The sequence below is a fragment of the Ambystoma mexicanum genome, chromosome 5p, assembly GCF_040938575.1.
Source record: "Ambystoma mexicanum isolate Mex_15411 chromosome 5p, UKY_AmexF1_1, whole genome shotgun sequence".
Lineage (NCBI taxonomy): Eukaryota > Metazoa > Chordata > Amphibia > Caudata > Ambystomatidae > Ambystoma > Ambystoma mexicanum.
In genome coordinates this window covers 1249933438-1250221795 of record NC_090930.1, presented here as the reverse complement: position 1 = coordinate 1250221795, position 288358 = coordinate 1249933438, and positions in this window count along the sequence as shown.

Sequence of the window (288358 nt, the reverse complement as noted above, 5' to 3'; positions counted from 1 at the left end):
CACCGTGGTAGCACCCCACACATACACCCCTGCAAACATCTCTTCTATAGGGTGCGTTAGTCCAACTGAAGTCACCAAGGACTACAACTCCCAGAATACACTGCTTTCTTAAATGGAAGCCCAAACTGTTCGTATTGCCAATGCTTGGTTACATTTCTATGTTGTATGTTGTCTGATGTCAAGACTTGATGAAAGGGCATTTCCTTTGAAACAGGAACTTAAAAATGTGATCACTTATAGTGTGATCATATACAAAATATTATTTGTTGGAAACATTCATGCCAGGGCATCCTAAACGAAATCTATTTTTTTATTTTTAAATCCGATTTCTGTGTCGATGTTGTGTATATCGCTGTTAGATAAGAAAATACATGCATACAATCGGCTGATGTCAGGTGTGTATGTCATGTGCATGTGCTTTAGTTAAGTCACTCACCCGTCTTACTGTGCAGTAAAGAGATTATGGGAAGCTGTGACAGCTGGTCTCCATCAATTCCTAACGCACCACAGGGAGCAGGATACAAGGCAGAACAGAAGATCAGATGCACTTGGCTCAGCGGGCTTTTAGCACCTGACACGACGCATCAAACACAGCACTGCAGCATGTTGGGAATGAGGGAAACAAACAGGTTCGCAGAAATCGAATGCTGAGCGGAATCATCACCTCATTGGGCGCGCGACACTCCATGAGGCACACAGTAGAAGCTGCGCGCCTTGTACTGTCATCATACAACATATTGACGAAGAAAGCAATGCAAATGTTAGATGGCTTGCCCATTGTGATGCCATTATGGAGGGGATCTGTGGTTTTATCACCAGTCCCCTGCTGGTGCGATGATTGTTCATGGTTTAATCATGTTTCCATAAATCATGCACACTTTGATACCTCACACAGGGGGGCGCGATGGTACAGTCATGGCATAGTGGATTGTTGATGTGCCAAGCAGACAGACATTTGGATGAGCTCACGAAGGAGTAAAGGGAAGAAAAAAAAACGTAAACAGATTAATCTGCTCGCATGTTCAAATGTATTGTGGTGCTATGTAGACAGGTCTCTGCACTATGCGACCAATACATGACCTTTAATGAAATGTACATGAATGGGTATAACATGTACAATATATCAAAGCAATGTTTTCTAATGCTGGTGCAATAAAGCACAATTGCAAAAGAGACTCTTAGCTGCATTGCCTGCTTATAATACTAATTTGCATAGGGGTGCTGTATGTATTCATTTTCTCTCCCCTCACTTATTTGCTTCCTTGATATCACTCTTTACATTTCTTTGCAGATGGAAATGTCCACTTTCTCTAATAAATGGTGGAAATGCCTTTACTTGGATGGAAATTCGGTGCCAAGACAGGATGCTTCTTAGTAGTAGGCATTTATTGTCTGTATCTTGTCAACCAGCAGCAAAGAAATGCATCTTTAAGATAATGCACGTGTAACCTTAACAGGCAGACACAGTGAACTTCAACAAGTGGCAATCGGCTGGAGGTACTCAGGAAATTTGGGGCATGGGGCAAGTGTGCAGGACCTTGCTGTTTGACAGCTCAAATGGGTCACAGTGATTCAACAATAGTGGTGAGCAAAATTGACTGAGCCCAAAGAAGCAATGTGGTTCTTGTATTTATGTATGTATTTATTTATTTATTCGTATACTCATAGCCATACGGTTTGCATGTACAAGATAACATAAAAAGACAAAACATATACAAAAATAAAACATATAACGCATGTCATTAAAAACATGTTGCTATAATACATTAGGCAGCAAGGAAGCATCAAAGTCGATCAATGGCATCGTAATCAAATAATCTCAAGGAGAATTAGAACAACATAAATATGTATAATCAATCTAAAATAAACAATTTCATCAAATGTCTAAAATATCTTTAGATTTCCAATACAATTTTACCATAAAATATATAAAATGAAGGTCACTACCCTCCATGAGTTTGGGCCAGATCAGGAACATATTGTTACAGTCAACCAGGTTGTTCTAGGATTTGATAAAACTTGCCCTTATAGGTGCAAGACTCACACACGTTGCAATAATGTGATCCAGTGATTCCATTACATTGTCACCACAGAGCCTGCCATGCGTTCAGATAATGGAATCCCGACTTGACCACCTTTTATTTCTAAAACATCACAAACATTGAATTTTAATAAGACATACTGTCTGATAATACCACTTCTTGGGTATGCAGCTATGTATTTGGGCTTGCTTTTGCGATCACTTCTATACTGGATAAACACGCCACTGTTACTTTTAGTAGATAACTGCACAATGTGAGTTTCATGGCTGTAGATAGTAAATCACTGTTGTATCCAGTGTTTTATCGCTTGAATAGGGCTCGACACAGAGTTATATTCACATCCTATGTACCACTTATTGTAGAGTGACAATATTTTACCCAGGGTCCCCATCATATTACAATTATTGAGACATTAAAAAGCCTGTAAGTATTTCAACATAATGTACCATTATGTAATGCATGCTGGTTTTCAAAACACACAACTCCTCTACAAATTAAATAATACTGTATCCCATTTAAATCAAATTCAAGGTATAGGAATTCTACAGACAATGACTGTGGCATTCTGAACAATGTGAGCAAAATGTTCTCATCAAATTTGATTAGTTTGTCACTAAATGTATGGCTCCAAGTTTCAATACCATAACTCAAAACCGGCAACAATCTCAAGGTATACAACAGCAAGATGATATAAACCGAGTAACCCCCATTCTTCCAGATTAAAACACGTGTGGTATTTAAAGTTATCATGCATTTGGTGTTTGTTTAATTCCAGTCCGTTTTCCAGTTTAAAGTGTCGTCAACATTAAGAACTAAATATGTATAATATCTGACACATTCAAATATGGCTCCATCCAATGACCATGCGGTTCTGGTTTTCAATTTTTGTTTACCTGAAAACACCATGATCTTACTTTTTTAGATAGTTATTCTTGAGTTAGTACACCAACTCTAATACTTTTTAAAATGTTGGCGTATGTGAGGTCTGCAGACTGGCGCATGTTTTCTGTTAATTCTCTGGATTGGAAATGTTGCCAAAGGTTGACATTTCCTATGCTGCCAACAGTTTTAAGGCAGAGTTTGTGTCCTAAGGTTTTAAAAATAGGTTCACCTTTCACTGGTGTTAAGTGAAGAAGATCTCAGAAAACAATAATGTGTTTTCCTCCAAAGATCTCTTCGTAGTCTGTTTTGAGTAACTCTTGTAATCTGGGGTGATCAAAACCAACATTAGGTTAGAGACCATGCTCACTTCATCTATTAGTAGCATTTTCATTTGTTTCAAAACTCTGCGCAGCTTCTGTAGAAAGTGTGTAATAATCTAATTTGTTTTGGTGTTCTATTGGAAGGAGTAGTAATTGGTGTAAAGTGACACCGCCTACGTTGTAGGCAGCTAAACCTGTGGGGGCAGTTAGAACAGCTGACAGTTTGTTGTTTGTCAATTGTTGAAGGAACTTGCTGATGATTTTGATTAAGAATGTTTTTCCTGAACCAGCTTGGCCACTGACGAATAGCAGTATAGGTTTGTAGTTTTGGCAGGTACAGTTTTTATGTTCATGTTGTACATCATGTTCAATTTGTTTTGTTACTTCTTGGAAAATGCTACTCTGCTCATTGTCCAGTTTTTATTTCAGTACAGGGAAGTCTTCTGTATCTTGTTCATAGTGATACATGGTGTTTTCTACTTCTGTCACAGCCAATTCTGCCTCATTTGCTATTAGTAGCTGTCCCAGTGGTTCATGGCTTCCTGTTACAGAAGGTTAACTACTGTCAGGAGTGTCCTTATCAAGTTGGGCCTGGAGTTCTTCTTTGTGTTGCTGTTCATTGTGCAACATTGTTTTGTACTGTGTAAAATTTACATCTCTTATAGTACTTTCATTTGCTTTGAAAGCATCTTCATAGGAGTCATAGATATCTAGTATCTCTTCTTCTTTTCTCCATGGTTTAAAAAGTTGTAGCAGGCACATATAAAACAGTTCTTTATGTTGAGGAGTTTGTAATAACAATTTGATATGATTAATTAAGCTTCGTTTGGTAAGTTTCACTAAGCTGCCTTCACAATTTGTCACTCTGTATCTACCTTTGTTTTCAACTGGTTTTATATTACTTTTGTATGTGAAGTTTTGGGCTATGTGTTATAGACACGTTTTCCAAAGTGGTACTCCTGTTTGAGTAGTATGTGTCTTGTAAATTGTTTTTCAAAATGTCTTGGCTGTTGGGATCATTTTTGGCTATTGTTTCTATGTCCACATCTGATTTGAGAACTCTTTTTCTACATTTAGTAGAGGAAAGACACATGCTTCTATACTTTTTTCCCATATGCTGATTGGTGATCCTTTGGTTTGTCGCATTTGGTACGTTTGGTACGTTTCCAGTGCATTATCTATGGTATCTTTAGAGTGTAATGGATGAATTGTGTAATGGTCTAAAATAATGGATACTGTAGCAGGATCTAGAAGTAGAAATTGACCGGTTTCTGGTGATTCTTCAATTATTTCAGTGGTTTCCCTCAGGTTTTCTTGAATATTAATTTCTTTGTAGCATTCATTATTGTCTTTTAGATATTGCAAGGCTTGTCTAACTTTATATAAGTCCACGAGTTGTTGCCAAATTTGTGTGCCTTTGTAGGTACACCATTTACTAAGACAATTAAAGATTGATCTATTGGACGTTGCACTCCCAGAGTGTGTACATTTTCTTTCAGAGGGAGGTAATTTTGGTGTTTTTGTTTGAAGGCGTATTATTGCTTGAAATGGGTGCACTGTTTGAATTATGATGCTCTCATATAAATTGAGTTGTTGCAGGGATTTTGGTAGTGGGAATAATTCCAAGTTATTTGTGATAGCACGTGAAGGAGTTTGGTTGATGTCAAGTTTTGCAGTGCAGTAATTGCAAAGTATTAAGGGGTCAGTAATTTCGTATTTGTTTTCTGCTATAAGGTAGAGAGCTAATTCAAACCATTTGGAATCTTCATTATCTTCTATTTTGTATGTTACGTCTACAGTTTTTGTTCTACTTTTATAAAAAGTGCTGCTGCAACACACACACACATGGTTTGGTACTTCAGCGGATGTACTTTAACATTTTAGTATTCCTTTTTTGTATGTGTCTAGTAGAAGGTTGCCATCTGTACAATTGTTGCTAGTCTGTTGTAAAGCTATTGCATTTAGGTGGCTTTTACTTCCAAAATATTTTCTCTGGATATGCTCTATTTCTTTGAATAGTTCTTTGGCTGTGCCATGTAGAAGATTGCTATTTAATTGGCTAGTGCTAAAGCAGGACTTTTAGCATAGTAGAGTTTATGGACCAGATTACTTATAGTTGAATGATGTGTTGATATCATTTTGATATGGTGGAATGTTCTTTTCCAAATAGGTCCTGAAATGCAGGCTAATGAATGTCCTTGTAGTCTGTGTATTTCTGCACTGGACAGGTATCCATATTTTGTAGTAGTTTCATTTAGAATTTGTCTTTGCCTTTCACATACTGATTGAGGAACTGGCATGAAGATTTGAAAGATTTTTTGGCAATGTTACACATTGACCTGCACATCCATTTGTACACTGGATGTTTTGGTTCAGTGGAATGGAGAGTTGAAACTGAGTTTTCTCGGGATATTTTTGTAAGCAGCATTTCTTGTTCCATTATGGTATTATTAAGTTGTTCGTACCCTCATCCACTGCTATGTATGGCAATTGTGTTTGGTTGCCTTTGTTTGTATGCTTCTTCATTAAAATATGGTTCTGTGCTCGTGGTGTGACTCCATTCACCTCCACAGATATTTAAGAAGTTATTTTTGTTGACATTCTGTTTATTGAGAAGTCTTTTTTTGTAGTTTAGTCGTTCGCTTTGTTAGTGGTTTCATTCTGTTTAAAACTAAAATAAATAACTTCCTTTTGTGAAGGATTGCACTGTCTATGAGAGCTTCTAAGATTAATTTTCTATGGTAGGTTTTAAGGGTTGTGCATGATTTCTCTACTGTTTTTATAAGATTCTGAAGGACAGGACAAAGACTGATATGTTTGGGATATTTCTTCTCTGTGAAAGATAGTGAGCTAAAGACTCTGGGTAAGTCTCTCGTAACCAGGACTAATGTCTGGCAGAGAGGCTCCCAGGACCCCCCTTGTCAAATTGCATATTCAAGTAACTTTGGGTCTCACCCTAAGTTACTAGGGGAATCCAGACGTGGACCCCTTGCTCACTATTCTTAGAGAGGCACAGCTCCTCCCTACTGATGAGGTCCAACCAGACCGAAACACGTGTCTGGGGATGCTGTTGGTACTCTTGTTCAGAGGAGAATTGCCTAGCATTTCGGTGCTGGACTGCCCCATGGCAGGACAAAGACTGATATGTTTGGGATATTTCTTCTCTGTGAAAGATAGTGAGCTAAAGACTCTGGGTAAGTCTCTCGTAACCAGGACTAATGTCTGGCAGAGAGGCTCCCAGGACCCCCCTTGTCAAATTGCATATTCAAGTAACTTTGGGTCTCACCCTAAGTTACTAGGGGAATCCAGACGTGGACCCCTTGCTCACTATTCTTAGAGAGGCACAGCTCCTCCCTACTGATGAGGTCCAACCAGACCGAAACACGTGTCTGGGGATGCTGTTGGTACTCTTGTTCAGAGGAGAATTGCCTAGCATTTCGGTGCTGGACTGCCCCAGGGCAGGACAAAGACTGATATGTTTGGGATATTTCTTCTCTGTGAAAGATAGTGAGCTAAAGACTCTGGGTAAGTCTCTCGTAACCAGGACTAATGTCTGGCAGAGAGGCTCCCAGGACCCCCCTTGTCAAATTGCATATTCAAGTAACTTTGGGTCTCACCCTAAGTTACTAGGGGAATCCAGACGTGGACCCCTTGCTCACTATTCTTAGAGAGGCACAGCTCCTCCCTACTGATGAGGTCCAACCAGACCGAAACACGTGTCTGGGGATGCTGTTGGTACTCTTGTTCAGAGGAGAATTGCCTAGCATTTCGGTGCTGGACTGCCCCAGGGCAGGACAAAGACTGATATGTTTGGGATATTTCTTCTCTGTGAAAGATAGTGAGCTAAAGACTCTGGGTAAGTCTCTCGTAACCAGGACTAATGTCTGGCAGAGAGGCTCCCAGGACCCCCCTTGTCAAATTGCAGACTCTGTGGCGGAACATTTTTTGTAAAATACTTTTTTTGGTATGGTTACTTTCCACTACATCAAGATTTATAGGAGCAGTGTTAGCACTAGTGGTAGCTGAATTCTTGTTAATCACTTTCTGTTTAGTTTTACATTTTGAAAGAGTAGGCAAAGTTTCTGTACTGGAAGCTTGTTTTGTTTCTCTTAATGACTGTATTAGCTGTTTCGTTTGAACTTTTTGTACAAATTCTGCTAGAGATGCATGCTTATTTTAGACACTTTTATTTTAATTTGCTCCACTTCTGCGTTGCTTTCTACAGAGTTGCTTTTTGGTAGGCATTCTTTGGAGTCTGTTGAAAAAAAAGAAAGTATGGGTTAGGCTGTTGTGCGATGTATGTGTGCTGTGTGCATGAGTGTCTGAGTATGATGGTAAGGATGTTTGTGGAGGTATGTGATTGTGCAATGGCCAGCTACAACAAGTTGGGAAGGCTATTCTTGTATTTGTTTGTCACTATACTGGGGTTCAGATGAAAATACAAAGTAAGCTAGTGGTGATGGGAAGCACTAATACTAAGTCTAATGGTATAGAATGAAAACAGTTCTTTGTTCTGCAATACTAACATTCTAGTGTGTTTGATTAACAGTGAGAACATTATGGTAGTATTGTATTTACATTTTTGTATTGAAAGAGGAGGTTTCTTCTGAGTTGTTGTTTGTACTTCAGATGCTGCTGCTTTTCAGGAGAGTGGTCTTCACTGCAATTTTAAAAGAAACAAGTTAGTAAGTGTGTGTGTTTATAACACTGTTGTTAATTTAGACGTTGATTTTTATGTTTTTGTAGTAGTAATATTTATGATAACTGAACATAGTGTGTACATGAAGTTTCCTTTGCCTATGTGCAGCCTGCATATTTCACTTAGAATCTGTTAGTTGAACATGCTTTGCAAATGAGTATAATACTAAGCGTATGAAACTCACTTGGCTTCTTAAGGCTGTGTTATTGGATGTTAGGAGATAGAAGAAATAATAATATACTTATTTTGCTATTTCTATTGGGTAAATGGAGAAACTGTATAGAAAAGCATGGAATGTATGCATTTGTGAAGGTGTGGGTATTAAAACAGAAGGATGTGATGTAGAGGCAGTGGTGGTGTTTCAGCTGGGAGCCTTTTTAATGATAGTTTCTATCTGTGTGAGTTTATAAAGATGCATGAACTTATCCTCGTTGCGTGTAATTTTATAACACACTAGAAACAGTTTTTCTACAATTATACTGTTATTTCTCCCATCTTTTAATATGAAAGGAGATTTTTTTACATAGCTGTGTGTGTAAAATAAATGTGGAGAGCAGACAGGTTTGCAAGTGACAGTTGATTATAGCAGATGGGAAAAATGACAGTAAGTTTATTTTGTAGGTTATACAGGTTAAGTGGCAGTTACCCTGTTTATACAAGAGCTGTACATGTCCTGTGCAGAAAATGTGCATTCCTGTAGTTTGTATTCATGCAAGTGGATATACATGAAGCTGCAAGTAGAAATCTAGGAGACTTGTACAGTAGATTCTGTAGTAGGTGCTTTCCAATGACATGAGACTTGTACTCCGATTGATCAACAGTACATCTGAAGTGCTGAACTATGATGATGGAGTTAGATGTAGAGTTCTTGGATGTGATTGGTGGATGGTTGTGTGACTGCTTAGCTGTAGCCAATGAGGGAATGGTACAGAGAGTGAAGTGGAAAGGGTAGAAGGGCTGTCCAAGTGTTCTGTGCTCTGCGGACACCGCAGCTGTCCGCGGACAGGGCGTGCCACATACGGGACCTCTCAACATTTCTGGCATGGAAATAGGACTGAAGGGATCAGCCAATCAGGTGTTGGGGTTGTGGATGTGTGTTGAAAGAGGCTGTGTGCAGTGAAGATGGCAGAGGATGAGAAAGTCAGGGTGTTGGTGGTTGGAGATATTTTTGTGCATGGTTTGGAGCAGTATGCTAAATACAGGAATGTGGCAAACAAATTTTGATGTTAAAGGAGTGGAGGTGGTGTGGAGCGCTGTGCCTGATTTCAATGTGCAGGGAATTGTACAAGTTTGATGAAGATATGGGCAGGATGAATAGTCCCCATGTGGTAGTTTTGCACTGTAGTGCTTTGCATTTGGACTATGTCAGTGCCCCTACTTTGTTGGCAGATTTGGAACACTTGGTTCAAGCAGTAATGAAAGTCCTTCCAAATGCCAAAGTTATTTTTTCTGGTTTAGTACCTAGGGCAATATGGGACAATATTTTTTTTTTTTTTGGTCCTCAGCAAAACATTGCTAGGTGTGCAATCAGCCAAGGCATGTTTGCTTCCATGCTTAGAGCTCATATGTTCTTTTGTAATAATGAGAACATTGATTCTGCTAATGCTGTTTATTTTAAAGAAGATGGCATTTCTTTATCTTTTATGGGAAATGCTATGCTGTTTTGGAACATAAGAGATGCTTTGGAGAAGCTAATGTGAAGATTTTAGGAGTAAAATATGAAAGAAAAACAAAAAGAAAATACAAAATAAAAAGTGTTAGGCAGAAACCTGTGCAGTTCCCTCTGGGACCACTGCAAAAAGTTTAAGTCTACAGGTGTTAGCGGTAAACCCAATTGGTAGCAGTCTGAACCACCCAGATTTTCCTGGTAGCTGTGGCTGAGCAGTCAGACTTCTCTCAAGACGAGTTAGGCCGTATTAAGAGTATACAAGATAGGGCAATTTACACAGTAGAATAAGCACACACGGATCAGAGCTTGGGTGTAAACATATATAATTATTTATTTAAGAACACATCCACGAAAAACACACTGGCACTAATACGGCAAACAACTTCAATCACAATTACTATAAGTATATCAATCACCTCACAATATTTCGACAAGTCTAGGTTCAACGGCACCACTTATTTGCAGACAGAGGTGAATGCTTTAACCTAGATGGCACTCTAATATTCATTAGAAAGGGAGAGAAAAAGGCAGGGTATGAAACCAACTCAGTACCAACACTTTTACGAAACAAATGCAAGGCGAGCAAGGCAGGATCTACTGTAGATCACAAAGTTCAGAGGCCAGGCCCACTCGGAGAGAGGCAAGGCGGTATGTCCCAAAAGTATCACAGTGGAAATGCACTTCAAGTCTTTGTAGCAAAATGTCACAGACAGGCTGGACCAGTTTTAGAACAAAAAGTTAAGAAGGTCTGGAGGAGACCCAATGGAAAGGTAAGGATTTAAGACACCTCATGCTAACCGTCACAGGGGAAGCCAGGCGGACACAGTACCTTGAAAGTGAAGAGACAGCTCCGGCAGGGGCAGTTGTTCCTGGTGGTGGATGCAAGTCGTCTTTGCCAGAAGATGAGAGGATCTCGTCGTCGAGGAAAAGTTGAAGAAAGTTGCACCACCAGGGAAGTGACCAGCCGCGGAGTGCTCCTTCATAAGGCACCACCTTTTGGTCACGGTACAGTGGTTAGTGGCTATCCGGTTGCCGGGGTGCTCAGCACGGGCAATTCGACCACTACGTCCTGGAAGTGAAGAAAAAGCAAGGGACTGGTTGTTCCCACCAGTCAAGGGAAGAAGACTCTCCGGCAGGGAGATCTCCTCTGTTGTTGGGAAGTGGTGAGTCGGTTCAGCAGGGCTCCACCGGAAGTGTCGTCGTTGCAGGTCGGCTCAGCTTTACCCTCGTCGGATTCTTAGGTCCTGTGGCGACTTCTGAAGTTCCAGTCCCAAAAGCCCTGCTTTTATGCAGAAATCCCCATTCATTCAGCCTAGCTGTCAATCAAACACGCTAAGTGGTGAGCGGGGCGGCTCACCACTCGGGCCAATCACACCAGAGTGCGGCTTGAGTTGGCAAGGCAACTCAGTCCAGGGTGCCTAAACTCCCTCCCACACCCCTTGTGGTACCCAGACAGAATGGCACCACTCTGGAGGGCTTCTGTGCAGAAGCCCGCCAAAAGTGGAACAAAGGGCTCAACCTTTGGTTCGGAGTTACAGAGGGGAATACATAAGCCATTTAAAAAAAAAACGAGTTCTGGCAGAAAATACCAACCAGTGGATTTATTTAAGACAAATAAACCGGCGGTATGTTAGAGACTAATGTGAAAAAGTATTAGCCTCCAACAATGGGAAGAATCCCAGAGGAATATATTCGCGGTCTAATATAAAAAGTAGTATCCATTGCCACCAGCCAAAACTCGACGAGGGGGGACGGTACAGCGCCCCCTCGAACAACAGACCCAGGAGTAATCAAATTACCCCTACCAGTACATCCACAATAGGATGGTTTGTACTGGTTCTGTTCGCAAATTTAGGTCTAGTGAAGCCAATGGTGACTTTACATGCCCTGGGAGACAGTAGTCAGTCCCAGGGTATGGAGTCTATGGTGGGGATCCTCTAGGACACCCCAGTGTTACGCACAGAGGGTGCGGTGTAACACACATAGCAAACACATGAGGCCCTATGGAGTAAAAGACCCCATAGCCCATAGAACACATTGACATTCAAAGAAATCATCCACATTCATGTCCAAGAGTGGGAGAAAAAGAGTCTCAATCTTGGCAGGATGAAAAAAACAAACTCCAGAAATCCAGCAAAGCTGCTGGGGGACTCACTAGGTTAGGAAATTCAGCCTAAACAGAGAATTCTCCCTAACACTCGCCCCCCCCCAGACTAAGGGACAGTAGGATTTAATCCACTCCAGGATGAATCTCATACCTCTAGTCGATGATATACATCCTAGAGATACCATCAGCATTTTGGTGGTGACATCCTGACCTGTGCTCAATGGTGAAATCAAACCCTTGCAGGCAGAATGACCATCTAAGTAGTTTTGGGTTTTCCCCTTTCATTTGCATTAACCATCTCAAGGGTTGGTGGTCAGTCTGAATGATAAAAGTAGAACCATACAAGTATGGCCTAAACTTCTTCAGAGCCCACACGATAGCAAAGCATTCTCTTTCGATTGTTGCCCACCTTGTTTCAGGATCCTTCAGCTTGCGGCTGATGAAGCAAACGGCGTGCTCCCTACCTTTCCCATCCAGTTGACTGAGTATTGCACCTATTCCTACATTTGAAGCATCTGTCAGCACAATGAAAGTTTGGTGGTAATCAGGAGCTCTGAGTACTGGGGCTTGGCAAAGAGCCTTTTTCAGGTTTTCAAAGGCCTGATTGTACTCCTCGTTCCATCTAACCTTTTATGGGAATTTTGGAGAGGAGATGACATTCAGAGGAGAAGCTATGGTCCCATAGTTCTCAATGAAATTCCTGTAATACCCGGTGAGACCTAAGAAGGCCCTCACCTGGGTCTGAGTAATAGGTGTTGTCCAATTTTGCACAGCTTCAATCTTACTGAGCAAAGGCCTTATTTCTCCACCTCCTACCTCATGTCCAAGATAGACTACCTTACTCTGTCCAATTTGGCATTTACTCGCCTTTATGGTCAGATTGGCTCTTCCAAGAGCCTGCAAAACATCTATTAGGTGGTTTACATGTTCTTCCCAGGAATTGCTGAACACTGCTATGTCATCCAAGTATGCCATGCAGAAGTCATCCATCCCATTCAGAACCTGGTTTACCATCCGTTGAAACGTAGCAGGTGCACTTTTCAATCCAAAAGGCATTACCTTAAACTGGTATAAGCCAACTGGGGTAGAAAATGCAGTTTTCTCCTTGGCATGGTCTGTCAGGGCTATTTGCCAATAGCCTGACGTCAAGTCAAATGTGCTGAGGAACTTGGCTGAACCAAGTCTATCCACCAACTCATCTGTTCTTGGCAAAGGGTGGGCATCAGTCTTGGTGACTGCATTAAGAGCTCTATAGTCCACACAGAATCTAAGTTCTTTAGATCCTTCCCTTTGGTACTAAGACAACTGGGCTAGACCATGGACTAGTAGAGGGCTCTATTACCCCAAGATCAAGCATCTTGCTGACCTCACCTTTGATGTGGGTTTGTACATTTTCTGACATTCTGTATCCTCTGCTTTTGACTGGCAGACAGTCACCAGTGAGTATGTCATGCTGGCCCCAAGGGGTCAAGCCTGGTGAAAGTGAGAACAGAGAGGCAAACTGATTCAACATAGATTTGCACTCTTCTTGTTGCTCAGGTATCAGATTTGAAGAGAGGTTTACTCCTTCAATCTTTTCGTCTAAAGGTAAGCCTCTGAGGAGATCAGGAAGAGCTTCACTCTCTTCTTCTTCCTCGGATGATGCTAGAAGCAACGCTCCTACATCAGGTCTTGAGACATACGCTTTGAGTCGGTTGGTGTGGAAGACTGTTGGAGCCTCCTTTGGGATTGCCCAAGTCCACCAGATAGTTGACCTCTCCGAGTTTACCCACAACTCTGAAGGGTCCATCCATTTGTCTTGCAAGGCCCTCTGCCTTGTTGGGATCATAATGAGAACTAGCTGGTCTTGAGTGAACTCAACCATGTTAGCCTTTTGATCATGCCAGTGCTTGACAAATGCTTGTCCAGCTTTCAAGTTATCACTTGCTTCCGCCATCATGTGCGACATTCTCCTCTAGAGACCTATCACGTAGTCAGTCACGCTGACTGGCTTGGGGGAAGGAGCACTCTCCAACCCCTCCTTAATCAGGGCCAATGGACCGCTGAGGGGATGACCATAGAGAAGCTCAAAGGGAGAATAACCTACTCCCTCCTGAGGGACTTCTCTATAAGCAAAGAGAAGGCATGGCAGTAGAAGATCCCACTTTTGTTCAAGGGGTTCCTCTAAAGCACCTATCATGCTTTTCATGGTTCGGTTGAACCTTTCTACCAACCCATTGGTTTGTGGGTGGTAAGCTGTTGAGAACTTGTAAGTAACTCCACAGGTTTTCCACATGGCTTTCATGTAGTGGGACATAAAGTTTGACCCCCTGTCAGAGATTACTTCCTTAGGAAACCCGACCCTGGTAAAAATACCAAGGAGGGCCTTAGCCACAGCCGGAGCTGTAACAGTCCTCATAGGAATTGCCTCAGGATACCTAGTAGCATGGTCGACTACAACAAGTATAAACCTGTTGCCTGAGGAGGTTGGAGGATCAAGGGGACCAACAATGTCAATCTCTACTCTCTCAAATGGGACTCCCACAACTGGGAGAGGCACTAAAGGTGCCACATTCTTGGAGCCAACCTTACCAGACGTCTGGCAGGTGTGGCAGCTCCTGCAGTGTTTTTCTACTTCGGCCCCCATCTTTGGCCAATAAAAGTAGAAAGAGACCCTCTCCTTAGTCTTCTTGAAACTCAAGTGACCAGCCAAAGGAATCTCGTGGGCTAACTGCAAGAACTGTTGTCTGTTCTCTTGGGGTACTACAAGTCGTTTGTAGTCTCCAGGTTCAGACTTGGTCGGTTCACTGTAGAAGAGGCCATCTTCCCAGTGCAACCTGTATTTCCCAGGCTCTTGCCCTTCAGCCTGAGCTTCTGCCTGGTGGTGAAGACCTTCCAGAGTTGGACATTCTCTCTGTCCCTTACTGAAGTCTGCCCTGTTGGGTCCACCTTCTGCCAGTAAAGACTGTAGCTCAGGATGGTCAACAGGATCCAGATCTCCAATGAGTTCCTGGCCTTCCATTAGCTCTTCCTCAGAGTCTAATTCTACCACACAGGGTTGTACCACCCTCTCAGCCTCAGCTGGAGGGGGAGTTACGTGTGTAACTTTGGACAACCGAGGGGAAGTCCTTGTTGACTGCACTGGAATGCTGGCTACTGGTTTCGGAATAGACGTTTTAGGTTTCCCTTTCGCTTCTGATTTCTTTGAGACAGCAGCTGACAATTCCAGTGGAGCAGGAGTGATATACTTCTTCATCATCTCCTGGGGTGTACCTCTCATGGTTCTCTCCCTTGTAGGTCTGGGTAGCTCCTGTAACTGTTTACTAGGAGGTCTGGGGGTATGAGACACAGCGTTTTTAAATCGTTACCCAACAGAACTCGTCCTGGTTCCTCACTCTGTATGCTGACAGGTATCTTCACAGTCATGTCATTACACTGGATGAGAACTGGTAATTGGGGAAGCATTTGCACAGGCCCTCCAGCTAACTTGGTGAGGCATTTGGGTGCCTTAGCAACATCCTCAGCCTGAAAAAAAGATTTATCCACCACAGTTATGCTGGTCCCAGTGTCCCTAATGACAGGAGTCTCCTGACCATTCACCTGGACACTGTCCTTATAATACTCTTTAGTATTATCTGGGATAGAATTATAGACATCTAAATTCTTTTGTTCCCACAAACCCAGAGACACTAAAGAAACACTGGCTGAGATTCCAATGGGTTCATCAGCCAGAAGTAGAATGTTTCCACTTGCCATTTGGACTTCCTCCTCTGGAGCGAAGGCTAAGGAGACAAGCTGGACCCCTGAAGGTTTACCCTTGCATCTGGGATCTCCTTTCACATGGTCAGTAGAGCCACAAACAAAGCATTTACCAAATGCTTTCTGGAATGGTGGCTTGTTCTGGCCTCCCTCTGGTTTGGCACCAGAAGGTACACTATTCTGCTGCGGTTTTCCTTGTGGCTTACCCTTATGGTTTTGTTTGCGGCCCTCTTTGGAATTTGAGTTATTTTGAGTCTTTTTCAGGCTGTTTTCCCTCATCCTTTTTCTGAGTTGCCCCAGAATCCTTATGAGTAGCCCTGTTGGCAACCCACAAGTCAGCAGACTTAGCTAGCTTCCTGGAATCCAATTCCTTCGAATCAGCCAAGTGCTGTCTGAGCTCAGGAGAATAGGCATCGTAAATAGACTCCAACATAAAAAGATTCTTCATACCCTCATAAGTGTTCACTTTGTAACCCTTAATCCATCCCTCTAAGTTTTTCAACCCTTCACTAACCGAGGTAGCCCAAGGGGTACCATCATGCTTTTTGAGGTTTCTAAACCTCTTAAGATACTGGGAAGGGGTCTTTCCAAATCTAGCTATCAAAGCTAGTTTCACACTTTCATACTCTTTCCTATCCTCCTCCCCCAACTGCATTACCACATCAGTTGCAACAGGGGGAAACCTAGAGAACAACCAGGTAAGTAACTCATTACCTGTGATGTTCTGGAGCCCATGATTGTACTCAAACAAACTCAGCCAATCCAACACATCCAACTTTGGTTCATACATACCAATTAATTCCTTAGGCATCCGGGGTCCTTTGGGACTGGAACTTCTAGAGGAGCCAGAGACAGAAGCAGTTTCGACAGACAACTTTTTCATTTCTAACTCATGCTTGAGCTCCATTTCTCTGAGCCTAAGAATTTGTTGCAATTCTTGGTGTTTCTGTTCAGTTTGAGCAGTAATCCTTCTGAATTCCAAGTCTATTTTCATTTTTTCTAGTTCAAGGACTTGAGGACTTACAGGCCGATTCATGGAATAATTAGCGCGGCGCAAGTGGGCAAAAACGTGCGAATCGCAGTGGAATAGCGAAAATCGCAGTGCAAGTGCGAAAATCGCACGAAAAGCAGCGCACGTCGATTCATGGAAGTCCGTGCGCGAGAAAACCAGCGGATGTGCGATAAAAAAGTGCGCGGCGCACGTTGGCACACAGGCCATCTAACAGCGTGCGCCAGGTCACAGCGAAAATCGCACAGGCCACAGCGAAATTCGCACATAGCGCGGCGCACGCAACAAAAGTAGGCGTAACACGGGCGTAACACTCGGAATGGGGAACAACTTGCCAAAACGTGGGCGTCACGGGGGAAGTACAGGGCACAAGTGCACGGAACGCCCACACGCTCGCCTACAACACGTATTCATGGAATAGAATAGGGCAAAAAAGCGCACGCTGAAACCAGCGCACAGGCACAAACACGACCGCCACAAGAAAGCAGGCGGTAGCGTCTCTGCGGCTGTAAGAAATGTGCGCCAAAAGGTGCGCCAACAAATAGCACCTATATACTGCCATGATGAATGTCCTATACTGTGGCCCTCCAGGAAAAATGACGTGCAAAGGGGTACCCACAAACACGGACACCCGCTGACAAAAAATAAGTGTGCGTGTATACCGGGGTGCGCGGGAAGTCTCACACGCGATTTCAGCAGGGTACGTGTATCACAGGGGTTCGCGTGAAGTTATTCACGCGATCGGGCCTGGGGGAGCGTGCTACGTGTATTTCAGGGGTTCGCGTGAAGTTTCTCACGCGATCGGGCCTGGGGGAGCGGGCTACGTGCATCACAGGGGTTCGCGTGAAGTTATTCACGCGATTGAGCCTTGGGGAGCGGGCTACGTGTATTTTAGGGGTTCGCGTGAAGTTTCTCACGCGATCGGGCCTGGGGGAGCGTGCTACGTGTATTTCAGGGGTTCGCGTGAAGTTTTTCACGCGATCGGGCCTGGGGGAGCGGGCTACGTGTATTTCAGGGGTTCGCGTGAAGTTTTTCACGCGATCGGGCCTGGGGGAGCGGGCTACGTGTATTTCAGGGGTTCGCGTGAAGTTCCTCACGCGATCGGGCCTGGGGGAGCGGGGTACCTCTCACCGTCTGCCTTGCGTGTAGAAGAACGCCTAGCCAACACCCGCTGTGAAGTAATAGCGTGTGAACCCCAACGGATGGAAAACACACGCACCGCACGAAAAGCACGTACAGAACATAAAGTCACGCGGGATCACCAAGCCCTGCCAGGGCAATGCCTGTGCGCAAAACGTCACAGACGCGCTTACGCTGTAAGGGCCTTTGGTCCAATGAAATCGCGTACGCATGCTGACGCGCTTATGCGCTAAGGGCCTTTCCTCGATTTTCACGCTGACGTGCAGGATTTTCACGTGCCAAATCACTCCGTATCAAGCTGGCCACGCGAAAACACACGGAAGACCACGCTCCTGCCCAGAAGGCCGAATTACTGCCCCCCAGTGCCCCGAGCAGCCTCCCACGTGCCATCTGCTGCTGCCTGCCTGCCTGCCTGCCTGCTGCCACCGTGCCCTGCCATTTGGTGCCTGCACATCAGCCATCTGCAGGTGTCCAGTTGCTGTGTCCACCCCTGCTGGAACAGAAGACTCCTGACTCGGATAACATCGCTCCACAGCCCAGCCCCAGGACCCAGTTGCCACCCACTCCTGCCCCTGGGGTTGCCATGTCGGGCACATCAACATCTGGCACCAGTGGCAACCCCCAGCCAGAGGGGCAGAGGGGCACCAGCTTCACTGCCACCGAAGTTGGTGTCCTGGTGGAGCAAGTCCTGGGGCAGTATGATGCCCTCTTCGGATCGTCCCGCGCCAACAAGGAAGGACGGGACAGGATCTGGGCCGACTGTGTGGTTGCCATCAACGCGGAGGGGGTGGCAACCTGCACCATTCAGAAGGTCAAGAAGCGCTGGGAAGACTTGAGGTCTAGGACCCTCATGAAGGCCCGGTGCCTCGTGGAGGGGGGCCGGGGCCGCATGAGTTCCATCCAGTTGAGGGTCCTGGAACGCGCACACCCAGCGCTCCACGCCCAGGTCCTTGAGAGGGAGACCCGTCTGGAGTTGAGCGGTAAGTGGCCAAGCATTGCTGTGTGAGACAGGGCATGTTGCAGTGTGCTGGTTGTCTGATACTTGCCTGCATGTGTGACATAGGCCATGTACGCATGTATGTGTACAGGGACATCATGGGAATGCATGTGCGACCTGTAATGTGTGAACCGCACGGTTGTTGCATGTGTTTGAATGCGACATGGGGAGCCCTGTGTAGATTGCACACATGAGAGCATGGCAGTCTCTGTTCCTGGACATGGGTGGGGGCGAGGGATGGGTGCTGATGCCAGATACATATGTGGTATCCATGTCTGTGTGCCTGACCTGCGTGTCTGTGACTTGTGAGTGCCATGGATGCATGACACATGTGTGTGACAATGTACAGATTCACTGATGCAGCCTAGTCATCCTTGTATGCACTGTGATTGGGGTGTACGGGGCCAGATGGATGTGACTGAGGTGAAGTGTGTGCATGTGATAGGCATGACCCATGATGCATGTGAGTCCCATTACATTGTATGATTCGAGAGTCCATTGGACATGCATTGAAATGTCCATGGCACGCACCATGACCTTCACTGTGTGTGTTTTGCCTGGACTGACACATGTGTTGTGGTGTGACATGATGGAAGTGTACTTTGACAGTGGCACTCATCTGCTATTGCTTCCTGTCTAGGGGACCATTGTACAGTACCCTGATGCTTGTGTTGTATGTCTCCCTCTACGCAGCGTCTAGTGAAGGAGAGGGCGGAGACGGCGCTGTGGAGCAAGGCGGCGGGGATGCCCCCGCGGCTGCAGCGGAAGGGGTGGGTGAGCCCCCACAGGGGCCTGCTATGGCGGTAGACGGCTAGGTTGGTGGTTTCCACAGAGGAGGAGGAGGCCGCCACTGAGGCGTACATGGGGCCTGGTGGGGGCATCCCTGCTGGTGCAAGTGGTGCAGTCCAGGGGCAGGGGCAGGAGGCAGCACAGGTCACCGTGGAGGGGCCTGTGCATGTCGCTGTCCCTGAACCTGTGGGTGCACCACCTTGCACCAGCAGGGATGCCCCGTCCCAGGCCCGTCCGCAGGTAGAGGGGATGTCCATGTCATCTGACTCCCCTCCACCTGCGGACGAGGGGACCCCTGGCCGTGTGGAGAAGGTCCTGATTGGGGTCGCGATGCGCACGGCTGTGATTCGTGATGCCGTGCGTGCTTCCCAGGAGGAGCACGCACGTCATCACGAAGAGCACCGTGCCGACGTGGCCCAATTGGGATCGGCCATGTTCGGGGGTTTCCTGCATGTGTCGGCCAATCTGGCGGCCCTCTCCTCCTCTGTGGAGACTATACGCCAGTCGTTCTCCTTGCCGTCTTCCGGCCCAGATGCCACCAGGGCCCCCTGTGGACCTGCCCTGACCAATGCAGCCAGCTCGGTGGGGATCCCATCCCTGCCACAGTCGGGAGTCAGAGGTCCAGCAGGGGTGGACAACACAGCAACTGGACCCCAGCAGATGGAGGATGTGACGGCATCATCGGGCAGGGCACGTGCATGACGTCGTCGGTGGTTTCCATCATCCTGGATGCCGTCGTGCTGGCAGAGGCAGTGGCGTCGGAGGCAGCAGCAGGCTCGACGTGGGAGGCATCATGGCTCGGGGCCATCAAGATCAGAGGGGCAGGCATCGGCCGGAGGGCAGGAGAACCCTGGGATGGTAGTGTCTTCCGTGTGGGAGCAGCTGGTCCAGCGGATGGGTGCGGAGCGGCAGCGGCCGGAAGAGGAGCGGCTCACCATGGTCAGGGCGGAGTTCTCCATGCGTCGGGCCTTGAGGCGGGCTGAGTGCCTTGAGGAAGCTCGCAGGGAGTTTGAGGTGAACATGGGGTTATCCCTGCGAGACCTCGGGGCCAGGACAGAGTCCCGCCTCCAGGACATCGACATGGAGTTCGATGATGCCCTGGCCGGCAACATCACACAGTGAGCCGCAGGACTTGCCCGCTGCCATTGTATATAGTTATATAGTTAGTGGTAGGTTACCTTTGAATTTTTCTCTTTTTTTTTGGTTGCGATTGGACAATGCGTCACTTTCTTGTATATAGTTCAGTTTTTAGTTAGTTGACATAGTTAGGTTTAATTTGGTTGGGCTCATGGACCCAGGATCATCTTGTATATAGTTCTTGGATGGATGATGGGTTTTTTTGGGTTATTTTTTTGGACACATGGAGCAATGTGTTTTATATTTCATTTACACTTGGATTTCTTTTGTGACTGTGACTTTGGACACCATTTTTTAGGATTGTGCTTTGTGTTTCGAATTTTTTTTCATCAACATTCTTCTTCTTTTGGTTGTTTTGCTTTGTGGTTATTTTCTATTTCTTTTCCATTCTAGTTGATTTTTAATACATTTTCATTTCATCCTTCAATGTGTAGTATCATCTCATTGCTTTCATGCATGACATGTGGGGTGTTTCAACATTCACTTGCAACGATTGTGTGTGACAGACATATGTTCATTTGCGTTATTTACATTGGGTGTGTCACATGTAATTGCCTCTGATGTGTGGGTGGATGTGATAGTTGGTTGGGCCTTTTGGCAGGGGAGGCTGGCCATTACGGTCATGATTGGGGATTGTTGGGACCCAGGTGCAGGGGGGGGCATGGATGGGACATGGGTGGGGGCCTGCTGGCAGGTGCCCCACAGTGCTGGGGGGTGGGGGTGCTGGGTGACATTAGTGGGGGCCTGCTGGCAGGTGCCCCACAGTGCTGGGGGGTGGGGCTGGTGGGGGACATGAGTTGGACATGGGTGGGGGCCTGCTGGCAGGTGCCCCACAGTGCTGGGGGGTGGGGTTGCTGGGTGACATGAGTGGGGGCCTGCTGGCAGGTGCCCCACAGTGCTGGGGGGTGGGGGTGGTGGGGGACATGAGTTGGACATGGGTGGGGGCCTGCTGGCAGGTGCCCCACAGTGCTGGGGGGTGGGGGTGGTGGGGCACATGAGTTGGACATGGGTGGGGGCCTGCTGGCAGGTGCCCCACAGTGCTGGGGGGTGGTGTGGGACATGAGTTGGTGTTCATTAGTTCAAGGAGACATGTGCCTTTGCTGGGGGGCATGCCCATGTTGGGTGGGCTGCCTGCGGGACATGACCAGGGATGCAGGGTAGTCCCCTGTGGTGTGGGCTGCCTGCAGGGGCCGTGGAGGGTGTACAGGGAACACCTGGGAGGACCCACACTGTCAAATCACATGTAGGACTCCCCGGCACCCCTGAAATACACGTACCCTGCTGAAATCGCGTGTAAAACTTCCCGCGCACCCCTGAAATACACGTACCCTGCTGAAATCGCGTGTAAAACTTCCCGCGCACCCCTGAAATACACGTACCCTGCTGAAATCGTGTGTAAAACTTCCCGCGCACCCCTGAAATACACGTACCCTGCTGAAATCGCGTGTAAAACTTCCCGCGCACCCCTGAAATACACGCGCCCAGGCTATTCGCGTCTGGAACTTCCCGCGCACCCCTGAAATACACGCGCCCAGGCTATTCGCGTGTGGAACTTCCCGCGCACCCCTGAAATACACGCGCCCAGGCTATTCGCGTGTGGAACTTCTCACGCGAACCCCTGAAATACACGTAGCACGCTGGGAGACATGAGTGGGGGCCTGGTGGAGGGTGCCCCTGGTGACTGGGGGGGGTGGGCGTGGTGGGTGACATGAGTGGGGACCTGGTGGAGGGTGCCCCTGCTGGCTGGGGGGTGGGGGTGGTGGGAGACATGGGTGGGGGCCTGGTGGCGGGTGCCCCTGGTGGCTGGGGGTGGGGGTGGTGGTAGACATGAGTGGGGGCCTGGTGGAGGGTGCCCCTGGTGGCTGGGGGGTGAGAGTGGTGGGAGACATGAGTGGGGGCCTGGTGGAGGGTGCCCCTGCACTGCTGGGGGGTGGGGGTGCAGGGGGACATGAGCAGGTGTGCAGGGTAGTCCCCTGTTTTGTGGGCTGCCTGCAGGGGCCGTGGAGGGTGTACAGGGAACACCTGTGAGGACCCACCCAGCCTAATCGCGTGTGTAACTTCCCACGCACCCCTGTAATACACGTACCAAGCCAAATCGCATGTGATAATTCCCGCGCACCCCTGTAATACACGTACCTGGCCAAATCGCATGTGAGAATTCCCGCGCACCCCTGTAATACACGTACCCAGCCGAATCGCGTGTAAAACTTCCCGTGTACCCCTGTAATACACGTACCCAGCCAAATTGCATGTGATAATTCCCGCGTACCCCTGTGATACACGTGCCCTGGCTAATCGCGTGTAAAACTTCACGCGTACCCCTGTAATACACGTACCCTGGCCAATCGCGTGTAAAACTTCCCGTGTACCCCTGTAATACACGTACCCAGCCAAATCGCGTGTGATAATTCCCGCGTACCCCTGTGATACACGTGCCCTGGCTAATCGCGTGTAAAACTTCACGCGTACCCCTGTAATACACGTACCCTGGCTAATCGCGTGTATAACTTCACGCATACCCCTGATATGCACGTTACCCGCTTTGCGTTCCTTGTTTGGCAGCCCTGTAAACTGGTCCAGGGTTAGCGCAGCCCTTTGCGATGATTTAGCGATTTTGATGGCTTTTCCTTGCGCGAGGGCGTTCTTGGGGGCGTTGCTGGCGCTGCTGCAGGGTCGCTGCGATACTCTGCGCCACGGCTGGTTTGGGAGCCTAAAATCCATGAATACGCTGTGCGCGGAAATCGGTTTTAGCGCATGTGCCTGGCGCAGACAATCGCACGCGGACACTCTGCGCCAGCCGCTTGCGACACTTTTCTGCGAAATTCTATGAATTACCCTGTTAGTGTGGGACCTGCAATAGGCCCAGTAGGTATAGCTGGTAAGGCAGACAGAGGAACAGGGGAGACAGTTTCATTAGCCTCTCCTTCCTCTTCAGCCTCTTCATCACTATCATCAGAACTTTGAATTAGATCAACCCCATTACTGTTATCTACATTTGCTGGAGAAGTTGGTTCCTCTGAACCAGTACCCAGACTTTGGTTTTCCAGCCATCTTGCTATCAGTTCTATTTTCTTGCCTCTTACAGAAAGATTCTCTTGTCTACAGAGAGGTCTCAAACTCTCAGTATGTTCGCCTGACAAGGACTCTTGACTGTAAACTTCCATAGTAGACATGTTTTTTGAAAGTTGCTTTTTAGTGCTAAGCTTTGTGGTTAGTTATCCTAAAGTGTTGAAAAGCACTCTAAACTGTATACTCGATACAAATCCCACTGCTGTACACCAGTGCTAGGCAGAAACCTGTGCAGTTCCCTCTGGGACCACTGCAAAAAGTTTAAGTCTATAGAAGTTAGCGGTAAACCCAATTGGTAGCAGTCTGTACCACCCAGATTTACCTGGTAGCTGTGGCTGAGCAGTCAGACTTCTCTCAAGACAAGTTAGGCCGTATTTAGAGTATACAAGATAGGGCAATTTACACAGTAGAACAAGCAGACACGGATCAGAGCTTGGGTGTAAAGATATATAATTATTTATTTAAGAACACATCTACGAAAAACACACTGGCACTAATACGGCAAACAACTTCAATCACAATTACTATAAGTATATCAATCACCTCACAATATTTCGACAAGTCTAGGTTCAACGGCACCACTTATTTGCAGAAAGAGGTGAATTGTTTAACCTAGATTGCACTCTAACATTCGTTAGAAAGGGAGAGAAAAAGGCAGGGTATGAAACCAACTCAGTACCAACACTTTTACGAAACAAAGGCGAGCAAGGCAGGGTCTACTGTAGATCACAAAGTTCAGAGGCCAGGCCCACTCGGAGAGAGGCAAGGCGGTATGTCCCAAAAGTATCACAGTGGAAATGCACTTCAAGTCTTTGTAGCAAAATGTCACAGACAGGTTGGACCAGTTTTAGAACAAAAAGTTAAGAAGGTCTGGACGCGACCCAATGGAAAGGTAAGGATTTAAGACACCTCACGCTAACCGTCACAGGGGAAGCCAGGCGGACACAGTACCTTGAAAGTGAAGAGACAGCTCCGGCGGGGGCAGTTGTTCCTGGTGGTGGATGCAAGTCGTCTTTGCCAGAAGATGAGAGGATCTCGTCGTCGAGGAAAAGTTGAAGATCGTTGTACCACCAGGGAAGAGAGTGCTCCGTCACAAGGCACCACCTTTTGGTCGCGGTACAGTGGTTAGTGGCTATCCGGTTGTCGGGGTGCTCAGCACGGGCAATTTGACCACTACGTCCTGGAAGCGAAGAAAAAGCAAGGGACTGGTTGTTCCCACCAGTCAAGGGAAGAAGACTCTCGGGCAGGGAGATCTCCTCTGTCGTTGGGAAGTGGTGAGTCGGTTCAGCAGGGCTCCACCGGAGGTGTCGTCGTTGCAGGTCGGCTCAGCTTTACCCTCGTCGGATTCTTAGGTCCTTAGGCGACTTCTGAAGTTCCAGTCCCAAAAGCCCTGCTTTTATGCAGAAAACCCCCATTCATTCAGCCTAGCTGTCAATCAAACACGCTAAGTGGTGAGCGGGGCGGCTCACCACTCTGGCCAATCACACCAGAGTGTGACTTGAGTTGGCAAGGCAACTCAGTCCAGGGTGCCTAAACCCCCCCCCCACACCCCCTGTGGTACCCAGACAGAATGGCACCACGCTGGAGGGCTTCTGTGCAGAAGCCCGCCTAAAATGGAACAAAGGGCTCAACCTTTGGTTCGGAGTTACAGAGGCGAACACATACGCCATTTTATTTTTAAAATAATTAGTTCTGGCAGAAAATACCAACCGGTAGATTTATTTAAGACAAATAAACTGGCGGTATGTTAAAGACTAATGTGAAAAAGTATTAGCCTCCAACAATGGGAAGAATCCCATAGGAATATATTCGCGGTCGAATATAAAAAGTAGTATCCACTGCCACCAGCCAAAACTCGACGGGGGGGGACGGGACAGTGCCCCCTCGAACAACAGACCCAGGGGTAATCGAATTACCCCTACCAGTACGTCCACAATAGTATGGTTTGTACTGGTTCTGTTAGTAAATTTAGGTCTAGTAAAGCCAATGGTGACTTTACATGCCCTGGGAGACAGTAGTCAGTCCCAGGGTATGGAGTCTATGGTGGGGATCCTCTAGGACACCCCAGTGTTACGGCATGGAGGGTGCGGTGTAACACACATAGCAAAACACATGAGGCCCTATGGAGTAAAAGACCCCATAGCCCATAGAACAGATTGACATTCAAAGAAATCAACCACATTCATGTCCAAGAGTGGGATAAAAAGAGTCTCACTCTTGGCAGGATGAAACAAACAAACTCCAGAAATCCAGCAAAGCTGCTGGGGACTCACTAGGTTAGGAAATTCATCCTAAACAGAGAATTCTCCCTAAAAAATATGTCTCTCAAGCATCTGCAAAAAAAAAAACAAAAAGGCTCTTTTCAGAGCCAACATCAAAGGGGAAATGGGGCACACTATTTAAATGTACATTCATCACGCTTAGATATTTTGATTTGTCCGCAGACACCGCTCTGGTCCGCGGACAACACATATTAGATACAGGGATTTTGCGGTTGAGAGGCATGCAAATGAGACTGAGCAGAGCAAGGGATTTGTCAATAAGGTTTACTGGGTGTGTTGCATAAGGAGAGAGTTTGTCAGAAAATCTTTTTTCCTGAGAGAAAAACAGATTATCTGGATTTTGGATGACTCATGGATAAATTGGTTGGAGGTGCATGCAGAACGTTGTGGAGTGGCTGCACTTCTTGGATTCCCTCATGTGGACATGCACTGGCATGGAGTGCGTGAGATGAAGTGGCTAGATTTGGTACCTCTCTGTGCTACTTTGGTGACACAGCGTCATCCAGACATAATTATTATTCATTGTGGAGGGAACAGTTTAGGACATGTGTCTGGAATTTCTTTGCAATTTGCAATGAAAGAAGTACTTGGGAAGGTGATGGACATGTTTCCAAATTCCCAAGTAATTTTTGCCCATATTGCGCAGAGACAAATGTGGCTGCGTTGTTCTTCATTTGGTCCACAAATGGAGAAAGCGAGGCACAATGTCAACAAGGCTGTTTATGCCTTTTTAAGAGATGTTGGCATGTCCTCTTTTCACAATGAAAACATTATGTTTCGTAGCACATAGAGTACATCTTACTTATGCTGGCAATCAAATTTTTCTGTGAAATATACAAAATGCATTGCAATCTCTTTTGTAATTACATTAATACATTTTGCAGTAGGTGTTAATCATCAAAAGTTTTTGAAACACAAACAAACACCACCAAAAGGCTGTTTTCAGAGCCAACACTTCCTCCCATAGAAAAGTGTGATGGTTCTGATAGGGCAGCACCCCTAAAAAATAAATGTTCGTAGACTTCTAAAAAAAATGCACTGGGCCCTGCACTATTTATTTGTCACTTCTATTTTTAAACTGTGAAATGCAGCTCTGAAAAGAGCCTTTTTATTTCCTTAGTTTTTGTTGTTTTATATATATATGTTTTTTAAACATGACACACAAGGAAAGGAGGGGAAAGTAGGGGAAGAAAGGGACACCAACCACGGGGATAAGAAAGGGCAGGTGGAGAGAGGAAGATGTAGGGTGGCCCTTATTCAGGTAGTGGGCAGTTGTTCTCGTGATCCTTGACGGTAGTCTTGAAAGCACTCCGAAGATTCTCCCCCCTGCAGAGGCCTGGGTCGCAGTAGGTGCACAATATTGTGTCCTTCGAAAGATAAGGCTCAACAGCATCATGAATGGCCTGCGAGGCAGCTGGAGGGATGCGCTGTCCCACAGGAGTGTCTCTTGTGGTGGCAGGAGCAGAAACAGAGGATGCTGCAGTGGAACTCAACCTACTACGTTTATCGCAAGGTACAACCGTATGAATAGCCCCACCGTGGAATGACTTCAGGTGTCGCTTCATTGTCGTCGAACCAAAGCTATGTGAACCAGGATTTCCATGACTCAGCAACATGCAGCACTGATTGCAGATCACCTTATTCGCACAAGCTTTTGGCACTCCATCAAGAGTGGTAAATAATGGCCACACCCAAGACTCACGGTGAGTGCTGGTAGTAGGGACTTCCACTACCTCATCCTCTTCATACTCTTCATCACTCTCCTCTGCATCTTCACGCCTGTTCCCCCCTGCAGGCCCTTGGGGAGGTGGTGGTGGTGGAGGGGGTGGGGTGGTGATGAAGCTGAAGCAGCCATGGTCGCCATCTGGAGGACAGCAGGCAGAAGTCAGCAGCAATGCAGTGAATGCAGGTCAGAAGCAATGCTCTCTCAGGTAGCCAGAAGCACATGGAGGAGGAATTCTAGGGCGTGGCCTTTTATAGGGGTGCTGGTGCGTGCTTCACAGTGAGCCGTGCTGTCTGCAGACAGATCGAACACCAAAAAAAGGCTCGAAAAGTTCCAAAAAGTATGTAGATTGCCAGGGACATTGTCTGGGACATGTGCAATGGGGTTCATAGACATAATTTCGAATACAAAATATTCGAAAGTCAAAAAGTCGAAAAGAAAATGTCTAAAAAAAAATGTCGAATTTTTTTTTAATGACTTTTTTTTTCGAAATGGGGGGGTTCCCCCCCCAACCCCCCTTTTTTTTTATTTTTACCTATTTTTTTCACAGAAACTAGAGCCAAAAAAAAATATCGAAAAAAAAACAATTCGACATTTTTTTTTCGACATTTTTGATTCGACTTTTTTTACTTTCGAAATTATGTTTTCGAAATTATGACTGGACACCGTGCAATGGTGCACTTTTACTGTAAAATGCCTTGGATTGTCCAAAAAGGCAATTTTAAAATGTTCGGGGACCTGGACAGTGTCTGCAAAAGAGGACACACGCTCAGCGTGGGTGCGGTCACATGACGTTATGTTATGTTATGTGCATGTTCAGTTGTGCAAATGCGTGCAGGTGTTCAACTGACAGTTTTCTAGTTCCCAAACTAATTTAAAGTGCGTCACATGTGCGACGGACAGTTACGGACAGGGGTGATGTTCGTAGGACCCATGGGTGTGGGGTGCATGTGCGTAGATGTTCTACAGACAGTGTGGAAGACCCCAAATAAAATGAATGTGCATCATAACATTGAGGACAGGCGATGGGTTAAGTGTTCTACCGACATATTCAATCTGTTTGCAGACATTGCGAACAGGGGGATGTTCTTAGGACACTTTAATTTAAATAATTAAGGACATGCGAACGGATGTCATGTCCTCCGGACACTCCCATTTTCATTATGAACAGTACAAACAGGTATTGTGTCCTTAGGACACCTCCATTCTGGTTAATTACGGACATCCCGGACATCGAGTGTGTTCTAAGAACAGTTCCATATTGATTGCGGACAGTACGGACAGGTATAGTGTCCTTAGGGCACCCCCATTTTGGTTAATTGCGGACATCCCGGACATCGGTGGTTCTCTAAGAACAGTTCCATTTTGATTGCGGACAGCATGGACAGGCATAGTGTCCTTAGGGCACCTCCATTTTGGTTGATTGCAGACATCCCGGACACAGAGTGTGTTCTTAATACAGTTCCATTTTGATTGCGGACAGTACGAACAGGTAAAGTGTCCTTAGGACACCTCCATTTTGGTTCATTGCAGACATCCCGGACACCGGGTGTGTTCTAAGAACAGTTTCATTTTGAGTGCAGACAGTACAGACAGGTATAGTGTTCTTAGGACACCTCCATTTTGGTTAATTGCGGACATCCCGGACACCGGGTGCGTTCTAAGAACAGATTCATATTGATTGCGGACAGTACGGACAGGTATAGTGTTCTTAGGAAACCTCCATTTTGGTTAATTACGGACATCCCGGCCATAGAGTGTGTTCTAAAAACAGTTCCACTTTGATTGCGGACAGTATGGATAGGTATAGTGTTCTTAGGACACCTCCATTTCGGTTAATTGCGGACATTCCAGACACCTGCGCTTTCCGTGGACACCTTAACTGCCTTTTAAAAAATAAATAAGACACAAAGGAATAAAGTACCAAAACACATAAAATTGTATTATTATATACAAATATAAAATTTATAAAAGAGAGGGGTAAGCAGAAAGTTACACAAATACAGGCGTATTAGGGGTTTGGAGATGATGGATGGGAGGGGATGAAGGGATGGAAGTCTCATCATAACATTTTTCTTGGTGGTGAGGGTTTTGGGATATTTGACTAGGAAATGGAGAGTGGGACATGGAGAGGGGGAACAGGTACATGTGGGACAGTGATATTAAGGGGCCGATTCATGGAATAAATGTGCGCCGAAAATAATGGCGCAAGCAGGCGCAAGCTGGCGCAAGCATGAAAAAACAGGCGTACGCGCACGTGTGCGATACATGGAAGTCCCTGCGCGTGTTTTCCTCAGGATGTGCACCAAACCTGTGTGTGGTGCACACGGCGCACACGTCATTGCAACATCCGAACAATGTGCACAACGTGCACAGGGAAAGCGCACAACGTCCGCGCACACACCAAAAAGGGGGCAGGACATGGGGCATAACACACAGAATGGGGAACAATGCATGAAAAAGAAGGCGTAACAGGGGAAGTACTGGAGGGAAATACACAGAACGCCCACACGCACGCAAACAACCCGTATTCATAGATTTGAATACGGGAAACCTGTGCACGGCAAAAGATGCACATAGGCGTCAACACGTTCGCCACACGAAGGCAGGTGGAAGCGTCCCCGCACACATCATAAAAGTGCGCGCAAACAACAAACACGTATATACAGCTACGATGAATGCCCCATTTGTCGCAGCACTTATCGTGGGACACCGCAGGAGGAGGAGAATAGCCAGTGCCCGCATTTTTTTCCACGGACCAGCCTTTTAGGGATGCCTGACGACCATGTCTATGGCAGGTATGGGTTTCCACCTCATATCATCCTAGACCTCGTCAGGGAGTGGGAAGCTGTCCTTACATCACCCACCCTGTGCTCCCAAGCATTGAGCCCCTTGGAGAAGGTGCTCAATGTCCTGCATTTTTTGGCCACTGGGTCATTTCAGCGGACAACTGCCATAGTGGGGGGGTCTCACAGGCCACGCAGTCACGCTGCCTACACCAGGTGTTGGCAATCATCACTGCATGCCCCTCAGTCCGCAGGCACATATACATGCCCAGAACACCCGCAGAAAGGCAGGCCGTGGTCCAGGACTTTTACAGGGTGGCACACTTCCCCAAAGTATTCGGTGCCATAGATTGCACCCATGTGGCCCTACATCCACCTAGAGCCACTGAGCACATCTATCGGAACCGCAAGCATTGGCATTCCATCAACGTGCAGGTTGTATGCGATGCTAAAGGAATCATCACCTCTGTCTATGCAAACTACCTTGGCTCCAGCCATGACAGTTTCATATACAGAATGTCCGCCCTGATCCGGGCCCTGGAAGCTGGGCAGCATGGTGACACATGGCTCCTAGGTGAGTACAAATGCCTGTGCACGTGAAAAAATGTCACACACAGGCAAATACCAAAACCCTACTAATCACAACTATTATCACCTCCCCAGGGGACAGTGCCTACCCTCTGAGCAACCACATGATGACGCCAATCCGGAATCCCACCACCCCACCACAGCTAAGATACAATGATGCCCATATTGCAACCAGGGGCATAGTGGAGCGCACATTCGGAGTGCTCAAGTCACGCTTCCGCTCCCTTGACCGCTCTGGTGGGCAGCTACTGTATGCACCCCCAGTAGTGTGCAGGATCATTGTGGCAGCATGTGTCCTGCACAATGTTGCAACATGGCGGGAGGTACCGGTGGACATGGTGGTGCCCCCACATCCCCAACCACAGGCACAGGCACTGCCCATGGGAGGGGAAAGGGCACGTGGCGAGGCAGCCCGGTCCCAGCTTGTGGCCACATTCTTCATCTAAACTCCCTCCCCTGCGGAGTGCACACAGGCCTGGCACATACCAGGTGGCAATCGATGATGACAAAGAGACAGTCAACTGTCACAACCTTACCACCCTGAGAATGTTGCCACAGAAGTGCTACATTGTGTGCATCCCTAGCTACTTAAACATAATCAATCCTGTGTGACCAAAAAAGGAACACATGCAATGTGTGTATCACACCCCCCACCCCAAAAACAGGCCATGACAATCCCTGGTATGTCACTCAAACCCTCCCAACCCACATCACCCTTGTCTGCCACATCATGACATGGCATGCAATAGCAAAAGCCCAACACATGACCAATAAGATACGAAGTGACGTGATAAATGGAAAGTGTCCCGAGACAATGACTCCTGACATGGAATCAGATGAAATGACTGACCAACAGCCTCCCACACATACCAAGCCATACACAAATGCTATCCACCAGTCCTACCATGAACACAACACTGAATGCCTGTTCACATTCACATTGGGCAAGTCAAAATCCCTACTCCCGAACCTGTGTGCTGTGTGTGTCTCCTGCAACACACTGCTCAGCACACAGCACTTTGAGCAGCCATTGTGTTGCAGATACACCTTGAGCATCACATGGAAAAGACTAATCAAATCTACAACCAAATGACGCATGTACAGGATACCCAAATGGTAATAGATCATGTGCTGCATTGACACAGCGGGCCTGAGAATGCAATCTGTGTGCAAGGTAAGTTGTAGACGCACTCACCTAATCTTAAGTAATTTTCATGTGGTATGTAAACATATTATATATTGTTTTAAGGTGCGGGGGAGGAAACGTGACCCTGGCACAGGATCACTGTTACATGTACGTAGAGAAAAGAAAGAGGATCCAAAGATAGGAGCCCTCCCGTCCCCTGCACACTATCAGTATTCCATCAACTGATGGATAAATCAAATTTTCTTTTTCTAGAGTTTACTAGTTGGTACTCTTTTGGTGAAGTAATATACAAACAAACAATGTTTTAGGCATAAAAGCATAATAGTTTAATCCGTATAAACAGATTATGCTGTCATGGGGTCAAAATGATGCATAAAGCAAAATCAAATACAAGGTCAAGTATTCAATGTTATCCAAATAAGTAACAATCATGTGTGTAGACAATTCACACATGAAAAGGCTGAAGCGTTTCGGGATCAATATCCCTTCTTCTTGAGCCAAAAAGGTATGAACTGTAAAACAGCAGAAATAAATAAAGAATATGTCAAGCTATTGGAAAATAGTATAGATATATGTTTCATGTTGAAGAACAACGAATTCAAGGCAAAGTATAAATAGCAAACATTGGTGGGTTGATTTGGTTTCAATAAGTAAGGCTGAACCTTATGTGAAAACCTTTAGAGAAAGGTTTCTGATCTTTAAAACTTGTTTATTTATAGCTCGAGGTATCAAAAAGAAACCACTGTGACCATCATGCATTTTACTCCTCTATGTTAAAGTGATTACACTAATTAGTGTATGGAGATTGTGTATTGCCATATGTGACTGAAGTTTTGCATTGTAACTGAAAAAAAGAGAAAAAAAATAGAAAAAAAGAAGAAATGAGCGTACCTTCTAGTCGTAGAGTGAAGATGCTTATGTTGGGCAAAATAATGTATTTGTCATTTGATGCCGAATCCACAGAAGATTCTGGAGTATAGGACTATTCTGTTTAAGGTACAGAACCTAAATATGAGCAAATGACATTGGTATTAACTGAAGTTTATAGTTATAGCTGTAACATGATTTTTTGAAAAAAACAGATTCTACCAGTGATAGTTGTTATTGCACACTATCATGTTAATAATTAGCTGATCTGACTAGAGTAGAAATTACCGTGGTTTAAACCATTATTGAGGTTTAAACCATTATTGATGCCCTGAATAACCTATACCTATGCAGTGATAAATCTAGGCGGACTGCTATTCTGCAAAACATTTCTATTGTAAGATATTGAATCACAGGACAACGTTCCCAAAAAGTAAAGGGCATGAGAGGCCATTTATGTAAACTGTGGAAAATATATGCTTACTTAATCTCAGTCCCACAATGGAGTTTGTGTAGTGACTTTGCTTGCTCAAAAATGGGTGTGCTGGTAACTAAGGCAAACACTGCTTCATTTGTTTAATAAAAATGGATGTCCTGGCCATCTTGGCCTAGAGTCTAGAAAATGTTTAAAATACAATATCAATCGCTATTATAATATTGAAACAAAAGTAATCTGCCGTATGGGATCGCTGTGTATCCCTCATTCCCTCTTTCGCTCGTCTAAGCTTACGATGCTGTTAAAGGGTGTAAACGTATTCAGCTCTTTGTGGCTACCAGAGCGCTGTCTCATGTAGAAAGCAGGTTTGCAGTGGCTGCGTTTGTAGCAAAGCGGATGATGCGTTCAAAGAGTGAACTGTAGCAGGTTATTGGCGTCTCCCTGGAAACCTTGCCGCATGCAGGAAAGTTGGCATGTGCCGAGTTACTATAGTGATTGAGTATGTTCTCGTGGAAATGGAGAAAGGCCTATTTTGAATATGTGGAAAGCGCGTAGGATATGAGGAGGGCAGTCATCTCAGTGGAGGCCATCTTAGAATAGTTCTGTGATAGCATTAGCTTATCAGGATGCGGATGAATGTTAACATGAATTTGTAAGTAATAAAGAACTATGGGCGAAAGTTAACCCAAATTAACTCATAACCAGTCTCCATGTAAAGAGTCAGAGGGGAAGGCCTAGAGCAAATGATCAGCCTAGGGTCGCGGAAAGTGTATGTGTAAATTGCGTTGTGGTCACAATGGGGTGTGAAAAATGTTGAGAGTCAATGACTACTTCATAAAAAAATATTCCATACTATCTAACATAAGGACAGTGGGCCGGTAGACAAGACCCGGACTTACATTAATTTAACAATGGTTCCACTGTGAAATAATGCAGAATTCGGATTAAATTACCTCCGTCAGATGTTAATCTTGTACAATTTCTTAGATACCTTGTGATCAATAGATAAACTATTTTCATTAGTACATTCATCACAGAAATAATTCTCGAGTTTACAGAAACACAGTGATGCTAGGCAGAGATGCTTCTTGGAGTAAATTTGTGTTTGAGAAAAAAAAGAAAAGAAAAAAAAGTAGTTCAGTCATTAATAGTATTTCAAATGAAACATCTAAGTGAAAACTCTTCATTGAGTCCTTTAGGGTTCAGAGTGTCCAGTAGGTCTATCCAAAATGTTTCTCTTCGAGAGAAGGTTGACTGGTAGTCGCCCCCTCTGTGTGGTTTTTTGACCACTTCCAAGACCAAAAATTTCACTTGGGCTATAGTGTGTTGATGTTGTACAAAGTGCCTTGCCAGTGGAGATTTAATGTTTTTGCATCTGATATTGGATTTATGCTCAGTGATTCTGTCTTTCACTGGTCTGGTGGTTTCTCCCACATATAGTTTACCACATGGGCATTTGATGGCATATATCACACCTGATGTGATGCAGGTGGCAAAATCTCTGAGATTATATTTTTTTCCCTTTATGGGGGTGTGTCACAAATTCACCTTTTATCACATTGTTGCAATGTGTACAGGCCAAGCAGGGGTGTGTACCTTTCCTTCTTGTACTCAATAGCATTTGTTTTTCCTTTGGAGGTTTCTCGGCTCTTACCAATTTGTCCCTTAGGTTTTGACCTCTCTTAAAAGCCATCATTGGCGATTTGGGAAAAAGTTTGTGAAGTAGTAGGTCACTATGGAGAATGTTCCAGTGTTTCTTGATTGCTCTTCCTACTTGGAAGCTTTGGTCGGGAATATTTAGATATATATAGTAGCAGTGTTTCCCTGTTCATAACTTTAGGAGTCAGTAGTTGTTCTTTACTTAGACTTAATGATCTCTCTTTTGCCTCATCCAAAACAGTCTGTGGGTAGCCCCTCTTTTCAAATTTCTCCAAGAGTTTTGCACACTCTACATCAAGGCCTGCTGGATCGGAGATGATCCTTTTGAGTCTTAAGATTTGACTATAGGGCAGACTGTCCCGCATTGTTTTAGGGTGAAAGCTTGAGAAATGCAACAAGTTGTTAACATCAGTTTGCTTGTGATGTACATTGGTGGAGATCTGGTTGTTTTTAATCTCCAGACAGACATCTAGAAAGTGTATGGATGGTTTCCCTACTTCCATTGTAAATTTAATGTTAGGATGTACAACCAAATGATGCATGTACAGGATACCCAAATGGTAATAGATCATGTGCTGAATGGACACAACGGGCCGGAGAATGCAATCTGTGTGCACCTGTGGCCATGGAAGGGTGGTTCTACGTGTGGTGGATCATTGTGCAACTGTGTGTGTCATTAGGGACATGCACTCAATATATGCATGTGAAATCAAGTGACCCTCAGTTTCCTGTACACATCACATGTGAACATTGGCCTGGTGAACACCCCAGCATGTCAAACCACACCAATCCCCTGACACCTGAAAATCAAACACAACACAGGAACAAGCATTGACCAGCACAACACATCATGTACATAGTACCCTACAATTACAATGTCAGAGTGCCCAAGACACTGTAGGCCAAGGCCATCCCTTCCACATCACCTTGACCTTCTGAACAACTGTCTCTGGGGTATTTAGCCTTCTTCCTTCAAGTCTACCTGGCTACAGGATCACCCCCCCCTTGGTCTCAATGTTCCATCTTGTGTGTAAATAGGGTCCAGACCCTCAGAGGCCACCTTGACTGGAAAAAATACCAAATCGCAGAGAACTCCAAGTAGAGAGAACTCCAAGTAGCCAAACCCCTAAACCAGGGAAAAGCCTGTAGGCACCAAAAAAAACAGGAAGAGTCTCCAGTAGATGACTTGAAGTAGCAGGAAATGTCAAAGCACATGTACAAGCACAATGATAGAACAACCAAGGTAGCACAGTTGAACAATGGTCCAACAGGATGGGTACCATTTACGGTACATAACATACAATGATGATGCAACAACTGATGGGTACTGTCACAGCTCTGGTGTCTAGGCGCAGGAGTGGCACAAACCAACCACCCCCTCCATGGACTGTGCACCTGCAAGGTCAAATTTACACAGGCCTCTGAGACCCTGGCGGGGAAGGAGGGTCAGGGATATGTAGCATGGACAGGCATTGGTAATCAGGAGAACCAGAAAGAGGGGCAGGAGAGTGGATGTGGAATTACAAGGGAAAGTAGGCAAAATACAACTATTCACAAAAACACATACTCAATTTGAGAAAACATGTTCAACATGTGCACATTGTACCAAAATAGTCAAATGCAAGCCAAAGAGAGACTTATCTCTGGGGTGAGTGCTGGCCTCCTGCCTGCACACTCTCAGATCCGGTAACAGCAGTACTTCAATGCTGCAAAGAGAGACTGAGTTACTAATCTGAATGTGTGATGACAACACACACGCACAACCCCATCCATGCCCCAAAGTAAGTGACTTCTCCACAAACAAACATCCTTGTCTGCTGCTTTGTACCCATACGTTAGCTTGGCCCACCGATGCTTCATACACTGTCAATGCAGTAAGGCAGGCGCATGTGGCCGTGCGGGAAATGGAAGACCAATGGGTCAAGAATCACACATGATACAATGGTCCCTGCGTGAGCTGCTAGACGCGTATAGCAAGGTGCAACTTCAGTACAAGTTGTGTTCTGGCAGCCGCATATTTCAATAGGTAGTGCACCTGGCAATTAGCACATGCAAATGACATGCACTGCCCACGAGTCTGTGCCTCGCTGGGTGTCCCAGTGCGTTGTATCAGTATCTGGCTAGGAATGCTACTACCCTAATAACTATGCTTCAATGGAGCAGGGGGTACTCCAGGATATGTTTGATGGCCCCTGCGTGTGCCCCTGATAACTTGTAAAGCCACTTGGCATTTGGCCATCAACACATGCCAGCTGTACTGTGTGCTTTTCCAACAATGCCTGGCAAAGCTCCCCAGCACTCGTGCTACTTAGCATGGATGTGCAAGTGGCCTGGTGGAAGGTTGGCTGCGGTGTCGGCCCTTGTGCTGCTCACCTTGGCTGGAGATCCTGGAAACACATCTGCTTCTGTTGGACGTCTTCGCACAAGCCCTGTGCCTCTGCTTGCCCACACATCCACATGTCTGCACCACCGAACGTGCCCAGTTCTCTGGATTAGTCGTCCCTGTGTCTACTGGCAAAGGTAGTCTGGGGGATCATCTTCCTGCAGAAAGGGAATAAAATAAATTAATAAGACATGAAAGTTCCCTGTGTTTGTCTTCATGCTGGTTGTCACTTGTTCAGGTCACAGACCTACATCCAAACTCCTCCCACCATCAGTGTCACTTTGACAGGCCAAGGGTGCAGGCTACTGTCTACAGCATGAAGTGCATCAAGCACATATACAGGCAAGAAAAGAACATACATCACAATCCACATCAATTAATGGAGACATCAATCACGTACTCACCCAAATTGATCACAGACATGAGGTGGATAAAACGCAACAAATCCCCACTAGGGGTGTTAAGACAAGTAGTACAGCAGCAGACAGGCCACAGTTACGAGGAAAGTCCAAAGCCCTTGTGTAATATTTTGTAAAACCGAGCCATCCTAGCGAGCCCATGGAGAAGGGAAGCAGGAGTGGCCTATGTGAGTCAGGACCCCAAGCTGCAAACACATGCACAAGACAAGCTTGAAGGGCCCAGCTGGAACAGACAATGGATGTCTTCAAAAGCCATAAGGCACCACACTGTCACATGAATGCACAATAGACAAACAATATTTAACTATATTAACTAATTAAACTAACAATGAACAACCTACATAACCTAATTAAAATAACTATCAAATAGTCAATATTAACTAACTAAACTAAAAGCAAAAATCAAAAATGGCCACATACGACCCGGGGGGAGGCACCTAGGAGGGGGGAGGTACAAGGTGCACCTCAACACCCACATGCGATGATGTTGAGACAAAAAAAACCTCCATGGGCTCAACGCCTGCACACCAAGACCTGTGTGGAAGATAATTTGTCGTCTGAGTCTGCCTCATCCTGTAAAGGACGATGTGGCATCGGAGCCTGACCACGCCTAGGTGCTGCTTGCCCCTCGTCGGCAGCAAGTCTGCCGGATGGGTGAGCCTGGTTCTGTGTGGCAATGACATGCAGGTCTGCATGCAGAACCTCCCGTGATACACGTGCTTCCTCTTGCAAGGTAACACCTGTAACACAGAGTTCTTCCTGTGTGGTCTGGCTGGACAACTGATGCATCTCCCGGCTAGCACGTAGCTCAGCCGAGATGGTATGCTCAAGCTGCTCAAACCTCTCCTCTGACCGCTTCCTCTGGGACATCAAGAGGACACCCAGAGTGGATCGGAGGGAAGCATACTCACCCTCCATGGCCTTCATGTGTACCTCTGCGTGAGCAGCAATTGCTTGACGCAGAGACAACATTTCAGCCTGGCGTGCCCTGTCTGAGGCCACCATGCCCAGCCTGAGTGAGCGTGCCGTGGACTGCGCCGCCTGCCGCTGGAGAAGCACCTGCCTAGCAGGTGGGAGCACGGATTGGGCCACATGTTCCATGCTCACAGTGATGTTATCAAGTGCTGCCCCCTGACGTTCTGAATTGGCAGTCATGTCTTGCTCCCACTCAGTATACCTCGGTGGCGCGCGGCCACTGCGTTGCTTGGCTTGACACCTGCGGGACCCAAGGACCGGCCGTCCTCGTTGGGTTGGCACTGCCCGTGGCTGCACGACTACATGCCCCTGTCTACATGATGGCCCAGGCACACAGCGACTGGTGTGGAGGGTGACCCTGCGTCCCGATCCACCACAGGCAGAGGTCCCACCACTGTCTGGCCCCTCAGTGCAGTTGTCGCGGACAGAGGAGTGTCCACATCAAAATCACTCACCCCTGACGTATGGACCTGATGCACATCAAACTCGACATGGCTGTCAGAGTGGTCATCTGGGCTGGACTCATTGGCAGCCAAAGTCAAGATGGTCTGAAGCACACTTGGGTTCTCGTGGTCTACCACCCCACGACCCCCACTTGTGCCGGGTTGTGGTTGTGATAATAACCCTGTGCCTGGCATGAACACACCATCCTCTGGCTCCATTGCGTCGTCATCTGAAAAGTGGAGAGGAAAAAACATTAGTACACATGTTAGAAGCACATGATACACATACACATAGACCTCATGCAGACAGCCAAAATATGAAGCAGACATGTCACACACAAAAGAGAACCTGCCATGCATGCCTGGTCAATTTGACATTGCATCCGTGAGTAGGCATGTAGATGGTGTTACATGGCTCAGAAGCGGGTGGATGAAGTGCAGAACATGTGTATGTTACTCTTATCTACATGAACAAGTACTTCATGATGTGTATCAAAACTTGGGAAGCCAGTGGAAGGGCCAGTTCAGGCATCACGTGCAATGTGCATGCAATGGGTTCCATGGCTACAAGCAAACCCACCCCCCCCCCCCAAGTGAAAATGCAGGGATGCCTTGCATGGTAGCAAAAGGCTGACCAGAGACCTATGTATTGGCAGACAGTGTTGACTAGCATCAATGGCATCATCTGAGTCAACTGACAACACAGCAGATGATGATGGGACAGTAAGCAGGACACATGATGAACCCTGAGTAGTACACCCAAGTGTGCAAAAGCCACTACACCAGTTGGACAGAGTCAGTGGGCCTGAAACTGGGGGAGGACTGTGTCCCACACAGACTGTGACACCCTAAACATGTGTGTGATGCAAGACAGGGCCAGAGTGGGCATGGGATGGCTGAAGAAATCCCATGAAATGTTGCCCATACAAGACACATACTACAATGATCATCCATGCAAGGACACATAGAGGCATGCATGGAATGCACATGGAGCATGAATGGGCACTCATGTCCCTGCGGGGCATCTGCCATCTGCACAGTCCAAGTGATACACCCTGCATGAAGGGCAGAGGATGTACCCCACTGCATGTGTCTGGCAGGTTGGCTGGTGGAAGTTAGCATGCACACAGGAGGCTTGAACAGGCCATTGCAGTACACCAAAATGATTCACAACAGTGCAATGGTGTAATTGGGGTGCAGGGTGGTGGAGGGGTAAGGCGGTATGCCTACATGGAGTACCCGCATGCAGGCAGAGGACACATATACGTCAGTCATGCAATGACATAGTCCCAGTGCTGAGAGGAAAACCACCCCTGGCTACTTGCAGAAGGGCCTGAGAGCAGGAACATGGACCGGAGGGGCATCTGGGTGAATAACATGTGAATAGGGTGCAAGTGTGGTGATGAGGACAGCCACTGTCTGCTCTATATGTCCACCATCCTGCACAGCAAGCACACATCAAGTGAAGCATTGCGTGACTAGCACATGAGAACCATGTACACATAGCATGTAGTGGCAGTCAAGCACAACACATCACACAGGCAAAACACAAATGGGTTGGACATACACACAACAACACTCACTGGAATGGGCATCAAAGTCCTGCATCTCTCCCACTCCTTTGACCAATTCTTGTGGTATGAACTCTGCAACGAGTGCCTCGTGCGGAGTGAGGTCATCCTCCTCAGGTGGTGGCCCACCGGCAGTCACCAGAGTCATGCTGTAATTAGAGGCACGCTTGGCCTTAGTGCTGCGTTTGAGGTAATTCCAACGCTTCTTGCACTTGGCAGCTGTGCGCACCTCATGGCCGAATGCACTCACATTATCCGCGACATGCTTCCAGTGGGTATTCCTATGGGCAGCCGTAGTTTGACAATTCGGCCCCACTAGCATGTCACTTCTGTGGGCCTGCACGTAGTCCACAAGGGAGTCCAGTTCCTGCTTGCAGAAAGGCTTCTTCCTTGACATGCAGGAGGCTGTGGCTGTGCCTGGGGTCCCAGCCTGTGCTGCGGATGCAACCTTCCTCCTCTTGGATGGTGGCGCAGACCCTGGCTGGCAAATGCCGCCCTGATCAGTATGGCCAGTGGGACCAGTGGGACCAGTGGATTGAACCAAGGGAGTGGCAGGTTGAAGGACGACCGAAGGTCTGACTTGCGTCAGTGGCTGCTGGGTGCCCTGAAATGGACCCTTCGCAGCAACATCCGCTGTGCCAGGGTCATTGACTGCGACTGTCCTGGTTGGTAGACTCACAACCGGGGTGTTGTTGGCTGCATCTGCCCTTGCACTTCCAACACCCGGCTGGTCGGGGCAGCAGATGACATTGCTGCACCAGGGACACGTGTCTCGGTCAGATCAGCCCTGCATGCACCTACGGTGTTCCTCCTGACCTGCTGGAAATCTTCCAGGGACTCTTCAAATGCCAACACAGCCTGCACTGGCAGACCCTGAGCCTGGATAGTGGTGTCCAGAGCTGCAGCTACCACTACCCTTCGGCCCGTGGCAGTCGATGAAATGGACTGACAGGTCACACGGGCGCCAGTGCCAGATGCAAGAACTGCATCTCCCGGAGCCGCAGGGGGTGGTGGCATGACTGCACCAACACATGGCACATCATTGTGCTCAAGTGGCCTACCCCTGCCTCTTCCCCCTCTGCGGCCACCCTGGACACCCTGGAGTCCCCCTACGCCCTGGTCACCTCGGCCACGTCCCTGACCACACCCTCCACGAGGAGTATGGCCAGCTGAGGTGCCCCTCACCTTTGGTGGCCTCCCAACCATGGCACAGATGGAGTAGTGCCAGCACAGATGGAGAAGTGCCAATGGGAAGTGTACACCACAATTGTCCTTGGCAATTGGGGTGAAGGGGGTGGGGTACAAGATGTTATAAGCACCCCTGCACCTGCAAGGCTGCATGTGACCCCAGTGATGAAGTGATGGGCACACAATGCTCAGGCACCCCAAAACTGCAGTAAAACCGTGCACGCACCCCGGTAGCCCACATGTGTGGAATTAACCTCCCGCAGTACATGGTGGCACCCAGGGACACGAAAAACACATACGGGTGGGACACGCAGGCTACTATGACCTCGAAAACAGGTATGCGATACACAGAGGCACCCGCAGTGGGAAAAATAGCATGCGTGACTCACCATCACACTAGCGTGATAATGAAAACCACACGTAGCCAATACCCCCGCCGAAAGAAGAGATATGTCCTTGATAGCTGTGAAGTAGTGATGGTGTGCGAAACAAAACAAAATAGCAACACACATGTCGGTCTCCACGAAAGGCACATACAGCGAACTGCCGGGTCCCGCTCACCTTTAACCCAGGCTGAGGGAAACGCCCATGCACGTCACTTACGTGCTTAAGCCCTTCCCTCGGATTACACGCATTAACACGCGGACTGCTGTTTTTTCACGTGCTGAATCACTATACACCCGTCACAAGGGAAACGCCTGCGCGGTTAACTTCACAGACACGCTTACGCGCTAAGGGCCTTTCCTCAAATTTCACACTGATGTACATTTTCTTCACGTGCCAAATCACTTTGTATCAAGCTGGCCACATGAAAACACACAGAAGACCATGCTCCTGTTCAAAAGGCCATTTTCCTGCCCCCAAGAGCCCCGGGCAGGCACCCACCGGCCATTTGCTGCTGCCTGCCTGCTGCCCACATGCCCTGCTATTTGGTGCCTGCATGTTAGGGAGAATTCTCTGTTTAGGCTGAATTTCGTAACCTAGCGAGTCCCCCAGCAGCTTTGCTGGATTTCTGGAGTTTTTTTTGTCAATCCTGCCAAGAGTCAGACTCTTTTCTCTCCCACTCTTGGACATGAATGTGGTTAATTCCTTTGAATGTCAATGTGTTTTATGGGCTATGGGGTCTTTTACTCCATAGGGTCTCATGTGTTTTACTATGTGTGTTACACCGCACCCTCCATGCCGTAACACTGGGGCGTCCTAGAGGATCCCCACCCTGGGGACTTCATACCCTGGGACTGACTACTGTCTCCCAGGTCATGTAAAGTCACCATTGGCTTTACTAGACCTAAATTTAGTAACAGAACTAGTTCAAACCATCCTATTGTGGATGTACTAGTAGGGGTAATTCGATTACCCCTGGGTCTGTTATTCGAGGGGGCACTGTCCCATCCCCCCTCGTCGAGTTTTGGCTGGTGGCAGTGGAAACTACTTGTTATATTCGACCCCGAATATAATTCTATGGGATTCTTCCCATTGTTGGAGGCTAATACTTTTTCCCGTTAGTCTCTAACATACCGCTGGTTTATTTGTCTTAAATAAATCTACCTGTCGGTATTTTCTGCCAGAACTCGGTTTTTAAAACGGCATCTGTGTTCGCCTCTGTAACTCCGAACCAAAGGTTGAGCCCTTTGTTCCACTTTTGGCGGGCTTCTGCACAGAAGCCCTCCAAAATGGTGCCATTCTGTCTGGGTACCACAGGGGGTGTGGGAGGGGGTTTAGGCACCCTGGACTGAGTTGCCTTGCCAACTCAAGTCGCACTCTGGTGTGATTGGCCCAAGTGGTGAGCCACCCCGCTCACCACTTAGTGTGTTTTGATTGACAGCTAGGCTGAATGAATGGGGGTTTGCTGCATAAAAGCAGGGCTTTTGGGACTGGATCTTCAGAAGTCGCCACAGGACCTAAGAATCCGACGAGGGTAAAGCTGAGCCGACCTGCAACAGCAACAGCTTACCACCCACAAACCAATGAGTTGGTAGAACGGTTCAAGCGAACCATGAAGAGCATGATAGGTGCTTTAGAAGAACCCCTTAAACGAAAGTGGGACCTTCTACTGCCATGCCTTCTCTTTGCTTATAGAGAAGTCCCTCAGGAGGGAGTAGGCTATTCTCCCTTTGAGCTTCTCTATAGTCATCCCGTCAGAGGTCCATTGGCCCTGATTAAGGAGGGGTTGGAGAGTGCTCCTTCCCACAAGCCAGTCAGAGTAACTGAATACGTGATAGGTCTCCGGAGGAAAATGTCGCACATGATGACAGAAGCAACTGATAACTTGAAAGCTGGACAAGCATTGGTCAAGCACTGGCATGATCAAAAGGCTAACATGGTTGAGTTCACTCAATACCAGCTAGTTCTCTTTATGATCCCAACAAGGCAGAGGGCCTTGCAAGACAAATTAATGGGACTCTTCAGAGTTGTGGGTAAACCTGGAGAGGTCAACTATCTGGTGGACTTGAGCAATCCCAAGGAGGCTCCGACAGTCTTCCACACCAACCAACTCAAAGCGTATGTCTCAAGACCTGATGTAGGAGCGTTGCTTCTAGCATCATCAGAGGAAGAAGAAGAGAGTGAAGCTCTTCCGGATCTCCTCAGAGGCTTACCTTTAGATGAAAAAATTGAAGGAGTAAACCTCTCTTCAAATCTGACATCTGAGCAACAAGAAGAGTGCAAATCTATGTTGAATCAGTTTGCCTCTCTGTTCTAACTTTCACCAGGCTTGACCCCTTGGGACCAGCATGACATACTCACTGGTGACTGTCTGCCAGTCAAAAGCAGAGGATACCGAATGTCAGAAAACGTACAAACCCACATCAAAGGTGAGGTCAGCAAGATGCTTCATCTTGGGGTAATAGAGCCCTCTACTAGTCCATGGTCTAGCCCAGTTGTGTTAGTACCAAAGGCCGGATCTAAAGAACTTAGATTCTGCGTGGATTACATAGCTCTTAATGCAGTCACCAAGACTGATGCCCACCCTTTGCCAAGAACAGATGAGTTGGTGGATAAACTTGGTTCAGCCAAGTTCCTCAGCACATTTGACTTGACGTCAGGCTATTGGCAAATAGCCCTGACAGACCATTCCAAGGAGAAAACTGCATTTTCTACCCCCGTTGGCTTATACCAGTTTAAGGTGATGCCTTTCGGATTGAAAAATGCACCTGCTACATTTCAACGGATGGTAAACCAGGTTCTGAATGGGATGGAGGACTTCTGCATGGCATACTTGGATGACATAGCAGTGTTCAGCAATTCCTGGGAAGAACATGTAACCCACCTAAGAGATGTTTTGCAGGCTCTTGGACGAGCCAATCTGACCATAAAGGCGAGTAAATGCCAAATTGGACAGAGTAAGGTAGTCTATCTTGGACATGAGGTAGGAGGTGGAGAAATAAGGCCTTTGCTCAGTAAGATTGAAGCTGTGCAAAATTGGACAACACCTACTACTCAGACCCAATAGAGAGCCTTCTTAGGTCTCACTGGGTATTACAGGAATTTCATTGAGAACTATGGGACCATAGCTTCTCCTCTGATTGTCATCTCCTCTCCCAAATTTCCTAAAAAGATTAGATGGAACGAGGAGTGCAATCAGGCTTTTGAAAACCTGAAAAAGGCTCTTTGCCAAGCCCCAGTACTCAGAGCTCCTGATTACCACCAAACTTTCATTGTGCAGACAGATGCTTCTAATGTAGGGATAGGTGCCGTACTCAGTCAACTGGATGGGAAAGGTAGGGAGCACCCTGTTTGCTTCATCAGCCGCAAGCTGAAGGATCCTGAAACAAGGTGGGCAACAATCGAAAGAGAATGCTTTGCTATCGTGTGGGCTCTGAAGAAGTTTAGGCCATACTTGTATGGTTCTACTTTTGTCATTCAGACTGACCACCAACGCTTGAGATGGTTAATGCAAATGAAAGGGGAAAACCCAAAACTACTGAGATGGTCAATCTGCCTGCAAGGGTTTGATTTCACCATTGAGCACAGGTCAGGGTGTCACCACCAAAATGCTGGTGGTCTCTCTAGGATGTATGTCATCGACTAGAGGTATGAGATTCATCCAGGAGTGGATTAAATCCTCCTGTCCCTTAGTCTGGGGGGGGGGGGGCGAGTGTTAGTGAGAATTCTTTGTTTAGGCTGAATTTCCTAACCTAGCGAGTCCCCCAGCAGCTTTGCTGGATTTCTGGAGTTTGTTTTTGTCCATCCTGCCAAGAGTGAGACTCTTTTCACTCCCACTCCTGGACATGAATGTGGTTAATTCCTTTGAATGTCAATGTGTTCTATGGGCTATGGGGTCTTTTACTCCATAGGGTCTCAATGTGTTTTACTATGTGTGTTACACTGCACCCTCCGTGCCGTAACACTGGGGCATCCTAGAGGATCCCCACCATAGACTCCATATCCTGGGACTGACTACTTCTCCCAGGGCATGTAAAGTCACCATTGGCTTTACTAGACCTAAATTTACTAACAGAACTAGTACAAACCATCCTATTGTGGACCTACTAGTAGGGGTAATTCGATTACCCCTGGGTCTGTTATTCGAGGGGGCACTGTCCCGTCCCCCCTCGTCGAGTTTTGGCTGGTGGCAGTGGATACTACTTTTTATATTCGACCGCGAATATATTCCTATGGGATTCTTCCCATTGTTGGAGGCTAATACTTTTTCACATTAGTCTTTAACATACCGCCAGTTTATTTGTCTTAAATAAATCTACCGGTCAGTATTTTCTGCCAGAACTCGGTTTTTAAAATGGCGTCTGTGTTCGCCTCTGTAACTCCGAACCAAAGGTTCAGCCCGTTGTTCCACTTTTGGCGAGCTTCTGCACAGAAGCCCCCCAAAGTGGTGCTATTCTGTCTGGGTACCACAGGGGGTGTGGGAAGGGGTTTAGGCACCCTGGACTGAGTTGCCTTGCCAACTCAAGTCACACTCTGGTGTGATTGGCCCAAGTGGTGCGCCACCCCACTCACCACTTAGCGTGTTTTGATTGACAGCTAGGCTGAATGAATGGGGGTTTGCTGCATAAAAGCAGGGCTTTTGGGACTGAATCTTCAGAAGTCGCCACAGGACCTAAGAATCCGATGAGGGTAAAGCTGAGCCGACCTGCAACGACGACACCTCCGGTGGAGCCCTGCTGAACCGTCTCACCACTTCCCAACGACAGAGGAGATCTCCCGGCTGGAGAGTCTTCTTCCCCTGACTGGTGGGAACAACCAGTCCCTTTGCTTTTTCTTCGCTTCCAGGCCATAGTGGTCGAATTGCCCGTGCTGAGCACCCTGGCAACCGGATAGCCACTAGCCCGTACCGCGACCAAAAGGTGGTGCCTTGTGACTGAGCACTCCGCGGCTGGTCTCTTCCCTGGTGGTGCAACGATCTTCAACTTTCCTTCGACGACGAGATCATCTCATCTCTTGGCAAAGCCCCGAATAGCATCCACCACCAGGAACATCTGCCCCCGCCGGAGCTGTCTCTCCACATACAAGGTACTGTGTCCGCCTGGCTTCCCTTGTGACGGTTAGCGTGAGGTGTCTCAATCCTTGCCTCTCCATTGGGTCACCTCCAGACCTTCGTAACTTTTTGTTCTAAACTGGTCCAACCTTTCTGTGACAATTTGCTACAAAGACTCGAAGTGCATTTCCACTGTGATACTTTTTGGAACATATCGCCTTGCCTCTCTCCGAGTGGGCCTGGCCTCTGAACTTTGTGATCCACAGTAGACCCTGTATTACTTGCCTTGCATTTGCTTTGTAAAAGAGTTGGTACCGAGTTGGTTTCATACCCTGCCTTTTCTCTCCCGTTCTAACGAATATTAGAGTGCCATCTACGTTAAAGCACTCACCTCTGTCTGCAAATAAGTGGTGCCGTTGAACCTAGACTTGTCGAACTATTGTTAGAGGAGTGAGATACTTATAGTAATTGTAATTGAAGTTGTTTGCCGTATTAGTGCCAGTGTGTTTTTCATAGATCTGTTTTTATAAATAAATAACTATATATATCTTTACACCCAAGCTCTGTTCCGTGTCTGCTTATTCTACTGTGTAAATTGTCCTATTTTGTATACTCCACATACTGCCGAACTCTTCTTGAGGGAAGTCTGACTGCTCAGCCACAGCTACCAAGTGAATCTGTGTGGTACAGACTGCTACCAAGCGGGTTTACTGCCAAACACCTGTAGGCCTAAATCATTTGCAGTGGTCCCAGAGGGAACTGCACAGGTTTCCGCTTAACACTGCACGTCATCCATCTGCAGGGGTCCAGTGCTGTGTCCACCCCTGCTGGAACAGAAGACTCCCGACTGGGATACCATCGCTCCACAGCCCAGCCCCAGGACCCAGTTGCCCACCCACACCTGCCTCGGGGATCGCCATGTCGGGGCAAACCCCATCCGAGACCTCTGGCGACCTCCAGCCAGAGAGGCAGAGGGCCATCAGCTTCAGTGAGAAGGAAGTTGGTGTCCTGGTGGAGCAAGTTCTGGGGCATTATGATGCCCTCTTCACACCATCGCGTGCCAACAAGGAAGGACGGGAGAGAATCTGGGAGGACGTAGTGGTTGCCATCAACACGGAGGGATGGCAACCCGCAACATCAAGCATATCCAGAAGCGCCGGGAGGAGTTCAGGTCCAGGACCCTCAACAAGGCCCAGCGCCTCGTGAAGGCAGAGATGCAGAGGGGTGCTGGGTCAGCCTGAGCAACAACCAGATGAGGGTCCTGGAACGCATTAGCCCAGCGCTCCATGCCCAGGTCCTTGACAGGCAGACCCGTCTGGAGTTGAGCAGTAAGTGGCCATGCATTGCTGTGTGAAACATGGCATGTTGCAGTGTGCTGGTAGTCAGCTTCTTGCCTGTATGTGTAACATAGGCCATGTATGGATGTGTGTGTGCAGGGACATCATGGTAATGCATGTGAGACCAGTAATGCGTGAACCACATGGATGGTGCATGTGTTCCAATGCAACATGGGGAGCAGCATGCCGAATGCACACATGAATGCATGCCTGTCCCTGTTCTTGGACATGTATGGGGGGTGAGAGATGGGTGCTACTCTCATGTACATGTCTGGTGTACATGTCTGTGTGTCTGAGAAGCGTGTGTGTGACTTTGAAACGCCATGGATGCATGACACATGTCCATGACGATGTGTAGATTCACTTATGCAGTCTTTTCACCCTTGTATCCACTGTGTCTGTGTTGTACGAGCCATGATGCATGACCCTCCGGTGATGTGTGTGCATGGGATCAGTATGAGCCATTATGCATGTGAGTTTAAAGGCAACATTTATGTCCATAGAGGGCCTTGTACATGGATGCTGATGTTGATTGCATGTGCCGCGCCTGTTTCTGCATGTGTGTTGCGTGCATTGACCCATGTGTTGTGGAAGGACAGGATGCAAGTGACTCATGTGTTATTGCTTCCTGTCTAGGGGACTATTGTACAGTACCCTGATGCTTGTGTTCTATGTCTCCCTCTAAGCAGCATCGAGTGAAGAAGAGGGCGGAGACGGCACTGTGGAGCTAAGCGGCAGGGATGCCTCCACCGGGCGGCGACGCAAGGCCCAGCCACCCTCCCAGGAATTGTCATCATCCGGGAGCGAGGGGACTGGTGCCGCGTCTGCCACTACGGCTGTAGCGGAAGGGCCGGGTGAGCCCCCAGAGGGGCTTGCAATGGCAGAAGATGGTGCAGAGACTTCCAGGTTGGTGGTCTCCACAGAGGAGGAGGAGCCCGCTACTGAGCCGCACATGGGGCCTGGTGGGGGTAGTACCACTGGTGCAAGTGGTGCAGTCCAGGGCCAGGGTCAGGAGGCAGTAAAGGTCACCGCGGAGGGGCCTGTGCATGTCGCTGTCCCTGACCCTGTGACTGCAGCACCATGCACCAGCAGCGATGCCCCGTCCCAGGCCTGTCCGCAGGTAGGGGGGAGGCCCACGTCCTCTGGCTCTCCACTACCTGTGGACAAGGAGTCCCATGAGCGTATGGGCTCCGTCCTGATTGGTGTTGCGTTGTGCACACGTGTCATTCGTGATGACATGCATGCTTCCTGGGGGGAGCACACACGCCATCACGAAGAGCTGCATGGCAACATGGCACAGTTGGGAGGGGCCATGGTCAGTGGGTTCCTACATGTGTCGCACACTCTGGCGCACCTCTGCTCCTCTGTGGAGACTGTGCACCAGTCCTTCTCCCTGCCGTCTTCCGGCCCAGATTCCACTAGGGCCCCCTGTGGACCTGGTCTGACCAACACAGCCAGCTTGGTGGAGATCCCATCCCTGCCACAGTCAGGAGTCGGTGGTCCAGCAGGGGTGGACACCCCAACAACTGGAGATCAGCAGATGGAGGATGTGCAGGCATCATCGGACAGGGCACATCGACAGCAGCAGCAGGCTCTAGTGGGAGCAATGATGGCTCGGGGCCATCAACATCAGAGGGGCAGGCATCGGCCAGAGGGCAGGAGGACCCTGGAATGGGTGTGTTTTCCACATGGCTGTGGTTGGGCCAGCGTATAGATGCGGAGCGGCGGCTGGCGGAAGATGCGCGGCTCACCATGGCCAGGGCGGAGTTCTCCATGCGTCCGGCGTTGAGGTGGGCTGTATGCCTCGAGGCAACTCGCAGGGAGTTGGAACAGGCCATGGATGCATCCCTGCAAGACCTCGGGGCCTGGGCAGAGGCCCGCCTCCAGGAATTAGACATGGAGTTCGATGATGCCCTGGCCCACAACATCACAGAGTGAGCCGTAGGACTTGCCCGCCACCATTGTATATAGTTAGTTAGTTAGTGTTAGGTTTCCTTTCTCTTCTTTTTTTATTTTGGGACACATGGACAATGCCCCATATTTTTGTATATAGTTCTTAGTTAGGTAGTTTTTTTTTTTATAGGTTTCATTTCATTAGTTGGGCTCATGGACCCTGGTTTCAATCTCTGTACATAGTTGGACTGTGGATTTCTGCAAAAATGTTATTTTACTTCGCCATGGATCAATGGATTTTGAAATTTCTATTCCGATTGGATTTGCTTTGGTGGACAAGGAGTTTTCACTGACTTTATTTTGGATGACTTTGGATTGCGACTTCATTATTTTCATTTTATTTTTGGGACATGCATTCTTCTTTTTTATTAATATTATTTTCATGCTTTGATTCCATTTGCTTAATTTTCTGTACAATACATTTTGGTTTCTTACTTCCATGTGTGGTATTCGCTCATTGGTTTACTGCATGTCACGATGTGGGTTTGCACAATCACTGGCACACAGTGTGTGTGACGGACATGTGTTGATGTGCATAGTTGACTTTTGGTTTGTGACAAGAAATAGGCCTTTCAGTGTGGGGTGGATGGGAAACTTGATTGTGTCTCAGGACTGGGGTGGCGTGCAGTGGGATTTTGGTGGACATGAGTGTGCATCTTTATGACATGTTGGGTGGGGACATGAGTCGGGGCCTGCTGGCAGGTGCCCGTCAATGCAGGGTGGGTGGTGGTGCAGGGGGACATGAGTCGGGGCCTGCTGGCAGGTGCCGGTCAATGCAGGGTGGGTGGGGGTGCAGGGGGACATGAATCGGGGCGAGCTGGCAGGTGACCGTCAATGCAGGGTGGGTGGGGGTGCAGGGGGACATGACTCGGGGCCTGCTGGCAGGGGCCCGTCAATGCAGGGTGGGTGGGGGTGCAGGAGGACATGTGTCGAGGACTGTTGGCAGGTGCCCGTCAATGCAGGGTGGGTGGGGGTGCAGGGGGACATGAGTCGGGGCCTGCTGGCAGGTGCGCGTCAATGCAGGGTGGGTGGGGGTGCAGGGGGACATGTGTCGGGCCTGCTGACAGGTGCCCATCAATGCAGGGTGGGTGGGGGTGCAGGGGGACATGAGTCGGGGCCTGCCGGCAGGTGACCGTCAATGCAGGGTGGGTGGGGGTGCAGGGGAACATGACTCCGTGCTCACTGGTGCATGGTGACATGTGGGCTGGCTGAGGGGCATGGCCCGGATGGATGGCCTGCCTATGGAACATGACCATGGGCGCAGGATAGTCCCCTGTGGTGTGGGCTGGCTTCAGGGGCTGGGGAGGGGGTACAGGTCACACCTGGGAGGACACACACTGCAAAATCACGTTTGGAACTCCCTGCGCACCCCTCAAAATACATGTACCCCGCTCCCACACATACCCAGCTCGCACACGGCCTGTCGCGTGTGATTCTCCACATGCACCATGGAAATACACGTACCCCGCTTGCACAGGGCCTGTCGTGTGTGATTGTCCACGCGCACCCCCGAAATACACGTACCCCGCTCGCACAAGGCCTGTCGCGTCTGATTGTCCACGTGCACCCCCGAAATACACGTACCCCGCTCGCACAAGGCCTGTCATGTATGATTCTCCATGCGCACCCCTGAAATACACGTACCTCGCTTGCACAGGGCCTGATGCGTGTGATTCTCCACGCGCACCCCCGAAATACACGTACCCCGCTCGCACAGTGCCTGTCGCATGTGATTCTCCGCGCGCACCCCTGAAATATACGTACCCCTCTCACACAGGGCCTGTTGCGTGTGATTCTCCATGCGCACCCCCGAAATACACGTACCCCGCTCGCACAGGGCCTGTCGCATGTGATTCTCCACGCGCACCCTGCTGCGTGCGGGGTTCGTGTATTCGGACGGGGTGCGCAGGGAATTTTACAGACATTTTCATGGTTGGGGACTGTATGCTGGTCCACTGGTCTGTGCGCCATGTACGGGATTTGTGTGCTGTTCATGGCGTACAGGGCGGGGTTGGGGGTGTAACTGGGGCTGCTGCAGGTTCGCTGCGCCACTCTGCGCCACGGATCGTTATGGATGTTAGAATCCATGAATACGCTGTGCACGAAAATGGATTTTGGCGCATGCGGCTGGCGCAGACTGCCGCACGCGCACACTGTGAGCTAGCTGCGTGCGCCCCTTGTGCGCCAAATTCTATGAATTACCCCCTTAATGTTTTCTTGTAAGTGGTCCTCCACAAAATGTTTTAAAAGATCGACATTTTTCTTTAGTATATCCATTTTTTGTTCCATCGCTGCAGAGCATTTTCTGATGCCTCTGTTGGTATATTATTTTCACTGTTTGTTTGGTCTGTTAAATAAAAGAAATGTGTTAAGTACACATAAAGTAATGGTTATTAATTGGCTTATATAGAGAAGTGTTGTGTCTACCATTAGTATCACTGTCTTCACTCATTTCATCACGTGGGACATTTTCTTCAAGCCATTCCAAAGTACTGGACATTTCTATGTAAAAAAAAATATATTACTTTTAGTGTACCTAATACAGAAAGTTTAGAAATATATAAGAAAAATGAAGTTTACTTACTAGTTTTTGGTAAGTTTTGTTGTTACTTTTCTGTAGGTCTGCTGTTGCTTTTTGCTGTGCAGTTTTTGTGAGGTAATTATGTTGGAGACATATATTTATTGTTTTGGTATATTGCATTCTGATGCATATGCTATTTAAATGAGCGGTTGATTTCTTACATATAGAGGTTCCACTTCTTGTTTATTATTACATATAATGTGTTCATGTGCTGCTTTTTGAACTTGTTCAGTGTTTATATTGCATGATACAACAATGTAAGACACCCCCTGAATTTTTGGGTGGTGATGATGTTGACCGCGTCTGTCCGCGGACATACGCACAGTCCGTGGACATCAACATCACTAGCTGGGGGTTCAGTATCTTCTATGTTACAAGTATATAAACTAAGGGAATCCTAGTAAACATCTAATTCACACTATTTATATCTATTTTCAGTAAAAATAAAATTGGTAAAGGGAGGTTATGGTTGTGCCATTAAAAACCTATCAAATTCAGTGAAAAAAATGTGTTTAAGGGACGTTATGGTTCCAAGTAAAACTGAAAAACCCCTGAAATTCACCAGTTATGGTATGCTAAGCAACCATATCTCGACCACTGCCGTGCACTGCTAAGACTCATACCCAGGACATCAAAGAGGGCATCACAAATGTCATTGATGACATCACGGATGACATCACATGTCTGGCTCACTCTTTTTTGCTTTACTTAACACAGTTTTTTCACTAAATTTCATAGGTTTTTAGTAGCACAACTTAACCATAGCGTCCATATATATATATATATATATATATATATATATATATATATATATATATATATATATATATATATATATATATGTATTGGCCTTGGTAATTTACAGCATAGAAATGGTTCAGAAATTGAAAGCCTCAATTTGGTATGCCAAATACAAGTGCTTCACACAATATTAAATGGAGAATCTGAAAGAACTCAAAAATGCTATTTTTAGGAGGAAAAAAGGATGCAATTCAACTTTGGAATTAACTCCATCATGACCTTACAGAGTCTAATAACATTCTCGATATCAAAAAGGGACTAAAAACGCCTAGGGGTACACTGATTGTTTTGAACTACAGTGGTTAGATGGCCTGGCCATAGGCGCTATATAAATACCAATACCAATAGCTATAAAAATCACACCAGGCTTGAGGTTAGGAGTAAGAAAGAAGAAACCATGTCATGTCAGGGTTTGGTGATGGGTTGGGGAGCCAGTTACAGGTAAAAAATATTCTGTTTATCAGCGGAAGATCAAGTGAATATCACAAGGTTACAGCGGCAATGCCACAAGATGAGCTCGAAAATAAATGTGCATCAAACGACCAAAGAATGATAGGGGTTAGTGGGAGAGTATTAGGGAGGAAAATAGAAATTGAATGGAGTAAGGGGGCCTGAAAAAAGAGAGAGGACAAATGTTGAGTGCCTGTGTGGATGTGGAAGACTTTTTAACTCTGAGCAATATTTCCTGTCATCATGGGAATCGGCGACCAGCCACTCTACCACAGGAGTTTCTGTTATTGGAAAACATTACTGTGAAATTAACACGAGAATCAGGAGTTAGTAAAAAATGTTTTAACATCTGCAGTGCCTCTATCTACTGGGCATGGAGTATTGGGTGTTTGGTAACAAATTAATGGTGTGACATGCTCAGCAGCTGGGATAGTAGGACCAAAAGAAAGATATTCGTGTGACATCTACAGAGGACATGGCCGAAGGTCATTGCTAGTGAGACCTCAAGAAACTATGCAACATGTTTGTCATGGCACTGGCCATGGTGGAAGTCCATGGCTAGTGGGCCAGAAAGAAATGTATTGGTACAACATGTACATTGACCAAGGTAGGAGGCCATGGCTAGTGGGCCCTGGAGGAACTAAGGTATAGCAAATCACTTGAAATTCAGTGAAAAATCATTTGTTCAAAGAGTGGTAAGGTGAGCATATTCAAGACAACAAAACCCCTGACATTCAACACTCACCATTAAATCAAGTCTACCTCAGAGATGAAAATGCATTACAAAAACCCCATAGTTATATGGGAGTAATGGCCAGTAGAGGGCCAGAGGGGAAAAAAGCAATTGAGGGAAAGAGGAACCATATAAAGAGAATGGGGGCACTTGGTGGGTGCCTGTGATGACATTGAAGAGTTTTTGGCTTTTCGATCATTTTCTAGGGAATTTCGGGGGAATCCTGCGAGCATGGGCATTTCGATGGCACTGTATATGTAGTTTGTTGCCATTATCAGGGGAACATCATGGGAAACCCGTGGGAATGGGGAAAGAGTGAACATAAAAGTAATTTTATACCTGCAGTGATGACATCTCCTTAGCAGGGGGCAATAGGCCTCTGTGCTGAAGGCCATGGGTACTAGGTCCCACAGAAACTTGCTGGTGCAACATGTACGGTGGCCATGGCCAAAGTCCATTGCTGATGGGCCCTGAAGAAACTATAGTACAACAAAACCCTTGAAATTCAGTGAAAACACTTTAGTTAGGAGAGAGTTAAGGTGATCAGATTTAATGTGAAAAACACATTGCACCAAAACCTTTAAAATTCAGTGAAAACAACTTTGGTTAAGAGAGAGTTAAGGTAATCAGATTTAACACAAGAAAACGCCTATAATTCAGCATTCCGCCGTAAAATATGCGATTTGCCCTTCCATTGCACAGCATATGAGCACAATGATGACATCACAGATGACATCAACATGACTGATGAAATCACTGGTGACATCACTAATGACATCTCTGACAGCATCACTCATTGCATCCTGCATGACATCGCAGATGTCACTGGTTTGATTAATTACATTTTAATCTATGACAACACTGTTTTTAACATAACACATGTGTACATATTTCATATTTACAACGTACAATGTATTCTGCCCTTCTTTCTTTAAAGTTAATGCGCGGTGTACAATTGTAAGTATATACAGATATTATTAAACAGAATAATAGTAAGTAAGCATTCATGTACCTTGGAAGGTAATCTGTTAAGCTGCAACAGAAATTCATAATTTATTTTCAAAAGTAATTACTAAAAATACAAATCGTTCCATTGCTATGTCTATAATTACATATTTACTTTCTATCCTTCATTTCTTTTCTATACATGTTATTATGTAGCATAAGTGACTGATTTTATTTGCTCATTACCTGAACTTCAAATTCTTAGATTATATATTATAGCAATGCACACGTGCCCATATGTTCTTTTGTAGGTGAGTATTTGTTTTTAAAACGTGTCATTTAAAAAAATAATGTGCTGGTGTAATTTAATTACAGTAAGAATTGAAAAGTTAAATGTGAACATGACTATTTTCATAACACTTACTATTTAACATGTTCCTACTTCTTTTTGTTCTTATTTTCTTTTTTACTACTACATATACTTATTATATTTTGTTTGAAAAACCTGAAAAAGATTTACCAGAATCAGGTACATTGCCTGCAATGAAGTATTGTATTTGTTTACTAACACATGAAATTAAAACCATCTGTATAATGTTACATATTTTTTATTTTAAAGCTGATAAGTACTACAAATGATGCTCCACACATAATCATTACATGCTTCTTTATTAGTATATTGATCCATTTCATGTTGTTAATTATAAGGGCAAACAAATGAACTATGTATCAAAAGAGGTCAACCAAAATGTTCAAACATATTTAATCAGTAATGTCACATTTGATGTAATGATTGATCTCATCATTGATGTCATGTATGATGTCCCCAGTGATGTCATCCATGATGTCATTTTTGGGGTAAACAGTGGGTGCATAGTTAATGTTGACTTGCTTGAAATGCAATTGGTTGTTTTGTTGTGTTAAATCTGATCACCTTAACTCTCTCTTAACCAAGTTTTTTACAACAAAATATAAACGAGTTTACGCATAACACCACTAAAATAACATTGAATTTTTTCTTATAATCCACGAAGTGTATTAAAATGTCTTTTTTCAATCCAACAATGGAATGTTATCAAAAATAGGAAATCAGCATTATACTATTGGAATGCAGTTCATGATTTAGAGCACTTGCTAAAGTATGTTGTGCAATCAATTCTCCTTCTCGCTGTGTTTTTCTGGCGAGTCTTATTGCTTTAGAAAACACAACTATGATGAACTTGCAGAGCCACCGTGAACAGCTCTGACCCTGAGGGATGTTTGCATTACAGAGACACTGGCTTAATGTGATCCAAGTCAGCATAACTCACGATGAACAGACATCAAAGACTTTATATTATGTTTTCACTTTGAAGATTTATTTTTGGAGTGGGTACAGAATGGTACTTTTTCACAGAATCAATTTATTTGAGTGTTTTCAATGACTTTGCACATTCCCAGCTGTGCATTTCTAAGTTCTAAGTTATAATTCTATCATGATAGGTTGGCAATAAGGGAATAAATATTGTTTGATGGAATCGTATTAGGCGGACACCTTCAATACTCAGCACATGCATACATATTCTGGAGAAGTCTTATTCTTGTAGTGCACAGGCAATTGAAATTCCCGAAAATTGATATATACAAATATGAGAGCATAGACAAGCTCAGATATGCTTCAAATGAGACCTATTATGAGCTGGGTGGTAGAAGTAAAATGTGTGGTGATTTAAATAATTACTTTGAATCAAATACATAAATGCCATCTAATGACGAGTTGATATTGCATGAGATAATGTATTGCAAAGGTTACATAAAAAGTGCTGATGGAGTAGCGAGCTGGCATTGACACAATGACATACTTTTCATGTACCACGTGTCATCACTATGCAAGGTGATCCAGATGCATAGTTAGGTGGCATTTTTAAAACAGTATTTAAAATAGGCCAGATGTGATTTGAAGGGACTTTTTTGTAAGTTTTGGGTCAAGGACGAGATGACAGTTGGTCTACTGGAAAAGGTTGGCTTTACAGTTTAAGTGATTAGAGGCGCTCAGTTCCTTCAAGTGACGGCTGGTTGCAAGCCATGCTAAAAGCCACGGATCAGCTCAGAGGTAGTCCTTTTTGCAAAATTCTCGAGTAAACAAACCGCTTCATTGTGTTAATATCTCTACAGAAAGCCGCAGGATGGCCAGGCATGCAACAGGTTTTGAATTTGGTTGCACTTAGTTTGCAGCTAGAGGCCAAAACTGGCATGAATTGCTCTTTGCGATATCATTGAGGAGCATGCGTTGCGTCAAGTGCAGAACGATACTTTTCTTCTGAAGGTTGCCGCTTATGATATGATATGATATGGCATTTATAATGCACCTATACACAAGTGTTTCAAGGCGTGACAAGAAACAAGGAAGACAGAGACAGCGATCCTACTAGGCCAGGTGACATTGAGATCGCACAAGTGCAGATGTGAAGGTGATCTGGGAGCTCTAGTATCATTTTTCTCAATTAACTTCACAGCTGGATTAATTTTGAGTTTTTGGTAGCCTCTAAGGTATCGTGCTCAACAGACTACACTTCCCAGAAGGCCTTGCACACAGCTTCGTTAGCACACATGCAAGCTAAGGATTGGTGAGGGGTGTATAGCACATGTTGCTAGAGTGACCAGACGTCCCGGGTTTCCCGGGACAGTCCGGGAAATCACCCTCCGTCTCGGGGTCCCGGGAGTTTTTTCATTTTAGAAACCCTGTCTGGTGTTTGCATGGTTGGGTGGCTAAAAACATGTCTGTTTCCAGAGCCACCCTCGGAGGGAACTTGTTCCTAGCAACTGACCGGATCAGGAGTATTTGCTCAACGCTTTGCCGTACCTAGTGGCATTAGAAATCCAGCCTAAAGTTGTGAGTATTTGTGACAGGACTCCCAAAACAATGTACCACTAGAATTTGGGCTGACGAGCCTAAATGTACTTTTCACACCATGAAATCACCTGGGCCTTTTCACAGAGGCCACTGCTATATGTCAGTCACCATGGTAATACCCAGAGAGACTCCTGGGAAACAACCTCACCCTTTACTTACACCTCATTCACTGCTACAAAGGCACTGGATCACAGGCAGCAATTTAGACACAGAACTGATTTTCCTGAGAAGGCTGATTGCTTACACAGGCATTGGCCCGGAGTACCACTTACAGCCAACAGCAGTGAACTGCACTCAGCCTCCTCTTCAGGTGCTGAACATCTGGGTCCATAAGATGGTAGAGCACTTAGAAGCTCCTTCAAACCCATAGAAGTGCAAGAAGTCTAACCCCCCTCAGGTCTAGTACTATGATCCTAGCCCCCTTTCATCTGGGGGGAGGAAAGAGGGGCCCCTTCCTCAGCCTGCTCTTATTCTCCAAATACCACAGACAGTGGGACCTCAATCCACCAGGTTGTGCCTTATTCTTACTTTACAAGTGTTGGACTTTGAATGGCATGCACGATGTCCACTCACCCTCCCGTGTGCATGGGATTCCTGTTGATTCCCCTATCAGCTTTGTAGACAGCAGTTTTGTGTCTGCAAGACAGACACACAGAGCTCAAACCTACACACCAGCCATAGCGGCTCGGATGAAACCATTGTCTGGCACACAATATGAGAATATTTTTCTCTAGAAATGTAAGCAATCATGATGGCACCATACATGTGGACCCGTCCCCTGGCTCTTGTGCCCACCTCTCTCCCTTTTCATCAATACCCGCCCTCTACAACCCTCCCCTCCTAATTCGCAGTACCAACCTCTGTTCTGACTTTATTGTCTGGACTGGTTACCAGTGGTATCCTGTACCACAGGATGTTACATTACTGCATCCGGACACTGACAGTGACACATCAGCAGCTGAGCCTACACAGATGGTCATGACCTCCTAGGAACACGTGATGAGGCACAATGCAATTTCTTGACCACACGTTACCAGACAATGAGCAGGTACAATCCAACGTCCTGGTGCAAGTGCTCTCAAGAAATCAAGAATACTTCAATGTTCGGCCCCTTTTGTCTACACCCTTGATGATTCTTGCTTGCGTGGAAAGGACCAAAGCAATTTTTTACCAACAAATAAGGTCCCTAAATTTGACTGCAGACTTCTGTGCATTAAAACAGAGCTGTCCCTGACTTCACACCACCAGGCATTTTCCTCCACGGCGGCAGATGAGAACGTGCAGGTTAGGTTGCACCGTGCATGATTGTTGCTCCCTTTATGTAATCCTTCTTTTTCCTCTAGCATTCTAAGGGCTAATTCCCTCTGTGTATGCCAGGTAATACTGGGTTATATTTCTGCGCGAAACTCAGGAACCACATCCCAGCTCTGCACTTGTTTTTATTGTGTTTGGGCCCAGAACATTGCTGGGGTTGCTGCCTCTGCTGCAAGATTCTTTTGGTTGGGTAGACTTTGGCATTGATTGTTTTCACTTCCTCCACCCCAAGACACGCAGTGCTTAATTGCAAGGAAGAAACAGCAGGCCTGGGGATTTCTACCTAGAGATTTCCAAGGCCAGTGGCCCCTTTGCATGACCCTGTGATATCTAGAGGCGATCCTAAGGATCCCTATCTAGGGTACATAACCAGGGAAAATCCTGAGTACCCCACCCTAGTGTGCCTTATTCCATGCACAGCACTTTGAGAGAGAGCCTAAAGTGTAAGTATGGTCACTTGTCAGAGGGTCCCCACACTCTGGTAAATTCTGGGCAAAAGCCAGGGGATCCTTAGAAAAAGGCTAAACCTTGAGTAGGTTCTCAGAGAGAGAGCAGTCCTTCACTGGCAGTCACTTGGGGCCAGGGTTTCCTTGGTTAGAAGGATTGAATCACAAGCTCTGCATTCCTTTGAATGTGCAGATGAGAAAGAAGCAGACAGTGCTGCAAAGGACTGTGAAATAGTGCCTGTTTTTGTCCCATGTGACGAAAGAACTCCCAGGGACATTGGTGCCTAAAGACTCTCAAGGCCCCGCTTCCTTTCGCCATTCCCAGTTTTACCTTTATTGTTGAATAGGCCAAAATAGTGACCTGTTGCTGGCGGTGTTCAGGAGCTTGTTGTGTTGTCCAGCATCAACAGCTCCTACTCGTCTGTGCCTACATGACCGGATTTCATGTTTTCTTGATTGGATTTCAAGTCACTGTCCCTTCAGTGTCATGGGCAGTTTCTGCAGGGTCAGAATCGGACTAAGCCCTCTTATTGCCACCCTGCTTACCAGTTGGCCAGCCCCCAGCCCATATTTCTGCCGGATGTCTGAACAACACCCCACGCAAGGCCACCTCTAGCCTCTGCAGCTCTTCAAGTCTAAATGGACCTTTCATTTTCAGATGAAATTCAAATGGTTGAGGATCCCAAGGATGCTGAAGTATCTTTGTCTGCTTGTGCTCTTCCAAAGCAGATCACATGTCTTTTAGAATATGTATATTCCATTTTCTCAGAACTTCTGCAGAGCCAGGGGTCCTGTCCTCTAGGAGCTTGGGGCGGTTAGGGTGCCCCAGTGTCAGAATTCCTCTTCACAAATTTGAACTCGTAGTGTAGAAGAAGAATTCTTCCCACCAATGTACCCCTTTGTATGTAAGAAATACACAGTGCAAAGGAATCAATTAGTTGAAAGAATGGATATCCCACTGAGACCACGTGGCTGTAGGAGGAAATATAACACAATTAGTACCAAAAGACTGATGATTGAAAATCACAATCTAAAACCCAATAACACTAACCTGAGTGAACTGAATAGTAGGAAAGTACTACCACGGTCATGTTAAGAAAAAAGGCCCAGAAAAGTTCTGCCAAAAACAATATTCACTATGAGTAACACTATGTGCCTGAGAGAATAAACATATTGAGCTAAGTGAACTTTACCACAAGAATTTCCTTACCAGGGAATATCCATGAGGGAATCCGTAGAGTGAATGAATGACACGAGCCACCTTCAGCAATCCGCGATCACAAACGATAATCTCACGGTGCGGGGAACAGTTCTTCGAAGAGTTCGAATTCCCGCGTTGCAGTAGAGGCTGTCCCAAGGTGCAGCGGAGGCTGTCCCACGGAGCAGCGGATCTCACGGTGCAGGGATTCCCGCGTTGCAGTAGAGGCTGTCCCACGGTGCAGTGGAGGCTGTCCCACGGAGCAGCGGTGGCTGTCCCACGGAGCAGCAGAGGCTGTCAGGCTGTCCCACAGAGCAGCAGTGGCTGTCCCAGATACCAGAGCACACGAGACGTGAATTCAGAATCCAAAAAGAGTAATCCATAAGCCGGTCCAACTCCAAATATACCTAGCGGGCACCAAACAACAGTCAAGGAGATAGCAAAAACGAAATCCAGGTCACAGAAGCCAAAGATCTAGAAACCATGAAAAGCTATGAGGAGAAGTCGCCAAAACAGTAGGGTAATCCAAAGCCAAAACAAGTACAAATCCGGGTCAAACACGAGGAAAGATCGTAGAATTACGAGACAAGAAACAGAACGCCAAAATGCTCAATCAGAAGCGCTGAGCAACTAAGGAGGAGGGACTAAATACCCAAGGTCACCTGATCAACGTCGTGATCGTTCACAAACGTTACCCCTCTTTAGCAACGCATCACTAAGCTTCCATGGCAACCTCCAGGCTCCGCCACGGATCGAGCGTTCTGGCAACCAAATGCCGTTGTCCCAGCGCTTTCCTTTGTTTACTTTGTCCTGCTGCTGAAGGCGCACGAAAACCTGTACGCAAGTTCCCATGCCTGACAGTACCCTCCCCTAAAGATAGACTCCGTCTCCTTGAGGCCCAGAACTCAGAGATCAAACGAGGAGCATGAAAGTGCTGTACTGGTTCCCAGGTTCTTTCCTCTGGTCCATAACCCTTCCAATCCACGTAATACATCCTGGTACCTCTAGAAACCTTGGTATCCAGAATTTTATGGACCTCATACTCCTCCTCCCCTTGCACTGTGATGGAAGGAGGGCGTGCAGGGAGAGTGGTTCTGGGAAGAAAAAGTTTGATTAGAGATACATGAAAAATGGGATGTACCTTCCACTTGGCTGGAAGAGACAGCCGAACCACTACAGGGTTGATTACAGCAGTGATATCATAAGGCCCTACATAACGCGGAAGAAGAGCTCTCCTGCCAGGAATACGCAGATTTTTTGTAGATAGCCAAACCCTATTTCCCACACTATACTGAAGAGCCGGGGACCGGTGGACATCAGCAAAGCACTTGGCTTTTTGTTGCGCAACAACAAGGTGTTTCTTCACCTGATCATGGATTGTACACAGATTCTGGATGCAAGAAGAAGCCGCCGGCTGGCGTGTGGGCAGAACAGGGGCAACAGGCTAAGACCGAGGATGCCGACCGAACATGGCAAAAAACGGGGAAGAGCGCCTAGAGGAATGTAAAGAATTGTTATACGCGAATTCGGCCATAGGAAGCAGTGAAAGCCAGAAATCCTGATATTGATGAATAAGGCACCTTAAATATTGTTCCATGGTGGAATTGAGGCGTTCAGTTTGTCCATCCGTTTGGGGATGATAAGAACTGGAATATCGTTCATCAATTCCAAAAGAGGCAGTAAGTGACTTCCAGAAATGAGAAGTAAACAGCGAACCCCTATCCGAGAAGATAACGCAGGGAAGACCGAAGAGGCGAAAAACGTTCTTCAGAAACAAATCCGCCAGGCTCGGGGCAGATGGCAGACCTTGACAAGGCACACACAAGGCCAATTTTGGTGAAGTAATCAATGATTACCCAGACAGTGTCAAAACCTGAAACCGGAGGCAAATCAACCACAAAGTCCATCGATATCACATACCAAGGATACTCAGGAACGGGCATGGATTGCAAGAGTCCAACCGGTTTAGTACTAGAAGCTTTACATTGAGCACAGACGTAGCAATGGGAAATATATTCAACAACGTCCTTAGACATCGACGGCCACCAACACCAGTGCTGCAAGAGATCAAGAGTCTTCCTACTACCGGGATGTGCTGCTAAACGTGAATCATGGCACCATTGAAAAGCCTTCTTCCGAGTACCACTATCCGGAAGAAACAGTAACCCCTTGATATGTGGCAACCCCCGATGATTTCAAGATTGAGTTTTGCCGGTTCTGCAGGATTGTCTCTCACCCAATCCTGTAGATCGCTTCTTAGTGTGGGTTGAATGGTACAACCACAAATCACTTGGTGTGGTAACAAAAGAGGACCTTTCGATCTGCGAGGGAGAGATTCTCCATGGATACGTGAAAGAGCATCCGCCTTCGTGTGTAGAGCACCAGGGCGATAAGTAATCGTGAAATCGAACATTGAAAATAACTCATGCCATCTGGCATGCCGGGCTGTGGAACACTTAACAGACTGTAGGGCTACCAAATTCTTGTGATCAGTGTATACCTGAACAGGAAAAACCGAACCCAATAAATGGTGTCACCAAACCATGAACGAATCACAAACTGTTAACAACTCCCTCTCTGTGATAGTGTAATTCCTTTTGTAAGAGGTAAGTTTTCTAGAGTGAAAGGCCACCGGGTGTAACCCCTTAGTTTCCGGACATTCCTGAGACAAAATCGCCCCCAAGGCTATGTTCGAAGCATCCGCCTCTACCACAAACGGTAACTTCAGATTAGGGTGTTGAAGAACAGGTGCGCTGGTGAAAGCGGATTTAAGATGCTGAAAGGCTTTGTTACAGTCATCATTCCAACAAAAAGGTGTCTTATTGCTTGTTAGAGCGGTCAATGGGGCGACCAGAGATGAGAAATCTTTAATGAACCTTCTGTAGAAATTAGAGAACCCCAAAAATGATTGTAAAGCTTTCAGGGAGGTAGGGATTGGCCAGTCCAGAACTACTTGAACCTTAGACTGACTCATTTGTACTCGGTTACAAGTATCTCATACCCCAGAAATTCTACCTCAGATGCATGAAAAATGCACTTCTCTAACTTCGCATATAAGTGGTTGTCACGAAGCCTCTGTAGAACCCTCGTAACATGTTGTACATGTAGTTCGTAAGATGCAGAATATATTAATATGTCATCCAAATACACCACAAGAAACTGGTCCATCATATCATGGAAAACATCGTTAATGAAGTACTGGAAAGTAGCGGGCGCGTCGCAGAGTCCAAATGGCATGACTCTATATTCGAATAATCCGTATTTGGTCTTAAAAGCCGTTTTCCACTCTTCTCTGCTACGGATCCTTACCAAATTATAGGCCCCTCGAAGGTCCAACTTGGTAAATATTACGGATGAACCTTGTTGGTCCAAGAGTACAGAAATCAGTGGTATGGGATACTGGGCCTCATTCCGAGTACGGCGCTAACCAATGGCGCTATTAACGCCTTGGTTGACGCCGTACCCGGAGCGGCAGCGCCTTGGTGGATGGCGGAATTACCGCCCCATTCCAAGGTTGGTGGGGCGGTAATTCCCCATTCACCAAGGCTCTTCCCCATTCCCAAATGAGCCCCCATAGGGCTCAATGGGAATGGGGAAGATGCAAATAACGGTGACCGTTCATTACGGTCACCGTTATTGGCTTGGAGGCCCCTTTGCGCCCTCGACTTTAACACCTGCTCAAAGCAGGCGTTAAGGGCGAGGGCGCAAAGGGAACTCGGAGTATGGCGGTAAGGGAATACCACCACCGGTCTCGTTACCGGTGGCCGCTATCCCTTACCGCCATACTCGGAATGAGGCCCACTGATTACGCCCAGTAATGGAATTGAGAGCATAATAATCAATACATGGACAGAGCTCCCCTTCTTTCTTGGGTACACAAAACAAAGGGGAGGCTGCCGGAGAACGAGATGGGACTATGAAACCTGATTTTAGAGATTGATCAATGTATTCCTTCAGAATGACATCCTCCTTGTGGGTTAAAGAGTAAATTCTTCCTGAAGGAATTTTGGCTCCAGGGACCAAATAAATGGGACAGTCATACTGTCTGTGAGGAGGTAACACTGTACCCCCACCTTCATCAAAAACATCTCTGAAATCGGAATACTCAATCGGTAATTCGACGGCCATGACCGCCCCAATTGTGACTGCAGTATCCAATAAAGGATGACATGGATTGCAAGTTGAAACCTTCCCCTCCAAACACCTGGATTCACAGTACTCAGATAGGAATTCAATACTGCCAGTGTGCCAGTCAATTGAAGGATTGTGCAACTTGAGCCATGGAATGCCTAATATAAGCTTGAACTGAGGCGCTGAGATCAAATCGAAATAAATGCGTTCTGAATGACCCTGAAGTGGTTCCATCACCAAATCCTCCGTCTGTCGTACCACCATACCAGATATCAAAGTGGAACCATCAACAGCATTAACTACAACAGGGTTTTCCTTTTCAATAGTCGATACACCTAATGTTTTAGCATATTGAGTATCGATGTAATTTCCGGTAGCACCGGATTCCAGAATAGCACTGGCCTGGACGACCTGGTCTTGAGACAACCTAAATCTCACCTGTAAGGAAATAGGTCGGTTGAGTTCAGAGTCCGCAGAAACATTGGTACTCGACAATCGGACTCCTCTTATTGCCCAGCTTTCAAGTTTCCCTGTTCTTATTGGGTTTCTTGGTGCATTCTTTTAACAGATGTTCAGAAGAACCACAATAAAAACACAAATTGTTCTTCTTACGATGATCTCTCTCCTCTTGAGAAAGAGGACCCCGTGTAGCGGCTCCGATTTGCATGGGTTCAGGGGTACCTGCAACGGGTGTGGGATTTACCTGGATTACAGGTGGAGTACCACGTTTTTCCCCTTTCCTGGCAGCCTTACGGGCATCGATCTGAAGAACTAATTCCAATAACTCTGGAAAGTAACCGGAACTACTGGTACTAAAGCAAGAGTATCCTTCAACGAGTCTGATAATCCTTTATAGAATAATGACGCCTTCTTATCGTCAGGCCATCCAGTTTCTGCAGCCAATTGATTAAATTTGGCTAGATATGCCAGAAGAGTCAAATCCCCTTGCTGTAGATTTAACATTCCAGTTCCATAACTTGAGACTTGTATCGAGTATCAAACACTTTACCCATTGCTTCCATTAATGCATCACAATCAAACAATAATGGGCTACCCTCTTCCAAAAGAGGGTTAGCCCAAGCTGCGGCAGTACCTCCAAGATGCGACAGTAAAAAAGCCGCTTTGGTAGCGGAATCAGGAAAAGAACCTGGTCGGCATAGAAAATGTAAACGACATTGATTCAAAAATGTCCTGTACTTCTTGGGGTCCCCATGCAACCTTTCTGGGGGAGCCAACGGGAACTGTGAGGTAATGTATACCGGGCCAGCTTCTGCCTGTGCAGGTTCAACAACAGGCACATTGGGCATCGCCGGAGCCACTGGTGGTAATGGCTGAATGGCGGTTTGTAATTCGAGGATTTATTATTGTGTAGTAGCGTGAGCATGGGCCATACATCAATCTACTACTGACCCTAAAGTGTGGGGCACCAGTAGTCACTGCATAAAGGCTGGAAACAGATTTTGTTTACTGTCGACACCTTCCCAATGGGGTTCCTCTCTTTTGCTTTTTAAAAGAAATGTGCAAAAAGGCACCCATTAGCTACTAACATCACCCTGTAGATATAGGAACTATCTTTGGATGATATATAGTATCAGTACTTGTCTGTCATGTATCCATGTGTGAATAGTTGTTTTATGGGTCTGGGCACTTTTCTGATGCCCAGTTGTTTTATTATGTCTATACATTATGTATAAATAAATACAAATTTATTTTTGGATAAATCTCTGACCATATCGTCTTTATGTATGTTAGATAAGACGGTTCTCCCATTTTTCTTCATATCAGGTATATGCTAAATTTCTCAGCCCTATATGATATTAGCAGGTACCTTGTTGTGGACCTTGTTTGCTTATCTATGGTCTCTAGTCCTCCCCCAACAAGCCCCTAAAAAGAGAATACACTGTGATCCCTTGTTTCTTAATTACAGGGAACTTGGTCATACCTTTTGCAAGCCCATGGAAAAGGGAAGCATAAGGGGTGTGTTTGTCAGGAACCCAAGTTTCTAACCCAAAGACAGGACAAGACTGCATGTGCCCATCTGGAATACACAGTGGATGCCTATGGGAGCCACACAAAGCAACACACTGTAACATGAATTCACAATCTGAAAGAAAATGGTTTTGAACAAAACAGTTACTGCAAATTAAATAAAGAAAAAGAAAAAGTAAAGAAAAAGTAAACCAAATAAATAAAATAACAAAGTAAAAATCAGAATACAATTTAAATAATGAAAATAAAATAAACAAATAATAAATGAAAAGAAATTGAAAATAATAAATAGAAAAAAGAAGAAGCAAAAAAGATAATAAATAAATTCTATTCTAATTGTAATTTGCAATTCTGAATGAAATATGAAAAAACCCACAAAAAAAATGGCCATGTGTCGACCGGGGAGGGGGGGGCACCCAGGAGGGATGAGGTACAGGGTGCACCCCAACACCCACCTGCGTGGATGTTGAGAAAAAAACAAAAAAACCTCCATGGGCTCATGGCCTGCACGGCTACCCTACAGTGGGAGAATTGCCGTTGCTGTCATCACCCTCTGGTGGTACATTAGAAGGTGTGCATGATATGGGAGCTAGACCACGCAAAGCCCTGGCATGCTCCTCCATGGCAGCAAGCGTGCAGGACTGAAAGTTTTCGTTCTGAAGGATGATAGTACGGAGATCCCAATGCAGCACCTCACGGGTAGCACGTATTTCTGCCTGCAAGGCCTCGCTTGATGCCTGGATCTCCTCACCGGTTGCCTGGAGCTTAGCGTGTGCGTGTTAGCTGCTCCAGCTGCTGTTCTGACCTAGTACTCTGGGACACCTCAAGTGCACCCAGAGAATCTCTGAGGGACCTGTGTTCTAACCTCAGGGCATCCCTGTGGTCCTGTGACTCTGCAGATATGGCTGTGCGAAGAGTCTCCAGTCCAGCCCGTCGGTCCCTGTTGGAAGCCAACATGTCCTCCCTGTGTGAGCGGCACATGGACTGTGTTGCCTGCTGCTGGAGCTTCACCTGCCTTTCAGGGGGGAGAATGGAAGTGGCCACCCTATCCACGGCCTGTGCCATCATCTCACACAATGCCCCCTGTTGTGCTGCAATAGTATACATGGAGTTCTCCCACACAGTATTGCCCGCTGGCGCACAGCCACCTTGTTGCCGGGCACCACACCTGTTTGGTGCAAGGTGATGTGCACCTTGCTGTGCTGGCACTGCCTGAGGCTGCAGGACTGCATTCCTCCTTTGATCTGCTGGTTCAGGAACAGGAGCAAATATAGTGGAGTGTGACCCTTCATCCGTAAACACCACAGGCAGACTTTCAAACACTGAATGCCCCATAGAGGGGTCTACCCCCAGTGCAGGTGGGTTGGACAGAATAGCATCCCTGCCAGAACCACTCACCCGCGATGGGACATTTGTCTCAATGTCAGATTCAGCACCTGAGCAATAGAGGTCTGCAGAGGTGTACCCAGTGACACCCGTGGATAGCATGGTCTGTAGGAGTAATGGATTTTCACCCACCACCACCCCATGTCCTCCTCTGGTGCCTGGTTGTTTCTGTGAGTACTCCTGCCTCTGCACCATCTCCTCCTCCTCAACAGCATCTAGTGCCTCATCACCTGCAAAAACATAAAAGAAAAGTAATGAAGACAGGCATGAGCAGCATAGCCCACACACATAGGCATCACAAGGTACACATTGAATACATAAATGACACATGTCACACATGACAATAACTCTGGCATGCATGCACTGGCAATGAAGTGGAAGGGGAGCCTAAAAGCAGACACTGAGGACTCCAAGATGGAAAAGCAACTCATGTGCTGCATGCTGCATAGCACCAGCATCACACATTTGCCTGTGAGTGGCACGGACAATCCACATACATGACACATGCCAGCACACAGATGGCACATAGCATAGCCATGGCAGATTTGACAAGGGCACCCAAATGGTAGCAAATCAGTACAGTCACCAATCCATGTAAGATGGACATCATGAAATAGAAAATGCAAAAGAGTGTGACAAAACATGCATGTGCCACATGCTGCAACAAAGCCAAGGTTCACTAATGCAGTGATGGCAGGCACCTGGATACATCAATGGTTGGTCACTTGGACATGACAGAAGACAATTGTCATGTTGAATATTCAAACAGGGCCCCAACGTGATTGTGTGCAGGTCATGTGTAGGTGCACATTACTCAATCAGCCTGATTGATGAAATCATTCCCATAAAAAGGAAACAAATGTGGGGCATTGTGGGGTGTAATCAATGTCTAAGTATGTTACATTTGGGGCAGAATGGCACACAAATGTGTGGTAAACATGCAAAGGATTACATCAATCAGGCAGAATGAACAGGAGAACAGTATGAAAAATGCTGTGGCATGATCGCAGTTGAAGGGCAAGTGCAGTAATCAGGTGCAAATGGTCAACTGCGGTCAGAATGGATACTGTAAAACCCAAACCCAAGGCTGGGGGATGGTTTGGAGGCACCACATGTGTGACCCATAGCAGTCATGATTACACAGCCTCACCTGGCACTCAATCAGAATGCATCACCCAAGCAACATACACATGGTTTGCACACACATGCATGGCCACTCACCGGACATTGCCTCAAGATCTGGTAGGTCTCCCACGCCTTTATCTGATCCTCTGTGATGAAGCTTCCAGAGATTAATCCATGTTCTGTGAGTACTTCCTCCTCTGGTGGAGACCCACTGTCAGTCACCAGAGTAGAGGCATGATTGGAAGCCAACTTGTTTTTTGCTCTGCGTTTGAGGTCATTCCACCTCTTAGAGCAATCATCAGCTGTGAGCCTCACAAATCCAAGGGAAATAATCTGTTCTGCGATGCACTGTCAGTGGGCCCTACGTTGAGCAGTCGTAGTCTTGCACCCTACAGTCACCAGCATTTCACGGCCATGGGCCGACACATAGCCCACAAGTGCGTCTAGTTCCACATCATTGAAACTACGCTTCCTTGACATGCTGGAGGGGGGAGCCGTGTCTGGGGACCCAGCCTGTACTGTAGGAGCACCCTTCTTCCTCTTGAGAGGTGGTGCGGACCCTGAGTGGCTTACACCGCTCTGGGCGGTAGGGGCTGAAGCACAGGTGGACTGGGCAGTGGAAGTAGCCAAAGGCATGATGACCAAAGGTCTCGCTGCAGGCATTGGCTGCTGGTTGATGTTGGCAGGACCAACCTCAGTGTGATGGACTTGGGTCAACACTGTCCCGTGTGTCTGTCTCGGAGCTGGGGTGGATTGAGCTGCAGCTGCCCCTGCAGCCTCCTCACCCTGGCTACTTGGGGCAGCAGATGACATTGCTGCCCCAGATCCACGTGGCCTGGTGACAGCAACTTTCACCGCCACACGTGGCTTTCACTTGGTGACATGGAAGTCGGCCTGTGAGTCATCTTGGGCCGGTTCGGTCGACAATATGGGCCGGGTTAACAAGATGTGAGCTGGGATGGTGTCAGCTGCATCTCCCTGACCCATGGGGGGGCATAGGTGTCCCTGATTGGTCCTCCACACACTGGCCTCTTGGGCCACCCTGCACATCCTGGCCATGTCCCCTACCGCGGCCACCTCTTGGAGGTCGGTCACCTTTGCCTCCCTTACCACTTGGTCACCTCCCAACCATGGCACTGATGTTCTTGTATGAATGGGAGGTGCAGTAAACAATTGTCCTGGGCAATTGGAGTGAAAGGGGCAGGGTACTAGATGGAATACATACCCTAGTGCTCTAGCAAGACTGTCTGTGACCCCTGGGGGAAGATGACGGGTCACGCAATGCTCAGGTAACCCGAAATAAAAATGTAACGTGCACGCGACCCCTGTAGCCCACATGCGTGGAATAAAGAACCCGCACTACACTGTGGCACCCAGAAACACAAAAAATAAACATATGTGTGGTACAGGCAGGCTACAATGACCTCTGAATGGGTATGCGACACACGGGTGCACAGTTGAAAAATAAGTGCGCGACTCACCGTCTGCCTGGAAAAAGAATGTGAAAAAGACGCACCCCCACCAAAAGAAGAATTGAATGCTGTCTGAGTATACAAGGAGTACGAACTGGAACTGTTGTGAAGTAATCGCGTGTGAACTGACAAGAAGTACAAGAATCACCCACACGCTCTCCACAAAAAGCACGTACAAGAAAATGGCGACCTACGCGTACCTTTTAACCCAGCCCATACGTGTGACGTCACTTACGCGCATACGCGCTAAGGGCCTTTCCTCCAATTACATGCAGTGACACCTGGACGTGCAGTTTTTGCACGTGTACAATCAACATGCACCCGTGTGGAGGGAAAAGCTGTGCGCGTTACGTCACAGATGCGCTTACACGCTAAGGCCCTTTCCTCGAATTACACACTGACGTGCAGTTTCTTCATGTGGCAAATCACTCCATATCAAGGTGGGCATGCGACAACACACGGAAGACCACACTCATGAATTGAAGAGGAGTTCGATGATGCCCTGGCCCGGGACATCAACAAGTGAGCCGTTGGACTTGCCCGCCGCCTTTGTACATAGTTCTTTAGGGTTAGGTTTCCTTTGTTTTTTCTTTATTTTGGAGTCCATGGACTTTGCTCCACTTTATGTACATAGTTATTTTTATAGAATTTTGGATAGGTTTCATTTTGTTTGGGCATCATGGATCCTTCTGACTTTCACAGACTTGTACATACTTTGGTTATTTTGTCATCCCATGGATCAATGGCTTTTTAAAATGGTCTCATGTACTTTATTTGGACATTTGAAATGGACCACTTCCCTTTTTTCCTCTTGTGGATTTTTGTATTACCTTGGATTTTTGATTTTTTTGGGATTTAATAATGTTTTAATTTACAAGTTTGATATTTCTTTATGTTTTTTCATTACGTATTTTAATACAAATCATATTTCTTCATTATTGGTGTTGTGTACTCTCATTGGTTTTGTGCATGTCTCAATGAGCATAGCCTCAGTCATGTGTTGCCACTGTGTGGCTCTGTTGTACATTTATGCATGGCCATGGTGGTTCTTTTGAGGCTCTCATGGCATGGGTAATTTGGGAGTGGGAGCAGTGGATGCTTGCGTGCTTGTACTGGAGGGCAGGAGGGCTTTGTGTAGGCATTAGGCCCATGGGTCTCTTTTGTTAGAACATGGTGTTTGGTGGGCCACGTATCGGGGCCTGCTGGCAGGTGCCAGTTAATGGTGGGTTGGTGGCCGGGGGACATGAGTCGGGGCCTGCTGGCAGGTGCCCGTCAAATGTTGAGTGGGTTGGTTGTTTGGTTGTGGGACATGAGTCGGGGCCCGCTGGCAGGTGCCCGTCAATGGTGGGTGGGGGACATGAGTCGGGGCCTGCTGGCAGGTGCATGTCAGTGGTGGGTAGGTGGGGGACATGAGTCGGGGCCTGCTGGCAGGTGCCCATCAATGGGGGACATGAGTCGGTGCCTTCTGGCAGGTGCCCGTCAATGGTGGGTGGGTGGGGGACATGAGTTGGGGCCTGCTGGCAGGTGCCTGTCAATGGTGGGTGGGTGGCCAGGTGGGGGACATGAGTCGGGCCTGCTGGCAGGTGCACGTCAATGGTGGGTGGGTGGATGTGGGACATGAGTCGGGGCCTTCTGGCAGGTGCCCGTCAATGGTTGGTCAGTGGGGGACATGAGTTGGGGCCTGCTGGCAGGTGCCCGTCAATGGTGGGTAAGTGGCCGCGTTGGGGACATGAGTCGGGCCTGCTGGCAGGTGCCCATCAATGGTGGGTAGGTGGGTAGGTGGGGAAATGAGTCGGGGCCTGCTGGCAGGTGCCCATCAATGGTGGGTGGGTGGTTTTATGGGGGACATGAGTCGGGGCCTGCTGGCAGGTGCCCGTCAATGGTGGGTGGGTGGGGGACATGAGTCATGGCATGCTGGCAGGTGCCCGTCAATGGTGGGTTTGGGGGAAATGAGTCAGAGCCTGCTGGCAGGTGCCCGTCAATGGGTGGGGGACATGAGTCGGGCCTGCTGGCAGGTGCGCGTTAATGGTGGGTGGGGGACATGATTCGGGGCTCACAAGTACGCTCACAAGTGGATGGTGTCCTGTGGGCTGCCTGTAGGGCATGGTGAGGGTTTTAGGGTAGTCCCCTGTGGTGTGGGCTGCCTGCAGGGCATGGGGAGGGGGGCACCTCCGGGAGGGTCCACAATGCCAAATGGCGTGTAAACTTCCTGCGCACCCCGAAATACCTGTAGCCCATTCACCCAAGGCCTATCGCGTGTGAAACTCCCCGTGTACCCCCAAAATACACGTGCCCTGCTCGCCCAAGGCCTATCGCACCTGGAACTTCCCGCTCACCCCCAAAATACAGTACCCTGCTCGCCCAAGGCCTATCGCGTGTGAAACTCCCCGCTTACCCCCAAAATACACATCCCCTGCTCGTCCAAGACCTATCGCATGTGAAACTTCCCGCGCACCCCCAAAATATACGTACCCCGCCCGCCCAAGGCCTATCGCGTATGAAACTTCCCGCGCACCCCCTAAATACACGTATCCCGCTCGCCCAAGGCCTATCGCGTGTGAAACTCCCCGCGTACACCCAAAATACACGTAGCCCGCTTGCCCAAGGCCTATCGCGTCCAAAACTTCCCGCGCACCCCCGAAATACACGTACCCCACTCACCAAAGGCCTATTGCATGTGAAACTCCCTGCGTACCCCCCACATACCCCGCTCGTGCCAGGCCTATTGCGTGTGAGACTTCCTGCACACCCCCGAAATACACGTACCCTGCTATCGCCAGAACTATCGCATGTGAAATTTCCCGAGCACCCCCGAAAATACATGCAGGCACCACATCCACCCTGGGCATGCCCCACAGGCAGGCCACTCACCCTCCCCATGCCCCGCAGGCAGGCCATCCACCCTGGGCATGCCCCACAGGCAGCTCACACTACAGGGGGTACTTTTTCTACGCAATTTATCTTGCGTGAGCGGGGTACGCATATACCGAGCATTGCGCAAGTACATTTTCATGCATTTTGGCTGCCGTGAGCGGGGTACGCAAGGTATTTTCCCACGATTACAGTGTAGCGGCCCTGCAAACTGGTCCAGGGTTAGCACGGCCCTTTGCGCTGCATTGGGGATTTCAAAGGCCTTTCCTTGCGCAAGGGACGTTCTAGGGGGCGTAACTGGCGCTGCGGGATGTTCTCTGAACCAGCGCTCAAAATGGCTTGCAATTTCCATGAATACATGGTGTGCCAGAATGCTGTTTAGCGCACATGGCAGGCACACGCTGGCACACGCTCCCTCTCTGCGCTGCTCGTGTGCGCTGCCTCTGTGCTGAAATCTATGAATTACCCCCTTAGTTGGTTTAAGTCAGAATAAATGCGCTTAACGTATGTTGAAAACTAAACACATAAAGATATCAACGTGCGCTGGATGTGTAGTTCCAATGGTGGGCATAAGACAAAATGTTCTATGGGGTGTAAACAGAAAAGATTGTTGAATGGGACCCAAAAGGTCAAACATCAAGCGATAGACCCTCCAAGGGGTGCATGGCTGTCACTATTTTTATTGTAACAGCTGATTCATCAACTGACTCCTGTCAGAAGCGAAATGCGCGTAACTGTTATGTCTATGCAGTTCATTACCTGAACAATGCTCCTTCGTCCATTCATAATGTTGTCATCAGATGGAGTAATATTCTTCTGTACATAGAGTACAGAGTTGGTATCCACGATGCAGGGAAAAGTCCAACCGGGACTGTCCCGGAAAGGTAGCAGGTCACGTAAAGTCAAATTTGACCTCTTAAATACACGTAACACTAATTGAAGTCAGTGACTTGAAATGTATTAGGAATGTAGCATTGATGAAGAATCCACATACAAATATTTCATTTTAAGCAACGCGTATCCTTATTTTACAGGAATAGGAATACTAGTTTGGCTCTACTTGCTAGTGTGACACAAACTACAGGTAGCACCCCCCCTTGTTTTGATAATATGTCATTTCCGAAAATAAATGAAATTACTGACAAACACACCACAAAATTGGCCTTTTCTAGTGAAGAAGCTAAGAGAATATTAGCATTAATAGGACAGACAGAGAAAACCGCAGATAGACAGGAAGACCCAGATAGACTAATTTCTAAATTAGAACGAATCATTGATATTGATATTGATATTTTATGTTTATCGCACTCGTACACAAGTGTTTCAGAGCTCGACAAGGCAAGGGAGGGGAACACGGGAGACCAAAACAGTGATCTTATTAAGCCCAGTGACATTGAGAACGTGCAAGTGCATGGGAGAGGGGAAGGGGAAAAGTGCATGGAAGGGGGCAGAAGTGGAAGTGCGAAGCAGAGGAGAAACAGATAAATAACAATAAATAGAAAATAAAGGCAGCACACAGTTTTAGTGCTGCCAGCAATTTGCAAGTGCTAGTTTTAAGGCAGCAGACAGGGTAGGTCTGATAAGTGTAGGAAGGAAAGAGGGGGCTGTATGGGTACAGATACGGACCCCAGTGCAAGGGGTGGACCGGAGGCAGTGTGGGAGGGTGGTAGGGTGAGCAGGTACCTGGGCCTGGAGGACAGAGGGTGGCCAGGTGCACAGTGCCAAGAGAGAACAGATCAGCAGGGGAGAGGGGGATTGAAGGCAGAAGAAAAGACAAAGGTCTTGAGGTGCTTCGGGAAGCGGAGATGGTTCTCCTCAAGTTTTAGAGTGGCAGAGAAGCTGTTCCAGAGGGAGGCCCCAGCCGAAGTCAGAGACCTACCCCCAGCTTGTTTCTTTTGAAAAACGAATGACCCTGAGGGAGTTGGACATTAGGCGTGACATTTTGCAAAAGTTACACACTTCAACACTTGTTGAATATTACAAATCACAACGCATACCACGAGGCCTCACAGTGTATCTTCGCCCAACTTTATGTAAAGACAATAAGGACTTCATATCCAAATGGGATCAAATACTCAATCTCGGTCTCATTCTTTTGACGATCGAAGAACTAGCTAAATCTTTAGTATCCATTGACAAAGAGGTTACAGATCTAAAAAAACAACTTAGCAAACCCAAAACATAGCAGGATTTAAAATCTATCCTAGAGGAAATTAATGGGAAGCTTGCATCATATAGTGCCTCATTACGACCCAGGCGGTAAGTTACCGCCTGGGCCGTGACTTTACCACCATGGCGTAAACTACGTTTACGCCATGGTGGTTGGCGGACTTACCGCCCCATTCCGACCTTGGCGGGGCGGTAAGTCCCCAATCCCCATTTACCCTTCCCCATTCCCATTTTTGCCCCATAGGGCATAATGGGAGTGGGGAAGGCGTTAATTACGCCACCGTAAATTACGGTGGCGTAATTAACTCCATGGTCCCTTAGCGCCATGGATTTTAACACCTGCTAAAAGCAGGTGTTAAAAGCACCATGGCGCTAGGGGACCTCGTAATTGGCGGTAAGGGGCCGGCGCAGCTAACGCTGGCGTAAACCCCTTACCGCCAGGGTCGTAATGAGGCCCATAGAACGATATTGAACAACGTAAATTGAGAAAGTTTAAGAGAAATACATTTCAACAACATAGTATATTCATGGCAGTAATACTATGCACAAAGAAATAAACTAGATTTCCCAACCCACGTTCAAATCCATCCAGTTCAGACAACACCAGTGATGGGAGCATAGGTGAGCATAGGTGAGACCCTGCCCAACTAGAGACCCATCCCACAGAAACAAGGTGATAACACAAACATAATTGATACAGCTGCGACAACCCAAACTAGCATACCAGTAGCTACATCATCTTTTTTAGAATAAAGACCATATGTGGGAAAAAGGTCAAAAAAGAAAAACAAATAAGTGAAACTATTGTGGTCAATATCTTGAGTAAACCTTTCACAGCCAATCAAATGGAGATTCTTAAAAAAGGCTTTTCGTTTGTTCCAACATCTAACACAACATTGTTTGAAGAAAAGGTTAATTTGCATTTACTTTTGCGTAAGATCAAACTTAAACAATGTTTTGCAACACAAATGGTTGATGCCATGGATGAAGAAGTGGATGATAGACTAGAATTAAAACCTATTAAAAGAATTAGAGCTATTTCGATCCTCCAATACAGAATCTGTTGATAAACATGTTTAAGCATAATGTTGAAAGTAATCTTAGGAAGATTAACTATACTCAGCGAACTCCATTTAACATCAAAGATTCACAACTAAGAGAGATTGAATACCTGTCTAAAAATTAAGAACTTACCTTGAAACCCACTGACAAGGGTGTGGTGGTTGTAGTAATGGATACCAACTTCTATCATACACTGTGTACAGAAATGCTAAATAACTTGACAACGTATGTACCTTTGGATCAGGACCCCACACCGGCAACTAGAACTTTGATAGAAAATTGTGTAACTAAGGTTTTTGATGACAACTAGATTAGCGAGAAAACCAAAGCTTTTTTGCCTATAAAGTATCCATTATACCAGTCGTTTATGGATTGCCTAAAATCCATAAGGATAGATGTCAACCTCCTCTTAGACTGATAGTCGCTGGTACGGATAGCATTCTGGATCCGCTGGCTACATACATTGACAAACTCTTACAACCTTTGGTCCAGGCCATTCCAACCTATATAAGAGATACCACTGATTTCCTCACTAATGTGAACAACATCACATGTCTATCAGCAGACTGCATACTATTCTCTATGGATGGATGCAGTCTGTACACCTCAATCCCTCACAGTGAGGGGATAGATGGTGTAGAATGCTATTACTACAATCACACAATGGCCCTCATTACGACCCTGGCGGAAAGGGGAAAACGATGGCGGAAATGCAATTCCGCCATCGAATAGCGCTCGGTGCGACTATGACCCGTCACCGGAAAGTACGAAGCCATTAGCGACACCGTAGTGAACGCCAACGCTAACTGCACCAAGCACGCGCGCGCGCGCCATGCCAAACCGCAAAGACCACCATGGCGCAAGGGTACGCCAATTCCGACCCTAGCGGACATGTACCTAACGCCATCAGGCATGGCGGAATGTACCAATCCGCCATGGCGAGAAGTACGGCATCGCGAATCAACCGTAAACGGCCCCACTGAGTGCCTGTACACCGCTCCCTGCCCACAAAGTACAACCCCCCGTAGGTGCAATGAAGTCACAATGCAACCATTGAAATGTACAAGTCACCCCTGCATGGCAACGAACAGAAGAAACACAAGAGGGGCCAATGGGAGCTGCAGGGCACAGATGGCACGAATACAGAAGCCATCCCAATGGACATGACCACAGTCCCCCACCAAGAAACGCACGCAAACACAGGCACCTGTGACCAGCAACATTCCGAAAATCACATCATTCCACCAGTCCACCTGGCTGACCGGCATCTGTCACACAAAACCCAATCCCCCGCCCCTGAGCATGACAACATTCAAACAGTCATATTGCCAGCCCCCATCCCTGACCTCACTGGGCTTCGTAGGCAAACGCGCCCAGCACTGTACCACGCAACTAAACCCCGAAGCAGGAACCCAATGCAGATCCCCTCACAATACATCGCCCCCCAAATAGGCATATGCCACATCACTTGCAAAGAAAAACGCTACACGGGCCAAATCAGAATAGAAATTTAATGCACATCAAAGTCACCAAGCCCACACAGCCATCAGGCCATGAACTCCAAAACACCAATCACCATTGTGTGCTGCATCCGCAAGAAATGACCAGCCACTACCTGTGTGTCGCCCTGTTCCCCCATGGTACACAGAGCCACATTCACGTACGAAAAGGCAACATGGAAGCGCACAGAACCGCAGGGCCGACCCAATGGGGAGGCACTAGTCCAGCTGAAAGGCCGAAATGTTGCTCCGAGCCACCAGTACTGCGTAAGGGCATGTGGGCCATTGGCGATCGTCCCATAAGATCGTAATGCTGCTCCACTGATTAACACGAAGCAGCAGGTGTCGGGAGTAAAAGCCATCTGCAGGAGTGGCATACAGATGGCAGTGGCAAAAGGGGAGGAGATACCTGTCAACCAAAAGAAAAGAACAAGAACAGAATGGCCATCAGAACTACATTCGATCAACTCACTTCAATGATCACACGAAATCCACAGCCATATGCATGCTAGCCCACTCAAAAGGACCATCACCACCCCAAAACCACTTGCGACTCATGACCATCTATATCGAGGTGCAAACACCATCACAAACGAGTGTACCTGTGCATGCGTCTGTCAAAACAGAATCCATCAGATGGGAATGTTAACGTGCATGGACACAAGTGTCTGAGGGCGCGTCGAGACAGGGAGGGCTCAACAAGGCCAGATAGACGATGGTCCCACTATGGCAGCCTTGCATCACATAGCGTAGGGGAGGCGGATAGATCCCAAGAAGCCCTGTACATGGCAAACCCTGTATCAAATCACCTGCCCATGCATCCATTCATCATTCCCTCATCCCGGGATCAATAGGCATGAATAATAACTCACATGACATTAGAAACATCCATTGAGTCTGTGCGTAATGCAGCCTGCTAAATCCACAGTGCCCCAGCCCGTAATTCCAGTGTCGTGAAGTAACATGTATTTGGGAACGGCCTGCCTCATCGCCCACGTAGCTATTGCGCATCCCAAACTATTCATATCAATCATTGCCCCCTCGCCATGGGCCCTGTCTCAAGGACATAGAACAAGAGAACGTTACATTTGCAGTCAGACCTGTGGGCATCTCCTCGCCAGCTGGAAACCGAAAGCGCCGCCCTTCGAATTCCTCATTTGCAACATCACGTCGAAAAGGCACCTGTGGCCGTTTGAAATCACTAATTATTCCATCGAGTGCGGCTGTGTGTGAAAATGGCAACTGCCTTCACCCACAAATGGGACGCCCCGCCCGTCGGTGCAACTCGGTACAGTGATGCATGAGGGCCCACCGTTACTCGAATACTACGTTCCACTGACCCTTCACAAGTCTGTTCGCGACTGCACAGATAGTATGTGAAACAATGGGACCACAGCAGAATGAACATATCAACCAATGTTACACGGCCATCGGGTACAAATACATGATTGCAATAGCAAGATACCATTCCCCGATTTGCAGCGTTCTGCGCGGGACGTGCCCGGCCAAAGGGGAGAGCAGTTTGCACAGGTGGAATTAATCACCACAGGTGGAGGCCATACAGCCTGGAAACACATAAATTGCACAGCCAGTCTCCTCCCACAACCACACCGAAATGCTACCGGCAGGACTCGCGATGTTGGCCCTGGGGGACCTGATAGCACTGCAAGTGCTCCGACTCCAAGAAGAAGACGAACGCCAACTACAACCGGCCGCACGGAGGAGACGCAGGAGGAGGAGGAGGAGGAGGCCAAGGCAGGGCCAGCAAGGGCCGCCAGCACAGCCACTACCACCACGCAGGCAGCCCGCAATCCCACGCCTCCGAGCACATCCGTTCAACCTCACTGATGAGCAGATCCACACCCTCTACCGTTTGGACCGGGACACCATAGCCGCCATTGTGGACATGACACAGGCTGACCTTGTCAGCATGATAGATAGCCCAACCGCCATCCCACCCCTACTGAAGGTGGTGTCTGTACTCCACTTCCTGGCCACAGGCACCTACCAGCACACAGTCGGACAGTTGCATGGCATTTCTCAGCCACTGTTCTCACGGACACTATTTCATGTGCTCGATGCCCTCCTGCAGCACGCAGACGACTACATCTCACTACCACGCTCGGAGCAGGAAATTACCAACACAAAAGTGGGATTCCATGCACTTGCCGGCATACCGGGTTGCATTGGTGCCATCGACTGCACCCATGTGGAATTGGTCGTCCCACATGCCATGGAGGCCCAGTACCGCAACCGAAAACAATTTCATTCCCTGAATGTACAAATGGTGTGTGACTCCAACAGGATCATTACACATTGTTGTGCACGATTCCCTGGATCAACCCATGATTCTATGGTCTTGAGGAACTCTACAATACCACGCTACATGGAGCGACACGCAGGGAACAGATCCTGGCTACTCGGTGAGTCTCATTACATGCATGATGATGTGGGGTATGTTAATTTTGCAATGTACTGGCAGGAAGCGGGGGGGTGTGCGTACGTATCAATGGCATTCCACATCATACGTTTCTCGTCCACATACAGGTGATGCTGGATATCCACTGAAGAGATGGCTCCTCACACCAGTCCGGAACCCACGGGACCAGCATGAGGAGGACTACAACCATGCCCACTCACGTACCCGTGTAGTCATAGAACAGGCATTCGGCCTACTGAAGGGTCGTTTCCGCTGCCTCAGCAGGTCTGGCGGGGCACTCCTGTACCGCCATGAGAAGGTTGCAAAGATGGTGATGGCATGTGTCATGCTCCACAACATGTGCGTACGTAGAAATGTGCCCATGCCCCCTGACGCAGAACTGCAAGCACCTGATGATGGTCATGATGAGGGTGGGGATGTGGCAGCACCTCATGGAGCCTGCGAGGCACCGGAGGCCCGTGACATTCGTCAGCATCTCATTGATGTATGCTTCTAGCACTCACGCCTGGTGGCTGATACATGGACACGGGACTCGTGGCACTGTGTGTGTCTGGTACATGCACAATATGGACTGTACGCCTATGATGGCCTAGTACACAAAGATCAATGTCCACACATCTCATTGGTTGATCGTGCACTGTTTATGGCATATGTGATATCATGTTAAACACCCTATCGACCCGCCACCCAAGTGAGCCCAACACACCCCCTCCACCCTCCTACCTCCCCCCCGAACACCAGTGTCCAAAGATGCTCATTGTCAGTGGGCTGTCGCTATTGCTTGCCCCCTCTGCGGGTATCAGGGGCACCCCTGCCTGTGGAGCGCAGGTTCCTTCCAGATCTACGTTGGGGGCTGCCCTGGACGGAACTTGCAACGGATGATGTGTCTGCCTGCTCACGTCCATGCATGTCCCTAAGGGTTTGCGAGAGCTCAGTGAGCACGCGGCGCACTGCGGCAAGTTCGGCACATACGTCTTTGGACGTCGCATGCAGTTCCCCCCTCAGGCTCTCGGTGCTTCTCTCCATTTCTACTCTCAGGCTCTCGGTGCTACTCTCCATTTGTGCCCTTAGTGTCTCTGTGCTTCTCTCCATTTCTGCCCTAAGTGTCTCAGTTGATGTTTCTATGCCTGCCTTAGTGCCCCCACATTCATCGGCATGGTCCTTGAGGAGTGTGGCCAGTTGCTGCTGTTGTTCGATCAACTGGTCGAGGGACTGTTGCCTCTGCTGGGCCATGGCCATTTGCGGGGGTGTCGCAGAGGGGCTGTTGTCCTCATGTTGCCTTGCCACAGGGCTTGTGGGGGATGGCCAGTCGTCGTCTTGTGGGTGCCCCTGCGTGGTATCCTCATGTTGTACGGGATGGGACAGACAGGGGGATTGGGACAGGTCATGGATGGATCTGACTTCGGCATCCCCGTTTTCTGTGTCCGAGCATGCTGCCATCAATGGGGTGTCACCTATGGTGCTGCTGCCACCTGAGGCAGTGCCTTCTGTGGCATCCATTGGGGGGACCTGTGGTGGTGGTGTTGTGGGCATGCTGGCTGCTGGGGTGCCTGTTGATGTTCCCTCCTCTGTGCTGCCACCTGATTTGTGCTGCTGCCGTGTCTTGATGCGTGCAGCTGAGGTGGAGGGTCTCTGGCCGTTGGTCTTGGCCCTCTTTGCAGGTGTGCTGGTAGGGGTGTCCTGTAGCTCGTCGTTTGGATCGGACCCTGTGGTGGAGTAAAGGAGGGCGAGGGTTATTGATGGGTCTGTGGGAATTGGAATGGCATTGTATCACATGCATTGGGGTGGTACCTGAGGGTGATTTGGGTCTGGACCTTGGAGGTGCTTTGATTTGTGTGTGGAGTGAGGGTGCAGTTGTTTGGCAGCCTGCAGTTAGGGTGTGCCTGCTGCACGTGTAGTGCGTGTTTTAGGGGTTTTTAATTATTTATGTATTTATTGTGGGTTTTAACGTGCGCTATCAGGCCGATGTGTGTGGACGTTCTCCTGGACATGTGTTTCTGTTGCACTATGTGGACGCATGGTACTTCACATGGATGGTCTGTGTGGATTTGGCATTGTTTTATCTGGCCCACCTACCTGATTCTTCGGATGTCTGCACTCCTTTCTCCATCCCTCCGACTCCCTCTATGCTCTCCATTCCGATGGTGGAGGCACATATTTCTTCCCAGGGGGTCAACTTGATGGGTGATTCAGGACCTCCCCCGGTGGCTGTGGCAATGTTGCGGTTGGCAGAGAGTATGCTGCGGACGCGTATCCGCAGGTCGTCCCATCGCTTGCGGCATTGCTGTGGGGTGCGGGGTGCGGTCCCCACCGCACTTACCCGCTGTGCCACCAGGGCCCATATGGCCTTCTTGTTTGCAAGTGCCGTTCTGGTCATTTGCGTGGAGAAGACGACGGCGGCATTCTCCTGGAGGGTCTCTGTTAGCACGGTGAGTTCCTCACGGGAGAAGTGGACCTGCCGCTTGCGGTCGCACGCTTTCTTCGCTGCTTTTCCCATTTTACTTGGTTTCGCTAGGGTGGTTGACGGGTTGGGGTGTGTTTCAGGGTGGTAATTTTGGTGGTTGTGTGGTTTTAGTGTTTTTATAGGTGTACGGCGGGTTGTTTCCCGTTCCGGGCCCATGTTTTAGCTTCCGTTTCCGTATTTTTCCGGTCACCGTACTTTACGGTAGGCGCACACTGCGGTGACCGCTGAGAGGGGTGGCGGTATTGCACCTAGGGCGCCGTACGGCGGCGGTGTGGGCCGTTTTGGGGTCATTTCCGCCATCGCGGACTTTGCACTTCCGCCGTGGCGTGGTGCTCGTGCCCGATGGGTCGGAATGGGCCGCACTTTGCTCCTTCGTGCAATGGCGGAAACGCTATTTACGCTGTGGCGCTCCGGTCAGTCGCTTTCCGCCAGGGTCGTAATGAGGGCCAATGTCAAAGGTGAACACCAACTAATTATTGAATTTATCACTGTTATCTTATACAATAGCTTCTTCAGATATCAACGCAAAATGTATTAGATAGATTGGAATGGTCCTCAAAAATGATTGTCTGGAAAAGATACATTGATGACATTTATGGGTTTTGGTGTGGATCTAAAATTGAATTGGAGGAGTTCTTTACATATTTGAACAGCGTACAACCACACATTAAATTCACCCTAGACAACGCTACATTTCCTTGACGTACAGTTGACTGTTGTGAACAACCGGATTAAAACATCTTTGTATCATAAACCAACTGATGTGAATAACTCTTGCATTTTGCAAGTTTTCACTACAAAACTATGATGTCAAGTCTACCATACAGCCAAATTTGACAGCTCAAAAGAATCATCTCAGATGCTGATTACCTCAATACGGAATGCACTACATTATCCAGTACATTTACCACTAGAGGGTATCCTGAGACAATAGTAGAAGAAGCTCTATCTAGAGCTGCGTTAATTCCCAAACCACAACTTCTCACTCTGAAACCTAAGAAGGAGGCATGTTCTATACTACATATATCTAAATATTCTAGGCAGATTTTTCACATCAAGAGAATCTTGCAAAACAATGTATTTATTTTACACCATGACCCAACTCTTCTGAAGCTATTTCCACAACCACCAATGATGGTATACAAACATGGCTCTAATCTAAGAGATAAAATAGTTAAAGCAGAAAAGGGTCCCAGACATGATCAAGCTGGATTGATTTGCAAAACAAAGGGTACCTTCCCCTGTCTATCATGCAGCCACTGCAACAATATGGTCACGATGGACTATATCATGCATCCTCACACCTGCAAAGCAATCTCTTTGAAAGACTTTGCTTCCTGCAGGTCAAAAGGCATTATATACAGCATTAAATGCCCCTGTGGGCTTCTATACATATGCTAGACAGCATGATCTGCCCACGAACGTTGGACGTAATCTTATATCCATTGCAACAATGAAAAATCCCCTGTGGCGAGACATTTTGGAGCATTACGGCATACCATAACCAAAATGCAGTTCAACAGTCCAGAAACCTCCAAGAGGAGGCGACTATAACAGACTGCTCTCTCAAAGAGAGATGTATTGGATTGACCTCTTGGGCACAGTTCATCCAAGAGGGCTCAATGAAGATTTCTCATTGAACTGCTATCTCTAAAATTGCATTCATCTCCCTTCATCTTTCTGTCAGGACTGGATCTTCCTGTCACATTCTCCAACCATCTGTTATTTGAGTAGCTTGGTGTCAGCACTTATATTTGTTGACTTTCCAAATCGTTATTGGCAGTGAGATGCTATATCCTATGGAGTTTAGGTCCAATTCCTGTGAAATTCACGTACCAATTGACTGGGTTTTCCTGTGGTTTAATTTTCCATCCAAAGTGTTTTGTTCACTTTGTTTGTACACTATTGCACCTAAATTTTCTTCTCTTACACCTAAGTTCATGTGGTGTACCCCAGTGTGAGGAAGATATACACTATTGATTCCATCTATCATCTATTGACTACAACACTTCTTTTGAGGTATGTTGGACAGGATGTAATTCAATCATCACTATGACTACTGGATGCCTGTCACCACCATATACCTATTCCTTAAACATAAGGATACGCGTTGCTTAAAATGAAATATTTGTATGTGGATTCTTCATTAATACTACATTCCTAATACAATTCAAGTCACTGACTTCAATTAGTGTGAACTGTGGTAAGGATTCTGGGTCACTTTTCATTTACCACAACCCTTTGAATAGATTTCCTTCTTTGCAGCACTGTAGTTGTTGTTAGAGTGTCACACACGTGTTACGTGTATTTACGAGGTAAGATTCTAGGGGCATTCTTCAGCTAATTAACTTTATAGACATGACAGTTACGCACATTTTCGCTTCTCTCGAAAGTCAGTTGACGAATTAGCTGTTACAATAAAAAAAGTGATGGCCAAACCCCCCTTAGAGGGTCTATCGCTTGATGTTTGACATTTTGGGTCCCATCCAACGATATTTTCTGTTTACACCCATAGAACATTTTGTTTTATGCCCGCCATTGGAACTACACATCCAGTGCACAATGATATCTTTAAATGCTTGCTTTTCAACATACGTTAAGTGCAGTTATTCCAACTTAAACCAACTAAATCTGTAGACTGTTAGGTGAGTTACACTGGAATTTATGTTGTTAATCCATCAGAGCAGATGAATGTGTAGAGCGGATGAGTATAGAGCGGATGAGTGTGTAGAATGGACGTGGCTCTAGAGCGGATGAATACAGAAGTTTGTTGGAGCGTGTAGAATGCAGGAGCAGATGAATGTGCTGACCGTATGAGTGTATAGAGCGGATGAGTGTATAGAGCGGATGAATGTATAGAGCGGATGAATGTATAGAGTGGATGAGTGTACGGACCGGATGAGTGCGTATGAGCAAACGACTTTGAAGAACTGATGAGTGCATACATATGATGAGTGCATGAAAAGTATGATTGCATAGAGTGGATGGGTGCGCGGGGTGGATGGGTACACAGAGCGGATGGGTGCGCAGAGCGGATGGGTGCGCAGAGCATGATGGATGCGCACAACCTGATCGGTGCGCAGAGCAGAGGAGTGCGCAGAGCGGAGGAGTGTGCAGAGCGGAGAAGTGCGCAGAGCGGAAGAGTGTGCAGAGCAGAGGAGTGGACTAGTGGGCAGAGCGGACGGGTGTATAGAGCATACAAGTGTGTAAGAGCGAATTATTGTGTAAGAGCGAATGAGTGTGTAAGAGAGGAGGGGTGTGTAAAAGCGGGTGAGTGCGTGGAGCGGGTGTGTGCGTAGAGCTGGTGAGTGCGTAGAGTGGGTGAATGCATAGAGCGTGCGAGGGCATAACGCGGATTAGTGCCTAGAGCGAACGAATCAATAGAAAAGGACGAGTACGTAGGGCGCATAAATGCATAATGCGGATGACGGCATAGAGCGGATGGAACGGGTGATGTATGTGGATGGAATGCGTGACGTATATGGATAGAACGAGCGATGTGTGTGAATAGAATATGTGACGTATGTGGATGGAACGGGTGACATATGTGGATGGAACGGGTGACGTTTGGGGATGGAACGGGTGACATATGTAGATGGAATGGGGACGTAAGTGGATCGAATGGGGATGTAGTTGAATGGAATTGAGACGTATGTGGATTGAATGGATGAAGCAAGTGGAAGGTACTGATGTAACATGTGAAAGATACGGATTAAACATTTGGAAGGTACAGATGAAAATGTGGACGGGGTGCATAAAACAACATAGAAATCACGGAAATGACCGAAACACATGAACATATCCAAGGACATGAAACTGACTGGAGTGCGTGGAAAGGAATGGAGTGTGTGGAAAGGACTGGATTACGTGGAAAGCACTGGAGTGCATGGAAAGGACTGGAGTGGGTGAAAAGGACTGGAGTGTGTGGAAAGGACTGGAATGCATGGAAAGGACTGGAGTGCGTGGAAAGGACTGGAGTGTGTGGAAAGGACTGGAGTGCGTGGAAAGGACTGGAGTGCAAGGAAAGGACTGGAGTGCATGGAAAGGGCTGGAGTGCATGGACTGGCTCGGAGTGTGTGGAGGGGCTAAGAGTGCGTGGAGTGGCTTGGAGTGCGTGGAGTGGTTTGGAGTGTGTGGAGTGTTTCGGAGTGCGTGGAATGGACTAGAGTGCATAGAGGTGCGCAAAATACATGAATGTTTTGGAATACATGTAACGTTTGAAAGAGCATGTAAACCATTTTACCACATCACCATGCTTACTCTTATCCTTAGATCACCATTCAACTAGAACACAGAGATACTATGACACCATTTGGTATAGCTGTTCTCATACCAACATCCGCCTCATACTCCACATCACTCTAAACTAATCACTGCTGGTCTCACCCCCCCAGCCAGGCGTTCTCCTCAGGCCTAACGCATCCAGAACCAGTCTGGATAAATCCTGCCAGAACAAACACATACCCCTGATCTCTCAACCACCACACCTACCGCTATGAAGCAGCTAGTACACGAATGCCACACCAGCTGCACACATATCCAGTGCTCACAAGCACCTTTAACTCTCTCTACTGATTTGAACTTCAGTTCCCGAGGGCGTTCAACCTACCAGCGCTTTCAGACCATACCAATGGTACATAAGGCGCTATATAAATGCAAAGTAACATAACAAAATATAACAAAATGTCTTCATTTGGCATGACTGATGTTTGACATTTATCCATAGGAATAACGTAGCTGAGCACGAATAGAACAAAAGTGACCTGAGCAACATCTGTGAGGGACCGCACTGTGTGAGCCCACCTTAAGAACTTCCTTCTTTTGCATATTGAGGGACTCATTTTGCCAACTAATTTATGGATAACCTCCACATACAAGACTAGAATTCAGGTATTCTTTCTAAGAACTGTTTATTTAGCTAGACTTACCAATTCGAATTCCAACAGTGACTATTTAGAGGCCATCCTTAAGAATTATCCTGTTGTTCATCACAGTCATCTGTTTTGGTGGATTTGTGGTGTGGAGTCATAAAAGAATGTATCCTTGTAACATTTCCACAGATATATGTTATGTAGTTATTTATCTTGTGATCCTTATAATTTCTTCTTTAGAGTCTTCCTCAATGATGCATTGTGCTTAGATTGCCCTCTGAGAACTACTGCTATGAATTGATAAAATAAAATGTACAAAATACTGATAGGTTTTTCTCTCTATATATCTTTACAGATTGTTTGCTCCAGAAGAAGGGGTTGTTACCCCGAAACGCGTTTAGCTTGGAAATTTGTTGTTTCAAATTTGAACCCTGTCATTTACAGGAGCTCTATTGTTCATGTGGATGTTCTACATTTAGTTGTCATTGCAATAATGTTATGTATGATATATACAAATATTGATTGTTAAAAACTTTTGATTTCTTTCATGAATTTCTTTGACTGATTTCCTCAGTTTTGATGGTGTGCAGGGGACTGGAGTGTCTCTAGAGTTAGACACTTTTCTTTGTATTTTATTACCTGACACGATGCAGGTAATTGTATCTCTGAAAGGGTAATATGCTAACCAGATTCCTCTTTCATAATGTCCATGCCAAAAGCATGGTGTTTATCCATGTCCTTCTGCATCACCACTCTGATCTGCAGCACCTGTTCTGCCAGGGGCACACAGCAGGTACAGAGGGCACAGTTGCTCATTTGACAGCTTTAGTGACAGCCAAGATTCTGCATCACAGGGGCCGCATTCAAGATGTGCACCCCTGACCAAAACTATGATGATCATGAATAGCGAATGATGGCGGCAGGTTTAACCCTAAAATAAGGATATGCCTGTGTTTAGGCATGGTGCATGGCATTTCTTATGATCATGACAGCCACATTCAATTTGCTATCACACATGTAAGCTCCAATGAGTGAGCTCTTCTGTGGAAGGTGATGTGTATTCAGCCAAACCGACTGAGCCTGCCAAATGACAGGAATGTGCATGGCCATACCTCTTCTTTTATCTCTTTAAGAGGGTAACTAATACCCTCAGCCAGAGAGAGACATCCACCAGGCAGCTGACCTGGACCTACGCCTCAAATGAAAACCCCCATTCAATGGGAATAGCCTCACACCAGGGTGATCATTTCTGAAGGTTTTTGATACTAGTGAGAGGGGAAGAGGTGGGGCTAGAGTAATCAGGAGGACTCTATTCAGTGGAAGGAGTCTTCCACCATTTTGGTTTTCTCTGTCTCTCTTCCCTTCCTGTCCAGTCCACTTCCTCTAGAGCAAAGCACTTTGGGCGATATGTCAGAAGGGCAAAATCTGCTTATTTCAAGAACAGGGATTAGAACAATAAGGCAGGATAGCTATATTCCAATCAACTGTGGGATTTTAACTTTGAAAGAAGGAGTGTCACAGCCACTTCATTGATTCACTCTGTAACAAAACCATACAAGAATTCACTGGACCTCTTTTGGGAGACTTGAACTTTCCAAAGCCCTGAACCACTGCCCCCCTAACCCAGTCCAAAGACACATTGGGGTGACATTTGCTGTGGACCAGGACCTACCACTCTGCATCGAAATCTACCAGGATTGGGAGAGCAGTTCCTGAAAGGACTCACCCTGTCCTCAAGTACCTGAATTGGGTCTCATTGTAGCTAGAGCACCATATCTGCTAAGTCTCCTATTCTGTCACCTCAAGACCAGTCAGACGGCCACGAAATTGAAATCAATGCTATTGACATCAAATGATCCTTCCAGTGCTATTTTCTGTCACTCTTCCGGACCTTAGAAGAATTACCTTCAAATATAGCCTGTTGATGCTGCATTGTGCCCTCGTTGAGCTGGCTACCTGCTAGGCTCAAATTCACCACTTGGTGCCAGGACCTGACTTGGCATTCTGAAGAGTCACTTGTCACTCAGACCGGGGGTTAAATCATGACTCAACACCCCCTCATACTGCTGCTTCACCGTGCCGCACATCAGAATGACAGGATCACAATTATGACAACTGCCACCCGTCGACTCGAACAACTGGAATGTCACTCTTCGACCTGGCAGTTGCAACTTAACTCAGCCTGACCTTGAAGAAATCCTGGTGATGCACTGTGCATGAACTAAGATTGATCCGCCAGCATCACTGCTCTAAGTTGTGTTTGTTGTTGACCCGCCAGAAACCCGAAATGAGTTACTGTTGACCAATAACTGCCCCTAGTCCATTTGGGCCCTATATACTTTTAATATCACTTTTGCACCTTTCTCTACCCGAAGGCATATCATGTTTGTGGTTCGTAATTTGCTTAGCTCCCTTGCAATTATAATCAGAGTACTGCATCTTTCTGTCTGGGTGCATCTTCTCTGTTCTTTCTACAGGGGTAGGTTTTGTGCAATGTTTTATAGATAGTTTTATTGTAGAAGGTATTTGATTATATATACTGTATTACTGTGTTTGGGTCACGGCTGGATCACATTCACACCTCTCTTAAGAGAACAGGCTGTCTGTTTAAACTTTGATTGTGTTGGCTGATGGTTTGCTGACATTTGAGGGCTGATTGGGCATTTTAGCCTCTACACGCCCTGTCAGTGCACAATACAATTCATGACAATGCCTTGATGTCCCTGTGCATACATTTGTAAATTTCATAATGGCACTGTCATGGCCCAGGGATCTCAACCCTACCTTCTCCTTCTTGACAGGCATCTTTTTTCTCTATTCAACTTCCCACACTCTTCTTCCACCCCTCCTTCCATCATCCCACCTCCCCCCTCACCCCTATTGGTGGCACCCTATCTCTGCACCCCCCTTGCAAATATTTTAAAGGGGGCAATCAGCTTCACTTAGCTACCTGTGATTGCGCTCTGCAATCAAACATGCCTCAGACATCTGTCATCTCCTTGAAGACCTTGCCCTCACTGAGACATGGTTCAAGGCCAGCTCCATCGCTGCTTTTAACACTCTTCTTCCTGAGGGCTACAAGATCCTGTCGAACCACAGAACCTCCTGGGGTGGTGGTAGAGTGGCTCTGATCTTCCCTGAGTGGGTTCCTGCCTCCATCACCCCCACTCAAACCTCCTCATCTTTTAAACACTTAGGGCCTCATTACACGGTAGGCGGTAAGGGTTTACCGGTACCGGTAAGGGCACCGGTACCGGTAAACCCTTACCGCCTTACTACGAGTTCCCTTTGCGGGACCCGACCTTAACGGCTGGTTTTACCAGCTTTTAAGGAACGGGCCCGCTAAGGGACCTTGGTGCTAATTACGGTACCGCAATTTGTGGTATCGTAATTAGCACCTTCCCCATTCCCATTGAGCCCTATGGGGGCAAAAATGGGAATGGGGAAGTGCCTTGGTGAATGGGGAATTACCGCCCCCGCTCACCTTGGATTAGGGTGGTAATTCCGCAATCCACCAAGGCGGACACAGTAAAATACCGGTGGCAACCCTGGCGCTAATAGCGCCAGGGTTACCGCCTACCGTGTAATGAGGCTCTTAGTCTGCGGGCTGCCTGCATCTCCTACTTTCTCTGTTAACCTTGCTACCATCTACAGACCTCCCCAGACCTACCACCTTTTTCCTCTCAGAATGGGCCGACCTCTCCTCCTCTCTTATTGCCTCCTCCCCAAACGTATCTTCCTTTGGGACTTCAACATCCATCGTGACTCCCCTGATAATGCCACTGTTCCATTCCATGGCCTCTGCAACACTCTCTCCCTCACTATCCTCCCCTCTAGCCCAACCCACTCTGCCGGGCATACCTTGGAGGCTCTTATATCAACAGACCTCTATCCAACCCTCTTGCTACCCCTCTCTCCTGGTCTGGCCACTCTCCCCTTTATTCCCTGCTTGACATCCCCTACCCCCAGACTCCTTCCCCCGCACTGCCAATCTCCTTCCACTTCATTCGACCAATGAAGCGCATGTCAGTGGCTACTTTTGCTTCCTCCTCCATCCATTCTCCACCCCTTTCATTGGACTCTCCTTTTGATGCTGTTCTAACTAACCTCCATCTCTCTATCTCTAACACTCTGGGCATCATTGCACGTGAGGATCGGCATGAAGTCTGTCTCCAAATGCAACTCTTGGTATGACTCAGACTTAGCCACTTTGAAACGAAAGAGCAAAGTGGCAGAACGGAAGTGGCAAACATCTAGCTCATCTCCGACAAACTGGCCTGCTGCCTACTCCGATGGCAATATCATCTCTCCATCTGCTCCAAGAAGAGGGCTCATGTCCAAGCCTGAATCTCTGGAGCCACCAATAACACAGCTGAACTGTTTAAAATAAGCAAAGGAACTTGTCAATCCTACCACAGTCTCCTCTTTTCCTCCTTCGCTCCCAGGCCCTATGTTCTGCACTTGCCCCCCACTTTTCCTCCAAAGCTCTTTACATCCTGTCCTCTCTGTCATCTGGTCCCCTACCTTCTTTTGCCTCTTTTGGGGTCCTCCCCCCATTTTCTCCACCTTCTCTCCCATTGTACCAGATGAGATCTCTAGAGTTGTCCGCTCTATGAACATTTAATCTAAACAGGTGCTCCCCTGCTCCTCCAGAACCATTAAGGACAACATCGCCACACTTGCCCCTGCCTTATCCAAGCTCTGCAACCACTCATTGCCACAGGCCCCTTCCCTCAACTCCTTAAGCACTCTCTTGTGCATCATCTGCTAAAAAAACTGTCTGCTGACCCTTCTTGCCCTGCTAAATATCTTTATCACCCCTTTTTTGGGAAAACTCATGGAGAAGCTGGTCATCCCACAACTGAACCTCCACACCAAAGTGGCAGGCTGCTCCCAAACACACGTGAAGACCTACTCTCTAAATTGGACTATAACACTCCCTCTGTTCCGATCCTCCTTGATCTTTCATCTGCTTTTGAAACAGTCAACCACTCCATCCTCAAAAACTGTCTCCATGATTCCCTAGGCATCATGGACAGGACGCTTGTGTGGCTGACCTCCTTCCACTCTAACAGACCCTCACAAGTGCCAATGGGTCCTTTTCTCTCCTCCACCTCACTCTCTACCTGTGGCATCCCGTGGGGCTCTATCCTATCACCATGGCTCTTCAACATCTACCTGGTCCCTCTGGCCCCCATGATCTGCACTTTCTCCCCTCATTTCCAGTGTTACGCAGACAACACACAACTCACTTTCAAGCTGCCTTCCCCTACCTCCACCTCCTCCTCTTCCTCCCTCAAACCTGGCTGTTATTCAGGCATGGTGATCTGACAATGATCTCTTCCTTAATACCAGTAAGACAGAGATCCTTCTTATTGGGACGCTTGCTCCTTGTTTCCCCCCACTCTTTGGCCAGACTCCTTGGGTCCCCTCCCCTCACCCACATGTGAGGCAAACAATCTTGGGATCATCATTGATTCCTCTCTCTCTTTCTCTCCACACGCTTGTCCCCTCTACAGTGTTTTGGGGCACAAAGTGCACATGAGGTCCTCTACCTACTCCTGCCTCTGGTGTTGTTGCACCATAAAATATCTCCAGCTGTCTGATCTTGTTTTCATCCTGCACTTCTTCTTGCCGGGAGATGAAGCAGTTGAGGCCCAAAAAACCTCCTCAAAATAATAAATGTATATAAACCAGACAACACAAAACAAAGGAAAGAGTTTAGGAGTAAGGGAGGATTGAAAGGGTTTACAAAAATTAGTTTTCAAAGTTTTCACAGATCTTGGAGGCTTCCACAGAAGTGTCAGGATCAACGATCCAAAAAGCAATAAGGAATGATTGCTTTCATAGCTGAGGCAATGATACTAATCCGCACGTGCAGCAATGGTCAATCAGAGCGTGACATATATCTCCGTCAACAGCCTCAACCAATCACAGCGCGAGTTCCTTAGACACGTGTGAAGGCTACACTGTCGACCTATGACAATAATCTGCACATGTGGCATTGACCCACCAGAATGCGCACGGCACTTACATGGCTATACATGACATATATCTGCGTCAGCAACCTAAACTAATCACAGCGCTATTTCCAAAGATGCGGCCACACCCACGACCAATGACGTTAATATGGCTGTGTAGCATTGACCAATCAGAACACGTGCTGTGGTTATGCGGGTACACATGACTTATCTGCATCAACAGCCTAATCCAATTATAGTGTGTTTTCTATGGAAGCGGCTACAATGATCCATGCATGTGGAAATGACCAATCAGAATGCGCTTTGCGGTTGTGTGGGTACACATGATCTATATACGCATCTACAGCATCAACCACTCATCGTGCATTGCAGAGTTTGTTTGTTTGTTTGTTTATTTATTTATATAGCGCACCAGACCCAGGGGTATTCGGGCGCGAAGACATGAAGAGGGTTGTTCAGCTTAAGTTACAGAATAAGCATAATATATAAAGAACAGCCAGGTTAACAATGCTGTATGTGGGCATAAACTTGGAACAAAAGAAGCAGAACAAGGTATATACAATAGTCTGAGGAATGCCTAAAGAAGGCAGAGCGTATATACAGTGGATCTCTAAGAGGCTGGTACGGTATGGTTAGACATCATGTTCCTTTAACCAATGAATGAGGTTGGATCTGAATTGTAAGTAGGGGAGATCTTCCCTTAAGGCAGGGGGAAGGGAGTTCCAGTGTTGAGCTGCTTTGACAGGGAAGCACTTCCACCAGATTTAGTGAGCCTAAATCTAGGTACAAGCAGGAGGTTGGGGTTGACTTTTCTTAGGGGGCGTGCGGCTGTTTGTCTAGTGAATCTGTCTGTTAGGTATTGGGGGGCTGCGTGGTTAAGACATTTGTGTGTCAGAGATGCCATTTTGAGGAGTATTTTGTCGTTAGTGGAGAGCCAGTTAACGGATCTCCTAAGGTCTGATATATGGGCATGTTTAGGGAGACTAAGGGCAGCTCTTAGTGCATTGTTTTGTAGGGTCTGAATTTTGGAGGTAATGTAGTTGTTGCTGCCTATGTATAGAGCATTACAGTAGTCTAATTTAGACAAAACTAGTGCTCTAGCGAGGGTGATGCAATTATTAGGGGAAAGGACGGGTTTGGCTGCTCTGATTAATTTGCAGGTATAGGAGGTGGCTGAAGCCATAGCGTTTACTTGTTTGCCAAATGTAAGCGTGGAATCCAAGTAGAAGCCAAGGGTTTTTGGCCGCAGTTATGTTGTTGGTATCAATTATGAAGGAGGTATAAATGGGGCCAAGTTTTTTTATATTAGAGGGTGAGCCCAGGATAAGGAGTTCTGTTTTGTCATCATTCAGGCATAGTCCATGGGAAGCCATCCATGCCTGGATGATGAGGTAAATTCTGTTCACAAAGGCCAAATCCTTGTCCTAATCGCCCGTCAATGGGATGAGGATCTGTGTATCATCTGCAGAATTAGTGTAGGTGATACCTAGACCATCTAGATCATCGAAAAGGGGCTTTGTGAAGATATTGTACAGAGTGGAAGATACACACAAACCCTGGGGTATGCCACATGGGTTGGGAGTAGGGTCAGCAGCTGCTAGGGGAGACAAAACCCTCATAGTCCTGTTGTTGAGGAAGTACTGGATCCAAGCGACTGCCTCTTGGGAGAAGTGGGTGGCGGTGACCAGATGGTCACAGAGTATTGAATAGTCTACCAGATTGAATGTGGCAGACAAGTTGAGGAGTAGCAGGATTGACATCTTGCCTTTGTCCCTAAGTATGTCAGTTTGTGCCTTGAGGTCAAGGAGTGCAGTCGCGGTACCAGGTTGCGGTCTGAAGCCGGACTGGGGAACTCCAAGGAGTTGGTTAAGTTCTAGATGATGCTGAATATGTAAGTATGCTACTTTATCCAAAATTTTAAGTAAGAAGGGCACAGTATTTATGGGTCAATAATTATTTGGGATGGCTTGGTCCAGGGTTTGTTTTTTAAAGAGGGTAAGGACCCACAAGTGTTTCAGGTTGCTAGGTATGGTGCCAGTTGAGAATGAGGCATTTATGAGTTTAGTGATGAAGGGTGAGAGTTCGCGGGCTGCATCTTTTATAAGTTGGGCTGGGAACAGGTCACTCTGACAATTGGATGGTTTAATGGTGAGGATGATTTTCTCAACTTCTTTAATAGAGACTTTGCAGAAGTGGAAGCTGGGGGTGTCTGGTCTATGTGGCGTTGGGGTAAGTTGCGGTGTATGTGGAAAGTTTATGGCTGTTTTAGGGGTGATATCTTTGATATCGGTTTTAGGAACAGTGATAGAACTTTTTTTGTTGTTAATCTTTGCCTGGAGCATAGTAATTTTATTGGCCAGGGCTTCTGGATAGGGGATTCTACTTCTTTCAGGATAGCGAATAATTCTTTGGTGTTGGATTTAGCTTGAGAGATTTGGGAGTTATAGGACGATTGTTTCGCTAAAATGATCTCTTTTTTGTAAAGGGTGGCTAGTGTGTTCAAGTTGTTTTTGTTGACATCTGAGGGGTCTGATCTCCAGATGTTTTCACTTAGTTGTTTCTTTTGTCTGATGTCTTTCAGGAGTGGCGTGAACCACGTATTTAGATGTTGGTGGGGTTTGCTTTTTCTGATTTTCAGCAGTGCAATGGCGTCTAGAGAGGCCAACATCACTTTGTTGTAGATATCTACCATAGTGGCTGGGTCAGTCTGATCTGGGATGGAATTTAAGGTGGGTAAGATGAGGGGGATGAGATTTTCAGGAGTTATGTTTCTTTTATTTCTGGTGGGTGCAGTGGGAGCTATGATACTTTTATTTAGTGGTGGAGTGGCTTCTAGGGAGAACAATATTAAATGATGGTCGGACCAGTGTTGAGGCAGTATGGACGTGATAGTGGTTGGGCAATTATGTTCCGTAATCCAAACAAGGGTCCTACCTTTAATGTACATATGTTCCATAATCTTTTGGGAGAAACCTAATTCTTCAAGGGCGTTATTAATCTGTAGGGCATTGGTGTCTCGTGTGTCATTAAATCTGAGGTTAAAGTCTCCTAGGATGAGGTATTGAGTGGAGTTTTTTAGGTTATTGGACAGTAGGTTCATGAGGTCTTCCTCAAAGGAGCCTAGGGATCCTGGTGGTCAGTAGATCAGGTGGATGATGATAGTTTGGTTGTTGGCTATAGTGAGTTTGGCTCTTAGAGTTTCGCAGGAGTTGGAGTTAGTTGGTGCAGATAGTCTTAATGTTAGGTTATCTTTGACAATTATAGCAGGGCCGCCACCTCTCGAGGTGGTACGATCCAGTTGTATAAAGAATAGTTATCTGGGATGGCTAGGATGATAGCTGGACCTGCTGCGGGATGGAGCCAGGACTCAGTAATAGCTAGGAAATATAGGTTTTCGTTTTGGATTATGTCCACTATGTCAGTGGCATGGGCTACAATAGAGCAGGTGTTTATTAAGGCACCTTTTATGCCAGGAGGAGTGGGTGGGGTAGGAGGTGGTTGAGCAATTTGTTGGTTATTTGAGGGGGTGGTAGAGTCTCTGAAGAGACGGCAATTAAGTTGTAGAGGGTGTTGGCCATGATTATCTTTATGTGGTGGAATATTGGAAGTTGGCCGGTGAAATGTAGAAGCCTGCGAGTTGGTTAAGGGATCGTAAATTCTGGGGAGTCTAGCGCAGAGTTTAAGGTTCCGCTTTTGGAGACTACAAGGTGTGGTAATTATGGTAGCGAGTACTTGGGGTGGTGTTAATGGAGCATTAACATGAAGTAGATGGTTCTGTAGTTTGGACATGTTTGGCATGTGAATGGTGATCAAATTCAAGATGGTTCTCAGTAGAACCGTGTAGAGAAGTGGCAGGTACATAGTATACTTGTTTAAGTAGCTAGGATACTATGAATTAAGGCTAGACTGAGCTAGTCATGTCAAGACAGTCTAGGCCAGGTATAAGGTGGATATGGCAGGTTCTGGCAATCGTATATATTGTAGTCTGGTAGTAGCTTGGCTATTTACTATGGGCAATAGTACATTAGCGCATTAGCGGTGGTTAATTACTAGTGTACATTTACAGAGGCTCTACAGGCCATCTAGATGCAAATTTGCACATACAGTCAGAAAAAGTGCACAGCGGCTAATAAGGAGGTACACAGCTAAATTGCAAACAAGGCTGGTGGAGGGGAACACAGACCATCTAGATGCGAATTTGCACATACAGTCAGAGATAGTGTGCAGTGGCTAATAGGGAGGTACACAGCTAAATTGCAAACAAGGCTGGTGGAGGGGAACACAGACCATCTAGATGCAAATTTGCTCATACTGTCAAAACATTTGCGTATACAAGACAAAACAAGTGGCTAAAATGCAGTGAGCAACGCCTAGGTTCCGACTAGAGGCAAATGACTAAAATGCAGTAGGGTAACACTAGGATTCATAGGGTGGCGAGGCAAGCATAAGTCCTTGTATTAATTCTGGGTAACAGGGTGAAGGGGATGCAAGGCACTCATGAGTAAGCATGGCAAGTATTTTGGGAGAAACAAGAGAGAACAGGAGTACATGTCGATTAGCTTAGTTATCATGAAGTCATGAATATTTATCACCAAGTATGGGAAAGGACTTCATTGTTATCAGTGCTTTTAGTCCTTGGCAGTGAACAGGTGATCTGTTATACTTCAACTAATTTTTGCTGCTTTCTCATTTTCCCAGCCTTTTTTGCCCACTTTGTTCCTAAACCTCTTATCTTTTTCTTGTTATTTATTGTGTTTGTGTATTCTTTGATTTTAATTTCTTGAACTTTTTTTGAGGCATTGTCCTTTTTTTGTCATTTTTGGTTTTTGACATGTTCATCCCCTGTCATACTTTTTCGATCATGTCTGGCAGGAGTGGCAGTAGTGATGATGATGTGATTTGGGTCAAGACACCGTCCCCACAACTTAAAAAGCAGTGGTAAAAAGAAAAGTGCTAACAGTTGGAAATATTTTCTTGTAGAAGGAGATTGAGCAGGTGCAATCAACCATTTGCAAATATCTGTTGCGACGTGGGCCATTGACTGTTGCATCCCAGAGCTTGGAAATCACCTGGTTCGTCTGCACTGGGACAATGTTGATGATGACTACAGAAAGGCGCATTAACACCATGAGGTGAGGATGCATGGTCTCATTCCCTTCATCGGCGTGCATCTGCGGGTCCTGCATCAACACCTCCAGGCCTAGTTGAAGCCACAACTTCTTCCAGTGGAGCATCCAACCCACCTGCTGCCATTTTACTGGGAACCGATTTTTTGTGCTAAAAATTCTTCACATTTTATGCCACAATTGGGTTGTCCCGGGACTTGCCATGGTAGCTGACTGAGAAGTAGCCATTTCTCAACATCAAATGAATTGCCAGTGCTGGTTTATTTTTTGAAAGTGGCAATTTTTCCTCCTTTGTTTTTGTAAAAAAACAAATAAGAAACAAATATACAAGAATAAAAAACAAAAATAAATCCCTTTCCCCGCCCTCTTTTAATAAGTTTGATCTTTAATGTTCTTCCCTCCCCAGTTACACCCTCTTCCTTCCATCTCCCCCAATGCAGTCCTTTTAAGGGCCACCCTCTAACTTATACAAATTTCACATATGAACTTTATACAACCCTGTCACTTCTAGCCTCACCTTGTTTGATCTTTTATACCTCTACATATACCTGTTTTAGAGTATGGAAAATGAGTTTGGATATCCACAGCTACAATATAGCTGTGTATGTTGTAGCCGTGACTTAGTATGCCACATTGTAATTGGCAATACTGTAGCTGTGGATACGACCTCAAGTCATTGCTGCGATTAACCGTGACTACCAACAAGTGAATGGGACATTGCCTATTTTGACAGACTGTTGTAGCTGCGGGTAATTACAGTACTGACAGTAGCCATGGCTGCAAAATACGTATATGGGTCCTGGAGTGTGATTCATAGTCGCGGTTATGAAAAATTGTTTATAAAAGAAAAAGATGTACATATGTGTGGTAGGTAGTCTTGGAAAGTTCTATTTTGAGATAGATTAAGTGTAGTATTTGTGCAAAGTTACATGAACACATTAATGAATGTTCTCTTCATCAACAACATATATAACTGTTAACAATTATTTAAAAGTTACATAAGTATGAAAAAAAAAATTGTAAAAATATTTTTTGAGGGAAAGTGGGTGTGGGATTTCTTTTTCTTTTGGTATCTACACATGATATATTTGTTTCATCAGCCCAATTGTCTGTATTTTTACTTTCTATTTTTTGTTTCAGGTCTTTAATGTCCTTTTTCACTGAGTGTTAAAAACATTGGGCCTCATTACGGGGCCGGCGGTAACCCTGCGCCACCAGGCTATAACATGTCCAAGGGTCGGGAAGTCAGTAATTTTGTTAATCCCCATTCCCAATAGAGTCCATAGGACTCGATGGGAGTGGGGACACGGAAGCACCGGCACCATTGCTAACGGTGCCAGTGCTTCAGTCACAGCTTTGCCTATAGTGACCGCTGTGCCCTGCAGGGTCAGAATTGTCAGGCACATCGGCTCCGGCAGGCAAACCTGTAGTTTGCCAGTCCGGCAACAAGGGTGCCAGTGTGCATACTGGCACCCTTATTTCCGGACCAGCAAACTCGGCATGACGCCCAATGTCATTTTTTGAGTGATGTTTATATGTACCAATTATATTGTAGGTTCTTTTGCCTCATAAGCGTAACTGTTTTTCGATATAGTAAGGCAGTTATTCCTGAGACAGAGGTGTGTATTTAGCAGATTGTGGAGTTAAAGAGGCTATAGATATTGTTTTTGCTGGATATTTCAGAAATGGCGTCAATTTCAAAGGCAATTGTGTCAACACAATATGTGAAGTGCCTGGCGATGAATCTCATTGCTCAGAAGATTGTGGAGGAATAGAGAATTTTGAGAATGGGACTAATAGTAATGTTGAGGACATTGACATTTTTCTGGTTCTATAATATTACTTTAGATCGAGTATTTGAAATGGGAGGTTTGTGCTCAAATTGTGGAGAGATATTTTTACTTGGGATACATGATTTTTTCTCTTTTTGGAAAAGAAAATTAACTAGTCATCTAAGGAAAGAGCACAGAGTAATTGTGCAAGATTTTTTTATTTGTAATAGAGAAGAGGCGTATGGGCCTCATTCCGAGATTGGAGGTAGCCATGGCGTTAATAGCGCCATGGCTGCCTCCAATAACGGTACCGGGTCAATGGGGACTTACCGGTCTATTCAGACCTTTGCGGGACCGGTAAGTCCCCATTGAAAATACCATTCCCCACTCCCATTTGAGCCCCCATAGGGCTCATTGGGAATGTGGAAGGTGCAAATAACAGTACCGCAATTTGCGGTACCATTATTTGCTCCCTGGACCCTTTGCAGCTCCGGCTAAGGCCGCCTGGTAAAACCAAGTGGCCTTAGCGGGAGCCGCAAAGGGACCTCGGAATAGGGCGCAAAGGGATTACCGGCACCGGTGTCCTTAACAGTGCCCGGTATCCCTTTGCGACAGCCTGGAAATTATGCTCTATGTGTGTGAATGAATGGATATTTATGGGTTGTATATTGACAAACAAAATAAAGGTTATTTTAAGTGCAACTGATAGAAGTTATAAAATATTGTTGAAAATGAAAAATGTAACTGTTGCCTATATTTTTATAGCCGTGGGTATACCTGCACATATAGCCGCAGGTACAGACACATTTGAACCAAATGAACGTATTCATTTTTGAGTATTAGAAGTGAAAATGTCACATTTCATAATTTTTGTGCTCCTCACCTCTAGCCTTGCGTTATTTAAAGTTTGAAGCCTCTGAACATATGTGTTTTCGGTTATGTTAAAATGTTCACATACCGTGGCTATAGGGAGGCTCTTGTTGCTCGTAGCAAAAGTCTGGCCAGCAAAACTTCATGCCCTCTCAAGAGCTGCTGTAGCCACGGGTATCACAGCTATGATACCATTCAAACTCATGGCTATAATCAGGCCACTGGGACATTGTATATTTTTTGAGGGCCTGTGTAGCCGTAGGTATATCTGCCATGAGTCCCGTGGGTATTGTGACACAAATATCTATGCAGTAGTCATATTATTTCAAGGATGTTACTATGCATAATTGTACATGTCTTTCTGATTCCATGTCCTCACCCGTACCTTTTTTCCCCATACCTGCGGCTTTATGCAGAGATTCATACCCGTGGCTATAATCAGACCAAATGGACACTGTGGGCCTCATTACAAGGTGGGCGGTAAGGGGTTAACGGTGCTGTTAAAGGCGCCGGAGCCATTAACCCTTTACCGCCCTATTACTAGGTCCTATTTACCTGACGTCATTAGCGGGTCTTGTGAGCGGGCCAGCATGCTAACAACGGGGCCGTCATTAACGGGCCCGTTGTTAGCATGCTCCCACTTTCCCATTGAGCCCTATGGGAGCTCAAATGGGAATAGGGGTGGTCCGGGTCTGGGTTCCCTGAATGGGGAAATACCGGGCCCTCCAAGGTAGGAATGGCCCGGTATTTCCCCATTCAGGGAATACGGTCCTGAGTTTGGAGGCATGGCTACCTCCAAACTCGTAATGAGGCCCCGTATATTTTGACTGGCTTATGTAGCCATGGGTAAGAATGGTTGATTGCAGCTGTGGGTCTTAAGCCACACATTTCTGTGCAGTAATCAAATTATTCAGTGGATGTTGGACCACACAATTGTACATGTCTTTCTGATTCCATGCCTTCACCTCTACCCTTGTGTAATTTGAACTTTAAAACCTTGACAACATGTGATTTTAAGTGTGTGAAAAAAATGGACGTGTTCTCGTGGCTATAAAATGGTGTTCATAGCCGCGGGTAGCACAGTGGCTGCTATAATAGGAGATTTTAAAAAAAAGTTGTTTTATGTTATTTTATGTATTTAATTGATAGTGCTTAAAAGGACTGTTTTGGGGTACACTGAGTGTAGTATTTTAACACATTTGGAGTACTTCTTTGATGTTATCAAGGAACACATCATTACCTTAATCAGTGAGGTGTACTCCATCATGTCTATACTTGTTAGACATGTAGAACGGGATATGGTTGTTTGATATCCATAATTGTTTTTGGTCACTCATCAAAGCTGAAACTACCGTATTAACATTTCTCTGTGATTTTTCAATTTTGGAATTAAATCTGGTGGTGAACTTCCATTTTAGATAAAGGTGGTTTGAGGAAAAAGTCCATGAACTTTTCTAAATCTTGCTTCTTCATTAAAGCAGGGCCAACCTAAATCATTGCCACCACAACGAAGGCGAATTATATCTGGATCCCCTGTGTTTCTCAGACTCAACAATTTTCTAAACATCTGGGACCAGTGCATTCCTGGCAATCCTAACCATGTTACTCTAAAATTAGTCAAACCCAGGTCTAGGCTAATGTAGAGTTTCTAGCAAGAATTCGGAAACCAAAAGACCCAACTGTCTTCAATGAGCCACGCAGTTTTACAACCAGCCATGCTATCTGTTCTCCTCAGTTTCTAGGACAATTATTCTTAGTTTGAATTTTTACTAATAGTAGGAGAGGGGCATGCATGATGTGTGTGTTTTGGTGTTTGCAATTTGTTGCCATTCCTGTTGGAATTGTGTACTTGCCTGTGATAGGTTTCAGTGAAAATGTGTTGGCCATTTTAGTACTTTGCTTTCTACAGTTTTTGTACCATTGAATTTTGAAATGTATCATAGGCACCATTTTGTAGACTTTTGCCATTGTGATTGCAGAATTCACACTACACAGCTGTTCTGTGTTTTCTTTATTTGAAGATCTGTGTATCCTTTTGATAAGTTAAAGGTGAGTAAGAGTAAATACTTACATATTTAATGTTGTGTGGTGTGTATAAGGTACAATAAGAAAGTTCATCTTTTGAGTTAATAAAAGTATTAAGTTTGATTTTTAAAGGAGGTTTTTGTGGTCAACTTATGTGTTTCAAGGAGAAGAATTGTGCACCAGTCCATGGTATGTTATGGTTATCTGTGAGCAAATTGATTACATTTAAAACATCTTTCTCATTTTTTTCCTGAACCTTTTTATTGATACACTTCTGTGAATGGGGTTTGTCAAGTTCTTTGTTCTATCTTACTGACATTTCTAAAAATATAGTGATACGTTTGAATATGCATACATTGTGTGGCACCTTTTGCCACAGTAGTTGAAAACAGTTGCTATTCGTTTTTGATTAGGAGAACAAGTGATTTAATTTGGAGAAGCAGGATGTACATTGACGGGTAGGCTGTAGAAACATTGAGTGTACTAGGTGCAGTCAGAATCTATACATACTCACAGAACAGTAGAAATTAGATTTTTCTGAGAAGGGTTTTATTGTCACTTTTGGGGTTTTAAAGAGAGTGTTTGAGTGGCATTCAGAACATAAGTGAGTTTTAAAGAGAGTCTCTATATTTGTAAATGTTTTATCAATGGAGCCCTGTGTACATTTACTAATGTGGAGAAATGTTTTCCAGTAAAGGATTATCTTATTTATATTTTCAAATTCAATTTTGCCTCCTACATAGTCTACATTTCTGCTTAACTTTGGTATTCACGGTGTACAATAGGTCACAGCTTGTTGCAATCTTAATCTCAGTAGTATGGTGTCCAGTAAGTGTAGTTTTCCCTCTCTAATACAAATAATACCTATCTATGCCTGTTTAGTAGTGTTCTATGGGAAATTAAAGATTTTTAGTGGTATGTCATAATGAGGATTTCTGCATCATTCATGTATCTTAGGCCCCGCTTTTCCAATCCTAAATGTGATCTAAAATTTGTGTATACACTAAGAAAATGTTTTGTTTTTTTGTCAACCAAATTGCATTTGATTCCTGAAACAGCACTCCTCTGTGTATATTTATAAATTTAGGGTGCATGTTGTGTAGTAAAGCATTAAAAATGTTTACATTTCGGAAATGCACCACATGTAAACTCAACCTTTTTGGTGCAGTTGTTTTCCCTTTCCACTCACAGTTCCTTATGGGAAATGCAGATCTATGTTATGTTAAAGGATATTTATAGCGTGCACTATCACCACCTGAGTGGTCTGTAATGCTCTGGCGGATCTGAAAGTCAAGAGGGTAGGATAGTAGGACCGAGTGGGAAAAAGCGCAAGAGAGCTGTGATGTGCTGTTGGCAGCTCCAGTTCAGTTTATAATGTTCACTGAGCGTAGGTTTGAATTTTTGGTCAGTAATTGTCATGTGCTGTTCTGCAGGGCTATGTGTGCTGTGTTTCGTGGTTGCAGTGTAGTGAAATGTGTGCAGTTTTTTGAGCTGTATAGATATGGTTGTGTTTTCTTTAGAGTTTGAGAGATGTAGGCAGAGGGATGAGTTTTTTTAGTTGGTTGGTTAGTGTTGTTGCTTCATTGTACCACCTCCACGTTGGCCACCTGTGGCACGTGTCCCTGCCAGGGTTGTGCATTGTGGTATGCTGGGGGGGTTTCCCTCCTCTATTTGAGCAGAGTTCTGGGTTGTCAGCCGGGTGTGTTCAGTGGTGATGCCTCCTCCGCCCCTCCATGTTGACACTAATTGACATCTAGACTGCTTTGTCCCTAGCATATCCTGCTGCGCAGCCACCATCACCTCCCTGGGCCCTTTGAGGTGGGGGACCTCTTCCCTGTGCCCTTGAACTCACGGGGCCCTTTGGTCTATCTGCTCAATCAACACTCTTTATCCTTTAACTATAATACCCTCTGCCGCTGGTTCAACCTAGAATGTTCCAAGCTCTCTCCCTAGCCTCTGGTAGGGCATTCCATTTGAACGGGGGCACCCTGGTCTCCCTCCCACTCGAAAGTCTTGAAAGTCTCTCCACCTCCCTGCATTTCTCATAGGTCCTCCGTCTTGCCATTTGTGTGTTCATTCTGAAGGTTTTAGGTGTTGCTCATTGGTTTTCATCTGGTTCTGAGTTGAAGAGCCAGGTTTTTAGGAGATTTCTGAATTTTAGATGGTCCTTCATGTTTCATATTTCTCTCATGAGTGATCTCCAAATGTTTTTTCCTTGTGTATGGTATGGTGTGGGTTCCAGGCAGATGTTTGTGCTGGATCTGAGTGTTCAGGTTGGCTGGTAAATGGTGATATAAGAATTCTGCTGCTTGTCCATGTATTGCTCTGTGTGTTATGCATATTGTTTTGAATATGATTTGTTTTTTGACCGACATTCAATGTAGCATCTTTATCTATGGAGTGATGTGGAAAAGGTATTATATGTGCCCTGGTAAATAAGTTTAGCCTTTTAGAAACTTTGATTTCTCCAGTTGAGCCGCATGATAAAGTGTGATAAGTGTTTTTGGTATATACTTCTTTATATACTTCTTTCACATGTTTGTAAACGAAATATAACTTTGCATTATATGGGCATTGATTAATGTTGTGTGAAACATATTTCTGTATACCTTTTGCCTCACAGAAACATGTCATGATGCCAAATCTTTATATGGACATTAACAGCTTGGTAACACTGACAATTAAGCATGTTATCACTTCTTTTATAACTGAATGGATAAACATGTTTTGCTTCCATGTGTGGTTTAAAGTTGCATCTTCCTGTGTTGCCATGTCCATGAAAAATCAGAATAAACTTCTTTTCTAATCTCCTTGTAGATATATATAATCTTCCCAAGGTTCTATAGCATTGTGTATTTGTGTGAGCCAACCTTCTGGAGTTGGGAATCAGCTGCAGCAGGAGGGCTTCTTTTCTTTATGAAAATAAATACTACAGTTGGAGAAGCGTATCTGGTTCCTAGGAATCACTTACCTCAGTTTTCCATTAGAAGATATATCATACCCTTACCCTCCCTACCCCAACCTACTTACTCTACCACCACGTTGTCTATTCTCAACCAACCCTTACCCTCACCCTGTATACCCCCACTCACCCTATCCAAAACCTCTTTCAGCCTATCTTTTCTAGGCTAAACTATACAACCTACCCCTACCCTGTTTACCCTGACCCATGCACTCAACCACTACTCAGTCACAGCTGGCTGTAATCTAAATCTCAATAGTATAATCTCCAGTAAGTGTAGTTTTCCCTTTCTAATAAAGGTAATACCTATATAAGCCTGTAGAGTAGTGTTCAATGGGCAATTATAGATTTTGAGTGGCCCTGTAATAGTCGAGCTTTCTGTGGCAATAATGTCTATTTGGGCCCTGCTTTTCCAATCCTAAATGAGATCTAGCAGTTACTTATATACTAAGCAACTGATTTTCTTTTCTTTTTAGTCAACCAAATGGTATTTGATTCATGTGTTTCCTATGGAATTTTGTCTCTCTCTTTTAAATATTTCCATCTGTTCAAAACATATTTTTACAGTACGAGTTGAGGTTCATTATATAGTCATGCTTCCTAGTGAGAATGATAGAGCTGTGTAAATGTACAAACAGCCCTCCTCTGTGTATATTTATACATCTAGGATGTGTGCTGTGCAGTAAAGCATTAGATTCTTTACATTTAGGAAATATAATTTTGTCACCAGATGTAATACTTTTTCGATCATGTCTGGCAGTAGTGATGATGATGTGATTTGGGTCAAGACACCGTCCCCACAACGGAAAAAAGCAGTGGTAAAAAGAAAAGCGCTAACAGTTTAGAGATAATTAGAATATTTGAAAGTAAACCTCTACGTAATAGAAAAAAGGGATTCCACAATCCATGTTGGAACAATCATGCTAATTGGTAGTTATAATTCATTGCAAAGGTATCCACTTAAGATGCCCCTTTGACCTGTCCCACTCGTTGAACTCTGCATGGTTATCAGTTTTTGGTGTTTCTGCGGTATTTCAAAAATATACTTTACCATTTGGTTGACAACTTCAGGATGGTATTCTGCAGTTATAATCAAACTTCTATGCAAAATTGAAGTATTACATAATAATCAACAGTTTAGAAATAAAATGAAAGTTGAAATGTAGATTATGAAATATCATTATGGACTTTGTATGTGTTTAGGTGGCCAAAACAAGGACACAAACAGATTTTACTAAAAAGTGTTGAAATGGTATTTCTAGTGTAGTTGTACTAAGTACTCATGTATTTACGTATAGAGAAATGTTTATTGTCAACCTATCATTTTAAATATTGGTACATAAAAAAAGATTTACTTTTGAAATAATTGTACAGTGTTGGCATGTTTGTATATTTGTATATTTGTTTTGTAAAACTGATGACATAATTAGTTTATATGCCTCAGTTTCCTGGTTTTGGCTGCATAAACTACTCGGCACATTTTATATGTTTTAAAACAAAAGAAAGTTGTACAGAAAATGAAACATTGGATTTGTGTATATAGTAATTTATCTTTGTGATACTTTGCTTGTATATTTTGTGTTTAAATAGAATGTATATTAGTACCTTTGCAGGTGCACTAATCAATGTCGATGCTGCACATCTATTTAGGATGTTCTGATGCAAAACCAGATGTGGAGTTACCTGAGTGTTTAAAACAGCTGCCCTACACATGCAGTGTTGTTTATTATGGTTCATTATGCTTGTCCCTAACACAGCCCCTTTCCACACCACTCCCTTTTCCAAGCGTAATTCTCTTAACCTTCACTATTTTTAAATGTAGAGAGCATATTTTCCTTGTTCATTGATTACAAAAGGGAAGTGGAGGTATTACGAAATGCTTGTTTCCATTTCCATAGGTACCCTAACTCTTGGAGAGGACTATTAGCCTTTTTAGACTTTCCTTTATGATGCTAATATCAATATATCTACATTCTATGTCTTAAGGAAGAACTGAAGCTACTGTCCTCCATTCCCTTCGGCTTGTAATGTGCGGCCCATGTTGTGAATGGCCAATTTAGCCATTTGTTGAGTGTCTTTTGGAATGTTAACATATTTAGTAAGTTGCCATATAGCGTTGTTCTACGAACTGAGATATAATTGTATTTTTGTGTAAATAATAATTAAGGAAACTCATGTATAGCAAGTGCATGTAGGAGCAATATTTACTGTATGTAGATCTGATGTTTTTAGGAAATGTTTTGTAAAGCCATGAGATTTAATCATAGTATTTTAGATAATTCGTATCATATAAATACAAATTGCGAGGACTATATTTGGTCACCTACAGTCTTGGTGGGATTCTAACCATGTTCTGAGCATTTACTTGGAGGGATATAGTCCTAATAATGGAACTATAGACCAATGTTTTCTGTTATTTCTCTTACTTATAAAATATGTTTCTTTTTTTAAGATGAAATTATGTTTTGCTTTATTAGACCTTAAAACAGAATTTCACTTGGTTTCGAGAACCACACTCTGGCAAATACAAGTAGCCCAAAAAGCCCCACCGGAACTAATTTAGATCCTCTTACAATTATATTCCCAAAATGAAGCAAAAGTTTGGTTTGTGTTGGGGTGGAAAAGACTAAATTGTTTAATGCAAGTAGGGGAGTAAAATAGGGTTGTGTCCAGGCACTCCTGCTCTTTAATATATATGTCCAGGAAATCATTGACGCTTTGCTACAGGACTGCCCAAAAATGGGCTCAGTGAAATATCGGGCCCTAGTCTTTGCCTATGACGCAGCTATAATATCTTCAAGTCCATCAGGTCTGAAAAAGGCCCTCTTAATTTTTCGGCACAAATGCACAGATCTGAAACTTGAGTTGAACACAGAAAAGTCTAAGATTATGGTCTTTTGGCCGTGTCTACATCAACGAGGGTCAGTATCATTTCAAATGAATAATGTCACGTTAGAACAAGTTAGCTGCTTTGATTACCTGGGAATCATGTTCCAGGAATTTGGGAGTTGAGCGACACAAGTTGAAAAAGCCAGTATTTGTATGGAAAAATATAATGGAGCAATTAATTCCTTTTTTGTGCGGCATGATAGAGTAGCAGTTTCGCCTGCTCTGAATCTATTTCAAAAGCAAGTAATGTAAGGGAGGAACAGTCTTTTTTAGCCCCCCTCCCCTTCATTCCTATCCCCACATGAACACTATGTTCATTCTGCGGCTGACCATGCGCCATTGGCCGTGGTTCTGGACAGCCTTGGGGCGACACATATACATGCAGCACCCGTAAGAGAATCGACTCCCTACTCCATGTTGTATGGTCACCAACTACATTTTCTAAGAGTTCTAGTAGGTCATGCAGAAGCGCTGGCCTGCAGGCCTGCACCTCTCCCCCTGGGTCAGCGCACAGTTAGCCTACCACACACTCCTCAACCTCCCCTGTGCCGCTGCTGCTGCGAGCTCGTTCTGAAGGATGTGTAGAAAGTAACACTTTGAACGCTGCATCCTTTGTCTTTCCTTTTGCATCACTGCCCTGTGAGTGAACTGGGCTGCAGCGCTGGCCTGGAAAAAAACATCCATCTCCATAACTCTGAAACAGCAACTGTAGACCCCCAGGTTCAGAGACACGGCCCCCAGCCTCCTCACCATAAGTTTTGTTTGATGTGCCAGTTGTGTGCCCCTCGGCCAAGTATCACCCCAGCACACCCCTAATGTTCAAATTCCAATTGATAATATATCCTCTCTTGTACAAACACACTATTAAACTGTCCCCTAATAGATCTAACAAAGGAATTGATGCAGATGGCCCTAGAATGCAACCTCAAGATAAGGCACCTGATTTATGAAGCAACTCTTTAAAGCGTATATAGGTTATGAGTGTGATATATATTAAATGGATGGAGATATGCCAGTACATGTCTGAGTATGTGTGGCCAAAAGGGCATTGATAAGTAGCGTAAATTGTAACAGCTCGGACATCATCCGTCCCTGCGCTCCACCCAGAAGAGCCCAGATGACCCGTGCACCCCGCGCTGGCACCACGTGGACCTCCGCCAATCCTGGAGCACCAGGCCTAAAAAATACATAATGCCCAGTCCTCACCGTCCAATCCAGACAACACATATGCCCCCTATATTCTACATCATCAATGATGTTATTTTGTATTAATATTAATGTTTTTCTATTGTCTGGCAGAGCGCTCTCAGAGTATGCAGAGTCCTCTGTATGCCCTATACTTTGGATAAACTTATCTCTTAACTTCACCCGCACTTGGTCTTGGTATCATTCCCTACTGGGATGTGTTCGTTATTGACTCTCATTGGGAGTTTGTATTGTATTTTGGGGGAGTTCTCACTTTATATATTTATTTAATTATGTATAAAAGATTCCAGGCTTTGAGAACTCACAATGTTTTTAGTTAATGTGCTGTGTGATTAAGGGGGTAATTCATAGAATTTAGCGCACAAGTGGCGCACACAGTGTGCACGTGCGAATCTCTGCACCAGCCGCGTGCACAAAAATCCATTTCCACGCACAGCGTATTCATGGATTTAAGCTACCAAAACCAGCCATGGCGCACAGTGGCGCAGCAACCCTGCAGCAGCGCCAGTTACGCCCCCAAGAACACCCCTTGCGCAGGGAAAAGCCATCAAAATCCCCAATCCAGCACAAAGGGCTGCGCTGACCCTGTACCAGTATACATGGCCGCCACACAGCACACGGCAAGCGGGGAACGTGTATTACTGGGGTTCGCGGGAAGTTTAACACGCGAATGGCCCTGTGCGAGTGGGGTACGTGTATAACTGGGGTTTGCGGGAAGTTTCACACGCGATTGGCCCCGTGCGAGTGGGGTACATGTATTACTGGGGTTTGCGGGAAGTTTCACACGCGATTGGCCCTGTGCGAGTGGGGTACGTGTATTACTGGGGTTCGTGGGAAGTTTCACACGCGATTGGCCCTGTGCGAGCGGGGTACATGTATTACTGGGATTTGCGGGAAGTTTCACAAGCGAAAGGGCCTGTGCGAGTGGGGTACGTGTATATCTGGGGTTCGCGTGAAGTCTCACATGCGATTTGAGTAGGGTACGTGTATTTCGGGGGGTGCGTGGGAAGTTTCACACGCGATTGGCCCTCTGCGAGCGGGGTACGTGTATTACTGGGGTTCGTGGGAAGTTTCACAAGCGAAAGGGCCGGTGCGAGTGGGGTATGTGTATTACTGGGGTTCGTGGGAAGTTTCACACGCGACTGGCCGTGTGCGAGCGGGGTACATGTATAACTGGGGTACGCGTGAAGTCTCACACGCGATTTGAGCAGGGTACGTGTATTTCGGTGGGTGCACGGGATGTTTCACACACGATTGGCACTGTGGGAGTGGGGTACGTGTATTACTGGGGTTCGCGGGAAGTTTCACACGCGATTGGCCCTGTGCGAGTGGGGTACGTGTATTACTGGGGTCTGCGGGAAGTTTCACACGCGATAGGCCCTGTGCGAGTGGGGTATGTGTATTACTGGGGTTCGCGGGAAGTTTCACACGCGATTGGCCCTATGCAGGTGGGGTACGTGTATTACTGGGGTTTGTGGGAAGTTTCACACGTGATAGGCCCTGAGCGAGTGGGGTACGTATATTACTGGGGTTTGCGGGAAGTTTCACATGCGATAGGCCCTGTGTGAGTGGGGTACGTGTATTACTGGGGTTCGCGGGAGGTTTCACACGAGAAAGGGCCTGTGCAAGTGGGGTATGTGTATTACTGGGGTTCGCGGGAAGTTTCACAAGCGAAAGGGCCTGTGCAAGTGGGGTACACGTATTACTGGGGTTGCGAGAAGTTTCACACGTGATTGGCCCTTTGCGAGCGGGGTATGTTTATAACTGGGGTTCGCGTGAAGTCTCACACACGATTTGAGCAGGGTACGTGTATTTCAGGGTGCGCGGGGAGTCCTACACGTGAATCGGCAGTGTGGGTCCTCCCAGGTGTTCCCTCTACACCCTCCACGGCCCCTGCAGGCAGCCCACACCACAGGGGACTACCCTGCACCCCTGGTCATGGACCGCAGGCAGCCCATCCACCATGGGCATGCCCCCCAGCCAAGCCACATGTCTGCTACACTACTGATCACCAACTCATGTCCCCCTGCACCCCCACCCCCCAGCAGTGCTGGGCACCTGCCAGCAGGCCCCCACTCATGTCCCCCTGAACCCCCACCCCCTAGCAGTGCAGGGCACCTGCCAGCAGGCCCCCACTCATGTCCCACTCATGTCCCCCTGCACCCCCACCCCCCAGCAGTGCAGTGCACCTTCCAGCAGGCCCCCATTCATGTCCCACTCATGTCCCCCTGCACCCCCACCCCCCAGCAATGGAGGGCACCTGTCAGCAGGTCCCCACTCATGTCCCCCTGCACCCCCACACCCCAGCAGTGCAGGGCACCTGCCAGCAGGCCCCCACTCATGTCCCACTCATGTTCCCCTGCACCCCCAACCCCCAGCAGTGCAGGGCACCTGCCAGCAGGCCCTCACTCATGTCCCCCTGCACCCCCAAACCCCAGCAGTGCAGGGCACCTGCCAGCAGGCCCCCACTCATGTCCCACTCATGTGCCTCTGCACCCCCACCCACAGCAGTGCAGGGCACCTGCCAGAAGGCCCCCACTCATGTCCCCCTGCACCCCCACCCCCCAGCAGTGCAGGGCACCTGCCAGCAGGAACCCCACTCATGTCCCCCTGCACCACCATCCCCCAGCAATGCAGGGCACCTGCCAGCAGGCCCCCACTCATGTCCCACTCATGTCCCCCTGCACCCCCACCCCCCAGCAGTGCCGGGTACCTGCCAGCAGGCCCCCACTCATATCCCCCTGCACCACCACCCCCCAGCAGTGCAGGGCACCTGCCAGCATGCCCCCACTCATGTCCCCCTGGACCCCCACCCCTCCGCAGTGCAGGGCACCTGCCAGCAGGCCCCAACTCATGTCCCACTGCACCCCCACCCCCCAGCAGTGCAGGGCACCTGCCAGCAGGCCCCCACTCATATCCCCCTGCACCACCAACCCCCAGCAGTGCAGGGCACCTGCCAGCAGGCCCAACTCATGTCCCCCTGCACCCCCACCCCCCAGCAGTGCAGGGCACCTGCCAGCAGGCACCCGCTCATGTCCCCCTGCACCCTCTCCCCCCAGCAGTGCAGGGCACCTGCCAGCAGGCCCCCACTCATGTCCCACTCATGTCCAAAGCACCCCCACCCCACAGCAGTGCAGGGCACCTGCCAGCAGGCCCCAACTCATGTCTCCCTGCCCCCACGTCATGACGATCCTCAATCATGGCCCTTATGGCTAGCCTCCCCAGCCCAAAGACCCAACCAAGTATTGCATCCACCCACATAGAAAAGCCAATTACATGATACAACCTCCAAGTATGTAAATGAATACATGTCCGTCACACACACACAATGGGTGCAAGTGAATGTGAAAACCCATATCATGACATGCATGAAACCACAGAGATAATACCACACATCGAAGTACGAAGAAAAAATTGTATTAAACACAACATGAATGTATTTAAAGAAAACACACAACAATGGGAATAATTAAAGAAATGCTGAATGTCCGTAAAAGAATAAAAAACAAGAAATCATAATCCAAGGAATTCCAAAAGAAATGGTGCCCAAAGTCACAGTCCAACAATGCAAATCCAAGGGAAAAAAGAAAGTGAAATCCATTGCTCCATGGTGAAAATAAAAAAAATGAGAATAATCCAATGGTGAACTATGTACAAATGAACAATCCAGGGTCCATGAGCCCGGCTGATGAAATGAAACCTACCAAAAATACTACCTAATAAAAAACTATATACAAAAACGTGGTGCATTGTCCAAGCGCAACCAAAATAAAAAAAAAGGAAAGGAAACCTAACACTATTTAACTAAATACAATGGTGGCGGGCAAGTCCTGCGGCTCACTCTGTGGTGTCCCGGGCCAGGACATCATCGAACTCCATGTCGATGTCCCGGAGGCGGGCCTCTGCTCTGGCCCCAAGGCACTCTGCCCGCCTCAACGCCTGACGCATGGAGAACTCCGCCCTGACCATGGTGAGCCGCGCCTCTTCCACCCGCCGCCGCTCCGCCCCTATACGCTGGCCCAACCGCAGCCACACGGAAGACACATTCAATCCAGTGTCCTCCTGCCCTCTGGCCGATACCTGCCCCCTTGATGTCAATGGCTCCGAGCCATCATTGCTCCCACCTAGAGCCTGCTCCTGCTGCTGCTGCTGTCCATGTGCCCTGTCCGATGATGCCTGCACATCCTCCATCAGCTGGTCTCCAGTTGTGGTGTCCACTCCTGCTGGACCGCCGACGCCCGACTGTGGCAGGGATGGGATCTCCACCAAGCTGGCTGTTTTGATCAGGCCAGGTCCACAGGGGGCCTTGGTGGAATCTGGGCCAGAACACGGCAAGGAGAATGACTGGCACATAGTCTCCACAGAGGAGGAGAGGTCCGCCAGAGTGCGCGTCACATGTAGGAACCCACCAACCAGGGCTCCTCCCAACAGTGCCACATCGCGACGCTGCTCTTCGTGATGGCGTGCGTTCTCTGCCCAGGAAGAACGCACGTCATCACGAATGTCACGTGTGCGCAACGCGACACCAATCAGGAGAGAGCCCATACATTCATGGGACCCCTCGTCTGCAGGTAGTGGAGAGGCAGATGACATGGCACTCTCCCCTACCTGTGGACGGGCCTGGGATGGGGCCTCCCTGCTGGTGCATGGTGGTGAAGTCACAGGGTCAAGGACAGGGACATGAACAGGCCCCTCCGCGGTGACCTGTGCTGCCTCCTGACCCTGGCCCTGGACTGCACCACTTGCACCAGTGGTACTACCCCGACCAGGCCCCATGTGCGGCTCAGTAGCGGGCTCCTCCTCCTCTGTGGAGACCGCCAACCTGGATGTCTCCGTACCGTCTTCTGCCATTGCAAGCCCCTGTGGGGGCTCACCCGGCCCTTCCGCCACATCCGTAGTGGCAGACGCGACACCAGCCCCCTCGCTCCCAGATGATGGCAAGTCCTGGGAGGGTGGCTGGGCCTTGCGTCGCCGCCCAGTGGAGGCATCCCCGCCGCTTGGCTCCACAGCGCCGTCTCCGCCCTCTTCTTCACTTGACGCTGCGTAGAGGGAGACATAAAACACAAGCATCAGGGTACAGTACAATATTCCCCTAGACAGGAAGCAATAACACATGAGTGGCAGTGTCTAACGTCACTTCCATCCTGTCCCTCCACAACACATGGGTGAATGCATGCAACACACATGCATAAACAGGAATGGCGCCTGCAATCAACATCAGCATCCATGTACAAGGGCCTCTATTAATCAAAATGTTGCCTTCAAATTCACATGCATCCTGGCTCACACTGATCCCATTCACCCACATCACCGGAGGGTCATGCATCATGCCTTGTACACCACAGACACAGTGGATAGACACAGTGCATACAACGGTGACCGCACTGCATGAGTGAATCTACACATCATCACGGACATGTGTCATGAATCCATGGCGTATTGAAGTCACAGACACACTTCTCAGGCACAAGCACATGTGCACCATGCAGGTACATGACAGCAGCACCCAACCCTCACACCTCCACCATGTGCAAGAACAGACACTGGCATGCTTTCATGTGTGCATTTCCCATACAGCTCCCCATGTAGCATTGGAACTCATGCACCAACCATGTGGTTCACACATTACTGGTCTCACATGCATGACCATGATGTCCCTGCACACACACATCCATATATGGCCCATGTCACACATACAGGCAAGTATCAGACTACCAGCACACTGCAACATGCCCTGTCTCGCACACCAATGCTTGGCCACTTACCGCTCAACTCCAGACGGGTCTTCCTCTGATGGATCTGGGTGTGGAGCGCTGGGCATACGTGTTCCAGGACCCTCATCTGGATGTCACTCATGCTGACCCGGCCCCCATACACGAGGCGCCGGGCCTTGTGGAGGGTCCTGGACCTGAAGTCTTCCCAGCGCTTCTTGACGTGCTTGATGTAGCGGGTTGCTACCCCCTCCGTATTGATGGCAACCACTACGTCGTCCCAGATCCTCTCCCGTCCTTGCTGGCGCATGATGTACCGAAGAGGGCATCATAATGCCCCAGGACATGCTCCACCAGGACACCAACTTCCTTCACACTGAAGCTGGTGGCCCTCTACCTCTCCGGCTGGGGGTCGCCAGTGGTCTCAGATGTGTTTTCCCCGACATGGCGACCCCCGAGGCAGGCGTGGGTGGGCAACTGGGTCCTGGGGCTGGGCTGTGGAGCGATGGTATCCCAGTCAGGAGTCTTCTGTTCCAGCAGGGGTGGACACAGCAACTGGAACCCTGGCTGACGTGCAGGCACCAAATAGCAGGGCATGTGGGCAGCAGGCAGTCAGGCAGCAGCAGATGGCAGGTGGGAGCGTGCTCGGGGCTCTGGAGGGCAGGAAAATGGCCTTCAGCGCAGGAGCGTGGTCTTCTGTGTGTGTACGCGTGGCCAGCTTGATACGGAGTGAATTGGCACGTGAAAAAAGTGCACGTCAGTGTGAAATCCGAGGAAAGGCCCTTAGCGCGTAAGCGCATCAGCACACGTACGCAATTTCATTGGACCAAAGGCCCTTAGCGTGTAAGCGCATCTGTGATGTATTGCGCATGGGCGTTGCCCTGACACGGGTTGAAGATCCCACGTGGCTTTCCATTGCTCTGTACGTGCTTTTCGTGGGGTGCGGGTGTATGTTTTCCAGCCGTTGGGGTTCACACACTATTACTTCACAGCAGGTGGGGGTTGGCTACGCGTTCTTCTACACACAAGGCAGACGGTGAGTGGTATCCCGCTCGCCCAGGGCCAATCGCATGTGAAACTACCCGGGAACCCCAGTAATACACGTACCCCACTCGCACAGGGCCAATCGCGTGTAAAACTTCCTGCGAACCCCAGTAATACACGTAAACCACTCGCACAGGGCCCTTTCACGTGTAAAACTTCCTGCGCACCCCAGTAATACACATATCCCACTTGCGCAGGGCTCATGGGCAGCAGGCAGTCAGGCAGCAGCAGATGGCAGGTGGGATCGTGCTCGGGGCTCTGGGGGGCAGGAAAATGGCCTTCAGGGCAGGAGCGTGGTCTTCCGTGTGTGTACACGTGGCCAGCTTGATACAGAGTGAATTGGCACGTGAAAAAAGTGCACGTCAGTGTGAATTCCAAGGAAAGGCCCTTAGCGCGTAAGCGCGTCAGCACACATACGCGATTTAATTGGACCAAAGGCCCTTAGCGCGTAAGCAGGTCTGTGACGTATTGCGCATGGGCGTGCCCTGACACGGGTTGAAGATCCCATGTGGCTTTCCATTGCTCTGTACGTGCTTTTCGTGGGGTGCGGGCGTGTGTTTTCCAACCGTTGGGGTTCACACGCTATTATTTCACAGCGGGTGGGTATTGGCTATGCGTTCTTCTACAAACAAGGCAGACGGTGAGTGGTATCCCGCTCGCCCAGGGGAAATCGCGTGTGAAACTACCCGGGAACCCCAGTAATACATGTACCTCACTCGCACAGGGCCAATCGCGTGTAAAACTTCCCGTGAACCCCAGTAATACATGTACCCCACTCGCCCAGGGCCCTTTTGCCTGTAAAACTTCCCACGCACCCCAGTAATACACGTACCTCACTCGCACAGGGCCAATCGCGTGTAAAACTTCCCGCGAACCCCAGGAATACACTTACCCCACTCGCACAGGGCCCTTTGACATGTAAAACTTCCCGCGCACCCCAGTAATACACGTACCCCACTCGCACAGGGCCCTTTTGCGTGTAAAACTTCCCGCGAATCCCAGTAATACAGGTACCCCACTCGCACAGGCCCCTTTCGCGTGTAAAACTTCTGGCGAACCCCAGTAATACACGTACCCCACTCGCACAGGGCCTATAAGCATGTGAAACTTCCCGCACACCCCCGAAATACACGCACACGCTATTTTTCACACAGCGGGTGCCCGTGTTTGTCGCGTACTGCCTGTTGATCACGTACATTTTTTTTGGGCTCCTGGTTGCCACACCGTACTACGTGTGTCATTTTTGCACGCACGTGTGCTACTGGCGGGCCCTTGTCTCTTTTTCTTCTTCTTATGGGGTGTCTGTGTGTTGCATGCACGTCATTTATCCCAGGGTGCCACAGTATGGTACATTCATCATAGCTGTATATACATGCTTTTTGTTTGCGCACACGTTTGTAATGCACAGGGACGCTACCGCCTGCCTTCGTGTGGCGGACGTGTTTAGGCCTGTGCGTGTGTTTGCCCGTGCGCGGGTTTGCCCTATTCGATTCCATGAATACGTGTGGTTCACGTGCGTGTGGGCGTTCCGTGTACTTCCCAGCAGTACTTCCCCAGTTATGCCTTCTTTTTCACGCGTTGTTCCCCATTCTGCGGGTTACGCCCCGTGTCCCGCCCCCTTTTTGGTGTGTGCGCGGACGTTGTGCACTTTCCCTGTGCGCGTCGCGCACGGCGTTTGAGCTGTTGCAATGACGTGTGCGCCCATGTGCGCCACGCTCGGGTTTGGCGCACATCCCAAGGAAAACACGTGCAGGGACTTCCATGAATGGCACGCGTGCCCGTGTGTCTGTTTTTTCATGCTTGCGCCTGCTTGCGCCAAGATTTTCGGCACACGTTTGTTCCATGAATCGGCCCCTAAATGATTTGCCGACAATCACATACTTTGGTTAAGCAGAGTACTACAGCCCCTTGTTTTTTAACCGGTCTCTTGGTCAATGTTGTGTTACATCACACAACCCCAATTTACCACATTTAAGCAGCACAGAAAAGGGAAAAACATGACCGGCTGCTTGAATAAAATATGCCCAGGTACCTTTGCCCCCATAGCAAATTTCCAAAGCTGACACTCTTGAATATACGCTCAATAAGTGAAATATACAAATGTAGTTCAATTGACTTTCCCTTTAGAAGCAAGTGTTAAAGAAAAAAAAAAGCATTGGACTTTAAAAAAAGAGAGGAAATGTTCCAATAAATATGCCAACAAAGTATTAAAGGTGCCCACCGTTTAAACCCAGTAATCGGTCATGAACATTTTACCTGGAAAAGAAAATCCCAATATGAAACAAGTGCTTGTTGTCTTGTGGGTAAGCATCTGCACTCACAACATGACAACCTGAGTAAAATGATGCTAGCCAAATACTTGAGCAACCTTGCCAACATAAACAAGGATTGCATCCGCTCAATGAAAATAAAGCTATGCTGTCCTGCCACATGTGTCCTTTACTTGTGCCCTGAAAATCAGCCACAATCAGGGGCAAATAACTGTACCAGTCACCAGGATTGCAAACTCTCTTGCCACATATTGGGTAAATACTGATGACTTACTTGCCCTCTCATTTCCCCTCCTCACCCACATGCCTGGCTTTCACCAATACTCTGCTTTTTAAAGACAACTTGAAAAGTGCACACACCATGTTAGCACTCAAATATATAAATCATTATCAAACTATGTTAGTCAAGACTTGTACAATTGTGGCGTTAGTTCCCACATCTTGACTTCAAAACTAAAAATTGCAGAATGCAATTCAGCAAAAGCCAAAAGAATGGTCTCTAAGTGCAATACTTTCAAGAATTGAAAATAGCACAGTTTAAAAAAATGTATAATGCCGATGCTGTCTGTTTTCTTAGTGTGTTATGAGATATTTATAACTAAGAAAACACACAGCATCTAGGACTGTGGACTGTCTCCCATCCATCCAGTAATCACGACCAACCCAGTTTAACTTCAAAGCAAGGAATTTTCCTGTCCCCTCGGGTACATTGTTGCAAGTGATCTTTTATATTGTGCTTATTAGTTAGGCAACATGGCCTGAGTGTGTCAGCCGCTACCTTGCTTTGAAGCTCAGCAGTTTGAGTCCTGGTTGCTGCCTGGATGGGAGTCTCAGATGCCTACTGTGTCAATGGCCATCATCAGTGATGTTTCACTCCCAAGTTCACTGTACCTTTCAAGATATATTTTTTTGTCTATAGCTGCAGATACAATCTAGAGATAACCTAAGCTATAAATAGTCATTTTATAAAGGTACTTCAGATATCCACAGTGATCTGCATTTTGTTATAGCCACGGATATTGGAAAAATTGCTGGAAAAACATGTTTTCTTGACTCTCAGGCACTCACTAAGTGCCCCCATCATTTGTGCCAGATCCCCCCACTCTCCAGATGGCCTCCTCACCTCCACTGCACTCTTTCTTTACCCCAACAACACACACTGTTTCTGTAATGCAGTTTGCTTTGAGATGTTGGCTATTCGAGGTTATAGCCGACGGTACAGAATAGCGTTGTGTTGCAAACTCAGTCCCTAGACCCCCTCCAACTCCTAGATTTCACTTTGTGACCTCTAGCCAGGCCCCCACATCTAGACTAATGACATTTGCAATAATTTTGACTTGCAAAAAGCTTGTTCCATTCTATTCATTTTTGTATATCCTGGACTACAGACACAGCTAAATCAGGCATTGAGAAGAAAAGAAGATGGCAGCAGTTTTATTTCTAAGAACCTACAGTTTTGGTAATTTACCCGAGATATAGCTATCTATATTTGAGAAGGAGCACCCCCTTGTCCATGAAATATTTTTAATAACTACTCCCCGGAATACCCCAAACCACAAAAAGTCCTCTTTTAAATGCTTCATGCGAAAATTGTTTCGGGCCTGGTCCAAATCCATTCAGCGGTTAGGAATGTGGGGGCTGGCAAAAATTCACCTTTTTTGTCTATCGGAAAATGAATGGAAAGTAGGGCGCAACTTTGAAAAAACATGTTTTTGGGTCTTCTAATAACTTTTTTAATTTGAACAAATCTTTAAAGTCCTTTGCAGCCTGGAGGGCATTACACATACCTAACCAATTAAAAATATCATCCTAATATGTCACACAAATCACAAGTTATTAACAATAAAGTTCCTTTTGGAGTCAGACTCACCTTAAATATATATATTTCAGGCCCTGTGGTAGCGGCCCTGTAGTTATGGTTAAATTGCTCAACTCAAAGAAAGAGTACTTTTTGGGCAGCTTATAACTTTGCCCCCCCCCCGGACGAATCTTCACCAAATTCTGTGAAAAAAGCATATGGCCCCCTCAGAGTGATATTATGAAATTTGGTGTGGTTTCGTCTAGGGTCGGGGGGATAAAGTTATAGGGGGTCCAAAAATGTTTGAAAATCCTGATAGACGCAATGGAAAAATAATTTTGCTTGTGCCTACAGCCCAAACCGCTGGACAAATGTGCACTACGAGGAATGGATTGGTCCCGAAAGTGTGCTTTTGTGAATTTGGTTTAAAGCTGTCCAGTAGTTTTTATAAAAATGTCCAAAAAGTAGGTCCGCGAAAATGTGTAATATCTAGGTCCGGTCTGCGGACTCATTTTCTGATTCGTGTCATGGTCCGGCGTGATGTCCGCAGACATCCTACGCACCCGCTGATTGGATAGTAAAAAAACATGAGCTACGTCATATTTTTGGAAACAGTCACCATGTTGGATTCCCGAACAGCTGCCTGTGTCCATGGATAGCACAGTGAGGAAAAACTGTGGAAAACACTTTTGGGGTTATTTGGTGGCCAAAAGAGTGTCTGGAAAAGTTTAGGGAGTGGAATAAAGTTGACATGGAGCTGTTTTTGGAAAGAAGGGTGTGCATTTGCTGCTGAGTTTGTGGTCACTTTTAATGTCTGAAGACATCTTTTGGATTGCAGGGGGTTCAGGGAGAGTATTGTTTTTTTTTTAAGATGTATTGATCGCACTTGTTATATGGTTTAATTCTGTTGTGGCTAGTGGCCAGATTCTTGGGCTAGATTATTGGCCATGACAAGTGATGTTTTACTCCCAATGTCACTGTACCTTTCAAAATATCTTTCTTAATTGTTTTAATCTTTTTCCTATAGCCGCAGATACAAACTACAAATAACCTCGGCTATAAGTAGTCATTTTATATAAGAACAACAGTTAGCCGCATTTGTCTGTAATTTACTATAGCCACGAATGTCAGAAAATGCCCCAAGAATCTGTACACTGGCAACAGATAGTATACTAATGTGTGTGTGTAATAATTATAGGTACTGTAAGGGGAGTATACAGTAGTTGTAATATGGTGGAATGATTTAATTGAAGTGTCTATGGGATTTATGATTGTAGTACAATTGAGAATAGTGCTTATGCAATATATATTTTCTGTTTGGGAAGATAAATAGGATAATACTTGGTATGGTTGCTTAGTTGCAAACAGCAATTCAGCTGACATCTCTGGTTCTTTGTCAGCGTGAAAAAAACAGTATATTTTTGTAAGCATGATAGTTTAAAAGATTTAATTGCACACATTTTGACATGTACATTAACTTGCTTGACCATCATCCTAAACAGTACATTCTATGTACTGTGTTTGGTAAAAGATTAGTCTGTGCTACACTGTTGTTGTATATACATTAAATAATCACTGGGAAAAAAATCCATAGAGGATTAAAAAACATTTAAAAGTATGTTAGTGTAAGTGTGATAGTATGTTTGTTTGAAGTATGTTGTCAATAAGGGAAAGTGTACAGTATTTAGATACTGGTTGGCATATTCTAAATATATTAGACTTTACAAGGAGTGTTGCATTAAGAATAACTGTGATGGTATATTTGAAGTGTATTGCAATCAAGGGTATTTTAGAAGTAGTTAGATCCATGTTGGTGTATTCTAACTGTTGTTGTACTATAGTTTAGAGAGTAAATTTGGGGTGAAGGAATATTATGTAAGCAATTTGTCAGATTTTGTGGTAACATTGGCATATTGTAATTATTTTGGATTTTACAAGTAGTAGTTGTAGGATTATTTAGCGTGTTTTTGGAGTGCAGCACCACTGCATGAGATCAACGTATTGCTATAATGCGGTACAAGCAATTGCACCATTTTTTTCTCACCTGAAATGCCTCTGTTGCAGGAGACACATTAAAGGATTAATGAACTAATATAATTAACAGTACTAAGATGATCTTAACTTATTAATATCATAATGTGTTCTCCAAGTGCAAAATGAGGCAGGCTGAAAGTAATTTTAAACGGACATTCAGAATTTTTTTTTCCTTTCTCTTTCTCTGTGCTTTTCACGGTCCTTGCTAAAGAAACAAAACTCGAATAAGCAGGAAATTAGTGGATACAGTTTCTTACTGAAAAGTGAGCTATTGTTTGAAGAAGGAGGGTATGACATGATTTTTATTGGATGAACGTCACATGAAGGGCTGTAACAGAGGTCTCTTGGTGCATCTCGAGGAGGAAGAAAGGCAGTGGACATTTTTACACAGCTTGGGTGAGAAGCCTGAGGGGAGTTGCTGTGGGGCTGCCTGATTGAGAGGTGTCGTCCCAGTCCATTTCTGACTTTCCCAGGCTGGAGATTCCAGTCAATAAGCACCAGCTTGATAGACTGCAGATCAGAACTGCATGTCCTCGCTGGGGTGCTTTGAAGGAAAGCCTTGAGCCATTTAAAGAAAGCGACCAGTCCGGGGAGTTCGCGTGCTGAACAACTACAATTTGCTGATAATTATCTTGTATAAAAGTGAGGGTGCGGTATGTGCATGAGACCTATTTTAGACAGGCAGCGTAGCGATAGCTTTTCACTGTGTTTAAATGACACATTTTAATGTTGCCAGCTGAAGGCAAAACAAACAATGTAATTTTTCTCTCTCTTGTGCAAAAATGAAATGAAATTCATAGTGTTCTTGCATTTTGTCTTTCTCACATTTTTATTTCAGAGAGGATTGTCTCACGAATGGTAATGTATCATTTTAAAATGAAATTGTGATAACACACAGTCTGCCTAAGAGTATTCTTGTTTCTGTTTCATTTGGTGTCTAAAAAAAATGTTATGCCATAGAGGGAATGATGCTTAAAGCGCCAAGTTTCTATGCAGATAAAGTTATGTTATGAGCAATTATAAATAGCTGTGTGCGTGGTTCCACTCAGTGTATATATATGTGTGTGATTTCTGAGTGGAACTTAATGAAATAGTTTGCTGGACGCATATGAGTCAGCAGAAAGAGAGGCCTCTGGAAATAGTTTCACTGATGTAAATACATTAGTGATAATACCGCAGGGGTTGTGAATACTGTATGTGAAAATTGTGGTATCCATAAGATGTAGGCCTGAGGTCTCTATATTGATCACACAAACTGACTAAGTAAGGAGAAATGGGGTTCTGGATATTGGGGCCACAAATAAAACAAAGGAATTATGCTCACCAAAAATACCACCAACAAAATGTATACCAACTAAATATATCTGTGTACTGAAATAATGCATATCCACTATATTACTATATTACCAAACCCAATCTGAATGCAAGGAGTGATTATTGCTGAATTACTTTATTTTTGGCGGTAAGAAAATACCGCTAGGCCCCAAATCTACACAAAATACAGTGTGCCATCAAGAACTGTGATGGCATATTCGAAGTGTATTGAAATGAAGGGTATGTTTTAAGTTGTTAGACATCTGCTGGCATATTCTAACTATCTTGGCTTTTAAAAGTATGGTTGTAGTATTATGGATATAGTAAGATACCTGTTGGCATATTCTGTTTATTGTGCTACAGTTTAGTGACAAAATTTGGGTTGAAGGAATATTAAGTAGCCATTTGTTAGATTTGCTGGTAACCTATGTTTTGGAGTAACAGTAGTGTCTTTGCATTCAAACTAACCACTTATTTATTGACATATGCATTATAGGGGATGAGGTGGTTGTAGCACCAGTGTGGTAGATTATGCCCACTGTTGTGAAGGTTTCCTTGCCAAGAGATGCTTTGCCTTGTGTGAAGCTCGTAAGCATATAGTTGTTTTTGGTACCATCTGCATTGTACCTTAGAATCATTAGTATCTCATATTGGCCATGTGAGTTTATTTGTATGTTGGAACGATTGTCTGAATTACAAAAAGGGCATAATATGCTATGATTTGCATTCTGCAGAAGCTATGAAATGGAATGGATTGAGAATTTGGTATGGATACATACACAAATTGTTCATTAGGGATGTGCTCTTCTGAAACATGGTTGCAGAGAGTGCATGTATGTTTCCGTGTGTATGAAATCTGGAAGATTTCATTCATTGGAATGTTTTTTGCTCTACAGTACTTGTAGTAAATACATTCGAAATTGGTGTGGATATTCCTGTGTGTTTATGGTGATATTCATGCACAGTTGTCTACTTCTTGCCTTATAAATGACACACTGTAGGTGCTGACAGGATTGTGTGTGGCATTTCTATGAAGGAGGAGCATTTGCAAACACAACTGGTGCAAGCCGTTTAAGTGAATGTTGTGAACAATTGGTGGCAATTTGAAGAAAAGATTGATTGCTACATTCGCATTGTAATTTACTCAGTTGTGTTTCTGAATTTAAATGGACCAGAAAGTTGTGCCTCTGTTTCCTTCGATGGGCCTGAAGGTTTTTTGAGAAGAGACATTTGTCTCTTTGTATTCTGATGGACGTGCAGTTGATCTTGGACTAGATCGTTTTATGGTTGCATTATTTAATGCAGCAGCAGCAGCTGTTCTTTGTTTCTTTAGCAGTTTTGTTGGGCGATTTGTTAATGGTTCTGTTTCTATTAGTTTCCTTTTCAATGGTTTTGAGGTACAGGGTACATATCTAGATGAGGGTGTACAGTGTACATAGCCGGTTGTATTCTAGGATGGAAGGAATGGCAGCGTTGACTTTGTTTGCATCGAAGTTAACTGGGAATACACCAATGAGTTTACACAGACGCCAAAGTGCTACTTAACTCATATATTCTTTAAAGACTGAGCTGCCAAAATTAGACCTTACATTATGTGAATAGTTACAGCACATACAAGAGATAGAGGCAGTTGTTTTCTGCATATGTACATGTCTTTGAAAAGAAGAAAACATGCTATTTTGCAGCCTATTTTTTAACTTCTGCAAGTTTCTCAAAGAAGATGTTGACAAACTAAATGTTGTTGTCATGCAGATATGTTTGGAAGCCAACAACTGTACAAATTGATCCATTGACTAAACCTTGTTTTAGAATTATTCTGCAGTTTAGACACAGAGTGAATATTTTTTCTAATCCATCTGTGTAGGAGATACATTGTTCTAAGCTAGTTAGTGTGTTGTTGCTTGTTGACAAATAGGGAGTGCCATGTCATGCACTTCGAGTTTGTTTGTGGAGGTGATATGCAGTATGGGTTGCATTTATTTTTTCAAAATCGTATTGTTGAATTGACTACAGCTTGCAAGGGTGGCATTAAGGACATCGTTTTTATATTTTGTTGAGTTAATTGTTCAATGGCATCAGGCGCAGATGTATTATATTCATATATAGCTCAAGGATTAGTCTAGTATTTGAGATGGATTTTGCATCTTTAGTAAGATGAGCGGTTCTAATTCTTTTTAAAATGTTAGCATAGGTGAGATCTGCAGACTAACACATGTTTGTCTGTGGAGCTGTCAGGATTCGCCCGTGGAAGATATGGAATGCCTGGCGATTCTAACTGCTTCCAGAGAACTTGACTTCTCAGTCTAGTCCTCATCCAACATGGCGGCTTAGAATATAAATTCTAGCCACACCCCCGGCTCGGCGGGTTGTATCTGTTTTTACCACACTTCAGCGCTTGATATAGTCCGCCGAGTTTCCTCCGTCTAGTAACCTGCTTTTGTGTGTTTTCTGCCTCCTTGGTTCTGTTACTTCTGTAAAGAATTGCCCGCCTGTTATTTTTCCCTTGTCTGCTACATTCTTCGTTTATTTTCCTTGTACTACTTCTTGATTTTGCTCTTCCCTTCCTGTCTCTCACCATCGGTTTGTTAACTCCTTACTTCCCTATCTGTACTATATTGTACCTCCCCCTTTTTGTACTTTTCCGCTTGCGGTATTCTATCTTTCTTTTGCTTAGCCATCTTGGCTTTCTGATTCGGGCTCCGTTTCGTTCCTTCGGTATGGAGTCTTCCTTGTCGCCTCCACGGCACTCTTTTGGGCACTTAAATGTTTCACCCAAGGTTTCACGGATCGTTCAGGTACGGTTTTTCTTTCTTTCCTTTCCGAATTGTTTCCAAAACTTTGTTTCCTTATATCTTACCTTTCACTTGTGGCATGATGTTTCCTACTTTCCCGGGTGGGGTTTTCTATTCTTGCTCAGCTTACCTTTCTAAATCATACCTCCCGGTTCTGTCAGTGGACTTTTCCTCTTTCCTTCTGTGCTGTTATCCTACAGAGCTAGCCTATACACAGTTTCCTGACCCGGATTACTGTAACTTCTTACTTCTTCCACTTCCCTGTATAATCTCTGCCTGGCCATACTACTAGTGTGTTTCTACCGCACTGCTTGGACTGCGATTATTCCATCTGAGGATTGGACCTTGAGTTACTAATTTCTATCATACTTCAGTAACGGATCCATTCTAAATAAGTCAGCTTGAAGACTCATAGGGTTTTTTTGTGGCCCAGAGGCTTTTTCCCTGTTCTTTGGGGTTTAGCTCCTCGGGATTCCCCTAAAGCAGGTCCCACTCCCTACCAAGGTGGCCTCTGAGGAAGCTAGACCCTATTTGCATGATAAAAAGAAGAAACCAGCCAAGGAAAGACTGACACAAGACATCCAGAAGGCTCAGAAGAACACTGCAACAGAATCCAAGGACAGTTCTTCTGAAGGCCCAGGTGAGGAGGAGGTTGGGGAGGTTCGACCTACTGTTCTTATCAGTCGTGGTCTATCTGGACGATATTTTGATCTTCTCTCAGACTCTACAGAACCATGGACAGCAAGTCAAGGAGGTTCTACACCATCTTCATATCAACCGTCTATTGGCCAAACCCGAAAAATGTACTTTTAAAGCAAGATCAGTGTCCTATTTGGGATTTATCCTCTCCAGAGAAGGTATACAGATGGATCCAAGTAAGATCCAAGCCATCTTTGACTGGAAGGAGCCACAGAAACATCAACGACATACAATGATTCCTAGGGCTGGCAAACTTCTACAGACGATTCATACCTAATTTTTCCAAATTGATGCAACCCATAACAGCTCTACCCAAAAAAGGTGTGAAGTTTGCATTTGATCAAGTACAGAAGGACACATTCTACCAACTAAAGGAATGCTTTACCTCAGCACCCATTCTTGCTGAACAACGATGGTCTGGAGGATTGCCCAGAGCTTTGCCCGTGGTTATGATTAATTCAAAACCTTCCAGCCATCTCCTTTCTGTTTTGTCCCATTCTTGTACAGCCTAACCAAAACAAACCTTTCATTCTAGAGACGGATGCTTCTGCAGGAGCTGTCGGGCGGTTCTTTTGCAAGAGGCAGAGGATGGTAAGGAACATCCTGTGGCTTATTATTCTAAGACTCTGATGAGCAGTTAACAAAATGATTCTGTGCTTGAGAAGGAGCTGTTGGCCATTAAACTAGCCTGTCAGGAATGGTGTCATCTCCTGTAGGGAACTAACTATCGGTTTCTTATTAGAACAGACCACAGAAACCTTCGAGTACTTCAACAGATGGAGTGCCAATGCTCCTCATGCCCGATGGGCATATTTCTTACTGCAATTCAATTTCCAGATTACCTACATTCCTGGAACCAAAAATCAGGTTGCAGATGCCTTATCACGCTGTCAATGGGAAGAGGTAGGAACTTATCAAGGACACAACCTAGTTCTACCAGGGCTAAGAACAATTGCTGTTGTTGCTCCATTCTTACAAGAACTGTTGTCACAGTACCAACAAGAGACTGACATCCTAAGAACAGGTATTGAGGCTCTCTACTATCATAACAATTCCCTATATGTTCCTTCCAAGAGACTCCAAAGACAGATCCTCTTGTGGTGCCACGATGCCCAATTATCTGACACCCTGGTATATGGAAGACTCAGGAGTTCGATAAGACAAAGATTCTGGTGGCCTAATATCATCCAGGATGTTAACAGTTATGTTATATCCTGCCCGATTTGTGCATGTAACAAGTCTACTACCGTCAAGCCCATTGGACTACTACAACAACCCATGTTACTGGGTTGCCCCTGGGAACATTTCTCTACAGATTTTATCGTGGATCTACCTGTGTCCAATGGCATGACTACAGTTATGTTAACGGTTGACCCATATAGCAAGCTGGCTCACTTCTCAGCGATGTTTTACCTTCCATCCGCACCTGAAGCAGCAGCAGTCTTTTTATGCAATATCGTTCGCTTGCATGGACTGCTGAGAACTGTTATATCTGGCAGAGGCTCACAATTCACCTCAGGATTTTGGTCTACCTTATGCCATCAGTTGGGTATTCACAGAGGCCTTTCCTTGGGCTACCATCCACAGAGTAATGGCCAGACTGAGAGACTTAATGCTAGTCTCAAACAATATCTCAGATGTTTTTGCAGTACTAAACAAGAGGAATGGGCCTCCTTTCTCCCTCAGGCTGAGTTGGCCTTTAATAATTCCATTCGTACATCAGTACAGAAGAGTCTGTTTTATTGCCCATACAGTTACCATCCTCACCACCTGCCTTGGACAGGATTACCATCAACCAGCACACCAGCTACAGACAGTCTGTTAACAGATCTTTCAGACATCCATATTACAGCATAGAAGGCTCTAGAAGACAGTAGACAGACACACAAGAGATGGGCTGATCGCAAGAGAAGAGCAAACCCAGACTGGAAGTCAGGTCAACTAGTTTGGTTATCTACCAAGTTCCTACCCAAATGGGTTCATGCAGGCAAGTTTGCCAATCGTTATATGGGACCATATCCTATCTTATCCCAAGTCAATCCAGTGGCATACAAACTCTGGTTACCCAAGAGCCTACAATGGGTACACCCTGTATTCCATACCTCGTTACTAAAGGAACACAAGGAAGACCCATATCAACGGAGGTCGCAGAGTAAGATGCCTCAAGAACCTCACGTACCCAAAGAATATGAAGCCGCTTATCTGGTGGATTCCCGTTACAGAAAAGGAAGAGTGCAATACTTGGTACATTGGAAGAGCTATTCTATTGAAGAAAGGACATGGGAGCCCAAGAGTCATATACATGCACCCCGACTGTTGACAAGATTTCATTTTCTGCACCCGACTATAAGTTCTAGCTATGCCCCCGGCTCCGCGCGTTGTATCTGTTTTCACTACACTTCAGCGCTTGGTATACTCAGCCGAGTTTCCTACGCCAAGTATCTTGCTTTTGTGTGTTTTCTGCCCCCTCGGTTCCGTTACTTCTGTAAGGAACCACCTGCCTGTTATTTTTCCCTTGTCTGCTTCCTTCCTCATTTATTTTCCTTGTGCTACTTATTGATTTCGCTCTTCCCTTCTGGTCTCTCACTGTCTGTTTGTTTACTACTTACTTCCCTATCTGTACTATACTTTACCTCCCCCCTTTTTGTACTTGTATATTTCTTTTGCTTAGCCATCTTGGCTTTCTGATTCGGGCTCTGTTCCTTTCCTTCGGTATGGAGTCTTCCTCGTCGCCTCCACGGCACTCTTTTGGGCGCTTGCCTGTTTCACCCGAGGTTCCACGGATCGTTCAGGTACGGTTCTTCTTTCTTTCCTTTCCGACTTGTTTCCAACCCTTTGTTTCCTTATATCTTACCTTTCACTTGTGGCACAACGTTTCCTACTTTCCTAAATTTTGTATTCTTGCTCAGCTTACCTTTCTAAATCATACCTCCCGGTTCTGTCAGTGGACTTTTCCTCTTTCTTTCTGTGCTGTTATCCTACAGAGCTAGTCCATACACAGTTTCCTGATCCAGATTACCGTAACTTCTTACTTCTTCCACTTCCCTGGATAATCTCTGCCTGGTCATACTACTAGTGTGTTTCTACCGCACTACTTGGACTGATTATTCCATCTGAGGATTGGACCTTGAGTTACCAATTTTTTGTGGCCCAGAGGCTTTTTCCCTGTTCTTTGGGGTTTAGCTCCTCGAGGTTCCCCTAAAGCAGGTCCCACTCCCTGCCAAAGTGGCCTCTCAGGAAGCTAGACCCTATTTGCATGATAAAAAGAAGAAACCAGCCAAGGAAAGACTGACACAAGACATCTGGAACGCTCGGAAGAAGACTACAACAGAATCCAAGGACAGTTCTTCTGAAGGCCCAGGTGAGGAGGAGGTTGGGGAGGTTCGATCATTATCTGACAGGAGCTGATATGCACTATTGGTTGCATTTCTTTTTTCAAGATTGTATCATTGAATTCACTACAGCTTTCAAGGGTTGCCATTAAGGACATAGTTTTTATATGTTGTTGAGTTAATTGTGCAGAAAAGGTTATTCAGCTCTTTGTTACTGAACTTGCACCTGCTAACACCTCATCTTCCTCCTGCTCCATCTTGTGAGCTATATGCTTTGGTTAGATCAGACGTTCCAAGAGCAATCTACCATGACCCTCTTGATTCTCACCTATCTGGGCAATTCATCTATTTCTGACCATGTTGTATTATCATGTACTCTTCCTGCGTGCCCTATTTATTTTTACTTTTAGCCAGATCATCTTTCGAGCAGCCTAAAAACATACGTCAGTAGGAGTTTGCCCTGCTTCACAATATTCTGAATCTGAGATGTGTAATCACTGTGCTTTACAAGAGGACATCATGTTGACACTTTACCTCATTTTGTTTTACTTATTTTTTATGATTTTTGATAATAGAGGGAAAAACATGTTGTTTGGCACCCCTTGCTGGGCATGGATCTAGGCGGTCACCTAGCTTGCCTATGCTTCACACGGCATATGGGAGAGACCCTGATTTGAAAGAGTAACCCCACAGTGGGAGAAGGATTTACCATGTGCTGTAGCATTGAGGTGGATCAGGACTGGAACATGGAGTTGTTAAAGAGTGAAGTTGGACACTAAGGGATGGAATAGATGGGGCCGTCTTAAATTTGCTTATGTAAAATGGGGAAATAAAACTCAGTTGGCTTTACCTGTACCACAAACTACAGCTAGTGTAGGAGATCCATTGATGTCCACACAAACTGAAAATATGAACCAGCAGGAATTGTATCCCACCAACAACTAGAGACAAGCAGTAAGAAACTGTGCCTTGAAACTGATGTAGAGCTATCTCTGAATATATAAAAGGGAAATGTGTACATATGTGTGTGTGTGTCTGTTCGAAATGTTCAGCATACTTCCCAACATAATACAAACCTAAAATATGGCATGTCGGTCGGTTCCATGGTGTAAGACAAAGTAAAATGTATCACATATACGGTTTTCTAAAAAAAAAAAATCATAAAGCTGTTTTTACGCAAACTGCAATGCTTGGATATGTGTGTGTGTGTGTTTGAAATGTTCAGCATACTTTCCAACATGGCACAAACCTGAAATTTGGCATTTGGGCAAGTTCCATGGTGTAGACAATATAACTGTATAAAATATTCATTTTCCTATTTTCTTTTAGCTTTGTTTTTAAGCGGTCTGCAATGCTTGGATATCTGTGAGTGTCTGTTCAAAATGTTCAGCATACTCCCCAATATGCTACACACCTGAAATTTGGCATGTAGGTAGGGTCCATGGTCTAGCCACGTAAAAAGTATAAAAAAAGTATACCTTTGTCTATTTGTTTATGTATGAATTGCTGTACAAAGCATGGGTACAACTGCTTGTATGGGATATGAGAGCCGTGGTCTCCTGATATTCTTTGACTTTGTAGGAATAAACAGAAGGTGGATTCTGCAAGAAAGCCTGCTGTGCCAAAATGTGATGAATTGCCATTTGGCAAGGGTGTGACATTCCTGGCTTTTTTGATTTTTATTAAAAAATACAATTATGTGGGACATTCCATCTCTAAAAAGGCAATCTGCTGTTCACATTCCCCTTTCGTAGACTCCATGCCAAAAGCATATTGTTAGCTGTGAACTGATGCATTAGTATCCTGATTTACAGTGCCTGATAGTCCAGTGGCACCGAGCAGTTTCAGAGGTCACAGCTGCCATTTGACAGCTGCAGTGAGAGCCATGTAGTGCAAGGGCTGCATCTAAGATATGCACCTTTGTACTAAAATTATAATGACCTTAAGTAGCCATGATGGTGGCAGAACAAACTTTAAGAATAAAGCTATGCCTGAGTTAAGGCATTGTCAATGGCCCGAATTATGATCATTGAAGCCACACTAAATTGATATTGCACATGTGCCATCCATACAGGCCAGTTAAGCTGTGGGAGGTCTATGTTTATTCCCCAGACAGGGAAGACCTGCCTTAGTGGCATGAGTGTAGCCTGGTGGGATGTCCCTCTTTGTTCCATTGTAAGGAATAGGAAACATCCCTCCCATTCCCTGTTGTTTCCGTTGAGAAAAAAAGTGGGCAGAGTTAGTGTAACCAGGGTGAGATCTGTACAGTTTGGCGAGAATTCTGCCATTTTGTTTCTCTCTGCCTCGCTTTTTTTCTTTCCTGCCCCCTCCTCTTCCTGTAGCATGAAGCACTTTGGGTGTGATGTCTGTAGGGCAATGTCCACTCATTTCAAGAGCAGGTGATTGAACCCCGAAGGCATGCTATCCTTAGTCCAATCCTTAGTCCAATCACCTGTAGGCTTTCGTCTTTAAAAGGGGGTCCCACACCACTTCGTAGAATGATCATGAAGCATACTTGGATCATCACTTGAGAAGGTTTTGTTGGGCTCTGCTGGGAAGGCAGTCCTTTCAAAAGTCCTCCAGTTGCGAGGTGAAGGCAGGTGTTCCAAGGCAGAGGGGAGCTCTGTCCCCTAATCATCCCCAGGGACCATTGGGTGTGATCTGCTGCTGGAACAGGACAGGCACCTCTGCCAGCCGCAGGGGACCCAGGCCCTGACTGTTTTGGAGGATACAGGCAGTTGTGTGCCAGACTCTCCCGTGTTTGGGAGTCCGAGAACAAGGGCCCATCTTGTCCCCGAGTCCCTGGAGTGGGACTTCCAGCAACCTAAGAGGTGATCTGCTGCTTGGACACGACCACCTCAATGCCAGCCACAGTGGTACCCATGAACTCACTGTGTTTAAGGACCCCTGCAGTTGTAAGCCAGCCTACCCTGTGTTTGGGAGCATGAGCAAAAACGAGCACCTCAATTGGGGCTCACAGCACCCGGAGAGTCAAGACAGCTGGTATCTTAGCATTTGTGTGGTTTAACTGCTTGGAGAGTGTTTCGAGGACTGTTCAACACATTTGAACCAGCACAACCCTCCATTGCTGCCTTTTACACTCTCCCTAACTTTGCACAGTGCCAAGAAGTCTGGCTCAATGCTGCAGAACCACCAAGAACTTCAACAAAGGTAATTATGACTCCTAAACGGCCCCTATTGGTCAATTACACTGAGTCCTAGAGACAGTTTAGGTCACGTTGAACCCTTTTTGCTCACAAGGACATATCCCTTTTCAAGCACATTGTTGCTTTTGCTTACCACATTCACACCCTTCTTAAGGGTAAAGCCTTCACTCAGCTCACGTTACGACAATGAAGGTGCTGATTCAGCATCCGACAGGGGGGCACACCTATCAATTGCGGGAATAAAGGGGTGGGCTGGGAGACACCCCAAGGGGGAAACAAGGGGGGGGACACTTTACATGCAAAACAATATGGACAAGAGGGAATCTGCCATATAAAGGTGAGGGCTGCAAAACATCAGGCAAGCACACTTTTCGGGGGCACCACAGGTGGGCCTTACCTTGTGGGCCAGACTTCAACACATAGCACGAAGGCCATACCTGGGGGACTGGGGGAAGCAAAATTTAGATTGTTCATTTCCAGCAGATCACAGTCACTGTGACCAGCACCAGGTGATGTAATCAAGGTTGGCGAGCCAGCCGCACAACCTCTCGTGGGAGCTGGGGAAACTGATCACTCCAAGGTGGTTTCAAATCACCCCTTGGCCAGTTGGTATAGGACCAAGGATGCAGAATGGAGGGGTTCACGAAGAAGTGCCAATCAAACAGCAAGTTTTTCTGCCCCAGGAAAGTAACAAGCCCACAATGTAGTCACAGTTGGGTTTGCAAAGGTTAATATCCGGCAGGCACAGTGTGAATGCCTCCCTTTGCACTAGTTCAGGGTGTCTCTTGTTCCTTCCTTTCTGGTGCTGACCAATGACAGATGAATAAAGACCTGGAGGTCAGCACAATTTTGTTATTACTAATTTCAAATGGTTTGCTGGGAGGAGCGGGAGGAAATGTGCTGCCACACAGGCAGAGAATGAGCACTGCAAGTCCAGGTCTGTTGCTCCAATCATGCCTTTAACCAGCCAGATTTGTGAGTACCGAGAAGACGTAAAGTTCAAAGGGAAACAGTTTCTAGTTGCATACTCCTGCTTTTTGATTTGTACTTGCCCATCTGTAATATACAGCGATACTTCTTGCTTGGTGTGCACTCCTTTTTAGACTGATACTGGTAACTTATCTGTTATGACTCCTAGTGGGCCCCTAATACATTTTTGGCAACCCCAGCGAAATCCTCAGTTCTGAGGGCATTCCAGCCGCCCTTCTGAGGTGCGCAGGTCTATCACCCGCTGACCTGGTCCACGCACAAAAATGAGGAGGCCCTGCAGACACCAATTTCACGAAGGTATGTCAGGTCCCAAGCGGCAAGGACACATGAGTGTAACCATGCAAGAAAGCACTGTCGCAAGGTTGCATGCCCGCAGAGGGGGAGGAATTTTATTCTATGGTGTTTAGGACGCATCCTCAGGGTGGGAGAATGATGGGCCATAGCAGTTGCCACCCCATTGGGAGTGGACATGTGTGTGAGTGGGCACCTGTGCTAGAGCAGAAGTGGTGCATAGTGAGAGGCGAACCCCGGTAGGTGGGAGTTGCATGTAGTACCAGCGATTGTATAGTTGCGTCATTTATCGGAGATAGTGTCTTCATATTGTGTGGTTGATGAAGAAGTCATGCAAAGTAGCAGAGAAGGACACACGCCTGGTACTAAGTGTTGTTCCTATTGCTTTTTGTGGTGATGGCCAAAGTGGAAGGGTCATTGCCAACAGGTACCTGGTGTATAATAGTGCGCTTGCCATTAGCAGAGGTAGTGGAGGTGATTTGGCGCTTACATTTACTAACATAGGGGACGGTGAGCCTGTGGAGTGGGGCCTTCGAATGACTAACCCAGAGTGAGTGGGCCGGCGTGAGGAGAAGGCTGGTGTGGCAGATGAGCATGCGTGGGTGGACCTTGGGAGAGTGCCAGAGAGAAAGAGGGAAATGAAGAGGGCGGATGAGGGCCTGAGGGTGAGTGTGGGTGTTGCAGAGAGAGAGGTATACAATGGGAAGGATAGGAGAAGTGGGAGTGAGGTGTATAGGTTAATTAGAGTATACAGTAGGAGTAGACAAAAGGGGAGAGGTAATGGCCTATCAAGATAGCCCCCTTGACCATATGTGTAAAATATTGCCCCAATAATGTGATAAAATACTAAAATATAACTTTTAGTGGGTTCAGGAGACTGCAGGTCAGTGTTTCCATGCGTGGCCCAGAGAGGGAACGTTCGATAGTAAAACAATAGAAAATATGTTTTCATATTTATTAAAAAAGTACAAATGCTGAAAGTTAAAGAGCAGGCAGAATATATATGGGCTTTGGAAACTGTATGAGGAGAAGAAGGGGAGCAAATGAAGAAGTAGGGGTAAGGGACTGTGGAGGGACCAAGTTTTCTGCCCCACCCTACGGTGTCTATCTTACATCACATCCCGCTGTGGGTTATACAAACGTGCAGCGTGAACGCCCGGAGGGGGGAAAAGAGATGACAGAGAAAAAAAAAAGATAGGGACACACAACAGGATGAGGCACACAAGAAAGGTTAGATGAAATACTTACCAGATATTGAGAAGAACACACAACAACAGGTAGATGCATTGTTTAATGAAGCAGAGAGGGTGATAGAAGAGAAGGTACAAAGGAAAAATAGAGAGAGAGGGGACAAGGGGGAATGGTTGTCAGGGAGGATAACATTTAGACTGGTTGATGAGGAACAAGAAGAGGGAGAGGAGGAGACAGACGGAGGGGACAGCAATAGTGGTTCCTCAGATGAGAAAGGAGTAGGGGGAGAGTGTAGTGATAGAGAGGGGGATGAGTTGACCCCCGACAAAGATGGTAGAAGGTGGAGAAACAATAAAGGTGACAGGACAGCAACACTTCTCAGAGAGATTGGTCAACCTCGCTTCGTAGTAGGAAGAGGAAGGTAAAAGCACATCTGGCTCAGGCCACAAAAGGGGGAGGGGAGACCAGGCCAATAGCAAAGGAGTTGCCACTGTAGCAAAAGGTGAAAAGAAATGCACATTACGTACCTTGGCAGACAATGGACCGAGACAACCTAACGTGCACCCTACCTTCCCTCTGGCAGGGGCCAGCAAATGGATACAGGCGCTTGAGAAAAAGACAGCTGGGGTGACACTGGAAATAGAGGATATGAAAGGTTTATTCACAGCCATAATAGGAGAGCAAGAGGACAAAATATGGGAGGAGGTGGGATACAATCGGGTGACATTAAGCACTAACGTATACGATCGATGGGGCTTCGTTCATCAGCTGTTCGAGCACACGTATGAAAGGTCCTGAGAAGAATGTTCCCATACAGCTATGACTTAAGAACAGTAATGGCACATAAGATGAACCAGATGAGGAGCCCACAGGGTATATAAATCTGGTGCAGGATCTATGGACGAAGGAAACGTGAAGGTGCTGTGATGAGTGCATACCCTTGTTTTTATTATAATTATAATTGTTCTTTTATAACACGCTTAATACCAGGGATTGGTTTCTAAGCACAGGATTGGGATTCAAACCTGTGCTGTGCTGTGTTATCTTGCTTCCAAGACTACACATGTTGACCCTGAGCTATCCTCCCTCACATACTACATACTAGTCAGGGATTGTCAGCAGATGCCCATGCATCGATAGACAAGATTGTGGGGATAGACGTGAAGGGATGAAAAGAGATACAGGCAACGATGGAACATTACTGTAAAAGGAAGCAGGAGAGTGAGAGGCAGGCAGCATAAAATGCTGCAAGGGCAGAAAACAAATTGGTACACAATAAACTGGCAATATATACAATGGAAGGGGCAATGCTTGTACCTAATGCTACTGCAGTGGCACCTGCCCAGCTGGGAGGTTGCCCATGTGGAACGCAGCACAGAAGGGGGTTACATGCTACCACAGTACATGCCACAGTGGGGAGCCCTGCAGCAGGGAAATTACATGTGGGAGCGTTCCTTCCAATGGGGAGTGGTTACCCACAACGGGGAAGAGGAGGAAGATACCAGGGAGCAAAGTATGGGGTTTTCAGACCATGTTTCATCTGAGAGAACATGAGGCATTTTGCGCGCATATGTCCTTTCGGGCAACAAGCTCAAGCACAAGCAATCCAAATGGAGCAGAAGCAAGGATTTGTCACAGCACAACAGCAGTGGCGTGCTGCCCCACCCAGCCCAGCTGCAGCAGGGGCAGCAACCCCTGCTTCGGGGGCCACAACAAGCCCAACAGGGGCCGATTGATGGGAGAATGGCGCCTCAAAACCTGACGCAACCACCAGCACCACCTGTGGTAACTACCGTGTTGTTAGGACAGAACATGGTACCCCACTACACCGGAGTCAGCATTGTTGGAGGAAATCCTTTCACTTTCCCACAGATTATCCTGCACCAATAGGGCGGCCCAGAGAAAGCTTGAGCGTGTCCACTCCTAGCATTAACTGATGGCCCGAAAAGGAACCAGAGGTAGCAGTGAAAATAGCACCAAGATCATTCTCATTCCTGATAGATACAGGAGCCACCAAATTTTGTATAAGGTCAGAGGCGTTACTAGGGGGAGCATGAGAGGGCTATAGCCCTGGGTCTTTTGGTTGTAACCCCAGATAGAAGCTCAGGGGTTACAACCAAATAGGCTAGCTAGCCCCCAGCACTGACAGTCCCAAATTTAGCATAGCCCTGGATCTTCTCCAGACCTAGCAACACCCCTGTATAAAGGAATGGGGATTTGCGCAATTGAACAAAGTGATAGATATGCAGGGCTTCTCTAGGGCAGTAGTGACAGTTCCTGTAATGAAATACTTACCACTAACAATAGGGATGCAGCACATCATGGCACCACTATTGTATTTCAAATACACTGCTATTAATATACTAGGCCAGAGGTCTTCAAACTGCGGGGGCGCGGCTGCATTTGTGGGGGGGCATCAAGGCATCTGCATGAAATATAAAAAAAAGAAAAAAATATTTTTTTGTTAAATTGGAGGAAATGGGCAGAGGCGGCTCACATGGTCAGGCTGGAGCATGAAATGATCTCATGCACCAATGAAAAAGTGGCCCGCAGTTGCAACTGGATATTCATTTGTTTAGTCACAGACTGTTTGACTAGTACCCAAGGGGAAGTTTTTGTTAACATGTAAGCAAATCATGATATTTAAAGAATATTTATTCAGCAGCAATGGTCAAAATGACTAGCTGAATAATGAAGTAACTCATCAAACTGGCCCACAGTGGCCCAAAAAGTGGCCCATTTTCACTGGCCCATACTGGAATTTTGCATTTTTGGTACGGGCATTGACCTATAGGCCATTCCGAGCCTGGCAGCTCATCCATAATGGTGAGGGGGCATCTACACAGTGGCCACTCACCCATTATGGAGGAGCCAAGGAGCCAGCCCAATGAAACACTGAGCACTCCCTCAGCTGCTTTTTTCCAGCTGAGGGAGTGCTCCTGGGCTGGCTGACCTGTCAAAGGCAAACAATGTTTCCCTTTGACAGTTCAGTTCCCCAGCCGCACATGCTCACTGAGCCATGCAAGGCTCGGGCGTTTTGCTTCGCCAGCCTTGCATAGCTCATTGGAAATGCTGGCTGGGGCACTGCATGTCTGTATGTGCGAGGGGGGAGCTCCTGCGCCTCCTCGCACATACTGACAGAGCAGCCTGGAGCGGGGCGTTTCAGCACCCATGAGCAGGCTCCTGCAGAAGGTACGTTTAAGGTCATTGAATTTTTATCTAAATATGTGTATGGATGCGTGTATGCTTGTGTTATGATTGAGTGTATGGTGATGGGTGCTCATGTGAATGATATAGTTATTGCTGTGTGAATGTGTGTGTGTGTGTATGTGTGTGTGTGTGTGTTTGGTCCATTGAGCTGATTTGGCAAGTGGGGGTTGGAGGGGGAAAGGAAGGTTGTATAGCAAAGGCATTTTAAAAATGTCTAAATGCCTTTGTTGCACAATCCCCCTACCCATCTGCCAAAATCAGCTCTCCTTCTGAGGCGCTGTGGAGCGTGGGGACAGGGGTGGTATTTTGTGACTGGATATCTATCATTGATGTCCAGTCAAAAATACCAAGCTTTCCCCCTTGGCACGCAGTGCCTTGCATACACACCTAATCATGTTGATTTTATTAGGCCCAGTGGGGCAGAGGGGACCGGAATGGTTTCATTTTACTGGACGTCTATCATAGATGTCCAGTAAAAAATGTCATACCTGTCCCCTGGGCCCCCCAGCACCAATTTCAACCTGTTTGGCTTCTTACCAATTTTTTTTAAAGTATGCTCTACAATGCAACATTTTAACCCATTTTATTACAAGAATTCACATGGGAACCCCCCTCGGAATCACTGTTGATTGGTTCGGGCTCCCTCACTGCGCTTGGTCGCTATGGCATTTTTGGGGGGAATATTGATGCCCCTCCACTTAAAAAATTCATCAGATGGCACCGTCCCTTGGACTGTTTTGGGAACAGGGTGGGGGAGCCCAGGGACTATGGTGGGAGCAGGATGGGAGGGAGTCATGGGATAGTGGTGGGAGCAGATTGGGGAGAGCCTAGGGTCTCTGATGGGGTGGGGAGAGCTGAGGGACTGGGAAGGAGTGGGATGAGGGAGCCCAGTGGCTGATGGGAGCAGGTGGGGAGCCCAGGGACTATACTAGGAGTAGGGTGCGGTGACAGCATGCAATAGTTCATAGCCATTTGTACATAGTGTCCATTTGGCATTTTTGGGGGGGCCTATCCTGCCCAAATTTTGCTCAAGGAGGCCCAGGCCAAACAAGTTTGAAGACCACTGTACTAGCAGGACCTGCACAGGAAGGAGATTATTTGTACAAATGCATGGCACATATGGACAGAAGGGAGGGGAATGTATGGGTCAAAGATGAAGAAATCAAATAGGTGGACATGCTCTATCTTGACAGGTCTTCATGTATAGATCCCAATACGGTAGGGAGGGATACTGGGGCTGCAATAGTGTGCTACAAGGATGGGGAGTGTATAGTAGCATCCTGGAAGAGGGTACCATCACATTATTCAGAACAAGCAGCAATGTTAGTGGCCATGATAAGCGCATTGAACATGACGGAAGGGCCTGCAGCTGACATATTTTCAGATTCAGCTTACGTGATATCTGCAATACATTCAGGATTAGCACAATGGGAGAGGAGGGGGTTCATGAGAAGTGACGGGTCTCCTGGTACAACATTCTGAGTTGCTTGGGCGACTGATTGAGGCATTGAAGCTACCAGTGTAGGTTGCCATAATGGAATGTGGTGCCCATACAGTTGAGCAGGACCTGATATCTTCAGGGAACGAGATGGCCGACAGAGCAGCAAAAGAAGCACCCTATTTCCCCGAGTGGACAACAAGATTATATCCAGTGCAAAAGCAAGAATGCAAACAATGGCGGCAGTGAAGAGAATGGGTCAGGAGCAAGAAAACGGAAGAAGCTTTAACAAAATAACAATTGTACAGATAATAGAGATGCAAGTAGAGTCCCCGCAGGAAGAAAAGGATGCATGGATACCAACACGTTGTGGCCACTCCTACATTGACTTGAGGCAGAACAGCACAGGGGAACCGGTGATGCCAAAAAGGTTGTTAAGTATAGCACTAGAGCAGCTACACTTCCCCTCCCAAGTGTTCAAAGAATACATAGCTGCAGAGATAAGAGAAGGGTGGTAGGTCCCAAATTTACATGAGCAAGTAGCAGAGTTTACAGGGAATTGTGTGCTGTGACAGCAGTTTTTGTCCAGCCATACATAAAAGACAGTCAAGGGAAAAGTGCCTGCCATTGGTTCTTTTTGCCCTTCCCAACTCAGCCGGTGCGGGTCACCAATTGACTCTGCACAAAATAGTAAGTGCAGGAGGATACATGAACCTGTTCCTTCTGCACATTCAATTTTGGATGCTAATACCACAGTACAGGTACTGGGAGAAGAGCTACAAACATACGTAACTGAAATGACACCTGCCCTCAAATACATTTCCCGTCAGCTTCAATGTTCAACACGCCGGCTGACCAACACTGAAGAACAGACAAGTGCACACAGAGATGAACAATTCCCACAAGCACAGCACCTCTACCAGGGGGACAAAGTACTCTTCCGTAACATCATACATAGGTGGCAAGAGCAAAGGCTCGCTGGCCCTTATGAAGTTGTGTATGTGGCACCCACAGCTGTGAAAGTAAAAGAAAGGAGGGCATGGACACACAACTTCCGACGTCAAAAGCAGCACAATGGATGGAGAAGAGAGAAACTCAACTTGATGCGAAGTATAACACAATTATCAATGACATTCTTTACTGCTATAAGACTTTACAGAAAGCCCACGGGAGGAGAAGAAGATGGGCAAGACACATCGGGGGAATGGAACAAAGTATAAATATTATGTAAAAAATAAAGGGATAGGGTTGCTTTGTCTCTTTCTTGTTTCTATCTTCTTCCTTTTCTGCTTTCTATCATATCAAGAAGGTAGGAGTGCACCCACCAACAATGGAAAGGAGACACGCACCAAGAGCATATTTAGCACTGAGAAGTTCTTTGACTCCATTGGGGAGGGGGGAGACATGGCATCTGTAAACGTGTGGTACGACGAGATGAAAAGGGTGGGACGAGAGAGCTATAATGGCAGTTCCTGTGTGTGCTCACTAATCCCATACGTTGCAGGAACACCAAAACAATTCCTGCCACAAGATGTAACCACAGAGATGGGGGAATGCTTGATGCACTAGTTCTTATGTTGAACTGTGGGATAGATTCAAGGGTACACAGTAAAAGTGCAATGGATAGAAGAAGGGGAGGAGATATTTGCATGGCCAGGGAAGAGACAACCGAGAATGTAATACTGGAGTAAAATGTAGACAGGGCCAAAGGGGGGACCAATCGGCTACTGCCCACAGGAGAATATATTGCAAAGCATCAACAGGGCATGATTTTCCATGGTGCCCCACAAGACCACTGATGCATTAGGGATCTCAGTGTTACACAATGGGAAGTGGGAGCCTGGGACGATGCATTGTTGCACAGAAGGGCTGGTGGGATATGACGAGAGGGTGGTGAAGAAAATAAATAACAAATGCAGGGGAATAAAGAATATGAATGTACATGCCTTGACATGCATATATGAGAAACACTCTCAAGGGCACATCAAACATAACATTCTTTATGTTTCAGAGCAACAGGGACGATGGTACTGGGGATTAACACTGGCTGCGAGAGGGTGACGAGCATTTCATAGTTGCTGAAAGGGACAGCGGTGATGATGGACATCTGGTGGCCATGCAAATCCAAAGCCTATGCCCAGCTACCTCCCGACTGAGTAGGGGTATACACACTTGTGACCCTCCACAACCCTCATTGGTAGTGCTCCAAGCGGACCTGTAACATTTCAACTAACTTTCCACATCATCAATAAGGAAAGAGAGCTGAAGGAGGTGAGAGACAAGCAAGGACAAGTGGCAAGAAAGAAAAGAAGCAGCAACTATATATCTGCTAAATCAGCTCAGAGTTTGGATGAAATCACACAGAATGTAATACTTTTTAACAAAGCAACAGTTTTCTTCACCTCTCTATTATATCCCGGGGTGCAAGCCGCCATCAACGCCAAATGGCTGCAGATTACCTGCTATGAAGTGCTACAGTTGGCAAATGCAACCAACAAAAAAAGGAATAAACACAGTGCTGTTAGAACTCTGTGTCCTGTGCCTGGTGGCCCTACAGAATAGATTTGTTCTTGATTTAACGACTGCATTGGAGGGTGGTGTCTGCCACAAAATTGGGAGCAGCTATTGCACAGCAATACCTACCAACGATGCTGCCAATCGAACTTTCATGAAGGCTGTCGAAGAGATATGTACATTACATGAAAAAATGGCAAAAGAAAAACATGATATTGCCCCCAGACTGTTAGCTGGACTCACTATTTTCTTGGGTGCCAGAGTGGCTAGCGGCCATGTTCAAAGTTACTTTCCCTGTGCTCAGCATGATGCTTCTTGCCCTCTGTGGTGGACAGTGGATCATCAAACAGTGCAAATGTTGCAAAGAACAAGTACAGTATATAATGTCAGTTAATAAAATTGGTCATGAAGAAAGCGGATTATAGAGGCAGCAGTCTAGGGTGAATGAGAGGGAGGACAGAGTGCATGTTGGTTTTTTCAGCACCAAATGTAGAATACTACAATGCTTTTAGGGTGACGTGCTCCCTAGATGGACAGGATTGTCTAATAATTGGGGACACACTGGAAGGGTACGAGGAAGAAGGAGGGGACGTGGACAGGGTAACACAGCTATGGATGCCCAAGGAGCAAAGTAGGGAGATGAAGGGAAGGAAGTTGTTGATGGAAAGATAGATTGAAGGGGGAATGCAATGAATTTGTTGATTTAGCACCTGGCGGGGGGCACAGCTATCAATTGTGGGAATAAGGAGGTTGGCACAAAACACCCCTAGGGGGGAAACAAGGGGGAGACACTTCATATATAACACATATGGACTAAAGGGAACCTGCCATATAACGACGAGGGAGTTGAAACTGCAAGTAAGCACACTTTACAGGGGCACCGCAGGTGGGCCTTACCTCAGGGGCCAGACTTGAACACATAGCCCAGGCGCCATAGCTGAGGAAGAGGGGGAGGATAATTCAGGCTACTCGTCTACAGCATACAGCAGTTGCTGGGAACAGCACTGAATGATGTACTCAAGGTCAGCAAAACAGTCCCACAACTACTTGTGGGAACTGGGGAAACTGATCAAATGCAGAGAGGCTCTTGCATCACACCAAGGTGGTTTCAAATCAGCCCTTGGCCAGAGGGTATGGGAAAAAGGATGCATAATGGAGGGATGCACCAAGAAGACCCAATCAGATGGTAAGTTTTGGTGTCCCTGGAAAGTAACCGGCACACAGAGCATCCACAGTACTGTTTGTAATGGCTAATATCTGATATGTGCCAGGTGAATGCCTCCCTTTCCACTAGTTTAGGGTGCCTTGTGTTCCTTCCTTTCTGGTGATGACCAATGGCAGACAAATGAAGACCCAGAGGTCAGCACAATTTGCTTATTACTAATTGAAAACTGTTTGTGGGGAGGAGCAGGAACTAATGTGAAATCTCACTGGGAGGAGATGAGCCCAGAGAGGGCAGATCTGTTTGCTCCAATAATGTCTAACTAACGTATGTCTAACCATAGGAGTATGATGTATTTTAACCAGTCAGGTTTGTGAGAACCGAGAAGATGTGACTTTCGAAGTGAAACTGTTTCTAGTTGTATATACATTGTATTAGCAATATGATAGTACTGTCCGCTGTGAACCAGTTTGTCAGCTCTCAATTGGTTCTGTTCCACTGTGCTGTTTAAATTTGTGCTTCCCCAGCTGTAATAATTAGCTTTACTTCTTGACTGGTGTGCACTACTTTTTGAACTATGACTCATAACTTATCTATTACGAGCCCTAGCGGACCTCTCATACATTTTCACAAAAGCTCAAGGAGGTATATCTTGACTGCATGTTTTACCTTTAGGATGGTGGTGGCTCTTAGTTTGTAGAAGAGTGTGACCTGATTTGGCATTTTAGCCTTATCCTTGTACTCCTACAGGGCATAAATCAATTCATCAATCAAACATAACATTTTCAGCATCTGTTCTTTATTGAAAGGTGTTGTCTGTAGTTACACACCAGCTGGCATCTGTCCCAAGGAATGAGTAGCTTAAAAACTGGCATTCATATAGCAGATACATGTATAACTCTGAAGATGACAGTCTGGCACCTCAGTGGCAAAGCAGATCACTTACACTATCTTAAATCTATCAGCATCCGTAGAAGCCTCCACCCAGTGACTCCAGCAGGAGCAAAGCAAAGATCCAAAACAGTGAGGACACTCCATGAGGGAGTCATTGTTTTAGGATCTTAAATGGGATTTGGGGCTACAATCTCCTCATAAATAAATCCATACATTGTATAAGCCAGCTCTAATTATTTGTTTTCATTTCACTGTATTCAAAGTTATATAGGAGACAGTGAATCAAAGAAGGGAAAGAACCCCTGTGTCACTGTGGAATGGAGGGAAGGTCTAGTGGTCGAATTAGGAGCCTTTCTGCTGCTGAGGAACAGAGATCAGTACACCCAGAAACCTAGAGAGGGACAGTGCACCTCAAGGTGCCTCTGTCAAGATTACCAAGGGAAACCAGCTCCCCGAATATTGCAAAATACTAACAAAAGATTTATGGTGCATTGGCCAGGAATCTTATATATCTATTATTAGTATTTTGCAGTATTTGTGGGGAGCTTGTTGTATTTTGTGGTATATTGGTGAACCCTACATACACAGAACTGCTTGATATTGTTCTTATACTGGGACCATAAACAGTAAGCCAAAACCTGACTTGGTACAATCTAAATCACAAATTGATCACCTTGTGGTATTTTATCTACAATACCACTCTGCCGGTAAACCAGCATACACTTTCCAGAACACCTGAATGTTGTTGTTCATATAAACAGCCTGTGAGATGGATTCACAGTGACAAACTTTGTTATGCATTTTACAACAAGCAGTAAAATAGGAATACCACCTGCATTATGGTGCGTTTACCATCTGGTTCACAACTGTCAGTCTGTTATCACAAACAACTAGAACACATAATAACTTGTCTGAGGCACACTTGTTTCTTTCTTCTTGTGCTTTTATAAAAGATTAGACTTTATAAAAATATACAAATATGTGCAATGCATTGTGTTATTTTCCATGGTATCCACTGTGATACAAAACTGAACATAGATAAAAATACACATACATTTCATCTGAAATGTCCCCCACAGTAAATCACATTTTCAAATAATAGGTTTCAGCACTCTCTCTTGCATTAGATGTCAAGTGCTCTGCTGAAATTGACCATGGACTTATCACTTGTCTTGGCAGCTCACATACCTCGGCCATATCTGAAGCTTGTTGCATGAACGGGGAAAACATATGAAAAATAGCTGTCTAAGTTTAAGAATGCAGACACACTCTTCTAATCTGTCACTGCCTATAACACTTATCAAAGACATTTGAAATATAGCAAATGCTCTGCACACAACCTAAAAATGAATTACGCATGTGCTTGTTAATTTAAATAAAATGTTTCACTCTGTAAATGCCTGTAAATTATTCTTGTAAAGGTATTCATTCATCTTGCGCTCCTCAATTAACTGGAACTCACACAAAAAAAACACACTTGGTTTGGTGTGCTCCTCCAGTACAGTGAACAAAGGATCCCTTTCCATCCGTCTGGATGGAGTCTGCACTGAAGAATTCCCTTATCTGGTTTTCTCCCACAAGTCGAGGGAAGATATCAGCCTACCCACAGCCAGCCATAGATAAAGTGTCTGAGAGAGACCCAGCCTACTGACTGACAGCTCTTTTTAAACCCTCTGTCTGAGACATCCCATGAATGTATGCTTGCCTACACAAAATGTAATAGAATGCAGCCCTTAACGTGATGTCATGTGCTAATCAGAACCACCTCCGATTGACAAACCAGCTCACGAGAATCATCTAGAAACACATGATCAGCCTGTTTTTTAGAGTGACAGCAACAGATGAAAAGTGTTTCATTACTCTACTCTGTTTTCCTGTTCCAAAAATGAACAATGGGCTACTTTGAATAACATGGCTTTCCACATTCCACATCTTCAACTTGTTACATCTTCCCTACAAAACAAATCTAATTCTTCATGTTATTTTCTTTCATTTCCAATTAACCTTGCACAGCCTGTGTTTGTCATCACATTCAGTTTATCAAATTTGCACCCAAACGTTTGCACCCAAACGTCATGGACAGATCTGCCTTGAGTATTAGCATAGGGATATGTTAATGGTTAGGGATTAGTCACTGTTAGTCTTTATGCTTCACTGCAGCTCAGTCCATAACTGTGGTGTGCTGTAAAATGATAACATCAGCTTTGCCAAATACAACCCCCCATTTTAGCTTGTATGTGCTCGGTGCATTCACAATACTGGCATACACTAGATTCAGCCCAGAACCTCATACCTGAGTCCCATACCCCTGTTGACAAGTGGGATCAGTTTTTATCTTTGTTGAAATTAAGAAACCTCTCTTCTTACAGCTTCCATGAGTGCAATAGGTGGGATAATACCTGGGCTGTTGGGCCTTTTACTAGCAGTCATGAATGTTTTTGAGGCAGAGCTGTCCAGACATTGGGTTTCAACAAAAATCAGTGATACATTACTGTACAAATCCTCTGTAATGACAATTCTCTCAAAATCCATAACTCCATACCAGGAGTTCCTTATTCACTTATAATCTGGGTGGTTTATTAAGTGACACCATACTCCTCTTTCTTCCATGATTTCTTCAAAGGGCTTCTTCTCTGCTCCTTGGTCCTGGATTTTCATTATTGTGTATAGTCCCACCAACCTGGATTTTATGGTCTGGGAGCACCTTCACCTGGACTATTAAGAATTCAGATGGAGTCATGCCCATAAGGCCCCAAAGCTTCCACCAAGGATGGACCACGGAAGCTGGTTTAAGGCCGGTTGTGGTATTGCCTTTCCCTTCCTTGTCTGGGAGACCTACTGTTACTCACCGACCCGGTCCACAGATGGAGATGAGTGGTGAATGAAGTAATCTTGGTTCTTGACCTTGATAGAAGAGCCTGGGTTTCCCTAAACCCAGGCCTCCTCACTTGAGGGAACTGTTTTCTATGATGCGCCCTTCTGCCGTGATAACAGAATAGCAGAATAGAACAGAGGGGTAGATCAAATAAAAGAGCAGGGAACACACCGCTACAGTACCAGGCTGAAAGGAAATAAGAAAACAGGTCAATTGATGTTAAATGTATGGGATCCTGACTACTTAATAGTATACTGATAACCACCTGTTTCCCAGCTAGGAAGTAACCTGGAAGTTAGCACTGTCTGAATATTGGTCCCTAAGAACAATGAGATATAAGTTACCAGGACTATCTGTTTGAGCTAAGACCTAATATATTGTAAGGGACAGCAGAATGTATAAAAGGACGCTTATCGGTTTTTATGAAAGGTGTAGACAAAGGTTGGACAATGGCTGTAGCAAAATGGAGCTCTGAATAGTCAATAACAATGAAACAGGATAAAATAAGAAGAAGGGATTTTAGTGTTGTTACTTAGCCCAGGAGGCACTAGTTTCGGGAGCGTCTCTGCAGAACTGATGAATGGTTGTAATGTCCAAGAGGTAGTCCTGTGGTGACTTTGGTGTGGTGCAGGTAGGTTCAGAGCAGCGTGTTCATGTATGATAGAAACTTGTATGCCACTCCGGGAGAAAAGCAACAAAAAGCTGCGCGGGAGCACTGGGAATGCCTTCCTTCGTCGGATTCAGAATTAATGTAGGCAGGTTCAAGCGACAAGAAATCTCATGCAAGGCTCTGCAGTAGACATGGAAGGCATGGGAGCAAGGGTAAACAATAACATCCGCCCAGTAACGGGAGGAGAGAGGAAGAGGAAGTCTGTAAAGGTTGTTATGTCGGCAAACCGTAACAAGAAGGTAACAAGGGCTAGGCAAAAGAAGTCTGAATTCAGGCGTAGGTCGATACCAGCTGTTTCAAAGGTACAACATCACAAAGCAAAAGGAAGTCTGTAGAAGAAGGCAAAGCTCAAGGAGTAACTTGAAAAGCCAGAAACAAGGAGACAATGTAGTATCGAGCTAAGTGCAATCAGAAGCAGTGCTCTCTGGGCTTGTTAGGCTTTTACGCTTCTGTCAAGTGCGGAACCAGCGGGAGCAACCAGCTGACTTGCTCACATGACTCAGACTTCATGCGGAAGCCATGGCAACAATTCTCCCAGTACTGAGAGACGTTGCAGTTCTCCTCCAAGGCAACTGCCAATGCCTAAAGAATGGAGCCGAAAAATGCAGAGCCCTATGTGATCGGGAAGATGTAAAACAAGGCTTTAAATCCATAATACAGGACCCCAAGTAACAACCCTTCATCTGCCTCATTTATGTGTCAGGATGAACTCTTTGCTGGGATGCACTTTTCAGTCTTCTTCTCCTCCTATCATTTTGAATCCCACCCTGTATTCACGTCAGGCCTACCTGAAGCTTTGATGCATAATCGCTTATCCCCTTCCTGCATTCTAACTGACCAAGAATATAATGGTCCTGGCATTTTTCCCTCTCTTGTCTTAGACTTACTTGGTGGTCCCTCGTTTCCTCTGATCCACCCTTTGAGGTTTATCCATTCGCTTCAGCCTATCTTTCTATTTTTTCTCTCTTAATGTGTCTAAATCTAAACTGTAAGACAGTGCAAAAGCTACTTAGCATTACCATATGGGAACATGTTGCATTACATAATACATTTAATATAATGTATCACTATCTTATTACTGCTATATGGCAATATTCTAGGCTTGATTATAAGTTGGGCAGTTTAGTAAAAATGTGATGGTAATACTGTCACTGCTGCATTACCACACTGCGTGAATACGAGCAAGAAGTTGGAGGTAATTCTGCCATCTTACCACCCAAAACCGTCAAATTTAGCTATATTACCAGTGGCAGTAATATGGTCTAAATACCCAATGGAGTCCTACGGACTCCAATTAATGTGGACTAACACCTCCTACCACCATTTGTAATCTGGTGGTAATACTGCCAGACAAAGTTGACCAAGTGGTGGTAACGGTAATACAGTTTGGTGATATCTCGGCAGATTTACCACTGAGAAACCACCAAACTTATAATGAGTCTAATCGTTTCACAACTATTCGCTGTTTATACGGAACTATCTTTCCCACTCCTGCCATATTTGTCCCTTCCAACACTTGGCAAACACCAGAACCTTAAAACTTTTTGTTTTCGATTAGTGAACCACCAGGACAACTAAAGGATGTGCATGTGCTAAAACTCTCCATTTGGCACCCAGCATCAGTGCAGGTTATACCCCACATTTAAGTGGACATCTCTAAGAACTGCTTTTAAGCACATATAAGAGTGCATATATCCGGATGATACATTTCAACCAGTTACTATAACATTCAACATGCGATTGCCCCCCAATTATACCATATTTTCAGAAATATTGATCTAGACTAATAAGGCATTGCACTTATAATTGAGCAGCCAAGCAACCATGAAATTCACATCTATCCAATTGGCAGAAATGTAGGTATGTTTTCCCATTCACTACAAAGGAATCCATACCAACAAAGTAAAATACTGTAGAAAAGTTCAGCACCTCTAAATCTCACATCTTACATTCATAGGACCTTATAAGAGATAAGATATATGAACACTTGGATAGCCTCCCACTAGGAATCTATTAACACTGAGATCATTCAAGTAGTCTTAGAATTCTGTGCATGCTATGTCCTACTCAAACTGTTCGCTTGCAGGTGTAATATTCAGAAACTGGTTTGTCAAAGGTTTCTTTGTCTTCATGCACAGATCAGAGACAATGCGAAGTTTACAGTGACCTGCTTATAAATTAGCCAATTGGGCTGCAGTAATAAGGTCTGCTGATTTTTCAAACTGTCACAATTCTTCCCCACCCAATTGTCCTTGATAAACATTGGCAGATGCAACAATAGAGTTAGCACAATCCCATCAAAAAACGACTACATCAATGCTCTTCCTTGTTTTGAATTAATGCCCCCTGCAGAGCTAAAGTAAACAGAAGCACCCTTTGAACAATTTGGGAAGTTGGAAGTTATCTGGAATCATGATAGGGATAGGAAATACTTCACCATTCCTTTAGATATTTTAATAATGGCCAATCTATATTCTGTGATATCCTCTCTGGCTGGTGTTACATGCAATAGGTGCTGAACATCTATGATTCCAAGACTCTAAAAAGTGCATGATACATCTGAGAATGGAAACACACCGAAACATACAATTCTGTGATAATGGGAAAAGGGAGTTGATATGTTGTTATGAGCTAGATGAACTATCAAAATACCATTAGGCGTCTCCTCTCACATGGTTTTGTAATGTACACGAGGAACAACTACCATATCTCCAGAAAGATGTATGGTGAACTGAAATTGTTTATGGCAAGTTTTGTCTGTAATGACACAGCTCATAATAAACAGCTTACCCTCTGAATGCTACTTGATTTTGCTCTGATACCATCTGCCTTTATACACATAAAACACTGAGGGCCCGATTCTCAAGTTGGTGTTAAGTATCGAAAAGGGCATTAAAATGCTTAACAACCTTTTCGGTACTTAAGACCTATTCTGAAGTTGGCGCATTCTTCTGAAGTCAGAAGGAATGCACCAATTTCGGAATATATGTGGCGGTTGCTGGGATGGGTTGGAAACCAACCTAGCAACCGCCACATTCGTAAACTGGCTTTTTGGAAGCCTATTCTTGTGGCACTGCTCCAGTTTAATATGTGCGCTAAACTAGCGCACATTTACGGTACCCTTTTGGTGCCGTTAAACTGGAGGAGTGCCACAAGAAGCCTTGTTTGGTGTAAATGGAAGTGTCCATACACCCACGTTGTATATGTACACTTTCATGTACACCAAAGCAAGCAGCTTCAACGTTGCAGGATGCAACGTTGAAGCTGCTTGCATTAAATGAAAGTGTTCCTATACACCGCACAGGTGTATAGGAACACTTTTATTTAAACCAATCCGAGCAGCTTCAACTTGCATTCTACAACGTTGAAGCTGCTGGCTTTTTTGTAAATGAAAGTGTTTATATATTGAACGGGTGTATATGAACACTTTCATTTACACCAAAACCAGCAGCTTATGCAACGTTGAAGCTGCTCGCCTTAAATGAAAGTGTTCATATACACCACACGGGTGTATATGAATACTTTCCTATATACCAAAGTAAGCAGCTTCAACATCCTGCAATGTTGAAGCTGCTCACTTTGGTGTATAGGAACTGTGTTCTCGGCAGCATTTTTGTAGAATAACGATTCTCTCGTTATTTAACAAAAATGCTGCTGAGATTATGCAATCCACATGTTTCCATTAGAAACAGGTGGATTACAGCGAAAGCATTGTCGTGCTTTGCGAAGACGCCCAGGCCCACATGAGAATAGCAGTGGTGCCTGGGCGTCAAGAAATTGCTCAGTGAGGCGTGCTATTTAGCACGCTCACTGCGCCAAGATGAGAATCGGGCCCTGTGTATTAGAATAGTATGATATCCACTCACTTCTGTGAGACAGTTTGGCCACTGCCCTTCTGTGTACAACATACCAACATCAGGGCAGTAGTTTCTGCGTGTGGGACAGGGTCCGGTAAAATAGTGTATACTGTGGCTAATGACAAACTATCATTTCCTTGAAGTTGCCTTAATGGTGCACCATTTGGTTTGTCTCCATACATATTACATCACATTGTCATTGTAAATTGGCATGGATTGTACAATCAGCATTATTCATAACAATGTGTTGGTTATTTCCAACCACTTTTGTCATGTGCTTTCTCAAGGCTGTAAATGACATAGAAATAAAGAGAACATCTTTAAGTGATTAGGTAACACAAAACATTAGAAAAGTACAACTTTGTGATATTATAACTATGACAGATATGATTTTAGTCTTCATTCTTAAATTGTATTATTGTACTATAAAACGTTTGAGTTGTTCCAGTGGTGATGCAGACTGAAACAAACTATCAATGAGAATATTACCTAATACTTTTATATAACAAATACATTTGATAGAAGCCATACTGTTTTTTATTATTTATATGAGACTGTCGCTAACATTCCATGATATTTTTCAACAAAGATCACACTGGCAAATTGAAAGAAGCTAGAGGGAACCTGATGCTCAGTACATTCAGCTGACCCAGGAAGAACATTCAAATACCACACGGCATCCGGCACGTTTTCCTCGTCACACAACAATTGTCATTCTATGGCACCAGGGCCACATTTTCAGTTCAGTGGTGGGAACACGGTTTGTGGGATTGATATTGCAGTGCTGTCTCAAAGAATTTCAGTTTTGGATCTAGTTTGTGATTTTCATATTCAGCAGCAACCGTAAGTCTAATAAATATCCTTTGCACGAAGAAGACCACAACAATGGGCAGACGCATTACATTTTTTGTTTGACTTTACCTTTTTAAAGAGCAACATGTGCATCCAAATTGGTAGTTGTTGACAGTTCACTCGTGTATCATTTGTTATAATACTTGATACGGGTCATTCCATTGGGGCATCAAAGCTGTTTTCTGTTTATGTAGCTTGACACAAATCCAATCTTTTGCATTTAGAGAACGCAGGCTTGTCTATGTCAGTGCTCCCTTGACCAGTGAGTGGATAGGCCTGACAATGTAAGTTAGTCCTTTACAATGCTGCAACATCAATTTGGCTGTTAGGTGTACACTGACTTCTGCCAAGGCTAGTTGTGGTTAGGCAGGAGGGCAAATAGGGTATCCCATTAGGGTTTTTGTCGACTCAAGCACGTCTTTCGTTTTGTAGTGCTACTCATGATCTTAAGAACCAATGAGAGTGTATCTGCCCTCTTTAAATGGTTCCATGTCATTTCATCGTGGGATGTTTTTTCCCAGGGGTTTTTACCATTGATTTTTTAATGAAAAAAACTCATTAAATGTTTTTATTTTTTATTTTTGGTGGGGTCTCACAAAACCCTTATCCTCTTTAATTAGTTTGCTATTCTCAAACACCCACACCCCAAATATTTATCTTTCTAACCCCCCTAAAAATTCGATTATTTTTTTTGTTAAAAAAATCACTGTAAAAAAAAACACAAAAAACATCCTGCGATGAAAGGACTTTGTACCCTTTAAATTAGTTTCTGCACATATGTTTGAAAATGTACTCTTTAGGATGCCATTCTATTGCTCAACCCCATTGCTGACTGGGGATAATGAAGGCAGGGAATCTTCTGCTGAATCAGCAATGATGTACATAGTTATTTGATTACTTTCCCCTGGAATGTGTCTCCTATCTATTTTCATAGCTAAATGCATTCCAGAACTTGAAACACAATCCTTTATGAACACCTTTGTAGTGGCTTTAGTTTCTGATCTATATATATATAAAAATCAAAACTGTTTGTTTGTGGGTTTGTGGGAGACTAAAACATCACCTTTGACTGAAAGTTGGATCACCCATCATGTTGCTTTGCAATCTTGACCCACCTAGGCTGTGTAATGGCACAAAGCTGTTCGGTAAAAAAGTGCTTCCAAACGTAATTGAAGCAACAGTGTTGACTGGGAAGGGAAAGGGAAAAGGAGAAGGTGTATTCATCTCATTGCGACAGGCATGCAGTTTCAAGTGGCTACAGATCCCGGTCAGGCTGGCATTCAATATCACGATCAACAAGGCGCAGGGCCAGTGAATCAAGTGCACTGGTATCAACTTGCAATCTCCATGTTTCTCCCACAAGCAAATACATGGTGCGTGTTCTAAAGTGGGTTCCCCAAATCAGACGTATATCTTGCTCCAACTGGAAAAACAAAACATGTTGTTTATAAACAAGCCTTAAAATGAACATACACTTTGATAATATAAAACTTTAAGTCCTGTCGGCATCATGTCACCTATCATGCTGCTTGGGAATCTCCATGTTGTTCTCACGTACAGTTATATACATTTCAGAATGAGTTTTTAAGAAGAACAAAATATGGTGTTGTGTAGTCTTTTTAAGAAAACATTTTTAAAATATTAAATAATCAAAACATTGAGTGAATATTTCTTTTCACATTTCTTGTGGAGCCTTTGCAAAAAGCGTAAAACTACCATAAGGTATTTCTAACAAATAGTACCTATGAGAAAATGAAATCCAGGGCAACGCTGGGTATATAAGGTAGTCTTTTATAAGAATGAGCTTCTGCCTGACCAGAAAATACCCAATAGATAACCAGTATAATTTCTAAGTTGCAGCTCTTGGCATTTGAATGAAACCAACCTGAGCATAGATGCATGGGCCCTATAGAGGGGTGTGTGCTCCACTTCTAACATTGTCATTTTCCCAACACTAAATTGTTGTTATACAAGGCACTGCTCACAATTTTTTGGTGTTAGAGTTTATAATATTGGAGCATACCCGTATCACGACATAAAAGCAACCACAACCCCATTTGCAACATGTGATATTCCATGTTGCAAATGTGCAAAATAAGAACATATAACATTTGACACAATCAATCAGGCATAGTGGGACCATCAAAGACAGTTAAGATACAAAAAGCATAATGCAGTGTGCTATGTCCTTTGACATGAATCCTGACAAGTTTCTCAAGGGATACAAATGGGGCTGTTGTCTTTGATTGTTTTGCAGGTAGGGCAGTGCCTTCACTAATCTTGGCATCCATGGTTGTTTTGTTCCTTAAACCTCACAATAGCAATTTCTTTGCACACCAAAAGCTCATCAACATTGGCAGACATGGTCATTTATGATCCTGACATATGTCAGGAATCCCTTTTGTCAGAGTGTCAGAACATATTGTATAATCAACAACTAATTTCCTTTGTTCATTTTCAAGACTTGACCCAACTTCAAAATAAACCAGCTCAGAATTCTATGAATTCTATGAAGGTATGTCAAAAAGAAAAAAGAAATATTCTACTTTGTGTGAGGTTGGAAGTGAAACAAATGCAATGATGGGGTTCTCCATCATTGGGACATAAGATAAATAAGTCAGGATTTAAGGCATGGCAGTAAGACAAAGTGCTGTGACAATTATTCATTACAATCCGCTCATTCTTACTCAGTCAATAGGTAGAAAGATGCTTACCTTTTCGCTTTGAACAATAAGGCAGTGATACTGTGAGGTGATGCTAAAGTTATAGTTGAGGCTAAAATTAAGCATTGTAACAATTGCACACACAAATGTAATAAGCTAGTAGGTGGTCTGTTATCATTACTCTTCTGTGTGAGCAAATGCAAAGCAAATACATCTCATTTGTGACAGAAAAGTATAAAGGGGTTTGAATAACTAGGCGCAGTTTTATAAAGTGTTTTATAGATGTGAATGTTTTTTTGTATTTCAAGTGCCCATGATAAAATGTCAGGCATATTTAACATTGTGAGTTTCTGCCTTATATCTATTGTCAGCACTATTCAGCATGTTATAATAGGAGTTACATATCGTCGTGTGTCTGCAAAAATATCATGCAAAAAACAATGTACTTTTCATTGGCATAGCTGTGATTTCTGTCTGGTAGCTTTGTGTCCTTTTAGAGCTGCAGCCGTCAGCATCACCAACATGTCCTTCTTGCATGCCTTATAAGGGGTCAGGCCAGGAGAATGCCATCCACGGACTAAACAAGCACCGATTTCACTGTCACTGTTATGTCGTCTTTGTCCGTTCATGTATATTGGAAGAACAGTGTGGGAGATGTGGCAAATCAGTGCAACATCTATTGCAGTCCATGGTACAAAAAGTCAAAAACGTACTGACAGATGGATGGTTCAGTACTGAGAATGAGGCAGAACGTAGGTCTCCGACATTGAAAGAGGATGGTGCAGGCAATGTCCATGTATGAATATTGGTAGTGCTCGGGACTACTGGAAAATGTGGCAATACAACAGAAGAGCAATATTTTTTGCACAAATTCATATGTATATTTACCAGTCTTTTAACACAGGCTTGATAGGCATATTACATGTGCTAAGAGTTGGAATACTAACTGCCTGTTCTAACAGCAAGTTAATGACAGTTGATCTTCTTTCTTCTGATTCTGGGTATAAAGTCGACTGAGGGACTTTCCTGAGGGTTTTGAAAAGATGTACTCACATCCTCACATGCTGCATGTTTTGTTTGCACCCTACTTCTCTGCTATGTTGGAACCACCCTCCCACTGGTACCTGGGGCAATACATGAGTTAAGTATCTTCTAATGTGTGCATTCTGTTAGATAGGATGAGTAGATGGACATTTTATGCATAGTTGTGTGTACAACCGCACTGTTTTCCCTCAGGCTGCCTAAGAAAACTCCTTCCAATGTACAGTGAATGTTGCAGTTTAGTTTACATAGAAGACCTTGACCTACCAATTCAGCAGGAGAGAAATAGCCCAACAATTTCAAGTTAACCAGCAACCTGACACAGGGAAACATTAATAGGTGCAATCACAGTGTGCAGAAAAGGTGGAATACATATGCCATCAGCCCTAACAGAGGTAGAAGAAGGAAAGGGAGTGCTAAGCTTATATAGCTAATTTTCCTCAAAAGGCCGCCGACCAGAGACGGGGACCGCCGCGTAATCATGAAGTGAAGCGCCCGGACATTGAAGTCCATCACCGTCGACGACGATCATCGTCGACCGGAGCTGCAACGCTCCATTGCCCAAGAACACTTTGAATGAAGGACTCCCTCGCTCATCACCGACAACAGCTTTGTTCCACCGGAGAAAGTCAAGGCCGCCGACATGCCAAAGAGAATCCGCCTGTGTGTTTCCCGCCACCCGAAGACCACAAAAACACTGCCAACCCGATGGTCTTGCTGGGCCAAAGTTCTTCAGAACTCTTTGCGGCAATGAACTATCGTGGTCGAGGTTCCTGCACGCCTCATCTTCGCAGGACGTTCATGACCGATCGTCGACGAGCACGACCAGGACCAAAGCTGTAGCCTCAATGCCTTTGTTCACCTTTCCTTCATGGGATCTCAACCATCCGTGACTCCTGCCTAAAGGGTGTCACTCAAGAAGGATGCGTCAATGACCCGAAGACAATCTCTGCTAAACCAAGTTCTTTGGGGCGGTAGAACATTTATAGAAGGAGATAAGACTTTGTTAGAAAACATATGGACTGGGCTTGTGGTATATCTTTATTTACAGGTATCCTCACACAGAACTGTGCATGATGGTAGGGGCCCATTATTCTGCCATTTTTCTAAACCCTTGCTATCCTCCTATGTCTATGGTTAATACCTTATGAAATGAAATGAAATGAAATTATATTTTATTTATATCGCGCTCGTACACAAGTGTTTCAGAGCGCGATCAGGCAGAAAGGGAGGGGAACAAAGAAAAAACAGAAAACAGCGATCTTACTAGGCCCAGTGACATTTAAGAAAGCGCAAGTGCAACGTAAAGGAAAATGGGGGAGAAGTGCAGGGGGTGAAGGGGAGTGGAAAGTGTGAAGCAGAGGAGAGGAAACATAAATAAATATTAAATAGAATAAATAATAAATAAGGGCTTTAGACCATGGCAGTGCAGCCAGCAAGTGGCAGGTGAAAGTTAGTCAGAAAGGTATATCTGATAAGTGCAGAAGAAACGTGGGAGGGGGACTGTATGGGTACAGATACAGAACGCTAGTGCAGATGGTGGCCTGGAGGCAGTGCCTGGGCCCAAAAGAACAGAGGGTGGCCAGGTGCACAATGCCATTAGAAGAAACAGATCAACAGGGGAGAAGGGGGGCAAAGGCAGAGGCAAAGAGGAAGGTCTTGAGAAGTTTCCGGAACCAAAGGTGTTTTTCCTCAAGTTTCAAGGTGGCCGGGAGGCTGTTCCAAAGGGAGGCACCAGCCGAAGACAGAGACCTACCCTCAGCTCGTTTCTTTGAAAAACGACTAACCCTGAGGGAGTTTGAAGTAGAGGAGCGAAGGGCTCGAGAGGGGAGGTATTTACGGAGGGATAGTTGAAGGTATTTTGGACCCAAACCACAGAAAGCCTTGTGGACAATGCAGAGGGTTTTAAATTTAATCCTTGCATCCACTGGGAGCCAATGAAGGGATTTCAAGGCTGGAGAGATACGATCCCAGGGCTTGAGGCCAAGGACAAGTCTCGCAGTCCTGTTCTGGATTAGTTGTAGAGGGCGGAGAGTGGAGGCAGGTAGATTAAGGAAGAGGCTGTTACAGTAATCCAGTCTGGAAAGAACCAGAGCTTGGGAGACAGTGAGCTTTTGAGGGAAGGAGAGGAAAGGTGGAGTAAAAAGTTAGTTTTTTTAGAGACATCAGAGATGTGTGCGGAGAAGGAAAGTGTAGCGTCAAAGATAACCCCAAGGTTCTTAGCTGCGCAAGTGGGGGTGGGAGGAGGGCCAAGGGAGGCCGGCCAGAGAGTGAGAGGAAAGGATGGAGATGGTGTACCAATAAGGAGGATCTCAGTCTTGTTGGCATTTAGACATAGATCATTGGAGGCACACCAATTTTGAATGGTGATTAGACAATCGGAGATGAGGGAAGGAGAGGAGGAGGCTGAAGGAAGCCTGAAAATCAGTTGGGTGCCGTCAGCATAGCACTGGAAAGTTGAGCAGAACATTGAGATGCAGTAAGCGAGAGTTGCCAGGTATTGGTTGAAAAGCCAGGGCGAGATGATAGACCCCTGGGGAACACCACATGTGGAGAGGGAGATAGAAGATAGGAAGGACCCAAGTTCTACCTGGGAGGGTCTATCAGAGAGAAAAGAGGTCAACCAGGCCAGAGCCTGATCAGTGATGCCGAGGTTGTCACGAAGAGGATTGAGTAGGGTGGTATGGTTGACCGTGTCAAACTCAGAGGAGAGGTCAAGTAGGATGAGGACAGAGGGAATGTTAGAATCGAAGTTGGAGAGCAGGTTTTCACGGATGTTCAGGAGAGCAGTTTCCGTACATCTGGCAGCTCTGAAGCCAGATTGGTGGTCATGGAGTGAGCCAACAGAGTCAGAATGGAGATTAAGCTAAGAGATGGCCAGCTTTTCCAGGAGCTTGCCCAAAAAGGGAGAAATGGAAATTGGGCAGTAGTTTGCCATACATGACGGATCATCAGTGGATTTCCTGAGGAGAGGATGCACAAGGGAGTGTTTAAGAGGGATGGGGAAAGAGCCAGAGGCAAAGGAGAGGTTGCAGAAATCAGCAAGGGCCGGCGCAAGGGTGTCAATGTGGTCCTTAATGGTTTTAGAGGAACAGGGATGGACCTGTTTTGATGAGGTTTTCACAGATCGGACTTGTATACATATCTCATCAGGGGAGAAAAGAGGAAATGAGGAGAAACGGGGATGAGGGGTAGCTCAGGGAGGGTCAGCCGGCTGAGAAGGAGAGGGAGGAGGAGGGGGAGCGGTGGAGAGGTTGGACAGGATGTCCTGGGTTTTAGAGATAAAGGGGGAGGCAAGGCCATTGCAACGATCCTGTGAGGAGAGAGGAGAGGTGGAAACTGCAGCAGGGTTGGCCAGCTCCTTGCAGATTTTGAAAAGTTCGGCTGAGTTGTTAGATGCCGCAGAGATGCGGGCTTGTATGTGGACTCTCTTCTTAGTGTGGACAGCAAGTCGGTATTGCCTTTGGAGCAGGCGGCAGGCCAGTTTGTCAGAGGATGAGCAAGAAGCCCTCCATTTCCTTCCCACCGCCCTACACTTCTGTTTAAATGTAGCTAGATCAGAGTAATACCAAGAATTGCACTTGGCTTTGGACTTCAAACGGATCCTCATGATGGGGGCAAGAGTATCAAGAGTAGCAGAAATAGAGGAGTAGAGAAAAGAGAGGGCTGTGTCAGGGTGTGAGTCAGCCTGGGGGGGGAGAAGGTTGCAGCAAAGGCCTCGACTGACACACGCTTCATGGGCCGGATATCTGAGAAGGTGGGTGGCAATATAGGAGTGGACTTGGCTTGGGGGAGGGGATGGAGAGATGAGAGGAGAGGAGGCAGTGATCACTCGAGGAGAGAGGAGTGGTAAGGGGGTAGAGGGGGGGAGGCCGGTTGAGATCAAGACATCAAGTATGTGGCCAGCCAAGTGAGTCGGGCCGGAAGGAAGGATGGAGAGGGAGAGAGAATCGCAGAGGTCGCGAAAGAGTGAAGATGAGGGACAGGTAGAATCAAGATGAATGTTGAGGTCACCAAGGAGGAGAAGTTGAGTGGTGGAGGCCAAGAGGGAAGAGGAGAGGTCAGCCCACTCACAGAGAAAAGAGGTGATTTGACCAGGGGGCCGGTAGAGAGTAGCAACAGTAAGAGAGTGGCTAGGAGAGAGAGAGAGCCTGCAGACTAGGCATTCAAACGAGGAGTGAGCTTGAGTGAGAATAAGAGAGGCAGGGATCCACTCAGGGAAGATAAGGGCTACACCCCCTCCAGGCCGATTCGATCTGGGAGCTGAGAGGATCTTGTAGCCGTCGGGGAGGAGAGTGTCAAAACTCGTGATAGAGCTGGCTGTGAACCATGTCTCTGTGATACCGAGTACATCAAGGTCAGGTTCTTCTAGGAGGTGATAGATGTTAGACGAGTGTTTAACGGCCGAGCGAGAATTTAGAGTGGCGAGATGGAGAAGGTTGCCAGACTTAAAGACCTTACGGGGAGAGATACAGGTACAGATCGCAGGTACGCCCTGCGGAGGAGTGGAAGGAGCTTGAGATGGGGCAAAGGGGGAGGCAGAGGAGGGCAGGGTAGCCAGAGGAAGAGAGTAGGGGACAGCTGGAGATGAGAGGAAGTTGATGAGGCGAGAGAACTGGCTATCAAAGAGGAGGAGGTTGGCCTGAGGGCCTTGCACCATGGCAGTACCATTTAGATAGATGTTAATAAAGACTCTGGAGGAGTCAAAGAGATCCATACGTACTTCCCAGCAGGTACCACCATTAATGGGAGAGGAGGAGACAGGACAGAGCACAGAGATCATATGAGGGGTCCAGAGATCTTGTGAAGGAACGAAAAAGAGGATGTCAGTGAGGGTTTGTCTGGCAGAGGCTCTGGAATAGGTATCAGCGATGGGGAGACCAGGGTTAGAAACCAAGATATCCTTTTTGAATTTCTTCTTACCAGACTTAGTGAGAAGGGAAGGAAAGTTGATAGAGAAACAGTTGGAATATATAGGAGAAACAGATAATGGCATTGGCAGGTAGAGAGAGGAGGCAGTAGGAGAAATATACAAGATCAGAGGTATGGAGCGGTCACTGGGCTAGCAGGTGGCAATGTAGGTGAACAAAACACACCCAAATTTGACTTTCCCAAACACACCCAAATTCGACTTTCCCAAAACACACCCAAATTCGACTTTCCCAAGACACACCCAAATTCGACTTTCCCAAGACACACCCAAAATTGACTTTCCCAAACACACCCAAAATTGACTTTCCCAAACACACCCAGATAATGAAATACAAGGCAAAAGCTAAGGCACCAATTGGTAAAAGAAATGAGGTGGGATCATAGGTGAGTGCTCAGACGAGAGCATGAAGACCAGTTAAAAAAAAAAAACAGGTAGAAGGTAGAGTGAAGGTCAGTGATGTGAAAAAAAGAAACGGTAGGCAGAAAGAGGGAAACTAACCAATAGATGGGGAAACAGGACAGTCAAGGAAGTCCAGGTTCATAGTAGAAAAGAGATGGCAACCCAAAATATGGTATATTGATTTGGATACTATTTGGACTGTCTACAGTTGATGCATTTTAATGGAATCAGAGTAATAGTGGTACCACATAGAAACTGTATATAATTGACGTCATAATATTGCCAGAGTACAAAGTGTGTTATTGTGATTGTGTATATAACTTGAACCTTATTGATATAAAGACTGTGTTTTCATTATCATAGTATGTGGAAATTCCTTTGTGGGTGCTTGGGGACTACCTGTACTTAAGAACAAGCCTGCATCACCTCCCGAGAGCTAAGCCTTGATTACTCGATCATTGCTAACAACAATAGAGAATCTTGGCTGGGGTGCTCGGTGCTTCGACTCTGCTATATAGAGAACAGGAGAACAGATAACCCCACTCCAGTCTTAACAATGCAGCTGTGCTGAAACTCCTATTTCTGATCGACAAGAGAAGCTCCGGAAGGGACAACTTCTTCCCTTGTGTTAGTGGGACCAACTAACCCCAAGACAAACTCCACTGGAACATCCTCCCTGATTGACTGTACTTCTTCGCTGCTGCAAGAACTGAGTGCCAGGTGTCGAGAAATCTGTAGTCGAGTGAAACGTCTGTAATCTGGCCATAAACTCCAGTAGTCTCCTAAGGACCCTCCAGAAGCAGCACGGCCAGAGCTCACCAGAGTGCAGGACTCAAGGAGTGACGGAACCCCATTTGGTCTGAGATCCACGGTGGTGCTGTTTACTGCGCGCTGAAACTGCAAAGTGCTGCTGATCCGAAAAGAGCCTGTAGCTGCCCATGATCTCCAATTGCTGCCACAGGAGTCCTCCAGACGTCCTCCCTCTTGTCCCCATGACTGAGGCTTAGGAACCCAGGATCTGCATTGCTGCAACAGGACAGAATCCAGCTGGACCACTCTTCTACAAACCACAGGTACTGTTTAGACTTGGGTTACTTACCTCAGTGTCTTTGAGCTGTGCTTTTCTCAGTTGAGACTCGCATTGGATTACCTTAGAGTTGATCCTAACTCTGCTTTTCACGTGTTACAGCTTTTGACCCTGCAAGTGATTTCGACAAAACTCTCTAACCTTGTGAAAAACGATTATTAACTAAGACATGCCTCAGCTCCATAGACTGTGCTCCAATTGACTTTGGCTGTCCTGGCTCCCTGCATACTCTTCTAGACAATTGACTTTGCTATTTCTACCCCTCAGAGGAGGTAACTTGTTCTTAGACTGTTATTGCTGGGAAAGGATTTATCTACACTTCATTGGAAGATGTAAATCTACTCACATGCCCTGAGAACCTGTTTAATCTTGTTCCTTCAATTTACCTTTCCTTTCTGCAACCTCAGAATCTGCAAAGCACAACTAGTGATATGTAAATGCCATTACTGTCCTTATGAATGAAGTAACCTCCGGGTGTAGGAATTTTGTATAAAGCATCTCTTAAGAGTATCCACTAAATGTATGCCGATAATGGAAAAGTATGTTTAAGTATATGTGATTGTTAACTATCTTGACCTTTTTAAAGAATGCGTATTTAAAAATTAATGTTAAATGAATAAATAAATAACTATTTATAACTGAAACCTTGAGTATAAGTGTTACTTGGTTACTTGTATTTGCAAATGTCCTTGCTACAGCACTACAGCTCACATTTATCCCCCTTGAGATAGGCCTGGCTGCTCAGTCACTCTACCAACTTGTGTAGTACAGCCCTATACCAAAAGGTAGGCTACCTAATACCAAATAGACAAGGGTTGTGTATTCTCACACAGTGTTACTACATCAATTCCTTCCTAACACTGGTGGCAGGCGGTGGGATTGGCGTAAAGTGGTTACATTGACTATTTGCTGTACTTGTGCCCAACTTAACCAGCCACAAGGCTAATCTCCACCAAAAAGTTAAGCAATTGTAACATGCCAAATATGGATAGCATTGAGGCGGCCCTGATTGTCCTAGCAGTAGAACAACTGAAAGGTATGTATAAAACCAGGTGTCTGACTCTGTGAATTGATTATAAGGTTGTTAAATCACCAATGATTGGGTAGTAGGCTTGTAACTCCTACTCGCCCAAGTAATGTGGAAGATAATGATAAGCATGCTGGTTTAGAGTCAAGCTCCAATCTGCAAGAGGAATCAGGGGAGGTAGATGCGTCTCAGGAAGAGAGATCCCCTATGCAACAGCCTGCCCTTGTACCTCAGTCACTTCTCATGGGACCCCGCAGGATCCACATTTAAGCCCAGAATATATTTCTCTTGCGAGACTAAGATTAGAGTTGGAATTCAAGAAACAAAATGTGCAAGCTGAAGCCAAACATCAAGAGGTGAAACTAGATGCAACATGAAATGAATATGAGAAAGATGTCCCTTGATTCTGCTTCCCTTTCAGAGTCGTCTAGGTCTGCTAGTCCCAAGAGGCCTTGCCTGCCCAAAGAAGCAATAAGTATGTATGAGCCTAAACGTGATGTGTTGGACTGGCGGGTCCATTTGAATACACCTATGGTTTTCAAGGAATAAGTGGAACAATTTAAAAACCTACAGGGCAGAGGGCCTTACAGGACAAATGGAATGGACCCTTCACGATTGTGGGTAAACTTGGAGATTTCAATTATTTAGTGGACTTGGGCAACCCCAAGAAGGCCTCTAGGTTCTATCACACTAATCATCTGAGGTTTATGTTACCAGACCAGAACTAGGAGCTTTGCTCTTTGCCTCTGATCAAGAGGAGGAGGAGAGTGGGCCTCTCTCTGGTCTCCTCAGGGACAACCCTCAGGTGAGACAATTGAAGGGGTAAAACTCTCTTCAGATTTAACTCTGCAACAACAGTGCAAGGCTCTGTTTAATTAGTTTGCCTCCCTGTTTTCACTGACATCAGGCTTGACCCCTGGGGGCCAGCATGATATTATCACTGTTGACAGTCTCCCTGTCAAAAGCTGGGGTTACAGGATGTCAGATCATGTCAGAACCCACATAAAGGAAGAGGTCAAGAAGATGCTTGATCCTGGGGGTTATTGAGCCATCTACCAGTCCATGGGCTAGTCCTGTTGTACTAGTAATAAATAAATAAATAGAGACAAACGCAGGAACCAAAGAGTTGAGATTCTGTGTGGACTACAGAGCTCTTGATGCAGTCACAAGGAATGATGCCCATCCTTTACCCAGGACAGATGAGCTGGTGGACAAACTTGGTTCAGCCAAGTTCCCCAGTACATTTGACCTGACCTCAGGCTATTGGCAAATAGCCCTGACAGACAATGCTGAGGGGAAAATTGCATTTTCCACCCCAGGAGGCCTCTACCAGTTTTGAGTTATGCTTTTTGGACTAAAAAGGGCACCTGCTACATTTCAGAGGATGGTGAACCAAGTTCTGCATGGTTTAGAGGACTTGTGCATGACATACTTGAATGACATTGCAGTCTTCAGCCTCACTTAGGAAGAGCATCTCTACCGCCTAGGATATGTTTTGCAGCCTGTGGATCAGGCCCATTTGACAATAAAGGCTATTAAATGTCAAATTGGTCAGAGTAAAGTGGTCTACCTTGGACATGAGGTAGGAGGAAGTAAAATAAGGCCATTACCTAGCAAAGTACAATCTGTGCAAGACCAAGCCACCCCTACTACTCAGACTCAAGTGAGAGCCTTCCTAGGTCTCACTGGGTATTACAGGAACTTCATAGAGAACTATGGGACCACAGTTTATCCCTTGAATGTGATCCCCTCAGCCAAATTCCCCAAGAAGGTCAGGGGGAATGAGAAGAGCACTAAGGCTTTTGAAGGACTGAAGAAAGCCCCTTGTCAAGTTCCAGTCTTGAGAGCTCCCGCCTACAACCAATCATTAATTGTACAAACAGATGCTTCTAACACAAGGATAGGTGCAGGTTTAGGCCAACTGGATGAGAAGGGCAGGGAAAGCCATATCTGCTTCATTAGAAGGAAACTGAAGCACCGTGAAACAAGGTGGCCAACTATAGAACGTGAATGTTTTGCTATTGTGTGTTTCCTGAAGAGGTTTAGGGCATACTTTAATGGTTCTACTTTCATTATTCCGACAGACCACAAACACTTGAGATGGTTAATCAACCTCCAAGGGTTTGATTTGACCATTGAACACAGGTCAGGGTGTAATCAACAAAATGCTGATGGTCTCTCCAGAAAGTATGACCGACTGGATTAGGAGATTCATCCAGGAGTGGATTAAATCCTCTTGTCCCTTAGTGTGGGGGGACAAGTGTTAGGGAGAATTCTCATTTCTGTGCTAATTCCCTTCAACCTTAGAGACCCACAGCCCTTTTTGTGGACTTTAGGATTTATAATTTTAACCCTGGATTAAGTAAAACCAGTTTGCTCACTCCCTCATGTTTTTTGACCTGATTTGGATTATGTGTTTCCTTTGTTTCTGGAGTCTGACAAACCCCATAGGCATCTACTTTTTGTATGGTGACACACAGCACCTTCAGTGCAGTGTCACAGAGAAATCCTCTAGATTTCTCATACGGTTTAAATACCCTTCTGTGTGTGAACTACTGTTCGAAAGCTTAGTAAAGTGAAATTGACTTTACGTACCTTTTCTCTTTGTAGGTCCAGCACACACCATCTTATGTCGAGTGCTGGGGGATTACCTAGTAGCCCCTTATCCTACATGCTCATGTAACACTTTTTTATGTTACCCTGACTACCTTAAATGGCTGGTGGCAGTGGTTTCATTTTCCTACCATTGAGTTTTTCTACCACAGGCTGAATCCTCAGCTGCAGTATAGCACCTATGGGTGACCAATTTCTCAAAATGGCTCCAGCCTTCTTTTTTCACCATTTTCTGATTGTGAGGTCTTTCTTGGGTTTTACTTTGTGCGACAAACCAGGTTTGAGCCCTTTTTTAATTTAGCCTTTGGCGGGCTTCAGTCCTGAAACTCGCCTCTGGTTCCAGTGTTTCTGGAAGGGCAGGATGTGAGGGAGGTTCCCAAAACTGCCCTGTCCTTTATCTCTAGGAATGCACAAATGCAACCATTCCTGATTGGCTGGCTGGCTGGCTGGCTGGCCTTTTAGGACAGCCACCCAGCTGTTAAACTGACAGCTTAGGCAGTGCATGAATGGAAGAAGCCTGCTTAAAAGGCAAGGGTTTTGGGACTAAAGGCAGAGTTCACCACTGGGAAGAACACCCGACAAAGAAACCATGAACAAAGCTTGCTGCATCCTCTTGGACCTTTGAATTTCCAGGCGAAGAACTGCTGCTGTGCTTAAACTCCTTTTTTCTGATTGTCAACAGAATCTTCGGAAGGGACAAATTCTTCCCTTGGGTTAGTGACCAACTAACCCTGAGACAAACTCCACTGGATCATCCTCCCTGATTGGCTGTACATCTTTGCTGCTGCAAGAACCGAGTGCCAGTGGTCAAGAAATCTGTAGTCGAGTGAAACGCCACAATCCGGCTAGGAGCTCCAGGAGTCTCCCAAGGACCCTCCATAAGCAGGATGACTGGAGCTTGAGCTACCTCACCATAGTGCAGGACTCAAGGAGTGAAGGAAGCCCAACCAGTATCCGAGATCTGCGGTGGTGCTGTTTACTGTGCGCTGAAACCACAAAGTGTCACTCATCCAAAAAGAGCCTGTAGCTGCCGACGACCTCCTAATTGCTGCCGCAGGAATCCTCCAGACGTCCTCCTTCTTGTCCCCACAACTGAGGCTCAGGCCCCCAGGATCTGGATTGCTGCATCAGGACAGAATCCAGCTGCGCCACTCTTCTTCAAACCAAAGGTACTGTTTAGACTTGGGGTACTTACCTTAATGTCTTTGAGCTGCCTATTTCTCATTTGAGACTCACATTGGCTTACCTTAGAGTTGATCCTAACTCTGCTTTTCACAAGTGTAACAGCTTGTGAGCCTAAAAGTGATTTCTACAAAACTCTCTAACCTTGTGAAAAAGGTGTATTAACTAAGAAGTGCCTCAGCTCCATAGTCTGTGCTCCAATTGGCTTGGTTATCCTGGCTATATGCAGACTCTTCTAGTCCATTCACTTTCATATTTCTTTCCCTCAGAGGTGGTAACCTGTTTTTAGACTGTTGTTGCTGGGAAAGGATTTGTCTCAACTTCATTGGAAGATTTAAGTATACTCACATGCCCTCAGAACTTGTTTACCTTTTTCCTTCCGTTAATCTTTCCTTTCTGCAACCTCAGAATCTGCAAAGTACAACTAGTGATATATAAATGCCATTACTGTCCTTGTGAATGAAGTCCCCTCCGGGTGTAGGCGTGTTTAAAAAGCATCTCTAAAGAGTATCCACTAAACTTATGCTGATTCTGAAGAAAAAAAAAGTAAAGTATGTTTGATCGTTACCTATCTTGCCCTTTTAAAAGAACGCATATTTAAAAATTGATGTTAAATAAATAAATAATTATTTATAACTGAAACCTTGAGTGTTACTTGGCTACTTGTATTTGAGAATGTCCTTGCTACAGCTCTGCAGCTCACATTTACCCCTCTTGAAATAGACCTGACTGTTCAGTCACACTACCAACTTGTGTAGTACAGCCCTATACCAAAGAGTGGGTTACCTGATACCAAGTAGGCAAGGGTTGTTTAGTCTCACACAGTGTTACTACATCAATTCTTTCCTAACATACACTACTGGAGTTTAATGTCCAAGAACCACTAATTGTAATATGCTTCTTGGTCGGCATATGATATGTATGTTGTACAAGTGTGCTATTCACCTTTATGTGTGTAGATTATGTGGTGTAATGTCTTTGTTTTTCAATTATTTTTGTAATTGAGTAAAATAAAGCATTTTGTAACATTTAAGTAACCTATAAACAAATACATTTTTTCAGGACATTTCTTTAGTTACAAATTATTAGAGAAACACTGTTAGACATAAGACCTGTTACTTCTCTTTTCTTTGTTATGAAGTTATAGGAGTCCTTTTGACTCCACTCTCTCAATGATTCCCCAGATAAATGCTGTAATAATCTCAGCCACTAACTATTATCTAATGCTGTTCTAATAACTAGGCTCTCTAATATTGGAATCTCAAGGCATAATCATTCCCGGAGCCATTATGGATTCAAAACATAACTATTGTTATACTCTGGCTCCCATAACTATTTACAGGCCGATTCATGGAATTAATGTGCACTGAAATTTTCGGCGCAAGCGTGCGAAAGCATGCGAAAGCGTGCGAATCACAGTGCCAGTGCGAAAATCGCAGCGAAACCCGCGCACAGCGATTCATGGAAGTCCGTGCGCGTGTAAATCCCAGGATGGGTGCCAAAATTCTGAATGGCGCACGCTGACGCACACGTCTCCAAACAGCGTGCGCTACGTGCACAGGAAAATCGCACATAGCTCGGCGCACACAACAAAAGTAGGAGGAACAGGGGGTGTGACACGCAGAATGGGGAACAACGCGTGAAAATGTGGACATCACAGGGGAAGTACAGGAGGCAAATGCGCAGAACGCCCACACGCACGTTCAAAACACGTATTCATGGAATTGAACGGGTCTAACACATGCAACAAAAAAGACGCGCTAATCCAGAAACAAGTACGCCAGCAGGAAGCAGGCGTACGTGGACCCGCGCAGCATAAAAGTGCCTGCAAACAACAAACAAGCTCAGACGCAAGGATGAATATACTGTTCCTAGCAGCAGTGGTCGTGGGATACCGCAGGAGGAGGAGGAGGATGTTCAGGCCCAGAATTTTCACACCCAGAACCAGCCTTTTTGGGATGCCTGATGACCAGGTGTATGGGAGGTACAGGTTTCCACCTCACATAATACTCGACCTGGTGAGTGAGTGGGAGGATGACCTCACATCACCCACCTTGTGCTCCCAAGCACTCAGCCCCCTGGAGAAGGTCCTCAATGTACTGCACTTCTTGGCCACTGGATCATTTCAGCGGACAAGTGCTATAGTGTGGGGGTGTGACAGGCCATGCAGTCACGCTGCCTACACCAGGTCTTGGCCATCATGACTGCACGCCCATCAGTCCGCAGGCACATATACCTGCCCAGAACACCTGCAGAAAGGCAGGCTGCCGTCCAGGATTTCTACGGGGTGGCACAATCCCCAAAGTCCTAGGTGCCATTGCTTGCACCCATGTGGCTCTACGTCCCCCTAGGGCATCAGAGCACATCTATAGAAACCGCAAGCACTGGCATTCCATCAACGTGTAGGTAGTATGTGATGCCAAGGGAATCATCACCTGCGTATATGCCAACTATCCAGGGTCCACCCTCAACAGTTTTATTTACAGAATGTCAACCCTAAACCGGGACCTAGAAGCTGGGCGGCATGGCGATACATGGCTGCTCAGTGAGTATAAATGCCACAGCACGTGCATGCATGTCACATACTGAGTAATGTCACAACCCCACTAATGATACCCATCACCACTTCCCAAGGGGACAGTTCCTACCCTCTGAGCACCCACATGATGATGCCAATTCGGAACCCCACCACACCACCCGAGGTAAGATACAACACAGCCCACATTGCAACCCGGGGCGTATTGGAGCGCACATTCGGAGTGCTGAAGTCACGCTTTCTCTCCCTTGACCGTTCTGGTGGGCAGCTGTTATACGCTCCCCCAGTAGTGTGCAGGATCATAGTGGCAGCATGTGTCCTGCACAACGTTGCAACACTCCGGGGCCTGCCCGTGGACATGGTGGTATCCCCAACCACATGCACGGCCGCTGCGCATGGGAGGGGAAAGGGCACGGGGTGAGGCAGCCCGTATGCAGCTGTTGGCTAATTACTTCACCTAAAATCACACCCTTGTGGAGTGCACACAGCCCTGGCACATACCAGCTGACAATCAAAGATGATGACATAAGGGACAGTCAACTGTCACAACCATACCAACCTGAGATTGGTCACCTGGAAGTGCTACATTGTGTGCATCCCTACCTACACAAACACCACCAATGCTGTGTCATCAAAAGACACAATTCTATGCTGCTAAATCCATTATCCCCTTGCAAAATACAACATGACAACAGTGCCATGTCACCCAACCCCTCCCCAGCACCGCCACCCAACACACCATGGCATGTCATGCTATGTGAGAGCAAACAAAGCAATCCCCAAAACCTGACACAAGTGTCACAAAGTACAGTGTCCCTAATGGAAACTGGCCACAGACAATATGCTCCCAGTAATGTAGAACTAACAACACACATGACCAAATACTTACCAACAATACAATGCAGCTACACAACCTCAAACATAGCAAAAACATGACAGTACTAAGTTAAAGTAGTGGTAGTCTTACAACCTGATTATGCCAGCACATCGACCCCTTCCAACTGTACAGTGTTGCTGCCACGCAAATGTGTAAGTGCACTGCTTACAAAATGAACTCCATCTCCAAAGTAGACGGCCTTGTGAAGACATGAGGAATGAACCTGCAAATTAGGAGGAAGACATGGATGCACAAGCACATATCAATACACCATGCAGTGTACAATACAACAACAATATCCACTAGGAATTTATACACAGTATTGACTACAGACTGCCCACACAGCTCATGGGAGTCCTACGTCACTGTGTAATTCACTGTCACTTGGGCACAAACTTTGCAAGCCCATGGAAACGGGAAGCAGGAGGGGTGTGTGTCTCACGAACCCAAGCATCTAATCCAAACTCAGGACAAGCCTGCATGTGCCCAGCCGGAATACAGTGGATGCCCACGGGAGCCACACAAGGCAACACACTGTAAAAAAAGAATCAAAAATAAAAAATGGCCAAGTGGGGACTGGGGGGGCACCCAGGAGGTCCGAGGACAAGGTGCGCACCAACAGCCACCTGTGTGGATGTTGGGGAAAAAAAACACCACCATGGGCTCATGGCCTGCACGGCTATGCCATTGTGGGAAATCTGCTGCTGTCGCTCTCATCACCCTCTGCTGCTGCATCAGGAGGTGGTGGTGCTATGGGATGCAGCCCATGCAAAGCCCTGGTATGGTCCTCCATGGCAGCAAGCATGCAGTTGTGGAAGGTCTCGTTCTGGAGGATTATAGTGTGGAGATCCCCATGCAGCACCTGATGTGATGCCCGGATCTCCTCCCGAGTTGCCTGCATCTCAGCTGAGAGCGAACGTGTGAGCCGCTAAAGCTGCTGTTCTGTCTTCAAGTTAGTTGAAGCCTCAAGGTCAACAAGAGTCTCCCTGAGGGGATGGAGTTCTACCCTCAGGGCTTCCCTGTGGGCCTGGGACTCCATTGATATCGATTGGCGTAGAGTCTCCAGTGCCGCCCATCGGTCCCTGTTGGACGCCAACATGTCTTCCCTGTGTGATTGGCAAATGGAGTCTGTTGCTTGCTGTAGTTGCTCCATCTGCCTTTCAGGGGGGACAATGGAAGTGGCCACCCTCTCCATTGCTTGAGCCATCATCTCAACTGATGCTGCCTGTTGCGTTGCCATACTGTACAGGGATTGTTTCCATACGGTATTGCCTGATGGCATACGGCCACCGCGTCGGCGGGCACCACACTTGTTTGGGGCATGGCGATCTGCGCCTTGCTGTGCCGGCACTGCCTGAGGCTGCAGTACTGCATTCCCCCTCTGATCTTCTGGCCCAGGAACAGGATCAGATGTTGTGGAGTGTGACCCTGCATCCGTAACCGCCAAAGGCGGACTTACCAAAACTGGCATCCCCATATAGGGTTCTACCCGTGGTGCAGGTGGGTTGGACAGAATAGAATCCCTGCCAGAAACACTTACCTGCCACGGCACAGATGTCTCATTACCGAATCAGCACCTGAATAGAGGTCTGGGGAGGTGCACCCAGAGACCCCCCTGGACAGAATGGTCTGCAGCAAGATTGGGTTCCACATTCAAACAGGCCCCAACAATGTATGTGATCAGGCCAATACCCAATCAGCCTGAATGTTCAAATCATTCACCTAGCAAAGTAACACATGTGGGCCAATGTGGGGTTCATCAAGGACAGAAGCATGTAACAAATGTGACAATAGGGCTGAAGAATGCGTAGCAAAAAAAGGAGAATTGAAACAATCAGCCTGAACCAACACTGAAAAATACAAACAATGTTGTTGCAAGATGCCACTTCAAGGGCAACTGCCGTATGTGGCGCTAAATTACTACTGTGGGCAGAAGGGATACAGTCACACCCAGATCCAAGGCCGCTGAATGTTTTGGATGAAGCACATGGGTGACACACATGCATGGGCACTCACCAGACAATGCATCATAATCAGGTAGTTCTCCCACACCTTGGATCTGTTCCTCTGTGATGAAGGCCACAGCAACAGACTCATGTTCAGTGAGTTTTGGTGTCCTCTTGTGGAGACCCACCACCAGTCACTAGAGTAGCGGCATGATTTGAAGCCAGCTTGTTCTTTGCTCTGCGTTTCAGGTCATTCCACCGCTTGTAGCAATCATCAGCTGTGCGCCTCAGAAATCCAAGGGCACTTATGACACTAATGCCAGTGTGCCTTACGTTGACCAGTTGTGGTCTTGGACCCTGCAGTCACCAGCATTTCGTGGCTATGTGCCGACACATAGGACACAAGTGCATCAAGTTCTGCGTCATTAAAGCAAGGCTTCCTTGATGTTCCAGAGTGTGTAGCCGTGTCTGGGGTCTCAGCCTGTAGTGCCAGAGCACCCTTCTTCCTCTTCTTTAAAGGTGGAGCAGAGCCAGAGTGGCTTACGCCGCTCTGGTCAGTAGGGGCAGAATCACCGGTGGACTGGGTAGCAGGAGTGCGGGAATGCACAATGACCATAGGTCTTGATGCAGGCATTGGTTGCAGGGTAATGTTGGCAGGGGGAACATCAGTTTGATGGACCTGGACTGACACTGTCCTGGCTGGGAGAGTCAGAGCTGGGGTGGATGCAGATTCCCCACCATGCATACTCGGGCAGCAGATGACATAGCTGCCCCAGATCCACGTGGCTTGTTGACAACAACGTGCACCGCCACACGTGGCCTAGACTTGCTGAACTGGAAGTCAGCCTGGGAGTCATCCTGTGCCAGGTCAGGGTTAACAGGGTTTGAGCTGGAATGGTGTCAGCCTCGTTTCCCTCAACCATGGGGGGGCATGGGTGTCCCTGATTGTTCTTCCACACATGGGGGTATAGGGGCACCCTGCAAATCCCAGCCACGTCCCCTACCGCATCCACCACACCCACCTTTTGAAGGTCGGCCACCTTTGCCTCCCTTACCGCTTGGTCGCTTCCCAACCATGGCACTGATGTTGTTGTGCGTATGGGAGTTGCAGTAAACTATTGTCCTGGGCAATTGGGGTTCAAAGGGGTAGGATACTAGATGGAATTCGTACCCTTGAGCTCTAACAAGGCTGTCTGTGACACCAGGGGGAAGATGACGGGTCACGCAATGCACAGGCAGCCCAAAATCAAATATTAACGTGCACGCAACTCCTCGTAGACCACGTGCGTGAAAAAATGAACCTGCACTACGCTGTGGCACCCAGAAACACAAAAATAAGCATACGCGTAATACACGCAGCCTACAATGACCTCTGAAGGGGAACGCGACACACGTGTCACCATCACACTTTACAGGAAAGGAAGAGAGATTGACACTCTCCCCCGAACCACGGAAGCCGAATGAACTCGACCCTCCCACCGTGGTTGGCACAGACACCTGATTTATAAAACAGGTCGCCACGTGGCAGCCAATGGGGGGAAGTGGGGTTAGGGAGAGGTTGTGGATAGGATGGGGAATTTAGGAACACCTGAAAAAGGGTAAGGAACTCCTACTTTGGATGGGACAGGGGCAACACCAGGAAAGAACACTACTCTGTCCAGCATGTTACACTGACCACTTATATAACCTAACTTCCTACCTAGTACACCTTACTACATGTACTAAACCCTGTTGGTTCACAAGAAAACACATAAGCAAGCAACATGATGAAAACAAACATTAGGAGAACTTCCCATCATGATAAACAAAACACATGGCCCTTCGGTCAGCAAAGCAACATATAACATAAATGATTTCCCTCCTACACTAGTTTACTGCACCAATGAAGATTTGGTGAACTTGATAAACGTAATGTCCATGTATCATATTGAGTCTTTTGTCAGTAAATAGTTCATTACTCATAGAGACCCATTAAAGATGCAGATTCACTATTGCTTGATACACACTGGGTTTGCCCAACACAACCGTAAATGAGTGAACACCCTGGATTTCCCAACACAGCAGTACATGAGTGTGTACACTGTGATTTCTCAGCACAACATTCAAAAAACGTTCACCGCTACTTATCTTATGTCTGGGAGCCCCTCGGGACTTCCCAGGTGAAATGCGACCCGCTGTAAATCACTCCCAACAATGTAAGCAATCACTGTGCATTAATGATCGTAAAGCCATGATCCTTATCTGCACTCTCCTGCTCCTTCCAAAATGCAGCCGTCTGTAGTTCAAGCAGTCCTGCTCTCCATCGTTCCTCTCCGCACACGGCCTGCCTGCCTCCACACTGAATCAGAATAAGCCACACTTGCACGCTGCCGTTACCAGTTAATATGCTTTGACCGCGTTGACCTACTGGGACAGCTCACCAGGGCCGGATTCCTCCGTTTGCTGGTCCTTGTTCCGACCCCCTCCTCAACTGAACCCCCTATGTGCCAGTCGTACTCAATGCCATCTTCCCACCCATGTATCACCTGGGTACCCTGTGGAGCTGCCTCTAACCCTGCGGCCATGCTGGTGGAGGACACATCCCTGCCACAGTTGGGAGTCGGACGTCCAGCAGGGGTGGCTGCATCAACAACTGCACCCCAGCCGAAGGAGGATGTGCAGGCAGCAAGAGCCAGGGCACAGGCAGAGGAACAGCAGCAGCGGCAACAAGGTGGGAGCCATGATGGCTCAGGGCCTTCGTCATCGGAGGGGCAGGCATCGGCCAGAGAGAAGGAGGACCCAGGACTGGAAGTGTCTTCCATGTGGCAGCGGTTAGGCCATGCTATAGATGCGGAGCGGCAGCGGGCAGAAGAGGCACGGCTCACGATGGTCTGGACGGAGAACTCCATGCGGAGGGCCCTGAGGCGGGCCGAGTTCCTCGAGGCAATTCCCAGGGAGTTGGAGGAGAAAATGTCGTCGTCCCTGCGAACCCTAGGGCCATGGGAGAGGACTGCCTCCAGGACATTGAGCAGGAGTTTGATGATGCCCTGGCCTGGGACATCCAAAAGTGAGCCGTCGGACTAGCCCGCTGCCATTGTAAATAATTTTTAGAGTTAAGTTTCCTTTTCGTTTTCCTTTTATTTGTGGTCAATGGACAATGCCACACACATTTGTATATAGTTATATTTTTAGGTAGATTCTTAGGTAGGTTTCATTTGTTTAGTTGGGCTCATGGACCCTTTACATCGTTGGACAATGGATTGAGTTATTTTTTGGATTTTTGCAGATGGATTAAGGGGTTTTTATTTAGACAATTCATTGTATATAGTTACATCATGGATTCATTTGGATTTTAATTATGGACATGGAGTAATGTTTTTTTTTTCAGGACAATGTATTGTAAATAGTTGGACTATGGATTGATTTCGCATTTTTATTTATCATTATGGACATGAAACAATGGATATCTTTTTTCTGCCTTTTTTGGATTTGCGTTGGTGGAGGGAGAGTTTGGACTGTTTTTCTTTCAATTTTTTTTGCATTGCTTATCATTTTCATTCACTCATCCTTTTCACATGCTTTTCATTTCATGTTTGATATTTTGGTATTCTTTAATTTCATTTATTTATTTATGTACATAATACATTTTCATATTTTAGTTCCATGTGTGGGATTTGCTCATTGGGTTGATGCATGGGAAATTGTGGGTTTACACAAGCAATGCATGTACATAGTTGAGTTTTGGTTTGTGTCTTGAGATAGGCATGTCAGTGTGGGGTGGATTGGGAAATCATTGCGTCTCAAGAATGGGGTGGCGTGATGTGGTATTTTTTGGTGTAGAAGTGGGCCATGACTGTGCATCTTTATTTCTTGTAGGGGGGGACATGAGTGGGACATGAGTGAGGGCCTGCTGGCAGGTGCCCCTGACTGCTGGGGGTTGTTGGTGCAAGGTGACATGAGTGGGTGATCAGTAGTGCAAGCTGACATGTGGCTTGGCTAGGGGGCATGCCCATGGTAGATGGGCTGCCTGCGGGACATGACCAGAGGTGCAGGGTAGTTCCCTGTGGTATGGGCTGCCCGCAGGGGCCGTGAGGGGTATAGAGGGAAAACCTGGGAGGACCCACACTGCCAATTCACCTGTAGGACTTCCCGCGCACCCCATGGATACACGTACTCCACTCGCACAGGGCCAATATTCCTGGGGTTTGCGTGAAGTTTTACACACGAAAGGGCCCTGTGCGAGTGGGGTACGTGTATTCCTGGGGTTCGCGTGAAGTTTTACACGCGAAAGGGCCCTGTGCGAGTGAGGTACGTGTATTCCTGGGGTTCGCGTGAAGTTTTACACACGAAAGGGCATCGCCCGTGTGTGATACGTCACAGACGCGCTTACGCGCTAAGGGCCTTTGGTCCAATGAAATCGCGTACGTGTGCTGACGCGCTTACGCGCTAAGGAATTAGACGCTGACGTACAATTTTTTCACGTGCCAAATCACTCCGTATCAAGCTGGCCACGCGTACACACACGGAAGACCATGCTCCTGCTGTGAAGACCATTTTCCTGCCCCCCAGAGCCCCGAGCACGCTCCCCCCTGCCATCTGCTGCTGCCTGACTGTCTGCTGCCCACGTGCCCTGCTATTTGGTGCCTGCACATCAGCCATCTGCAGGGGTCCAGTTGCTGTGTCCACCCCTGCTGGAACAGAAGACTTCCGACTGGGATACCATCGCTCCACAGCCCAGCCCCAGGACCCAGTTGCCCACCCACTCCTGCCTCTGGGGTTGCCATGTCGGGCACCTCTCCATCTGGCACCACTGGCAACCCCCAGACAGAGAGGCAGAGGGCCACCAGCTTCACTTCCACGGAAGTTGGTGTCCTGGTGGAACATGTCCTGGGGCATTATGATGCCCTCTTCTGAACATCACGCACCAACAAGGAAGGACGGGCGAGGATCTGGGACGACGTAGTGGTTGCCATCAACGCGGAGGGGGTGGCAACCCGCAACATCAAGCACGTCAAGAAGCGCTGGGAGGACTTCAGGTCCAGGACCCTCCACAAGGCCCGGCGCCTCACGGAGGGGGGCCGGGCACGCATGAGTAACATCCAGATGAGGGTCCTGGAACGCGTAGGCCCAGCGCTCCACGCCCAGATCCTTCGGAGGCAGACCCGTCTGGAGTTGAGCGGTAAGTGGCCAAGCATTGCTGTGTGAGACAGGGCATGTTGCAGTGTGCTGGTAGTCTGATACTTGCCTGTATGTGTGACATAGACCATGTATGGATGTGTGTGTGCAGGGACATCATGGTCATACATGTGAGACCAATTATGTGTGAACCACATGGTTGGTGCATGTGTTTTATTGCAACATGGGGAGCTCTATGCGGAATGCACACATGAAAGCATGGCTGTCTCTGTTCCTGGACATGGAGGGGGGTGAGGAATGGGTGCTGATGTCATGTACATGTATGGTGCACATGAGTGTGTGTGTGCCTGAGAAGTGTTTGTGTGACTTTGAAACGCCATGGATGCATGTGACTTTGAAGGCAACATCTTGGTTTACAGGGGCCCTTCTACATGGAGGTTGATGTTGATTGCAGGCGCCGGGAATGGTTCTGCATGTGTGTTGTGTGCATTCACCCATGTGTTGTGGAATGACAGGATGGAAGTGACATTTGACAGTGCCACTCATGTGTTATTGCTTCCTGTCTACGGTATTTTGTACTGTACCATGATGCTTGGGTTCTATGTCTCCCTCTACGCAGCGTCAAGTGAAGAAGAGGGCGGAGACGGTGCTGTGGAGCCAAGCGGTGGGGATGCCTCCACTTGGGCGGCGACGCAAGGCCCAGCCACCCTCCCAGGAATTACCATCATCCGGGAGCGAGGGGGCTGGTGCTGCGTCTGCCACAACAACTGTGGCAGAAGGGCCGGGCGAGCCCCCACAGGAGCTTCCAATGGCAGAAGACGGTGTGGAGAAATCCAGGTTGGTGGTCTCCACAGAGGAGGAGGAGCCCGCTACTGAGCCGCACATGGGGCCTGGTGGGGGTAGTACCAATGGTGCAAGTGGTGCAGTCCAGGGCCAGGGTCAGGAGGCAGCACAGGTCACCATGGAGGGGCCTGTGCATGTCGCTGTCCCTGACCCTGTGACTGCACCACCATGCACCAGCAGGGAGGCCCCGTCCCAGGCCCATCCGCAGGTAGGGGAGAGTGCCATGTCATCTGCCTCTCCACTACCCGCGGAGAAGGGTCCCACGAACGTATGGCCTCCGCCCTGGTTGGTGCCGCGTTGCGCACGCGTGTCATTCATGATGACGTGCGTTCTTCCTGGGTGGAGAGCACACGCCATCACGGAGAGCAGCGTTGTGACGTGGCACTGCTGGGAGGTGCCATGGTTGGTGGGTTTCTACATGTGTCACACACTCTGGCGGACCTCTCCTCCTCTGTGGAGACTATGCGCCAGTCGTTCTCCACACCGTCTTCCGGCCCAGATTCCACCAGGGCCCCCTGTGGACCTGGCCCGACCAACACAGCCAGCTTGGTGGAGCTCCCATCACTGCCACAGTCAGGAGTCAGCGGCCCAGTAGGGGTGGACACCACAACTGGAGACCAGCTGATGGAGGATGTGCAGGCACCATCAGACACGGCACATGGACAGCAGCAGCAGGAGCAGGCTCTAGGTGGGAGCAATGATGGCTCAGGGCCATCAACATCGGAGGGGCAGGCATCGGCCAGAGGGCAGGAGGACCGAGGAATGGGAGTGTCTTCCGTGTGGCACCGGTTGGGCCAGCAGATAGGTGCAGAGCGGCGGTGAGCGGAAGAGGCGCGGCTCACCATGGTCAGGGCGGAGTTCTCCATGCGTCGGGCTTTGAGGCGGGCAGAGTGCCACGAGGCAACACGCAGGGAGTTGGAACCGGCCATGATGCCTCCCTGCGAGATCTCGGGGCCAGGTCAGAGGCCCGCCTCCAGCAATTACACATGGAGTTCGATGATGCCCTGGCCCGGGACAGCACAGAGGGAGCCGCTGGACTTGCCCGCCGCCATTGTATATAGTTATATAGTGTTAGGTTTCCTTTCGTTTTTTCTATATTTTGGTTGCGCTTGGACAATGCACCACATTTTTGTATATCGTTTTTTATTAGGTAGTATTTTTGATAGATTTCATTTCATCAGTTGGGCTCATGGACCCTGGATTGTTCATCTGTACATAATTCACCATTGGATTATTCTCTTTTTTTAATTTTCACCATGGAGCAATGGTTTTCACTTTCCTTTTTCCCTTGGATTTGCTTTGTTGGACTGTGACTTTGGACACCATTTCTTTTGGATTTCTTTGGATTATGATTTCCTGTTTTTTATTCTTTTACGGACATGAAGCTTTTCTTTCATTATTCCCATTGTTGTGTGTTGGATTTTAATTACATTCATGTTGTGTTTAATACATTTTTTTCTTCATACTTCGATGTGTGGTATTATCTGGTTTCATGCATGTCATGATATGGGTTTTCACATTCACTTGCACCCATTGTGTGTGTGTGACTGACATGTGTTCATTTACATACTTGCCATTGGGGTTGTATCATGTAATTGCCTTTTCTATGTGGCTGGATGCAAGACTTGGTTGGGTCTTTGGGCTGGGGAGGCTGACCATAAGGGCCATGATTGAGGATCGTCATGACCTGGGGTCAGGGGGACATGAGTGGGGGCCTGCTGGCTGGTGCCCTGCACTTCTGGGGGGTGGGGGTGCAAGGGGACATGAGTGGGGGCCTGCTGGCAGGTGCCCTGCACTGCTGGGGGCTGGGGGTGCAGGGGGACATGAGTGGGGGCCTGCTGGCAGGTGCCCTGCACTGCTGGGGGTGGGGGTGCAAGGGGACATGAGTGGGGGCCTGCTGGCAGGTGCCCTGCACGGCTGGGGGTTGGGGGTGCAGGGGTACATGAGTGGGACATGAGTGGGGCCTGCTGGCAGGTGCCATGCACTGTTGGGGGTGGGGGTGCAGGGGGACATGAGTGGGGGCCTGCTGGCAGGTGTCCTGCACTGCTGGGGGGTGGGGGTGCTGGGGGACATGAGTGGGGGCCTGCTGCCAGGTTCCCTGCACTGCTGGGGGTGGGGGTGCAGGGGGACATGAGTGGGGGCCTGCTGTCAGGTGCCCTGCACTGCTGGGGGTCGGGGTACAGGGGGACATGAGTGGGACATGAGTGGGGGCCTGCTGGCAGGTGCCCTGCACTGCTGGGCGGTGGGGGTGCAAGGGGACATGAGTGGGGGCCTGCTGGCAGGTGCCCTGCACTGCTGGGGGTTGGGGGTGCAGGGGGACATGAGTGGGGGCCTGCTGGCAGGTGCCCTGCACTGCTGGGGGGTGTGGGTGCAAGGGGACATGAGTGGGGGCCTGCTGCCAGGTTCCCTGCACTGCTGGGGGGTGGGGGTGCAGGGGGACATGAGTGGGGGCCTGCTTTCAGGTGCGCTGCACTGCTGGGGGTGGGGGTACAGGGGGACATGAGTGGGACATGAGTGGGGGCCTGCTGGCAGGTGCCCTGCACTTCTGGGGTGTGGGGGGAAAGGGGACATGAGTGGGGGCCTGCTGGCAGGTGCTCTGCACTGCTGGGGGCTGGGAGTGCAGGGGGACATGAGTGGGGGCCTGCTGGCAGGTGCCCTGCACTGCTGGGGGGTGGGGGTGCAAGGGGACATGAGTGGGGGCCTGCTGGCAGGTGTCCTGCACTGCTGGGGGTTGGGGTGCAGGGGTACATGAGTGGGACATGAATGGGGGCCTGCTGGCAGGTGCCCTGCACTGTTGGGGGTGGAGGTGCAGGGGGACATGAATGGTGGCCTGCTGGCAGGTGCCCTGCACTGTTGGGGGTGGGGGTGCAAGGGGACATGAGTGGGGGCCTGCTGGCAGGTGCCCTGCACTGCTGGGGGGTGGGGGTGCTGGGGGACATGAGTGGGGGCCTGCTGCCAGGTTCCCTGCACTGCTGGGGGGTGGGGGTGCAGGGGGACCTGAGTGGGGGCCTGCTGTCAGGTGCCCTGCACTGCTGGGGGGTGGGGTACAGGGGGACATGAGTGTGACATGAGTGGGGGCCTGCTGGCAGGTGCCCTGCACTGATGGGGGGTGGGGTTGCAAGGGGACCTGAGTGGGGGCCTGCTGGCAGGTGCCCTGCACTGTTGTGGGTGGGGGTGCAAGGGGACATGTGTGGGGGCCTGCTGGCAGGTGCCCTGCACTGCTGGGGGGTGGGGGTGCAGGGGAACATGAGTGGGGGCCTGCTGGCAGGTGCCCTGCACTGCTGGGGGGTGGGAGTGCAAGGGGACATGAGTGGGGGCATGCTGGCAGGTGCCCTGCACTGCTGGGGTTTGGGGGTGAGGGGGACATGAGTGGGACATGAGTGAGGGCCTGCTGGCAGGTGCCCTGCACTGTTGGGGGTGGGGGTGCAGGGGGACATGAGTGGGGGCCTGCTGGCAGGTGCCCTGCACTGTTGGGGGTGGGGGTGCAAGGGGACATGAGTGGGGGCCTGCTGGCAGGTGCCCTGCACTGCTGGGGGTGGGGGCGCAGGGGGACATGAGTGTGGGCCTGCTGCCAGTTTCTCTTCACTGCTGGGGGGTGGGGTGCATGGGGACATGAGTGGGGGCCTGCGGTCAGGTGCCCTGCACTGCTGGGGGTGGGGGTACAGGGGGACATGAGTGGGACATGAGTGGGGGCCTGCTGGCAGGTGCCCTGCACTGCTGGGGGGTGGGGTTGCAAGGGGACATGAGTGGGGGCCTGCTGGCAGGTGCCCTGCACTGTTGGGGGTGGGGGTACAAGGGGACATGAGTGGGGGCCTGCTGGCATGTGCACTGTACTGCTGGGGGGTGGGGTGCAGGGGGACATGAGTGGGGGCCTGCTGGCAGGTGCCCTGCACTGCTGGGGGGTGGGGGTGCAAGGGGACATGAGTGGGGGCCTGCTGGCAGGTGTCCTGCACTGTTGTGGGTGGGGGTGCAAGGGGACATGTGTGGGGGCCTGCTGGCAGGTGCCCTGCACTGCTGGGGGTGGGGGTGCAGGGGAACATGAGTGGGGGCCTGCTGGCAGGTGCCCAGCACTGCTGGGGGGTGGGGGTGCAAGGGGACATGAGTGGGGGCCTGCTGGCAGGTGTCCTGCACTGCTGGGGGTTGGGGTGCAGGGGTACATGAGTGGGACATGAGTGAGGGCCTGCTGGCAGGTGCCCTGCACTGTTGGGGGTGGGGGTGCAGGGGGACATGAGTGGGGGCCTGCTGGCAGGTGCCCTGCACTGTTGGGGGTGGGGGTGCAAGGGGACATGAGTGGGGGCCTGCTGGCAGGTGCCCTGCACTGCTGGGGGGTGGGGGTGCAGGGGGACATGAGTGTGGGCCTGCTGCCAGTTTCTCTGCGCTGCTGGGGGGTGGGGTGCATGGGGACATGAGTGGGGGCCTGCTGTCAGGTGCCCTGCACTGCTGGGGGGTGGTGGTACAGGGGGACATGAGTGGGACATGAGTGGGGGCCTGCTGGCAGGTGCCCTGCACTGCTGGGGGGTGGGGTTGCAAGGGGACATGAGTGGGGGCCTGCTGGCAGGTGCCCTGCACTGTTGGGGGTGGGGGTGCAAGGGGATGAGTGGGGGCCTGCTGGCAGGTGCACTGCACTGCTGGGGGGTGGGGGTGCAAGGGGACATGAGTGGGGGCCTGCTGGCAGGTGCCCTGCACTGCTGGGGGTTGGGGGTGCAGGGGGACATGAGTGGGACATGAGTGGGGGCCTGCTGGCAGGTGCCCTGCACTGTTGGGGGTGGGGGTTCAGGGGGACATGAGTGGGGGCCTTCTGGCAGGTGCCCTGCACTGTTGGGGGTGGGGGTGCAAGGGGACATGAGTGCGAGCCTGCTGCCTAGGGGGGAAACAAGGGGGAGACACTTCATATATAACACACATGGACAAAAGGGAACCTGGCATATAAAGACGAGGGAGTTGAAACTGCAGGTAAGCACTCTTTACAGGGGCACCGCAGGTGGGCCTTACCTCAGGGGCCAGACTTGAACACATAGCCCAGGCGCCATAGCTGAGGAAGAGGGGGAGGAGAATTCAGGCTACTCGTCTACAGCAGAAGAGCAGTTGCTGGGAACAGCACTGAATGATGTACTCAAGGTCAGCAAAAAAGTCCCACAACTACTTGTGGGAACTGGTGAAACTGATCAAATGCAGATAGGCTCTTGCATCACACCAAGGTGGTTTCAAATCAGCCCTTGGCCAGAGGGTATGGGAAAAAGGATGCGTAATGGAGGGATGCACCAAGAAGACCCAATCAGATGGTAAGTTTTGGTGTCCCTGGAAAGTAACCGGCACACAGAGCATCCACAGTAGTGTTTGTAATGGCTAATATCTGATATGTGCCAGGTGAATGCCTCCCTTTCCACTAGTTTAGGGTGCCTTTTGTTCCTTCCTTTCTGGTGAGCACAATTTGCTTATTACTAATTAAAAACTGTTTGTGGGGAGGAGCAGGAACTAATGTGAAATCTCACTGGGAGGAGATGAGCCCAGAGAGGGCAGATCTGTTTGCTCCAATAATGTCTAACTAACGTATGTCTAACCATAAGAGTATGATATATTTTAACCAGTCAGGTTTGTGAGAACCGAGAAGATGTGACTTTCGAAGTGAAACTGTTTCTAGTTGTATATACATTGTATTAGCAATATGATAGTACTGTCCGCTGTGAACCAGTTTGTCAGCTCTCAATTGGTTCTCTTCCACTGTGCTGTTTAAATTTGTGCTTCCCCAGCTGTAATAATTAGCTTTACTTCTTGACTGGTGTGCACTACTTTTTGTACTATGACTCATAACTTATCTATTACGAGCCCTAGCGGACCTCTCATACATTTTCACAAAAGCCCAAGGAGGTATATCTTGACTGCATGTTTTACATTTAGGATCGTGGTGGCTCTTAGGTTGTAGAAGAGTGTGACCTGATTTGGCATTTTAGCCTCATCCTTGTACTCCTACAGGGCATAAATCAATTCATCAATCAAACATAACATTTTCAGCATCTGTTCTTTATTGAAAGGTGTTGTCTGTAGTTACACATGAATTGGCATCTGTCCCAAGGAATGAGTAGCTTAAAAACTGGCATTCATATAGCAGATACATGTATAACTCTGAAGATGACAGTCTGGCAGCTCAGTGGCAAAGCAGATCACTTACACTATCTTAAATCTATCAGCATCCGTAGAAGCCTCCACCCAGTGACTCCAGCAGGAGCAAAGCAAAGATCCAAAACAGTGAGGACACTCCATGAGGGAGTCATTTTTTTAGGATCTTAAATGGGATTTGGGTCTACAATCTCCTCATAAATAAATCCATACATTGTATACGCCAGCTCTAATTATTTGTTTTCATTTCACTGTATTCAAAGTTATATAGGAGACAGTGAATCAAAGAAGGGAAAGAACACCTGTGTCACTGTGGAATGGAGGGAAGGTCTAGTGGTCGAATTAGGAGCCTTTCTGCTGCTGAGGACCAGAGATCAGTACACCCAGAAACCTAGAGAGGGACAGTGCACCTCAAGGTGCCTCTGTCAAGATTACCAAGGGAAACCAGCTCCCCGAATATTGCAAAATACTAACAAAAGATTTATGGTGCATTGGCCAGGAATCTTATATATCTATTATTAGTATTTTGCAGTATTTGTGGGGAGCTTGTTGTATTTCGTGGTATATTGGTGAACCCTACATACACAGAACTGCTTGATATTGTTCTTATACCGGGACCATAAACAGTAAGCCAAAACCTGACTTGGTACACTCTAAATCACAAGTTGATCATCCTGTGGTATTTTATCTACAATACCAATCTGCCGGTAAACCAGCATACACTTTCCAGGTCACCTGAATGCTGTTGTTCATATAAACAGCCTGTGAGATGGATTCACAGTGACAAACTTTGTTATGCATTTTACAACAAGCAGTAAAATAGGAATACCACCTGCGATATGGTGCGTTTACCATCTGGTTCACAACTGTCAGTCTGTTATCACAAACAACTAGAACACATAATAACTTGTCTGAGGCACACTTGTTTCTTTCTTCTTGTGCTTTTATAAAAGATTAGACTTTATAAAAATATACAAACATGTGCAATGCACTGTGTTATTTTGCATGGTATCCACTGTGATACAAAACTGAACATAGATAAAAATACACATACATTTCATCTGAAATGTCCCCCACAGTAAATCACATTTTCAAATAATAGGTTTCAGCACTCTCTCTTGCATTAGATGTCAAGTGCTCTGCTGAAATTCACCATGGATTTATCACTTGTCTTGGCAGCTCACATACCTCTGCCATATCTGAAGCTTGTTGCATGAATGGGGAAAAACATATGAAAAATAGCTGTCTAAGTTTAAGAATGCAGACACACTCTTCTAATCTGTCACTGCGTATAACACTTATCAAAGACATTTGAAATATAGCAAATGCTCTGCACACAACCTAAAAATGAATTACGCATGTGCTTGTTAATTTAAATAAAATTCTTCACTCTGTAAATGCCTGTAAATTATTCTTGTAAAGGTATTCATTCATCTTGCGCTCCTCAATTAACTGGAACTCACACAAAAAAAAACACACTTGGTTTGGTGTGCTCCTCCAGTACAGTGAACAAAGGATCCCTTTCCATCCATCTGGATGGAGTCTGCACTGAAGAATTCCCTTATCTGGTTTTCTCCCACAAGTCAAGGGAAGATATCAGCCTACCCACAGCCAGCCATAGATAGAGTGTCTGATAGAGACCCAGCCTACTGACTGACAGCTCTTTTTATACCCTCTGTCTGAGACATCCCATGAATGTATGCTGCCTGCACCAAATGTAATAGAATGCAGCCCTTAACGTGATGTCATGTGCTAATCAGAACCACCTCCGATTGACAAACCAGCTCACGAGAATCATCTAGAAACACATGAACAGCCTGTTTTTTAGATTGACTGCAACAGATGAAAAGTGTTTTATTACTCTACTCTGTTTTCCTTTTCCAAAAATGAACAATGGGCTACTTTGAATAACATGGCTTTCCACATTCCACATCTTCAACTTGTTACATCTTCCCTACAAAACAAATCTAATTCAGCATGTTATTTTCTTTCATTTCCAATTAACCTTGCACAGCCTGTGTTTGTCATCACATTCAGTTTATCAAATTTGCACCCAAACGTTTGCACCCAAACGTCAAGGACAGATCTGCCTTGAATATTAGCATAGGGATATGTTAATGGTTAGGGATTAGTCACTGTTAGTCTTTATGCTTCATTGCAGTTCAGTCCATAACTTTGGTGTGGTGTAAAATGATAACATCAGCTTTGCCAAATACAACCCCCCATTTTAGCTTGTATGTGCTCGGTGCATTCACAATACTGGCATACACTAGATTCAGCCCAGAACCTCATACCTGAGTCCCACACCCCTGTTGACAAGTGGGATCAGTTTTTATCTTTGTTGAAATTAAGAAACCTCTCTTCTTACAGCTTCCATGAGTGCAATAGGTGGGATAATACCTGGGCTGTTGGGCCTTTTACTAGCAGTCAGGAATGTTTTTGAGGCAGAGCTGTCCAGACATTGGGTTTCAACAAAAATCAGTGATACAGTACTGTACAAATCCTCTGTAATCACAATTCTCTCAAACTCCATAACTCCATACCAGGAGTTCCTTATTCACTTATAATCTGGGTGGTTTATTAAGTGACCCCATACTCCTCTTGCTTCCATGATTTCCTCAAAGGGCTTCTTCTCTGCTCCTTGGTCCTGGATTTTCATTATTGTGTATAGTCCCACCAACCTGGATTTTATGGTCTGGGAGCACCTTCACCTGGACTATTGAGAATTCAGATGGAGTCATGCCCATAAGGCCCCAAAGCTTCCACCAAGAATGGACCATGGAAGCTGGTTTAAGGCCGGTTGTGGTATTGCCTTCACCTTCCTTGTCTGGGAGACCTACTGTTACTCACCGACCCGGTCCACAGATGGAGATGAGTGGTGAATGAAGTAGTCTTGGTTCTTGACCTTGAAAGAAGAGCCTTGGTTTCCCTAAACACAGGCCTCCTCACTTGAGGGAAATGTTTTCTATGATGCGCCCTTCTGCCGTGATAACAGAATAGCAGAATAGAACAGAGGGGTAGATCAAATAAAAGAGCAGGGAACACACCGCTACAGTACCAGGCTGAAAGGAAATAAGAAAACAGGTGAATTGATGTTAAATGTATGGGATCCTGACAACTTAATAGTATACTGATAACCACCTGTTTTCCTGCTAGGAAGTAACCTGGAAGTTAGCACTGTCTGAATATTGGTCCCTAAGAACAATGAGATATAAGTTACCAGGACTATCTGTTTGAGCTAAGACCTAATATATTGTATGGGATAGCAGAATGTATATAAGGACTCTTATCGGTTTTTATGCAAGGTGTAGAGAAAGGTTGGACAATGGCTGTAGCAGAATGGAGCTCTGAATAGTCAATAACAATGAAACAGGATAAAATAAGAAGAAGGGATTTTAGTGTTGTTACTTAGCCCAGGAGGCACTAGTTTCGGGAGCGTCTCTTCTGTGCACTGGATCCGGGTTGCAGAACTGATGAATGGTTGTAATGTCCAAGAGGTAGTCCGGTGGTGACTTTGGTGTGATGCAGGTAGGTTCAGAGCAGCGTGTTCATGTATGATAGAAACTTGTATGCCACTGCGGGAGAAAAGCAACAAAAAGCTGCGCGGGAACACTGGGAATGCCTTCCTTCGTCGGATTCAGAATTAATGTAGGCAGGTTCAAGCGACAAGAAATCTCATGCAAGGCTCTGCAGTAGACATGGAAGGCATGGGAGCAAGGGTAAACAATAACATCCGCCCAGTAACGAGAGGAAAGAGGAAGAGGAAGTCTGTAAAGGTTGTTATGTCGGCAAACCGTAACAAGAAGGTAACAAGGGCTAGGCAAAAGAAGTCTGAATTCAGGCATAGGTCGATACCAGCTGTTTCAAAGGTACAACATCACAAGGCAAAAGGAAGTCTGTAGAAGAAGGCAAAGCTCAAGGAGTAACTTGAAAAGCCAGAAACAAGGAGACAATGTAGTAGCGAGCTAAGTGCAATCAGAAGCAGTGCTCTCTGGGCTTGTTAGGCTTTTACGCTTCTGTCAAGTGCGGAACCAGCGGGAGCAACCAGCTGACTTGCTCACATGACTCAGGCTTCATGCGGAAGCCATGGCAACAATTCTCCCAGTACTGAGAGACGTTGCAGTTCTCCTCCAAGGCAACTGCCAATGCCTAAAGAACGGAGCCGAAAAATGCAGAGCCCTATGTGATCGGGAAGATGTAAAACAAGGCTTTAAATCCATAATACAGGACCCCAAGTAACAACCCTTCATCTGCCTCATTTATGTGTCAGGATGAACTCTTTGCTGGGATGCACTTTTCAGTCTTCTTCTCCTCCTATCATTTTGAATCCCACCCTGTATTCACGTCAGGCCTACCTGAAGCTTTGATGCATAATCGCTTATCCCCTTCCTGCATTCTAACTGACCAAGAATATAATGGTCCTGGCATTTTTCCCTCTCTTGTCTTAGACTTACTTGGTGGTCCCTCGTTTCCTCTGATCCACCCTTTGAGGTTTATCCATTCGCTTCAGCCTATCTTTCTATTTTTTCTCTCTTAATGTGTCTAAATCTAAACTGTAAGACAGTGCAAAAGCTACTTAGCATTACCATATGGGAACATGTTGCATTACATAATAGATTTAATATAATGTATCACTATCTTATTACTGCTATATGGCAATATTCTAGGCTTGATTATAAGTTGGGCAGTTTAGTAAAAATGTGGTGGTAATACTGTCACTGCTGCATTACCACACTGCGTGAATACGAGCAAGAAGTTGGAGGTAATTCTGCCACCTTACCACCCAAAACCGTCAAATTTAGCTATATTACCAGTGGCAGTAATACGGTCTAAATACCCCATGGAGTCCTACGGACTCCAATTAATGTGGACTAACACCGCCTACCACCATTTGTAATCTGGTGGTAATACTGCCAGACAAAGTTGACCAAGTGGTGGTAACGGTAATACAGTTTGGTGATATCTCGACAGATTTACCACTGAGATACCACCAAACTTATAATGAGTCTAATCGTTTCACAACTATTCGCTGTTTATACAGAACTATCTTTCCCACTCCTGCCATAGTTGTCCCTTCCAACACATGGCAAACACCAGAACCTTAAAACTTTTTGTTTTCGATTAGTGAACCACCAGGACAACTAAAGGATGTGCATGTGCTAAAACTCTCCATTTGGCACCCAGCATAAGTGCAGGTTATACCCCACATTTAAGTGGACATCTCTAAGAACTGCTTTTAAGCACATATAAGAGTGCATATATCCGGATGATACATTTCAACCAGTTACTATAACATTCAACATGCGATTGCCCCCCAATTATACCATATTTTCAGAAATATTGATCTAGACTAATAAGGCATTGCACTTATAATTGAGCAGCCAAGCTACCATGAAATTCACATCTATCCAATTGGCAGAAATGTAGGTATGTTTTCCCATTCACTACAAAGGAATCCATACCAACAAAGTAAAATACTGTAGAAAAGTTCAGCACCTCTAAATCTCACATCTTACATTCATAGGACCTTATAAGAGATAAGATATATGAACACTTGGATAGCCTCCCACTAGGAATCTATTAACACTGAGATCATTCAAGTAGTCTTAGAATTCCGTGCATGCTATGTCCTACTCAAACTGTTCGCTTGCAGGTGTAATATTCAGAAACTGGTTTGTCAAAGGTTTCTTTGTCTTCATGCACAGATCAGAGACAATGCGAAGTTTACAGTGACCTGCTTATAAATTAGCCAATTGGGCTGCAGTAATAAGGTCTGCTGATTTTTCAAACTGTCACAATTCTTCCCCACCCAATTGTCCTTGATAAACATTGGCAGATGCAACAATAGAGTTAGCACAATCCCATCAAAGAGCGACTACATCAATGCTCTTCCTTGTTTTGAATGAATGCCCCCTGCAGAGCTAAAGTAAACAGAAGCACCCTTTGAACAATTTGGGAAGTTGGAAGTGATCTGGAATCATGATAGGGGTAGGAAATACTTCACCATTCATTTAGATATTTTAATAATGGCCAATCTATATTCTGTGATATCCTCTCTGGTTGGTGTTACATGCAATAGGTGCTGAACATCTATGATTCCAAGACTCTAAAAAGTGCATGATACATCTGAGAATGGAAACACACCGAAACATACAATTCTGTGATAATGGGAAAAGGGAGTTGATATGTTGTTATGAGCTAGATGAACTATCAAAATACCATTAGGCGTCTCCTCTCACATGGTTTTGTAATGTACACGAGGAACAACTACCATATCTCCAGAAAGATGTATGGTGAACTGAAATTGTTTATGGCAAGTTTTGTCTGTAATGACACAGCTCATAATAAACAGCTTACCCTCTGAATGCTACTTGATTTTGCTCTGATACCATCTGCCTTTATACACATAAAACACTGAGGGCCCGATTCTCAAGTTGGTGTTAAGTATCGAAAAGGGCATTAAAATGCTTAACAACCTTTTCGGTACTTAAGACCTATTCTGAAGTTGGCGCATTCTTCTGAAGTCAGAAGGAATGCACCAATTTCGGAATATATGTGGCGGTTGCTGGTATGGGTTGGAAACCAACCTAGCAACCGCCACATTCGTAAACTGGCTTTTTGGAAGCCTATTCTTGTGGCACTGCTCCAGTTTAATATGTGCGCTAAACTAGCGCACATTTACGCTACCCTTTTGGTGCCGTTAAACTGGAGGAGTGCCACAAGAAGCCTTGTTTGGTGTAAATGGAAGTGTCCATACACCCACGTTGTATATGGACACTTTCATGTACACCAAAGCAAGCAGCTTCAACGTTGCAGGATGCAACGTTGAAGCTGCTTGCATTAAATGAAAGTGTTCCTATACACCGCACGGGTGTATGGGAACACTTTTATTTAAACCAATCCGAGCAGCTTCAACTTGCATTCTACAACGTTGAAGCTGCTGGCTTTTTTGTAAATGAAAGTGTTTATATATTGAACGGGTGTAGATGAACACTTTCATTTACATCAAAGCCAGCAGCTTATGCAACGTTGAAGCTGCTCGCTTTAAATGAAAGTGTTCATATACACCACACGGGTGTATATGAATACTTTCCTATATACCAAAATAAGCAGCTTCAACATCCTGCAATGTTGAAGCTGCTCACTTTGGTGTATAGGAACTGTGTTCTCGGCAGCATTTTTGTAAAATAACGATTCTCTCGTTATTTACAAAAATGCTGTTGGGATTATGCAATCCAAATGTTTCCATTAGAAACAGGCGGATTACATCGAAAGCACTGACGTGCTTTGCGAACACGCCCAGGCCCACATGAGAATAGCAGTGGTGCCTGGGCGTCAAGAAATTGCTCAGTGAGGCGTGCTATTTAGCACGCTCACTGCGCCAAGATGAGAATCGGGCCCTGTGTATTAGAATAGTATGATATCCACTCACTTCTGTGAGACAGTTTGGCCACTGCCCTTCTGTGTACAACATACCAACATCAGGGCAGTAGTTTCTGCGTGTGGGACAGGGTCCGGTAAAATAGTGTATACTGTGGCTAATGACAAACTATCATTTCCTTGAAGTTGCCTTAATGGTGCACCATTTGGTTTGTCTCCATACATATTACATCACATTTTCATTGTAAATTGGCATGGATTGTACAATCAGCATTATTCATAACAATGTGTTGGTTATTTCCAACCACTTTTGTCATGTGCTTTCTCAAGGCTGTAAATGACATAGAAATAAAGAGAGCATCTTTAAGTGATTAGGTAACACAAAACATTAGAAAAGTACAACTTTGTGATATTATAACTATGACAGATATGATTTTAGTTTTCATTCTTAAATTGTATTATTGTACTATAAAACGTTTGAATTGTTCCAGTGGTGATGCAGACTGAAACAAACTATCAATGAGAATATTACCTAATACTTTTATATAACAAATACATTTGATAGAAGCCATACTGTTTTTATTATTTATATGAGACTGTGGCTAACATTCCATGATATTTTTCATCAAAGATTACACTGGCAAATTGAAAGAAGCTAGAGGGAACCTGATGCTCAGTACATTCAGCTGACCCAGGAAGAAAATTCAAATACCACACGGCATCAGGCACGTTTTCCTCGTCACACAACAATTGTCATTCTATGGCACCAGGGCCACATTTTCAGTTCAGTGGTGGGAACACGGTTTGTGGGATTGATATTGCAGTGTTTTCTCAAAGAATATCAGTTTTGGATCTAGTTTGTTATTTTCATTTTCAGCAGCAACCATAAGTCTAATAAATATCCTTTGCACGAAGAAGACCACAACAATGGGCAGACGCATTACATTTTTTGTTTGACTTTACCTTTTTAAAGAGCAACATGTGCATCCAAATTGGTAGTTGTTGACAGTTCACTCGTGTATCATTTGTTATAATACTTGATACGGGTCATTCCATTGGGGCATCAAAGCTGTTTTCTGTTTATGTAGCTTGACACAAATCCAATCTTTTGCATTTAGAGAACGGCAGGCTTGTCTCTGTCAGTGCTCCCTTGACCAGTGAGTGGATAGGCCTGACAATGTAAGTTAGTGCTTTACAATGCTGTAACATCATTTTGGCTGTTAGGTGTACACTGACATCTGACAAGGCTAGTTGTGGTTAGGCAGGAGGGCACATAGGGTATCCCATTAGGGTTTTTGTCGACTCAAGCACGTCTTTCGTTTTGTAGTGCTACTCATGATCTTAAGAACCAATGCGAGTGTATCTGCCCTCTTTAAATGGTTCAATGTCATTTCATCGTGGGATGTTTTTTCCCAGGGGTTTTTACCATTGATTTTTTAATGAAAAAAACTCATCAAATGTTTTTATTTTTTATTTTTTGTGGGGTCTCCTCAAACCCCCATCCCCTTTAATTAGTTTGCTATTCTCAAACACCCACACCGCAAATATTTATCTTTCTAACCCCCCCTAAAAATTCGATTAGTTTTTTTTGTTAAAAAATCACTGTAAAAAAAACACAAAAAACATCCTGCGATGAAAGGACTTTGTACCCTTTAAATTAGTTTCTGCACATATGTTTGAAAATGTACTCTTTAGGATGCCATTCTAGTGCTCCAACCCCATTGCTGACTGTGGATAATGAAGGCAGGGAATCTTCTGCTGAATCAGCAATGATGTACATAGTTATTTGATTACTTTTCCCTCGAAGGTGTCTCCTATCTATTTTCATAGCTTAATGCATTCCAGAACTTGAAACACAATCCTTTATGAACACCTTTGTAGTGGCTTTAGTTTCTGATCTATATATATAAAAATCAAAAACTGTTTGTTTGTGGGTTTGTGGGAGACTAAAACATCACCTTTGACTGAAAGTTGTATCACCCATCATGTTGCTTTGCAATCTTGACCCACCTAGGCTGTGTAATGGCACAAAGCTGTTCGGTAAAAAAGTGCTTCCCAACGTAAATAAAGCAACAGTGTTGACTGGGAAGGGAAAGGGAAAAGGAGAAGATGTATTCATCTCATTGCGACAGACATGCAGTTTCAAGCGGCTACAGATCCCGGTCAGGCTGGCATTCAGTATCTCGATCAACAAGGCGCAGGGCCAGTGAATCAAGTGCACTGGTATCAACTTGCAATCTCCATGTTTCTCCCACAAGCAAATATATGGTGCGTGTTCTAAAGTGGGTTCCCCAAATCAGACGTATATCTTGCTCCAACTGGAAAAACAAAACATGTTGTTTATAAACAAGCCTTACAATGAACATACACTTTGGTAATATAAAACTTTAAGTCCTGTCTCATCCTGTCACCCATCATGCTGCTTGGGAATCTCCATGTTGTTCTCACGTACAGTTATATACATTTCAGAATGAGTTTTTAGGAAGAACAAAATATGGTGTTGTGTAGTCTTCATAAGAAAACATTTTTAAAATATTAAATAATCAAAACATTGAGTGAATATTTCTTTTCACATTTCTTGTGGAGCCTTTGTAAAAAGCGTAAACTACCATAAGGTATTTCTAACAAATAGTACCTACGAGAAAATGAAATCCAGGGCAACGCTGGGTATATAAAGTAGTCTTTTATAAGAATGAGCTTCTGCCTGACCTTAAAATCCCTAATAGGTAACCAGTATAATTTCTAAGTTGCAGCTCTTGGCATTTGAATGAAACCAACCTGAGCATAGATGCATGGATCCTATAGAGGGGTTTGTGCTCCACTTCTAACATTGTCATTTTGCCAACACTAAATTGTTGTTATACAAGGCACTGCTCACAAATTTTTGGTGTCTGAGTGTATAATATTGGAGCATACACGTATCACATCATGCAAGCAACCACCACCCCATTTGCAACATGTGATATTCCATGTTGCAAATGTGCAAAATAAGAACATATAACATTTGACACAATCAATCAAGCATAGTGGGACCATCAAAGACAGTTAAGATACAAAAAGCATCAAGCAGTGTGCTATGAACCCTTGTCAGTGCTAGGTCCTTTGACATGAATCCTGACAAGTTTCTCAAGGGATACAAATGGGGTTGTTGTCTTTGATTGTTTTGCAGGTAGGGCAGTACCTTCACTAATCTTGACATATATGGTTCTTTTGTGCCTTAGACCTCACAATAGCAATTTCTTTGCACACCAAAAGCTCATCAACATTGGCAGACATGGTCATTTGTGATCCTGACATATTGTTACACCATCCACTGGTCACCTTACGCACACGAATACCCGTGTAGTCACTAAGCCCTCCATCTCAGGTCCTGTTCTGCCTTCCGCTTCTGACCTCATGTCCTCACTCCCTCAAGCAGCATGGCAGCGGCGCACACGAGGGCATCTAACGCGCTATGGTCATATTCACCCATTGCAACGTTGGCAGCTGCCCTGGCGTCTTGGAGACAGTCGACGGAGACGCCTGCTTTTTCCTTTGCTTCGTCATGCCCTCAGGAAGACCCGGCAGCGTTTTGAAAACTTGGGTCATGTGACAAGGAAACGTGCTACATCATCGGTCACGTGATGGGTCATGTGACACTCCTAGGCCCCTTTAAAACCGGAGAGGGAACGCTCATTCAGTGCTTCACAGCTGACCCAATCAGGCACTGTTCGGCGTCTTCCTGTCTCCACATCTTGAACCTGGACTACGGACTGTTCTTCTTGGATTCCTCTGTCAAGCCCTTGGATACTGTTTTGCTCTGCTGTTTAAGGACCTTGGAACTGTATTTTTGGATTCCTTTGCATTGCCCCCTGGTTATGACGAACTTGGCTGGCTTTTGTCCTTGGAAAACTTAATGGACTGTTTTCGGATTTCCTCTTCTGTTACCTTTTGGAGTACCCTTTCCATACAGGTCTTGCAGTGCCTATTTCTACAACAATCTACACCTACCCGCTGCCGCTTGCTACACTCTGCAGCCACACGGAACACCACCATTCTCATCTTTGTTCTTCCAGTCCCCAGACCCTTGGTAAGCCCCTTGATATTTGTTACCTCGCTATTCAGTGTATTGTTTGCCATTGTACTGACCCATTGCTTGCTTTACAGCGGTCGAGGGGTCACTGGTGTTCCTGGTTCCTGCCGTTCTTCGGCACTAAATCAACCTGTGCCTCAAGGATTGCTCAGGAAGTTATTTGTATCTTTCTGAGTGGAACTTGTGGACAGAGGCCCCATAATCTTCACGACCATCAAGTCATAACACATATGTCAGGAATCCCTTTTGTCAAAGTGTCAGAACATATTGTATAATCAACAACTAATTTCCTTTGTTCATTTTCAAGACTTGACCCAACTTCAAAATAAACAAGCTCAGAATTCTATGAATTATATGACGGTATGTCAAAAAGAAAAAATAAATATTCTACTTTGTGTGAGGTTGGAAGTGAAACAAATGTAATGATGGGGTTCTCCATCATTGGGACATACGATAAATAAGGCAGGATTTAAGGCATGGCAGTAAGACAAAGTGCTGTGACAATTATTCATTACAATCCGCTCATTCTTACTCAGTCAATAGGTAGAAAGATGCTTCACTTTTCGCTTTGAACAATAAGGCAGTGATACTGTGAGGTGATGCTAAAGTTATAGTTGAGGCTAAAATTAAGCATTGTAACAATTGCACACACAAATGTAATAAGCTAGTAGGTGGTCTGGTATCATTACTCTTCTGTGTGAGCAAATGCAAAGCAAATACATCTCATTTGTGACAGAAAAGTATAAAGGGGTTTGAATAACTAGGCGTAGTTTTATAAATTGTTTTATAGATGTGAATGTTTTTTTGTATTTCAAGTGCCCATGATAAAATGTCAGGCATATTTAACATTGTGAGTTTCTGCCTTATATCTATTGTCAGCACTATTCAGCATGTTATAATAGGAGTTACATCTCGTCGTGTGTCTGCAAAAATATCATGCAAAAAACAATGTACTTTTCATTGGCATAGCTGTGATTTCTGTCTGGTAGCTTTGTGTCCTTTTAGAGCTGCAGCCGTCAGCATCACCAACATGTCCTTCTTGCATGCCTTATAAGGGGTCAGGCCAGGAGAATGCCATCCACGGACTAAACAAGCACCGATTTCACTGTCACTGTTATGTTGCCTTTGTCCGTTTATGTATATTGGAAGAACAGTGTGGGAGATTTGGTAAATCAGTGCAACATCTATTGCAGTCCATGGTACAAAAAGTCAAAAACGTACTGACAGATGGATGGTTCAGTACTGAGAATGAGGCAGAACGTAGGTCTCCGACATTGAAAGAGGATGGTTCAGGCAATGTCCATGTAGGAATATTGGTAGTGCTCGGCACTACTGGAAAATGTGGCAATACAACAGAAGAGCATATATTTTTTGCACAAATTCATATGTATATTTACCAGTCTTTTAACACAGGCTTGATAGCCATATTACATGTGCTAAGAGTTGGAATACTAACTGCCTGTTCTAACAGCAAGTTATGACAGTTGATCTTCTTTCTTCTGATTCTGGGTATAAAGTCGACTGAGGGACTTTCCTGAGGGTTTTGAAAAGATGTGCTCACATCCTCACATGCTGCATGTTTTGTTTGCACCCTACTTCTCTGCTATGTTGGAACCACCCTCCCACTGGTACCTGGGGCAATACATAAGTTAAGTATCTTCTAATGTGTGCATTCTGTTAGATAGGATGAGTAGATGGACATTTTATGCATAGTTGTGTGTACAACCTCACTGTCTTCCCACAGGCTGCCTAGGAAAACTCCTTCCAATGTACAGTGAATGTTGCAGTTTAGTTTACATAGAGGACCGTGACCTACCAATTCAGCAGGAGACAAATGGCCCAACAATTTCAAGTTTACCAGAACCTGACACAGGGAAACATTAATAGGTGCAATCACAGTGTGCAGAAAAGGTTGAATACATATGCCATCAGCCCTAACAGAGGTAGAAGAAGGAAAGGGAGTGCTAAGCTTAGATAGCTAATTTGTTAGCCTCAGTGTCTACAAGACAGGGTACTTTTGCCCTTCTTTTATACAATACACAAGAGGAACCCTTCTGTTCTACAGGGATGAATGGATTGATTCATGGCATGATTGCTCCCTCTCAGGCTGTCCCAGTAGAGTCTTTCCAGAATACATAGATCATGTGATGGGGCGAAAGCAGAGGTATTCCAATTGACGAATGGTGGAGATGGTGCAATGGAGAAAAATACTCTGCTGGGGTAATTTAGGGCATTTAAAAGTCCAATGATCTGTCTGTTGTATAACAATTATATGCAGTGATGCTGCCAATTGTTACACCTCCAGCATCATTAATAGTACTTCTTTAATTTGTGTGTGTTCTTGGTAGGCTATGCATGTTCTTTAATATCTATATTCAGCCGCTGATTTGCCTCATCCGGTCATTTGGTTTTCATTGCTATTCCTATGCTGACAACACTCAGATCCTGTGTCCACAACATTTCGGGACTGTCTGTCAGTAGTAGGATACTGGATGAGTGTGAATTGGCTAAAGCTGAATGGGGACAAGACCAAGGTTTTGGTGGTGGGTTCTTCTGTGATCACAGCTGAATGGTCGGGTTCTTACTGGCCTTCCACTCTGGGTGATTGTTCTATTCCAGTTAATGTGGTTAAAAATCTGCGGGTCTTTCTGTCTTCTGATTTATCTATATTACTCCAGGTCTTTAAGCTCGAGTCATTTAAGAAAAACTGAAAACCTGGCTGTTTGCCTAAATCCACCTCCTGGCCTGTTTCGCTGACACCCCCCCACCCAACCCCCAGCACTTTCTGTACTAGTTTTTCTCTGTCCCATGTTCTCGTGTTTGTCAGTGCCCTCATGCCTCCCTGTCCATTGTTGCACTGTACAAATAATTTAAAGTAAAATAAAGTGAAGGTCAATTCCATGTGCAAGACTGGCCATTTTGTTCTTAAGGTTCTCCGCTGGGTGTTGCCTTTTTTTCTGGAGGTTCTGCGACATCTGGTGGTGTAATGTTTGATCGCCAGTCGGCTAGTTTATTGTAACTCGCTCTTCCTGGCAGAACCTCTTGGGGTGGTGCACCGTCTCCAATTGTTGCAAAATCTAGCTGCCAGGCTGGCAACCGCAACGCCTTATGGCGCTCATATCAGCCCAGTACTTCGGGCCCTTCATTGGCTTCAAGTAGCCCAAATAATTCAGTCCCTGTGCTAGATACACTGGGCCTTTCTTAAACAGGGTCCCCCATATTTGCAGGATAAGTTTCACCCATATGTTGCAGGTAGACCATTGCAGTCAGGAGAGGCCAAATTGGTGAATGTTCCAAAAATATTTTCTTAAATACAACAAATTCATTAATGCAAATTAATTCTATTCCACGCAAAATAAACATTTATTCTTCTGTTTTAGTCATTGTTACTTAAATGAGAAAAAATCAACGTTTGCATCATACACAAAATATTGACATATTTACTCATATGTTTTTTTACAATACAAATGTCTTTTCTAACTGTTTGTGTATGATGCAAACGTTGATTTTTTCTTATTTAAGTAACAATGACTAAAACAGAAGAACAAATGTTTATTTTGCATAAAAGATGTGAAATAGAATTAATTTGCATTAATGAATTAGTTGTATTTAAGAAAATATTTCTAAAAATTGTGTTGAAATTGAAGCAAAATTTGTTTTGCCCTATGCTGTGCCCCAATTTGTACAACGAGGTTGTCGTTGCACCATTCATTTTCACATTTGTATTAAGTAGAGGTAGCACTCTACTAATTGGGAGCACCTTGAAGATAAATTCTTGAACCGTTTAAGTTTAAAAATGGATAAGTAGTTCTATGACATAGAGCGCACCTCTACATATCGAGGACCAAAAATACAGAGCGTCTGCCTTGGTGGCCGGGCTTTTTCACATGCGGCGAGTCGACTTTGGAACAAGCTGCCTGTTGGCCTAAAGGCTGTAGCAAATCATTTGCAATTCAAAAAAGCATTGAAAACATGGCAGTTTTAGGGTTGCTTTAGGGTTTACTACATTTAGTTGTCCTCGCGCCAAGATGCCTTCAGGTGGTAGTTGCACGTAAGAAGTTATCCTAACATAATACAACATATGCATGGATTTGCAAATGTTACCAATTCCCCTATTGGTATGTTCTGCCAACCAACACAGATAGCTTTTAGCCCTTGTTTCATTTGTTGCTTCATTCCTTGAATGAAAGTTGCTGCAATCAACTATTGCCTAATGTTTGTTGGTATATTGATGTTAAAATGCTATGCAAATGTCATTTTCAACCAGTCTAGAAAAATCAGTGAGAGATTCTCCTTTATTTGGTTTGAAAATGTAACCCCTCCTATTGTATTCTTTAGTGGCATATCTCTGGGATCATACTTGTCAAATAATGTCTAATGTATTGTTTATACGTGAGTCTGTTGCTGGCTAACCACTGCATTCTGACGAACACTGGAACACCTTGGCTGCAAGATTCGTTTTGTGAGCTGGTTCATTTCTGCCCATGATACATAAAAGCACAACAGAACTGTTTGGACTCCCTATATGACATTTTCTGGTTATTCTCCTATGTTGGGGTGTCTTTGGCCACATTTCGAAGGATCCCTCATTCCAAGGGACATGAACAGTTAACAAATGTGCACTATTATCTGTGTTTCGAAGCAATTTTCTCAGGGGGGCTTGTGTTGTCGCAGCATAATATTTGCCACTTCTATTGGTGGAGGGGGGAATAGACGATGTTCTGGTGACTGATATACTTTCCCTTTCACTTGGCAGTATTTCAGCTAGCTTGTGGGCAATTGCTTTATTTGTAATGCATGTGAGGGGCTGTGTAGGGGAAGAATAGGCTGTTGGAGAAGGCTGGCTTGCTGGGGAAGTTGGATCAGACAAGAACAGACAATACTAAAGCAAAGAAGGTGATGGAGCACTGGAGCTCAACTACATGTTGCATTGTGATGTTAGCTATCGGATTCAACTTTGAAATCTTCTCATCTAGGCTGCAATTTGTCTTGTGTTGATCTCCTCACAGCAGTCAGTGTATGCTTCCCATTGACCTTGATCTGTATTTCTTTTTTTTTCTTTTTCAGAGATCTTTTGAAATTACCAATGTTGTCTGCATCCAACCTACTGTAAAGCAAGAATTGCTCATGACACTCTCCTCTTGCAATGGAATTTTACTCAATTAGCAAGTTTTGCTGTTATAATGTGTATACATATCCAATACGTGTGTGTCTTTTGGTGGAATCGGCACATCTTTAGGACTGTTTTGACCCCATGACCATGTATACAACGGAAAACTATTCTAATATATGAGAAACAAGGAAGGAAAACAATTTCAGTAACTCAAAAGGGCAACTCTGCCATGGGAAGCCAAAGGTAGAAAAGGTTCTCATTCAATCACTGATTGGGTCACAAGGGTGTTGGTTTCAGCCCCTTTGCGTTACTCTTTGGACATTCCGTGAAGGGACCCCTCACCTTAACCAGAAAAGGTTTGGAAGCCCCCCTCCAGGTCCTGCCAAGCAAGTGGGCGACTTTGTGTTAGGCCTCAGATGAAGGATGACACAGATGATGGGTCAGGTGACAGTGAACCTTAAGGCAAGCCAGGAATTGAACAAATGCTGACATAACCCTAAAGCATCACAAGATGGAGCCTACCGAGCCTAGAGCTTTGACTGGACCCTGAAGAATCATCTCCACATGGGCAAAGTCAATTATCTGGTTGACATGGGAGTACCTGGGGTAGCCCCTCAGGTATTCCACGTCAACAGGCTCAAGCCTTTCTATAGGCGAGCAGAAGTCTCATGTCTCTTGCTGGCTTCAGAGCACGAAGAGGATGAGAGTGAGCCCCTTCCTGATTTGCTGCATAGCAACCCTCAGGATGGCTCAGTGGAGGGAGTGCATCTCTCCCCAGATCTGACATCAGGGCAGCTGAGGGCCTGCAGGGCCTTGCTCTGACAGTATGCGCCTCTGCTCTCACTGACATCAGGCCTCACCCCGTGGTACAGGTACAAAATTGACACTTGTGACAGCGTACCTGTCAAAAACAGATGCTATAGGATGTCAGACACTGTTAAGAACTGCATCCAGGCTGAGGTCACCAAGGTGTTGAATCTGGGTGTTATTGAACCCTCAACCAGTCTCTGGTCCAGTCCAGTGGTCCTTGTCCCCAAGGCAAGTTCTCAGGCAGGTACCAAGGATTGGCAGTTCTGTGTGGACTACAGAGGGGTCAATGCCGTCACCAAAACTGATGCACACCCATTGCACAGGGCTGATAAGGTCGTAGACACCATAGGTGCTGCCAAATTTATGAGCACATTTGACCTTACCTCATGATATTGGCAAATTGCTCTGACAGACCATGCCAAGGAAAAGACTGCATTCTCAACACTTGAGGAGCTCTACCAGTTTAGAGTCATGCCTTTTCGGTTGAAAAATGCACCTGTTACCTTCCGGAGATTAGTCAATCATCCGCTGAGTGGACTGGAGGCCTTTTGTGTGGCCTACCTAGATGACATTGCTGTCTACAGTTCCACCTGGGAAGAGCATTTAACTCAACTGGATAAGGTGTTGCAGGCCTTGAAAAGGGCTAACCTCACTATCAAGGCCACCATGTGCCAGATAGCTCAGGGGAAAGTCACGTATCTTGGTCATGAGGTCGTAGGGGGTCAAATCCAACCTCTCCCAGTAAGGTATAGGATGTACATGACTGGTAGACTCCCACTACTCAAACCCAGGTGAGAGCCTTTTTGGGCCTCACTGGGTATTACCACAACTTCATGGCGGACTATGGTACCATAGCTGCCCCTCTGACATCTCTGATTTCGCCCAAACAACCAAGGAAAGATTATTGGACAGGTGACTGTCAGAGGTCGTTTGTTGGCTTGAAAGAGAGTCTGTGTAGGCCACCTGTGTTGTGTGCACCTGATTACAGCAAACCCTTTATCGTCCAGATGGAAACCTACGAGACCGGAATTGCAGCTGTCTTGTCCCAGTTAGATGACAAAGGGAGGGAACATCCAATCATATTCATCAGTAGACTACTCAAGGGTAGAGAACTTAGGTGGGATAGTGTTGTAAAGGAATCTTTCAGTATAGTTTGAAGCCTTAGGCGTGTTAGGCCCTACCTTAGGGGTCTACCTTCAAGTTCCAAACCGACCATAAGCCCCTGAAGTGGCTTATGCAGATGATGGGTGAAAACCAGAAACTGCTCTGGTGGTCCATTAGCCTGCAAGGGCTAGACTTCACCATTGACCATAGACCAGGGAAGAGTCATGATAATGCAGATGGCCTTTACAGAAGGTGTGTTAACTGTCTGGATGAGGGTATTCGTGGGAGCTTAGACCCCTTAACCTCAGTCTGGGGGGGGGCGACTGTGATGCTTGAAATGCATCAGAGTGACAGTGCCTCCGTATCCTTGTCCATTATGCCTTTATCATGTATGTTCGGTCTTGTTTTCTGCAAAGGAGTTCATGTGGCACTCCTGCTGTTGCGGCTCTTACTGTATTTGGCTTGGAGAACAGACGCTTGGGATACCCTTATGGCACCTGTACCCCTAGTATATGTTTTTGGGCACCTGTGTGTGGCCCACAGAGCAGGCTATGGGCTGGTGGCAGCTCCATGCTGAATTTGACAGGTGCTCTGTGTATCCTCTATTTTGGGATACCCAGGCCCTGCCATTGGTATCAGTTGATTCCTGATAGGAGACAAAATGGCCTCTGTGGCCTCTTGCTTTCTATTGCCTGTTACCTTGTTTTCCCCAAAGTCCTCGGAAGCCCTGACTCTGTCCTTTCCCCCTGACTGGCTGTTGGGTGGAAGTTCCATATATGGTATTGTGGGAAAGTCCAGGTCAGACTGGCTGGAGCCTTCCCAGTGACTGTATGTTGTGGGTACTCCCTTGGGGTGGGGTCTGGGTGAATCGAGTGTGTGACCAATATGCACTTCTTGTTATGGGCATGTGACACAAAGACTGAGACAGCCCTGCCGGAAACCTGTATGAATGCAGTGTGGAGTGCTGAATGGCAGAGTGCTTGTCCCAATGCACATTCCTTGTGAGTATCTGGAGGGAGGAGAATGGCCTGAATGAACTGTGGCCTGATTAGCTGGGTGCCTGCATGAATGCCCTTCTGAATGATTGGTCGCCTGAGTGTGACTCAGCAGAGTGAATGAGAGACCAAACAGTATATCTGGGGACCTCTCACTGATGGAAATCGTTCAGAAGCTGAAGTTGATACTTGGTGGTTAACCTTGAAGCCCTCTGGAAGAAGAAGAATTTCTGCTGCTCTCCTTCACCAATCTGAAAGCTGCTGTGACTTCAAGGAACTGATCCAAGAGAGGACCTGGCTACGAGACCTCTCCCCGAGCTGCGGACCATCAGGCACCAGCTAACCTTCGTCGAAGCACCCTGAAAGTCAGTCCTCAAAAGGCCGCCGACCAGAGACGGGGACCGCTGCGTATTCATGAAGTGAAGCGCCCGGACATTGAAGTCCATCACCGTTGATGACGATCATCGTCGACCAGAGCTGCAACGCTCCATTGCCCAAGAACACTTTGAACGAAGGACTCCCTCGCTCATCACCGACAACAGCTTTGTTCCACCGAAGAAAGTCAAGGCCGCCGACATGCCAAAGGGAATCCGCCTGTGGGTTTCCCGCCACCCGAAGACCACAAAAACGCTGCCAACCCGATGGTCTTGCTGGGCCAAAGTTCTTCAGAACTCTTTGCGGCAATGAACTATCCTGGTCGAGGTTCCAGCATGCCTCATCTTCGCAGGACGTTCATGACCGATCGTCGACGAGCACCACCAGGACCAAAGCTGTAGCCTCAATGCCTTTGTTCACCTTTCCTTCATGGGATCTCAACGATCCGTGATTCCTGCCTAAAGGGTGTCACTCAAGAGGGATAAGTCAATGACCCGAAGACGAACTCTGCTAAACCAAGTACTTTGGGGCGGTAGAACATTTATAGAAGGAGATAAGACTCTGTTAGAAAACATATGGACTGGGCTTGTGGTATATCTTTATTTACAGGTATCCTCACACAGAACTGTGCCTGATGGTAGGGGCCCATTATTCTGCCATTTGTCTAAACCCTTGCTATCCTCCTATGTCCATGGTTAATACCTTATGAAATGAAATGAAATGAAATTATATTTTATTTATATCGCGCTCGTACACAAGTGTTTCAGAGCGCGATCAGGCAGAAAGGGAGGGGAACAAAGAAAAAACAGAAAACAGCGATCTTACTAGGCCCAGTGACATTTAAGAAAGCGCAAGTGCAAGGGAAAGGAACATGGGGGAGAAGTGCAGGGGGTGAAGGGGAGTGGAAAGTGTGAAGCAGAGGAGAGGAAACATAAATAAATATTAAATAGAATAAATAATAAATAAGGGCTTTAAACCATGGTAGTGCAGCCAGCAAGTGGCAGGTGAAAGTTAGTCAGAAAGTTATATCTGATAAGTGCAGAAGAAACGTGGGAGGGGGACTGTATGGGTACAGATACAGAACGCTAGTGCAGATGGTGGCCTGGAGGCAGTGCCTGGGCCTGAAAGAACAGAGTGTGGCCAGGTGCACAATGCCATGAGAAGAAACAGATCAACAGGGGAGAAGCGGGGCAAAGGCAGAGGCAAAGAGGAAGGTCTTGAGAAGTTTCCGGAACCGAAGATGTTTTTCCTCAAGTTTCAAGGTGGCCAGGAGGCTGTTCCAAAGGGAGGCACCAGCCGAAGACAGAGGGCCTCATTAGGACCCTGGCGGAGAGGGTGTTACGCCAGCGTAGTGCATGGCGTACCTCTCCGCCATACTACGAGTTCCCGTAGCGCCATGGCGGCCTTTTCCGCCTGGTTTTACCAGGCGGAGAAAACCATGGCGCTACGGGACCTCGTTGTTAATTACGCCACCGTATTTTACGGTGGCGTAATTAACTCCTTCCCCACTCCCATTATACCCTATGGGGCAAAAATGGGAATGGGGAAGGGCAGAATGGGGATTGGGGATTTACCGCTCCGCCGAGGTCGGAATGGGGCGGTAAATCCGCCAACCCCCATGGCGCTATCGGCGGCTTTCCGCCATGCTTCGCGGTGCATTTAGCACCGCGAAGTCCGCCTGGGTCCTAATGAGGCCCAGAGACCTATCCTCAGCTCGTTTCTTTGCAAAACGACTAACCCTGAGGGAGTTTGAAGTAAAGGAGCGAAGGGCTCGAGAGGGGAGGTATTTACGGAGGGATAGTTGAAGGTATTTTGGACCCAAACCACAGAAAGCCTTGTGGACAATGCAGAGAGTTTTAAATTTAATCCTTGCTTCCACTGGGAGCCAATTAAGGGATTTCAAGGCTGGAGAGATATGATCCCAGGGCTTGAGGCCAAGGACAAGTCTTGCAGTCCTGTTCTGGATTAGTTGTAGAGGGCGGAGAGTGGCAGGTAGATTAAGGAAGAGGCTGTTACAGTAATCCAGTCTGGAAAGAACCAGAGCTTGGGAGACAGTTGGCTTTTGAGGGAAGGAGAGGAAAGGTGGAGTAAAAAGTTAGATTTTTTGGAGACATCAGAGATGTGTGCGGAGAAGGAAAGTGTAGAGTCAAAGATAACCCCAAGGTTCTTAGCTGCGCAAGTGGGGGTGGGAGGAGGGCCAAGGGAGGCCGGCCAGAGAGTGAGAGGAAAGGATGGAGATGGTGTACCAATAAGGAGGATCTCAGTCTTGTTGGCATTTAGACATAGATCATTGGAGGCACACCAATTTTGAATGGTGATTAGACAATCGGAGATGAGGGAAGGAGAGGAGGAGGCTGAAGGAATCCTGAAAATCAGTTGGGTGTCGTCAGCATAGCACTGGAAAGTTCAGCAGAACATTGAGATGCAGTAAGCGAGAGTTGCCAGGTATTGGTTGAAAAGCCAGGGCGAGAGGATAGACCCCTGGGGAACACCACATGTGGAGAGGGAGATCGAAGATAGGAAGGACCCAAGTTGTACCTGGGAGGGTCTATCGAAGAGAAAAGAGTGATGCCGAGGTTGTCACGAAGAGGATTGAGTAGGGTGGTATGGTTGACCGTGTCAAACTCAGAGGAGAGGTCAAGTAGGATGAGGACAGAGGGAATGTTAGAATCGAGGTTGGAGAGCAGGTTTTCACAGATGTTCAGGAGAGCAGTTTCCGTACTTCTGGCAGCTCTGAAGCCAGATTGGTGGTCATGGAGGGAGCCAACAGAGTCAGAATGGCGATTAAGCTGAGAGATGGCCAGCTTTTCCAGGAGTTTGCCCAAAAAGGGAGAAATGGAAATTGGGCAGTAGTTTGCCATACATGACGGATCAGCAGTGGATTTCATGAGGAGAGGATGCACAAGGGAGTGTTTAAGAGGGATGGGGAAAGAGCCAGAGGCAAAGGAGAGGTTGCAGAAATCAGCAAGGGCCGGTGCAAGGGTGTCAAAGTGGTCCTTAATGGTTTAAGAGGAACAGGGATGGACCTGTTTTGATGAGGTTTTCATAGATCAGACTTGTATAGATATCTCATCAGGGGAGAAAAGAGGAAATGAGGAGAAAGGGGGATGAGGGGTAGCTGCGGGAGGGTCAGCCGGCTGAGAAGGAGAGGGAGGAGGAGGGGGAGCGGAGGAGAGGTTGGACATGATGTCCTGGGTTTTAGAGATAAAGGGGGAGGCAAGGGCATTGCAACGATCCTGTGAGGAGAGAGGATAGGTGGAGACTGCAGCAGGGTTGGCCAGCTCCTTGCAGATTTTGAAATGTTCGGCCGAGTTGTTCGATGCTGCAGAGACGCGGGCTTGTATGTGGACTCTCTTCTTAGTGTGGACAGCAAGTCGGTATTGCCTTTGGAGCAGGCGGCAGAGGATGAGCAAGAAGCCCTCTATTTCCTTTCCACCGCCCTACACTTCTGTTTAAATGTAGCTAGGTCAGAGTCATACCAAGAATTGCACTTGGCTTTGGACTTCAAACGGATCCTCATGACGGGGGCAAGAGTATCAAGAGTAGCAGAAATAGAGGAGTAGAGAAAAGAGAGGGCTGTGTCAGGGTGTCAGTCAGCCTGGGGTGGAAGAGCAGGGGGAGAAGGTTGCAGCAAAGGCCTCGACTGACACACGCTTCATGGGCCGGATATCTGAGAAGGTGGGTGGCAATCTAGGAGTGGACTTGGCTTGGGGGGAGGGGATGGAGAGATGAGAGGAGAGGAGGCAGTGATCACTCCAGGAGAGAGGAGTGGTAAGGGGGGTCGAGAGGGGGAGGCCGGTTGAGATCAAGACATCAAGTGTGTGGCCAGCCAAGTGAGTCGGGCCGGAAGGAAGGATGGAGAGGGAGAGAGAATCGCAGAGGTCGCGAAAGAGTGAAGATGAGGGACAGGTAGAATCAAGATGAATGTTGAGGTCACCAAGGAGGAGAAGTTGAGTGGTGGAGGCCAAGAGGAAAGAGGAGAGGTCAGCCCACTCAGAGAGAAAAGAGGTGATTTGACCAGGGGGCCGATAGAGAGTAGCAACAGTAAGAGAGTGGCTAGGAGAGAGAGAGAGCCTGCAGACTAGGCATTCAAACGAGGAGTGAGCTTGAGTGGGAATAAGAGAGGCATGGATCCACTCAGGAAAGATAAGGGCTACACCCCCTCCAGGTCGATGTGATCTGGGAACTTAGAGGATCTTGCAGCCGTCGGGGAGATGAGTGTCCAAACTCGTGATAGAGCTGGCTGTGAACCATGTCTCGGTGAGACCGAGTACATCAAGGTCAGGTTCTTCTAGGAGGTGACAGATGTTAGACGAGTGTTTAACGGCCGAGCGAGAATTTAGAGTGGCGAGATGGAGAAGGTTGCCAGACTTAAAGACCTTCCAGGGAGAGATACAGGTACAGATCGCAGGTATGCCCTGCGGAGGAGTGGAAGGAGCTTGAGATGGGGCAAAGGAGGAGGCGGAGGAGGGCAGGGTAGCCAGAGGAAGAGAGTAGGGGACAGCTGGAGATGAGAGGAAGTTGATGAAGTGACGGAACTAGCTATCAAAGAGGAGGAGGTTGGCCTGAGGGCCTTGCACCATGACAGTACCATTTAGATAGATGTTAATAAAGACTCTGGAGGAGTCAAAGAGATCCATACGTACTTCCCAGCAGGTGCCACCATTAATGGGAGAGGAGGAGACAGGGCAGAGCACAGAGATCATATGAGGGGTCCAGAGATCTTGTGAAGGAACGAAAAAGAGGATGTCAGTGAGGGTTTGTCTGGCAGAGGCTCTGAAATAGGTATCAGCGATGGGGAGACCAGGGTTAGAAACCAAGATATCCTTTTTGAATTTCTTCTTACCAGACTTAGTGAGACGGGAAGGAAAGTTGATAGAGAAACAGTTGGAATAGATAGGAGAAACAGATAATGGCTTTGGCAGGTAGAGAGAGGAGGCAGTAGGTGAAATATACAAGATCAGAGGTATGGAGCGGTCACTGGGCTAGCAGGTGGCAATGTAGGTGAACAAAACACACCCAAATTTAACTTTCCCAAACACACCCAAATTTGACTTTCCCAAACACACCCAAATTCGACTTTCCCAAAACACACCCAAATTCGACTTTCCCAAGACCCACCCAAATTCGACTTTCCAAAGACACACCCAAAATTGACTTTCCCAAACACACCCAAAATTGACTTTCCCAAACACACCCAAAATTGACTTTCCCAAAACACACCCAAATTCGACTTTCCCAAGACACACCGAAATTTGACTTTCCCAAAACACACCCAAATTCGACTTTCCCATGACACACCCAAATTTGACTTTCCCAAACACACCCAGATAATGAAATACAAGGCACAAGCTAAGGCACCAATTGGTAAAAGAAATAAGGCGGATCATTGGATGAGTGCTCAGACGAGAGCATGAAGACCAGTTAAAAAAAAAAAAAACAGGCAGAAGGTAGAGTGAAGGTCAGTGAAGTGAAAAAAAGAAATGGTTGGCAGAAAGAGGGAAACTAACCAATAGATGGGGAAACAGGACAGTCAAGGAAGTCCAGGTTCATAGTAGAAAAGAGATGGCAACCCAAAATATGGTATATTGATTTGGATACTATTTGAACTGTCTACAGTTGATGCATTTTAATGGAATCAGAGTAATAGTGGTACCACATAGAAACTGTATATAATTGACGTCATAATATTACCAGAGTACAAAGTGTGTTATTGTGATTGTGTATATAACTTGAACCTTATTGGTATAAAGACTGTGTTTTCATTATCATAGTGTGTGGAAATTCCTTTGTGGGTGCTTGGGGACTACCTGTACTTAAGAACAAGCCTGCATCACCTTCCGAGAGCTAAGCCTTGATACTCGATCATTGCTAACAACAATAGAGAATCTTAGCTGGGGTGCTCTGTGCTTCGACTCTGCTATATAGAGAGCAGGAGAACAGATAACCCCACTTCATTCTTAACAATGCAGCTGTGCTGAAACTCCTATTTCTGATCGACAAGAGAAGCTCCGGAAGGGACAACTTCTTCCCTTGGGTTAGTGACCAACTAACCCTGAGACAAACTCCAATGGACCATCCTCCCTGAATGGCTGTACATCTTTGCTACTGCAAGAACCAAGTGCCAGTGGTCAAGAAATCTGTAGTCGAGTGAAACGCCACAATCCGGCTAGGAGCTCCAGGAGTCTCCTAAGGACCCTCCATAAGCAGGATGACTGGAGCTTGAGTTACCTCACCATAGTGCAGGACTCAAGGAGTGAAGGAAGCCCAACCAGTATCCGAGATCTGCGGTGGTGCTGTTTACTGTGCGCTGAAACCACAAAGTGTCACTCGTCCAAAAAGAGCCTGTAGCTGCCGACAACCTCCTAATTGCTGCCGCAGGGGTCCTCCAGACGTCCTCCTTCTTGTCCCCACAACTGAGGCTCAGGCCCCCATGATCTGGATTGCTGCATCAGGACAGAATCCAGCTGCGCCACTCTTCTTCAAACCAAAGGTACTGTTTAGACTTGGGGTACTTACCTTAATGTCTTTGAGCTGCCTATTTCTCATTTGAGACTCACATTGGCTTACCTTAGAGTTGATCCTAACTCTGCTTTTCACAAGTGTAACAGCTTGTGAGCCTAAAAGTGATTTCTACAAAACTCTCTAACCTTGTGAAAAAGGTGTATTAACTAAGAAGTGCCTCAGCTCCATAGTCTGTGCTCCAATTGACTTTGGTTATCCTGGCTATATGCAGACACTTCTAATCCATTGACTTTCATATTTCTTTCCCTGAGAGGTGGTAACTTGTTTTTAGACTGTTGTTGTTGGGAAAGGATTTGTCTCAACTTCATTGGCAGAATTAAGTATACTCACATGCCCTCAGAACTTGTTTACCTTTTTCCTTCCGTTAATCTTTCCTTTCTGCAACCTCAGAATCTGCAAAGTACAGCTAGTGATATATAAATGCCATTACTGTCCTTGTGAATGAAGTACTTTTGACTCTACTCTCTCAATGATTCCCCAGATAAATGCTGAAATAATCTCAGCCACTATTATCTAATGCTGTTCTAATAACTAGGCTCTCTAATATTGGAATCTCACGGCATAATCATTCCCGGAGCCACTATGGATTCAAAACATAACTATTGTTATACTCTGGCTCCCATAACTATTTACGGGCCGATTCATGGAATTAATGTGCGCTGAAATTTTCGGCGCAAGCGTGCGAAAGCGTGCGAAAGCGTTGCGAATCGCAGTGCCAGTGCGAAAATCGCAGCGAAACCCACGCACAGCGATTCATGGAAGTCTGTGCGCGTGTAAATCCCAGGATGTGCTCCAAAATTCTGCGTGGCGCACGCTGCGCACACGTCTCCAAACAGCATGCGCTACGTGCGCAGGAAAATCGCACATAGCGCGGCGCACACAACAAAAGTAGGAGGAACAGGGGGCGTGACACGCGGAATGGGGAACAACGCGTGAAAATGTGGGCATCACAGGGGAAGTACAGGAGGCAAATGCGCAGAACGCCCACACGCACGTTCAAAAGACGTTTTCATGGAATCGAACGGGGCTAACGCATGCGCCAAAAAAGACGCGCTAATCCGGAAACACGTACGCCAGCAGGAAGCAGGCGTACGTGGACCCACGCAGCATAAAAGTGCGTGCAAACAACAAACAAGCTCAGACGCCAGGATGAATATACTGTTCCTAGCAGCAGTGGTCGTGGGATACCGCAGGAGGAGGAGGAGGATAGTCAGGCCCAGAATTTTCACACCTAGAACCAGCCTTTTTGGGATGCCTGATGACCAGGTGTATGGGAGGTACAGGTTTCCACCTCACATAATACTCGACCTGGTGAGTGAGTGGGAGGATGACCTCACATCACCCACCTTGTGCTCCCAAGCACTCAGCCCCCTGGAGAAGGTCCTCAATGTACTGCACTTCTTGGCCACTGGATCATTTCAGCGGACATGTGCTATAGTGGGGGGGTGTTACAGGCCATGCAGTCACGCTGCCTACACCAGGTCTTGGCCATCATGACTGCACGCCCATCAGTCCGCAGGCACATATACCTGCCCAGAACACATGCAGAAAGGCAGGCTGCCGTCCAGGATTTCTACAGGGTGGCACAATTTCCCAACGTCCTAGGTGCCATTGATTGCACCCATGTGGCTCTACATCCCCCTAGGGCATCAGAGCACATCTATAGAAACCGCAAGCACTGGCATTCCATCAACGTGCATGTAGTATGTGATGCCAAGGGAATCATCACCTCAGTATATGCCAACTATCCAGGGTCCACCCTCGACAGTTTTATTTACAGAATGTCAACCCTAAACCGGGACCTAGAAGCTGGGCGGCATGGCGATACATGGCTGCTCAGTGAGTATAAATGCCACAGCACCTGCATGCATGCCACATACTGAGTAATGTCACAACCCCACAAATGATACCCATCACCACTTCCCCAGGGGACAGTTCCTACCCTCTGAGCACCCACATGATGATGCCAATTCGGAACCCCACCACACCACCCGAGGTAAGATACAACACAGCCCACATTGCAGCCCGGGGCATAGTGGAGCGCACATTCGGAGTGCTGAAGTCACGCTTTCTCTCCCTTGACCGTTCTGGTGGGCAGCTGTTATATACTCCCCCAGTAGTCTGCCGGATCATAGTGGCAGCATGTGTCCTGCACAACGTTGCAACACTCCGGGGCCTGCCCGTGGACATGGTGGTATCCCAACCACATGCACGGCCGCTGCCCATGGGAGGGGAAAGGGCACAGAGTGAGGCAGCCCGTACGCAGCTGGTGGCTAATTACTTCACCTAAAATCACACCCCTGTGGAGTGCACACAGCCCTGGCACATACCAGCTGACAATCAAAGATGATGACATAAGGGACAGTCAACTGTCACAACCATACCAGCCTGAGATTGGTCACCTGGAAGTGTTACATTGTGTGCATCCCTACCTACACAAACACCACCAATGCTGTGTCATCAAAAGAGACAATTCTATGCTGCTAAATCCATTATCCCCTTGCAAAACACAACATGACAACAGTGCCATGTCACCCAACCCCTCCCCAGCACCGCCACCCAACACACCATGGCATGTCATGCTATGTGAGAGCAAACAAAGCAATCCCCAAAACCTGACACAAGTGTCACAAAGTACAGTGTCCCTAATGGAAACTGGCCACACACAATATGCTCCCAGTAATGTAGAACTAACAACACACATGACCAAATACTTACCAACAATACAATGCAGCTACACAACCTCAAACATAGCAAAAACATGACAGTACTAAGTTAAATAAGTGGTAGTCTTACAACCTGATTATGCCAGCACATCGACCCCTTCCAACTGTACAGTGTTGCTGCCACTCAAATGTGTAAGTGCACTGCTTACAACATGAACTCCATCTCCAAAGTAGACGACCTTGTGAAGACATGAGGAATGAACCTGTAAATTAGGAGGAAGACATGGATGCACAAGCACATATCAATACACCATGCAGTGTACAATACAACAGCAATATCCACTAGGAATTTATACACAGTATTGACTATAGACTGCCCACACAGCTCATGGGAGTCCAACGTCACTGTGTAATTCACTGTCACTTGGGCACAAACTTTGCAAGCCCATGGAAACGGGAAGCAGGAGGGGTGTGTGTCTCACGAACCCAAGCATCTAATCCAAACTCAGGACAAGCCTGCATGTGCCCAGCCGGAATACAGTGGATGCCCACGGGAGCCACACAAGGCAACACACTGTAAAAAAAAAATCAAAAATCAAAAATGGCCATGTGGGGGCCAGGGGGGGCACCCAGGAGGTCCAAGGACAAGGTGCGCACCAACAGCCACCTGTGTGGATGTTCGGGAAAAAAAACCACCTCCATGGGCTCATGGCCTGCACGGCTATGCCATTGTGGGAAAACTGCTGCTGTCGCTCTCATCACCCTCTGCTGCTGCATCAGGAGGTGGTGGTTCTATGGGAGGCAGCCCACGCAAAGCCCTGGTATGGTCCTCCATGGCAGCAAGCATGCGGTTGTGGAAGGTCTCGTTCTGGAGGATTATAGTGCGGAGATCCCCATGCAGCACCTGATGTGATGCCCAGATCTCCTCCCGAGTTGCCTGCATCTCAGCTGAGAGCGAACGTGTGAGCCGCTCCAGCTGCTGTTCTGTCCTCAAGTTAGTTGAAGCCTCAAGGTCAACCAGAGTCTCCCTGAAGGGATGGAGTTCTACCCTCAGGGCTTCCCTGTGGGCCTGGGACTCTATTGATATCGATTGGCGTAGAGTCTCCAGTGCCGCCCGTCGGTCCCTGTTGGACGCCAACATGTCTCCCCTGTGTGATTGGCAAATGGAGTCTGTTGCTTGCTGTAGTTGCTCCATCTGCCTTTCAGGAGGGACAATGGAAGTGGCCACCCTCCCCATTGCTTGAGCCATCATCTCAACTGATGCTGCCTGTTGGGTTGCCATACCGTACATGGATTGTTCCCATACGGTATTGCCTGATGGCATACGGTCACCGCGTCGGCCGGCACCACACCTGTTTGGGGCAAGGCGATCTGCGCCTTGCTGTGCCGGCACTGCCTGAGGCTGCAGTACTGCATTCCCCCTCTGATCCTCTGGCCCAGGAACAGGATCAGATGTTGTGGAGTGTGACCCTGCATCCGTAACCGCCAAAGGCGGACTTACCAACACTGACATCCCCATTGAGGGTTCTACTCCTGGTGCAGGTGGGTTGGACAGAACAGAATCCCTGCCAGAAACACTTACCTGTCACGGCACAGAGGTCTCATTACCGAATCAGCACCTGAATAGAGGTCTGGGGAGGTGCACCCAGAGACACCCCTAGACAGAATGGTCTGCAGCAAGATTGGGTTCTCACCCACCACCACACCACGTCCCCCACTGGTGCCCGGTCGTGCCTGAGATTCCTCCTGGGTCTGCACCATCTCCTCAACCTCAACAGCATCTAGTACGTCATCCCCTGCAAAAACATGAAAGACAAAAAATGGAAACAGGCATTAGCACCATAGCCCACAAATAGGCCTGACAAGCTACAGAACCAATACACATGTCCCACATGACTATAACCCTCCCATGCATGCACTGTCACTGAGGTGGAAGGGGAGGCAAAAGGCAGACACTGATGACACCAGGATGGAAGAGCAACACATTTGCTGCATGCTGGGTAGCACTGCCAACACATATGCCTGTGAGTGGCATGTCCAATACACATACATGACACATGCCATCACACAGATGGCATGTAACATAGCCATGGTACATTCCACAAGTACATCCATATGTCAGTGAATGAGTACTGTCAGCCATCCATGTGAGATGGACATGATGAGATGAAAAATGCTACATAGTGTGACAAATACACATGTACCACACAATGCAACACATCCAGTGTACAAAAACACAGTGATTGCAGGCCAATGTACACATCAATGGTTGTGCATTTCAACATGACCGGAAACAACTATCATGTTCCACATTCAAACAGGCCCCAAAAATGTATGTGATCAGGCCAATACCCAATCAGCCTGAATGGTCAAATCATTCACCTAACAAGGTAACACATGTGGGCCAATGTGGGGTTCATCAATGACAGAAGCATGTAACAAATGTGACAATAGGGCTGAGGAATGCGTAGCAAAAGTGGGAGAATTGAAACAATCAGCCTGAACCAACACTGAAAAATACAAACAATGTTGTTGCAAGATGCCACTTCAAGGGCAACTGCCTTATGTGGCGCTAAATTACTACTGTGGGCAGAACGGATACTGTCACACCCAAATCCAAGGCCGCTGAATGTTTTGGATGAAGCACATGGGTGACCCATATTACTCAGGCACAAACACCCTCACCTGGCACTCATTCAGAACCCGTCACCCGAACAACATACACATGCATTACACACACATGCGTGGGCACTCACCAGACAATGCATCATAATCAGGTAGTTCTCCCACACCTTGGATCTTTTCCTCTGTGACGAAGGCCCCAGCAACAGACTCATGTTCAGTGAGTTTGTTGTCTTCTTGTGGAGACCCATTGCCAGCCACTAGAGTAGCGGCATGATTTGAGGCCAGCTTGTTCTTTGCTCTGCGTTTCAGGGCGTTCCACCGCTTGTAGCAATCATCAGCTGTGCGCCTCACAAATCCAAGGGCACTTATGCGGTTGACGATGATCTGCCAGTGTGCCTTAAGTTGACCAGTTGTGGTCTTGGACCCTGCAGTCACCAGCATTTCGTGGCTATGTACCGACACATAGGACACAAGTGCATCAAGTTCTGAGTCATTAAAGCAAGGCTTCCTTGATGTGACAGAGTGTGTAGCCGTGTCTGGGGTCTCAGCCTATAGTGCCAGAGCACCCTTCTTCCTCTTCTTTAAAGGTGGAGCGGAGCCAGAGTGGCTTACGCCGCTCTGGTCAGTAGGGGCAGTATCACCGGTGGACTGGGTAGCAGGAGTGTGGGAATGCACAATGACCATAGGTCTTGATGCAGGCATAGGTTGCAGGGTAATGTTGGCAGGGGGAACATCAGTTTGATGGACCTGGACTGACACTGTCCTGGTTGGGAGAGTCAGAGCTGGGGTGGATGGAGCTGCAGCTGCCCCTGCAGCATCCCCACCCTGCATACTTGGGGCAGCAGATGACATAGCTGCCCCAGATCCACGTGGCTTGGTGACAACAACTTGCACCGCCACACGTGGCCTAGACTTGCTGACCTGGAAGTCAGCCTGGGAGTCATCCTGTGCCAGGTCAGGTGCCACAATGGGCTGGTCCAACAGGGTTTGAGCTGGGATGGTGTCAGCCTCGTTTCCCTCAACCATGGGGGGGGGCATGGGTGTCCCTGATTGTTCCTCCACACATGGGGGTATAGGGGCTCCCTGCAAATCCCAGCCACGTCCCCTACCGCACCCACCACACTCACCTTTTGAAGGTCGGCCACCTTTGCCTCCCTTATCGCTTGGTCGCTTCCCAACCATGGCACTGTTGTTGTTGTGCGTATGGGAGTTGCAGTAAACTATTGTCCTGGGCAATTGGGGGTCAAAGGGGTAGGATACTAGATGGAATTCATACCCTAGTGCTCTAACAAGGCTGTCTGTGACACCAGGGGGAAGATGACGGGTCACGCAATGCACAGTCAGCCCAAAATCAAATATTAACGTGCACGTAACTCCTCGTAGACAACGTGCGTGAAAAAATGAACCTGCACTACGCTGTGGCACCCAGAAACACAAAAATAAGCATACACGTAATACACGCAGCCTACAATGACCTCTGAAGGGGAACGCAACACACGTGTCACCATCACACTTTACAGGAAAGGAAGAGAGATTGACACTCTCCCCCGAACTACGGAAGCCGAATGAACTCGACCCTCCCACCGTGGTTGGCACAGACACCTGATATATAAAACAGGTTGCCACGTGGCAGCCAATGGGGGGAAGAGGGGTTAGGGAGAGGTTGTGGATAGGATGGGGAATTTAGGAACACCTGAAAAAGGGTAAGGAACTCCTACTTTGGATGGGACAGGGGAAACACCAGGAAAGAACCCTACTCTGTCCAGCATGTTACACTGACCACTTATATAACCTAACTTCCTACCTAGTACACCTTACTACGTGTACTAACCCCTGTTGGTTCACAAGAAAACACATAAGCAAGCAACATGATGAAAACAAACATTAGGAGAACTTCCCATCAAGATAAATAAAAGACATGGCCCTTCAGTTGCAAAGCAACATATAACATAAATGATTTCCCTCCTACACTAGTTTACTGCACCAGTGAAGATTTGGTGAACTTGATAAACGTAATGTCCATGTATCATATTGAGTCTTTTGTCAGTAAATAGTTCATTACTCATAGAGACCCATTAAAGATGCAGATTCACTATTGCTTGATACACACTGGGTTTGCCCAACACAACCGTAAATGAGTGAACATCCTGGATTTCCCAACGCAGCAGTACATGAGTGTGTACACTGTGTTTTCTCAGCACAACATTCAAAAAACGTTCACCGCTACTTATCTTATGTCTGGGAGCCCCTCGGGACTTCCCAGACGAAATGCGACCCGCTGTAAATCACTCCCAACAATGTAAGCAATCACTGTGCATTTCCCCGTACTTATATTTGGTCTGGGTAGCCCCACGGGACTTCCCAGACAATGACCGTAAAGCCATGATCCTTATCTGCACTCTCCTGCTCCTTCCAAAATGCGGCCGTCTGTAGTTCATGCAGACCTGCTCTCCATCGTTCCTCTCCGCACGCGACCTGCCTGCCTCCACACTGAATCAGAATAAGCCACACTTGCACGCTGCTGTTACCAGTTAATATGCTGTCCTTAATCTCAGAGAGCTGGCCAAGCGCGCGCATGTTGAACTACACGAAGACCCAGAGAATGCTGGGAATTATAGTTTCTAGACCTTCCTAGCTTAAAAGGCATATCTAGACACTCCTCGTCTTTGCCAGGCCTGAGTCCTGACAACACGGGGCAAGCACAGTTGCTAAGTACTGTGCTTGCTCTAAGTGGAAAAAGAACGTGAAAAATATGCGTGTGTGCACGTTGGCAACACCCCCACCAAAAGAAGAATTGTATGCTGTCTGAGGCGACAGGACAAAAGGAGAAGTGAACTCTGTTTGAGGAAACAGGCCCAACAAAAAATCAGAAAAGAGCCGTCAGAGGTAACAGGGAGTACGAACTAGAAACGCTGTGAAGTAATCGTCTGTGAACTGACAAGAAGTACAGATTTCACCCACTCGCTCTCCACGAAAAGCACGTACAAGGAAATGACGTCCTATACGTAGCTTTTAAACCGGCCCACAAGTAGACATGCATGTAAGTGTGGTGGCGTGTGTGCATGTCTAGTGCATTCCTTGTGTTTCATGTGATGTCAGGCTCACCTTTGGCTGTTCATGCTGTTGTATGTGTATGGATGGTGCTGCCTGGTGCAATATTGCTGTTGAAATGTTCATGTGTGTGAGTTAAAATGACATGTGTGTCGTGGAGTGTGATGCCGTGTCTGTAGTTCAACAATGCCACTCAGGTGAAACTGTCATGTGTGTATCAGTCCATTGTACAGTGCCCTGTTGCCTGTGTTTTATCTCTCCCTGTCTGCAGCGTCAACTGACTGTTTTCAGGGATGGGATCCGCTTACAACAACTGGAAGGCCCTGTGAACGTGGCTATCCGGGACCGGGTTGAGCTTTTCCTGGGTGGGGTGGCATTGCATCAACGGGCCATGCGAGGTGACCTGCAGTCTTTTCATGAGGAGACTTCACGTCATCTTGAATGCCTCGTTGACCACGTTGACCTATTGGGACAGCTCACCAGGGCCGGATTCTTCCGTTTGCTGGTCCTTGTTCCGACCCCCTCCTCAACTAAACCCCCTATGCGCCAGTCGTACTCCATGCCATCTTCCCACCCATGTATCACCTGGGTACCCTGTGGAGCTGCCTCTGATCCTGCAGCCAGGCTGGTGGAGGACATATCCCTGCCACAGTTGGGAGTCGGACATCCAGCAGGGGTGGCCACATCAACAACTGCACCCCAGCCGGAGGAGGATGCGCAGGCAGCAAGAGCCAGGGCACAGGCAGAGGAACAGCAGCAGCAGCGACAAGGTGGGAGCCATGATGGCTCAGGGCCTTCGTCATCGGAGGGGCAGGCATCGGCCAGAGGGAAGGAGGACCAAGGACTGGAAGTGTCTTCCATGTGGCAGCGGTTAGGCCATGCTATAGATGCGAAGCGGCAGCGGGCAGAAGAGGCACGGCTCACGATGGTCTGGACGGAGAACTCCATGCAGAGGGCCCTAAGGCGGGCTGAGTGCCTCGAGGCAATTCGCAGGGAGTTGGAGGAGAACATGTCGTCGTCCCTGCGTACCCTGGGGCCATGGGAGAGGACCGCCTCCAGGACATTGAGCAGGAGTTTGATGATGCCCTGGCCTGGGACATCCAAAAGTGAGCCGTCGGACTAGCCCGCTGCCATTGTAAATAGTTTTTAGAGTTAGGTTTCCTTTTTGTTTTCCTTTTATTTGTGGTCAATGGACAATGCCACACACATTTGTATATAGTTATATTTTTAGGTAGTTTCTTAGGTAGGTTTCAATTGTTTAGTTGGGCTCATGGACCCTTTACATCGTTGGACAATGGATTGAGTTATTTTTGGGATTTTTGCACATGGATTAATGGGTTTTTATTTTGGACAATGCATTGTATATAGTTACATCATGGATTCATTTGGATTTTTTTTTTCATTATGGACATGGAGTAATGTTTTTTTTTTCAGGACAATGTATTGTAAATAGTTGGACTATGGATTGATTTCGCACTTTTATTTATCATTATGTACATGAAACAATGGATATCTTTTTTTACCTTTTTTGGATTTGCGTTGGTGGAGGGAGAGTTTGGACTGTTTTTCTTTGAATTTTTTTTGCATTGCTTATCATTTTCATTCACTCATCCTTTTCACATGCTTTTCATTTCATGTTTGATATTTTGGTATGCTTTCATTTCATTTATTTATTTATGTACATAATACATTTTCATGTTTTAGTTCCATGTGTGGGATTTGCTCATTGGGTTGATGCATGTGAAATTGTGGGTTTACACAAGCAATGCCAACCAGTGTATGTGTGTGATGGACATGTGTTGATGTACATAGTTGAGTTTTGGTTTGTGTCTTGAGATAGGCATGTCAGTGAGTGGTGGATTGGGAAATCATTGCGTCTCAAGAATGGGGTGGCGTGATGTGGTATTTTTTGGTGTAGATATGGGCCATGACTGTGCATCTTTATTTCATGTAGGGGGGGACATGATGGGACATGAGTGAGGGCCTGCTGGCAGGTACCCCTGACTGCTGGGGGTTGTTGGTGCAAGGTGACATGAGTGGGTGATCAGTAGTGCAAGCTGACATGTGGCTTGGCTGGGGGGCATGCCCATGGTAGATGGGCTGCCTGCGGGACATGATCAGGGGTGCAGGGTAGTCCCCTCTGGTGTGGGCTGCCTGCAGGGGCCATGGAGGGTGTAGAGGGAACACCTGGGAGGACCCACACTGCCAATTCACGTGTAGGACTCCCCGCGCACCCCCGAAATACACATACCCTGCTGAAATTGCGTGTGAGACATCCCGCGAACCTCAGTGATACACGTACCCCGCACGCATAGGCCCTTTCGCGTGCTAAACTTCCCACGCACCCCCGAAATACACGTACCCTGCTGAAGTCGCATGTGTACCTTCCCGCGAACCCCAGTAATACACGTACCCCGCTCACACAGGGCCTATCGCGTGTGAAACTTCCTGCGAACCCCAGTAATACACATACCCCACTCGCACAAGGCCTATCTTGTGTGAAACTTCCCACGAACCCCAGTAATACATGTAACCCACTCGCACAGGGCCAATTGCGTGTGAAACTTCCCGCGAACCCCAGTAATACACATACCCCACTCGCACAAGGCCTATCGCGTGTGAAACTTCCCGGGCACCCCCGAAATACACGTACCCTGCTGAAATCGTGTATGAAACTTCCTGCGAACCCCAGTAATACACGTACCCCGCTTGCACAGGGCCTATCACGTGTGGAACTTCCCGTGAACCCCAGTAATACACGTACCCCACCCGTACAGGCCCTTTCGCGTGTGAAACTTCCTGCGCACCTCCGAAATACACGTACCCTGCTGAAATCGCATGTGAAATTTCCCGCGAACCCCAGTAATACACGTACCCCGCTCGCACACGGCCTATCGCGTGTGAAACTTCCTGCGAACCCCTGTAATACACATACCCCACTCACACAAGGCCTATCGCGTGTGAAACTTCCCGGGCACCCCCGAAATACACGTACCCTGCTGAAATCGTGTATGAAACTTCCCGCGAACCCCAGTAATACACGTACCCCGCTTGCACAGGGCCTATCGCGTGTGGAACTTCCCGTGAACCCCAGTAATACACGTACCCCACTCGTACAGGCCCTTTCGCGTGTGAAACTTCCTGCGCACCACCGAAATACACGTACCCTGCTGAAATCACATGTGAAATTTCCCGCGAACCCCAGTAATACACGTACCCCGCTCGCACACGGCCTATCGCGTGTGAAACTTCCCGCGAACCCCAGTAATACACGTACCCCACTCGCACAGGGCCTATCGCGTGTGAAACTTCCCACAAACCCCAGTAATACACGTACCCCACTTGCACAGGGCCTATCGCGTGTGAAACTTCCTGCGAACCCCAGTAATACACATACCTCACTCGCACAGGGCCTATCGCATGTGAAACTTCCCGCGACCCGCAGTTTACACGTTCCCCGCTTGCCGTGCTGGTACAGGGTTAGCGCAGCCCTTTGCGCTGGATTGGGGATTTTGATGGCTTTTCCCTGCGCGAGGGGCGTTCTTGGGGGCATATCTGGCGCTGCTGCAGGGTCGCTGCGCCACTGTGCGCCACGGCTGGTTTTGGTGGCTAAAATCCATGAATACGCTGTGCGCGGAAATGGATTTTAGTGCAAGCCGCTGGCGCAGAGATTCGCATGCGCACACTGTGCGCCAGCCGCGTGCACCACTTGTGTGCTAAATTCTATGAATTACCCTGTTAATTATATCTTTCAAGGTGCTACAAAATCCAAGAGCTCCAATAGTCACCAATACACTCTATTATTTACATATAAGACTTATTTGTAAGAAATTACACTGGCTCTTGGTCAGAGATAGTAGCACATAAAAGCTTCTCAGCCTTATCCATACATTATTTTATACTTGATGTCCGCTGTACGTAAAGAACCAAATGCTGAAATACATTCCTAACCATACTCTTAGATCAGCAGGGTCTCTTATATATAATTAAATAATTTGTTATTTATAACACGCTGAATACCCAGAGGTTTCTAAGCGCAGACCCGGGGATCAAACCTGTGTTGCTCTATGTTGTATTGCTTCCAAAGTCAGAGCATTGCCCCTGAGCTATCCTGCCAAAGGCAAATGTGTGGCTGCATAGGTCGGGCCTGCCAAGCCAAAAAACACTGGAACCTACTTCCCCATGTTGTTCAAGAAATTACAGACTTACTGGCTTTCTGTAAAAAAAAAATGAAACTCTTGTAATAATCTATTCATGAAGGCCTTTGATTGAGCGGTTAGAAGCCTGCAGGTTTCAGCATCATATTGATGACAAATAACAAGAAGTGCACCATGATAGTGTACACTCCTTGGCAGAGAGTCTGCATAGCAGATACTGTCAAGCCCATTGCACTTCAGGAGGAGTGGCCTGGTCCCTTTGTTTTACTGGAATAGATCAGTCAGGTTAACTACCTCATTGATATGAAGGTTCATACACAGGCTTTTCATACGGGTGGAATGGTCTGATTATCTCCAGCAATATTCATTTGGTTGCCTCACTGTCATTGTTAACTATGCCAGGGCTCATCAATTCATGTTCTTGCTATTATGTTCTTCTTGTTCTTCACGTTATTCATTCTGTGCTGACCTGGTCATGCATTTTTGTCATCATCCCATTGCACCAGTTCATACATTTTTGTAAAGCTCTTTGGTACAAAGCGCTACATAAACAAATATAATAGAAACACAAATGTCAACTTGCTGAATCTACATTAAATTTCATTTCATGTCAACAGCTTTTTTTGACGAGAAAGTCATAAAAGCGATACATAATAAATAAATGCACCATTGTCATAATCACTTATCACACAAATAACGTATAGTCAAGAACACATTCTTTATGTAACATGGTACAAGCAGTTTAAAAAGCAATGAAATTCATCATCAGCAAAATATTGAGTCAATCAATGGGTGGGTAAAAGTGCCCGAGCTAATTCCTTAGCCTTTTTCAAATGTATCCTCACTGCCCAGTTCATGTAATTGCTGGTAGTGAAGACGGCTAAAGCTTCTGAAGAATCCAGGCACTTAGCCATTGCTTCCCTTAATGTCCTGCAGCTGCGATGTAGGAATAAAGGCTTCAAAAATGCTTCTTCAAGGGCTTAGTCCTCGTGCAGAGGAGTAGATAATGTTGCAAAGTGTCGGCCACCTCATCGCAAAGAATACATGTTGCCGAAAAGGCATCAATTCATTTGTGCCGGAGTACGGCTGTAGGGAAAAATGCCAATGCAGAGTTTTAGGTACTCAGCCCTTTCCCACCTGGAGGAGACTTAATCCAGGTACTCTTCACAACCAACCCGTTTCTTAATAGCAAGGTATCGGGCCAGTAGCTCTGAGACCCTGGATTGCATCAGGATATCACAATATGCGTTAGCCCCGGCTGCGCTCTTGATCACTTCCTTAGATGCAGATATTATAACGGAGGGATTAGACCAATACTCCCCCAAGCCCAGCTGTCCCAAATGACTTGTCAAGTGGGCAGCCACTGCTCCCTTGCTGACACACAGCATCCAAGACTGCCTCTTTATATTTGCAAATATGGTCATTTGACCATAAACATGCCCAGACTGGTTGCAGTTTCCATTAACACTGGAATATTTGGGGTAGTAATGGGCAGTCCAAGGATTTTTTTTTTTAAAATCTGTTCTCCTCCACTTCAAGGGACTGAATCTCCATTTGTCCCCAAAGTTCTGCCCCATACAAAGCTGCCTGGCGTGCTTGAGTTTTATAAGCCTGCAGCAAGATCCATGCCTCCCCATTCCCATGTGCATTAGTAAATCTAGCACGGGCCACACTGTACCGGACCAGCCTTAACTTGGCCTTCTCAACCTGCAATTTCCAGCCACATGACACCATGACTCCCACTCCTAGATACTCATATGACTGGACTTGCTCAATCGCACCGTCCTCAAAAGAGCGAGTTAGTGCCTTCTGCTTCTTCCTGTGGTTGGCATTGAAAATCATAGCCTTGGTTTTGGTAATATTCAGGGAGAACACGTACCTCTCAGTATGTCCCGGGAGGATAGCTCAGCCGCAGCGTGCGCGTCTTGAAAGCAAGACGACATGAAGCAACATAGGTTCGATTCCCGGGTCCGCGCTTAGAAACCTCTGGGTGTTTAAGCGCGTTATAAATACGTAACTAAGACAAAAAAACTATTCCTGTAACAGCGCCTCGATGCCTGCTTTATAAATGTAATTAATTTAAAAAATGAATTCATTAAAAGCCACAAAGATCTCTAAAAAGTCAAATTTCCAACTGCACCTCCTCAGAGGTACTCTGCCTTTCCTCTCCTTCCCCCAGAAGATCCTGGTATCTCAAGCTCTGGTTCTCTCTAGCTTGGACTATTGTAACAGCCTCTTTCTAAATCTACCTGCCTCTACTCTCCTCCCTCTGCAACTAATGCAGAACAGGATTGCGAGACTTGTCCTTGGCCTCAAGCCCTGGGATCGTATCTCTCCACTGGCTCCGAGTGGAGGCGAGGATTAAATTCAAAACCCTCTGCATTGTGTCCACAAGGCTTTCTGGGGCCTGGGTCCAAAATACCTTCAGCTATCCCTCTGCAAATACCTCCCCTCTCGAGATCTTCGCTCCTCTACCCCCAACTCACTCAGGGTCAGTCGTTTTTCTAAGAAACGAGCTGGGGGTAGATCTCTGTCTTCGGCTGGGGCCTCCCTCTGGAACAGCCTCCCTGCCGCTCTAAAACTTGAGGAGAATCATCTCCGGTTCCGGAAGCACCTCTCTCCTGCTGATCTGTTCTCTCTTGGCACCGTGCACCTGGCCACCCTCTGTCTTTTGGGCCCAGGTACCTGCTCATCCTGCCACCCTCCCGCACTGCCTCCGGGCCACCCCTTGCACTGGGGTCTGTATCTGTACTCATACAGCCCCCCTTTTTCTTCCTGAACTTATCAGATCTACCCTGCCTGCTGCCTTAAACCTAGCACTTGCAAATTGCTGGCTGCATTACCACTGTTTGTTGCCTTCATTATTTATTTATTGTTATTTATCTGTTTGTCCTCTGCTTCGCACTTTCCACCTCTCCCCCTTCCATGCACTTTTCCCCTCCCCCTCTCCCATGCACTTGCGCGTTCTCAATGTCACTAGGCCTAGTAAGATCCCTGTTTTGTTCTCCCCTGTTCGCCTCCCTTGCCTTGTCGCGCTCTGAAACACTTGTGTACGAGCGTGATAGAAATAAAATATCAATCAATCAATACAGCTGCTTGCGGACACAGACAGGTGTTAGGGACATGAGTACTGCATTGTCTGAAAACAACAATGCTGGCAGCTTATTGCCCGCTAGTGTCAGTTTGAGTGGCCAAAAGCCTCTTCAGTACTTCGTTAATAAAGATAGAAAACAACTTAGGTGCCAGTACACAACCCTGATGAACAACCTTCGAGATGTCTACATCAAAGCAGGGATAACTTGGTGCTTGCTATGGTGACATATGATGAGCCTGAGATAAAGACTGATCCCCTCCCAAATGTACACTAATGGGGCAAATTAATGTTGTGTTTGTGTGGCCTACAGAGGGCTCATTTCTATGACAAAGACAGATGCTCAACCCATAACTATAACAGATGAGCTGCTTGACAAGTTTGGTGCTCCCAAGTTCATGGACACATTTGTCCGCACTGCCTGCTACTTGCAAATTGGCCTGATTGACAAAGCAACGGAAAGGTTAGCATTTTCCAGTTGGAAGGGCACTATCAAATCACTTTCTTGCCTCTTGAGTTAAAACAAGGGATAGGTGAGCCTTAAAGTGCTTGACGCACATGCTGATTTGACCATTTGAAGAAAAGGTTGGGACCATCTTGAGCCCATCGAGTCTCTATCGAGTTGGCTCAAGAGTCGAATGGAGCCAATACGGTGAAATTACAATTCTGCTCAATTGGTTCGACCCAATTTAAGATGTAGGTAAATATGCCTCAAATTGAGTTATAAATCCATGTGGATTGTACACAAGGATGGGGCATGTTGTCAAAACGTTTAACAGGACAATTGATCATTTGTCCCATATACACATGCACTATTTTTATAAAGGACGCCTGAATGTCTGCATCACAGAATACAACATTCAGATGCCCTATTTCATCCCCTCTGTGCATTTGAGCCAATGAGGGGATGTTACTCTGCATTTCAAGGAGCATGCTGAATCCACAAGGAAGATGCTCTGTAGTGTACAGACAATAGTCAAATTCCCATGCGTCTATTTGGAATAGACATAAGGGGGAGCACACTGCATGACAGGGCCATTGCCAAAACGGGAAGGCATTTATTTTTTAATCATTTTTTAAGCCGCGATATGAACCACTGCTGTCCCACTTGCATTTATATCTCTCAAACAGAGTTAGGAATTATTGTTGTCCTTTTTAACATTTCACAAAGCCTTGCCCTTTAAGGGCACTCAACTTTGAAATGTGCTCCCACCAACCATGTGAGCCGCATTGCATCGCCCTGACTGCGTCAAACCGAATTGACCACTTTGAGCCACTGCCTCCCCCATTAACTGCCCGTTATTCAGCAGATTAGAGCTAATCACTGCATTAGGACATTGTTGTATCTCTGGACCACGTCAAACTGACTCGACCATCGTGGTGTGGACGCTATCGATTGGGAGCACCCAACTTGACCATCTTCAAGTTCAATGTTGTCCAGCATTAAGATATACTTAAAAAGACAGGGGTCTGACCCCTGGACTTGGTCATAACAGGCTCTGTTACAATTTAAGACCTCATTATAAACCTTTTTAAAGAATAGATTTGAAATTTAACATTACTGCAGAGACTGCATGTCTACCTCTGCAGGGGCGTAATTATAGGAGGGACAGGGGGTTTTGTCCCCCCAACTTCTGTGGAATGCCTTTTTGTCCCCCCATCTTTTGGAGGGAGGGCACGGAGGTCCTCATGTTGCTCTGTATCAACAGCACATTAAAATGTGGGCTATAAGGCACTGATAGGAGGGAGGGGGCTACTTTTAGCAGGGACATTTGTCCCTTTAGAAATGTGAATGGGAGGCAGTGATCAGAAGTGAGAAGGGTGCTCAGTGTTGCATGCTTTATGAAATATTGACTATGCCTTTAAATCCCAAGGGGGATTTGTTAGACTCACATTAATCTACATGATGCTATTATGATTTAGCCATATTCCCTTTGCTCAACATATTTCTATGACAATGAATATAGTGTATGGTTAGTTTTCTATGAAAGGCTAGTTTATTATGTAATGTGGTTTGCTTCCAAGGCATTGCTATAAATAATTATTTAAGCACATGAAATGTAAAGCAAAACCTTAATAAATATCTATATAACTAAACCTGGAAAGATGTGCGCAGTCGCTTAAAATTGTCCACATCCCAGTTTCACTATTTAACCAAGTGTGTGATCCTGAGCAAATCATTTAATCACATTGTGCCTTTTCTGCAGCTCTGCAAGTGATTCTGATTCACTTCAAAACGTATATTAATGTATCATGGTATTATAATGGAAAAGCCTAATGACTATAGAGTTGCTCCACCTATAAATATAGTGCAATTTAGGTATTTTGCACCACAAAGTTATTTGTCACTTGGCTTATTTATGGCAACTTATTGTAAAGTCACTTCCATGGTGCCTCCAAGTATCAAACAAAGACTGATGATGCGCCTTTCAATGTCCTTTTCTGTGAAGTCATTTCTGTTGATGCAATCCATATAATAATTAGGAAGTTGCATGTATTTTGCCTCAGAGGGCTTGGACAGAGCTCTAATAGATGAGTTTTGTGCATCCCGAATGATCCTGCAGTTTTATTTTTTTTGTTGTGTGTTAAAATGCCATCTTCCATTAATGTTACCAAAAAAGTAGATTGGGCCAGGGGTGGGCGGTTTGGGAGTGCCAATGAGACCATGTGGAATTCCACACACTGCATTTCGGTACTCATCCAACTCCCCCCACACTCTTACAATGCTGGATACTCCCCTGCTTATTTTGGTAAGTGAAGCAGTTTTTGGTGGCCTGTAACCTGAACCATGACACTCATTTACTCATTTGCACCAAACTGTCCTTAAAAAGTGTCTGCAAAACTCGAAATACTTTTTGCCAGTTTGGTGAAGATTATTTTTGGCGGCAGGGGAAGGCCTCTTAAACGTGTGCTTTTAACACAACATCCCATACGGTTCCTTCTGCGCACCAAGAGCAACGACAGATTTGTGTCACAGGTTTTCTCAGTTTGACTCTTTCCTCTCTACTTGGGGAGGGCACACCTTTCGCCAACTTCATTTTGAAATTAGGATGGTGGTGCTTTAGTAGCATCTGAAAAGCGGCAAGACTCATTTTAGAGGCGTTGTAGAGCTGTGGCTTGCCACAGAGAATGCACCGTTTGTTTTTGTGTGTATGTCTTCGTACCTGGGGCCTTAGTGTGTACTGTGAGCTCTGCTTACATTGTCCAAGTGTGACACGCGCCCTCACTACGGTCAGTCTTCAGCCCAGCCCCCCAAAAAACATACACAAACACAATTAAAAATTATAAAAAAATAAAAAAGTACCCCTGCTCTGCTTTTAAATGCCGCCCGGGCCACGTCTCATGTTACATCGACCTAACCTCGCACTCACACACCTCCAGACACAGGGCATCCGACTGCCCTGAATGTGATGATTGTGCCCCCCCTGCACTTCCAGACAGAAACCTGCCAGCTGAATGAGCTTCCTAGTTCCTGTCTGTGTGTCGCACAAACACAAAGCCGGAAAGCGATTCTTTGCGCTGCGGCCCCTGGAAGTGCTGTTGCTAGTGTGGCAGCACAGGCGGTAGACCCTGCAACACCCAGTTCAGCAACCTGGCTGCTGACTTCGAGTCAGACAAGACGGGGTAAGGGACCTGACATACGTAGATGGTAGTTTTGGAGGTGATTCCTTACAGGACGCTTTAAGTATCAAATCTGGTAATGCATCAGGAATTTAATAGCCTTGAAAAAGACATCATGTCGAAACACGTGTTGGCTGGTCTTTTGCACAAGAAAATAAACTGGACTTAACAAGCCCACTTAAGACTATATGACTTTTAACTCAAGCGTTACTAAAACCGAATAATCTTTTGTAAAACATGTTGTAGAGCTGCATTTACCAAGCGAGAAGTGTGAGGGGTTTTCTTCTTTCTATTGGAATTAAGTTTGTGAATGTTATGTTCTGTCACTGGGTGCATGGCAGGCCGGCTGAAGATGTGTGGGGGCCCAATTGAATTAAAAAAATATGCCACCAGTCTTATGAAAGTTATAAAAGAGCGTCATAAATGGACTCTTGTGTTGTAGTAGTTTAGTGTTCTCCCTCAAGGATTTAGGTTGTTTGACCGAGGTACAAAATCAAATCACGGCAGAATTCACCATAGTCATTTTAGCTGCAAATACGTTTTACCTTGGTACAAAAAACCAAACCCATGTCACCCAAACCGTCAGTACACCCATAATCCCCCCCACTTACCTTTTCTCCATCCGCCACCTCTCCTGTACCCTGAAGCGTCAGATCCATCCATCTAACGTGGGTTGGATCTGACGCTGCAAGGTTTGTTTTTCTTCTTTTTTTTGTTGGGTCCCCTGCCACCAATGCTGAGGAACGCGGGGGACACCCCTGCAACCGCCAAAACCAAAAATACCGAACATTGAGAGCGGGGGACACACCCGCAACCCCAGTTCTTCATGTTCGGGATCTTCGGCTTCAAACTAATGGTGGTGACCGAATTCAGTCAAATCTACCATTCGACTAAATTCTTTCAAACAATTTGCCCGAAACGATCCCCAAGAGCCACCATCCGCCTTCCCTCCACACCACCCCTGTCCCCTCCAACATTTTCGGCAAAATGACTCCACTGTACCTCTGTCTCAGGAGCCAGAGTGCCTCTTTTCATTTAAAAGTCTACATATTGTGTGTCTTCCTTTACGGTATTGGGTTATTAGTGTTTTATTAGTGTTTTTGTTTTTTTATTTTCATTAAAGTTATCATTTGTTTCAATAACCTTGATTGGAAATGTCCTTTCTTTTGGTATCAAAGTCCTATTGTTGTTTGCAGGCTTCTCTGCCAGGAGACACCACTCCTGAATGGTAAAGACCACCCTCAGGCCATAGTAGCACAAGAGACCAGTGTTGGATACATGTTGGACGCTTCCTGTTTCCCCGTCATGATTAGGATTATTACTGGTTTAGTAGATGAGTGGGGAAGAGAAGGAGTTTAGCGACCACTACTCACCCTGTACTCCTGCAGACGAGTCGGCATTTCGTCACAAATTGTATTCTAATTCAGGCAGATGTAAAGTTGAAGGTGGAAAGCGGGTAATAGCATTTTTCTGCGATATTTAGGCTGTGTTTGTTGATCTTTCTGTTTAAGGCTGTTGTACGATTTACTGTGTATGCAATTATTGATGGTGTGCACCTTCGTATATTCTTGTACTTTAAATTGGAATGATGTTTGGGCATTTAGTATTCACCTGTCTCTAATGTGTGACCTCTAATTATTTTCTATGTACATACACGATCAGACTTTTTTACATTCTGGTTATTTCATAATATACTTAAAAGCATCTAAGTTGTATACTTGTATGTATCTTTTAAGCATGCTGTGCTTTGCAAGGCCAATTTCCAATGCATTCCATTACACCTGAAAATGTGTAAGTACTCTGCATACGTTTCAAATATATTTAAACAGCTGTCTGAGCTGGACATGGCTGCCTGCTGGGCAACCTATGCCGATACATAATTACAAACAAAGGAGTTGTGTCATCGTTAACTGTTCAGCAATTCAGTAAGTGACACACATCTTCTCCAGCCACAGACCATGGTTGTGTGTGTCATCCATATTTTTATTTTGTTGATCTGTATACATAATAGTTCATGATATTAACATTGTTGAGTTTCCCCTTTATACGATTTCACACGAGGAGCTTGTGATCTTATCAAGAATAGACACACGATTGTATAAACCCACTTCAAAGCGACATTCCGTATGTAGAATTATTTTAGATCCATGCAAACTTGAAAGATCCTTCTACTTTGTCCATTTAAATAAAGAACAAAGACATACATGGCCGTTGAGCTATTGTTTCTTTGCAGTAATCTATAAAGGGTAGAGGCTATAAAACCAAACAAATGACTCAAATAATCCTCGCAGAGCTTGAGAGACGGCATTTTACACAAAACCTACAATAATAAACGCCAGAGCGGAGCATGATTTCCAACTGTGTTGAGCAGTGCCATCTTGTGCCTTACACGATGTACTGCACCATCCGAATGAAAGCGTCAGTAAACTAAACACCGAGCAGCAATGAAACTTCTCTCACAAACTTCAAGTAAAGGTGTGAAAAGGATCACGGAGATTAGTAACGTCATTACTATCCACTGGTGGTTTATAATAAAACATATACACTTATATTGTGTCTCATTGCCAAGACTCGCAGTTTAATAACATGTCTGATTTCGGTGTGTGAGATGACACATTGTTTTCAGTTGATGTAAAGGTCCTGCATTAAAAGTGATTTCAGGGCTATTTCAAATTAATTCAAATGGTTCGGATAGGATGCCTTACAGTAGCAAAGCGAGCTGTCGAACAAAACACAATAAACAACAAAGCTACACAGAGGATTAAAGATGCAGTAAAACAAAGAAAGTGCGTAGAAAATTGAATTCAGCAAGATTGTGTTTAATTATTTGGACTTCTCTCACACTGATTTTTTATCACTGTGAGACCTTGCCATTGTGAGTCCATGGCATTGTGCGAACTTACCACTGTAAGATTGTATCACTGCAAGACTGTGCCACGGAGCGATGTGGTCACTGCAAGGTTTTGCCACTGTGTTTAACAATGTGATGTAACTACACAATTAGATTTTGCTGCTGAGATGCCTTGCAGGTAACATACTTATATGATATGTTCCCACTTGTTTACATGACCACGCATAGATTCTGTCACTTAGCCTGCCGCGCTGATAGTCAACCACAGTAACAGTCCTGCCTCAATGATATTATACTCCATTGACAATTGCCTCCTCGCATTACTGAGCCCATAGCAAAACAAGTGGCAATGGCTTTAAGGTTCAGAATAATTCTTAAACTCTGACATTATTTTGGGCAAATCTCCAGACCATCATTATTAGCCTGCCAAGCCATTACAACACTTGGTCACAAGCCAATACTGCTTGGTCACATCCCTTCTGCACAAGACCACAAACTTCCACGGACACGTTTTTGCCTCAATGGGAAGCATCAGTGAGAAATGGCTTGGTTGCCTAGGCCTAGCAGGCTTGGCATCCACATCTGGGCATACCCTCCCCACTCGGGGTGACAATAGCAAAACAAAAGAGGTGATCGCTGGAAGATTCAGAATACATCTTAACATCTGACATTGATCTGGGCAACCCCCTACAGACCATTGTTCTTCACCTACCAGTCATTACAAAAAGTATACGGCCATATTTAAATCAGGTTTGGTCCCACCTCCAAAGAGCCAGTCCAGCTGGAACTGCTTGATCACATACCTTCTGCATGAGACCACAAACACACCCAGACATGGTTTGTGCTCCTGCAATATTGTGTCCGATTAAATTACACCATCTGATTTTGTGCCCAGGTGACACTATCCCCAGGTAACATTGCACACAATTGATTTTGTGGCCACGTGAATCTATGCACCTGTGATATTTTACCCCTTCAATATTTTGCCCCTGCAATATTCTACATCTGCGATATTGTACACCTGGAAATAATGCATCTCTGTACCCCTGTTGTACTGCACTGCCATACATTGCATCCTGCCAATCTGCACCCCAGTGACATCCTAAACCCAATTACAACTGAAGTCCTGAGGTCCCTGTGTCATTGACCTAATCATCCAATCAGCAAAATACAAATGTTTAGTTTGTATAGCCGCCAACAAAGTACTACTTAAATAGTACTGCCCACTGAGATGCCAGCCGACTAGGACAATCACCCAAGAAATGAATGTATCACTAATAACTTCAATGACTGAAATACACACAATTGGGTCTCTTGAGATCCAGATACAAAAGACCCTGATCATTGAACTAATTAAAACTCCCCTCCAATCCAAACCAGGGATTAGCAACCAACCAGAAAACCAGCAACCAAACAACAGAAACCTCAACAAAATGCCCCATTCAAAGAAAGACTGCCACACAAGAAAGCCCCCTAAACAGTGAAGAAGACCATTTGTCACAACCAACCACCTCAAGAAACAAACGAACACTAATAAACTCTGCATTAAAGAAATATCTTCTTGGAAGAGAACATTATGGGAGAACACAACCAAAATCACTATATGTGTCGCAATACCTATCTACAAGCAATGCACCTCAACAACCAACCATCTATAAACGTTCCAATCACCCATGGAGGGACAATGGCAACACTGTGGATATTCCCAAGATGGAAGGAAGAAATACAGCTGAACCAAGTCACGGCAACACACTGTTTGTCACCAAAAACTGGTGAGAGAACAGGATTCATCAGTACAAACCCACAGACAATCAAGAAATTGATGAAGTTTCTACACAACTCTCTTAATTGAAGACTGGTGCTGAATTGAAAAATATCCTGGAAGACACCAATAACAAATTACACAGCTACAAGAAGGATATAGAACAATGTAAAATTCGTAAATTCAGAAGGGACACTCTAGACTATGCACGTGACATAGTCTATACCTGGCAGGAATTCTATGCCAGTAGTAGACCGGCCCCAGAAAGACCACCTGGACAACCTCCCACAGACAACAACACAGATAGCAGCAACATCACAAGTGGGGAAACGGAGGAACGTCCAACAAACTGTGCTAATCCATTGGCGAAAGCACCTATAGAAGAACAATCACTAGCACAAATTAGTTGCGCAACATAGATTCCAGCCACAAAGCAACCTATTTTTGGAGAAGGCAGAACAGAAGAGGTAAAAAGAAAGCCAAGGAAGAAAAACAAATGAAGGATCCCATACTAATTAACATCTCGTCCAAACCCTTGACAAAGACACAATTGGACACCCTAAACCTTGGCATATAATTTATACCCACAAACAACACTACTCTGTTTGAAGAAGAAGTGAACCTCTTTAAACTAATTCAGAAAATGGAATTAAGAGTCTTTTTTGAAAATCTAGATGATGCCACCTATGAACTAGCAATTTCGAAATGTCTAGAAATGAAAAACAAAAGTGAGTTTCACCCACAGGTGAACCATCCATTGATTAATCTATTCAAACTCAGGACCACAACAGATCTGAGATGCTTAAATTGTGATACCCCCCATACAAGTAACATTAGAAAACATCAACTAAAGGTTATTAAACAACTAGGGGAGGACAATAGCCTTAAATTGAAACAAGCAGACAAAGGAGGAGCTTTAGTCCTTATGGACAACTCCTTCTATAATGAGGGTTGTGTGAAATTACTCGTTGACCGCAGAACATATTTGACTTTGGACTTTGGACAATGACCCCATTTCTTCTATTAAAGATATCATCAAAGGTGTGATCAAGAAAGCCACAGAAATGGAATGGATTTCAGACAGAACTGTGGAATATCTTATCAAAAAATGTCCAGTGACACCAGTCTTTTATGGTCTACCAAAGATCCATCAAATCACCATTGACCCCCCCCCCCCCTCGGACCCATAGTCGCCTGTACAGATGGTGTGTTTCAACACCTAGCTATATACCTTGATAAGGCACTTCAACCTCTTGTACAGAAACCTCTTCTTATCAGAAGGACACACACTTTCTGCAAGTCATTAACCATCTAACTCTAGAAAAACCTAACTTACTAATGTGTATGATGATAAGCAGCCTTTATACCCCAAACCCTCATAATGAGGGAATAGAGGCATTAGAGTGGTTCCTATTAAAACATGAGGACTTTTCTATCCAGAAAATCTTTGCTATATAACTCATCAACATTATACTTTACAACAATTTCTTCCAATATAACTGACACTTTTATCTGCAGATAGCAGGGACTTCAATGGGCTCTTCCTTCACCCCCCTCCTACGCCAACATATTTATGTACCGTTTTGAGAATTCACATGTGCTGGAGAACCAACTCTGGAAAAGGAAAATCAAAATATGGCTAAGATATATATACGATATCTTCGGAATTTGAATAGGGACAGAGGATGAATTGATGCAATTTTGGCAACATCTTAAGACATGTAATGGAAAAATAAAATGTACACTAGAAATTGGAAAACCTTCAGTCAATTTTCTGGATGTGACTATTGAGTTTGGAGAAACTGGATTCAATACAACAATGTATAGAAAACCTAACGATGTGAACAGCACTTTACACTACAACAGCTTCCACCCTAAACATGTTAAGGAAAACCTGCCTTACATCCAACTCCTGAGATTGAAAAGAATTACATCCAACCCAGAGAAATTGCAGGAAGAATATGAGCACATGAAGGCCAGATTCATAGAAAGAGGCTTCCCGGAGGATGCAATACCAAAAGCTATAGTCAGAATAGAAGCACAACAATGGGAAGAACTCCTACAAGGGAATACAAAAAAGGTTGACAAGAATCATATACATACACTAAAATAGTCTGCAAAGGACCCTGAGCAAACAGAAGCATGGTACTTTTTCCTGCCTTAACTGTCAACATTGCTCAAGTATAATCAAAGAGGACCATATTCGCCATCCAAATTCTGGAAAAAAGATCATGCTCAGACACTTTGCCACCTGCGATACCAAGAACAATATTTACGTATCACGCTGTCCATGCGGTAAATATTACATAGGGAAGACATCCAAATGAGCAAAGGACAGATGGACGGAACACAAGTCCAGCATTAGGACGGGCAACACCAAATCTCCAGTCTTTAGTCATTTTAGAGTCAACCATCATAATAACTATCCAATGGGAGTGGTTATCTTAGAAGTAGTACACCCACTCCCTAGGGGGGCGATCTACCGAAAATTTTTGTCACAACAGGAGTTATTTTGGATCCATAAACTGGATGCCTTGTTGCCCCTTGGCATCAATGAAGAATTTTACTTAGGTCCCTTTTTATAAACAACTCGGACCTAAAAACCAAGAGCTAGATCTACAGCTTTCCATTTTTGGCCAATTTCTTTGATATCTTCCAATCCTTATGACATCTTACAGACATGGCTAAACCTAGGTGTGATAATGTCTAAATGTCAAATTCCTTGAATGTTAGCAGTTGCTTACGACAATCAGTTGCCTATAATAATAACAAAGTTTATAGTTTACAAGAGTGTAAACCCCAGGTGGGGCAGTGATTCATGATAACCACTATGGGCATAGGATTGCAAACACTGGGTCTAAAAATCAATTCCTCAAATGTTACCAACTGTTTATGATAATAGGCTACCTTTGAAAACAACAATGGGTACAAGATTGTAAACTCCAGGTGGGACAGTGACTAATGATAAAAAACAATGGATTTAAGATTGTAAACCCCAAGTGGGGTAGCGACCAATGCCAAACATTCTTGTCACTACATGGAGCAATCTGACAACAAAACACATGTGTCAGATATGGAACTCCCGGTTATTATAGATAATATACATCCGTATATCTGAATTATGATCAGTGTAAAGGAGGGTGTCAAATACTTTGTTATGTCACTTCCTACTTATACTAGAAGTCATGCACCACAATAAACCCTTAACTATCCTTAAGTACCCTTGGTGCCTAACTATAAACTCTATTAAGCATCTTTTGAAATAGCACATTATAGTCAATATAGGGACATATTGTTATAACATACTTATTTTACGATTATCCTTTCAACACCCGACACCTTGAGAGCTCAAGGTGAGACATGTGTCAAATTTGTTTATAACTCACTTTGAGCATCTTATTTATTTACATCCATAGTGACTCCATGGAAATGTACTACTCTTTTACTATGGACACCGCGTGTTTCCATATAATAATTGGTGTCATCACCTTACCACGTATTTTGAGCATCTGCTCCGGTCTGACTGCAGAGCACAATCCTACAATATGTTTGCAAATTATTAGACAGTCTTGGATGTCACTCGCGCATGCGCACCGTTACGCAATAGATTCAATTTTTTCCCACTTGCTAATACCTTTATTCACACTTGATAAAACGTTGTGGTTATTGTTTTGTTTCGACAGTGGAGACACATTAACATAATATCCTTCAACATGTGATCTCAACTGAATATTGACCGTGGTGGCATTTTGGATGTGCTTTATGACGTCACAGGCCCCCGAGCTTCCAACAAAGCCTATCTGCATCCCTTTCTATTTTTTCGGATGGGGTAGTTTTCTGCTAGGAGACTTACAGTGGTGTGATTTGGGCACAGCAGGCATCAATAAATATGAGGATAACTCACTGGATAACTAACTGTTTGGTGATTATAACGGTGAAATATATGACGTCACTCGCGCATTCTCGAACTCTGCACAAAATGGCAGGTGGAACATTTCGGCAGCCTCACGGCAACCAAGAAGTCCCTATTTTGGGTGGCCTGCCATGGAAATTTAAGTACGTCCTTCAACCCTTCTCGTTTTTTTATTTTCCATTTGAGGTTTCTTGAAGATCTACTGTCATTTATTTTGTTCGTATTGGCAGATGACTGTGGGATCCATTGGTTGATCACTGACTGTTGATGCCATCAGATAGCCTTTACAAGCAATGTTCTATTGTGGATTCTTTTTCGGTAAGAGACACCCCATTCTAACATATTCATACTTAATGTACACTTGGCATCCTACTTGCTGTTCCAATGAGTACATATATGTTTTGTAGATCTGTGAAGAATTCCACCCTGACCCTAGAGTACTGAGACAGTTTTTTCATCCCAGGTCCTACCCCGAAGTACCACTTGCACTTAAATGAGACAATCACTGATTCTTAGTAAGAGATATTATCACATTTACAACCACAATTACAAAAAGATGAATGTTGATACGCATTAAGAATATGTATATTTTTCAGAATTCATCATGACTTAGTGGTTATGCAATTACTGGTACCAAGACGTCAGGCCTGAATCCTATGACTTCACATCTTTATATCTTCTTTGCCTCCCACAGCAAGCAGGTGGCTGGTAAAATCAATTGATTCTTCCTTACTGGTGCCATGCACAGAGTTTCTTTACTCATTGGAGTATACAAACTTTACCCTTACTTTAGATTCGACCAGCACTCAGGTATTTCAAATTATTCTTGGAGCTAAAGAACCCTTCCGACACTATCAGAATCTGGAATGACAGAGCCTTTACTTCCAGCCTAAGACCTATACTAAGGTTAGCCGTTTTTTTTTACTTTCCTTCAGCTCACACTAAGCAAACTCCAGTGCATTAGTAGATCCCATAAAAACCACCAATGAGTCTTGTTCTTATCCATGCCAAAATTCCTAGAAATATTGTCATTTCTGAATTGGCAGATATCATTTAATCATTAACCTAGCCCATCATCTAATTAGAATATAATCAGAATTCTAATTCTGTAACGCCCTCTCCTGTGAAATGGAATCAAAGGTCACACTCTTCACAAAAGCACTACCCTAACACCAGTGTGCCGCATACTAAAAAAGGGGGGCATGATTAGTGTATAGAAAGGGAGCTAAGACCAGCTGGAGGAAGCTTCCAGCATCTTGTTTTCGATCTTCATCTCTCTTCCTTCATTTAACCTCAAAAAGGCAAAGCCGACTTTTTACAATAACAGCGGTTGGAGGCTTAAAGGAGACTTGCTTTTTTCCAATCTCTTGACGACTTTTACCTTATAAAGAATTATTTAACACTTGTAGAAGAGTTTGTTTGTTACTTGTTGAGAAAGCATTTCATTTCAAAGTTTTCCAGTTGTGAGGTGAAGGGAGGCAGTCCAATGCAGAGGCATTCTCTGCCCCCTAACCATCCTGAGAGCACCATGAGGTTCATCTGTTGCTGGAGAAGGATCTGCCTCTGTGCCAGCCACACTGGTACCTAGGGCCTCAACCTGCAGATGTGTTTCATCCTCCCCTGTGTTTGGGAGCCCAATAACAAGGACTATTCTTGCCTCTGAGTCTCTGGAATGGCACTCACAGCTCCTGAGAGCAAAGACACCCAGGATTCCTGCAGTTCTGTTGGTAGACCACAGCAAACTGTGATTTGAGCCTGTTCGGCCCAGTTCAAACCAACAGTTCACTCCCTTGAACTGCTGTACCACACATTCAAACCAGTTTGCCATCGTCCCATCCCTTCAGAAAGCATTTAATTGCTTTGGTTCATACAAAGAAGTGTCACTGCACTGCAACTATTGGATCACCATTGAAACTGACAACCTTTTCATTGCATATCCATGCAACAGTCAATCCAACCTTGGTGTTCTTCATAAACCATGACTTTTACGCCTAGCATTGAACCGGCTCACCTTATGCATCCTATCATTAGCTCATCTGCCATTGAGTCTCAACCATTGAAACACACCTGTTGATTTCCACAATGGCACTGCTTCAGTAATGCTTCGAACCATAGCATCCTTCAGTTTGACCTCAACTGGTCATCTGCTTGCCACTGGACTACCCTGACTGTTGCATTTTAAACCAACATGAACCACCAAACAGCACCAACAACCTGGGTTCAATTTTGTCGAACTGCCAAGGCACTGTCAAGGTATGAAGTACATCTCTTAATTGTCTTTGTTTTACCAACTTGCTTTAGCCTCTACTCATCCTTGTACTCCTACAGCAGAGAAGTCAATTTGTCAGAATAGGTTGATGTTTTCACAGTGGCAATACTGATATATTTAGAACACAGCCAGCATGAGTGTGTTCTGTCATTTGCAGTACTAGCATTTCTTGCGTACAGCCAGCATTATTATGTTTTTTTCACTGGCAGCACTGGCATATATTGGTCTGACTCAACATGAGTAGGTTCTTACAATGGCAATATGCCATCAGAATGTGTTTTACTAGGGGCAATACTGGCATATAATGTATGGATAATGTGGCATCCTGCAGTGTGTTTTGCATTGGCAGTGCTGGTAGAAATTGTGGGTGCAGGGATAAAAGTGTATTTAATAGTGATACCTCTGCCATATATATACTTCTTGTTACAGTTGGTGACCTGGAATCACATTTGTTTTATGTGTTATCCTATTGAACCGATTGAATTTCTTGTTAACTTTTTACCCACATTTCTGCAAAATTGGGCTCTAGAAGGTATAATTGTAATCCAGGGATCTGCTCCCTGTCACTCTCCTGATGTGTTGGACTGCAAACCAATGACCCTTCTCAATTGACTATGCTGAGTAGAGCTGTAGGGAAATGTAGTCCAAAACATCTGGAGAGCCAAAGTTACCAGTCCTTTGTTTTAAATATTTTTTTAAAACAGTAACTCATTGAATCACAGTAGGTTGGCATATGCACACTCAATACACTAATTTGCTCGTGTCAGTTTGAGGGACATATTGAAGACCTGTGCATTTTAAAAAGCCATCAGCCACAACATTTTACTGGAATCATTTTAGTACAATATAAAACGTATTTTATTAGCATTCTTGTGGCATTGAATGAAATTAAGATCAATTTCTAATCCTGGCCAGCCTTGTCGGGAACTTGAAAGGACCCCTCATGGAAACACCATGTAGTAATTCTATTAAATTCATTCCCACATAGCATTAGTAAGCTTGATATTCAAAGAGTAACTTCAAAAAAGTGTATCATTTGTTTGGACTTCTATACTCAGCTAAATAGTTTAGTGACTGGGACAACTCTGGGAGCTGTAGCCAAACCAGTTCAAGGTAGCAAAGCAAGTGGTCAATGCTAAGTCTCAGGACTGGTGAGCCTGGTAAGGGGTTCTCAGTGAGTACAGACAGTGAAAATTCAAGGAACACATTTAATCAACCAGTTATACAAATACTATTTATTTATGGCTGTATACCACTATGAAAAATGACTACTAGCATGTCATATTATCACACCGTACTTAATAAAAGATACATATATACAATCACTGGAGTAGGGAAAAATACATTACAAACCCCTACAAATGAAGGTACGTATTAGTATGCTATACTACAGGCCCACAGAGATACAACACTAACTTTAAAAGTCCATCACTAAGATGTATGGGGCTGTGTGCCCAAATATTCACCAAAGTTCCAAACAGTTTTATGAGATGGGAAAGAAGTTAGTGGATGGCTTCTGATGTGCAAAGCAGAATTGCAAAGGGTAGAAGACAAGTTACACTATCTAATAAAAGTACTTTCGGAATGCTTGCACAAACCAGCAATGTCACATCCAAACTGTTACAAACATTTCTAAACGTTACTAACATTTTAAAGGGAATTAGGGGTTCAGAAAAGTACTGTTCCAACTCACCACTATACTCTGATTCTTCTTAGGCAGAAGGTCACTTTTCCCGCATTCAGCTACGGTCCTTGATGCCCATGTGTTGCAGGTTCCAGCACTTCTTCCCTCAGCGACAAGGTCTTCATGATGGACAATGCATAAAAACTTGATGCAGGGCCCATCTCAACACAGTTTTGGACAACAGCCCCCGATGCACGCTGACACAAAGGGAAAACACGTGTTGCAGTCAAAATTATGAAGTCCTGTAGCACAGGCTGTTGGTCCCCAAAGTTCCGGGCCTCAATGCGGAACAGAAACATTTACAGCACAGTAGCCCAAACCCTGAGCTGGGCAGCCAGTGGGTGATCCAGGGGCACTTCAGAGGGCTCTTCTTCACGGGACATCAAGCTGACATCGAGAATAGAAGTTCCCTCCAGTCCAAGAATCAAAGCTCATTTGCAGGACTGCTGAAGAACACCTAGAAGACAGAGCTCTTCCAGGAAGCAGCAGAAGTTGGTTGAAAGGCCTTCTTCCAATGCCTCCATGGTCTCCTTACACATCTTGCATCTGGAGAGGATACTTGTCTCCTTCCGGTTTCTTCCAGGTTCTCCCTGGAAGGGGTCTAGGGGCCCTCACATTTTCCAAAAGCCAGGTAAGAGCTGACATTCCCACTAGCCAATGAAAGATCTGACACACACACACCAGTGTTCCAGTCAGGACCATTGGTGGCACAACTCTTGCATGCCCACATGTATTTCAGTGACTGATCTGTCCCTATCTGGTCCCTTTCTGGTCCCTTTCTGTTTCCCTGAACAAAGGTGCCATGCATCTATTGCAGATGATAGATAATATTTAATGGGAGGAAGACTTTGTGGTAGTGACGCTTCACGTCAAGGCTTTGTTCACCAGTATCGAACACGATATGGCTTTGGCAACCTTAGATTATACATTCGAGCACAAATCAGCGTCTTACTTACTGCATATAATGATGGTCAAAGAGATGTTGAATTTCACACTCAAAAATGATGTAGTTCTATTCAATGGGAGCATGTTCAGACAAACTATTGGGGTCGCAATGAGAGTCAATTATGCCCTGCATCTGGACAACCTTTATATGGGCAAGTTTGAAAATGAATTTGTGTATTCAGGCAATGTATATGAGTCATGAATCAAGTTATGGACTAGATTTATTGATGATGTTTTTTAGATATGCCAAGGAAATATTGGTTGTTTGAATCAATGTTTGGACCACCTCAATGCTAATATTTATGGTATTTAGCTCACCTGTAAGAGTCATACTGCTTAAATTGAATTGTTGGATGCAAAACTCTTCATTAAAGATAATAGGATCCTGTCGAAAACCTGCAGGAAACCCAATTAGGTCAATTCTGTCTTAATAGACATTAGCTGACACAAATCAAGGGTTATTAACAACATCCCAATAGGGTAATATATTAGAGCTAGAAGAAATTGCAAAGAATTGGTAGACTTTGAAAGGGAATGCAATACTTTGGACAAACGGTTCAAAGAGAGAGGATACACAGTGGACATTCTAAAAAAAGCAAGAGAAAAAGGCTCTAAAATTGGCCAATCTGGCTTACTTAAACCACAAGAGAAGACTGATAACAGCAATCCTCAAACAGTAAGAATGATTACTCAATTATCAGGGGATGCAAAACAACTGCTTAGGATTTTGCTGCAACATTGGAATTGGTGAATAATTAGAGGATAGGCCATGTGTAGTCTACACTCAAGCTCACAGTTTAAGGAACTTTCTGAGTCATTTTGCAATCTGTGCAAGGTCACAGGAGTTGGTTGCAACACAATTTAGTAGGATTTTACAAATGTGTACATTGCAGTATGTGCCAATATGCACTAGAATGTAAACACCTACAAATTAATATTGTGGAACAATTTAAAATGTATTCATTGTAAAAGTAAATCTGTTGTGTACCCGATTATATGTCTTTGTGGCCTAATTTATTTAGGGAGCACAATACGAGAGCTTCCCATTAACATTGCAAACATGTAAACACATTGCATCAGGAGGACACAAGACTGCCTTTAGCTGAACACTGGAAAATACATCATCAGATGGTTGACAATGCTCAAATTAGATTTGTAGGGATCAAAATCCTACCCAGCAACCATAGGGTTGTCAACAGACTCAAAAAACTAAGGAAATTAGAGGAAACCCTGATTTGTAACTATAGAACAGTTCTCACTGGTCTAAATTCAGATGCAGAAATTGGGCTTTTACTATGATTAATGCCTTTTGATTGTGGGGTACCAATTGTCAAAGGACAATGGTTTTGGTAGATTTTTTAGGGTCAAGCAACAGCCTGAATTTACAGGGGCTTAATTTTGACCATTCCTTTTATGTTTTGAAAATGAATCTGCATGCCACCACCCATAACACTTTGAATAAATGTGCGTGTTTGATCTAAAAATGATCATTTCTAGAAAATAACCTCTCCCAATGTGGTTTGATACTAATAACATGATATTTCAATGCCTTTGGGCAGCGGGTTTGTTACCCTTCACAATCCTGCACAGTCTCACAATATCTTCTTTTTGGTTTTAACAAAGTAGTGTTGCCTTAAGGGCATATGGCCATTTGATTGGATGAGTAGAGTAGTTTCAAGCAATCCGCTAGACGTTTCCTATCTGTTAGACAACTTATGCGGTATTCGCAATGTTTGGATTGCATTGATAGGCGGTTTATGTAGGAGCTCGCACAGGCATCCATAATAATTATTCTTTTTTATTTCCAATGAGTGAATGTGGATCTGGATTCCCAGCTAAAAGCAGCAGAGAACCTCACATTGAAACATAACAGTAATGATTAGTAGTTTCACATGCAGCATTATGCACCGCATTTTCTTTTTTATGGGAGAGAGTGGGTTGCTGTTATTATTAATGGTAACATTTTTCAATGAAAGTTGAGCGGCATAATGGCTCGATTGCTGGAGCTTTCAATTTTTTTGTTGACTTTTACTTAGTCAGCAATAGGTTAGTATGCAGCTTGATGTATCGCCACTTTTTTTAACATGGGAGAGAGTGAGCGGCATGTCTGAGAGGCCTGTCCTGCTTGAGTAACAAAGATGTGTCACCTTCCTGTGAAATACACACAGTATGTTTTGAAGTCAGTTGCTGTTATTATTAACGCTTACCCTTTTCCTTGAAAGTCGATCGGTATAAAGGGATCGATTGCAAGCACTTTCATTTCCTTGTTGACTTATACTAAGTAGGGGCATGTCCATCCTATGACTCTGTGCAGAAGTATCAGGAAGACGTGCAAACAGTACAAGCATTGTGGTACAGTAAGGAAACTCCCAGGGTTATTTGTCCTGGTAATGATCTAAAGATTTAATCAATGTATGGTTTTGGATGAGTTATTTTAGGTTTAAATCCAACTGAGGAAACACACTTTTTGTGTATTAATTTATTGGTTATTAGGATTGTTCACAACAAAGTTTATTCAGGAATATTCCTCTAGACTGTGAATGGATTTATTGAAGTCTTTGGTGCGCAGCAACATAAGGTAAGGCCGCTTGTATCTGTCATCAGTATTATTAGAGGTTGCATGACTTTTCCAGGCACCATGCTACATAGTTCCCCAATTGTTTTGACTTTATTTCAGAATTTCGTCTTGAAATTTAGAGAGAAAATTGTTTATTGGAAGACAGGTGAATTTTCACATGAACTGTGACAAAATACACTATTAGGTGAGAATTTCAATTGGCTCAGGTATTATTGGATAAAGGTAGCTCAGTGTAATTGGACGCTTTTTGGGTCTATGATCACTCGAACCGAGGCTTTTTAAAGGCACAACTCATTCAAGGTCTTGTAGGTGGACAATGGAATCACTTAAATATATATTCGTTTTTAAACATTATGAGTTATTACGTATTGGCATAATTCATTGGTTTAAGAGTTTAGTTGTTTGAAACAATACATCAATAATGATCAAATATGTAATGGTTAAATAATGTAGAGAGATGTTTTTATTTCATGAATGATTTGTGTTTTCACTTTTTTCTTTGCCCCAGTTTTGTTATTTCTATGTTCACCATTTAATGTCCCGCTCTTCACAATGTTGTGATTCTCCTATGGTGTGCAACTGGTCTGTATACATTTTGCTATTTGCTATTGTTGTTTTGGCTAAAGCCCTGAAGAGGACCTTGGAAGTAGAGGTCGAAACACGTGTCAACCTAGCCTATGCAAACTAAATAAAAGGTCTGTGAAAACCTTGTAATCAAGATATCCGGTGTTTGATAACTAGCAACTTGCTAAACTGTTTTTTCAATTGTCTTACTAGACATTTTTCAAGTAGTATCAAGGTACTGGCACAATTGAGAAAACTCATTTAAGGGTTATTTTCAAAGCTTCATATGGCCCTCAACTATCCACCTCCCATTGGTTTTGCAGCCATTTGGTGCCAACCCATACAATGTAGCATTGGATTAGAGCATAGGTTGGACAGTCCAGTGGAATAAGAGCCCATTTTCTTTTTCTCAGTGCTTAATAATAAGGGTTCTGTTGTTTGTATTAGTTTTCTGTTCATAGATACAGGGTCAATTGAAACCCTTGTGATTGCTTGCTGTCTTAAATTTTGAGGCACATGTCTTCTGTTTTTGAAACTTTATTTATAGAAAGTTCCACGGTTGCTGACGCATACATTGTCTGGAATTTCATCAGAGGTAGTTTGAAACGTATTGGTGTCTACTTTCTGAGTAAGTTGTGTTTACATGTTTTAATTCAGTACCAAACTATGTATTTTATGTCCTTTTTATGCTGCCGTACTTCTTGTGCTGTTCCAGTTAGTAGAGTTCCATTTAATATTTGTAATTCTTGAGCAGGACATTTACAACTGTAAACCTTATACAAAAGATTCTAGATTGGTTTGTTGCAGACATTTTTATGTGATGGTACGTGGTTTTACGGGGTGCTCCTCAAATGAAGCCTAAAGAATTTGCTCGTAGTGCAGTGTGGATGTGCACGGGACAGCAGTACCTGTTTTGTAGATATTTGATTCAACTTTTGTCTTTTACTTTCATGTATTGTTTTAGAAATCAATGTAAACATTTGAATGACTTTTGAGACACATTGTAGATTGATCTGCATGACCATTTGTAAACTGGATGAACTGTCGGGCCATGAGGAGGATTTGGTTCAATATTTCCTTTGGAAGATTTTTAATTAAAGTTTCTTTTTTCATAATAGTTTCTTCTACTATCTCATAGCTTTTACCATCTATCTATGGCAATTGCATTTCTTTCTTCTTGATTGAACACTTCTTCATTGAAGTCTGGTTCTGTGCTGATATTGTGAACCCATTCTCCTGGACAAAGTTGGAAGAAGCTATCTGCATTGACATTGGGCATATGTTTTAGTTATGGTTATGACATAGCCAGCTAGTGGCTGTGCAGTTATGGTTAAGTTGCTGTTTCCATAGGAAGTGAACCTTTTGGGTGGCTTATAACTCCGCTCCCCTTGGACGGATCCTTCTCCAAACTTTGTAAAAAAATAAGTATATGGGCCGCTCTGAATGTTTTTGCAAAGTTTGGCGATGTTTAGACCAGGGGGGGTGAAGTTATGGGGAGGGCCCCATAACGTCTTTTTTCCCATAGACTGAATGGGGGAAAAACTTTGCGCATGTCTACAGGCCAAACCACTGGACGGATTTTCACCAAATTTATGCCAGGGGCGGGGGCTTGGTCCCGAAAGCGTGCTTTTGTAAATTTGGTGACAATCCGTACAGTAGTTTCCTTTAAAATGATCAAAAAGTATGTCTCCAAAAATTAGTGATATCTACGTCTGCTCCGCGGTCACACTTCCCTGTTCGATCCGCGGACAAGATTAGCTAAGGGGCTGGTGTCATGACCGCGGACACACGACGTCTCCGCTGATTGACTGCAGTGAGTTGTGATGTGCGTCAGTTTGTTTGGATGTGCCTGACTTCTTGGATCGGCCCACAGAGTGGTCATGACCAGAGGCGAAATGCTGTTTCGGAAACATTTTTGGTGTGTCAGAGTGCTTCGGGAGGTTCAGAGAGTAAGAGATGGGTGAAATACTGTATTTGTTTAGGCGGCAGGTGTTAATGATGTATTCCCTATGCCTGCCTTGTCCGGGATGTTTGTAAGTACTGAAAATGAGGGGTCTCATAAGGATAGTACTTCAGTCCGTTCTGTCCGCAGGCAACTTGAAACTGTCCTAAGGACACGCGTGATGTTAGCAAACATTAAAATTGAGTACATGCCGTAGTTAACATTTTTATTTCTATAGGTGTGCTATTGATTTATACGCCGCCATGGGTGTGATATGCTGCGGTGGTTGTGGCCAGGGCCTACAGTCTTGGGTGCATGGCTGAAGGCCATGCACCCAAGACCACATTTATATGTAGTGAAGTGACAAGCCACAATGGGTGTGATATGCTGTGGTGGTTGTGGCCAGGACCTAGAGTCTCAGGTGCAGAACAAAGTTATACGCACTGGAGTTATAAGCCACTATGGGCCTCATTACGACCCTGGTGCTAAGTGGTTAACGTCGCCGTAAAAGGCTGCGGCGCCGTTAACCACTTGCGCCCTACTACGAGGTCCCTTTGCGGGACCCGACCTGAATGGCTGGTCTGGATCAGCCGTTAAAGTAGGGACCCTCAAATGGACCTCGCAGGCAATTACGGTACCGCAAATTGCGGTACCGTAATTGCCGCCTTACCCATTCCCATTGAGCCCTATGGGGCAAAAATGGGAATGGGGAAGGGCCATGCTGAAATGGGGAAATACCTCCCAGCCAACCTTGGGGGCGGCATTTCCCCATTTCGCCATGGCGGACTTGTTACAACACCGGCAACAACCATGGTGCTAATAGCGCCATGGTTTAGCGCCAGTGTTGTAATGAGGGCCTATGGGTTTCATATACTGCACACCCATACATTCAAATATCTATGGCCTTACACCCAAGACTCTAGGCTCTGGCCACAACCACTGCAGCATATCACAGCTATAGATACACCCGTAGTATCAAACATCAATCAGGTGGTTGTGGGGAGGGCCTAGAGTCTTGGGTACATGGCCAAAGGCCATGCACCCAAGAACAAAGTTATAAGCACTGAAGTTATAAGGCACCATGGGTTTTATACAGTGCGGTGGTTGTGGGCAGGACATAGAGTTTTGGGTGCATGGCTGCAGGCCGTAGGCCATAAACCCAAAAGTGTAGACCCTGCCCACAACCACTGCAGGATATCAAATTCATACATCACACCCATACAATCGATTATGTATTTGGTAGGTGTGGGCAGGGCCTAGAGTCTTGAGTGCAAATTGAGTACATGCTACAGTAAAAATGTTTCTTTCTATTGGTGTGCTAATGATTTATAAACAACCATGCATGTAATATGCTGCAATGGTTGTGGCCAGGGCCTAGAGTCTTGGGTGCATGGGCGTATGCCTTAGGCCATAGCCCGTAGGACATACTCCCAAGATTCTTGGCCCTGGCCACAACCACCGCAGCATATCACAGCAATGGATACACCCGTAGTATTGCTTATCACTCAGATGGTTGTGGGGAGGGTGTACAGTCTTGGGTGCATTCACATCGGTGATAGTGCTTTCATTTGCTTTGAAAGCATCTTCATAACAGTCATACTTATCTAGCATCTCTTCCTCTATTCCCCATGGTTTAAAAAGTTGTAGCAGGGACATGTAATATAGTTATTTCTGTTGAGGAGTTTTTAATGACAATTTGACATGATTAATTAAGCTTCGTTTGGTAAGTTTCACTAAGCTGCCTTCACAATCTGTCACTCTATATCTACCTTTGCTTTCATCGGGTTTCTTATTATTTTTGTATGCAAAGTGTTCAGCTGTGTGGTATAGACACATGGTTTCCAAAGTGGTACTCCTGTTCGGATAGTATGTGTCCAGTAAATTGTTTTTTAAAATGTCTTGGCTGTTGGGATCATTTCTGGCAATTGTTTCTATGTCCTCATATGATTTCAGAACCATTTTCTAGATTTAGCAGGACCAAGACATAGCCATACTATGTTTTCTGATTTTCCATACAAAGCAGTACTGGTTAAACGATCTGCAGCTTCATAGGCACCACATTCTCTATGAGAGAGCATTTTTATGCCTAGGTAGTACAATTTCTGAGATAGTGTTTTGTCTGATAATATGTCATCCCAGAGGTCTTGAAGCTCTGTTTTTTCTGCTTTTGTTAAGTAGGCTGTAACATATTGTGCAACAGCAGTGGAATTGTCTGCAATTTACTGCACATCTATGTTTGCATTCCATAAGAGGGCAATGATTGCAATGTAATCATTGATATATTTTGATTCTTCTGTTCTTTTTATGTAATACGTGTTCTTAGGTGATTTACCTTTAACACTATGTCGAACTGAAGACATGAAGTTGTTCACTTCACCTGTTTCTGTAACTGGTCTAGGGAAACCAAAGTGGAATTTGGTGTAATATTTCCCTTTGCTTTTGTATTTGCAACAATATTTGCCACATTTGTGTCTTTGAAATTGTAAAATCTGTCTATGAAGGTCACTATGTGTCCGTTGTGAAGGGATTTCACAAGTGACATATTTTTGGATGAATTGCAAAACAGTGGCATCACTGTCCTGACCAAATTTAGGTGCACCTTTGATCCATAAAAGCATGTGAATATGTGGTGCTCCTCTGGCTTGGTATTCTTTTCTCAAAAAGAAGTGTTGCACTTCTCTGAGGGGAGGAACAGTTTTATTACAAATAAAGTGTAGCATAGCAATGAAACAATGATGGAAATATCTTGACACATTAATAGGATCTAGAGAGCAAAGTTATCCAGGTGTTAGTATATCTATGTTGGGTTTGTTGTTGTTTGATATGTGTAGGAAATCATGTAAATCTTCCCATGCATACTCTGCACAACTTAATGTAACAAACCAAGTGAGTGGTCCAAGGTTTCTGATCATACAATGTACATCTCTGTGCCATCGGAACAAGTATTCTTTCGTACCATGCATGTTTGCAAACAGATTTGTTATACTTGATTGTAAAACCTTATCTTTTTCTTGCACTTTTTGTATTAATTGCATAGCTGACATATTTTGAAAGTGGGTTCCAGATTTCAATATGTGTGTAACTCTGTAACATAGGGTTGCTAGTTCACTTTCAAAGAGTAGGTGGAATATGTATTCCACAATTTGTCAAAATCTGGGATCTTGAGAATACATTCATAATGAGCGGTATTCTGATGCCGTAATCTGAGTGGGTCTATCATCGTATCTTCCGCCTTTGCCAGTAGGAAAGAGCAGTGGATAAGCACATGCTTCTATACATTTTTCCCATATGCTCATTGGTGACCCTTTGGTTTTTCACATTTGGGAAGTTTCTAGTGCATCATCTATGCTCTCATTAGAGTGCCATGGATGAATTGTGTAATGGTCCAAAAGAGTGGATACTGCGGTGGGATCCAGAAGTTCAAATCGACCAGTTTCTGATGAGTCTTCAACTATTTCAGTTGTTTCCCTTAAGCTTTCTTCAATATTTATTTCTTTGTAGTATTTGTTATTGTCTTTCAGATATTGCAAGGCTTGCCTAACTTTACGAAAGTCCACCAGTGGTTGCCAATTCTTTTGTCTTTTGTTGGAACACCATTTACTAAGACAATTAACACATGCTCTATTGGATGTTGCACTCCTAGAGTGTGCACATTTTCTGTCAGATCTAATGGCAAATAAACTACTTTGCCATGAATGCCTTTCACCAATCCAGAGGGAGGTAATCTTGTTGTTTTTCGTTGAAGGTGTATTATTGCTTAAATGGGTTTGAATTATGATGCTCTCATACAAATTGAGTTGGTGCAAGGGTTTTGGTAGTGGGAATAATTCCAAATTATTTGTGATAGCATGTGAAGGAGTTTGGTTGTTGTCCAGTTTTGTAGTGCAGTAACTGCAACATATTAGGGGTTCACATATTTGATATTTGTTTTCTGCTAAAAGGTAGAGAGCTAATTCAAACCATTTGGAATCTTCATTGTCTTCTATATTGTATGTTACGTCTATAGTTTTTGTGTTCCTTTTGTAAAACGTTCTGCAGCAACACACGCACACATGGTTTGGTACTTCAGCCGATGTACATTTAAATTTTAGTATTTCTTTTTTGTATGTGTGTAATAGAATGTTGCTATGTGCAGAATTGTTGCTAGTCTGCTCTCAAACTATTGCATTTTGTCAGTGGCTTTCACTTCCAAAATATTTTCTCTGGATACGGTCGATTTCTTCTTGTAGGTATTTGGGTGTACCATAGTGAAGAGTGTTATTTAAATTGGCTAATTCTAAAGCTGCACTTTTAGGATAGTACAGTTTATACACTATATTCCTTACATTTGAGTGATATATTGATATCCTTTTGATATCATGGAAGGTGCTTTTGCAAATAGGTCCTGAAATGCAGGCTAATGAATGTCCTTGTAGTCCTGTGTATTTGCGTACTGGACAGATATCCATATTTTGCAGCACTTTCATTTTGATTTTGTCTTTACCTTTCACATACCAATTGAAGAACTGACATAAAGATTTGAAAGATTTGTTAGGAATGTCACACATTGACGTGCAAAGCCATTTGCATACTGGACGGTCTGGTCCAGTCGAAATGAGAAGTAATTCTGAGTTTTCAGGGATACTTTTGTAAGCAGTGTTTCTTGTTCCATGATGGTATTATTGATTTTTTCATACCCTCGGCCACTGCTCTGGATGGCAATTGTGTTTGTTTGATTTTGTTTGTATGCTTCTTCATTAAAATATGGTTCTGTGGTTGTTGTGTGACTCCATTCACCTCCAAAATATTTAAGAAGTTATTTTTTGCTGACATTCCGTTTATTGAGAAGTTTCTTTTGTAGTTTAGCATTTAGTTTTGTTAGTGGTTTCATCCTATTTAACACTAAAATAAATAACTTCCTTTTGAGAAGGATTGCACTGTCTACGAGAGCTTGTAGGATTAATTTTCTATGGTAGGTTTTAAGGGTTGAGGATGATTTCGCTCCTCTTCTTATTAGATTCCAAAGGACTCTGTGGCGAAACATTTTTGCTAAAATACTTTTTTTACTATGGGTTCTTGCAACTATGTCAGGATTCATAGGAGCATTGTTAGCAGTCCTGGTAGCCGATTTTTTGTAAAACGTTTTCTTTTTCGTGCCACATTTTGATAGAGGAGCCAAAGTTTCGGCATTTGAAGCTTCCTTTGTTTCGCTAAATGACTGTATTAGCTGTTTTGTTTCAACGTTCTGTACAAACTCTGCTAGAGATGGATGCTTACTTTAGACACTTTAATTTTCATTTGCTCTATTTCTGCGTTCCTTTCTACAGGCTTTTTGGTAGGCATTCTTTGGGGTCTGTTGAAAAAAAAAGAAGGCATAATTTGGTCTGTTTTACAATGTATGTGTGCTGTGTGCATGCGTGCATGAGTTTGTTGGGGAAGCTGTTTGTTGGTGTGTGTGAATGTGCATTGGGCAGTTACAGTGAGTTGGGAAGGCTATTTTTCTGTTTGTATATTAGTACACTGTGCTTCGGGTGGGATTAGAAAGTGACCTAGTGGTGAGGAGAAGCATTAATAGTAAACTGTATGGTATAACATTAAAACAGCTATTTGTTTTGTAGTACTAACATTCTAAGGCTTCTGTATGTTATTTGTGTTCCAAAAAACACAGGGATTTGTGTGCCATTCTTCCTGTTATTCTTTGTTTAATAAATGGGGATTTGTGGTTAGAATGGTTCAGAAATCAATGTTTTTTGGTGCGCAGATTACATAAATAACCCACACAGTAAGAATATGGAGGTAGTACAGCACTGGGTGTTAGTGTTAGCAGAGCACAGTGGTGTGGGCAGTTATGGTTGCTTAGCCTACCATACTGGTGAATTTCAGGGGTTTTTCGGTTTTACTTCGAACCATAATTTCATGTTTATAAAGTTTTTTTAGTGAATTTCACAGGTTTTTAGTAGCACAACTTAACCTCTTAAATACTTGTGTATAGGCGCGTTATAAATGCCATATCATATCATATCATATCATAACCGTAACGTCCCCTTAACAAAGTGTTTTTTTAGTGAATAATTATTATAACTAAAGTTTGTAGTGGTTTCATTTGGTGTTAACATGAATAAAAATACGTATGCTGCCAATTACCGCTTTTAAGACTAGTTTCTTTGATATTTGACAAGTGAGGAATGTGACATCTCAGATTTTTTAATGCGACTAGTGAAGAAAGAACAGTTTTTGCCAGCATTGTTTTTTAATTTATTATTGGGACTACATTGACATTGGAAGATATTGTTTAAATGCCTGTTTTGTTTGCTGGAGGATCATACTCTGGCATGTAATTGCTTGTATTTTATTTTGATGGATATTGAGGAATTACACTTATTTTGGTGGTTCATGTGTTAGTACTTTGCAAAATGAGAGTCACCTCTTCTTGTTCTTGTACATTTTCTATGCATTCTTTTAGTGGACGTTGAGTGTATGCCTCTCCCTTTTTTTTCCTACTAAATGTTTTCTTTGGAGTTGTTATTTTTTGTATCAGAAAATTAAGAATGTTCACATTGGGTTAAAGTATTTGTGCGTTAACAATTTTATTGTTCATTGGTGTCTGGGATGATTTGGTTTTGTAAGTCATGCTTAATTTGGGAGTTTGAATGGAGGACTGCAGTGTTGGTTATCTTTTAGAACATTCCATATAAAAGAACAGCTGGGATTCTGCTTCCTGGCATCCATTGTTTTGGAAGTCATGGAAACTTCACACATTACCTTGGACATTCCAAACTAGTAAGATGTGGGACGGGCCTAACCTTCCTGTCAAGATTGCCTAATTGTATATCATGACACAGTTCTATACATAGGCTTCTAAACATTGTGCTAATAGTATAAAATAATAAGGTAATTCAGCTACAATGTAATGCATTGGTTAATTGGTCATTAGCACAAAGAGATTGTATTTAACCTTGTGATAGCTAATCTAAATGGTTATAGTGTAGTCCATAATTAATGGTATTGACTTAATTTAAAACATTATTATCTTTAGAAATAGACAGGGACAAAAACAATGCAATTTCCATGCACAATAAATTTTAAAACATTATCATCTGGGGGTTATTTTGTTTTGTTGCAACGTGCTCTTTAACATCTATTTTACAGAGAAATGGTTTATTTTTACATTACACCTAATTCATGTTTATGTTCAACGTGTTTCAGTTCAACCAGTAATAAAAATGCTTAAGTTACTAAAACAACCTTCCTATGTAAATATCAGGGAAGGAATCCACATTAAACTTACTAACTGAGTTTGTCTATTAACTTTACTTAACATTAACAGCCGGCATGGGGTTCAAGATAACTTCCATCCAATTGGGAAGCTTGGAATGTGAGCTCTACCTTATGGAATTGACCACATTCCAAGCCTCTTTGGAAGCAGGAGGGTGCCGTCTTCCGTAACATACAAAAGAAAAGTCTTTTCATGCCTCTTCCCCACACCTGTCCCTAATTTGCACCTACCCTGACTACTTCTCCTCTCCTCCTACCACTGCAGCCACTTCCCTGCTTGCCTGAAGTGCCTTGTCCCTCGCTGGTGCCATGAACAATTCCTGCACCACCATGTGCTCCTTACCGCAATGACCATTATGGAAATTGAGAAGGGAGTAACTCTATTTTCCTTCCTCGTTCCTAAATGATGGCCATTATGTTTTGCAGTTTTTTATTTTTAAAGTAGAGAAACAGCATATGCATTGTTTCTGCACTTAAAAGTAAACACTATATTAGCACTCTAAAAAGCATGTTGGGGGCTACTATCAATATATCCGGGTCATGTAATGGCTTAGGGCATGTAACTCAGGCCTCAAACTATTAATTGACCTGATCATGCCCCCTCCACAAAGGGGCATATCAAATACAGTATGTTTGTATTCAGCACCAAAACTCTGAAACATATATTGCTACTATCACTATTTGGTAAATGATTTATAGCACTTGGGACTGTTTATTACTGCATGCTGCATGAGAAGATTATCCTTATCCAAATTATGTTGCATGGCTTCACATCAGGTCGTAATTTATTGGTGGCTCATTATGCTATGCCGATGACCCCACTCCTGGTCTATAAGGCTATAGTGGCACATTGTTTTGTGTTTGAATGTGTTCGTTTGTTTCTAATATGCTTGATCACAATTTGCCTTATTCTCTCTTTCTTCATTATTTGTGCTTGAAAGGGATATATGAAATAAAAAGTATGCCCTACTTTACGTTATGCGGATATTGCAAGTTACTGATGATTTCTGTGAACAAATGTAGGAATGTGGAATAAGTCTTAATTCCTTTGTAAGGTCTTGGAACTCTGAGGTGATCTGCAATATCCCTATAAAGTATGGTAGGTAGTGTTTGTTTTTTATACTATATGGTAAAACACTGTAATCCCCTCTAATACCTGCACAGTTTCTTAATATGATGTAAAAAATCTTAAATTTGGTGATCTATATAATCAGTCTGAAGGGTCTTTGGTTTTAAATATGTAAATAAGCAGCTTTTTATGTCTTACCGAAAAATAGTTTAAGTTATTAAATTAAATGCTATAAAAATGTGGTTTCAAATAGGAAATAAGATGCAGATGGTTGCTCACATGTGTTAAACTCTGGCAGTGCACGAAATAATCATAGTATGATCACATAGGAGTGATACCTTTTTGTTATTACAGGTCAGTTGTAAGATTGCAATGTCTGTTGCTTCAGTGAACATATACCACAGAGTACAATTCCACATGCAAATGCACCTCTTAATTAAAGCAATGGCAAGATTGTGAAATGCTGTGCTTATAAAATGTTTTTCTGTGACCCTTTACAGCCACAAAGGTTTATTGTACAGTTTTTAATTTGTGCACTGCTACAGTTTAACATGTTTTTGGAGGTAGTTTGTTTGTTCTGGTATGTTTGTCGTAACGCTGGCGTTATCTGTTGGTCTTCTGGTGTCATGTTGTATCAGTTGTTAAGTTCCCCTAGGGCTTACATGGAAATGGAAGAGGAGCTTTTCATGGAGCATTCTATTCCATTTTCCCTGGTGGTTATGTTGCATGAGTATGACCACAAGTAAGCAAAATGGAGGTGTCCTATGGACACTGCACCTGCTCGGCCTATCCACAATCACAACAAAGGCTTCTGTAGGATGCCACTTTGGGCCGCATGTGCACATCTTGTGAACCAAGAGTGGGAGCGCACATTTGTCCATTGCACAACTATGCTCATGCGTATCTCTTCCTCTGTGTCCTGGTAACACCGCCCCTGTACAAAATATCCAAAAAAAGTGTGACGTACATTTAGTAGTTCAAGGCGGCCACCCACGGTTTGGCACAAGTCTGTAGCACTGTGAATTAGTCTGGGGATCCCAACGGTATCCATTGGACACCTATGCACAAGCACACAAAGTATTCTGCACAATACGCATCCTGCGGACAGCCATCCCAATAGAGAACATGTGAAACGTCACCATGGGACCGCACCCATGCCTCTGCCCTCATTTGCCGGACACAATCTGAGCCTGGGCAAATTGTAAAATTACTGTTTTTTGCAATGTATGGAGTGTAACTATAAAAGTGCACCCTACAGCGGTCCTACACTCTGTCCTTGTAGATCTATTTTTTTTTCGAAAGATTTAGAGCCGCTGTCCAGTTTCAAGTACTGCACAGCAGCCCTATAAAAGGCCACACCCATGATGTCAAGTTCTCTGCATTCTGTGTTTGGTTTTCGGAGCAGACCAGTGGTGCACTTTGCTTCGTGCTCAAATTGATTTGTGAGCAATTCTGCTCTGCTATATTACCTTTGCAACTGCAAGCAACCATGGCTGTTCCTATTACCTCCAACTCAGCAGCACCCACACCCTCATCCTCACCACCACCACCTCCTCCTTCCAAAGGACCTGGACAAGGGAACAGGCGTGGTAATGTAGATAGAGATCAAAAGCAGAACGAGGATAAAGTAGAGGAATTCCCTATTGCCCACAGCCAGCGTGAGTCATGGGTGTGGAAACTATTTACCACCATAGGAGACGAGACAAATTTTGTGCAAACCAGGTGAGATGCACTGAGTGCAAGACAGTACTCAGTCTCAGAAAACCTAGCTTGTAGTACAGCTACTGCACCACCTCCAGGCGATGGCACATGAAAGCGAACCACAAGGCAGCAGTTCGGATGATTGTCCCCTTCCAACAAGGCAGTAGGTTAATTTCCTCTACAACATTCTCTGCATCTGCTCCTGCCACAACTAGGGACACTCCAGTGGGGCAGAGGATCCCTATAGAAGGCTTTTAGGCCATATGCAACGCAACAGACCCGTACCTTTCAAAGGTCACTGTATTGCGCATGTACTGCGAGACACAGTGCTGTGCAGGGGAGAGCAACTTCGAAGAGCTTTCAAGACTTCGGTCCGGGAGCTTGAGAAGGAGTGCCCCCTACCTAAGTAACGACCACTCAACATCTTCCTGTCTCCACTTGCCCTTTCTTATCCCTGTGGTTGTTGCCCGTTCCCTAATCTCCTTTCCCTTTCCTTTTCTTCTGTATTGTGTGTTGGAAGAACAGGATAATTGCAAAAATAATGAAAAAGGGGAAAAAATGGCTCTTTTCAGAGCCACCTTTCACAGTTCAAAAATAGAATACCAATGAAATGATGCATGTCACCGCGCACAATATAAGCTCTACGGGCAGCGTGACAAAAAATACAAAGCATGGCTCCGTCACAAAGATTGCACGCATTCCCAAAAGTAAGTGGTGGCTCCTAAAAGAGCCTGTTTGTGCTGTTTGTGGGTGGAAGGTTTAAAGTCCTGAACACCTACTGGGGAAATGTTTGGTGTATTTCTAAGAAGCGCTGCACTGCATTTTGGATGTTATGCAGAAATAGCTGGTTGCCAGCATCAGTAAGATGGACGTAATGTTTTCATTGTGGAATGAGAACATGCCAACGTTGCGCAAAAAGGCGCAAACAGCCTTGTTCACATTATGCCTTGCTTTCTCCATTTGTGGGCCAAATGAGGAAGAACACAACCACAGCTGTCTCTGGGTAATGCGAGAAAAAATTATTTGCGACTTTGGAAACATTTCCATTACTTGCCTAAGTGTCTCCTTCATCGAAAACTGCAGCGAGATGCCGGTGACACATCCTGAACTATTCCCACCACAATGAATAATAATAATGTCTGGGTGAGTCTGCTTCACCAAACTGGCACAAAGAGGAGCCACAAGCAGCCACTGCATCCCACGGACTCTGTACCAGTGGACATCGACATTATGGAACCCCAGGTGTGCAGCGACTCCACAGCGTTCTGCGTACACTTTTACCCAATGTATCCAAGAGTTGCCCAAAGGCCATGCACTCTGCCTATTGCACGGCACAGACATAAACATATCAATGTGCTCTCCTATTTACAAACACACCTTCTGGCACAATCTGACCTTGCACGCCACACACACGAAACCTTATTGACCCATCCTCATGCCTGCACAGTTCCATTTCCATGTCAATCAAACGTGAAAAGACCTGCATATGGCACATGCGCACCTCCAAATGCTGCGGTGTCGGCGGACATATTGTCCTTTGAGCGCAGGTGCGGGAACACATGTGAAGCTGGTTAGAGGATCCCCTCTTTATTGGTGGCTGTGGAAAGTTCTTCAAAACAAAATAAGTTGTTTTCTATTTGTTGCGTATTGTTCTCTTCTTCTCCTCCTTACATTGTTACACAAGCTTCTCCAAAATAGCTTGTAGATTCAGGAACACAGCAGCATTTCCAATGGGAGACAAACAGAAATGAGCTCCACCAGAAAAAGTCTCATTAAAAGCACACATCTTCTCATGGGCACAAAAGAACATCCTGTGTGGAACTGAAAAGCAGACATGCTGCCGTTCACAAGACACCTTTCCTTCTCTACCTCGGAAAAAAGTACGTCCGGATTGTTCCACCCTGTTCTTGGTGGTATGCATGAGAAAACCAACGTTGCAGTGGGAAAAAGGCGCATCACTGCTTTCAGCACTAGCTTCAGTGCACTGAGAAAATTTGCAGCAGTGCGAAAAGCCACATGCAGTGCTCCATAATGCACAACTACTATGTAAACAGTACTCCAAGTGGCCACATCTCTGCACTATGCAGGCACAGCTTGCAAACTGGGTAGAGCCACACTACACCACAAAGCGTGCACTCCTTCCACACTAAAATGTTCATCAACACTGCTACCCCGGGCATGTGTATATAGGTCGCCCATAACCGCATCACGACGATGAGCAATTTCACTCTATGCATCTCTGCCATGATCACAGGAAAGAGCAATGAAAAAATAATGTTACCACCCCTTCTTGTTATGAACACCCTCAACAACTGAATGGATAATCCACAGTCCCATTTCCTTACCTAGCATAGTCAGAAAGACAGCATCTGGCACATGCCCTTACCCAACTACCACGAGGGCCATGGCCCAGTAAAACAGAGGCAGTCCTTCCTCCCTTTCTAGTACTTTTTCTAGCACTTCCTCATTGGGTACTGTTAAGCAATCACACACCCATCCACCAATCACAGCCAAGACCTATGCATAAAACATCATCATCTCTGTTCAAGACTCCATACTAACCGTTAAACAATCCGAGTGCAAGTGTCCTGTGAATGAGGACCACCTCCTCAGCAAAGTACTGTAATGCTACCTACGATTTCTGCATCCACTTTCATCCACATTGCCCCCCATTACCACAACCTTAAGGTATCAATAGTTTGTATGCAATACATTTGCAACTATGTTATAAATGTCTCTCAACAGGGTACCTGGCACTAAACCTCCATAACTTACTGAAAAAGTATACTGTCATTTCTCCCATCACCGACCATCAAATGCCACCCAAACTGCTATGCACTTGTAAAGTTGGTATTTACCCATATCTGCCATTGTAAAATGCAAACGGTTACTCTCCTCTTTATTTCTTTCATTTTTATGACCTTCTCTCACATTAATACACCTACCAAACTTGTAAAAATCTTGCAGAAAAGGGCCAGCGAATATATCCTACCAAGCTAAGGCAAGTGCATACATTGCATGCATAACAGCCTGCCTACCAATAACCTAGCACACATCACAGATTGCAATATTACTTAAAATACAAAAAATGTTTGTCTGCTTCGAGAACAGTACCATGCATAAACGTGCATAAATAAATAAAACAACTGAAACAATTGCTGCACTCATGTAACAAGCATATATGCAGAAAAGTCAAAGTAATTTGATACACAAAAACATTCTCTATTGCAATCTGTACATCTTCCCAAACCTTTTTCTCATCCGTCTAGAATGAGAAGTAATCCATTTGCAAACTAGATAGTCCTACACCAATACAGACACTTGCTAAAGAGCAGGTTATGCAACACACTTACAAATAACCCACTTACCCCCTTTCTAAAACATGCTCATGCTCCCAAGTGCCCATTCAAATAGTAAGCCATCCATTTCCACACACACACTACCTCTTACACTTTCAAATAATGTATTCTCCAAATTCAATCACTGTGCCATTAACAAATGTATTTTCTTACCATCCTCTTATACAGTTCCTGTACCCCCCTCTATCCTGAAACCACTCGCCTGTGAATTTCAAAATACAACTGAGAAGAAACGTACTCTCAACAACCAACAAAGTAAGTACAGTACCATCGTAGTATTTTACGTCTTCCTAAGAGAGTGCAGTGTTCTTGCATTTTAAGCTGCACAAGTGTGTCAACCCACAAGTATGTGCTTCATTCTTACTCATGTCCCCTCTACAATTCTGCAATGCATATTGTCACCATGCCACCATAATACAAACCCCCAGATAGTAATTTAGTGTTACCAACCAAAAGTTAGAGCCCATTACACAGTGACACACTTCGTTTATATGCCTTCCCTCATATTCAACCACTCATGCACATTTCAAACATATGCATTTCAAACTCTGCACACCCACACTTCTCTTTTTTTCTCCAACAGCTGCTACAGAATGCCTACCAAACAGCAACTCCGTAAACAACACAGAAATAGATCAACGCAACATAAAAGCATAGAAAATAGCCATCCACTCCTAGCAGAATTTGTACAGAAAGTTCAAACAGAAAAGCTAAAACAGTCACTAACGAAAAGGGAATCAACTACCAGTAAGGAAACTTTAATTCCTCTGTCAAAATGTAGAAATGAAAAGAAATGCACTAAAAAGAGTGCATTATCCACTACTGCAAACAGAGCACGTACAAATGGCAATGTCACCACAAGCATTCCCAAAAATTACTTTTTCAAAAAATGTTCTAACATGGAGTCCTTCAGAACCTTCAACGTAGAGGTGAGAAATTACGCTCAACCCTTAAAACTTACTGCAGAAATGTAATCCTGGAAGCTCTTGTAGACAGTGCAATGGTCCTGAAATGGAAATTGTTTGTATTACTTTGAAACAGAATGAAACCACTTTCAAAATTCATTGGTAAACTACAGCCAGTACTTCGAAATCAACACAATGTCAGAATAGATATCTTTGGCCTCATCTGTGGAGGTGAGTGGAGTCACACCACCAACACAGAGCCATACTTCAAGGAAGAATCATACAAACAAGAGCAAACAAACCAAATTGCCATACATAGCAGTGGACAAGGGTATGAAAAGGTATACACTACCAATGGAAGCAGAAACACTGCTCTCACACATATCCCCATCAAACTTAGATTCCACTGTCAATTCCACCAAACAAGTACGCCTCACGTACAAATGGCCTTGCACATCAATGTGTAATGTTCGCCAATACTCTATCAAAGCTTAGCAGTAGTTCCTCAATCACTTTGTGAAAGCCAACGACAAAGGCAAAATGAAAATACTACAAAGTATGGACTCCTGTCCAGTGCGCAAACACACAGGACTATGAGCACATTCCTTAGCCTGTATTTCTGAGCCTATTTGCAAAGCACCTTCCATCATATCAAAATGTTAGCAACACACCATTCCACTGTAAGAAAAGTCCAGCTTCAACACTACAACAGTTAAATAATATTCTCTTGCACAGTACTGGCAAAGACCTGCTCAAAGAAATATAGCACGTCCAAAGGAAGTATTCTGGAACTGAAGAGCACTTACAAACTCCAACACTTTCAGAAAACCGTAGTGACAACTTTGTAAATATCAACTTTCTATGTCCGACATACAGAAAATAAATATGAAACTTCAAAAGCACATCTGCTGAAGTGCCAAACCAAGTATGTGTGTGTTGTCGCAGAACTTTCTAAAGAAAGAGCCCCAAAACAGTAGACATAATGCAAAAATAGAAGACAATGAGGAATCCCAATGGTTTCAATTAGCTCTGTACCTTATAGCGGAAATCAAATGCAACATTACTAACACCTCCATACTGTGCACATACTGCAATGCAAAACGTAACAATAAATAAATGCCTTCAGGGGCAATAAGTAATCATTTGGAATTATTTCAACTACCAAATGCACTCCAGCAGCTTAATGTTTATGAGAGCATTATAATCCAAACAGTGCACCCATTTCAAGCAATAGTACGACTTCAACCAAAAACTGCAAAATTGCCTCCCACCGAATTACCAGCAATTTGTGGGAAAGTAGTTTATTTACCATTAGATCTGAAAGAAAATGTAGACACTCTACGAGTACACAGGCCATTAGAACAATCTATGATTATCCTGGTAAATGGTGTACCTACAAAAGATTTAAAAAAACTGGCAGCAACTAGTGGACTTAAGCACAGTTAGGAAAGCCTTGCAATACCTTAAAGAAAACAATGAATATTACAAAGAAATAAACGTTGATGAACACCTAAGAGAAACCACCAAAGTAATTCAGGACTCAACAACTGGCCAATTTAAACTTCTAGATCCAACTGCATCCTCCAATATTTTAGATCACTACACAATTCAACCACTGCACTCCAAACACTCTGTAGATGATGCACTAGAAAGATATCAAATGCAGCAAACCTAAGGATTGCCAATTAGTATATGGGAAACAAGTGTAGAAGGACAAGCCTTCCCTCTACTCTTCCCAACTGGAAAAGGTTGGAGATACAGTGAAAGATGCACACAAATAACAGCATCAGAATACCGCTCTTTACAAATGTATTGTGAAGATCCTAGATTTAGACAAAACGTGGAATACATATTTCTAAGCTAGCAACGCTATGTTATGGAGTTGCACACACATTCCCATTTTCAAAACGTGTCTGCTACACTGCTACTTCAAAAGGTGCAAGACAAGGACAAAGTTTTACAGTCAAGTATTACAAATCTATTGGAAAACATGCATGGTACAAAAGAGCACTGGTTCCGATGGCACGCAGATGTACGGTGTATGCTACGCAACCTTTGCCCACCCACATGGTTTTTCACTTTAAGTTGTGCAGAGTATGCATGGGAAGACTTGCACCCTTTACTATGCATAGCAAACCAAAACAAAACAGGTGTAGACATAAAAAAATCAGGAGAACTGTTCTTTCTGGATCCCGTAAATGTATCTAGGTACTTCCATCATCACTTCATTGTCATGCTGCACTTCATTTGCAATAAAGCATGTCCTCCCCTCGGAGAAGTGGAACACTTCTTTTGGAGAAAAGAATATCAAGCCAGATGAGCACCACACATCCACATGCTTTTGTGTATTAAAAATGCTCCTAAATTTGGTGAGGGCAGTGATGCAACTGTTTTGCAGTTAATTCACAAATATGTTACTTAAGAAATCCTTTCAGAAAGTACACATAGTGACCTACATGCACAAAATTAGCAGCTTCAAAGACACAAGTGTGGCAAGTATTGTTGGCGAAAGGACAATGGCAAAGGCAAATACTACATCAATTGCCGCTTTAATTTCCCTAGACCAGTTTCAGAAACAGAGCATGTCTTTGGTTTGACACAGTGTGAAAGGTAAATCTCCTAAGAACACATACTGCATACAAGAACTGAAGCATCAAAGCACATCAACGATTACAATAAAATAATTGCCCTCCGATGGAATGCAAATATATATGTACAATACATTGGAGACAATTCCACTGCAGTTGCATGATATGTCACAGCCTACTTAAACAAAGCAGAGAAAACAGAGCTGAAAGACCTCTGGGAGGAAATATCATCTGACAAAACACTGGCAAAGAAATTGTACAGCTTTGGCATAAAAATGCTGTCACATAGAGAATGTGGCCACTACGAAGCAGCAGACTGTTTAACTGGTACTGCCTTATATGTAAAATCTGAAAACATACTGTGGCTAAGCCTTGGTCCTGCTGCATCCAAATACAGAGTTCTGAAATCGTACCTGGACATAGAAAAATAGCCAAAAACGATCCCAACAGCCAGGACATTTTGAAAAACATCTTATTAGACAAATACTACCCAAACAGGAGAGTTACTTTAGAAACCATATGCCTGAATCACATAGCCCAAACCTTTTCTTACAAAAATAACATTAAACCAGATGAGAAAAAAAGGTAGATACAGAGTTGAAAGTTGTGACGGCAGTCTGGTGAAACTTATCAAACACAGCCTGATCAATCATATGAAATAATCATTGAAAACTCCTCAACACAAAGAACTATACTACATGGCTCTACTGCAACTTTTCAAACCATGGAGAAAAGAGGAAGAGTTGTTAGGCACCAACACATCATATGAAGATGCTTTCAATGCAACTGTAAGTATCATAACAGATATGAACTATACACGGTAGAGGACAATATTGGACAATGAACGCCAACAGGAAGAACTTCAAGCACAACTAAATTTACACACTTCTGAGAGCAGTGAACCTTCTGTAACAGGAAGCCAAGAACCACTTGGACAGCCACTCATTGCAAATGAGTCAGAATTAGCCATGACAGAAGTAAAGACCAGCATGTGCCAATATGAGCAATTTGCAAAAGAGTTTGCTGTACTAAAATCCCAAGTAAACAATGAACAGCATACCATTTTCCTAGAAGTAGGTAAACAAATTGAACATGGTATACAGCACGAAACTAAAAGTTGTACCTGTGAAAACTACAAATCTGTACTGCTGTATGTAAGTGGTGAAGCTGGTTCAGGGAAAACATTCTTAATACAAAATTATCCATACATTCCTACAACAATTAACAAATTACAACCTTTCAGCTGTTGTACCCACCCCCACAGGTTTAGCTGCCTACAGCATAGGTGGTGTCACTGTACACCGATTGCTACTGCTTCCATTAGAACACCAAAATAAATTAGAGTATTACAAACTTTCAGAAAAAGATGCTATGGAGATATGCATAGTTTTGAAACAAATCAAAGTGCTACTAATAGATGAGGTGAGCATGGTTTCCAACCTAATGTTAGCGTTGATTCACCTTAGATTGCAAGAGGTCCTCAAAACAGACTACGAAGAACTCTTTACAGGAAAACATGTGATTGTTTTTGAGATCGCCTTCAATTAACACCAGTGAAAGGCGAACCTATCTTTAAAACCCTCGGACACAAACAGTGCCGTAAAAGTCTTGGAAGCATCGGGAATGTAAATCTCTGGCAACATTTCCAATACAGAGAACTAGTTGAAAACATGTGTCAATCTGCAGACCGTTCCTACGCCAATATTTTAAAAAAACATACGGATTGGTGTACTATTAATCTACCCTAAATACCAGATGCATCCATGAGCTATATGACAATAACACATGTGCTACTGATTTCATGGAGCAATTAGCTCACAACAATATGAGCTGTATGGCCTTAATGCCAACTCTAGCAAGTTGTGCACAATTCAATACAACAATGTTGAAAAAGGAAAAGCAACCACTAGGGGAAATTCACTCCACAGACAAACTGGATGTATACGGTATGCCACTACCTATTGTTAGGGAGAATTCTCTGTTTAGGCTGAATTTCCTAACCTAGTGAGTCCCCCAGCAGCTTTGCTGGATTTCTGGAGTTTGATTTTTTTCCATCCTGCCAAGAGTGAGACTCTTTTTTTTCTCCCACTCTTGGACATGATTGTGTGTAATTCCTTGGAATGTCAGTGTGTTCTATGGGCTATGGGGTCTTTTACTCCATAGGGTCTCATATGTTTTTCTATTTGTGTTACACCGCACCCTCCATGCCGTAACACTGGGGCGTCCTAGAGGATCCCCACCATAGACTCCATACCCCGGGACTGACTACTGTCTCCCCGGGCATGTAAAGTCACCATTGACTTTACTAGACCTAAATTTACTAACAGAACTAGTACAAACCATCCTATTGTGGACGTACTAGTAGGGGTAATTCGATTACTCCTGGGTCTGTTATTCGAGGTGGCACTGTCCCGTCCCCCCTCGTCGAGTTTTGGCTGGTGGCAGTGGAAACTACTTGTTATATTCGACCCCGAATATAACTCTATGGGATTCTTCCCATTGTTGGAGGTTAATACTTTTTCTCGTTAATCTCTAACATACCACCGGTTTATTTATCTTAAATAAATCTATCGGTTGGTATTTTCTGCCAGAACTCGGTTTTCAAAATGGCATCTGTGTTCGTCTCTGTGACTCCTAAACCAAAGGTTGAGCCCTTTGTTCCACTTTTGGCGGGCTTCTGCACAGAGGCCCTCCAAAGTGGTGCCATTCTGTCTGGGTACCACAGGGGGTGTGGGAGGGGGTTTAGGCACCCTGGACTGAGTTGCCTTGCCAATTCAAGTCGCACTCTGGTGTGATTGGCCCAAGTGGTGAGCCACCCCACTCACCACTTAGCATGCTTTGATTGACAGCTAGGCTGAATGAATGGGGGTTTTCTGCATAAAAGCAGGGCTTTTGGGACTGGATCTTCAGAAGTCGCCACAGGACCTAAGAATCCGACGAGGGTAAAGTTGAGATGAACTGCAACGACGACACCTCCGGTGGAGCCCTGCTGAACCGACTCACCACTTCCCGACGACAGAGGAGATCTCCCCGCTGGAGAGTCTTCTTCCCCTGACTGGTGGGAACAACCAGTCCCCTTTGCTTTTTCTTCGCTTCCAGGGCGTTGTGGTCGAATTGCCCGTGCTGAGCACCCCGGAAACCGGATAGCCACTAGCCCATACCGCGACCAAAAGGTGGTGCCTTGTGACGGAGCACTCCGCGGCTGGTCTCTTCCCTGGTGGTGCAACGATCTTCCACTTTCCTTCGACGATGAGAGCATCTCTTCTCTTGGCAAAGCCCCGACTTGCATCCACCACCAGGAACAACTGCCCCCGCTGAAGCTGTCTCTCCACATACAAGGTACCATGTGTCATGATGCCTACCTCCAAGGAGCCAGACCAGGCCCAGCTACCCCAGAGGCAGACATCATGTCCCCTAGGGAAGTCTCAGCAGCCCTAAGTAGGGGCCCTTTGGACTCAGTCCTGGCGCCAAAGTAGGGGCCCTTTGGACTCAGTCCTGGCGCCTTTGGCGCCAGGCTCATATTGGACAACAGTCCTGGCGCCATAGGTGCCAGGCTCATAAAAGATGACTTTGTGTTTAAAGGTGCTTGGTGTATACTTACCTGATGCAGACCATGCTGCAACATCCGGGCCATCTAGAGGCCTGAATGGGACTACTTTATCTTTTGGGACTACTTAACTACATGGGTGTGGCCGGAGGAAGAATACATACCTGAGAGGAAGGATACATACCTCGAACTACTTTGAAGGCTATTTAAGCCACGCCCAAGCAGCAACTCACGCTTCACGTTGTGCTGCATCTAGCAGCTGGACGCTCACTGTGTCTGCTCCTGCATCCTGACTTCTGCCACGCCCGCCAGCATCCTGGAACACCTGCAAAGGGAGAAGAGAAGAGAATAGGAGAAAGAAGAGTCCTTACCTGCTAAACCGCATTCCGGAGACATTTTGCTGACGATCCTGAAAAGGAAGACATTCATTTTAAAAGCACATCGCATCGATCGCTGCATTGCCGCATTCCACTCACCTTTACTAGGCGCCTCCATGTTCATCAGCGACCATCTGGATCCGCAGCCACATTTCAGCGCCTAGGGAGATAAAGACAAGAACAAAGGTGAGCTAGGGAAGAAAATAAGAAAACCTTAATTTGCCATCATAAGACTTACCTGTTGGGTCATTCCCACTTCATTTCGGGTCGGTGCCGCATCCTGGCATTTCCGGACCCCGGCCCCTAAGGGGAAAAAAGAGACATCAGCGTTAGTGAGCGAATGCTAAGACATTACCTGAATGCTCATTAAAGACTTACCTGATATCTACTGGAACTGCACCTCTCACTTCTGGTCGGTGCCATATCTCCGGCATTTCCGAACCCAGGCCCCTATGGGGAAAAAAGACACAAGCATTAGTGCATTAATGCAAGGACACTAAAGGAATCTCTCATCATACAACTCACCTGAGTTTCCTTCGTCGGTTCCATTGCTCATCTCGGAATCTTTGTTCTGCACCTGAAATAGAGACAACTGATAATTATTTTTTCGGGCTCATACTTATAAACAGAATTCTCACAGTACTTTACCGGGAAGGTCAAGCAAACTTGAACTCTCTACAATCCATGATCCAGTGAAGTAACTAGATTACAACGCGCCCCTGCATCAGAAGCAGGATGGAGAGCTTGTCCTTTCAGACCCTAAGGTGAGACTTCACGGGGAATCGCAGAAGGGTTTCGTGGAGGGTGAGAAGGGAGTGGGAGGCTTACACATTATCCCGCAGATTGTTAATACTCCCTTTTCACACACAGAAGGATATTTCTGCGGGTGAGACAAGCCAGATTTGAGGGTCCGGGCCTGTCCATCTTCCGAGTCCTGCGCTTCACCATAGAAGAGGCAACAGCACTCCAAACCAGGCCTGCGCCTCTGTGGGAGTCAGGTGAGCGTAACAGAACGCAAAGCCTACCTACAATTTCCCACCCGGGCGCTATGGAAACTTCCGAGACAGACCAGCTGGCCCAGCTTTTGGGGGAATTACGGGCAGAAGTACACTACGCCCGCCAGGAGACTCAAAAGAGAACTGATCCTATCTAAGGAAAGAACTGATGACCTGGCCAAACGGTTGTTGCAGGGTCAGGCAGGACAAACTTCTTTACCTAGTTCCGGGGGTAATCACACTTCTATGATTTCGAATAACCCGGTACAAATCAATCTACCTGGAAACATGCCTTTGGCCCCGCCTGAACGTTTTGCTGTGGACCCCAAGAAATATGCCGTTTTTATGAACCAATGTCGCTTACACTTCCTATGCAGACCTGGGGCCTTCCCTAATGACCAGACCAAGGTAGCTTTTGTATTATCTTATCTCAGCGGCAGTGCTGCTGATTGGTCAGTTCCTTTGGTAAATCAAGATGACGCAATTCTCCAGGATTTTCAAGGCTTCCAGGCAAGCATGGAAAGATTATTCGCTCGACACTCTCAGGGACAGGCCCTAGACAACAAACTGCTATCCTTACGACAAGGTAACCAGGATCTCTTATCTTACATCGCCACCTTTAATAGGTTGGTTGTGGAAACTGGGTGGCCAGAGAATAAAAGGATCACATTATTTCATTGAAGTCTGCGCAGAGAACTTAAAGACGTGCTAGCCCAAATAGTAAGTCCACCCCAAGCCTGCGCGGAGTACATAGACCTTGTGGTCCAACTTGATCACAGACTTCAGAATAGAAACGCAGATCGATCCAAGTTTGAAACCAGAGTGTTGATCAAAACTCACGCTAACCCCAAGAGTACCGACGTTTCAGAAACGATGCAAATCTGTGGAGTTAAAGGACCGTTAACGCAGAAGGAACGGGAGAGAAGGCGGCAAAAGCAATTATGTCTCTATTGCGGGGCTTCTGGTCACTTTCTACGAGATTGTCCGGTAAAACCACCTAAGAAGGTGGTTGGAGCCACTGACAACAATTTCACAGAACCTGATTCGGGAAACGACCAAGCCCGACAAGCGCAGAGGTCCGCTTGCCGAGCTTGAAAACAAACTCTTTGACCTCGCATTTCATCATGCCAATGGTCCTCGTGGATCCGAAACAGCCTCCGTGGTTGCATGCTATAAAGGCATTCATCGACAATGGAGCTATTGGAAACTATGTAGATCGTGAATTGGCCTCCAGGATTAATCTCCCTCTCCGTCCAAAAACTAACAAGGATGTCATTACTACAGTTGATGGAACCGAAATAGCCTCAGGGCCGGTAACTCATTCCACTACACTAGTGGGTCAGGATGGACATCGGGAAGCTATTGTGTTTGACGTAATCAAGGCCCCACAGTTTCAAGTAATTCTAGGAATTCCTTGGTTAGAAACACATAATCCTCGAATAGACTGGCGAGCAAAGAGAATAACCTTTCCTGATTGTGAACAAACTTGTTATCCAAGAAATCCAAATATGGCCCTGGCCTCAGTAACTCCCGCCACTATACAACTACCGGCTGAGTACCAAGAATTCCAAGACGTTTTCCAAAAAGAACAGGCCAACACGTTACCTCCCCACCAGTCGTACGATTGACAAATCGGTCTGGTACCCAATGCTCAACCGCCTTGTAGTAGGATTAATGCTCTTACTGAACCTGAGAACATTCATTTGAGTCAGTATTTAGATCAGTACCTTGCCAATGGTTTTATTCGCCCGTCAAAGTCACCTGTTTCCTCAGCTCTCTTCTTCGTGCCGAAAAAAGAAGGCGACCTTAGAACATGTATTGACTCCGCGCCCTAAATCAAATAACGATTAAGAATCGTTATCCTCTGCCTCTGATCCCTGAACTTCTCGACCAGGTAAAAGATGCTTGTATGTACACCAAGTTAGATCTCCGGGGAGCTTATCACCTGGTGCGTATAAAAGAAGGCGACGAATGGAAGACTGCATTCCGCACCAAATATGGGCTCTTTGAATATCAGGTGATGCGTATAAAAGAAGGCGATGAATGGAAGACTGCATTCCGCACCAAATATGGGCTTATAAAAGAAGGCGACGAATGGAAGACTGCAATCCGCACCAAATATGGGCTCTTTGAATATCAGGTGATGCCCTTCGGATTGTGCAACGCAATTGCCGCCTTTCAATACTTTATGAATGATGTTCTTCGGGAACTTATCGATGTTTGTGTCATTGTATATTTCGACGACATCCTGGTGTACTGCTCTTCGGAATCCGATCACAGAAAACATGTCAGGGCAGTTCTTGAAAAATTGCGCCAGCACAAACTGTTTGCAAAACTCAAAAAATGCGTTTTTCATACCACAGAAGTCGAGTTTCTCGGATTCATCCTGACACCTAAAGGAGTCTGAATGGACTCGCGAAAGGTGGACGCCATCCTCAAATGGCCATCTCCTAGCTCTGTGAAGGGGGTTCAGAGCATGCTTGGTTTTGCCAATTTTTATCAAAGATTCATCCCGGAATTTTCTCGAGTGGTCCAACCCATCACAGCTCTCTTACGGAAGAATAAACGCTTCGAATGGACTCATGAGGCAGAACAGGCCTTTCAAGACCTAAAGACTAAATTCACCTCTGCACCTGTGTTGAAGAATCCACGCCCAGATCTCCCTTACATTGTTGAAACCGACGCATCCAGCTTAGCCATGGGAGCTGTCCTGTCTCAAAGGGATCCAATAACTAACCAACTACACCCTGTAGCCTTTTGGTCCAGAACATTCTCGGCTCCTGAAATTAATTACGCAATCACCGACAAGGAGTTACTAGCTATTAAGTCCGCCTTCAAAGCTTGGCGTCATTACCTCCTCGGCGCAAGACACACCATCACTGTGATTACAGATCACAGAAATTTGCAATATTTAAAGACGGCCAAAGCCCAATCATCACGTCAACTCCGATGGGCTTTATTCTTTGCGGAAATTGATTTTGTAATCACATATCGCCCTGGTTGCAAGAATGGCAAAGCGGATGCTTTATCCCGGATTGGGATGGAAGAAACAAATTCGAGCTTAGAACCTGTACCGATTATACCTGAACAGAGAATTTTGGGTTTGACCTCTTTACAAACTATTGAGGACGTTCAAACTCGAGTTAAACAACTATTAGACTCCACAGCCTTACAAGAATGGAGCCAAAAGGGGTCACACTTTTACGTTAATAACGATTTACCGTACCTACAGGGGCGATTATTTCTGCCTAACAAAGAACTGCAAGAACTCGTTATTGCCCATTATCATGATACATTAATGGAAGGACATCCTGGTATCGCTAAAACTGAGGAAAAGATCAAACGACAATTCTGGTGGCCATCCTGGAGAAAAGACAAAAAATCTTTTGTGATGTCTTGCAGAGTTTGCGCCCAAAATAAAGGTCAAAAGAAAAGACCAGCCGGTCTTCTACAACCTTTGGATATTCCACCGGCACCTTGGCACACCTTGTTGATGGACTTTATTACCGACCTTCCTCCTTGCTGTGGATACAACACTATCTTGGTGATTGTGGATCTCTTCTCCAAAATGGCCCATTTTATCCCTTTAAAAGGGTTACCCTCAGCCTCCATCTTGGCCAAGGAATTTCTGGAGAACATAGTTTGTATGCATGGTTTTCCATCCATATTAGTCTCGCATCGAGGAAGCCAGTTTATTTCCCATTTTTGGAGGAAATGTTGTCAACTGGCGCAAATTGATGTACGACTATCCACCAGTCACCATCCCCAAACCGATGGCCAAACCGAGAGAACTAACCAAACCCTTGAACAATATCTTCGGTGTATGTTGCACCAATCTGAATGCAATTAAAAAGACATTCTTTGGATCGCAGAATATGCATATAACAATTCTCTACATTCTGGAACAGGACAAACTCCTTTTTACACCTTGTATGGTCATCATCCTTGAACCTCAGACCTGGACCCTCCTCAAAACCTGGAAATGCCTGCGGTAGATCATTTGCATTCCACGATAACCCGAGCTTTCAAAGAAGCTACGACTCATCTTCAGCAAGCCAAGAGAAAGTACAAAGAAAATGCTGATTTACATCGAAGTGAAGCACCTCCGTACCAAATAGGGGACCAGGTGTGGCTAGCAACTAGACATTTACCTCTCAAAGGACCGTGGACTTTCAACCCCAGATTAATAGGACCCTATCCCATCAAAGCTATAATCAACCCGGTGGCCTTTAAACTCGATCTACCAGCGAACATGCAAATTCATCCCGTTTTTCACGCCTCACTGTTGAAACCGGTGCAACCAGGAACCAGACTGATCAAACCACCAGAACCAATTCAGATTGATGGGGAATTAGAATTTGAAGTTAAAGACATATTGGATTCCAAGGTGTTAAAGTCAAAACTCTTCTATCTAGTTGATTGGAAGGGGTATGGACCTCAGGAGAGATCTTAGGAACCAAGCGACCATGTACACGCCCCGCGATTAATACAAAAATTCCACCGAAAATTCCCAAACAAGCCAAAACCCCCGGAGAGAACAACCTTGGGAGGGGCCTTGGGAGGGGGTACTGTCATGATGCCTACCTCCAGGGAGCCAGACCAGGCCCAGCTACCCCAGAGACAGACATCATGTCCCCGAGGGAAGTCTCAGCAGCCCCAAGTAGGGGCCCTTTGGACTCAGTCCTGGCGCCTTTGGCGCCAGGATCATATTGGACAACAGTCCTGGCACCATAGGTGCCAGGCTCATAAAAGATGACTTTGTGTTTAAAGGTGCTTGGTGTAAACTTACCTGATGCAGACCATGCTGCAACATCCGGGCCATCTAGAGGCCTGAATGGGACTACTTTATCTTTGGGGACTACTTAACCACACGGGTGTGGCCGGAGGAAGAATACATACCTGAGAGGAAGGATACATACCTGGAACTACTTTGAAGGCTATTTAAGCCACGCCCAAGCAGCAACCCACGCGTCGCGTTGTTCTGCATCTAGCACCTGGACGCTCACCGTGTCTGCTCCTGCATCCTGACTTCTGCCACGCCCGCCAGCATCCTGGAACACCTGCAAAGGGAGAAGAGAAGAGAATAGGAGAAAGAAGAGCCCTTATCTGCTAAATCCGCATTCCGGAGACATTTCGCCGACGATCCTGAAAAGGAAGACATTCATTTTAAAAGCACATCGCATAGATCGCTGCAGCGCCGCATTCCACTCACCTTTACTAGGCGCCTCCATGTTCATCAGCAACCATCTGGATCCGAAGCCACATTTCAGCGCCTAGGGAGAAAAAGACAAGAACAAAGGTGAGCTAGGGAAGAGAATAAGAAAACCTTAATTTGCCATCATAAGACTTACCTGTTGGGTCATTCCCACTTCATTTCGGGTCGGTGCCACATCCTGGCATTTCCGGACCCCGGCCCCTATGGGGAAAAAAGACACAAGCATTAATGCATTAATGCAAGGACACTAAAGGAATCTCTCATCAAACAACTCACCTGAGTTTCCTTCGTCGGTTCCATTGCTCATCTCAGAATCTTTGTTCTGCACCTGAAATAGAGACAACGGACAATTATTATTTCGGGCTCATACTTATAAACAGAATTCTCACAGTACTTTACAGGGAAGGTCAAGCAAACTTGAACTCTCTACAATATGATCCAGTGAAGTAACTGGATTACAACACGCCCCTGCATCAGAAGCAGGATGGAGAGCTCGTCCTTTCAGACCCTAAGGTGAGACTTCACGGGGAATCGCAGAAGGGTTTCGTGGAGGGTGAGAAGGGAGTGGGAGGCTTACACATTATCCTGCAGATTGTTAATACTCCCTTTTCACACACAGAAGGATATTTCTGTGAGTCAGACAAGCCAGATTTGAGGGTCCGTACTGTCCATCTTCCGAGTCCTGCATTTCACCATAGAAGAGGCAACAGCACTCCAAACCAGGCCTGCGCCTCCGTGGGAGTCAGGTGAGCGTATCACTGTGTCCCCATGGCTTCCCTCGTGACGGTTAGCGTGAGGTGTCTTAATCCTCGCCTCTCCATTGGGTCGCCTCCAAGCTTTCTTAACTTTCTGTTCCGAACTGGTCCAATCTTTCTGTGACAATTTGCGCCAAAGACTAGAAGTGAATTTCCACTGTGATACTTTTTGGGACATATCACCTTGCCTCTCTCCGAGTGGTCCTGGCCTCTGAACTTTGCGATCTACAGTAGACCCTGCCTTACTTGCCTTGCATTTGTTCGTAAAAGTGTTGGTACCGAGTTGATTTCATACCCTGCCTTTTCTCTCCCGCTCTAACCAATATTAGAGTGCCATCTAGGTTAGAGCATTCACCTCTGTCTGCAAATAAGTGGTGTCGTTGAACCAAGACTTGTCGAACTATTGTTCGAGGGATTGATTTACTTATAGTAATTGTAATTGAAGTTGTTTGCCGTATTAGTGCCAGAGTGTTTTCATAGATGTGTTGTTATAAATAAATACCTATATATCTTTACACCCAAGCTCTGTTCCGTGTTTGCTTGTTCTACTGTGTAGATTGCCCTATTTTGTATACTCCACATACTGCCTAACTTTTCTTGAGAGAGGTCTGACTGCTCAGCCACCGCTACCAGGTGAATCTGTGTGGTACAGACAGCTACCAAGTGGGTTTATTGCCAACACCTGTAAGCCTAAATCTTTTGCAGTGGTCCCAGAGGGAACTGCACAGGATTTCCGCTTAACACCTATGTGTCAACAAGCCATAGCACGACTATAAGCCTATCTATCTCCAACACAGCTGGTTTGGAGAAAATGTTAACATTATGTGTTAACTGTAGAGTAATGTTAAAGCTTAACCTTGGCGTACAGCAAGCTTTAGTTAATGGAGCCCTTGGAACAGTTGTTGGCTTTCAAACATACCCACGTAACAACAGCATTCAGTTTGTCAACGTCCAGTTTGACAAATTTTCAGAAGTTAAAAGAATAGGATGCACAACAGTGAGATTCCTTCTTTTCAAAGACATATATGTACGCAGAGAACAGTTTTCTCTGTCACTAGTTTATGCAGTGACTATTTATAAATCGCAAGGTCTAACCTTAGATCAAGCATTAATTAATATTGGCAGCACAGTCTTTAAAGAAGGCATGCGTTACATAGCACTGTCAGACCTACATACACTTGAAGGACTATATCTAATCAATTTTGATGCAAGTGCAGTCAGCGCTGACATTCCTTGCATCATAGAGTACAATAGACCATGTGCAGTGTACACACCCTATCTCAAAATGTACCCTGTTCCTCAACAACGGAAATTTTCTAAAAGAAAGCTCATGCAGTCAGACATGCTAAATGATTTGCAAGCAGTACCACCGAAGAAATTAAAATCAGCTCATACGGTATCATCTACCAAAAACACAAAAAAAGGACTGCCAAGGACAACACATACACAACTCCACACACAAAGAAAAGTACCTCTGCAAAGGAAGCATGTGCACATCCATTTAAGTACTCAGACACAGAACTACCTGGTCCCTTCAAGTTTTCCAATACAACTGTGTAAATTGCTATGCTAATGTTGCAATAAATGTTCTCTTCCAAATGCCACCATTTGTTGAAAACATTTATTTAAATGGCTCCAACCAGTTGTGTTTACAAATGCTAATCCTTCACAGAAATGCAACAAATAATCTTGACAAAACTTACAGTGTCTCAGGAGTAAGGCAGGAATTGGAATACTGTGCTGGAATGGTGAAATTCACATTAAATAGACAAGAAGATCCACAGTAATTTCTAATGTACAAATACTGGAAAGCAAAAACATACCCATAAATGACATTTTTCAGATCAATACCTAACTGTGAATCCATTCCATTTCAACAACTGGTGCAAAATGCAAACCATAGCATATTGTGTACTTCTTGCAACTCGATAATCGTTCAACGTTACATATACAATCACAAAGTCAATATGTAATATTAATGCTTTTAGGGTACAAAGCAGATGGAACCAAAAATAACTGCAAACTTACTACCTTCTCACACGGACAAGTATTGCTTGGCAAGAAAACCTTCACAACAGTAGCCATAATCTACCACACAGGCGATAAAACCAGTGCAGGCCACTATACTGCATACATTAGAAAGCAATCACCATGATGGGAATGCAATGATACTTCCATTATTCCAAAGCAGAGATTACCTGCAAATCTTGCAAATGCCTATTTAATATTCCTAAAGCCAAAATGTATGCATTGATGCTCAACATTGGAATACCCTACTCCCCAACACCCACCAGTACCTACATAATTGCACAGGAAAAGGAATTACCTTCTACACTGTGGAACTAGAACAACTTAGCATGCAGTAGGTATGCAGCAACTACATGATAATGTCTGTTGTTCAAATATTTCCCCAATGAACTCAATGATTACACACAGAGAAAAGATAAGTGTAAAAAAAATATACTAATATTGTTTTGTATAAGGGTTCAAAACTATCCTCTGTAACATAAGAAACCACCAAGTAAGCAACCAAGTAAGCAACTACATCACCACCTGTCTAACAATGCCCATACACATTCACTTTTTATACAAACATCAGTACATAAACCCAAGTGGTGCGCCACCACTACAAAATGTGGAAAGATGTCAAACTACCAGCAGGAATGCACGACCTTCCAAACATACCCTATACAACGGGACACTGTAAACAGTTACAATATGCCTAATGGTATCTAACTGCAACCAGTATACTGCAATATTACTTACAGCAGTGACACATGACAAGGGGAAAGGGGTAACTCACAAAAAGGGTGAGGGGCAGGATTTGGGGGATTAAGGCCCTGATTTAGAGGAGCCTGTTGAACATGTGGAAAAAGGGGAGACATGGCTAAGGATTGTCGAATCAGACCCCATACAATACCATCCAGGAGCACCCCAGTACCATACTACACACAAGGGCCAACACAGCGATTTTATATCGCACACCAAGCCACAGCCCGAGCACATATGTATGACCCAGGATTCGCACAGCCCAAGAATGTAGGCCACGTGCAAATGATTGCACCAACAAAGGCACAGCCCATACATTACCCAACCCAAAATGTAATACAGAATTTCATCCAACAGGCACAAGCAATAACAGTACAATGGAACCATAACACCCTTCCATTAGGAACGACGACACACTACACTGGAGCTAGTGTTTCAGGAAGCAATCCTTTCCCACTACCAGGGTACAACGCATATACACAATAAGACAGCCCACAGCAAACCCTGATGTGCACAGTTCTCTCAATCACAGACACGGAACCCAAAGTGGGAGCGAGGAAAGGGTACAGAATGTTTACCTTCATGGTAGACACTGGAGCCACCCGATCCTGCATAAGGGAATTACTGTTTACACTGACAAATAACAGTATGAACACTCAGATTTTCTGGGCAATTGTAAGGGTTCCTTTCAAAGAGGATTGACCCCTCACTACAGGGACACAGGAGATAGTAGCACCATTACCGTACAGTACAGAGATACCAGTGAATTTACTAGGGAGGGATATCCTTCAGAAACTGAATATAAACATTGCATTTACTGACAAAGGAATTATGTGTTCCACACAAGGCATGCATTACAACAGAATAGCCACAGTAATACAAGCCCTTTGCTATACTAACACAATTAGAGCATCATCATTGCATGAGGCTTTATTTATATACACAGTGATCATTTTGATTGGTTGGTTACCAGTTGTACAAAATTTAATATTTTGCCTACCAGCAGTATTTTTATTTCCACGAGCAGCGCCACACAAGGAAGCCCCAGGAACAATGTTCACATTATATATTGACGTAGTGATCATGGGGAAAGACACAGTCATCATAACAGACACAGACGAGGAAGGGATGGTGTGTAGAACAGTACTATGCATAGACCCCACAAGGCCACTAAGAGATGTCACAGAAGAACAGTTATTTGGAAACATGGAAACAGATGTAGAACTAGTATTAGAAACCAGCATAAAAGAGTTGATATGGTCAACTACTTGTAAGTGTGCTTGAACTGTGTTACAATTACTGGGGTATGCTGCAAACTAGAAATAGTGGGTCCTACCCTAGGCCCATTGGGGAGATAAGCTGTACTGTTAAACCAGCATTCTGTAGTAGATACAAGTCAGGTCATTAAAAAATAAATCAATGCAATTGATAGTCCTTCAAAGAGATATGGGATTTAATTATCATAGCCACGGTCCAGCATTCCCTGCCACATTGTAGTGCAGCACTGGAAATGTACCACAGAAAATACTGACAGCCACAGCAACACCCTCACAGCTACAAGAAGAATTAGCACGAGTGCCTAGTCGACTATGGACAAGCAACCCACATGACATAGGGTGAATGACCAGCACAGGGGCATTGAAAATCAAACTCAAACCAGGCGCCATACTCCCTATAGTGAAACAATAGCTGTTGTCCAAAGAAGCAGATGAGGGAAATTATGACACAATCAAAGCACTACTCATCCAAGACATCATAGTGCCCTCAGACTCACCATACAACACGTATATCCACTGAAGAAATCAAAGGTATCATAGCCACACCAGTAAAGCCACAAGATGAGGTTCATGATTGTGCAATATATGAAGGAGAAGCAGACAAATACTTCAGGGTGAATGAGGCTCTATGTAGATGGGTCATCAAGCATTGATCAAGAGAGCGTCCAGCGACACACAGGAGCAGCAGTTGTAAAATATGTGAAGGACCATGAAGAAGAATTACAAATAGTGATGCGGCAGTGATTACCTTCACACTATTCTGCATAAGCAGCAGAACTCTGGGAACTCATAGAAGCCCTAGAAGTATCAGCATGCGATGATGTCAATATCTATACTGGCTCAGCATACATGACATCTACAGTACATTCAGAATTATCAAGGTGGAAGACAAGGGGTTACAGAATAGCAGATGGGTCACCAGTCCAACATGTACCCTGTTAGCTAGACTAATAGAAGCATTGAAAGGCCTCCTTCATGTAGTTATTGTGAAGTTTTCAGCACAATCCAAACGGAAAACGTGATTTTATGCAGAAAATTGGGTGCACAGGCAAATGACAAACAGGCAGCTTATTTGTCCTTTCCAGAGGAAAGTCAAACGCGTGTCACAGCAGTACAATACGAATGACTACCGGAGGTTTATAGTGCATTATCAAAAGAGCACATCATTGAGCTCCAAATAAGAGCCCCGGCAGAAGAAAAAGCACTATGGGTAAAACGTGACTGTACATTGTCACCCACTGATATCATGTGGAGACAAAACAGCATGGGTAAATTTGTAATGCCTATAGAGCTACTAAACATTGTCTGGAGCAGCTATACTTTCCTATCCATGCACCTAAGCAGCACATTGCTGCTGACATTAGTGAGGACTAGTTCCTGCCCAATCTGGACAAACAAGTCAACACATCCGTGGCAAATAGTACAGCATGCCAGATGTTTCATCCTGGACATACACTCAAGACACTAAAGGCAATATATCCCCATCCCACAGGCCCTTTCAATGAGCTCTGCATCAATTTAATTTGACATGGTAAACAGATGCAGCACATACTCGTAGGTTCTAGAAGCAGTGTACTCATTTTCCCGATGGATAGAGGCAGCACCATGTCTTAATGCAGATGCCAAGTTTGCAGCAAGGTTCTTCATGAGTGAGGTGTTTGCAAGGTGGGGCATCTGTGAAGTTCTGAAATCCAACAATGGGCCCCATTTTGTGAATAAGTTTTTTTATTGGGGGTTACCTGATTGCTATGAATTAGACATAAACTGTGTACTGCCTACCACCTGCAGGCAAATGTGGTGATGGGACGGCTGAATTGCTTGTTCAAACTAAAGTTGGACAAGCTTTGTGATACCCTCAAAAGGAGCTGGCTTTATTGCCTGCCTTTAGCAATGTTCAGTCTTCACAACTAGCCAAGCAAGGACCACCACCTCACACCCTGTGAAGTGGTCATGGGAAGGAGGCGGCATACCCGGCTGTACCCACACAACCAGTTTCTGATGCACACAGAAGTGCAGATTTAATGGGGGATGGATTTAATTTATATCTTAAGAATATGTCGACCTGTGCATAGTTTATTTTTTCACAGATAGACGTCAGAGTGCACAATTAGAACCCAACGGACCAACAAGACACAGCAGCAAAACAATCTCTTTAGCTCCAAACCGGAAACAGAGTCTATGCCACACTTCACAAAGAATGTTGGACGCAATCAAAGTACACTGGATCATTGGAAGTGGAGAAAGCAACACCAACTGCAGCAAAGCAAAATAATCGCTGTGTCTGGGTCGATTTAACCACAACACCACAACATTGATGAGCAACAGACATTGGGACTCAAACATAATCAAAAACCAGTTGGTTATTCCTAAAAATGACTCTGAAAACATATAGTAGGAGAATGAAACCTTTTAGGCACAGAAGAGCAAGCGCAGCAGTCAATATCCAAGAAGCCATATGAAGATGGAAAAATATCCAAAGATGAATGTGAAGGGATGGGGAAATATGAAAAAGCACAGTGTCTAGCAAAACCACAGATGGACACAGAAGGAGAAACAGTTTGGAACAAGAAATGAATGAATGTGAAGGCAGTGTTTAGTGCCGTGAGACTGATGCGATTTACAGAAGAAGAAATAATGCAAACAGATGAAAGCTTTAGAAATGTATAGCATTACATGCAAAAATTGACCAGAGTACATCAACATGAAGAACCTGAAAAAGTACAGAAACTCACTTGATCTTCATTTTGTTTCAGGGGCAAAGGAAGGGTGCCAGGAGGAAGCAATAACAACTGAAATCAATAATATGTGATACCAGCACTAAATAAGGGAACAGTCACCATCATGTGGTAATGTGGTACGAAGGCCTATTTTTACCTATCACACTCAGGGAGTGGACATTGCTCACTAGTAACATTGCATGTCCCTATAATGATGATTCTAGAAAGTTATGTAAAATTGCCCAAAGGACAATCCCAGTCCCTTTCATCGCCCACAGCGGTTGTAGGACAAATGAACTCATAAAGAGCGAGAAGAAGGAGAAGGTGAAACTACTTTTCAAAGAAAGCAGACAGAGCCTTGAAGAAGACAACAACACATTATAGAGTCTTTTAAAAAAAATAAAAGTATTCATCAACTCACTGTTAGCTCCTAGAATAAAAACTGCAACAAACTCAAAATGGATCTAAATCATCAGCTGAAACCTGACGGAACTTTTGAATGCCACAGAACATGGTCTTAATGCAGTCAGAGAGGAGCTTCATGCACTCAGGCCTATAGCACTACGGAACCGAATGGTGCTGGACCTGCTAACAGCAATGGAGGACAGCGTCTGCAGGAATATCATAAGTGCTTGCTGCACCTACGTGCCTCCCAATGGTGCCGACAATGTCACACTGACTCTCGCAATAAAACAAATGGCCAGGTTGAAAGACGACACATAGGCAGAAGGGGGAATCATTAAAGTTGATGACTGGTTGTCAGTATTTACTTTCTGACAGCCCCAGTGGCTCA